The 288,358-nt window shown below is 41.9% G+C and overlaps 3 protein-coding genes and 1 long non-coding RNA gene across 5 annotated transcripts; 1 reads left to right on the top strand and 3 right to left on the bottom strand.

Annotated features, from left to right (window-relative positions):
• Positions 1–5,688: 5,688 nt before the first annotated feature.
• On the bottom strand, positions 5,689–11,836 carry LOC122458715. Its single transcript, XM_043508021.1, has 2 exons — positions 10,879–11,836; positions 5,689–10,414 (listed from the first exon to the last, which is right to left on the bottom strand). The coding sequence occupies exon 1, from the start codon at positions 11,834–11,836 to the stop codon at positions 10,910–10,912; it is 927 nt and encodes a 308-aa protein (XP_043363956.1). The 3' UTR covers positions 5,689–10,414; positions 10,879–10,909.
• Positions 11,837–20,037: 8,201 nt separating this feature from the next.
• THOC1 (THO complex 1) lies at positions 20,038–55,884 on the bottom strand. The gene is given in 23 exon segments (XM_043508022.1): positions 20,038–20,744; positions 26,297–26,375; positions 27,656–27,803; positions 28,404–28,487; positions 33,027–33,049; positions 33,051–33,087; positions 34,087–34,188; positions 35,840–35,866; positions 35,868–35,908; positions 36,403–36,452; positions 36,781–36,851; positions 38,449–38,549; positions 39,980–40,111; positions 41,957–42,065; positions 47,730–47,803; positions 49,013–49,095; positions 49,408–49,503; positions 50,097–50,145; positions 51,396–51,514; positions 52,965–53,031; positions 54,395–54,455; positions 54,552–54,625; positions 55,729–55,884. Coding segments are annotated over 23 exon segments (1,971 nt in total). The 5' UTR covers positions 55,777–55,884; the 3' UTR covers positions 20,038–20,448.
• A 3,184-nt stretch (positions 55,885–59,068) lies between these two features.
• On the top strand, positions 59,069–144,508 carry LOC119850806. Of its 2 annotated transcripts, XR_006278898.1 has the most exons (6): positions 59,069–59,115; positions 60,362–60,402; positions 122,866–123,010; positions 134,448–134,599; positions 139,262–139,407; positions 143,795–144,508. It is a non-coding gene; the product is annotated as an uncharacterized LOC119850806 (long non-coding RNA). The 2 variants fall into 2 exon arrangements; XR_006278899.1 differs by lacking the exon at positions 122,866–123,010.
• COLEC12 (collectin subfamily member 12) lies at positions 95,250–232,531 on the bottom strand. Its single transcript, XM_038389393.2, has 10 exons — positions 232,207–232,531; positions 216,893–216,943; positions 123,282–123,404; positions 113,159–113,257; positions 108,057–109,103; positions 104,660–105,130; positions 104,097–104,233; positions 102,798–102,907; positions 100,942–101,087; positions 95,250–98,829 (listed from the first exon to the last, which is right to left on the bottom strand). The coding sequence occupies exons 1-10, from the start codon at positions 232,211–232,213 to the stop codon at positions 98,825–98,827; spliced, it is 2,196 nt and encodes a 731-aa protein (XP_038245321.1). The 5' UTR covers positions 232,214–232,531; the 3' UTR covers positions 95,250–98,824.
• Positions 232,532–288,358: the final 55,827 nt, after the last annotated feature.

Consider the following 288,358-nt stretch of genomic DNA (forward strand, 5'->3'; position numbering starts at 1 on the left):
TCCCCTAGCAGCACCCGATGGATCACTTGTGGAGCCCCCTGGAGTGACTCCTTCATGGCGCTCATTATATGACCCTGCCGACCCGATGCCTCCTCAGTTCCTTCTTACCGCCAGTGACAGTCGTTGGAACCATGGCGTCTTGCTCAGCAAGTTCTACCACATTTTCCTAGCCTCATTTGTTTTTTATACGTTTTAGTTAAACTTTTACTTAGTATTAGTACTTAGCAGTTGGGCTGGGGGAGGGGGGAGAAGAGGGGTAGCCCTCTATCCTAACTGCTTTTTCTTGGGAGGACTTTCATGCCCAAGTCCCGGGGTTCAAGCCCTGCAAGTCCTGCTCCAAGCCCATGCCAACGGGCGACCCCCACAAAGCTTGTCTAAAGTATCTGAGGGAGGCTCACCAAGCCGATAGGTGCAGGATTTGCAAGGAGTTTTGCCCCAGAACCAAAAAGGAGCGAGACTTTCACCTTAAGCAGCTCCATATGGAGGTGGCATTTAGACCTCAGCCTCTGCCAGCATGGCAGGACCCAGCACCGAGTTCTTCAGTGTGTAGCACCCCTGCGAGAGTGGTGGAAGTGGTACCAGAGGGACAGATGCGGAGGGACAGATCCTCAGTAATACTGATAGCGCCAGCCTAACCCCACCACCCCTGATACACCATGCTGCTGGAGCTGTCAGTGGACACCCCAATCACCTTACCTTTAGTTCCGGACCTGATCACCCAACATCACGGCCGGCTTCAGCATCCCAATCTTGAATCTCTCCACCTCACTGCTTGGAAGCTGCATGGTTAAACCCGTTAGAACTCATATGTTCAGACCTTTTAGGGAAGTTCTCCTTGGCAGTAGGAAACCATAAACCAGGGCCACCTACTTGGCCAAGTGGAAAAAATTCTCAATCTGGTGTTCGCAGAGTTGTACCTCTCAGACACAATCATCAATAGCCTTTATCTTGGACTACTTGCTACATTTTAAGCAGGGGTCAGCAACCTATGGCATGCATGCCAAAGGTGGCACACGAGATAATTTTGAGTGGCACTCAGACCACCCAAGTTCTGGCTGCTGGTCTTGGAGCTCTGCCACTCGGGGTCCTGTCCGCCAGCCCCGCTTATCTTCCTGCCAGTCCCGGGTCCCGATGGCTCTGCAGCCACTCCCAGCTGTGGCCCACTAGCTGCAGCCTGGGGCAGTGAGGGTCCAGACAGGGGTAAGAGGGGGCACAGTTCAGCATTCCCCCACCTTAAAAATTGTTGAAGCGCCACCGTACTGGGATATTTTAAAGTCCTGATTTGCTGCTTACATCACTATCATGTCATGTGGAACAGTGCACTACGTTTGACATTGTGTGTGCAGTCTGTCACAATTTTTTCCCCCCTAAGTTGAGGGGTATATTTGACAAAATGTCAGCTCCTAAGAAAACAAAGTTAAAATGTCCATTCATTTCAGCCTTCTTGGACAGACACATTTGGATTTATTCAAAAGAAGGACCGTGCTTTCTGTTGTGAAAGTGGTTGTTGCACATCAAGTGTTCAATATTTTCAAACGAAGCATGATAAAACCTCTCTTGACGAAGCAGACAAGAGTGAAATAGATCAAAAAGGCAGTAGCAGGATATGAGAAGCAAAGCAGTTTTTTAAATGCTTAAGTGTAAGTAAAAATCAAGCCACAGAAGGAAGTTACAAGATTGCAGTCACTGCAAAAAAAAAAAAAAAAAAAAGCCTTTTACAGATGGGGAATATATAAAAAGTTTCTCTCAGCAGTTGGGAGGTTTTGTTCAATGATTTGCCAAATAAAGATGTAATCATATCTAGAATAAAAACTTCCCATCTCTGCCAGAACAGATGAGAGATGAGTAAGTGAAATGGCAGAAAACATTAACAAAAAGCAGACACCTGCATTAAAAGAAGCAGTTGCAGTTGATGAGAGCATGGATATAAACGATGTTCCACGTTTGGCAGTTGTTGCAAGATATTGTGCTTCTGATGAAATCCAAGAGGATCTTTGTTGCCTAAAACCCCTGCATGGCACAACAATGGGGGAAAGATACAGTGGAAACTTTTGTAACCCATTCTGAAGAACAAGGAGTTGACATCAGAAAAATATTGGGTGTGATAACAGATGGTGCTCCTGCCATGGTCAGAAAACAGATTTGTAAAGTTACTTGAAGATCAAATTGGCCCCCGACACTCAAATTTCACTGTATCATCCATCAAGAAAACCTGTGTGCTAAAATTTCTATTTCAGAGCTTAATAATGTGATGAATAGAGTGGTGCGAATTGTGAATTTCCTTGTTGCTCAATCTGCTTTGACTCACAGACAGTTTCAAGCTCTGCTAGAAGAGATAGACAGTGCTTAGAATGACATTCCACTTCACAGCAACATTCAGTGGCTAAGTTGTGGCAAGGTTTTGGTGCACTTTGTAAACTGTTTTGATGCTATCAAGTCCTTTCTGTAGGAAAAAGGACAAAACTACCCCAAACTGGATGATGACAAATGGCTGTATAAGCTCATGTTTCTAACTGACATCACCACTCACGTAAATAAATTCAACCTCCGACTCCAGGGTGCAGGGCAAACGGTTCTGGATCTTTATGAAACCTGGAAGGCACGTCGTTGTAAAAACTAGCAGTTTTTTCTCAGGATATTCAAACCTTGACTTTCTGCTACTTCCAAAACATAAAAGAGTTATCGACACGTTGCACTGTCAGTGTCGATGAGATTGGAATGTACATGCAAGAACTGGAATCAGAATTTTCTGCCAGATTTCAAGATTTCCAGCAATTTGGCCCAATGCTTTCTTTTCTAATTAAACCTGAAAAGTTCAACGAAAGCGACTTGGATTTGTCTGTATTTCAGTGGATGGGTGTTGAAAATTTTTAAATGCAGCTCATTCAGTTAAAAAGCTCAGAATTGAGGGCATCAATGTTTGGAAATCTGCGGAGTGCACTTGAAGCTTCCAAGAGAGACCCTGGGGCCTCTATTCTGACCTGCTGGACGACCCTGCCAGTGAAATTTAACTGTTTGAAGAAAACTGCATTTGCAATGCCTTCAGGATTTGAATCCACATACCTGTGTAAACAGGTATTTTCACACATGAAATTTCTCCTCTGTCCCTCTCAGAGCCAGTTAACAACTGATCACTCAGAAGCTTGTGTGCAGCTTAAAGTATCCAAATATGTACCAGACTTTGGAAAACTCAGCAAGAAAAAGCAAGGGCAAGGATCACACTAAACTGATAAGATCTGCATTTTAATTTAATTTTAAATGAAGCTTCTTAAACATTTTAAAACTTTATTTACTTTACATACAAAAATAATTTGGTTATATATTAGATAGAGATACCTTTTAAAAATGTTAAAATGTATTACTGGCATGCAAAACCTTAAATTAGAGCGAATAAATGAAGACTTGGCACACCATTTCTGAAAGGTTGCCAACCCCTGATTTAAAGGATCAGGGCTTGTGGCTTTTGTCAATAAAAGTTCACCTGGGCGCCATTTCAGCATTCAACCCAGGAGAGGCAGGCCACTCTGTCTTTGCTAACCCAATGGTGTGTCGTTTTCTTAGAGGACTAGACAGGTTATACCCACAAGCTCGGCAACGGCTTGGGACCTTAATCTGGTGCTTTCGAGGCTCACAGGGCCTCCATTCGAGACCTTAGCAACATGCTCATTACTCTGTCATGGAAGGTGGCTTTCCTGGTCGCTATAACTTCAGCAGGAAGGGTGTCTGAGATGAAGGTCCTCACATCTGACCCTCCTTTTACCATCTTTTACAAGGACAAAGTACAGCTTGTCAGTCGCACCCAGCCTCTCTCCCTAAGGTCTTCTCATGATTTCATGCCAACCAAAACATTTTTCTCCCAGCTTTTTTCCCCAAAGCCTCACGCTAACAGTCGGGATCACAGGCTCCACTCCCTGGATGTTTGGTGGGCATTGGCTTTTTAAAAAAGAGCAAACAAAACCATTTTGTAAATCAAACCAGCTGTTTGTCGCAATGGCAGACAGGATGAAGGACCTCCCAGTGTCCTCTCAAAGGATCTCGTTGTGGATCATGTCCTGTATCCGAGCATGCTATGATTTGGCAAAGATACCTGTCCCCATGCTGATGACACATTCTACTAGAGCACAGGCCTCCTCGGCTTTCCTGGCCCAGGTCCCAATCCAGGAGATCGGTAGAGCAGCAACATGGTCTTCAGTCCACACCTTCATGTCGCATTATGCCATTACCCAGCATGCCATGGACGATGCAACATTCAGCAAAGCAGTGCTTCAATCAGCGATTCCATGAACTCCGACCCCACCTCCTAGGTGAGGCTTGGGAGTCACCTACTTGGAACAGACATGAGCAAGCACTCGAAGAAAAACGATATCTACCTCTCGTAACTCTTGTTCTTCGAGATGTGTTGCTCAAGTCTATTTCAAGACTCGCCCACCTTGAATAATCCATCAAGAAGGAACTGGAGAGGCGGTTGGTCAGCCTACATGTGGTGCCATGAAGGTGCCTGAGCCCACCCGATGGGTGCCGTTAGTGGAAAAACCTTCCGGCAACCTACTTGGAATGGACATGAGCAACACATCTTGAAGAACAAGTTACAAGAGGTAGGTAACCCTTTTTTTCCTAGGCTTTCTAAAAAGCCAACTGAGAAAAATTATATGATGTGGAATCATCTTTTCTGTGATTTCCTGTAGCAAGCAGCAGCAAGCACTACTACAGTGACTATATATCCAAAAAAGTTCCTTAACTAGAGGGAATGCTACTGTAGTAGTAGGAGACTTTGTCAGCTACATTATTTCTTACATCATCCATAGCATGGTAGTTAGATTGGGGTTCTTGTTATAGAAGGGAAAGTTCAGCAGCAGAAATCGTTGTGGAAAGGAACCTCAGATGCTCTGCCCTTTGTCCCCAATTCTTTGGGGATATGAGGGAGAGAGAAAGAGCTTCCATAAGGATAAGATGGCCCTTGGCTACTCTAGTATCTTTGCTGTAGGGGAGGATGCAATAGCTCCCCATTTCCATTCTGTTTCTTGCAAGACAGATGGCTGGCTGCCACGGTTTCCTTCTCCAAGATTAATGGTGCACTCTCACCTGGTAGCACATGAGTAAGCCTTGTTGCCACACTTAATTTTGCTCAGCTTCCTACTTGCTACTGCTCAGAAGAAAAACGTGAGCTGTAGCTCACGAAAGCTTATGCTCAAATAAATGTTAGTCTCTAAGGTGCCACAAGTACTCCTTTTCTTTTTGCGAATACAGACTAACACGGCTGCTACTCTGAAACATGTTTTCTACAGAAATCATGTATTCTTACAGCAGAAGGTAGATCCAGCACTCATGAGTAAGTGCTTTTAGGAAGTTGCATCCTGGCCCTTACACTGATCACAGCCTGGTAGTTATAAACACTACTTTGTCTCTTGATCCGGAAATACTCCACAGCATGAGGATTGTTCTGAGATTAGAAAAGGAACTATAGCACTTTGAGATCTCTCTAGACAGCAGCCTTTGTTCTATCTGGACTTTATTACATCCCTAAAATTTACAAAAATCATAGTGCTATTAACTGCCTTCTTGAGAAAATAACTTGCCTGATATTTTATAGTGCTAAGAAAAACCATGTATAAAATGCTGATATCATGACAATCCTCCAAAACACTTCAGGAGAGAGAAGTACTTGGTCAGAGCATTGACTCACTACTATAAAATCATTAATGGAGTTTACTCAATTACTTAGTGAACCAATTCAAACAATGTGCACCAATGTGTGTGTTTGTTTTTCTTTCTCATGACATAAAACATGTGGAGGTGCCAGGATTAGTCATTTGCTAACAATCTTTTCCCTGACGATATGTACAATCATCAAAAACATCAGAACTCCACCATTAATGGTTAAGACTCAGGAATCAAAACAAATCTAGTCCCAGAACACCTAGTAGTCAACTAATTCCACCCACCTTATAATACTATTGCTCTCCTAGTCCTCTAAAAGTCTCAAATCCAAAGGCAACGAGAAAGAAAGTAACAAACAAGACTTTAATCCTTATGAATCCTCGTCCAATGGGGCTCTCAACTTCCCCAAATAAGGATAATTCCCCCCCACCCCCAAAAGAGGAATACAGCCTCCTACAGGAGTAGTCACATCCATAGCAAGGTGCCAATCCAAAAGTGAAGGATTCAGCCCCATGCACAAAGAAATCTCTTTTCCCTTCTAAGCAAGGATATTCCCTCTAGTTCCATAACCAATCAGAATCCCTTTCTGCGCAACTCCTACCTCCAAAGTGCCATGGAATTCAATTCCCACTCATAGAATAGAAAATTTCTTACCCATAAGTTCCTTTCTGCTAGCAGCATCTCCCACAATTCTGGGCATCTAGACTGCTCTCCTCTCTGCAGCTCACACAGTGGATCAGCGTTTTGGCACCATGCAGTCTGGCAACGCCCCCTCTGCTCCTCCTTGCTGCCACATGAGTTATTCCCAAGCATCATCATAAACCACTATTCCAACTGTACTTTAGATCAAGGAAGATGTATGGTAACAATTCCGCTTAATATCTCTCACTTGACTCATGAGGCATCTAGGGTGGGTAGAACTGTGAAATGCTGCTAGCAGAAAGGAAATCAGTAAGAAGTTTTCCAGTCTGTAGCCCAGCATCTCCTACAATTCTGGATGCCTGGGAAGTAATGAGCAGCAAACAGATATAGGGAAGGTTATGAAAAAAAAAGTTTGCTAAGCAAGTACCAGCCACTTTTTTATGAGTTCGCTCAAATGTCTGCATTATTTCTGAACCACTGCCTGCAGCACCTTCCTGCCAAAGGAGGCCTCTAGAAAACAAGTCCACCTTGCAGTAGTTAATGAAGTTAGCTGTAGACAAGGTGGTCACTTTGCAAATTTCCAAGGCGGACGTGCTCGCTCATTCTGCCCATGGAGGTGGCTAAGCATCTCGTAGAGTGCGCCTGGACCCCTTCTGGGACAGGCTCTGATATGTAGGCTTCCTGAATACATTATAGAGTCTAATCCACCTATCAATGGAGGACCTGGAAACTGAGTTCCTGGCATTTTGTATGGAAGGACACAAACAGCCTAAAATAGTCTCTCAGATTCTGTATGCTTGAGATGTTTCCTGCCATAGGCAAACCTCAGAAGTCTGTGGTGTGTCGTCTGTTGGGGATATGGAGATACAGGTCTACTAGATCTACTGAAGTAGAGAAGTCCTCTCTGGGACAGGGATGACACCATTAAGGGCAGGAGCTTCATCAGAAACTTTTTTTCATCCACTCGTTGAGCCCTTTAAAGTCAATGCTCTTCTGACATCTAAAGTGGCCACAACTTTTCAGCTGGATGGCATGTATTGGACAGAATGAACAAAATACAACTTCAGTTGAGAAATGTAGAAGGAGGGAAGAAAGGATTCTAGGGTCAACCTTATCCCTGTGGAACATGCAGTAAGCTTTCTGTATAGATAAAGCTGCCAGCTCAGACATTTGCCTGGCAGACATGATAGCTACTAAGAAACAAGTCAATGGATAATACAAGGCCCACTCGGAAATCAGAGGCTCAAAACAGATGACTTATTAGGGCCTTCAGAACTAGTAAAGTCCCATTTTGGGAAAAGTGACCTGACTGCCAGTCTGGCTAACTGGACTGCTCAAAAGAATCTGGCTACCTGTGGATTGTCTGCCAGGGAGCCAAGGGATCTTGCAAACAGCACACTACTAAGGGCAGACACCGGACATGAATGGTACTGGGCTGAAGGCCTCTGCCTTCTTGGAGAAAGTCCATAACGTTTGGAATTCCTGCATTTCTGGGATTTGCACCATCTGCTTGTCACCAGATGGAGAAGTATGGTTTTAGTGTCAATACTCTCGCAGATTAAAGCAACGTCTAAATGACTGAAGGACAGATCGGGACATTCTAACACTTTGCTCCCACTAGTCAGGCTGTTAGTTGAATCTGTTTCAGGTCCAGATGAAGAAGAGGACTTTGTGACAGGATGCCTGGTCTCCAATGAAGCAGGAATGGAGGCTCCAGTTTCATCTCCATCAGGTCTGACAACCAAGGTCTCTTCAACCCAGGGGAATTATAAGTATTAACATCTATTCTCATTTTATTTTCTGGGCTACCTTCCCCAGCAAAGGAAGGGGTGGAAATGTTTAAAATAGACCCTTTGGCCAACTCTGGAATAAGGCATCTGGGGTTTGCTTCCCTTGTGAAGTATTTTGGCCTCCGTGTTCATACAGTTTGCAAACAGGTCAGCTGAAGGGAAGCCAAACATCTGAACAATGAGATTGAAAACCTCCTGATTTAGACACCACTCAGAATTGTTGACCCTGTGCCTGCACAGCCAAATCTGCCTTTTGTTTGAGGTGAATCGCTGCAGGAAATAAGGGACAGTTTGTCCACTTCATTATTTCCAATGCTTCCGCAAATAGTGCTCGACTCCTTGTCTCCCCCAGTCGCCCTTGGTGTTTAAATATGTAACCGCAGTCATATTGTTTGATGGAACCACATTCTGGTCCACTCTTAGGGTGGACTGCAACCTTCATAGAACTAGATCGACTGCTTTCAGCTCTAGGAGGTTTATGTTGAGAGTCTTTTCCTCCTCACTGTTTAGGTGCACTATTTAGGTCTCCAAGTGGGCTCCCCAGCGGGCATTAGTTGTGGAAGGCAGATGGGCTTACTTTTATGGACATTGTTGTGGACTGATCACCACTTTAAGGAGTTGAACACCTGTGTCAAAACCAATAATTGATCTTTCCTGTGTTCCAGGGAGCGGTCCCACATGTTTAGTATGAAGGCTTAAAGACGTTGGATGCATGATTGTGCCCATGGAGTGATATCTATGCATGAGGAGTCCTAGAAGTTGGAGGCACAATGCTATGGTAGGCCTCCTGCAGCTCAGGAGCAAAAAAAAAAAAATAAATTCCTGGATTTTCTGAAACCTAATGACTGGTAGATCTTTGCTACTTAGGTGTCTATTTCCACGTCCAGGTAGTTTATTTTGGTGAGAAGACGGTTACTCACCTTTGTAACTGTTGTTCAAGATGTGTTGCTCATATCCATTCCAATTAGGTGCGTGCATGATCGTTGGAAGATTTTTATCCTAGCAACACTCAGTAGGTTGACTGAGGCGCCCCTGGAGAGGGGCCTTCACAGCGCCGGATATATGCCCCAGCTGACCCAGCGCCCCCTCAGTTCCTTCTTGCCGGCTACTCCAACAGAGGGGAAGGAGGGTGGGTTTGGAATGGATATGAGCAACACATCTCGAAGAACAACAGTTACAAAAGGTAAGTAACAGTCTTTTCTTCTTCGAGTGCTTGCTCATACCAATTCCAATTAGGTGACTCCCAAGCCTTACCTAGGCGGTGGAGTCAGAGTGAGATGTCGCAGAGCGAAGGACTGCTGAACAAATGCTGAACAAATGCAGCATCACCCCTGAACTGCTGAATTATCGCATAGGGGGCAGCGAAGGTATGCACGGATGACCAAGTCACTGCCCTACGTATCTCCTGTATTGGTACGTGTGCCAGGAAAGCAGAGGATGAAGCCTGAGCCTGCGTGGAGTGGGCGGTAAGGTGCGTAGTTGGGACAACAGCCAAGTCATAGCACGCACGGATGCATGATGTGATCCGGGATGAGATGCCCTGGGAGGAGACCGGAAGGCCCTTCATCCGGTCTGCCACAGCAACAAACAGCTGTGACGTTTTCCTGAAAGGTTTTGTTCGCTCGATGTAGAAGGCGAGGGCCCTGCGAATGTCCAGGAAGTGCAGCTGTTGTTCCCGTCGAGATGTGTGCAGCTTTGGGTAGAAGACGGGGAGGAAGATGTCCTGGTTGAGATTGAAGGCCGACACCACCTCAGGGAGGAAGGCTGGGTGGGGTTGAAGCTGTACCTTGTCCTTGTGGAACACCATATACAGTGGTTCCAATGTGAGTGCCCTGAGCTCAGACACACACCTCGCCGAGGTAATAGCTATGAGAAAGGCTGTCTTCCAGGAAAGATACAGGAGCGAGCAGGTTGCCATCGGCTGGAACGGGGCACCTAGGAGTTTGGAGAGGACCAGGTTAAGATCCCACATAGGGACCGGTTGTCAAATTCGTGGGAACAGCCGCTCCAACCCCTTGAGAAATCTGCTGACCATGGGATTGGAGAAGACCGAACACCTGTTTTCACCTGGGTGGAAAGCTGAAATAGCTGCCAGGTGCACTCTGATGGATGATATTGCCAAGTCCTGCTGTTTTAAGGGCAGGAGATGGTACCTATCATCTTGAACTGACGCCTGTGCGTATGACTCTGAGCGCACAAGCAGGAAAAACGCTTCCACTTGGCTAAGTATGTGGACCTCGTAGAGAGCTTCCTGCTACCCAAAAGAACCTGCTGTACCAAGTGAGAGCAGCACAGCTCAGATTGAGTTAGCCATGCAGCATGGAGTTCATAGAGGAGATGGTATGATGGGATAACGTGATTTTGGTAATTAATTGATCTTTAAATATTCATGGTAAATAAGCCTAATGGCCTGTGATGAGATATTAGATGGGTGGAATCTGAGTTACCCAGGAAAGAATTTTCTATAGTATCTGGCTAGTGAACCTTGCCCATATGCTCAGGGTTTAGCTGATCGCCATATTTGGGATCGGGAAGGAATTTTCCTCCAGGGCAGATTGTAAGAGGCCCTGGAGGTTTTTCGCCTTCCTCTGTAGCATGGGGCACGGGTCACTTGATGGAGGATTCTCTGCTCCTTGAAGTCTTTAAACCACGATTTGAGGACTTCAATAGCTCAGACATAGGTGAGGTTTTTCGCAGGAGTGGGTAGGTAAGATTCTGTGGCCTGCATTGTGCAGGAGGTCAGATTAGATGATCAGAATGGTTCCTTCTGACCTTAGTATCTATGAATCTATGTGAGGTGGAGAGACTGCAGGTCGGGATCACAGAGTCATCTGTGGTCCTGAGTGATCAGGTCTGGCCACAGGGGGAGCGGAATTGGAGTGTCCACCGACAGCTCTAGAAGAGTGGTATACCAGTGCAACCAAAATCAGACGGGCTCTGTCCCTGCACAGCTTGAGCAGGACCCTGTGGACCAGCGGGAATGGAGGGAAGGTGTAGCACAGGTGATCCTTCCACTGTATTAGGAAGGCGTCCAACAGGGAACCCGGAGAGTGTTCTTGGAGAGAGCAGAACACCTGGCATTTCCGATTCTTGCGAGAGGCGAATAGGTCCATCAGGGGAAAGCCCCACTTCAAGAAGACAGAACGGATGACGTCCGGGTGAACTGAACACTCGTGAGCTTGGAATGATCTGCTGAGGTGGTCTGCTAAGGTGTTCTGGACTTCTGGGAGAAACGACGCCACCAGATGGATCGAGTGGGCTATACAGAATTCCCACAGACGAGCGGTCTCCTGACAGAGGGGCGGACGACCAGGCTCCCCTTGCTTGTTGATGTAAAACATGGCCGTCATGTTGCAGTCCTCACAGAGAATACAATGGCCTTGAATGCACTCTCGGAATGCTTGACACGGCAGGCGCACTGCTCTGAGTTCCCATACGTTGATGTGCAGCGATAACTCTCCTGCTGACCATAGACCCTGTGTACGTAGGTTCCCGAGGTGGGCTCCCCATCCCAGGGATGACGCATCCGTGACCAGGGACACGGAGGGCTGCGGGGCACGAAATGATATCCCTTCGCACACTGATTTGGGGTCCAGCCACCAGCCTAGAGAGGCTAATATCCCTGGCAGGATGGTAACCACTGTGCTCAAGCTGTCCCGACGTAGGCGGTATACTGTTGATAGCCAGGCTTGGAGTAGATGTAGTCGCAACCTGGCGTGTATGGTCACATACATGCAAGAGGCCATGTATCCCAGCAGGCATAGGCATGTTTTCAGAGTCGAGGTCGGGAAATTTTGCAGGCTATGGACGATATTCACCAGGGATTGGAAGTGTGCTTCCGGCAGGAGTGCCCAGCTAGGCTTGAGCCTAAGACTGCTCCTATGAATTCTATCCTCTGGGTTGGTACCAGAGTGGATTTCATGACTGAGCAGAAGGCCCAGTCAATTGAACATATTCATATTGAGCTAAACATGAGACTGCACCTGATCCCTGGAGCGACCCCGCATAAACCAACTGTAGAGATACAGAAACACTTGCATCCGTTGTCGACGAAGGGAGGCAGCCACAACAGCCATGCACTTGGTAAAAACCCTGGGGGCTGTGAACAGGCCGAAAGGAAGGACGGTGAATTGAAAGTGCTGTTGATTGACCACAAAGCGAAGGAAGCATCTGTGTGCTGGGTAGATCGCAATGTGGAAGTACGAACCCTTCATGTCGAGGGCGGCGTACCAGTCTCCAGGATCTAAGGAAGGAATAATGGTCCCTAGTGAGACCATGTGGAACTTCAACTTTACCATGAATTTGTTGAGTCCACATCGGTCCAGGATAGGCCGAAACCCACCCTTGGCCTTGGGGATCAGGAAATAGTGGGAGTAAAAACCCCTGCCCCTTGACTGTTTTGGAAACTCCTCTATCGCTCCCACAGCTAGGAGTGATTAGACCTCCTGTAGAAGGAGGTGCTCATGAGAAGGAGGTGCACCCTGAAGAGTGACAGGGAAGGAGGGTGGGGAAAAAAGCAAATTGGAGGAAGTATCCCCTTTCCACGATGCGTAGGACCCAACAGTCTAATGTTATCCAAGATCACGTACGGAGGAAATGGGAGAGAATTTTGGAAAGGTGGGGAAGGATCCTGAATGGAGACTGGTGCTCCGTCCTTGGGCGCACCTTCAAAAAGTTCTGCTTAGGCCCCACCAATGGCTTGGCAGGGCCCTGGCCTTGGCGGCCAGTTTGTTTTCTTTTACCACCTCGGCCGCATCTTCTAAAGAAGTCCTGTCTTGGCCTAGGGGAAAGGTAGGATCTCTGAGGCTGCAGTCTGAAGGGCCTTCTCTGCATTACTGGGGTATGCATTCCCAGAGAGTGCATGATAATTCTCGAGTCCTTCAGACTCTGCAGCCTTGAGAGTCTGTCTTTTCAGAGAATAGGCCCTGGCCATCAAAGGGCAGGTCCTGGAGGGTCTGCTGCAACTCTGGTGGTAAGCCAGAGACCTGCAGCCACAAGATGCGGTGCATGGCTATGCCCGAGGCCAGAGTCCTAGCCGCCGAGTCTGCTGTGTCCTGAGAGGCTTGTAGGGAGGTTCTGGCCACCTTCTTGCCCTCCTCTACTAGAGCGCCAAATTCCTCTCTGGACTCCTGTGGAACCAACCCTAAATTTTTCCATAGAGTGCCACGAATTATAATCATAATCGGCTCAGGAGTGCGTGCTGATTGGCCACCCTGAGCTGCAAGCCTCAGCATCTAGCATCCTTTGATTTAGGCGTCGGGGCCTGCTGACCATGACGTTCCTTCTCATTGACCGAAGCCACGACAAGGGAGCACGGTTGGGGTGTGTGTATATAGAGGTACTTATATTCCTTTGAAGGGACAAAGTACTTCCTTTCCATGCCCTTGGCCATAGGTTGAATAGACGCTGGCGATTGCCAGATTGTCTTGGCATTGGCCTGTATAGTCCGTATGACAGGGAGGGCCACTCTGGACAGTGCCTCCACCAAAAGAATATCGACCACTGGGTCCTCTACCTCCACCACCTCCTCTATCTGGAGGTTCATATTGCATGCCACCCTGCGAAGCAGTTCCTTGTGGGCACGGAAGTCCATAGGAGGAGGACCTGAAACCGTAATCCCCGCCACTGCTTCATCAGGTGAGGATGAGGAAGATACCCCCGGGACTAAGGGATCCTGTGTGAGGTCCTCTTGCAGGGAATCTTGATGCTTAAGGTCCACCACGCTAGGGGCATGGGCCTGTACTGGTGCTGGAGCAGTCACCTCAGAAACTCCCGGGGGGGGGGGTGAGAGGAGAAAGACACAGTGGCCTCCGGTACTTGGGGCTCCAAACGGGCGGAGCGGGAAGCCCCTGAAGGAACCCCTTGGGCCTGATGGTATGCCCGGGGGTCCAAAAAGACCACTGTGGAGGTCCTTGGTCCAGGTCCTGCCTTTGTCCAGCCACTGTCCTGCACCGCCCTTGCCCTGGGCGTGGTAGCCACCTTGTGAGCAGGATGATGCCAACGTGGAGCGAGACAGCCAAGGCGGTGCTGTACGTGTCATCGCCAAATACCCCGGTGCTGTATGGTGCCGCAGTGCCGGGGACTGGTAGCGTGATGCAGAATGCGGGCACCGATCGATGTCTCGGTACCGGTCATATCGGTACCAGAAGCCTGATCTGGATCTCAATGATGATTTCCGGCGAGATCAGTGCCGGGATCTGCTTCGGGTCAAGTGCTGGTCTGACCGGTACCGGGAGCAGCATCAGGAGTCCGATCGGTACCGGCCGAACCGCGATTTGGAACTCCGCGAGCCAGAGTGGCATCGCAAGTATGATCAGTGCCAAGAACGAGATCAGTGCCGGGACTGGGAGAGACGCCGTGATGGGTGCTGGGACCAAGATCAGGACAGGGACCGGTGCCGTCCTGCTTCGCTTGGTGACAGCGCTCATATCAGGGATGTTTTTCCCCTCAATGGCACTGCCTGCACTGGAGGTGCCGCCGGCTGCAGAGGAGTTGGTTCTGTGAGTGCGATCAAGTCCTACGCTGTTGAAAAGGTCTTCGGCATGGAGGGCAGCTTCAGCTTGACCGTGGTGTGCACCGGGGAGCTTACATGTACCAGACTCAATGGCCCTTGCGGCGCTGGAGTCAACCGTGTAGGAGCCATTACTTGTCCTGCGTGCTCAGGCAATGGACGCGGCTCCAACCGCAGTGCGGGACGTGTCGGTGGCTGTCGAACTGACAAACAAGAAGCAGTCGGCATCTGCTTGGGCTGCTTATTCTTCTTCTTCTGGCCCGGAGGTAGGGACCGGCGCTGTGTTGAAGGTGGTGCCAGCCAGATCTGGCACCACGAGTCTTTAGTAGAGTCCAAACGTGGTGCCGGGCCAGTCGGTGCTGCAGGGGCACTTCGCACCAAAGATGACGGTGCAGAGTCCCGGTGCACGGAGGAAGGGACTGGCCAAGTGCCGCCTCCATAAAGAGCTGCTTCAGTCTGAAGTCCCACTTCTTTTTGGTTCTCGGCTTGAAGGCTTTGCAAATGCGGCACTTGTCCGCTTGGTGGGATTCCCCCAGACACCTTAGGCAAGAATCATGGGGGTCTCCCGTTGGCATCGGCTTCAGACAAGCCGAGCAGGGTTTGAAGTCTGGAGACCCAAGCATGGGCCCGACTACTGGGACAGGCAAGAGGGGAGAAGACTCCGTTCCACCCCACTAAGTAAACTAAATCTATCTATAATAAGTAACTAACTACTAACAACTAACTATAAACAAAACTAATCACAAACTATTAACAGGTACTAAAGCGAATGCTAGGGAGAGTGGAGATCAGCCAAGCTGCGCTCCACAGTTTCAACAACCATTACGGGGGGGTAAGAAAGAACTAAGGGGGCGCTGGGTTGGCTGGGGCATATATCCGGCGCCACTCCAGGGGGCGCCTCAGCAGACCCACCGAGTGTTGCTAGGGTAAAAATCTTCCAACGATCATGCACGCGGTGTGCACGCACCTAGTTGGAATCGATATGAACAAGCACTCGAAGAATGGAACTTTTCTTGGCATTGATGATGAAGCCATATGCCTGGATAAGATTCAGCATCCAAGACATAGCCCTGTATGCTACAGTTCTGATCAAGGTATCATCCAGGAAGGGTACAAGTGAGTTCCCTGTGACCAGAGTCTGGCTATTATCACGACCACCATCTCTGTAGAAACCTTTGGGGTTGAGAACAGGCTGAAAAGCACTGTTCAGTACTGATGCTTCCTGCCATAGGCAAACCTTGGAAATCTGCAGTGACATGATCTGATGGGGATATGCATCTGCTAGATCTACCAAAAAGTCAAGACAACCTCTTGGGACAGGGATGACACCGCAGAGGCCAGGGGCCTCTGAAGCTGAAATGTCTTTTTCTTCATTCACTTGCAAAGCCTTGTGAGGTCAAGAATGACTCCGATACATCCCCCTGCCCACGTACAATGAAGATGGAGTAGAACCTTTCATCGAAAGGAACATACTATTACTTCCATATCTAGAAGATGAGATATTTCATTCTGGATCAGACTGTGTTTTATGGGATCATTGGAGCTGGGTGACTAGATGAAGAGTGGATTGGGTGGAGCCCATATCTTAAGAGAGGATCCCTGGCTCACATGTTTGTGGTAGATGAAAACTATTCTTCTAGGAAATGGGAAATCCTGCCCCCTAACTTCAGTTCTGGATGGATGCCTATGCGATCTTTGTAAGAAAGTGGTTTATGGGAGTGGGGGCAGACTGAGGTCCCTCAGGATTTTCCCCTTGACCTCAATTCCATGATTTCCTTTGGGGAAATCTATTGTCTCTTTACTGGTTCTCTGTGAGGATGAGGAGCAAAAACAGCACCTCTGCCTGAAGGCTGATCTATAGTCTCTCCTGATGGCACTTAGTTGGGAAGAGAGAGACTTGGATTTTGCTGCATTTTCAGCCACCACCTTATCCAGCTTTTCTCCAAAAAGCAGGAAGTCGATAAAGTTGACCGAGCCTAGGACCTACTTAGAATGTCCACCTTCCAGAGTTAGAGCCATAGGTAGCACTTGGCTCCTGAACTGGAAGCCTGGAGAACTGGAGGCTCATTGCATCTACTGAGGCATCAGCAACAAACTCTTTTGGCTAGGGAGACGCTTTCTTTAAAGTGGAGCTGAAGTCAGGGTGATTCTCTGTTCTTAAAGGCTTCGAGATCTTCTAGCCAGGAAAGGGATGCTCTAACAAAGCAGGTAGATGCCAGGGATGCTCAGAGAATAGCAGAGGAGACTTCAAAGTTATCGTTGAGAGTGGCTTTCTATCCGCAGGGTTCTTGGGGTAGAACTCACCCTCTGAGGGAATAACCGTACCCCCGGCAAAGTGCGTTTCCATCGTTAGTACCTCAGCAATAGAGCTCTTTGATTCTTGAATGTTACAGAGCCTAAGGTTGCTCTTATTAATACGCTTGCCCTTGTCAGATGTGTTCCATCCATCCCTAATAACTTCCTTGGAGGAATGAAGAAGTATTGCAGCTTTGGGAAAGGATTTTGAGGGAAGAAATATATTCTGAGGCTTACTCAAAAGGAGCCTGCTAAGGTTGCATTTGAATAATGCAGACAACCTTGCTGCACAGAGCTTGAAATTTCTCAGGGGAAAGAAAAAGCAAGCAAGAAAGAAAAAGTTGGTGTATTTTCCTCTATTCTGCTCAGATTCAGCGCCAGACAGCTCGCCTTCCTCAGTGGAGGAGTCAGAGGACTCACAGATCCTAAAAACATTTTGTGTTTTTCTTTTCCCTTCCCTTTATTAGCCTCTCTTTTTTTTTAAAAAAACCATTTGTGCGCGCTTTGGGAGTGTAGATGCTCTGCTGTGGCTTTTTGTGCCTTGCCTTCTTTAGGCCTGCTGCCTTCGCAAGAGATCTGTCTCAGAATCCTCCCCTACTGTGTTCCCATTCTCCCTGGAGCGGAGGGAATAGGACAACTTGTCAGAGCCCTCCTGGCTGGCTTAGGAGGGGGAGTGGCTGATCAGAAGCCTTGCTTCCTTTTCCCAGGGAACTCAAGACACACCTTAAGACTTGGAGGGGAGGGAGAACGGGATTGGTGACCCTGCAAGCCTCCCCTCTTTGTTCTGTGAGGGTTCCCTGGGACTTATGTCCCCCTGCCCGGGGTTGAGTGGTCACTGTCCTGCTTATTTTTGGAGCCTCTCTGCTTTGGCGCTCTTAGTCCATCTTTCCCACACTGGAGTTGCTACTGCTTTGGTGGGTATGGGACCCCAGCTGCCTGTCTGACTCATAGCCCAGGGACCTACAGAGTTAGGGATAGAAGGCTGGGTGCTGGCAGGATATAATTCTCTATCTGCCAAGCCTAGGATGGTTGTCTCACACAGAGAGCACTACCTGGATAAGGTGCAGAGGAGCCAGCAAGGAGACACTGCAGGGAAGATTAAACCCCCAAAGGGTTAACCGACCCAGGGAGGAGAAATGCTGAGGAGGGGAGAACACTGCTCCCCACTGCAAAGGGGGAGGAAAGGAAACTGCTGCTTTTCTACTGCCCATGGGGGCAGAGGGATCAAGGCCAAACCATCCAGTGTCAAAAAGCTCATCTGCTTCCATGGGAGGAGAGCAACCCAGATGTTCAGAATTGTGGGAGATGCTGGGCTGCAGGACAGTGCTCCTATTTCACAGCTCTTACTTCCCTGACAAATGAGATAATCTCCTTTAAACTCCACAACATCTAACATCTGCCTTGAAATATGTTCCCAACACCGTCACACATTCAAATTATTACCCTTAAAGCAAATAATCCCTTAATATTTTACCCAAATTACAATCCCATAACCAGCAAAACAGCAACACTGGATCATGCCCGTGGCCCATCAAATCTAATATCCTGTCTCTGACAGCAGCAAGCATCAGATGCACCTCCCTGAAAACAACAAATGCAGCAGTATGCAGAAGTGGGATAACCTCCCATCTGCATGAAAATCTCATCCTAACCCTTAATGGCAGGGTTTATGTTATGCAGAATTTTTTTTTTTTTTGGAAGGGATATAAAGTATTAGCATGTACTATAGTTGGATAGTCTTGTTATCCCCAGAAATGTGCAGTCCCTCTTTGAATCTGGTTACATTCTTGGCCTCAATTGTCATCCTGTGGCACAGAGTTCTACAGTCCAGTCACACTGAATGGAAAAAAGTATTTCCTGTTGTCTGACTCCTTTCCCCATACTCTGTTCGTGTGTTCTGTGATAGAGAGAATACTTGATCAATCTTCTCCATAAAACCACCTACATCAGCAATCTACACATCAGACAGAAACAGTCCTTTAAATAGGGCTCCTGATCACACCACGAGGACAAAACTCCTTAGAGGTTTAAAACAATGAGGAAAAGAGCCCAGAATGAGTGGCTCTGCAGGCAAGAACTATCTAGTAGAACTCCCCACTACCTTGCTCCATCCACAAAGAAACAGTACGTGTCCCAGCCCAAGAGTCCTATTGGGCTGGGGAAGAAAGGATGGAGTTTTCTTTTTAAAAAGTCCCCCCCCCCCATCTGGTGCCAGTGAAATCAGGTTTGGGGCCACAGTAGCTTGACACCTTCCCAGCTTTTTAAAGGACTCTCTCCTCCTTATGGTTGCCAGTCCTGCTTAAAGGGTCCTAATGGCCATGGCAGCCTCGTGGCTTCCCAGGCCAGGATATATAGCTGATCTGTTTGTTTTCAGCAGTGGGAACAATTAATCTAATACCACTGACAAACGCTTACGGAAGCATTTATAATTTTTCTGTAGTAGGCTGCACAGTCATTGGCGAGCATCTGTAGAAATTTAGAGAGTGATTTTGCAACTAGAATAGAGACTTTCAAAAATAAAAATCCAATGATGCCTAAAGCTTTCTGAGTATTCAGCGACTGATGCACTTCAATTAATAAAGCAAACTCTACATAGAGAAACTCTGATTTTACTGAAGTAGGTTCTAGCCAAGTACTATACAAACACCATCAAAAACTCCTGAAAAAAAAATTTTTTTTTTTTTTTAAAATAAACTATATCCAGAAAGGCTTCACCCATCAATAAAATGTAGCCATCCCTACATTTGAAGAAGGAAGCTTAAACTAGCACTCAGCAACACTCTACAACAGACCAGGATATAATACCTCACCCACATTACATTAGAGGTGAATTTTAGGTAGTCAGGTGACCTAACAACCCTATTCCTAAAAATAAATTTTTAAAAGTCACATGGGATTTTTTACTGGATTAGAGTTAATACCTCAAATATATGCCTAATCCAAAGAGCATTGGAAAAGAACAGGACACTTCTTCACTGCTGATTTAGCAGTTAAACCAACTTCCCTCAGCAGGGAGAATACCAGCTACCGGATTATTAGCAACACTTTTTTTCCCCCCTAAGTTGACTTGAGTCAACATTGACAGTCAAGTTTTCAGGAAGGGAAGCCAGAGGCCTGCATACAATTCCACCCCAACATTTTCAAGTGCAACCAAGTTAATTAGGAATCGTGTCATTTTACACACATTTAACCTGGATTACATGTAAGCAAGTACGAAGATAGCGCACATTACACACAGACCTTCGACACGCTTGTCAGCAAAACATGGTCTAAAAACAGCAAGCTGTTAAACTATTCTGGTGTGTGTCTCAGAAATCTCCACTGAACCTTGGCTCTCCCCCCTTTACATTTTCATAATTTAAGGATGATGCGTGGGTTGCTATTTCTGGATCACTGTTACTAATCCTTCTCGGGAACTCAAGAAAACTAAATATTATAGAAAGGTTTTATTTGTTTACTAAACATAAAGCTGGCCTATCAAAATGTTAGATCTGTTACCTAGCAACAATAATCACAAATTGTTTTAATAAAAAAGTTGCAATCTGAAATAAATTAACTACTGTTTTCAGTGTCATTAGTTAGGCTTTCTGCAAGGTCACTTAATCCAGCTTTGTTCATTGCAGTAATCAGATTCTCAGGTGTTGCATGTATCCCCTCTTGATCCTGCCAGGCAACCAGCAGCTGCTTCGCTCTCATCTTCACATCCTCACTATCTGACTCAATCTGTTTTATATCAGAGTCCTTCATTTCCAAGTAGGGGGCCAGAGTCTTCCACTGTTCTCCAAGCTTGTTAGCAAATGATTCAATTTGTTCCCCTGTCACGGGTTTGTCTCGTCGTACATCTGGACCTGAACACACACACAAAGAAAGAGTAAGGTTATACCCTCAGGATGATGCAGCACTCCACAATCCTTGTGATCTGCTAAGTTTTAAAACTATTACAGTAGAACCCCAGAGTTATGGATTTCAGCCACATGGGAGGTTAGGGGCAGTGTGTGTGGGGGGGGGGAGGGCGGGGGCACAGGGCTTCTGACCCTCGGGGTGCCAGAGCTCCAGCAAGGGGCTCAGGCTTCTACTCCATGGGAGGACTGGGGCTCAGTGCTTTAGATTTGGCGGGAGGGAGTGCTCAGACTTCCAGTTTCAGCCTTGTGGGAGGGTGCTGGGGCTGCTTTTGGCTTTAGCAGGTGGTGACCTCAGCTACAGAGGGAGCACTGAAACCAGTATTCCCCTCATAGCTAAAGCCCCAAGCCTTGGCACTGGGAACAGAGCCATGGGGCTGAAGCCCCAAGTCCCAGCACCACGCCACCTCCCCCCACCCTTCCTGGTCTAAAGCCCTGAGTCCCAGTGCTCCCAAGGGTCAAAAGCCCCTAGCCCCTGTGGCAAATTGCCAGTACGATTATGATGGGTCCCGTGCTTCCTCTTCTTGGGGGGGGGGGGAGGGGGAGGTTTTCAGGGCACACAGTTTCCTGCCCCTGAACTAGGGTATCTACTGTCCCACTAGTAACCCAGAGAAGGGAAGTGGAGCAGGAGGGACCCAAGCACGCCCTCTACTCTGGGTCCCAGCCCAGGGGCCCTAGAGATAGTGGTAAACCACTTGAACTAGTGCTTCCTTCCTCTGGGCTACTTCCCTCTCCTGTTCTTCAGCTTGTGGGGCTTCCTGCCCTCTCTGTCTGCACAAGCCGGGTGTCTATTTACCTAGGGTCTTGGTCTTCTAGCCTTCTCCAAACTCTCCTCTACTTCAACTCCTCTGAACTGCTGGTCCCTAGCCTTTTATCTGCTCTCTTTTCCCGCCTAGACTTCTGGGGTTTCCCAGGGGATGAAAATAGCTCTGGGGAAATTCGGCAAAAATTGGGGTGAGGCTATCTGTAGGTGCCTCCATCTCAGCCCCAGGGTTGCTACCCTCCCCTGGCTCTACTGGGGGGAAGTAAGTTCTCAAATCCGGGAAGTCCCTACCAATTAAGACAGGGTAGGGGGGCCTAGGGACCACTCCTGCAGTTACCCTGGTAGTGTTCCCCTGGATCTCAATCTGTACTGGGATTGTGGGGTAGAAATTTATGGTGCCATGAAAACACATTACCCCTGTGGTTTTGGCTCAGGTTAGTTGGTCTTGCCCCACCAACTTCCAAGACCAGCGTGACAGCACTCCCAGAATCTACTAATGCTATGGTCACAATACCATTCATCTTTACTGACCTTGTATACCCAAGTGAGGTTACTGCGACCCATACCAGCTGATCAGGCCACATTGTTCTCCAGGATCCCCCAGATTGCACTACATAGGCTCTTCCCTGTTGGGGCACTGGGCTGCTATATGCCCTAATTCCCCAAACTCGTAACACCGTCCCCTTATCCCGGTTGCCGCCCTCTGCCTGGGGCTATTTGGTCAGCCCCTCCAGCCCTCTCTTCCCAAACCCCCAGGTCTCTTCTTGGCCTCGGGCCATTCCTCAGTGTCTTTCCTTCCAGTAATGGTTCTTCCGTAGTTCTCAACAATCCAGGGCCTTGGGTTTGGGGCTGTCTTCCTGGTTTGCCGTGTCTCACCCCCTGGGGTCTGGAACAGTTCATGGGCTGCCAGCTGTCTTGCCACGGGGGAGAACAACTCAATGTAGGTAGAGGGGTCATTCTGGCCAACCCAAGCCAGGAGTCCTGGTGGTAGCCCCCTCAAATACCAGTCCAGTACCAGGAGCTCCATCATTTTTTCTGAGCTGAGGGCCTCAGGGCGCAGCCATTTCTGGGTCAGGTGGATCAGGTCAAACAATTGCGATCGGGGTGTCCTGTCCTCTGTATACTGCCATTCATGAAACCTCTGGGTTTGCAACGCCATTGTTACTCCGGATCTGGCCAGGATCTTTGCCTTCCGCTGGGGGTAATCCTCTGCAGTCTCTGCAGCCATATCGTAGATGACCTTCTGGGCCTCTCTCCACACAGGAACGGGGCGAGGATACCAGACCACTGATCTTGGGGCCAGGCCTCCCGCAGGGCTGTTCTCTCAAATGCCAGGAGGTATGCCTCTTCATCATCCTCCCGCGTCATTTTCTATCAGCCAGCCACTGGCTACACAGTCCAGGTTCCATCGCAATTGTGGTTCTGCTCCATAAGGGCCTTCATCTGGTTTGCCAGCTCCTGTAGCAGAGCTCTGTCCTGGGCAGCCTGATTCATCAACAGCCCATTAGTCTCCTACTGCACCCAAGTCGCCTCCTGTTGGGTGGTTGCTTGGATTCGGGTAGACTCCTGCTGGGCCGCAGTGGCTTGTATTAGAGCCTTGACCATGTCATCCATCTTGGGGATGGGATGGTTTTGGTTAACTCTGGTTTAAGTCCCCAGCATGGTGATCCCACTGCTAATACCACGCGTGGCAAACCGTTGGTACGATTATGATGGGTCCTGCGCTTCCTCTTCTGGGGGGGGGGGGCGCGCTCAGGGCACAGTTTTCTGCCCCTGAACTAGGGTATCTACTGTCCCACTAGTAACCCAGAGAAGGGTAGTGGAGAGGGAGGGACACGGGCCCGCCCTCTACTCCGGGTCCCAGCCCAGGGGCCGTAGGGATAGTGGTAAAACCACTTGAACTTGTGCTTCCTTCCCCAGGCTACTTCCCTCTCCTGTTCTTCAGCCTGTGGGGCTTCCTGCCCTCTCTCTGCACAAGCCGGGTGTCTCTTTACCTAGGGTCTTGGTCTTCTAGCCAGCCATAGCACTTCTCCAAACTCTCCTCTGCTTCAACTCCTCCCAACTGCACTCCTGCTCCAACTCCAAACCACTCTGCTCCCTGTTCCAACTCCTTCCCCTGGCTGATTGAAGCAGGTGGTTTTTATCAGGTGACTAGCTTCAGGTGCTCTAATTGGCTTCAAGTGCTTTTAATTAATCTATAGAAACCTTTCTTCCCTCTATAGAGAATAAGGCTTCTCCTCAACCTGGCAGTTACATATCTCTCCTATATCATTCCTGCTGCCTTCTGGCCATGCTGTATCACACCCCCCAATCACAGCCCCAACCCCCTGTGGCAGGACAGAATTTGCCCCCCCCTTTTCTTTTTTTTAAAAACAAGTCTGTGCTGCTGCCTGATTGGTGTCCGGTTGACCAGTAAGTCCATAACTCTGGTGTTCGAACCTTTGAGGTTCTACTGTAGTTATAAGAAAAGGAGTACTTGTGGCACCTTAGAGACTAACAAATTTATTAGAGCATAAGCTTTCGTGAGCTACAGCTCACTTCATCGGATGCGAGTGAGCTGTAGCTCACGAAAGCTTATGCTCTAATAAATTTGTTACTCTCTAAGGTGCCACAAGTACTCCTTTTCTTTTTGCGAATACAGACTAACACGGCTGCTACTCTGATACTGTAGTTATAAACTCTGTTTTACCCATTTCAGCTAAGCATCTTATTTTGTATTTATGCTCTGAAACAGTCCTTTAAACTCTACTCAAAAACTGTCAGCCATCAATTTTACATAATCTGATCAATGCCTGAGTCTAAGATAAACTCCCCCCATAGGTGTATTATTGAAAGACTGTCCACTATGAGGCTTTCTAAACCACTAGTCCAATCTGGTACAGCTACTATATTCTTAGGTTCATCAGAAGCAACTGTTTCCACTGCGGAGGATAAGAAGTCTATTCTTGCAAGCCACTGCAATTTTCAATACCTAGGTCGATAGGTGTCTGAAAATCTAAAACCATAACTGGAATTTCACTATATCTGGAAAGGTTTAGATTAGTTAAACCAAGCAGAGCTAGCCCAGTTTAACTTGTCTGAATTTGTGAAAAACAAAATTTGCTTCCCAGCAGGAATGAAAACTTTGGTTTTCCTGTTTACAGTGCAGCCTGCCCTGGATTATACGGCAGTTAGTTTTTAACTGTATAAATTATCTTTTTTTCTTACTTAAACGTTTGGCATCAAGATGAAAACACTTTGACCTTTGTGTCTTGCTGAGAAGACAAATGCTGCGTGATTATGCAAGTGAGTTTACAAACTGGTAGTATATCACGGCTTGTCATCTATGTGCTCTGCTGACCACGTTTATAACATTTCCAAAAAACATAGCAATGGATGAAGTTACCTATACAAGGAGTTGAACAACGTTCTGCAACAATGTGTCTCTCCTCACACAACTTCGAGAGCCAATTGGCATGTTCTGAATGTTTCTAACTTTCTCCACTGCTTATCAGTCACACTCATTTATAGGACATTTCACAAAAAAATAAAACCATTACATCGAGAGTTAGGAATTGAAGTCCATGAACAGCTTGGGACAAAAGCAAACACTTCCATTATTGCTCAGAGACAGAGCATGCATATACTGCATCAGACCACAGCCATCTCATCTTTACTTTAAAATGAGATTTAAAAGGAGAAGGAAAGTCAACAAAATGGAACTATGAAGGCTGTTCCAGGTATTGTTAAATTGAAGAGGAGGAGAAAGCTCTTGCACCTAGAGTAACAAGATTGTCCTCTTTCTTCCCTTCTACAAGTGCTAGATGAAAAAAGGCAGTGGACTAGATACACAGAGAACCATGAAAGGTTTTAAAAACATGGAAAGATTGTTTTTAATTCGATCCTGAAGTGAATGGTCAGCCAGCAAGGGTGTCTGGGGATGGGAATGAAATCACATGCAACTCCCAGCAGAGCACTCCACATGCTGGATACTGGAGAGCTCAGATAGTGAAAGACCACACAGAGAAAAGCTGGAATGAGAGGATCGCATGGATAAGGATGGAGATAGGCAGATTCACTCACATGGGGGAGGAGAGATCAGAGTAAGAATGCGCCAGGATTATGGGCAAGAGGCAAGTGAGAAAAGTCTGATTCATGGAAAGAAAAGAAAAAAAAAAGGTGGCATTATCAGGAAGAATGCTCCTTCACTGTCACAGAGAAACTTCTGCATTTGAGAAAAATGAAGAAAAATCTCAGCGATCTTGGAGACCGCTTATATGCTACTATTATTGGAAGCACTGCATAAGGTATTTAAGGGTCTGTAAGTAAACACTATCCTGGACAATTTAACTTGTAGTTACAATAGAGGCCGAGAATTCAGAGAAAGCATTTCACATAGCTGTGCCATACTTTTAGCTTTCAACATCTAGTTACATAGTAAACACACACTGCCCAAGAGGAACATTGGGAGAGATTCCTAATTATGTGTTCACAGTCCAAGTTGCACCCAACTCTGAGGAATGGAACACTTTCAGTGATGCAGGGGTTGGGGATATCCAAGAAATTACTAGCTTTGTGGAACCTGATATGGCGCTGCTTGTTACTTTCAATATGAGCACTGGTGCCAAATGTTGACAGGTCAGAAGCAGAAGGTGAAACAGGACAGATGACCTTGGGGAGAAAACATGATAAAAAAAACCATCTTCTAAATATGGATCAAGAGTGAAACTGAAAAAAAACAAAAACATGTAAATCTTACTTTCATTGTTTTCCTTTAATAAAGCATCATTATCTTCCTCATCTTCATCCTCTCCTGTTTTTATTTCTTCAGAAGGAGGCTATAATGAGAGAATTGAGTATCACTCGATAGCTTTTGTGTTTAAAAAAGAAAGGTTATAGCTGTGTGATGTCCCTGACATGCCTGCTAAAATAGACAATTTGACAAGACATTTGTGTACCAAAAAAACAAAACAAAACCCCACACATTATCCTTCTGTAACCAAAACCCTAACGACAACAAAATACTACTGACCTGGTCACAAGAAAATTTCCTGCTTTTTTCAAGAAAACAAAAGCTTGCATGGAACTTTCTCACTTTAGGGAAAGCTAATCATTCCACTATGATCTGTGATACTACAGGATATTCAGTACTTATTTTTTTCCAAACCTTGTTCCCCGCTCCCCCACCCATTTTCCCGTTCATTAGCCGATGGTGGCATTCAATGGAAAAAATATTGCGCTTATGGCCTTTTTTGCTCCTTTATGATGGATAAAAAGCCTAAGAGGATTAAAAAAAGGTTCCTGCTTGTTCAGCATTTGAAATTCAGGTCTTCTCTACTACGTTTTTTTGCTGTAAGACCTGACAGATGACTAGACAACTAGTTGGATGACAGAGTAATTATGCCAAGTGAATCATGATTGAAAAGGATGTGATGTTTACTGAGCATTAAAAAATTGGTTGCAACAGCTAGTTAATTCAAATGACTGAACATGCTGAAAAAAGTTTTTTTTTATTAAGAATTGAGTTCCCTCTCTCTCTCTCTCTCTCTCAACATCTTCAGGTTAGGAATAAGAAAGCTCCCAAACATAAGTATGGATCCTCCAAGACTGATGACAACCACCACAATCCAGAGATAGACAATCCTGATATTTCTAAAGGGGTAAAAAAGCAGATTTAAAAAACAAAAAAATCCCACCCAACCTTTCAGGCCTTCTTCATATATCAATGAAAATAAAAAGGGCAAAATCCCAACATTTCTCTTGTTCCTTTTAAGGTCACCTTTAACAACACGCTTAAGACATACTGACTCTACAACACATGAAAGCTGAATGTTTCTGCAAATATTTTAAGAGAGTCACAATTAGTTGTTCTAACAAGCCAAAATTTTAAGCACGATAGCAAATCAATTCTGTTCCAAAGTCTAGCATCAGCAGAGTCTTAATAGATACCAGTTTTATTTGCAGTTTTTATTTTAGCACACAACCATACGCATGAATATAAATTCTTTTGACACAAACCAAACATATATATGATCATAATTTACCATTCTGCAGAATAAGAGACCAACAGGAGATCAGTTAGCATAATTTGATTTAAGTACCAGGAAATATTACTTACAGGCAACTCCTTGGCTAATTTGATTACCATGTTTTCTAAGTATTCTGGTAAACTCTTAAATTGTTGATTGGTTGGCTGGAAGAAGTGGGGACTTCTGCGTGCTAGTAATCTTAATGCTCTCCATCCATAATTAGAGTTGTTCACAGCCCTATAAAGACAAGTAGTGTTAGTTACATGTTCATCATCTATACATAGGGTTTGGAAGGCAAAGAAAGAAAAATGCCACTACAGAATTTATTAGCGTTTGATTTAAGGAGATTTATTTGTATCTTTTGATATGCGATGTTGACAATTTGTGTTTTAATGGTTACAAAGCTTTTAATGTTTTGAATCTCAACATCTATTGTCATTATATAATTATCTAATCCCCCAATTGCCCGATCTCCTCAATTTCCCACAATTGTGAAAGCTTAAATAAATTTTTTTTTAAAAATGCTTAAAACCCATAATTTTGCACAAGTTTGAAAATTTAAATTGACAAAATTTTTAAAAATAAACTGATATTTCTGTCGAAACTATAAAAAAAAAAACCAAATTCTATCAAGCCTATCTGTTCAAGACGGGGGGGGAAGAAGGTCACTCATTTCGCAGCTAATGTCATGCTGTCCAAGCTTACTAGCCTTCTGGACAGAAGTTCAGACTTGTGGAGACATCAATAATCCAGAGAACAGACACTGTACTTCAATGATCCAAGCAAACTTTAAAAAGAGGGACACAAATTAAGTGGAATAAAATGAAATCGACTCACTTATACTCATTTTCAACCATGTTTTCAGGATCTGCCTGCTCAATAGCCTCTTCAAAGAATTCCTCCAGTGTCGGCATATATTCCCTATGACATAAATCAGAGCTTGATACTCTTCACGTTTTCTTTCTGACTAATCTCTATTTATCCCTCCAATTAATTCATGCACACTTCAGTCTTCCTTATGAGGCAGCGATAGATATCTTGATTTGGACACTGCACTGAAGTGACAGATCTCTAGTTTATCTATGCATTGCTAATGTTGCTAAGACATGAACTACTGCTCCAATACTTAAATGCAACAGAGGTGTAACGTGATCTATTATCAGTTAAGCACCACAGAAGACAATACAGACAGAATCCCTGCCCTGAAGAATTTACAGTCTAAGGCCCCAATTCAGCAAAGCACTGACTTCAAATAGGACTTAAGCACATGCTTAAATGCTTTACTGTACAGGGGTGCGATTACTCGTGTGGTTAAGTGTTCTGCTCAACCAAACTCGAAATTAACTTTAACATAAGGCGATATAGAACGTATTGGGTGGGAGGGAGAGAGTTACAGTAATACGATTACCTGGTTGCTTTGATTACTAATATGCACGAGTCTTGAGGATTTTGTAAAAACATTGATTATTTAAGTTACCAGTATTATGAGGGGAAGATTAGAATACACAGATTTCATGGTAGAAGTGTGTTTTAAAGAGAGCTTTGAAGAAGAGAGAGAGTGGAAGCATGGCTGACCATATCAGGAAGGACCAGGCAGATGTAGGAGTCAACAAAGGTTGTTAGTTTTGTGCAACGTGGGTGAAACCAAGTAGGGAAAAGCACAGGTCCTTACCACCTCATCTGCCAATTCAGAACAACAAAGTGTTTGATATAGGCTGCATATATCCCTTCCATTCAGTTCATTTCTGGCCACTGATTTTAGAGGAAAAAACTGTAGATATCTTTATACTATACTTAATATATTATTCCCATGCTGATGGATCCCACTCCTGGTTGAACATTTCAATTAGCATGACTTTGCTAGTTTTTCTCCACTTGCAATGTGGCACATGAGATAATTACTTTATGTTTAAATTAAAAAGAAATCAACATACTCCTGAACATTTAGGGGATCACAAAATTACATAGCTTTATTTAAGAGTCAATATTTGTAGTTATCAGTCACCCTTTTGTTAGCTGCACTGTTACTGTTCTTGCAATAGTCAGCAGCTGCTTCTACTGGATATTCAAATCTGCACTTAATACTCTTGACTGAATATGGGCCACATTATTCTGTGCCCACCGTGCAGAAAAACACCAAACACTGCTGGGGGACACAAGTCCCTTCCCCAGCAGTACGTCTGTTTCAGCGTGCTTGGAGCAGCCTCAGAGATGGGGGCTGAGCATGCATGCCTCACTGTCGGGGAAGTGGGGAGCGGGGCTGGATGTACATGCATGCTAACAAGACAGACAGACAGACTCTGTCCCTCTTTCTTGGGAATGCAGCTCCCTAGCGTGGAAGGGAAGGGATTTTTATTATGCACGAGGCAGAAATGTAGCAGCCTAGCTGAGTTAATTGATCTCATTCTCAGAGGCACAAATGTAGCAACCTGTGTAATAACACTGTTAACGTTCCTATTGTTAGTTAACTGTTCCCATTCCCCAGGAGCACAAAACCTGTGAAAGTTGTAAGGCCCCTACGTTGCTACAGTGATGTAAAAGAGCCTTATTATAAATGACAGTAAGGGAATCCTCAGCTAGGAAGACCTATACGCTTTCTCAGTTTTTCCTGTGCCAGTATCACCATGGGGTTAGATTACATCTCAGGATTTAAAATTTTACTTACCCATTTAAAATATTAAAAAAGACTGAGGGCAAACAAAACATTTACTTAGCAGTCATTAAAATGTCCGGACAATCAGAACCAATCACTTCCCAAAGTACCCAGCCAGGTCCAGGACAATGATTAGCAAAACTGTACGACTTTCGTTTGTGAAAATCTGTACAATTTAAAATGACATTCTACTTTTAGGGTTTTTGTGTGCTGTTTGGGTTCCTGTAATTTAAATGAAAATCCAGGATTATAACTGGAATGCAGGGTAGTAGTTACCAAGTGCTTGTAACTTAACTTTCATGTGTTTAGGAAATGCTGAATAGTTAGTGACTTTTTCTGTATTGTAGTTTAAATAAATTACCCAAACAATTGAAACTGGTGTGATTATATTGCGCTATTTTGACAAAGTATGCAGAATTTTGCATAATTATGAATTTTTTGGCACAGAATTTTGAAGTTGTTGGCGTAGAATCCCACCAGGAGTAACTTAAGTACCTGATGCATCTAAAAATATGCAGAACCATCAAGATAGTTTAGTTCCTGTTTCAGAGACTGTCAGGGTTCCCTCCCCACTCTGAACTCTACGGTACAGATGTGGGGACCCGAATGAGAGACCCTCTAATCTTATTTCTACCAGCTTAGGTTAAAACTTTCCCAAGGCACAAATTCTTTGCCCTTGGAGGGTATGCTGCCACCACCAAGTGATTTAACAAAGAATCAGGGAAAGGACCACTTGGCGTTCCTATTCCCCAAAATATCTCCCCAAGCCCTTATACCCCCTTTCCTGGGGAGGCTAGAGAATAATATCCTAACCAATTGGTTAAAAAGTGATCACAGACCCAAACCCCTGGGTCTTAGGACAATAGAGAAATCAGTCAGGTTCTTAAAAGAAGGATTTTATTTAAAAAAAAAAAAAAAGTAAAAGGTAAAAGTCACCTCTGTAAAAATCAGGATGGAAAATAACTTTACAGAGTAACAAAAGATTAAAAAAAAAAAACACACAGCAGAACTTCCTCTAGGTTTAGTTTCAAAGTTACTAAAAACAGGAATAAACCTCCCTCCAGCAAACGAAAAATTCACAAGCAAAACAAGAGATAATCTAACACGCCTTGCCTGGCTTTTACTTACAATTTTTGTAATATGAGAGACTTTTAGGATGGTTTATAGGAGAAAGTTTTCTGACCTGATGCTTCTCTGCTTCCGAAAAGCCTCCCCCACCCAAGATTTGAAAGTATCTCCTTTCCCCATTGTTCCTTTTGGTCAGGTGCCAACCAGGTTATTTGAGCTTCTGAACCCCTTACAGGTAAGGAGAAATTCTAGGCTACCCTTAGCTGTATGGTTATGGTTACAACTATAGGGTACTGTGATATGTGCATTATCTGGCATCACAAATACAGCAGAAGACAGATTCATCAGGCATCAAGTCCTCATCTACATGTGCCTTATCTAAGGTCCATTCAAGAGAGATATCACCTTTGCCTGAAAAGGTGGCTATCATGGAGCAACAAGGAAATAGGGAGGACACACTGTAGTACAGGATCATGAAGACATCTAGATAAACTGACTTTGATTTTGTTTTGAAAAGTGGGTTTTGTCCCAGCTGAGACTGGGCCCCATTGTGCCGGGCACTGTACAGAGTCAAAGTTAGTCTCCACCCCACAGAGTTTATCAATATATAGAGACAATACTGGTAAGAGAAAGGAAATATTATCCCATTGTACAGATGGGCATCTGAGGCACAAAGATGAAGTGACTTGCCCAGAGTCCCAGTCCAGTGCCTTAACCATTCAATCATCCTTCTCAACCACTTCCCGTCATGATAAAATAAATACTAAATGGCTTATCATACCTCCATTGTTTCAGGTTTTTGGGTTGGGGGGGGAAGGAGGTCACAACTCCATGTACTGATGCATGTGGAGTAAGCACCCCTCTATCTGCAGCACTTTTCTGGTACACAGAGGGCTAACCTACTCCAGCCTCCCCAGCCAAGCGAGCATGGCAGAGATTCTGAGACTCCCTCTAGCACATATTAGAAGCCTCAGGGCTAAAGAAAGCACCTCTTGTGCAGAGCTACAATCTGTGAAAGCAGAGACTCTGCAAAGTTCCAGTGGAGCAGCACAAGCATCTTTCCTTGTGTTTGTTTTGGCCTCCTCAGCCACTGCCTACCGCTCAACTGCCCCATCCAATCTCCATGCTCCTTGGCCAACCACTGATGTTGCACAAAAATAGATTAAATGTAGCAATGTTAGCAAAGACAATTATGTGGTCAAGTGTAGAGCCTTATAGTTGCACAGTACATGGGGCCTTGACAGTGGCACAATTGTAAGGAGTAACTGAAGAGTGCCTTTTACGGTCATTGCCTTAGCAGGTGTGTTAAATGATAGAAATCACTGGCAACAGATCTATTCCTAGCACCAGAAATAGTAGCCAGCTTCACCTCAAGTAATGCTACATACATACATGCTAGCACCTACCCACCATCTCATTTTATTTCCCTCAAGCATCACACTTTTAATACAGCTTAAACATTTAAAACCAGATTCTGCCACCCTCGCCTGCTAGGAGTGGCAACCACTGTTCCCAGAATTACTAAGAGCAATGGGACTACTTGCATGAGCATGCACTATTCAGTGAGAGTGAGGGCTGCAGACTGTGGCCTTTAGTTAGAATTTTACTTTAAAAAAAGGTGAACAGAATTGTTGACAGTATAAATAATTTTATTAAACTGTTAATTTCTTTGATTATTTTAAATCTCGTATAGTCGCAGGAAGTTAGCTTGTAGGTAATGAAGTACTTTTCCTGCTTACCTAGTCTCAGATTTACAAGCTTCGCATGTTGTCTGGACATAAATTCCAAAGCCGAGTTTAGCTCCTCACTGCAAACAGGAATACAAAATTGTGTGTTAAAACTGCACATCAATCATGCACCTTTTTCTTTTAGTGAAAGAAATATTCCTACCATATGCTCATCTAAAGATCCTTATAAAAAATCATGTCAGTTATGAGATGTGCATAGAATGATATGTTCTGGGTTTATAATGTCAATGATGATGGACTTTGTGGTCTGCGCTGGCCATTATGATAGTTACATTCTTAAACATGTGCAAAAATGCTGCCCTGGGGATTTGGGATCAGAAAGAATTTTACTTCCCAAGTTAGAAAAGCTTGACTCTGTCATGTTTGTGATAGAGCGAAGTACCACTTTCTAGCTCAGAGGGGACTTTCTGACAAATCAACTCAACAGGAGGGGTTTGGAGTTTGATAGAAGGTTGAACCTTGCCTCTCCCAGCTTGGAGGTTAGGTGTACAGCTACAACGGAAAGGAGAAGAAAGAATTTCTCACTCCTCCACCCAAGAACAGTTAAATGTAATCAGTACATCACTATGGTTGTCATCACATAATAGTAAAGGCAGCAAGGCAGAACATGACATCATCCTGTTTGGGGATGCACTGACAAAGAGCCAGTGTCCCCAAAATGTTTATAATTAATTCAGTCACATTAAAACAACATAGACATAACACACTGTACATGACAGATACACAAGGGGGGAAGGATTCTTGGAGTGCAAAGATCAGCGTGCATAGGCTTTTGTAGAAAATGTATCTTAAGAAAAGATTTAAGGCAGAAGAGGGAAAGGTGATTCAACACGTGGCCAAGAAAAATGGTCAATAGAATGAGAGAGAGATAGAAGTGATGAACATGATCAGCTTCAGAAGGAGGTGATTAAAAGGAGGCATGAGAATAAGGAGACACTGCTACACTCTGAAGAGATATTTCAGTAGTTTAGCTCATTCTCAGAATTTCATACTTTTCTTATCACCACCAAGTTATCAATACAACAATGAACTGGGGCAAAGAAAAATTAACATTACTTCCCCATGAGAATTTTTCTTGTTTGGTCCTTTCCCTAGGAAATCCTCTGGAGCTGGCCTCTTTCTCACAAGTCTTGTTGGCTTGGAATCTGATGGTCTAAGTAAAAACACTTTTTCAATGTCAAAATTACAGTATTTGGAGATCCAAAATGAGGACAATAGCTTCTAGCTGACTTTCAACGTAAACTTTCCACAGGCAAGATTAGCTATTAGGATTTTGGGGACCTAGACCATATTACACCTCAAATTCATGAGATAACTGACAATACATCTCAGAATTTGTCAAAAAGAAATAATTCCCATCTATTCCAACAGTCCATATTATGTGTGATCTACCCTACTGTGCGTGTCATCTGCATGCAACCTCCAGGGGATGCAGATTCCCTCTCCACAATGCCCCTGAAGCTACGGAAGAAAAGGAATGGAACTTCCGACCATTGTGACTGCCAGGGTGAGACTTACCCAAATTCAAAAATTCTGGCTAGGATCTGGAGAAGGAGGTAAGGACATTCCATATAAAATTTTATTATGATTATTTGTAGCTTTGTGGTTTGTTAGAAATTCCTCCCTTCCCTCATCTCTTCTGCTATCTCTGCAATGGGTGAATCAAAGAGAATGGTCCACCAAATTCCCCCCTCAGGATATCAAGTGGTTGAGAAACGCTGGGTCACCACTAAAGATGCCAGTCAGCCATGGGGGAAGGAGAGCTCCAGGATGAAAGCATAAGATGGTGGCCCAAAGCCTAAGAGAGTACATTTTTTTAGCCTGACATTTTATATTTTTTAACATGGCTATATCTAACGGCACGAGGACCTTTTTACTGGACTGTATGTAACGAACTACGTTTTCTTTCAGGTCACTCACTGATCATCACTGAGCAGCTGCCCTAGGGAATTTATCCATTCAAGCATGAGTACATAAATGCTCGGCCTCACTCCAACAAAGATGTACAGGTTTTATGTCACTACAGCCAAACTGCCAGAGATCCTATTACTGGGAATCCACACCACAAGACGTGGTCATATGGGAAAGTATTTCAGCTTGAGCATCTTACTTTTTCATTCTGAGCTCTGCTAAGTGCAGGAGGTGGGGAACCACATGGACACTCCATCAGTCTCCCACTCTCCAATCACAAAGTCCTTGGTAGTGTCCAGAGGAAAAACACGCTGCCATGGAGGCAGCTGAGCCTCCTCCTCCTGCACAGGAGAGTTAAAATCCAGATGTGCAGAGTCCCCAATGTGCTTGGGAGTACAGGGGCACGATGGGTTCCTAAGATTTTTACACCACAGACCTAACTGCCATCAACACACACATGGTATGTCTATAACTCAAACTGCAATCACACTTTCAGTTGAAGTGGACACACCCACACCAGCTTTAATGTAGCTACATGACTAAAAATAGCAGAGAAGACACGAGCTTCAGCATGGGCTGCAAAAGCCTGCACAGAACCCTGGGTATCTACTCTTACTGCTAGCCCGTGCCATGGTCTGTGCTGTCCCCATGTTCACTGCTACTTTTAGCCGTGCTAGCTACATTAAAAGTAGCATAGGAAAGCCTACTCCAGCTGCAAATCACAACTCCAGCTGCAGCATCAACATACTCTCAGGTATGATACCCAACTATTCTGTTTAGCAAAGTTACCTGCTAAGTCACTAAATGCATAAACATAAGTACACATACTTGAGTGGAACAGTCATTTCAAGCTAATTATAAAAGGAAATTTACTATTTTCCTAGTACACTTACCTTTCTTTCACAAAACTTGGGCAGCCTCATTTTTCCAGGGTTCCAGTTTTCTTCAGTGTTTAATATATGCTGAAAAAAGGAAATAGACACCTAACACCATTAAAGAACACAGTCATCTTCCAAACAGTGTCTGCATTTTTTAAACTCACTACTATTAGAAACACCTGAGAATGCCAAGCGAAAGATTAGAGGAAAAAACAAGTCTGTTTTTTAGTACTTTTACCCACAAAGTGCTGTAAAATGCACTAGGAATCAGTCACACCATTTTCCTTATACAAAATTTAAAAGGGAGCTTGGTTATACATGTGTATGTTCATGCGTGCATATTTTCCCCCCACAGCAACAGGAGAGAGAAAAGCATTTTAAAGAAATATGAAAATATGACTGCATAAAAAAAAACCAATGGGGAATTGGTGTTGGTTATGGCACCTGAAACTTACCTTAACTTTGATTACCTTAAAACTGACCTAGATAGATATCAAATCAATGGCATTCTTTTAGAGCTACTTTGATTCTGTTTAGATAAAATTACTATTAATATATATATATTTTTAAATACTTACCTCTACCATTTTTGAGAATCTTTCCCCATCTGGGGGGTTTCTGAAAGAAGCTGCAATTGGAAGAAATCATATGATTAGTATTAACTTTTGGCAATATAATTTGTAGCAGAACATTTGAAAGAAGGTAAACAACCAAAAACTGTGGTAACCACTTCATGGATAAGAAACGCCATTTATCTGCCTTTCTGGTATTTTTCCAAGATTTCTATTGTTTTTTTCACATTTAGGAAGACAACATAGCTAAATTCCCACAGTACAGCTGTGTTGATTAAAAACTGATAATACAAAACAGCAAATGGAATAAGGAAGCCAATTCAGAGAGTTCCTTGGAGTTACAAGAAGAGAGTTAGAGCATGCATTGTTTGTTCTCTACAGTACTGACCTGGTAAACCAGTTTTGTAGTATCTTCAATCCAGAGGGACTGTTCATCAGTTAGAACGTAGTTTGAACTGTGGGTAGGGGGAAAAAGCACTGAGTAAAAACAGGCTGGCACATGAGATGCTGTATATTCAAATTTGTAATTTGAATATTAAAATTTTCTATATGCGAGGAAGTGGTTATGAAGTTAGCCAGCAGTGTTTGAAAGGAACCAATGAATCTAGGAACAGTAAGCAATGAACTACAGTAAAAAACCCACATTCATCTCAAACAATAACTTCAGCCTATTCTGTAGACTTCATGAAACAAAGGACATTGCTTTCTTTATGCATCTAGAACACTCAACAAGAGTGGCAGGTAGGAGGGGAAGGGAGAAGTGAACTATTAACAAGATCCGTGACTTGGTTCATTTACAAAAGATGAGTAACTTTTACGAACTGAAAATGAACTTTAAATTCTATTTTTGAGTTTTCACTGGTGAAAGAAAAAAGTCCATTTGTAAAGAGGATCCCTCGGAATACAAAGCCTGAATCAAACCATTCAGTAGCAACATAATATGTAAAAATTCATCTTTTTTGTGAGGCACAAGCTATGTTCAAAGTAATATAAACATGGTTATGGCTAGTCAGCTTATGGAAGAAAGATTTCTGCAAGGAGCCCTCTAATTAGAGGAATGTGAAATTTGTTAGCTCTTTTAGAAAATCAGTATCATCTTACAATAGCTACATGAAATTTTATGCTGTCACATTCCTATTTTATTCCAGGTTGGTCTACACTAGCCTACATAAATATTAGTTTATTAGACAGGAGAATAAAGTTAGTATTTGTGCCCAAATTGGATTGTAGGGCAGTTTTGCTCATTGGGTAGGACACTGGGATGGGACTTGGGAGACCTGCATTCTATTCCTGCCTATGTCACTGCCCTGCTGGAAGAGCTTGAGCACGTCACTTCCTCCTCTCTGTCAAATGGAGATAATAATACTGACCTCCTTTATAAAGTGCTCAGAGATGTGCTAACTAGAAGCACCATAATAAGAGGTAAGTATGATTAATTATAATTAAAGGATACAATTGGTCACAAAGGTCATGGAGTCTGAATTCCATTTCAGCCCCCTGCAACTGGCGGGGCTCTGACTTCCATGATTTATTGCCCATGTTCTGCCCATGAATTTTAATAAAAATTCTCATGCCAAAATCTTAACCTTAATTATAATAAACTCAGTAGGCAAATCATATGTACACAGCACAAGAAATGAATGATCTAAATGTATCAGTGGGTAAGTCTGGAAATTGCAAACATTGTTTTAAATTTAGAAAGTTGTACCATAATACAGAAAAATTAGAGTATTTAGCAACATAAGAAAACTCTGTTATGTCACTTTAGGATTATATATAAAAAAAGGACGACCATAACCACTGCTGCTGGTATTTTGGACACGGACACGGACACAGACCCCTTTAGCATACAAAGGGCCAGATCCTTCAACCAGATATTCCTGACTGTCAGATCTCTCAACCAGCTCAAATCCCATTATCAGATCTCTTCCTAAGTTTTACAGGAGATTTTCCATTAAAAAGACAGCAAATTTGGTGTGTTTTAAAAATGCATTAGTCTGCTTGTACTTATAAACCCAATCTCCCCCAAAAAGACAAACATTCCCAACTTACCTTTTAAATTTGACCTGTCCCTTTAGGTACTGAAATAGTATTAGATATTGTAGCAAGATGTGACGGCGAAAGTTACTGTCACTCAGCTGTAAATCCATTAGCTAAAAAAACCCAAAAAAGCTAGGTTAAAAAACCCCATATCAACTATATACGATTCATCTGATCCAATATATTTTCAGATCATCTTCAAGCTTTCAAATGGAAAGCCTGTATGTATTTGATAGGAGCAGTCTCAACTTAGCCTACATAAATCTGAAGTTATTCAAATATAGTGAAATCTGTAGTCGAGATTGTCCATATGTGGCAATTCATCTTAATGATCTTCAAAATGTATTATATATCGTTCTGCCCCACTTTTATTAGAATGCCTTCTCTACTAAGACACCAACTTTGATGTCTTGGGTGATATATTAATGGGATATCCGTTAAGAAAACATAAAAAGCGTGAAGAATGGTGTATATGGGCGACTCATGGTTCCTGGAATCCATTACAAAGGTTTTATGCTGTTATGCAGGCCAGTTTTACAACATTCTACCAGAGGCATCATTCACTTCAAGCGTGCAAGGATTTGGACACCCACCACAAATGCGCTCACAGATGTAAAACTATTTTTCCCTTTACCAGCATACATTTGCAACCTGGAAAAGCTATTACCCTGCATAATTAAAGTTTAAAATTAACAAAAAAGGGCTCTGAACACTTCTTTCCCATGCAACATTTATGTTGCAGCCAGCACAAAAAAAAATAAATAAAATAAAAAATCTAGTTTTTAGTACCAGATTCAATTTCTCCAGCAAAACTTCCTATCGAGGTGGTCCAGTGCTTGGCTCCCAAGCAGTATTACTGCTACATGACAAGTTAAGGAAAAAGAATAAACTTTGACAGTTCCCTTGACTGTGCAAAAGGGGCTATGATGTGTTAGACACTACCTATACTTGGCTCCGTGAAAGGGTATTTGCAACACTATAGTGGGTCTCTGCACCCACTTTTCATTGTTTAAAGTAATAGCAATGGAAACAGTTTCATGCTCCACTATACAAGATGGCTAAGGAAACTCAAGGGTGTGGGGGGAGGGGAAGGAGGGGGAAGAAGAGAAGAAAAAGCAGCTCAAAACAAAAAAAGTAACTTTAGTACCATATGAATTATTTCAAAGCTAAATGATGTGTATTATTTCAAAGGGTAGCTATTTTAACTTAAAATCATGCAATTGCCATAAAGTACATAATTCTTTGCATTCTATGCACATTACTACAACACTAAAAGAGATTTGCAATAATTTCCTCAAAAATTACGATACAATAAAGCAGAAAGTGCAGGTAAAACAACTGTATGCTCATTTTACGTGTTGAAAGTTCAGTTGTATGTGATAAGAAAAAAGCAGATTGTAAATATTTACTTTTGCTCATTTTCCTTCTAAGTTGTAACATTATGGAACAATATAGGTCAGATGGTACAATTGCAATTGTACCAACTTTTATCGGGATCCAAGCTTTTCCTTCTTTATACAAAAACAGAAGTCGGGTACAATACCTTTTCACTAGTTAAGAACTTTGCAAAGTAGACGTGTTCTCCCCCCGTTTTTAGTTCTTCCAACTTTTTTCTGGAGGCCTGCGTGTCATCTAATTTGTAGCTTTTAAAAACAGCCAAAACTTCTTCAGAGTACTGTAAAGCAAATGATACTTCTTATGTGAAAATACCAGCCATGCATTTTTTATTAGAAAAACAGGACCAATCCTAGAAGGTTTTGAGCTAGTAAATATAATTTATAAGTTTGCTATTCACAATCAGTAGGAACACCTGTATGCAGTGTAAGCCAAAATACAAAAGTTATCCACTTAAAAGTCTGATGAAGAACGAATTTTGCACAGGAAAACTTGACTGTTAGTTTCTTGAATAATTCAAGACAAAAGTATGAATATGTTGTCCTTCAAGTGTTAAGTGGAAACTACTGAAAACTTAAATAATTTATAATGTGTGAAAAAGGAAGCTGATTGGTATTACTGAAGCTATAGCTATGGCTCCCTACAATTAAAGTTGCAAGACAAGTTCAGTTCTAAGCCCTATATTGTTCCTGTCTCCCTGCCCCATTTTCTAACGTGTTTCTCTCTCTCTCTCTCACACACACACACACACACACACACACACACACACACACAAAACTTTGGCCTGAAAAGTCTTGCTCACAGTTATACCAAAGGAGAGGGTGTGTGAGCATGAAAATTTCAGGGAAACTGACAGACACTTAAATCTTGAAAAAAGCCACATGAAATTTTCACCACCCTATAATTTGTCTAGCCATTTTGGGCTACTCACTTCCCAGAAAGCACTTGTTTCAAAGCTTCAACACTTCTGAATCACTTAGTTTTCCAAAAGAACTAATGCACAGAGTACATTTGACACAATTTAATCCATAAAGTGAAAGTGATTTGAACTCTATTTTTAAAGATACACATTTAGTGTTTTCCTGTTTAATCAGCGTGTTTAAGAACTTTCTCCATAATGGTTTTAGTGCTATACTCAGGCACCATCGCACTTCCATTTGCACATGCTAGAGCAGGTACTAATAGTTAAACTTAAGTCTCTACTTTTAGAATTAACTTAAAATATACTTAAAAAAATTATGCCAATGACAATTCATTTTCATGGAGAACCTTTGTGAGAATTTCCAAATTTGGCTTGGTTAAGTCCTGCCATTCTTGGTACCCCAAAATACAGGTTTTTTTTTTCTTTTACAGAGATTTTAAAAAGTGAAGAATGTTTTAAAACCTTAACCAAGATGTAACTTTAAAAATAAAATCTGCTCATGAAATCAAGCATTTCACAATAGCACATATAGCAAGTGGTTTGAAATAAGAAAGTTTTCCTTCTACTGAGTAACAAAAGGTAGAATTTTAAGACAAATGATTATAAGCCATTGTCTAAAACAGAAACAGTTTAGCAATTACATTTACTAATCATACTCGTATCTACATAGCTGGCAAAACTGGAACACTGTTATTCACTGTCCAACTAGTACAATGAGCTACTATGTGTACCTGGCAGCTTCAAATCACAACATAAAGTCCTGACTCTACAAAGTGACCTGCCTAAGCAGAACATTATCTTGCACAAAATCCCACTGGAATCAACAGGATTCCAAAAAGGCACACCTCCCTGGATTCATTTGCAAGATTTAAGCCTAAAGCAAATGTTTTTTTCTTATCTAGGAAAAAAAACAAGTTCTGGTTTTTGCTATTAACAAAAGAAAAATGGCTTTTGATATTGTTGGAACACATCAGCATTTCTATATATGTCAGGAAATCATATATACATGTAGCTTTGTTAGCTGACCTACTGTGTGTACAAACAAATAACTGCATGTTTAACCCTGCACAAAATGTATAATGCGTGAACTCATGCACTCTTATTTTCCAGTATCATGAATAGTTTAATCTTTGGAAATAGTACTTTCACTTGTGGAACAAAAGGTGAATTGCTGAACAGGTTTAATATAGGAACACAAATTACCTTAAGAAATGTCTTCCACGAGATCTTCTCATAGCACTGCACAGGATTCCTAAAGTAATCCTGAAGCGACCAGAATTTTCTATACAGGTTGTAATCTATTGGAATGGAGCTAACAAAGCAAATCATTATTTTACTCTGGCTACAGTTTGGGATAAATATGCTAAAACAAATAATAGTCCATTTTCATGAATACAGAATTACTGAAAACAAAACCACCACTATTCTTGTAAATCAGAAAAATGAAAAGCCAGTAGTAAGCCCTTCCTAGAGACAGTAACTCAGAATATCAGGCCAAAACAGGGAGTTTCATTCAGCCTGTTCATTTTCAGCTGTTATTTTAGGATCAGAACACTTTTCTTGAACTCTTTCTCCAAGTTCAAGTTCAACACTTTCATAGGCTGAGAAGCAGTACAGCCTCCTCTCCTCAAAGCAAACAATAATGACTGATACTGTAGCCAGTCTATGGACGCTTGAAAACAGTGCATGTTGTCTTTCCTCTTTTAGGCAACTCACGTTAAAACTCATTAAGACATACTGGGGCAGTGCCTTTACCTTGTAATGGCTAGAGAAACATGAGTCTAGAGACTGGATTTGAGATGGGTGTTGCAGGTAGCAATTTATTATGCAATTACCTGGGTTCCTGAACTGGCCCTTTAAATTAAACACCAAACAATTTTAGGTTCAGATTCTGCATCTTCTAGGCACAAATTTTAGAATTGCTCTCACACACCGTCTGAGATAGTGATTTCACATGCACCAATAGTAACTGTGCATGCAAATCAGCCAGTTTGATTTGTAATGGTCATTCACACAATCACGGTAACTATGCCTACAGATTCTCTTTCAGCCTTTTGGGGCAGAGATCAGGTGGGGAACAAGGCAGAGGAGAAATAACTACAGGAAGGGACATGACTAAAGATCATCCATTTTAAACATGAGCCTGCTGCTATTGGTAAAGCAACAGTTAGCCATTTGAAAGCTGTCTGGCTTCTCTTCCCACTGACATAGTGGCTTCTAGGAGGAGCTGTTCTTGTGGCTAGCTACATAGTCATAGGCTGAAATAGTAGCTTGTTTATTACTCTTTTCCAGTGGTATCCACGTTAACCACGTCGGTGACCATACTATGTTCCACTCCTCCCACGAACATGAGAGAGTAGGAGAGGATAAAGAAATTACCCAATAAGGTAAAATCGAGTTAAAAAAACAAACACAAAACACTAGGGGAGCAAGTGGACAGAAAGGAAAAACAGTACCAACTCACAGACTAAGGTCAGATTGGACCATCATGATCATCTAGTCTGACCTCCTGCATATTGCAGGCCACAGAACCTCACCCACCCACTCCTGTAACAGCCCCATAATCTACAAGTTACTGAAGTCCTCAAATCATGATTTAAAGACTTTAAGACAAGAGAATCCATTATTTACTGTAGTTCAAACCAGATGTTCCCCTTGCTACAGAGGAAGGTGAAAACCCCCGAGGGACTCTGACAATCTGACGTTGGGGAAAATTCCCTCGATCCCATACATGGTGATCAGTTAGACCCTGAACATTTCGGTGAGACTCGAGAGCCAGGCACCTGGGAAAGAATTACTGTAGTAATTCAGAGCCCTCCCCACCTAGTATCCCATCTCCACGCATTGGAGATATTTACTATCAGCCATGGATGGGTCACATGTCATTGTAGGCAACCTCATCATAAACTTATCAAGCTTAGTCTTGAAACCAGTTAGGTTTTTTGTCCCCACTGCTCTCCTTGGGAGGCTGTTCCAGAATTCAGTCCTCCAATGGTTAGAAACTTTTGCTCAATTTCAACCCTAAACCAGTTGATGGCCGGTTTATGTCTATTTATTTTAGTGCCAACAAGGCCCTTGCTGTAAATAACTCTTCTCCCTCCCTGGTGTTTATCCCTTGGATGTATTTATAGAAAGCAATCCTATCTCCCCTGAGCCTTCATTTGGTTAAGCTACACAAGCCAAGCTCTAAGTCTCCTCTTGTAAAGTAGGTTCTCCGTTCCTTTGATCATCCTAGTAGCCCTTCTCTGTAGCTCTTCCAGTTTGAATTCACCTTTCTTAAACATGGGAGGCAAGAACTGCACACAGTATTCCAGATGAGATCACACCAGTGCCTTGTATAATGGTAGCAACACTTCTTTCCCTACTGGAAATACCTTGCCTGATGCATTCTAGTATTGCATTAGGTTTTTTCAAACCCGGATCATATTGGTGGCTCATAGTCGTCGACCAGGTTTTTCCTCCTCCTCTGTCACTTCCAACTGATGTGTCCGCAGCTTATAGCGAAATTCTTGTTGTTAGTCTCCAAGTACATGACTTTGCACTATTAATTTTCATCTCATTTCTATTACTCAGTTTTTAAGGTCATCCAAATCTTTTTGTATGATATGCCAGTCCTCTTCTGTATTGGCAATACCTCCCAACTTTAGGTCATCCACAATTTTATTAGCTCGCCCTGGCTTTTGTGCCAAACTCACGAATAAAAAAAAAGTGTGAAATAAGATTGTCCAAGACTGATCCCTGAGAAACTCCACCAGTAACCTCACTCCAGCCGGACAGTTCACCTTTCAGTGGAACCTGCTGTAGTCTCTCCTTTAATCAGTTCCTTGGCCATCTTTCAATCCTCACATATCTACAGCTTTTCCAATGTAACTAATTATTTCCCATGTGGAACTGTATCAAATGCTTTACTGAAATCCAGGTAGATTAGATCTACTGCATTTCCTTTGTCTAAAAATATCAGTTATCTTCTCAAAGAAAAAGATATGGTTGGTCTGACACTATCTACTTTTTGTGAAACTCTATTGAATTATATCCCAATTACGTCTATGTCCTTAACTACTTTCTCTTTCAATATTTGTTCCAAGGCCTTGCATAAAATTGAGATCAATTTAATAGGGTTGTAGTTTCCAAGATCATTCCCCCCCCCCTTCTTAAAAACAGGTTCTATATTAGCACTTCTCCTCTCATAGTGTATGCCCCCCTAGTTTACAGATTCTTGCTGCTCGGCTTGCAATTTCATCCGCCAGTTCCTTTAATATTCTTGGATGGAAATTATCCAATCACCCTGATTTGATCCCATTAAGCTGTCTGAGTTTGACTTCCACCTCAGATGTGGTAATTTCTACTTCCATATCCTGGTTTCTATTAGCCACACTGCCACTACTCCTAAGCTGCTCCTTATCCTTATTAAAAGCTGAAGTGAAGTATTTGTTTAGGTGCTGGGCTATGCCTAGATTATCTTTAGCCTCTACCCCCACCCTCATCCTCAGTGCTTAGCGGTCCCCACTTCTTTCCTTGTTTTCCTTTTATCTATATGGCTAAAGAACTGTTTACTATTGGTTTTAGTTTCCTTTGCAAGGTCCAACTCTGCTTGGCTTTTGGCAGTTCTCACTTTTCCCCTATGCCTTCTGACTTCCAAGTGGCAATTTTCCTTGCTGACCGTCCCATCTTCCATTCCTTATAGGCTTTCTGCTTTTATGTGCTCAACTGCTGTCCTGATTCAGAGCATAGTCTCTCTCAGGTCATGATTTATGACAGGATTTTTATATTAGTAAGGTCCCTTAATGGACCCACTTCAGCAAACATTTCTGGCTTTAAGGGAGTGTGGTGTTAAGTATGTGTTGACTCATTCCTCAGAAGGGTATGTCAGTGGTAACACTTCCAAACCTTGAAACATCAAAGAGCGGCAAATCTATAAAGCTATATATTTCTCATTCCTTCAGTACAGGGATGGCCAACCTAAGCCTGAGAAGGACCCAGAGTTTACCAATGTACATTGCCAAAAAGCCACAGTAATATGTCAGCAGCCCCACGTCAGCTCCCCTCCCCCAGCACCTCTGCGGATCAGCACCTCCCCCTCCCTCCCGATCAGCTGTTTTGTGGCATGCAGGAGGCTCGGGGAGGGGCGTGGGGAGGAGTGAGGGCATGGCAGTCTCAGGAGAGGGGGCAGGAAGGGGTGGAGTGGGGGCAGAGCCTGTGGCAGAGCCAGGGGTTGGGCAGTGAGTACCCCCTGGCACACTGGAAAGTTGGCGACTATAGCTCCAGCCCTGGAGTTAGTGCCTATACAAGGAGCCGCATATTAACTTCTGAAGAACTGCACGTGGCTCCGGATCCACAGGTTGGCCACCCCTGCTTCAACACTACAATTTTTTTTTTTTTTTAAAGTGATGATATTGATATATCAATCCTGCTATTCTGTTTCAGTGCAATAGTTTCTGATTATCTGCATGTACTTTACATCTGGCTCATCTGACCTGGAATCCATAGCAACAAAATCCTAGAGCACTCTCTCACACTAATGATTCAACCACTGTGAATGCAGCACTATTACAAGCTAACATTTCCTGTTTCTGCCTCACTGTTTTACCACTCCTCTATAATATAGCAAGATGGCAAAGGACACTAATTTGTGGCTTAGTATGGCAAAAAGAACAAACATGCTGTTTAGTACCTGTAAAACTAATTACACTAAAAATTTCACCAATAATCTGAGCAGAAGTTTGTTCTATAAATGCTGACACGAAGTCCATTGGAAAAAAAAAAAGCATTTTGTTGATTATGCCTTGCACCACAGTGTCTCCAGCTCTCCCTCTGGAACAGGTTAAGCCATTTAAATGGAATGTGGATAATCAGAAAGAGGTTTCTTTAACATAAAAGCCTCAGGGAACAAGTTTTTTCCTATTGCATTGAGCATTTTCTTGATTGAGGACAATGGTAAACTGCTCAGCCACTTTACTGGAATGATTTTCAACCTCAGTGCCAATTACACTGTCAATTACAATTAAGGTGGTGATGTGAGTTAGAAGTCAAGTAGCTTGCAGTTTATCCTCTCTCCATGCACCCTCTTGTTGCAAGCCAGGAAATAGAGAATTTCTTTTAAGTGTTCATTAAGTATTTTGAAAATCAGTAATAAGTTAGAAGTTAATTAGTTTAATTAAATAAAAGGCTTAAACAAAAACTTAAGTCTTCAATTACATTAACTGAACTGAGAACATTCTATAAACCCATAGGCAATAACTGTCAGTTGTAGGTTACTGAAGTTAGGCACCAAATAAGTGGCCTGATTTTCAGAGCCATCTATTTAAATGCCAAACTTTGTATACTCATATTTGAAAATTTTGGCCTAAGAACAGTTTGGATAAATATAGTTTAAATGAGATAGGCTGGTATTTAGATCCATGAAGAAGTTTTATTATCTGAGGCCTTGTCTATACTACTGCAGTAACTACTCCAGTTACATGAATAACATAAGTAAAGTTGATGGGAGATGCTCTCCCGCTGATTTACTTTACTCTTCTCAGGGAGTTGGAATACTGGAGTCAAGGGAAGAGCACTCTGCCATTGACTTAGCAGGTCGTTACCAGACTTGCTAAATCGACACCTGCTGCATCAATCAAAGCAGTGCTGATCTACTGGTAAGGTGTAGGAATGGCCTGTCTTATATTGTATTCAGTTTTTAGTTAAATACCACTATCAAATGCTCGTTACGGTAATTTTTGGTAATGTCAAAAATGTGGCTTTTCATTATTTGAAGACAATATTGTATTAAAATTAATGTGAATACTTAGATTGGAGTGGACTTTTTTTTTTTAAAACATTAGATCATAACTGTTTAAAGAAAGGAATAATTCTGAATACAGCATACAAGAGTATAGTTTCTAAACTAAGCATCCTTAAGCTAAAACTCCAGTTTTCAATCTACCACCACATGCTTTCACTTCATAATTTTAAAAGCTAAACTAAACTTTAAGCTCACCAACTTGTAGGCGCTTCATCATCTCCCATTTCACCTTCTTCTACTTCCATTCCTTCATCTCTCTCCTCTATGTGCTGACAGAAAGGGAGGAGGGGAAGAAAGTACACTCTAAGTATAGAAACTACATATACACATTTTAATCTGCATGTCATTCTCATTATTCCGTTTCCTAGACCTTCATTATTCATTGGAACCAAAACAAAACATCCTTTGAACAGTTTTTGGTTTGTTCATTCTTAAGCCAGGTCTTCAACTAGCAACTATTAGAACACTGAAGCAGCGTTGCTATAGGTAAGGTAGCGAGTACTGCAATTCGCATTTTAAGTAAACATGGAAGTTAAAACAGGTCTTGAAATGTGATGACTTGTAAAAGAAATTCCTCTTCACTTTAATCCTTTCCCCTCTAAAGGCCTAATTCAGGACAGCCTCCGTATGAAGGAAGGGTGCGTAAGCATGTGCTTAAGTGCTTTCCTGAATCGCAGCCTATATTATTTTTTCCCTTCTTCCCTCCCCATCTCTTGGGGAGTTACACTCAACATATGCTCCAAAAATGGTTTTCAATTTTCTTGAAAAAATTAGGAGCAGTCACCTAGTTTAACTTCTAGAACACAAAGAGAAATACAGGTGATACAAAAGATAACATCAAGGAGGAAAAAGCTCTGTCAATAGCACACACTACGGTTTTGGTCTCTTAATAAATTCCAGATTTTTCTAACTCTCTCTTTTTTTAAGAGCTGCTTTAATTTTTGGTTCAGAAAATTTAGGACAACATTGAAAGAAAACCTCTCTAAGTTACTGTATCCTACACTACTAGGTCCCTCTCACAAATACATATATATTTTATATGTGAGAGAGAGACAGAGACAGACAGGGCTCTGATTCTGTAATGGACTATGCAAGTGCAGACTCCCTGACTTCAATGGAGCTCTGAGAGGGCTTGTACAGGCCCTGAATCAGCAAGTCAGAGAGAGAGCATGCTAGCACTGCAGTTTCACAAGTAGTCAGGAAAAGCTTATTTGATTAAGATATTAACCGTCAAACTTCAAGTTAAAGATTCAAAATTCCCACATCCCATCCTATCTATAATGGTTGCTGACAAAGTGGGTGAAATACATGTTAAGTTTCAGACCAGAATGATGTTTTATAGGAGTGCTATAACCGGAGTTAGAAGTATACAATTCTAAATACTGGTTAAAAGTGGTTGTGATTTTTTTGAGCCAGCTCTCCTATAGTTTTACATAAATTTTCTGCAGACACATTGAGCATAATGTATCAATTCTCACCTTCTGTCCTAGAGTGCTCTCTTGTTCATTAGTATTGAAAACTGTGACATTTTCCAGATTAAACTGACTTTGTAAATTGAGTCCTGCAGAAAAAATACCAACTTTTAAAAAGAGCAGATATGTCAGTCTGGGAATTGATGAAGTTCATAAAGCCAGTTCATGATTATTACCCAACATACAATAGCCAATCTGTAAGAAACAAATCAAGTAACAATTTCTGTTTGTATTTATAAAAAGTGAATGATATTTAAATTCTATGTTAGACACATATTAAAGTCAAAATTAGAAGCTGATTTCTGGTTAAAGTCAACTTTGTTTGAAGTAAGATTATTAGAGACTGGAGTATTTAATCTTTTAAGCTACTCTTCTTTCATGTGAAATGCACAAAATCTCACCTGACTTCTCTGAAAGAGGAAATAATCTAGCCAGGAATAGCTGAATTCTTCCACAGAAGACTGTGTTCTGTGATTTAGATAATCTTCTTAGGAGATCTAAATAATGTAAAAACGAGAAAGCAGAGATAAGCATTAATGTTATCACATTTATTATCTCCCAACTTTTCATCCATTTTGTCTCTAACACTAATTTTAAGAGTTCAGATAGGTGGGACCTATGTAACTAACAAAATAAATCTGAGACATCTGAAAATTTAAATGCTACTATCTTAAATGACCCTTCCTCCCTCAGGCCTCAAATGTTTTATCTAATGTGTTCTAGTGGACCAAGTCTCTGAATTCCCACAAACCAAGAGTCCTAAAACTGTCTTTAAAGATAATTGCAGAAAGAAGCCTATTGGATCACTCCTTCCAATACAGCCTCTGGCAATGATGAGGTCTTAAACGTTACTCAGAAACTTTCTTCTAGTGTCTCTTTCTCTCCTTCTGTGTGATAAAGAGAAATTTCCCCATAATCAAAATGGAGCTCATATTGAACAACAAGGTCTTGAGTACCTACCAAGACAAACAGCTCATGTGTTTAAAAACTACTACAGAAGATAGTCTAATGTGACTCAAATATTAAGACCCTACCTTTGTTCAGCTGTTTTTGGAGCTGCATTGCACTTCCCTGAAAAAGTGCTACTCACCGTTGCACATTCTCAGCAAGTAATTCTTCCCAGCTGAATAAAATGTATTCTGAAAAACACAGCAAATGGATCAGTCTCATTTGGAGGATGCTGCAAGTCTTCTTCAATAGCTTTTGTCTTTTCAACTCAATAATACAAATCACATTGATATTAGAAATAAATCAATCTGAGTCCTTCCTGTTCTTAAACCTCAACAGCGAATTTCCACTTATTTAAGGAAGACTCCACAAAAAAGTCCCAAAAATTCCAAGAAAATTTCTAGTTCATAAAGTAACCCAAGCTTAATGCCAACCTCCATACAAATACAAGAAATGCTGGTAATTCATGTGCTTTTTCTGAAAGGCTCTTAACACAGTGAGAGATACTGATCTGTAACCCATTTTTCCCTGTGTTCTATGTATAGATGTAAAATTAAGAGAAGCACATAAGCACAAGATTTAGAACAGCATCAGCTGACAGTACAAGGAGTGAAATGGATGATGTTTGGAATGATAGAAACCTGTAATGAATGGCTAGGAGATCACATTTAGATCAAGGAAAGAGAACAATTATTTGAGGGTACTCAGAAGCTTTTTTTGGATAAATTGGAAGAGCTGCCAACACTAAAGAGATTGTAAACGTTGACATTTTGGGCCGATTCTGAGGGGTTCTCATGATCATGCAATAAAACTGGAAACTCAGGAATATTGTTTGAAATGCCCAATTTCCCCTTCAACTTCTGAAGGCTGCTGTTCTTGTGCTGCATGCAGTGCAGAGCACTGGAGCCTGCCCATCCTCTGGGTTTGGCAGTGGCAGCAGCAGATTCACCCCCACCACCAACCACAATCTAGGAAGGGAGAGTTACTGAAGGAAGGAGCCCAAGGGAAGCCCCTTCTCCTGCAGGCTAGAGGGGAGGAAGCTGCCAGGGAAGGAAAGGGGGAGGAAGAAGGGTAGGTCCATGCACATGGCAGCTGAGGCCTGCATTTTGCATGTGCACATTCTGTACGCATTTTGAGTTGTATTTCCAATCTGTTATTGTCAGAGACCATTTGGGATAGGCAGAGGATTTTATAAAAACAAGACAGACGGACCGACCAAAAAGATGATTTATTCTTTTTTTTTTAAATCATGATTTTTTAACTCGAAGTTAGCAGTTCTGAATCTGCTATATTTACAAGCTTACCTTTTGTGTTTCCTATAAGCAGGCAATACTGTCAATATTTATTCCATTATTTCAACACAGAAATAAAAGACAAAATCCATCTTGTTAATTGGTCAATCTTCAGCATGAATGAAACACACTTTGGAAAAAATACTCACCGATTTCCATGTAGTGACATTTTTTTCGACAAAGGTAAAAATTTTGTCACACTGATCCAAAGGCAGGCAATCCAGAACATCTCCCAGAAGCACAAAAGGGGTTGATGCTGTACAGATACCTTTAGAGAGGGGTGGGAGTGCAAGAATCATTTTAGTCAGTAAGACTTGTACCTAATAACTGTATTAACAAAGATGGAATGAGGAAGTTGCAAATTATCATATGAGAAAGAAGTTACCACAAAAAGTAACAAAAGGTAGGGACTAAAATGTAAATTCTTCTGTTTTCCTGTGTATGTGCGTGTGCACGCACAAGTATGTACAATGCCTAGCACTTTGAAGGTACTGCTGTACTAGAAATAAGATACAGTAATAGTTATCAAAACTTGGTAGGTCCCCAAATTAAGAGATGTTGGAATTTTTGTTTAAATGTAATTTTATTACAATTGAAAGGTATTGGGCTGCTTTTTTCAGAGGAAGAAAATCAAACTATAGTGGGGCCTACTGCTGTGTAAGGCTTTTTGAAGTAGAATCTGCCCTCTACCAAGAAACAATTCAGAAATGTCAGTGTTTTCATCACAGAGTGACTAATTCTTCAGAATTGAAGAGGCAGAGACTCATATTCCCTCCCCCCAATGCCCATCCTCATTTTTCAGACTTCCAATTTAACCATTCTACTTCTACTTCAAAGATAAAACTTTTGATGATAGTTATTACTGTCATTTAGTCAAGTGACTATTACAATGGTGCTCTGATAAATGGATGCATAAATTACTGAGGTACACAGCATATGCAACCACAGCTAAATGGTCACACCTTACACTGATCATTTATGAAATACAAACATTTTGACAAAAGATGATTACTACCGTTAATATAAAATTTTACTCAACAAAACAAATATTTAACAAGAATACACTTAAGTGACTGATATGTTTTCCCATTCATAAACAAATGGAATTGATGACCAGGGGTTCTATACAAGGGGGCTTCTACCATTGTCTCAATTCACATTCACAATTCTAAAAAGACAAAGACTCAAACACTACCAACACAACTGTGTTGCAGCAGGTCAGTTACTGCTGGGGGACCAGCATGGATAGCCAGGAGATAAGTTTCTATTCCAATAAGACGTTATGGGACATTGGTCAATTAACCTCGCTGTCTCTCTCTTCTCATCAGTAAAATCAGGATAACAAAACCCACATTTGTAAAGAGTTTAGAGATCCAGGGATGAAAAGTGCTATGTAAGTGCTATTACAACTTGAAAGAAGAGTCCAGAAATGAACTCAGACTCCCACTATGCTTTTAAAAAAGGATCCACTCTAATATGTACAGCAGTTACTTCAGCTAGCAGAAGTTAGTCAGCTGTCCTATGCAAGAGCTCTACTACTGTTAGAACAGCATTTGTATTTCACTCATCACCATAATATCTTAGCACCAGTGCAAACAGTTAAGCTAAGGACCATGCACTAGCGGAGTCGACATTTGTAAATACTAATGAAAGAGGATGATATGGTAAGCACACTCAAACTTATACCTTGTATCAGGCTGTTTTATATAATTACTCACCATCTGTAACGCCATTAATAGCAAGAGAAATAATAGCCAAGACATTTTCACATGAAGCTTGGTTTATCTAAACAAATGTAAGACAGATTACAAAATTCAAGTAATTTGTACTATTTTGATCAGATGCATTTACTAAAGCCAGAGAAAGCTAATGTCTTGTTTTACTCAAGTATATTTTATATTACAAATGTTCAAAATCTCACTATGAGCACAAGGAAAAGTCAACGTTCATCTTTCCATGAATTTAAGCACACTAGGAAGTAACATTCAGTAGCAAGCATTTCATATGAAACTAATACCAAGTTAACCTCATGCAGTTGAGTGACATTTCCTGATTACTTTTGGTCATTAAAGACTATATATAGCACATTATGCATCGCCAGTGCTATTTGGAATACTCTTATTCCAACATGTGTAGTTACAATCTCTCTAGATTTCCTCAGCAATTTCAATGACCTGATACCTTTCATAAACAGTGGCATGGTAAATTTTAGGTCCATATAGCTATGGCACTCCAGAGTATGAAAAATCCACATCTCTGAGCGCTGCAGCTATGCAGCTCTAACCCCAAGGGTAGATGCAGCCAGATTTACAGAATGCTTCTGTCAGCCTAGCTACTGTCACTCAGGAACGTGGAGCTCCTACAGTGATGTAAAAACCCTTCCATCACTTTGGACTATGTCAACATAGCTACAACTATGCTGCTATAGTCCCCACAATGTAGACATGGTGGGTGCTATGAAACAGTTAACATTTTCCCTATTCCCCTCCCCCCGAAGCATCTGCATTTTGGCTGCTGGGTGAAATGATGCTCTATATATTTTGTAAAGTGCTTTGGAATGAACGGTGATACTATTCTAATCCAAGATTAAAATGCACTTATGAGCCTATGTTACAAAACGTTAGGGAATGTGCAACTTTTTTTTTTTTTAAAGTATTTCCTTTCAAAGGGCAGCATGAAATCTGTTAAGTCTACACTCTGTTAGGTATTCTTTCATGCAAGTTATTGTTTTCAGTTTTGTTTTACTCTTAGGATATTCCTTCAAGGGCTAAATAATGAAAAAAAGTACTCTTAGATCCTATATAAAAGCTGTTATATCATAAATCATAGAGATTTATAATTTGGAACTAAAGTACAGATTTTTAAAAACTACTGTAAACAATAAATACTTCAAGAGAGATTTTATAAAAGTCACTAGACTACGAGACATTTGTGAAAGCATCTTTTAAATAGATAATTTTTAAAATATGGCAATCAAAGTGATTCATGTTTCCAACAGATATCCTAATAGTTTCTGCAAGTTTTTACTAATAGTCAACATAGTACACTCAAATGGTAAATAAATGTACACAAGTTGTACATTAATTTACAATATACAATTTCAATTTGTATCAACAAATAGTTACAGTGATGTGAACGAAATACTTACAATTTCCTCTTCTAGAACAACCCTGAAAGATTGATCCAGGGTGCATTTCTTTTCATTTTCACTACAAATAGAAAAGTTTTAGACAGTACTGCTGAAACGTTCAGGATCAATAATAATTATTTGAAAAGACATTTTTAAAAATGAAACAACTCCTTACCTTCCAGGAATCTGGTTGAATGCATTCAATAAGGGTTTGATAGTTTTGTTGGTCAAAGCATCTCGAGTAGAATTCTAAAAACAAGTTACGTGATAAGATAAGTTGCAAGTAACTCCCAGTACGAAACCAGAAAGAAATCAAAAGTAATCTAGATAAAGGAGTCTTTTTTTAATCTGACAGAAAAAGTTAAATACTAATGAATCTACTTGCTCTACTAACATGTGGGGATTACCACAGATCAATTTCCAACAACAACAACAACAAACGTACACAATTTGGTGGGTCATAATGCCTCAGAAAGTAATGCCCTTTAAAGCACCAAAACGTATGTAAAATGAATTATGGCACACGCTAACATGACTGGTTTCAGAGTAGCAGCCGTGTTCATCTGTATTCACAAAAAGAAAAGGAGTACTTGTGGCACCTTAGAGACTAACAAATTTATTTGAGCATAAGCTTTCGTGAGCTACAGCTCACTTCATCGGATGCATTCAGTTGCTGAGTTGTAGCTCACGAAAGCTTATGCTCAAACAAATTTGTTAGTCTCTAAGATGCCACAAGTACTCCTGTTCTTTTTACTAACATGACTGACACTACAAGTGTTCTAGACACAAAGGCCTAGTCTACTTACAAAGTTGCACCAGTTTGACCAGAGGCACGGTTTTAAACTGATTGAGCTAAACTGATTCAAGTTTGCCTGGGGGCACCCATATGGGTTTAGCTCGCAGCGGTAAACCGACATAAAGTTGCCCACACAGAAGTTTACACTGTTTTTTTTTTTTTAAATTGATTAAACTGAAACTGCTGCAGGTCCTACGTGCAGCCCCGAGATCCAGCACCAATTGGGGGTCCCAGTCGGAAAGCTACCTGCGCAGAACTCTATGGCCAGGCCAGACCGGGAGAGTTGCTAGGTCTGTAGCTGGCTGGTCCATCCCCCGCAGCAACCGAGTCACCTGCCCCACGGGTGTCGGGGGCGCACACCGGGGGGCCGCGCAGCGGCGGCGGGCGGGGCCAGGGGATGTGCGCGCCGAGGCGGGGCGACCCCAGGGCCGGGGGAGCAGGAAATGCCTGCGCCGGGCTCCGCGCCGAGTACGCGGTGGCGTACACCGGGCACCACCGCCCCGCGCGCCAAGCGCTGGGGGAGTCCGTGCCTCGGCTCCGCGCCCGCGCTGCTCACCGTGAAGCGGAGCCGCGCCTCGGGGAGGCTGAAGAGCGGCGGCGACATGGTCCCGCTCCGGCGCTCGACGGCCCGCGCTTATGACGCCATCGCTCAGCGCCTCGGTGTAGAAACCATAGAGAACAGAGCTCTTCGCCCCCGCCCCCCCCTTCCTCAGGCTAGAGCGCCCTCAGCCACCGGCCTGTCGCATCCCGAGGGCCAGGGAGAGCTAGGGCCCCGCCCACCAGGCCGGCTAGAGGGACTCCGGGGGGTGGAGCGCGGGGTCACGCGACTGTGAAAACGTCGCTTTGTTCCGCCTCCCTCCCAGCGCGGCCCTGTGCGAGGCGGGCGCCTCCCCACCAGCCCGCCCGCGGCGCTGGGCCCCGGGGCCGCGCCGCCTGCCTGCGCCTGGACCGCACGGCTGTGAGCGTGCCCCGCCCACGGGGCCCTGGCTCCCGAGCCCGGCTCATTGGAGCCGAAATGTCCGGCTAGCGCACTGGCTCCACGCACTGCAGCATCCCACAGCTCCGTAGGTGTCCAAAGCCCCGGCTGCCTTCTGCTCAGCCCCCAGGCCTCCCGCTTCCCCCCCCCCCGACACTTCCTGCAATTCAGTTATGGGCTGCCCAGACAGAAATTTTGGCCTTAGCAAGAACTTAAAATGTGGGGCGAACATGAATTTCCTATCAAAATAGGTAGCGGAGGGGCTGCTGTGCTGATCATATGATTCAATTCAGTGGCTTCAATGAAGATGCAACATGTTTCCAGTGTGCCACAGGGGAGTGCCCCAGAAGCCAAGAATTTTAAATTCAGCTGTTGCAGAGCTCACAGGGCCTTGATCCTCCCGGAGAGCTTTTTTTTCTGTCTTGCCTTCACTGTAGAGCGTTGTTCCCCATACTGTGAGGTGTGCCCCCCCCGGGGGCACAGAGGAACGTTCAGGGGTGTGTGGTGGGGCCTTGGCCAGCCCCCCCGGGAGGCAGGGAGATAGTGCCACCCGGCCCTGCTCTTCCCCCGGCCCGGCTCCGCTTCCAGCCATAGCTGCTGGCCCCAGCCATTGGCCAGCTCCTGGCCGTGGCTCCCAGTCCCAACCGCAGCCCCACTCCTGGCCATGCCCCCCACAACTCTGGCTTCGGCTCCCAACCGCAGCTCCTGGGGGGGCGCAGAGTAGGTAAGGGAGGAAGCAAGTGGAAAAAGTGTGGGGATCACTGCTGTAGAGGCTCTAGAACCTTCCCCAGCTCCCCTCTTGTCTGGTTTTCTGCTACAGTTTTAAAGAGTATGCACATCCTCAAAAACATCTCTACCCCAATTTTGAGTATAAACAATATTTAACAATAATTAATATTTAACAATAAATTGTTCAACCTAAACAAATCTCCAGCGTTGCCACTCATCCAGATGTCATCATCTTTGTCAGGAGATCGGTTTTGTCTGTATTCCAGTGGTGAAAGAAGAAAGCTTGAGATCTTTTAGGTCAACATTTCTCAAACTATAGGGTGGGCCTCCCTAGGGGAGGCACAGGAATGTGTCAAGGGAGGTGTGAGCTGTGTGGTTTGATTTTTTTAAAGTGCTTTGGCTGTCGGCCCTGGGTGGCTGGGGCTTGGGCTGTGCACACCAAATTGATCTGGGGTAAGTGACTGGTCTCTTGTGACTGGGAGCAACCTGAATATTTTGTGATTTTTGGTGTGTGTGATTGTCATAAATATAAAGGGAAGGGTAAACACCTTTAAAATCCCTCCTGGCCAGAGGAAAAACCCTTTCACCTGTAAAGGGTTAAGAAGCTAGGATAACCTCACTGGCACCTGACCAAAATGACCAATGAGGAGACAAGATACTTTCAAAAGCTAGAGAGAGGGAGAAAAAAAAAAACCCTCTCTGTCTGTGTGATGCATTTGCTAGGAACAGAACGGAATGGAGTTTTAGAACTTAGTAAGTAATCTAGTTAGATATGTGTTAGATTCTGTTTGTTTAAATGGCTTAGAAAATAAGCTGTGCTGAATGGAATGGATATTCCTGTTTTTGTGTCTTTTTATAACTTAAGGTTTTGTCTAGAGGGATTCTCTATTTTTTGAATCTAATTACCCTGTAAGGTATTTACCATCCTGATTTTACAGAGGTAATTCTTTTACTTTTTCTTCTATTAAAATTCTTCTTTTAAGAACCTGATTGCTTTTTTTTCATTGTTCTTAAGATCCAAGGGTTTGGGTCTGTGTTCACCTATGAAAATTGGTGAGGATTTTTATCAAGCCTTCCCCAGGAAAGGCGGTATAGGGTTTGGGGAGGATTTTGGGGGGGAAAGACATTTCCAAGTGGGCTCTTTCCTGGTCATATATCTGTTAGACGCTTGGTGGTGGTAGTAATAAAGTCCAAGGGAAAAAGGAAAATAGTTTGTACCTTGGGAAGTTTTAACCTAAGCTGATAAAAATAAGCTTAGGAGGTTTTCATGCAGGTCCCCACATCTGTACCCTAGAGTGGGGAAGGAACCTTGACGATGACCATTTATCACTAAGTCCAGTTTGCCTAGATGGCAAGACAGACTGGGGTGCCCAGCGGGACTGTCACTGACTCCATGGTGAGACTGTTACAGTGATCCAGGAGTTCACATTTGTTTCTGATGTGGCAAAATCTAATTATAGAACACATCACCAGTTTGGGGTGTCTGCCCTGTTTTTGACTGTCTGCCCCAAGGCAGGCATTCACTATTGTGCACCACTCCAGACAGTGTGACAGATGGATACAAAATTGTTCTTAGATCCTAGGGTTAATCACAAAGAGCTAATATAATTTAAAGATGAGAATCCTCGTCTGCACAGACGGTTACCACTATTTTGACATTGTGTTCGATAACACTTGTTATAACACTGCCATATCCCAATGCAGACAAGTCCTACAGCATTAGAATATGGACTAAATATTTCTATTATGGTAGTGCCCAAAGACCCCAATTCACCCCATCACATGGGGCACTGTACAAACATACGTTCTCAGTATGAGGAGTTTACAGTAGGACTGGTGAAAAAATGTATTTTTTGTAAAATCAAAAATCAGATTTCATTGTGTTTGAAATAATTCATTATTTTGTTGGAGTTTTTTCACAAAAGGAAACAGAAAAATTTTGACAGGTTTCAGAGTAGCAGCCGTGTTAATCTGTATTCGCAAAAAGAAAAGGAGTACTTGTGGCACCTTAGAGACTAACACATTTATTTGAGCATAAGCTTTCGTGAGCTACAGCTCACTTCATCGGATACACCGATGCATAACGTGTAGCTCATGAAAGCTTATGCTCAAATAAATTGGTTAGTCTCTAAGGTGCCACAAGTACTCCTTTTCTTTTGCGAATACAGACTAACACGGCTGCTACTCTGAAAGCTATAAGTAAATTCACTTCCTTAGTGTTACTGGATAAATCCCATGGTAAGCCCAGTTGTTAACTAAAAGAGCAATTTCTTCCTGATTGCTTTTACGGTTTACTGAGAAGGCTGAATGAAATGTTTCTTATTTCTGTTGACGTAATTTGTTGATGCACTGTTGAGGATGGCAAAGGCCTCAGTTCCATAACAAGTGTATTTTCTGCACATCTCCTACCACTCTAAAACCAGTAACAGTATGTTAGCTTGACATTAATGAAGAAGCACAGCAATTCTCTGTGGAATGGAACATTTTTTTGGCTGAATTACAAATGGTTGTTTTTCCTTGGGAAAGAGATTCAGTCCTTGGCTGTTCATGAACTTTTTAAAGTATCTGAATCAATCTGTGCAGTAGAATGAATTGATTTCCTTTGTCTCCTTTTAGCTTTCATTCTCTTTTAGTAAACATATATATATCGTTAAATAAGTTGGTAGTAAATTTGGTTGATTTCAGTTTGGCAGTGAAGCATTGTGTATTTTAGAGCATTTGTTTTGCCCTCCTCCAGTGCTAGATCTTTTCAACCTCACATAACTGAGGCCGTATCCCCATTTAATACAACCTTTCCTATTCTTGTGATTGGAATTTCCCCCTACAGAGCAAGCTGGTCAGATCATTAAATCAGAGGTCTAAGAAGCAGGGGATGTAGGTTAAACATTTCTCTAATGTAGCCTCCTATGGTCTCTTCACAGACCCCAGTTTTCTATGATCACTCATAGTTTGATTCAGCCTTCCTAAACTAAATCTGTATTTCAGTTAAAAATTGTCAAAAGAGAACTCTGGGCTTTTGTCTCTCAGTCGAGTGACCTGACACACAACCCTTTAGCATTACCTGAGGCAACTGAATTAACTAACACATTTTAAGTAACATTTAAACTTGACCTTAGTTTAGACAGGGACAGTTGTTTAAAAAGGTCTGGAGCAGAGACAAGCAGGCAGTCTGTGTTGTTCCTCAGGCAGCTCCCCTTCATGGCTTCCCGGTTTAAGTACAGGTATTGGCCAGTCGGGACTGCTCGGACTGCCACTCAGGTCCTCTGGGTGGTACTTCTTGCCAAGACCAGCCTCACAGGGTCCTCCCATGAGAGTCCAGCCATAGCCGTCTGTGGCACTGTGGAGACATCAGTAGCTCAGAATCTCCCAGGGTCCAGCCCTGCAGGTTTTAATACCAGTTTTCTGAAATTGGCTGGAATTGCTGTAAGAACAAGGTCATTGTAGACTTTGACATCTTTCTCTAAAGCCTTTTCTTCTTCCATAGGTGGCCATTTAATTGGAGCTCTTGATATAGTGTCTGCTGTGGTGAGTGTTTTCTCTGCTACGTGTTCAATGTTGAAAGAAAATTGCATCAGCCGAAGTCTAAATCTTTGAATCCTAAATGGAAAGTTTTCCAGTGGTTTTACACCCAATAATGCCACTAAGAACTGGTGATCAGTTTCTGCATTATTTTGGCTAGCACAGGTTAATAGGGTTGCCAACTGTCTAAATGCACAAACCCAAACACCCTTGCCATGCCCCCGTCCAGCCCCTTTCCCGAGGCCCACCCTTCTCACTCCATCCTCCCTCCCTCCGTCGCTTGCTCTTCCCCACCCTCACTCACTTTCACCGGCAGGAGGTTGGGGTGCAGGAGGGGGTGTGGGCTATGGGAGAGAGTCTAGGTGTGAGAGAGGGCTCAGGGCTGGGGCAGGGAGTTGGGGAGCGGAAAGGAGTGTGGGCTTGGTTGGGTGGTGCTTAACTCAGGCCGCTCCCAGAAGCGACTGGGATGTCCCTGCAGCTCCTAGGCTTGGGGAGGCCAGGCGGCTCTGTGCACTGCCCCTGCCTGCAGGCACTGCCCCCGCAGCTTCCATTGGCTGCAGTTCCCGACCAATAGGAGCTGTGGAGCTGGTGCTCGGGGCAGGGGCAGCACACGGAGCCTCCCTGATTGACCCCACACTTAGGGGCCGCAGGGACATGCCGGCCGCTTCCAGGAGCTGCACAGAGCCAGGGAAGGTAGGGAGCCTGCCTTAGCCCCACTGTACCACCAACTGGACTTTTGGCCTATTAAAATGTCCCAGATTGCTTTCAGTAGCAACTGGGAGATGGTGGCTGATTCCAGGAGATTCCTAGCCAATCCGGGAGGGATGGCAAATCTAGGTATAAATAACAGTGTAGACAGTAAGGCACTGTTTAAGTGAGTAAAGACACGCCAGAACCTTAGAGTATGTACTCTACATGGCTCTCCACGCGTGCAAGCAGTGTCTCCCATAGCTACACTACTATTTTTAGCAAAGTACTATAGTGTCCTGTTTTCTGTCCGCTGCCAGAGACTTTCTCTGCCACAGGGAGTTGTTGAAGCCTTCCTCTGCCTTAGAGGAAGACTCTGGCTTTGGAGAAAGGCTCTGTCAAGGGGATGCAGCAAGCCTTCCCCTTGCTGGAGCCTTTCACTGCCACATTGTGTATGCGGCCTACTTTTCAGTACGGCATATAGCTACACGTACCCTACACGCTGCTGCCAGCACGGACAAGGTCTCAGTGGGAAGCCTGGGGTTAATGTGATGTGTTAAAATACAACTGGTCCTGTCTACATCAGAGTTTTAAAACATGTTAGTTAAAATGTATTTGTTGGTAAGTTTAAAAAATAAAACAAAACACCTTTTAGCCTAGCCTAGATAGAATTCAAGAAATGAGAGTGCTCAGCACATTGCAGGACTGGCTTCTTGTAATGCTGCTGAATACTCACCAGACCACTCTTGTATTAGAAACAGTAGAAGAGCTCAGCAGCCAAGACAGTTTCTTTGAATAAAGAGCCTGACTCAGGAAGAGCCTTCTGGCATTACTTTCTGATGGTCATACTGGTCACTTGGGATGAATTCTACCCTAGATATGTTTTCCTTTTTTGTTTGTATTTGTTAATAAACAGTCATGTTGACTTGGCTTGTGTTTTAGCTCAGAGGGCCTAAACAAACCCACTGGTTTAGCCCTGATGTGGTTTCCCTAACTACCAGACATACTATTTTATGACAGGCTAACAAATCTAATTACTGAAAATTCCAGTTGACTAGCTGGGAAACTGGTTTAATGGATCAACTTCTCTATTTAAAAAAAAAAAAAAAAGAGTACTTGTGGCACCTTAGAGACTAACAAATTTATTTGAGCATAAGCTTTCGTGAGCTACAGCTCAGCTCATGAAAGCTTATGCTCAAATAAATTTTTTAGTCTCTAAGGTACCACAAGTACTCCTTTTCTTTTTGTGGATACAGACTAACACAGCTGCTACTCTGAAACCTGTCAACTTCTCTATGGATCTGTACATCAAAGATGCTTTGATTTATTTATTTTATCACTTCTTTACAATAAGAAAAGAACATTGTTATTTTAAATTCTACTTGCTGTATTTTCTGATTGTGTGACTGTAGTTAGTTATTAAACCACTAGAGGACAGTATTTACATAGAAAAACATATACTTACAAACATCTTGGTTAGTTAAAAGAAAAGGAGTACTTGTGGCACCTTAGAGATTAACAAATTTATTAGAGCATAAGTTTTCGTGAGCTACAGCTCCCTTCATCGGATACATGCAGTGGAAAATATAGTGGGGAGATTTTATATACACAGAGAATATGAAACAATGGGTGTTACCATACAGACTGTAACAAGAGTGATCAGAAAAGGTGAGCTATTACCAACAGGAGAGTGGGTCGGGGGGAGGGAACAGACCTTTTGTAGTGATAATCCACGTGGGTCATTTGCAGCACTTTACAAGAACAGTAAGAGGGGAAATAAACAAGGGAAAATAGTTTTACATTGTGTAATGCCACATTCACTCCCAGTCTTTATTGAAACCTAAATTAATTGTATTCAGTTTGCAAATTAATTCCAATTCAGCAGTCTCTCGTTGGAGTCTGTTTTTGAAGTTTTTTTATTGAAAAGTTGCCACTTTTAGGTCTGTAATCGAGTGACCAGAGAGACTGGAGTGTTCTTCGACTTGTTTTTGAATGTTATAATTCTTGACATCTGATTTGTGTCCATTTATTCTTTTACGTAGAGACTGTCCAGTTTGACCAATGTACATGGCAGAGGGGCATTGCTGGCACATGATGGCAGATATCACATTGGTAGATGCGCAGGTGAACGAACCTCTGATAGTGTGGCTGATGTGATTAGGCTCTATGATGGTGTCCCCTGAATAGATATGTGGACACAGTTGGGAACGGGCTTTGTTGCAAGGATAGGTTCCTGGGTTAGTGTTTTTGTGTGGTGTGTGGCTGCTGGTGAGTATTTGCTTCAGGTTGGGGGGCCGAAACAACAGACTGGACTTATACATAGAGTGCTTCCACCGACGTGCATGGGCTGAAATTGTGGAAAAGCAACCTCACTTTCCCCATAGCCTCAGCCGTGCAGAAAACAATGCCATCCACAGCCTCATAAACAACTCTGACATCATAATCAAAAAGGCTAACAAAGGAGGTGCTGTCATCATCATGAATAGGTCGGAATATGAACAAGACGCTGCTAGGCAGCTCTCCAACATCACTTTCTACAAGCCATTACCTCTGATCCCACTGAGGGTTACCAAAACAAACTACACCATCTGCTTAAGAAACTCCCTGAAAAAGCACAAGAACAAATCCGCACAGACACACCCCTAGAACTCCGACCAGGGGTATTTTAATCTGCTACCCAAACCTGGAAATCCTGGATGCCCCATCATCTCAGGCATTGGCACCCTGACAGCAGGATTGTCTGGCTATGTAGACTCCCTCCTCAGGCCCTACGCTACCAGCACTCCCAACTGTCTTCGAGACACCACTGACTTCCTGAGGAAACTACAGTCCATCGGTGATCTTCCAGAAAACACCATCCTAGCCACTATGGATGTAGAAGCCCTCTACACTAACATTCCACACAAAGATGGACTACAAGCTGTCTGGAATAGTATCTCTGATAATGTCATGGCAAACCTGGTGGTTGAACTTTGTGACTTTGTCCTCATCCATAACTATTTCACTTTTGGGGACAATGTATACCTTCAAGTCAGCGGCACTGCGATGGGTACCCGCATGGCCCCACAGTATGCCAACATTTTTATGGCTGACTTAGAACAACGCTTCCTCAGCTCTCGTCCCCTAATGCCCCTACTCTACTTGCGCTACATTGATGACGCTTCCTGGACACTACGGTGCTAATAAGCGATGGTCACATAAACACCACCGTATACTGGAAACCTACTGACCGCTATGCTTACCTACATGCCTCCAGCTTTCATCCAGACCACACCACACGATCTGTGGTTGTCTACAACCAAGCTCTACAATACAACCGCATTTGCTCCAATCCTTCAGACAGAGACAGACCCCTACAAGATATCTATCAAGCATTCTTACAACTACAATACCCACCCGTTGAAGTGAAGAAACAGATTGACAGAGCCAGAAGAGTACCCAGAAGTTACCTACTACAGGACAGGCCCAAAAAAGAAAATAACAGAACTCCCCTAGCCATCACCTTCAGCCCCCAACTAAAACCTCTCCATCACATCATCTAGGATCTACAACCTATCCTGAAGGATGACCCATCACTCTCACCGATCTTGGAAGACAGGCCAGTCCTTGCTTACAGACAGCCCCCCAACCTGAAGCAAATACTCACCAGCAGCCACGCACCACACAACAAAAACACTAACCCAGGAACCTATCCTTGCAACAAAGCTTGTTGCCAACTGTGTCCATATATCTATTCAGGGGACTCCATCATAGGGCCTAATCACATCAGCCACACTATCAGAGGCTCATTCACCTGCACATCTACCAATGTGATATCTGCCATCAAGTGCCAGCAATGCCCCTCTGCCATGTACATTGGCCAAACTGGACAGTCTCTACGTAAAAGAATAAATGGACACAAATCAGACGTCAAGAATTATAACATTCAAAAACCAGTCGGAGAACACTTCAATCTCTTTGATCACTCGATTACAGACCTAAAAGTGGCAACTCTTCAACAAAAAAACTTCAAAAACAGACTCCAAGGAGAGACTGCTGAATTGGAATTAATTTGCAAACTGGATACAATTAACTTAGGCTTGAATAAAGACTGGGAGTGGATGTGTCATTACACAAAGTAAAACTGTTTTCCCTTGTTTATTTCCCCTCCTACTGTTCTTGTCAACTGCTGGAAATGGCCCACCTTGATTATCACTACAAAAGGTCTATTCTCCCCTTACCCCCCCCCCACTCTCCTGCTGGTAATAGCTCACCTTTCCTGATCACTCTCATTAGGGTCTGTATGGTAACACCCACTGTTTCATATTCTCTGTGTATATAAAATCTCCCCACTATATTTTCCACTATATGCATCCGATGAAGTGAGCTGTAGCTCACGAAAGCTTATGCTCAAATACATTTGTTAGTCTCTAAGGTGCCACAAGTACTCCTTTTCTTTTTATGGATACAGACTAACACGGCTGCTACTCTGAAATCTGAAACCTGGTTAGTTAGTTATACTTGGTTTGAAGTAGTTTCTAGCATTGACGATGTGCTGCTAATGGAAATCCAACAGTATTTGGTTAATTGAAAGTTTATCACCTCACTTAAAAATCAGACTTTTTCTCATTGTCTGAAAAGTTCTGGATGCATCATAACTAAGCCATCTCATTTTAAGCAATTAGAAAAAGAGGGGGTTCATAACATTGAAAGTACCTGGATATGTTTTCTGTTTATTGTTTTGAATAAGCTGTCTTCATAATACTAGTACCACAAGATATGTGGAACATTATTCGTTCAGGCTCACAAGAAAGTTTGCTAGCTTTTTTTCAGGGCTTCCATTGCGTGTTCATCTATTTCTACTACTCTTATTATCTCATTTTGATAAATTTCTGCACATTTACACTTACTCTAGGATAAGGGTCTGGCCCTGTCAGTTTATTAGTCCTTCTATTCTGAGTATATCTCTTAATTCACTTCTTGCTTCTCTGCACCCATGCTGTATAGTAAACCCATCTCTGAATAGTAAACTTGTTTTAATCTTTGATAAAGACATTATTAAAACAAATCACAAGTACCCTATTGGCATTTACTGTGTTACCAGTGTTCATGGAGATTTCTTTTCAATATAGGCTTCTTAAGCCATTATGGGTTATACAAGGACAGAGACAAACTGCCAGCTAATTGAAAAGTAATACAAGTGTTAGCAGGGACAGCTTGGGGAATTACTCTTCCCAAGGAAGAAAAGTGAGAAGTGGAAGCAAAATGTTACCACTGCAATGTAGTAATGTTTTTAGACCTACTTTTCACTCATTTTGAACTTGTGTAAATGAGCATATGAAGTGCAGGGCAATGGTGAATCCGGCCCTCAGGCTTTAATCACTTAAAATCACTTGGCCACTTGCCACTAGATCTTGTCTAGACCAGGATTTAAGGTGTGATATTCACACACAGTAGCTAACATGCTAATACATTTCAAAAATCTGGTGGCGATAAGACCCTTATCTTTACAATGTGCTAGACTGGTGGTTTAATGCTTAGGAGGAGCTAACATCACATCTTTAAATCCTAGTCTAGACAAGACCTTGTTCAGCTACACATTATTTTTTTCAGCTGCTTTTCCCTTGCCTGTTTTCAGTAATGAAATTCTGGAGATGATAGAGACTTCAATGAGAGTCCCAAACACAGCAATCCAGTTTGAGCTGGGGGTCCCTTTGGACACTGGTTTGGTTGCTTTTTTGGCTTACAGCAGAAATCAAATTGCAGCCCAAATGACCCCAAAAGCAGCTAATTAAACCAAGAGTCTCCTTGGGAAGAGAAGATCCTCCACTAAATAGGAAGACTTGCAAGTCTATTGTCCTAACATCAGCAGCAGCAATCACTATGACACAATCAGAAAGTACCTCATCGAGACTCCGTACTATGCCTTATTTCTGATTAATGTATGTATCTGAAACCACTAAAAATATAAAAAACCTCATGTCTGATATAGCTCACCATTTCCTTACATTTTGCAAAGCAGGTACCATCAAAATCAGTGAAGATACTTGTCACTCAAGTTGGACATGACTTTTAGAAGCAAATGACTAAAATGGTTCATATTTGGCTGTAACACAAACTCTACTTCAAAAAAATTCTACTTAAGATACTTGCTTTTCTATGAGGCATCAAGAAGATAGCATTCTTAGGATAAAATATATTTTGTTAAATTAAGAATGTCCTTCATTCACCATCCTCCCCAATAACACTAGATGTTTAACAATCAGTTTTTAATGAGTGGCATAGATTACCCTCTGACCTTCCCCACGCCCCCAAATGGTTTGGAAAACAATTAAAAGTCAAGATAGATCAAAGGACTGAAAAAAAAAATCAAGATCTCAGAACATTGGCATGTTTTGAGGATCATTGATACACCAGATATCATGTTTCCTGATATCAATAAGTTGTAGAGTTGCCAGTTTTGGTTGGATGTATTCCTGGAGGTTTAATCACATGACATACTTTTTAATTAAAGAGTTAATCTTTAATTCTTGGAGACTCCAGGAGGAGTTGAGACTCCTGGAAGGTTGGCAACCCTAATAGGTTGGGTAGTTTGAATTATAAAGGACGCCACTGATACCAGAAGCTTTTTGTCTAGACAAAATCCTTTTGCAGACCCAAACTCTATATCTTGTGTTATCATTTATTCAGACAATGTTATATTTTAAACCATACTTATTTCCCTGATGTTTTCCAGCAACCTCTGTTACTTCCCTTCCCTGATGGTTCCATTGACTGAGCTTCTCTCTCATTTTCTGCTGCCTCCCTTCTCCCTGCCCAAAGAAGCCCTCCACTAGTTTGCAAAAGGCTAGATCCCACAACATCCACTTACTTAGAATGGACAGGTTTCAGAGTAGCAGCCGTGTTTGTCTGTATTCGCAAAAAGAAAAGGAGTACTTGTGGCACCTTAGAGACTAACAAATTTATTAGAGCATAAGCTTTCGCTGTAGCTCACGAAAGCTTATGCTCTAATAAATTTGTTAGTCTCTAAGGTGCCACAAGTACTCCTTTTTCTTTTTTAGAATGGACAGTGTATAAGATGGATAAATCACCCCATTAGCCTAGTTTAAACAGCTTACTTTGTATGTTTAAATTGGTCATGGGTAGTTACACAAACTGGAGCACTTTTAAGACAATTAGTGTCCTTGAAGCAAAAGCCACACTCCCCTTGGTACTTAATGTCACTTGGATGGCATCCTGCCAGACATTTTAGCTTGTTAAGAACTCTGAGATATACAGTATAACTTGTATGGAGTCAGGAGGGAGAAGCCAGATCATCCAAAAATAGCTCTTAAAAAACGTACAGTTACTATTAAAAAAAAAAAGACTTGACTTGACTTCTCACTTTCTATCTTTGGGTTTCCTATAATATATATCAGCCTAGCATATAAATGCTTTCCAAATAAATTAAATTTGCATAGTGAGGTCTCTAGTGGACTTGAAGTTGTTTTCTGTGCTTCTCTTCTCCCATCCCTGAATAAAGGCAGCTTTGCCTTACATATATGTGTGCATGTATATATCTATATCTTCAGCATTTATGACTGCTTTTTAATATATTTTCCTATTGTTTCCCTTACGTGTACCAAATATTTACTGTCTCTTCATTTGAAGCCCTGTTTAAAACATACATCTTCTGCAAATCCTTCCAGCAATAAATTAGCATATATAGAAAAGAAAAAAAGGATATCAGCACTGCTTTGAGGTTGGAACTTTTCCTGGCATATTGTGTCTTAGTTGTAGTGTATCTGAATTGTACTGCCTGTCTGATGTACAACAAACTACTTGAAGCAGACACCATGTTGTCCTTTTATGTTTGTACAAGGCAGGGCATGCTGATTGCAATCATCAACAATAATATTAAATTATTCATTTTTATAGCACCTATCACACACAATTGGAATGGCGTGTAAACTTTAAAGTATTTTAAAAGAACTGGTCCAAGTGGACTAGACCAAAAGGTACTCACAAAGGGGAAGAAAAAACAAAGGGGTAAAAATGATCAAAGATGAGCTAACTAATATAGAAGAAGTTCTTGTTCCGACTCCTGCAAGCAGGTGCTTATAACCAGCACATATTGTGGAGGCATTACTCATTCCTCAGTAGTCAGGCAGCAAATAATAACACTGATCTACTACCCCCATTGTGAGAATGGTACAATAAAGAGTCATGCCAAAACTGATTTGGAGACTGCAGTCTTTTAAGGCTCTTAAGCTGTCATAGGATAACAGGGAAGGTTCTCTCATGGATTGGTAACTGGTTAAAAGACAGGAAACAAAGGGTAGGAATAAATGGTCAGTTTTCAGAATAGAGAGAGGTAAATAGTGCTGGGCCCAGTCCTATTCAACATATTCATACATTATCTGGAAAAAGGGGTAAACAGTGTGGTAGCAAAATTCGCAGATGATACAAAACTAATCAAAAAGAAAAGGAGTACTTGTGGCACCTTAGAGACTAACAATTTTATTAGAGCATAAGCTTTCGTGAGCTACAGCTCACTTCATCGGATGCTCACGAAAGCTTATGCTCTAATAAATTTGTTAGTCTCTAAGGTGCCACAAGTACTCCTTTTCTTTTTGCGAATACAGACTAACACGGCTGCTACTCTGAAAACTAATCAAGATAGTTAATTCCCAGGCAGACTGCGAAGAGCTAAAAAAGGATCTCTCAAAACTAGGTGACTGGGCAACAAAATGGCAGATAAAACTCAATGTTGATAAATGCAAAGTAATGCACATTGGAAATCATAATCCCAACTAAACATATAAAATGACGGGGTCTAAATTAGCTGTTACTACTCAAGAAAGAGATCTTGGAGTCATTGTCAATAGTTCTCTGAAAACATCCGCTCAATGTGCAGCGGCAGTCAAAAAAGTGAACAGAATATTGGGAATCATTAAGAAAGAGATAGATAAGACAGAAAATATTATATTGCCTCTATATAAATCCATGGTACGCCCACATTTTGAATACTGCGTGCAGACATGGTTGCCCCATCTCAAAGAAGATATATTGGAAGAGGTTCAGAAAAGGGCAACAAAAATTATTAGGGGCATGGAACAGCTTCCATATGAGGAGAGATTAATAAGAATGGGATTTTTTTAGTTTGGAAAAGAGACAAGTGAAGGGGGATATGATAGAGATTTATAAAATCATGACTGGTGTGGAGAAAGTAAATAAGGAAATGTTATTGACTCCTTCTCATAACTAGGGGTCACCAAATGAAATTAATAGGCAGCAGATTTAAAACAAACAAAAGGAAGTATTTTTTCACACAACGCACAGTCAACCTGTGGAACTCCTTGCCAGAGGATGTTGTGAAGGCCAAGATTATAACAGGGTTCAAAAAAGAACTAGATAAGTTAATGGAGGTGTCGTCAGATGTCACTTGTGTGGTGCTCTGCTCTGTTCAATGTTGATAACAGTTGGCTGCATGCATGTGTTTTCTCCCGTGTGCTGACCCAGTTCTGTGCAGATAGCTGGTACAGCAGATCTCGAGCGAACCACCCAATGACCACAGACTCTGATAAGGTATGAAGGCACCCGGCCAGGTTTATTGCCAAACAAAACACAGTCTCTAGCTCCCTGGATCAGATGTCTACAATTCTGCTAGTACATATGTGCTCCCTGACAATGGACCAGCTCAGTCCGGCAAGATTTACCACTGCCGCCTAGGCCAGACAAAGACATCCACTCAGGGATGCATTCTTATACACTGGTACGAACAAGTTACACATCACTCCTGACGCATCGAGGTACAACCCCTCTACGTGTTAGGGTGCTACCTCTCTCCTGGTACATGTTGGTTCGAACAAACAAGCCTATCCATCATGTTATCCTTTTGACCCTGTCTTTAGGAGAGTCGGCCTGTTCCTTATTATCTCTGTGGAATGTGTTCGTACCAGAATGTTCTGGTGCCGTCCTGTCACATACTCATCCTACTAGTACTTGATACCTTTTTAACTATGTGTGTACGTGCAATTAGCAGCCTTCTTCTTGCCAGCTTCTGTGAGTAGGGCCTGCCTCTGGCTTACAGCTTAACTTTGCTTTATGTTAGAAAAGTCTTGACCATTACTTTAGCTCAGGCCTTAGGTCTCATACCGGGCCTCTGATACAAGGTTTATGTTTCAGGGCCTAACCTTACCACAGGAGGATAGATCCACCAATGGCTATTAGCCAGGATGGACAGGGATGGTGTCCCTAGCCTCTGTTTGCCAGAAACTGGGAATGGGTGATAGTGGATGGATCACTTGATGATTACCTGTTCTATTCATTACCTCTGGGGCACCTGGCATTGGCCACTGGGAAGACAGGATACTGGGCTAGATGGACCTTTGATCTGACCCAGTATGGCCGTTCTTATGGACCTCCTGGAAAGGCCTGACTTCCCTGATAATTGTATGCACAATTTCAAAACTGACATCTGGAACTCCAAATACAATCAAAAAACCAGGCCAAGGATATGTTCTTCTCTACGTGTACTCTCTGTAAACTACCTGAGTCACATTTACTGATGCCAGTAATAATGAAGCACTATCCATATGGAGTTTGAAATCTCTCAGGATCAATTTTTCATGCAATCTGAACACTATCTCCTGGATTTCCATGTGGCATTTTGTGGAATAGTGAGACAGACTGTACACCAAAAAATCCCTGCAAATAAGTTTATTGCAGGATATACTGGAGATTTGTATGCTATTAACATACTGAAAAGAATGTTGTTCCTGGGCAGAAAATCTTGTGATTTTTTTAGGATCAAGTTTTAGAACATTACAGTATTGGGAGAAATGATATAATAACCAATATACTCTGTTTGCTTTTGGTAAATAATGCATAGATATTTTTAATGGAGATTTATGAGAAATTTGTTATTGCACCACAACTAGGAATTCTCGCACTAAGACACTTCAATTAATAATGATAATTCTTGGCAACAAGACAAAATGTGACGCCCTTGCTTTTATGAAAAGTTGACAAACTCACTTCTCACAAGCTGCTTTTATTTTCTTTTTAATATTTATGCTAAGTCCTACGAGACCCCCTGAATTAGTGTAATTTTATTACACCTTTTGCCTAAATGACAAATCATTATATTACTGGTGGTGAAAAGAAAGTGGAAAAAATGCTGGAAAAAGAAGTACAATTTTTTCGATGCATTTTCTTCTGTCTGACATCAAATATTATTCATTATTTGTTGAGTGCCTGCAATGTGCTGTACAGAAAAAGAGGAGACGTTTATAATCAAGTTTAAAATCATAGAATATCAGGGTTGGAAGGGATCTCAGGAGGTCATCTAGCCCAACCCCCTGCTCAAAGCAGGACCAATCCCCAAATAAATCATCCCAGCCAGGACTTTGTCAAGATTGACCTTAAAAACATCTCAAAGGAAGGAGATTCCACCACCTCCTGAGGTAACGCATTCCAGTTCTTCACCACCCTCCTAGTGAAGAAGTTTTTCCTAATATCTAACCTAAAGCTCCCATACTGCAACTTGAGACCATTACTTCTTGTTCTGTCATCTGCTACCACTGAGAACAGTCTAGATCAATCCTCTTTGGAAACCCCCTTTGAAAGCAGGTAGTTGAAAGCAGCTATCAAATCCCCCCTCATTCTTCTCTTCTGAAAACTAAACAATTCCAGTTCCCTCAGCCTCTCCTCAGAAGTCATGTGTTCCAGTCCCCTAATCATTTTTGTTGCCCTCCGCTGGAAGCTTTCCGTTTTTTCCACATCCTTCTTGTAATGTGGAGCCCAAAACTGGACACAGTACTCCAGATGAGGCAATGTCCCTACTTTATACATCCCAAAATGCCGGTAGCCTTCTTGGCAACAAGGGCACATTGTTGACTCCTATCCAGCTTCTCGTCCTCTGTAACCCATAGGTCCTTTTCTGCAGAACTGCTGCCTAGCCATTTGGTCCCTAGTCTGTAGCAGTGCACGGGATTCTTCCGTCCTAAGTGCAGGACTCTGCACTTGTCCCCGTTGAACCTCATCAGATTTCTTCTGGCCCAATCCTCTAATTTGTCTAGGTCCCTCTGTATCCTAGCCCTACCTTCCAGCATATCTACCACTCCTCCTAGTGTCATCTGCAAACTTGCTGAGGTTGCAGTCCATGCCACCCTCCAGATCATTAATGAAGATACTGAACAAAACCTTGGGGCACTCTGTTGATACCGGCTGCCAACTAGACATGGAGCCATTGATCATGTTGAGCCAGCTTTCTGTCCACCTTATAGTCCATTCATCCAGCCCATACTTCTTTAACTTGCTGGCAAGAATACTGTGGGAGACCGCATCAAAAGCTTTGCTAAAGTCAAGGAACAACACATCCACTGCTTTCCCCTCATCCACAGAGCCAGTTATCTCATCATAGAAGGTAATTAGATTAGTCAGGCATGACTTGCCCTTGATGAATCCATGCTGACTGTTCCTGATCACTTTCCTTTCCTCTAAGTGTTTCAGAATTGATTCCTTGAGGACCTGCTCCATGATTCTTCCAGGGATTGAGGTGAAGCTGACTGGCCTGTAGTTCCCAGGATCCTCCTCCTTCCCTTTTTTAAAGATGGGCACTATATTAGCCTTTTTCCAGTCCTCCAGGACCTCCCCCGATCGCCATGAGTTTTCAAAGATAATGGCCAATGGCTCTGCAATCACATCCGCCAACTTCTTTAGCATTCTCAGATGCAGTGCATCCAGCCCCATGGACTTGTGCTCATCCAGCTTTTCTAAATAGTCCCAAACCACTTCTTTCTTCACAGAGGGCTGGTCACCTCCTCCCCATGGTGTGCTGCCTAGTGCAGTAGTCTGGGAACTGACCTTATTCGTGAAGACAGAGGCAAAAAAAGCAATGAGTGCATTAGCTTTTTCCACATCCTCTGTAACTAGGTTGCCTCCCTCATTCAGTAAGGGGCCCACACTTTCCTTGACTTTCTTCTTGTTGCTAAAATACCTGAAGAAACCCTTCTTGTTACTCTTAACATCTCTGGACTCAGACCTGCAACTGAGTTTCTAAACAGGCAATCTCATTAATCTACTTATGGATTGGATCTTGAAAGGTGATGAGCACTTTGGGCCTGAATGGTAGGGGCTGAGTACTAGGAGGAAGAGGTGGAAACACACAACACAGGTCAGGCAGGACATTTCAGGAGTAGGGAGCCAGCAAGAAAAAAAGCAGAAAGTGGAAGAAGGAAATGAGGGTTGCGTGTAAATTTAAGGTCTAATCCAAAGGCTGCTGAAATGAGTCTTTCAATTGATCTCAGTGGTCTTTGGATCAGGCTCCTAATAGATAGTCCAAAATTTTATCAGCTAGTTGATCAAAGCCAAAAAATCAAGTTCTGAATGTGTTCTTCCAGGCAGCCAATTTGATACGGATTTAAAAGTTTAGCATTATTTTTGAGCAGATTCATTTTATTCAGGAATGTCTTATAATTCCTGGCTGGGGTATTAAAGAATGCTACATACACCAAGACATTTTTTAGACCACAGACCCCCTGGTTCCATACCATGAATTTTTGGGGTTATTTCCTTTACCTTTGAATCAGTTATTGCTATGAATTCCTAGATGCAGCCTTTGTGTTTGTGCTATAATTCTAAACGCCTGCCCAAAGTGGATAAATTTTTTTTTCAGATTAGATTCGAAGATATTGGAGCTGATTTATTGGTATTATTCCTTATTATTAATTTGAGCATGTGTCGCACTTTATAAAAAAATAAGACACAGCCCTTCTCCAAAAAACTTACAATCTATTTCAAACACAAAAACTCTTCAAAGAGGAGTTGTTGATGTAAGAATCTGGCAGTATTCATTTTGTAAAAAAGCTTTGCAGAAAAAGTTTTCTTTTGAGGAGGACTTTGAAGCAAGAGAACGAAGTTGTTTGGTATATAAGATGAGTGAGGATATTCCAAGAATGAGGGGCATCATGGAAGAAGGAGGAGGTGAGAGACAAAGGTGTCAGAGCCTTCCCAAAAGTGGGAGGGCCAGGCGCTGAGGGACCCTGCACTTGAGGCCCCACCCCCAACCCTACACCTCTTTTCCTCCCAAGGCCCCACCACCAGCCAAGCCAGAAGCTGGAGTGGGGCCGGGGAGCCCACCCCCCCACCAGGGGTTTTGGGGCTCCAAAAGCAGCCCCCTGCCCCTGTCTCCACTCCTCGGAGTCCCTGCCCATGGCAAGTGGGGTATCCACAGCTCCGCACAGCTGCCCATGTGGCTCTTACCATGGCTGGGCTGTGACTCCAAAGCCCACCCTCTCCGGTTGGAGCTGGGTCGGGGACAGAGGTATGTGGGCATCTGTGGGGAGCTGGCATGGACTTGTAGATGGACCCTCCACCTGCCCTGGGCCTGGCAGGGGCAAAGGCCAGGGCGGGGCTGCTCTCAGATGCAGGCCCCCAAACTGCAGTGGGTGGAGCGTCCTCATAGCTCCCACAACTGCCCGAGCTCCACACTGACCTCGCTGGGGGGTGATCTTGGGGGGAAGAGAAGGGGAAGGAGGCGGGGTCTGCCCCCATGAAAACTGGATGGGCCAAGCCCGTGCACTTTCAAAAAGTGGGAGGGTTATGGCCCCCCTGATTCCTTCCAGTTCTGGTGCCACTGGTGAGAGAAGGACACAGAGAGGGTAGATAAGAGGGAATGGGGCTGGATTTAGGGGCAGCTGACTGAGGTGACTGCCTAGGGTGCCAGGCTTGGGGGGCACTGGGCTTGGGGTGCTCTTTTTATTGTTAGCGACAAAAGGGAAAATAGAATGTTTGAAGTAAAATATTTCAGGTATTCCGTATGTGGATTCATTTTAGCTAACCTCCTAAAATGTTATGCACCTTTGTAGAATCTTGTGGAACCTTCCAGACTCTCTGAGAACTACATTTTCCTTGAACCTCCTAGAATGTCCTTGTGGGTGTATAAGGGGTGAGGCATCATCAGTCAGTCAGTCAGATATAAGAATGAAGTGAAGCGAAGTGAGAGCCCAGCTGTGACATTGTGAACCTTAGTGTACTTGTGTTTTAAGACTCGCAGAGTGTGAATAGAACGTATTTAATGATGTCATGTGTGAGCACTTACATCAATTAGTTTGTAAGGAAGCTATGGACTATTACTTCACGAGAGCAATTCAAAATGAATTAATTGACCTTATGTCACGGAAGATGCTTGATAACATATTGATGCAGCCTGGAAAAGTGAAGTACTATGCCGTAATAATGGACTAAAGAATAGTAAATATGGCAGGCGACCAGCTTGGCTTAATGGTGAAATCCTAGCGGATCTTAAACATAAAAAAGAAGCTTACAAGAAGTGGAAGGTTGGACATATGACCAGGGAAGAGTATAAAAATATTGCTCGGGCATGTAGGAAAGATATCAGGAGGGCCAAATCGCACCTGGAGCTGCAGCTAGCAAGAGATGTCAAGAGTAACAAGAAGGGTTTCTTCAGGTATGTTGGCAACAAGAAGAAAGCCAAGGAAAGTGTGGGCCCCTTACTGAATGAGGGAGGCAAGCTAGTGACAGAGGATGTGGAAAAAGCTAATGTACTCAATGCTTTTTTTGCCTCTGTTTTCACTAACAAGGTCAGCTCCCAGACTGCTGTGCTGGGCAACACAAAATGGGGAAGAGATGGCCAGCCCTCTGTAGAGATAGAGGTGGTTAGGGACTATTTAGAAAAGCTGGACGTGCACAAGTCCATGGGGCCGGACGAATTGCATCCGAGAGTGCTGAAGGAATTGGCGGCTGTGATTGCAGAGCCCTTGGCCATTATCTTTGAAAACTCGTGGCGAACGGGGGAAGTCCCGGATGACTGGAAAAAGGCTAATGTAGTGCCCATCTTTAAAAAAGGGAAGAAGGAGGATCCTGGGAACTACAGGCCGGTCAGCCTCACCTCAGTCCCTGGAAAAATCATGGAGCAGGTCCTCAAAGAATCAATCCTGAAGCACTTAGAGGAGAGGAAAGTGATCAGGAACAGTCAGCATGGATTCACCAAGGGAAGGTCATGCCTGACTAATCTAATCGCCTTTTATGATGAGATTACTGGTTCTGTGGATGAAGGGAAAGCAGTGGATGTATTGTTTCTTGACTTTAGCAAAGCTTTTGACACGGTCTCCCACAGCATTCTTGTCAGCAAGTTAAGGAAGTATGGGCTGGATGAATGCACTATAAGGTGGGTAGAAAGCTGGCTAGATTGTCGGGCTCAACGGGTAGTGATCAATGGCTCCATGTCTAGTTGGCAGCCGGTGTCAAGTGGAGTGCCCCAGGGGTCGGTCCTGGGGCCCGTTTTGTTCAATATCTTCATAAATGATCTGGAGGATGGTGTGGATTGCACTCTCAGCAAATTTGCGGATGATACTAAACTGGGAGGAGTGGTAGATACGCTGGAGGGGAGGGATAGGATACAGAAGGACCTAGACAAATTGGAGGATTGGGCCAAAAGAAATCTAATGAGGTTCAATAAGGATAAGTGCAGGGTCCTGCACTTAGGATGGAAGAATCCAATGCACCGCTACAGACTAGGGACCGAATGGCTCGGCAGCAGTTCTGCGGAAAAGGACCTAGGGGTGACAGTGGACGAGAAGCTGGATATGAGTCAGCAGTGTGCCCTTGTTGCCAAGAAGGCCAATGGCATTTTGGGATGTATAAGTAGGGGCATAGCGAGCAGATCGAGGGACGTGATCGTTCCCCTCTATTCGACACTGGTGAGGCCTCATCTGGAGTACTGTGTCCAGTTTTGGGCCCCACACTACAAGAAGGATGTGGATAAATTGGAAAGAGTACAGCGAAGGGCAACAAAAATGATTAGGGGTCTAGAGCACATGACTTATGAGGAGAGGCTGAGGGAGCTGGGATTGTTTAGTCTGCAGAAGAGAAGAATGAGGGGGGATTTGATAGCTGCTTTCAACTACCTGAAAGGGGGTTTCAAAGAGGATGGCTCTAGACTGTTCTCAATGGTAGCAGATGACAGAACGAGGAGTAATGGTCTCAAGTTGCAATGGGGGAGGTTTAGATTGGATATTAGGAAAAACTTTTTCACTAAGAGGGTGGTGAAACACTGGAATGCGTTACCTAGGGAGGTGGTAGAATCTCCTTCCTTAGAGGTTTTTAAGGTCAGGCTTGACAAAGCCCTGGCTGGGATGATTTAACTGGGACTTGGTCCTGCTTTGAGCAGGGGGTTGGACTAGATGACCTTCTGGGGTCCCTTCCAACCCTGATATTCTATGATTCTATGATTCTATGACTGCACTCCCAACATTAGTTACAGTGAAAAGATGTCATTTACAGTAAGATTTGTTGATGACAAGGATGGGTGTATCCAAGTAAAGGAACAGCTTATCTGTTTCTGGTCTGTGGATGACTTTACTGAAAAAGGCCTGACAGAACTGTTTATGAACCTTTTGAATGAGAATAAAATAAAGATTCAGGACTGCTGCAGCCAAGGCTATGACAATGGCGTGAACACAAAGGGAAGAAATGGTGGCATCCAGGCAAGGTTCCTTGCACTGAATCCAAGAGCTTTCTTCATGCCTTGTGGCTGCCATTCCCTCAAACTGGTTGTGTCAGATGCAGCATCATCTTCTTTAGATTCACTATCTCACTTTAGAGTACTGCAAAGGAGGTACATCCTGTTTTCAACATCAACTATCAGGTGGAAGATCCTCACGGACAATGTTACAAATCTGATCGAGAAGTTACTAAGAGAAACTCACTGGGAGAGCCGCATTAATAGTGTAAGGCCAGTCAGGTACCAAGTGATTGAGGTTTATGATGCCTTGATGGAACTGGCACAGCCAAGTAAAGCCAAGGCTGGAATCTGACACGAGGTGCAAAGCCTGGCAAACCAGATCACAGACTTCAAATTTTTTGTCTCAGTTGTGGTTTGACAAAAAATCCTGTTCCAAGTAAATGTTGTAAGCAAGGCATTACAAACTTAGTCGATGGACATCGCAACCGCTACTACTTTGATGAAAAGCTGCCTTGATTTTCTTGTGACCTACAGAGACAACGGATTTGACAATCACTGCTGCCAAAGAAATGTGGAATACTTTGAGCCTGTTGAGCCTGTCTTCAAGGAAACTCGTATTCATTGGAAGAAGAGACAATTTGGTTATGAGGGCAGAGATGAGGTGATGGGAAGCTTGGAATTAAAATTCAAGAAGGAGGTTTTTTGCTTGCTCGCTCGCTCACACTGCTTGAGTGTCCATCCAACAAAGGTTTGGACAAAGGAAGCACCACAAAAAGACGTGGAGTTTTTTTGTATTACCTTAGTAAGCTGCTGGTGGACAGGAAACACACTTGAACAATTGTACGAACCTTCACCGGATGCTGACACAAGAGGAAAGTTCAGACATCAAAGATAAAGACCTCGAATTGGACAACATCCATCACATTTTGCAACCCGGGAAGCACTCTCCACTCCAAGTTCTCCAGTTCATTCATGATGCAGAGCTGAAGGATATTTTTCCTAATGTGTGGAAAGCTTTGAGGATTCTGCTCATGCTGCCGGTCACAATTGCAAGTGGTGAGCACAGCTTTTCAAAGCTCAGGCACATTAAAACGTATCTTTGATTGACGATGGCCGATGAGAAACTGACATTGCTTGCTATTTTATGGCTTGAAAATGCCATTGGCCAATCTATGGATCTCTCTGATACTGTGATTCAGTTCGTGAGGGCAAAGGCGAGAAAAGTGACCTTTTGAACTAAAGGACTAAAGTTAACATTCTCAGGCTGTCAACTACTGTAACACTATTTAATACTGGTCCACCCATATTGGTGGACAGTTCAATTTCTTGATCTTAGCACATTCCACTCCATGCATCTGATGAAGTGGGTTTTAGCCCACAAAAGTTTATGCCCAAATAAATTTGTTAGTCTCTAAGGTGCCACAAGGACTTCTTGTTGTTTTTTCTTAAAACTAAAAATGTTTTATAAGCTTAGAGGAAACTATTTTTTTATTTGCTTATATATGGCATGCATAAATACAGATTTACAGATCATAGCATACAAATTTATTGTTTTATATGATGGGAATAAATCATGCATGCAAATTGTGCATCAAAGTTGTAAAATGGGCTACAAATACAATACAAAATAAGATATTCAAAAGTGTAACAAATGGGTGGGGGTGGCACCAAAAACTCTCCTTGCCTGGGGAGCTATTTGGTCTAGGGCCAGCCCTAAGAAGGAAGACTCAGATGAGCAAAAGGGAGTAGTAGGGAGGGAGAAAATGAGGAGGGAATGAGAACTGAGGTGTAGATAGAATCAGAATTCCATAGGGCCTTGAAGATGTGGATGAGGAACTTGAACTTGCCATGCAAGGTAAGGGGCAGTCAGTGAAAGGATTCAAAGAGACGGTAAGAACAGAAGGAGAGGATCCTAGCCCAAGCATTCTGGGCATGTCTGCCCCTGGATGGAAGACTCCAAAGGAAAATCCACAATGCTGCAGGAAGTGATGATTCCTTCTCAATCAGTACTGTCCCAAGGGACCTATATGTCAATAGGTTGGTTAATGATGAACATAAGTTCCAGACCACTTGGTACCCCTGGAAATGCCCTAGCAGTTTTCAGAAAAGTAACGGTGTCAATTTTGGTGTCTGGGAAATTTCTGTTTTGGGCAATGAGATTCTGCCTATCTCAGTTCCTCCTGGTGTTGCAACTGGTGTTCTTGTCTTCCTGTCCTAAATTTGTTGTGTAGAATTACTGTTGGCTGTTAAATTGCTGCCATGTTCTTCACTAGAGGTGACGCCTATATGAAAAAACTGTCAAGTACTGAAGAAAAAGAAAGAAAGAAAATACTGTGAAGTGTCAAATATATATTAAAATAGAAAAAGGGTAGGAGGAAAATGTAAGAAAAGCATGGAACAGGCAGGCATTAAATATAAATACTTTTAAACAAGTAGGAAAAGACTAGGGCTAAAATAATATAACTAGGCCATGGTTAAATATATTAGGAAAAAATCTATGGCTAAATTTATATTAAAATAAAAATGGTTGAGGGGGAAGAGTAGGAAGGGAAGTGTGGAATTAACAAGCTGTGTGCCTACTGTCATCCTGACCACTTTGATGTACGTTTTATCCCTTTCCTCCACCCTTCATCTGCTTTTTATTTGGCTCTCCAGGCCAAAGCTGGTGTATGTATAGCACATTAGGGTTATGCTCCCTATTTTGGTGCTGCTGCAATACAAGTAACAACAATAATGCTCATCATTCTGGACTATTTGTGCACGGGGTCTCTTGTTTTAGTCTCACTGTGGTTGGAAATATCCATTTTATGGCAGCCGATGAGATTCCTAAAAAGTCAATTGAACACAAACATTGGAAAATCCATCCGTGTCCGTGTGTAAATTATGACTAAAGCATGTGTCATCGATAAACTTTGCTATCGGGGCTTTCTGTTGCCTTTTATTTATATCAACTTCAAGCCTGAAAGAATGTTTTGGCTGCTTTTCAAAACATGAATGCCTAGCATATGTGGATTCACTGAAAGGGCAATTAGTCACTCCTATTAGCTCAGAATATCCAAGCACTTTAAAATCCCTGCAACATCAATATGCCTCAGCATGAAACAACTCTCTTGTGGCTTTCTTGTTTGCAACATGCTTTTAATACAATTGTCTCTCTACCTAGGGTAGTATAGATCGTCTACTGATGTATAAATAGCATATGGGTGCACTACTTGTCCTTTTGGAAGAGTTGGGATCATACCACAGCCTTGAAATTAACCTAGGGCTTGTGTTTTGTGTTGTCTCATACTGCTTATGCCTAATAGAATTACTCATATTGTCATAGCTTGAGGTGTCATGTGACCATGATAAAAGCTCATAGTCATTCTTTTCAAATTCTGAACAAGGAATCCGATCAGAATAAGGAAAATAGTATTAGTCCCTAAACTATTGTGTTTCTCTCTCTGGCCTGGTCTACATTCCAGAGTTAGGTCGAAGAAAGCCACCTTAAGTCTAGCTGTTAATATATGTGTCTACGCTACCGAGTCCTTTACGTTGACCTAAGTTGCCTGTGATGTCGACTTCTGTAATCCACCTCTGCGAGATGTGTAGCGCATAGTTTGATTTTCATGGGCTGACTGCAAGGTAGTGCAGACGCAGCGTTGTGTAATTTGATTTAATTGGCCTCCATGTGGTGTCCCACAATGCTCATCTGTGACCGCTTTGAAGATTATTCTTAACTCTGCTGCACTGCAGCCAGATACACAGGAAACAGCCCTTCCCCTGCTAAAGCCCCAGGAACTTTTGATTTCCCATTTCCTGTTTGATCAGCATTGAGAGTATGCCAGCTTGAGCACAGCAGATAATGGAGACTACACACCCCAAACACACTGCAGCCTGGTCTGCACAGGAGATGGTGGATCTCACTGCTGTGTGGGGAGAAGAGTCTGTACAGGTAGAGCTCTGATCCAGCATAAGAAGCACTGACATCTATGCAAAAATCGCTCGTGGAATGGGGGAGAAGGGCTACATGAGGGACACACAGCAGTGCCATGTGAAAAGAAAATAACTTTGCCAAGCGTACCAGAAGGCAAGGAGGCGAACAGTCGTTCCGGTGCTGAACCCCACACATGCCGGTTCTACAACGAGCTGCATGCAATTCTCGGGGGTGACCCTACCAGCACCCCCACAAGCAATGTGGACACCTCAGAGGTGTGGGAGTCTAGGGACAACAAGAAGGATGATATGGTGGATGAGGAAGAGGAGGAGAATGGGAGACAGGTGAGCGGGGGATCCAGTTTCCCCGAGAGCCAGGAAATATTTTTAACCCTGGAGCCCGGTGGGTTGCAGGACATCACGGTGGCTGACCATGATGCCGGGGAAGGCACCTCTGGTGAGTATACAATTACAATGAAAGTCCAATTAAACTTTAGTGGGCACACACATTTGGTGGTATTGCATGTTTACTGTGAAGAAAAAGCGAGGTGCTGTGACTCTCTGCATAGAAGAGGGCGCTCCAGCTACGCGGAGGGTGGTCCCCGGAAAAGACTGTTTATGTAGACTGGGATAGCCTGAGATTGTCCATGGATATCTCTAGGAAATTTTCATGGAGGTACTTTGCAATCCTTTGCAGAAGGTTTCTGGGCAGGGCAGTTTTATTTCTTCCACCATGATAGGACACTTTTTCCCATGCAACTCCTGAATTAATTCAGCTGGCATCATTATGGTACACAACATAGCAGCGCAAGGACCAGATCTATACCCAGATGCTTGCAGCATCTCCTTCCTTTCTGCCACTGTTACCCTCGGGAGACTGATATCACATAGGGTCGCCTAGGGGAAATGGGGGAAGTTCTCATTAAAAGTGCTCTTTCACAGAAAAAAAGGGCATGTAGACCCCCCACCCCTTCTGGATCACCAAACTACATAGCCACTAATGTGCCTTTATTGTGCTCAGCAAGGGTTTACAAGTAGTTTAATGTGGCTGATAGGGGACTGGGTCCCCCCATGAGAGATTCCGCAATTTGGGAGTGAAAACATTTCCCCCCACACCCCATCCCGTTTGTAAACAGCTTCCTGTGGCGCTATAGGGAAGGACCATTGTTCAACTAGCTACCTGTGCTTCTGACGTGAGCCTGCCATAAACTTCATTAAAAGTGTGAAAAGAAAAGGAGTACTTGTGGCACCTTAGAGACTAACAAATTTATTAGAGCATAAGCTTTCGTGAGCTACAGCTCACTTCATCGGATGCATTTGGTGGAAAAAACAGAGGAGAGATTTATATACACACACACAGAGAACATGAAACAATGGGTTTATCATACACACTGTAAGGAGAGTGATCACTTAAGATAAGCCATCACCAGCAGCAGTGGGGGGAAAGGAGGAAAACCTTTCATGGTGACAAGCAGGTAGGCTAATTCCAGCAGTTAACAAGAATATCAGAGGAACAGTGGCGGGTGGGGTGGGAGGGAGAAATACCGTGGGGTATAGTTTTACTTTGTGTAATGACTCATCCATTCCCAGTCTCTATTCAAGCCTAAGTTAATTGTATCCAGTTTGCAAATTAATTCCAATTCAGCAGTCTCTCGTTGGAGTCTGTTTTTGAAGCTTTTTTGTTGAAGTATAGCCACTCTTAGGTCTGTGATCGAGTGACCAGAGAGATTGAAGTGTTCTCCAACTGGTTTTTGAATGTTATAATTCTTGACGTCTGATTTGTGTCCATTCATTCTTTTACGTAGAGACCGTCCAGTTTGGCCAATGTACATGGCAGAGGGGCATTGCTGGCACATGATGGCATATATCACATTGGTAGATGCACAGGTGAACGAGCCTCTGATAGTGTGGCTGATGTGATTAGGCCCTATGATGGTATCCCCTGAATAGATATGTGGACAGAGTTGGCAACGGGCTTTGTTGCAAGGATAGGTTCCTGGGTTAGTGGTTCTGTTGTGTGGTGTGTGGTTGCTGGTGAGTATTTGCTTCAGATTGGGGGGCTGTCTGTAAGCAAGGACTGGTCTGTCTCCCAAGATCTGAGAGAGTGATGGCTCGTCCTTCAGGATAGGTTGTAGATCCTTGATGATGCGTTGGAGAGGTTTTAGTTGGGGGCTGAAGGTGATGGCTAGTGGCGTTCTGTTGTTTTCTTGGTTGGGCCTGTCCTGTAGTAGGTGACTTCTGGGTACTCTTCTGGCTCTGTCAATCTGTTTCTTCACTTCAGCAGGTGGGTATTGTAGTTGTAGGAATGCATGATAGAGATCTTGTAGGTGTTTGTCTCTGTCTGAGGGGTTGGAGCAAATGCGAACACCTACAAGATTGAACTGCAGGAACAGAAGCAGGAGGGTAGAGTCCTTCTGCAGACCCTGGTGGACATACAGCCAGCATTGCCTGGTGCAGAATCACCCTCCCCCAAGCGTTCCATGAGGGGTGGGTGAAAAGTCCATTATCCTAGTGTAATACGGTTTAAGATTTAGACTTTGCGCTTAGCTTTTATTTTTTTCGGTAACTATCTCTGACCTTATATTCTTATCACTTATAATCACTTAAAATCTATCATTTTATATTTTACCTAAAACAGTGTGCTTTGCCTGACCTACTTGGGAAATCTCAGCTCAGGTTACAAAGGCTAGAGTATGTCCTCTCCAAACTGAGGGTGGGGCGGACTGTGTAATAAACTTACACTAGTCAGGCTTCTGACCAGGGAAAGGTGGTGTAGTTCTGGGGTGCAAGCCTGGGGAGCTGGGGGGAACTGGCTGATGCCTTTCTCTGTGTGATTTGTGAGTGGCTCTGGGAGCATTCATGCAATCTACTTGGGTCTGGGGCTCCACATGTAGTTGTGCTGATAACAGCACCTGGAGGGGATTGCTGCTTGTCACTAGCAAAGCATTGTAAGAGACAGCCCAGGCTGGAGAGTTAAAGGAGCACAGCTGTACCCCAATTCCAAGTTGTACCCTGGGAGCCCCATCACAAACATCTGTCTCCAGATGGTGTTCCCTAAGCCACAATGACATTCTGTAAGGTCATTTCAGATGTGACAATGGTCTATTATCAGTTCAGTACATTGTTCCGTTTTTCCCTGTTTTAGCCAGAGTTGTTTTGCAGTAAGTTTGCAGAAAGTGAGAGAAACTATATTGCACAAGGCTATATAAGTTTGTCAGACTACCACTATCTTCTCTTCTCATCCATGTACGTCACTCCGATTAACTGCACGGAAGATATGCTTGTGAAATTCTTACACATCTAAATCCTAAAATATGCAAATTAACCTTTCTTTTAATTTGTCAGTTCAGTGCTGGTGAAAGGTGCTGTGAGTTCACAGCTGAAAACCCTGGAGCCCTCTGTTTAGTCACAGCCTGGATCCAACACAGGCTGTGGCAGTGCAAATTTCTCCTCACAGTCCCACTAAATTGTCTCATCCCTTATCTAGAGGAACCGGATCTGGGCTGTTCAGTCCCCATGTCTGGTCTATCCCCGACCTGTGCTGAGATTGACAAAACTGTGTCATTTTTTATTGCTGGTGTTTGTGATGTGGACACCTATCCTTTGGGAAATGAACTGAAACCACTGATTCATTTAGGCCATAAATAATACACATTTATCATTTTCAGTGAGTGCTGTGTCACTCCTCTGTGTAATATCTCTTTATGCAGGGCCAGACTGTGGCTAATCTTTGTATGGCTGCACAGTGTGGGCAGGAAGGGAGTAAGGGGCCTCCACTTTCCACCTCCTTTTCCGTAATTCTGGCCAGAATCACAGCCCCGGTGTTAGTGGAGTACAGGGTCTGCTAACAAAATGCAAGACCCCAGAAACAGCTCACCTTAATGGGGCAACAAAAGGTAGGGAATTGGTGTAGGTATGGCCCCATCCCCTTCTGCTGACGAGCTGCATAGTAGGGGAGGATACCCCACCTTTTGAAGGGATGTTACTGTTCGTACTTCCTGTATTGCTAGTAGTCCAGGTGCCAGCTCTTTCCAAGGCTATATGTGTCAGCTGAGCACTGACAAATTCATAACTGGAAGCCAGACCAGCTCACCTAAATGTTAACATTGTTCAAGATAGGCGTTAGACTTGTAAAGAAGTGCTTAGACTCTATAAAATGCTTGTAAATTTCTGCATGCCTTAATCTTACTTGTAATGTCTGTATCCCATGCTATAAGGTAATATGGAAGTTTTCTTTATAACTGTAAAAGTACCTGCTCTGAACTTGTGAACCCAGGCATGAGGAGTGGTTTCCCCTCCCATCAAGAAGGATTATCGAAACTAAGTGGGCCATTGTGAAGCATCACACTACAAAGACTGGGCTAACAGACCTCTCTCACCCGTGAAGGTGCTATGTGCAAGGAAGCTCATCCCATCAGCTTGAATTCTGGAGGAAGGAAATAAAGACAGCTGACATGAAATTCGTCATCTCCCTCTCACAGGGCTGGATCTAGGAAACAAAAACAGAGAACCCCAGGGTCAACCTGGATTAGCCCTAAGATAAATTGAGAGCTGATTGATTACTACAACTCTGTCACCTTTTGGAACCATAGATTGTAACTCATTTGTGTATATATGCTGCCTGCTGTAACCTGTAAAAAACTGTCCCATTTCTTTTTCCTCATTAATAAATCCTTACTATTGGACTGGCTATAAGCATTGTCTTTGGTGAGATCTAACGTACAAATTGATCTGAGGTAAGTGACTGGTGTCTTGGGACAGGAAGCAACCTGAATATTTTGTGATCTTTGGTGTACTTGACCATTTATCACTAAGTCCAACTTCCCTGGGTAGCAAAATAGACTGGAGTGTCCAAGGGGACTGTCTGTAACTATATGACAGGTTTCAGAGTAGCAGCCGTGTTAGTCTGTATTCGCAAAAAGAAAAGGAGTACTTGTGGCACCTTAGAGACTAACAAATTTATTAGAGCGTAAGCTTTCGTGAGCTACAGCTCACTTCATCGGATGCATTTGGTGGAAAAAAATTTTCCACCAAATGCATCCGATGAAGTGAGCTGTAGCTCACGAAAGCTTATGCTCTAATAAATTTGTTAGTCTCTAAGGTGCCACAAGTACTCCTTTTCTTTTTGTAACTATATGGCAACACTATTATGGTGCTTGAGGAGTTCATATTGGTTACTGGGTTGGTGAAATCTAATGCTAGTACACACTAACAGTTCGTGGTGTCTGCCCTGCTTTTGACATTCTGCCCTGAGGTTGGCATGCACAGTCATGGACCACTTCACACAGTGTGACACTTCCTACTCCACCGTAGTTTAGGTCTGCACTCCCCCTTACCAATAGTGCTTACTATTAGCACAAAGTAGCCCACAACCAGGTTACTATATTGGTGCCAGGCTAGTGACAAAACAATCACTTATCTAGCAAATGCTAACATCACAGCCAGTTGATACATGCATTGAACTGGTTTCATAAATGAGACAATCCTGTACTAAAGAGCTTTTGGGCTCCAGTTGATTCCTATACAAATTTGGCATGCTACATTGACTGTGGAATTAGGAGCAGATTTGCCAGTCCTTTTAAGTAAAGTTTTGTATATAGAACAACTAAAAACCACATTGATTTTTAGAGTATAAACTATTCATTCCATTGTACTAGAGTCTGATCAATGTATAAATAAAATCAAAACAAAGACTCGACAGCAACTCCACCCTGTGGCTGATGTATTTTTTTTCTAGGTTTGTCTTTTCAGACTGTAATTACCTCAGAGCAGAGAGAGGCCCTGATTCTGCCTGCACATCAGTTAGATGCCATTGTATCTCCTCCTACTTTCATAGAGTCACTTTAGATGTGCACTGATGTGAGAGGAAAAAAAAATATCAGGCTCAGTATCTTATGTGGTATTCTGTACAGCAGTGAGCACACTGTGAACACACAATGATTAAATAACAGTATTGTGCTTTTGTTTAATGAATCCCATTGGCCACAAAGTCTGTGTTATTCCTTAGTTAATAGTGAAAGAATTAGTTAAATCCATGGTTCAGGTCCTTCACTCATTTTCTTCATTCCTTTCTTAGCTAAATACATTTTAATATTAGTTAGGGCCTGACCCCACAAAGTGCTTTGTATGCAGCAGGCTCTTGGGAGCTGCTGACACAACTCTCACTGAGGTCAATGGGAATGGAGGACACTCAGCATCCTCCCAGGAGCATTCAGCAGATTGCAAGTTGAAATTCACTCCTTTGCAGAAGGCCAGTGCAAGACCTTAGCTACTCAAGCTGAACACTCACAATACTGCTTAAGTGGGACGTGAAGAGCTGATGAGAGGAGGGAAGGGGGAGACAATTGTACTGGGCCCCGAAACTGAACAGGGCCCCCAAAACATCTGTAACTGTGGTGAAATGGGAGGAGGCAGGTTCCCCAAGGAACATGATGTACTAGAGCCCAAATTTCTCTCAAGCGGCCTGGGGACTTGAGTGTCCCTGTGCTGGCCCTCTACATAGAATATCATTCCTCATGCCTATGGCACACACGCAGAAATTCTTGGAGGAACAAGAGCACTGGAAGAGATTTAGAAATTGCTAGACTGGTTTGTCCAGCCTGTTACACCGTGAACACTCATTTTCACTTGCTCTTTATTTATACAAAGCACTAGAAATATTCCTGGTTTTTTGTCTTGTTTCACAAGCTATGTATTGTTTCAGTGTTTATCTTGGTTAGCTTGATTACAGGGTAAGCAGTTAAGTAGCCCCAAAGTAGAAGGAAACCAGCAAATCAAAACACATATCAGTATCCATGACCACAGTGCCAACTTTTGCATAGTTCTGGAAAATGCAATACACATGCTTTTGTTGTTTGTGATGGTAAATGAAAAAAAAATATACTACTATATAATTTCAATATACTGTACCTACAAAGTTGAAGCAACCACAAGTGAAGCTGTACAGATGGTTTTCTCTTGCCAGTTAACTGCGTGCTTGGCCCAGTTTCTCTTAAGCTATCATAACTATAATCTAAAATGTACAACTGTAATCAGACTTGAAGACTTAAATAGGTTTTCAATTGCAGTGTTTTCCTCACCATCATGGACTTCATTCAAGGTCTGGTGTGGATAAACAGCTGTTCTTGCTTGAATTGTTTTATTTTTAGCTTCTTCTCATATATGACATGCCAAATTCTGCATGTACTCTGTGAGACTCCGTAATGATGTCTGCTAAATAAGTAAAGAACTTCTAATGACATTATAGTGAAACATTCTGCCTGGCATACTTTCTCCCTTATCCAAAATTGTTAACTCACACAGCAAGAGAGTTGATTTAAACTAATAAGACAAAACTGGGATTTTTATCCACTTATTCTCTTTCAAAACTTTGGGGGTTTGGATAAAATGGGATCTAGATTTGAACTACCTCAAATTTATTTTGGTTTTGGAAAACTAATCCTCAACTGATGAAACTTGAAAGCCCCAAACCAACCCACAGTTTTATCCCTTTCTGTTTCATATAGTGTTGGGATTCCCTCCAAGACCTCTCCATTTGGCTTATCCAGAACGCCTTGTCCAGTTCTGGGAGAACACTTCATCCAGTTCTCTGGGATCCAAAAAACCTCAGTTCAACATCAAATCATCACTCAGTTACTTTATTAGGCATGTAACAGCTCCTTGCTCATGCTGGCCAGGTCCAGGCTGATACCACAATTTCAATTCACATCACACATTATGCAGTTTGTATACATCTTTCCTAGCTACTAATATCTATACTTCTTGCATGTAAGGGCCAATCACTTTGCAGGCAAATGTATCAGTTCAGGATGTTCCTGCCTATTTTGTTTACTATAAACATACCCACAAAACCTGAGTTAGTTTCTGCTTCCCTTGTTTCAGCAGTTACTTGTTCAGGCTTGTCTTGTCTTAGTCCTGCTCATGTCGGCTAAGTTAGCTTTACATCTCAATTTTGAATGAAACTGAGGCCACCTCTCTGCCATAACTTGTATCTAAAAAGACCCCCTAGTGGATTGGACAAACTAGGCTCTGGAGCTGAACTCTTTCATAACCAAAAGTAGCTCTGGTTTTGTTTAAAGAATTCTTCTTTTGCATCTTCCTGGATGTTCTTAGTGAACTTCACGATTCCTAAAAAGGTGATACTTTTTTCTCACTATGCCCAAGAAGGTGACACTTTTTTCTCATTATACAAGTGACCAACTGTACACAATTTTTTAACGCCATATGGGGGGCCTGCTATTTCCTTTTTCTGCAACCTGTCTTCAAAACTCTAGTTTAGTAAGTGGCATATTTAACACAACTGAAAAACTGGGACAGATATTTCAGAACTTGTGCAGGAGGAAAAGGATGAGCATACAATAACTTAACCAAAAAAACCCAACCAACCAGAGTTAAAACCACCAGGAATTTCTGCTTTTTCTGAGAAAGTTGTTTATGGCTTCAGGGCACCAACTAATGACTGCTTTCAAGTGCTGAGGTTCTATTCCTTTCACTTTTGATGAGAACGGGCATCATCATCATAAACACCCATGAGAATGACTCATTGTGCTGTCTCTGAGAGGGGAGTTCCTCAGTGGGTGATCCTACTAGAGCTGTGAGAATAACCTATTTTTTCCATTTGCTACCCATTAAAAAAAAAAAATTTTTTTCAGATCAACCCAAAACAAACTTTTTCAAATGTTTTGGTGATCCAAAAAGTCGGGAAAAAATTTCTCTTTAGGTTGAGTGAAGTGTTTTGTTCTACCTGAAACAAAACACTGTTTAATTTTCAAGCTTCTTTATATTTCTAACTTTTTGAAAATAAAATTTAAATAAATTTTGAAACAAAGTCATTTTGCCTAATAAAAAAATCAAAGTTGTGTTTCAAAAATGTCAAAATGAAGCTTTTCAGGGTCTCCACCCCCCGCAACTGAAACCATTTGGAGCATTTGACATGAATTGGTGAAATGTTTTGGTTGACCTGAATTTACATTTTTTGGCAAAAAAAAGTTTTGGACAACAAATTTTACCCAGTTTGGAAGGGACCATCATGGGAACTTCAGGGCAATTCTCCCTCTGCAGTAATTCTCTCCCCCTTTCTCGATTTATCCCAATTCTTTTTCCAGTCCTCTCCTTGCTCTGTCCTATGTCCTTTCCTCCCCTATCTCTTCATCTTTGCCCCTTTTCCTTTCTCCTTCTCATCTTCTTACCAAAAAACAAAAACAACTTTAAAAACATTTGAGGGACACTAAATGCCTAGTGAGATTGCTAATGACCTCCCATGTTTGAGAGTGGGAAATCTGTTGTTGAGAGCTTAGGCCACAATAAAGTTTTATGCTAATATCAATAAAGCTTTAGCTATTTATTACTAAAACGTACATCAGGGGTTCTCAAACTTCATTGCACCGTGACCGCCTTCTGACAATAAAAATTACTACATGACCCCAGGAGGGGACACCGAAGCCTTGTTGGGGGGGGGGGGTAAAGCTGAAGTTCAAGAGCTTCAGCCCCAGGCAGGGGGCCTGTAACCTGAGCCCCGCCACCCAGAGCTGAAGCCCTCAGGCTTTGGCCCCAGGTGGTGGGGCTTTGGTTTTGGCCCCAGGCCCCAGCAAGTCTAAGCCAGCCCTGGCAACCCCATTGAAATGGGGTTGTGACCCACTTTGGGGTCCTGACCCACAGTTTGAAAACTGCTGACTTACATCAATTATGTTAGCAGGGTGTGGTGCTGTCAGGAGTCAGGTCAGGAACATTTTGCCTGTTTTAACTGTTACAGTAAGAAGCTTCAAAGCTTGAAACCTTTTCCTCTCAGTTGCTACTTCCACTGCCAGGTTTTTATGCTGGCACTTGCAGAAAACAGACATACATTACAGGTCTTTTACTATCAGTAAACAAAATATATCTCCTCTTTTAAGTGACTGTTGTCAAAGTGAGGCTGCAGAACTAAATAAATATTTTCTTTGCAGTCTGCCTGGAAGTCCAAATGTCAGGAATGCAGAAACATCCTTCTTTTCAATTGTTCATTCAAACTTTTAACACCCAACATAGCACCTATGGCTGTAGTTTGCCTCAAAGTCCTGACAGTTTGGAAGCAGTCCTAAGTACCTGGAACTTTCCCAGCTGCCTAAGTCTCCAGCCAAAAGCCTTTGTTTAACCAGCTAGGATAGTTCAGGCTGATGGAATCAAAAAATTAACCACTACAGGTCACGTGATGATCTCAAAGTTCTTTTGAAGATCCAGACGCTGATTCTGAATTCACTCTGATGAGAATCAGTATAAGTGAGATCAGACTCAGGCCCACAGTGTCATCCATTAAACATTTAATAAACCCTATGGCAGCTGCTTTAAAAAAAAATCTAGAGAGCTACATTGGAGCCAGAGGATCCATACATCTCAGGGTTTAAATTAGTAGGGCATGGGCAGAGGAGTAAGGAGCCAATCAGCTCCCCTCTCCCTCTGGCTGGCTAATGGGAGTTAGAGAGCCCATGGGAAGGGTAGGGAGGCACCCCGAATTCCTCCAGTGTGTACTCCTGACTCCTCCCTTTTTCTCTGCATCTGTCTCCCTTCCAGCTGGTCTTGTCAAATTTTCCACATCTGTTGATTCAGGCTTGGGGCATTGTTCTTAGGGGAATTTGTTTGCTCACATCATTCCTTGATTGTGTCTCAAGATGAATGAAACATAACAGACCACTGCATTACATGACATAACACAGGATTAATAGCTATTTTGGAGATGCAGTGTCACTCGTTAACCCTTTCATAGACGCTGCACATAGTTCACTAGTTGAAAATAGGGGAGCAAATGGCTTGGTGTGGGTCACACCTAAAAATTATTTAAATCTGTTTTTATGATCTAACATAGAATTGATTTCAACGGAACTATGGCCTCTAAAAATCAGGCCCTAGCTATCACAAAATGGGTACCCAAAATGGAGACACTCAAAATTAATAGAATTTAACCTCTTTTTGCCTCAGTTACTCCATCTGAAAAATGGGGATTAGAATATTTACCCACTTTAGGAAAGCAAGCATAGACCCTGAGATCTTTGGATAAGAAAACCCTAAACATATGCAAAGCATTATCATCTAATAAGAGCAAACTGTGCATTATATTTCTGGAACAGCTTTCAAATAGCAGTACTGGGTGCAAATAACCTAACTAGTTTTAATATGGAACTTGATTAAATTTATGAGCAGGATTATATGACGGGTTTGCCTGTGAAGACTGGACTCAATGACCCAGGCAGTCCCTTCCAGTCCTATATTCATATTACTTGACTAGTACTCTGGCTTTTATTAGTATTAGAATAAAGAAAATTCTCACACAAATTTTGGAGCATTGACCATAGTTTATTTTGAAAAACGAACAAAACTTTTATTTTCATCGAGACAGAAAAATATTGGTTCCTAGAAAAAGAAAACAAATTAGAATTTATTTTTTCCAAAACAGGGTTTCTTTGTTTTAGATGCCATCAAACAAGTGAGGGGGAACTTAAGTGAGGCAATGAATTGACAAGTGGACTGGTAGTTCCTAGGAAGTCCCTATGTCTGCTGCAGACAGCCTTACACAATGAGACACAATAAATGAGGAGCTGTTCTCTAGAAAGTTAAACCAAGATGTAATCAATTCCAATTCTCTTCACATATTCTTCTGGTAATAATGTTTCAGCTGGGCCTTTACTGTCAGCTGGCTGTGACTTTCTTTTAATTAATGTATGTGTCAAGTACTAGACAGAGTAAGTGATATCAGTATTACCATCACCAAAAGGCTCAGCCAGGAAATCAGAAAAGGGGGAAGATCAGTTTCCAAGTCCATATTCTGATATTAATGGGGGAATAGTAACAACTTCTCCTCCAAGTGGGAATATAAACAAAGAGGAGAAAGAAAAAGAGAAGGAAATTTATCGACTAAGGATGGAGGAATTCCATTTCTTTTGTATTTTACATTCTGACTCTGTGAATCACTTTGTGATTTTCAACTAGGGTGCTTTAATAGGGCTGAACATTTTTGTTTAATCATATATTGTTAACAAACTGGATCTCCCAGATGGCTTTGCTTCCATTCTAGCTAAACAGATTCCTTTGCTTGGTACCATGCTCCAGTCAGCTTATCCTATTTCCATTAATAAAATCAATGACTAATTCATACCACTTGTTAAAACCAAAAGAGGTATCTACTGAAAAGAAAAATTAGAATTGTGGAGCCATTTGATATCTAGGAAAATAGCGACGTTGGAACTGGCATAACTGTTTAAACAGTAGAGTGAAACTAGACTGAACTATAGCTAACTTGGGTTCTGGTCCTGCACCATTAAAGTCAACAGATATTTTACCCTGGATCCCTTTTCCCAGTTCCGAGTTCCCTTCTTTAAGGCTTTATGAAGATGAGTTGTATGTTTTTTCTCTTAACCTTTTAAATGACACATATCTATTAGCTAGATACTGAAGGAACAGATAATTAAAAATGCAAGTCACTAGATAAAATAGGTAATTGTGTTTAGAGATACCATATGCCTGATTATGATCTACCTTGCAGCAGTGTAACAGGTTTCCGAGTAGCAGCCGTGTTATTCTGTATTTGCAAAAAAGAAAAGGAGGACTTGTGGCACCTTAGAGACTAGCAAATTTATTTGAGCATAAGCTTTCGTGAGCTACAGCTTATTTCAATTGGATGCATCCGATGAAGTGAGCTGTAGCTCACGAAAGCTTATGCTCAAATAAATCTGTTAGTTCTAAGGTGCCACAAGTCCTCCTTTTCTTTCTTACAGCAGTGTAAACCAGAAGTAACTGTACAGTGGTGTGAAAGGAGAATTTTTGTTTGGAAGAACTATTCTTTTATTTAAGTTGGCTTTTAATACATATGCAAAGCTTTTGACAATCTGTATGCACCTATATGCACAACCGCCAACTTTGCTATATATGTATGCACAGAAAGCGCAATACTTACTTTAGTGTCTCCCACTTAGTGCTTCATTCATTGGAACAATTTCAGATGATATTTATGGAAAATTTAAGGGATGTGAAAAGTTCTAATCAGCTGAAAACGATTCATAATGAATCAGTGATATCAGCAAAAGAGAGTTTTTAAAAGATCTAGCATTTGATGGTGCTGTAAGGCACAACTTTTTTCTCCATAACATCTACAATGCCAGCCACTTAATTATTAAGGGTAGTTATACTATCAGTGAAATAACATTTAGTTTTTATGTTAAATTAAAAAAAAATCCAATGGAAATACACATTCAGTATGCCAAGTGAATACAGTTTTAGCTGGATGTACCTTACCCAGACATTGCTACAAGTGGACAAGATAATTTTCTCACACAAAAGTAACTTTCTGCACAACTTGTGCTGTCATTCAAGCCATACAGAAGATAGATTTACATGAATATTTACCAGACCCCACATGGCAACTCTGACTTCCATGGCTATCTCTTGGCCTCTCGTGGCATCCAGTCTGCACCCTTGCCAGTTGCCCTCCCCATTATGATAATTTTCTGACCAGTACTGGCAACTTCCACACTCCTTTTGAGATTTCAGTCTTCTTATTCCACTTCACATTTCCCTTTCTCTCTCTTATACGAATGCTGGCTAAGATGGACAAATGGGCATTTGCTTGATGAATCTGTCTTAGCTCGCCTGCACTCTGCAGGCCAAGTTTTCAAAGATGGTTGTCTAAGTTGTGCATGCAGAGGGCATCTACTTAAAGTCACCCACTGAATCCATCTCTGCTCCAAGCATAGGCACAGAGACCCAGATCCTCAAAGGCATTTAGGTACCTAATTCCCTTTGAAATCAATGCAAGTTAGGTGCTAAATATGTTTGAGGATGTGGGCCAGGGTAACTGAGAATTAGGCCTGTTGTGTTTCTGACTCAGGAGTGGGTAATGAGGAACACCACTGAAGGTAATCTCCATCTAAATTCTTCATACAATAGTTATTATTCAATAACATTTTACAGCCTTAAACTGGTTCACCTCACTATTAAGTGTGGCTGGTAGTCTGTGAATGAAAACCTCCCTGAATGGAAGAAAATTGGTCTTGGGAGGATCACTTACTGAAATGTATTTTCATTTGAAGAGTATCGTAACACACATGCCATGGGGAAAAATCCATCTTTTCAAAAGGAATGCCGTACGCCAATACCACAGGAGATGAAAGATGGTCTTGCGACAAAGTCTCCCAGCCCTGTGCTAAACGATTTGGATTCTATTCACAGCTCTGCCTTGGACTTGTACAGCTATGAGCCCAATTTGTGTCTCAGTCACAGCAGTGGAAAGCAGGAGCAACTCCAGTTAAATCGGTAGAGTTATACTGATGTGAGGTCAGAATGAAGTCTACCTGTTCCAGCCAGTATGATGGAGATATGAAAAAGATACTGTCTTAATGTTAGCCACATAGCTATTGTATAAATATATATTTAAACACAGCACTACTATATATTTATACATGTTTGTATATTTAGGTACCGTATAATATTCATAGATCATCTGATTGTTATTCAATACATGACAAAAAGAAAATTTCTCTGGTAATCTAACTTGTTCTAGGAAAAACACTGCCTCTGAAATGGCTTTTCATTATTAACTGTGTTTGTGGTTTGTGCTGTTATGTTCATTTTTCATACCCATTATGTTCTCTATGGATTTCTGCATTTCACTTTCCAGGTAGTTTCTTGGAATAAATTATAATTGACATTAAGAAGAGGATGAACTTTTGAGAGAATATGGAATTTAGGCCCTGGGAGCTCTAGAGCCAGTAAGCCAAGGAGTTTTAATTGGTTACACTTATAAGCAATGCCAGAAAATATGAAGTACAAAATCTTGTCTCCTTCCAGCAGAGCTGGAGTATTTCAGCAGGCTTATGCATACTCAGCCAAGGTAAACTGGAGGTCACAAGGCAGTAAAAAACCAACTGTATTCTAAAAGGGTCCAAAAGGACATACATGATGGTATATAGCATGTGGCCTCACAGAGAATACACAAAATAGAAACCAAATCACATGGATTCTGCTAATAAACTTTAACTGTTTGTTTATTTTTTTGTTGGTTTAAGATAGGCAGTGCTGCTGCTGTCTGGGCAACAGCTCTTTAGGGATATGGAAGAAGTGGGTTGGACAGTGATATCATCCATTAACCATACTAAATTCTGGTGGTAGCATACTTAATTTTGCTAGTTTTTTGGCAGGGGAGGATTGGGCCAAGGAAGTCATAAGATAAATTTACATTCAAATATTTTAGAGAAATGCAGGTTGACTTGACCTTTTAGAATACACAATGTTTTATTACCACATTTTGAAATCCAGCTTAAAAAACCCCATCACATTTCAAATTTTTTGTTTCTGTTTTATAAATGTCTTTTAATGTCTTTTTAGTTTGACTTTCAGTAGTAAGCAGCACTTGTTATGGCAGAGCTCCTAAAAACCGCTTTTTAATAGAGGAATAATTAAAACATTTAAAAAAGCTAGTGACTTAATTCTGTGATATTTTTCGGTAGACAGGGAGGGAGGGAGGGAGTGAAGTAAGGCAGACATTAGTGTCTTGTGTTAACATGACCCATATAGTACAGCAGTGCATTGATGGTTCACTGGCTGTGATTATGGCTATCATGAATATCTAGTCCCTGATCTACTTAGCTGTTACTCACACAGAATAGACTTGCATAAAAATACTGTCTAAAATCAACTTCAAAGTTATTTAACCAGAATGGTTCATCTGGGAAAAAACCTTTTTTTTAAACTGGAAAATATTTTTCTATAGCTGAGCAGAGCTAAGTCTGACAACAGCCTGAATTATTATTAGTACCTTTACTGTTTTCTTTGGCCCGTGTACTATATTTGTTTAAAAAAAAAAAGACAATATAAAAAGAACAAATGTAAAAAGCAAATATTTTGTACAAAAATACAAAGTTTTAAAAGCTCTTAAAAGTATATTCCATATTATCGATAAGAACTTGACTATATATATATTTATATAAAATCTATATACTATATGTGTGTATCTGTGTAATTTTCCTATATTTGGGATTTTAGCAAATGAAATGTACTGTTTACACTGTAGCTTTATACGTATTTCCTATAGCTCAATGACCAAGAGTCTTACTCAGACTGCTAATTTCATGTTTTTGAAGACAAAACTTGTACACTTGTATGGTCACTGGTTGACAAAAATATGTAACTGATTCAGTCCAATTGCATTTCCAATAAATGCATTGTGCTGTGGGTCCAGAATCCTTGAATAATCACAAGATGGCAAAGACAAGTTGCGGCTGAATTCTTTTTTTGCATTAAACCAATTTTCAGTGCTTCCTTTTCAGTTTTGTTAGGAGATGATGAAGTCCCATAGGATTTTTTAGTAATTTGTATTTGTGTCTCTAAATTCACAGCCTATTACAATCCAGGTGCCTAGGCTACAGTGAGAGAAAGAAAGAAAGAAAGAAAGAAAGAAAGAAGGAACATAGGTGAAAGGCTTGTAAAGGTAAAACAAATTATCAGCAAGGAGGTTTATTGAATTCAAGGAATCTTGGAAAATTCTATCATATGAGTCTAGGTTTTCAAGAAACATAACTTTTTAAAATATGACCCATATTCAGATATTGTACACCTCCAACAACTAATATTTTCAAAACCTAAAGTTCTGCTAATATAATACATATTTATCTAGGAAGAAAAGAGAACTCTATGCACAAGCAATTCCTCAATCTAGACAAACAGATGTGGATTATGCATATGAAGAGCGTATTTATGTTTTTTGTGGACGCTACCTAAGAGCCAGTATCTGAAAGTTTGAATCCAACTGGGAGTTTCTACCACATCCCATGAAATTCTACCTATGTATTGGCAATCATAGCAGCCAGGCATTCATATGACACACACACAAAAATCTGAGAAAAGCTTTTAAAACAATTAATGTTTCTGGCACACTGTAAAATAGTTTCTTTAAACAAGGTAATCATCAGAACAAAAATATTATGGGCCAGATCTGAGCTCTAGCAATGATCATGGAGCAGAGCCCTAAGCAGCTTTGTGGTGCAACAGGGTCCTATTGTAAGTGCATCGCTAGATCTAGAAGGAGACTCTAATACCTATGTGTCTGCTCAGTAAAACAGGCAGTCTGTGATTCCACCCCGCCCAGCTGCCACAGAGCTGTCAGCTAGAGAACTTGGACCGGGCCCACACTCCCCTCAAACAGTCAGAGTGGGTCGGTAGTTGGGAGTTTAAGGAGAGAGGCCCAGCAGTTGCCAAACCCTTCCCATCTATCGGGACTCCTCATGCTTGTTGGGGCTAGATCAGTGTAGAACTGTTACAGGTGACAGAGTTTTCATTTGTGAGAAGCCTGTCCTCCCCGTAAAGCAGCTACACAGCATCTGCCCATACACAATCGGTATGGCTCTCCTCTTCCCCATGGTGTAATCATTACTCCTAAGGGCATTCTGCACCAAAAATATAAAAATTCTGCAAAATTCTGCAAGTTTTATTTGTCAAATAAATGTGGAGGCTCCAGCATGTCACTGGGGAGCACAAGTCACTGGCTGCACAGACGTAGGAGATCACTCTGCAGCTCCCCCATGGTACATGGCTCAGCAGTGAGCCTGCACCCAACCCTGACACAACACAAGGACCGAGCCTGCCCCAGAAGCACCCCACGGCTCTGCCCCTCCATGCCAGGTGCACTAGGTGTGGGCAGGCAGGCTCAGCCTGGCAGGATCCAAGTGTGAGGGGATCCAGGTGTGGATTGAGAGGGTTCTGTGTGGGGCAATCTGGGTGTGGAAGGTGACCTAGATACACAAGGGCTTGTTGGGGGGTTCTGGGTGCAATGGTAATGGGACTCTACTGGGGGGTCCAGGTGAAGGTGGTTGGGGCTCAGCAGGGCAGGGTCTGGGTGCGTGTGTGGTGGATAGAGCTTGGCGGGGGGTCTGGGTGCGAGGGGTTCAGAACGCAGTCCAGATGCTGGAGGTGTGGGGCTCAGTGGGGTGGGGATCCAGGTGCAGCTGGTTGTGCGTGTCTGTTGGAGGGGGGGGGTGAGGCTTGGTGGGAGGGTCTGGGCATGCGGGGGTCTAGATGCACGGAGGTTGGGCAGATGGGGGAGCAGCATTGATCCCTCCCCCTGCAGCTAAGAAGGGATGGGTGGGGAGTTTGCAGAGCTTCCTGAACCCTGGGGAGAAATCTTGGGATGGGTCTGACCAATCCCCGGATGCCATGCAGGGAAGAGGAAGTCCTGTCTTCCCCGGGACTAGCAACTGAGCCCAGCACAGGGTAGGAGCCACCAGTCCCACCCCTTGCCCCACAGTGATTTACCTCTCTGCCTGGGCATCCAAAATATACTGCTGGGGAGGGTCACATGACTGCTTTTGTGGCTTTCCTTTGCTTCCCCATCAGAAAGTCATTTTTTTGAGAGGAAGCAAAGAAATCTGTGGGAGACATGAATTCTGCACACGTGCAGTGGCGCAGAATTCCCCCAGGAGTAAATCATGGCTCTTTGTGGCTATGATGAAACTCTTTTAATTGAACACTTAGCTTACCTTTGTCCAAGTCTTTTTCACAAATAAAACTGTTAACGTCCTCACACTGAAAGTCATTCCAGAGCCCAGCAGAGATTAATCCAGCACAATCTTCCCCTGGCCCTTGTCCAGTACTCCAGTTATCAGGCTGCCCACTTTTCCAGTTTCTTTCAACAAAATAAGAAGTAGATGTTAAGTGGCATCACATGATAGTTTTCCATGCACAACAAAAGAGATTAGCAAAAAATATCATGAGATCTGCTCTGAATTGGAAATACACTCTTCAAAAAACATTACATGACTCTTACTGAAAATGGAAAACAGAGACAGGAATCTACTCAGCCTTCCTCTGTCAAGGCTTAAAGCTTAAAATTAGACCAATGAGCTCTATTTTGGTTTGTGGATGTACACGCAAGTGTGATGAGAGTACATGCCATATGCACATGGCACCATTCCTCCACTGTATCGTCTACTTCATTCTTACCAGTGGATGGTACTGAAACATCCAAGATTCTGCCTAATGGATTCTTGTGTATTTCAATACCTTGCCTGCTAAAAAGAACTCAAAAGGGACATAGAGGAGAAAGGTGGCAAAATATGTACCTATAATTGCAAAGAAACTGAGATCCTGTCTTGATTGTGATGGGCCTCTCCAGCTGCAAAGCAGGGATTTGTCTATCTTTCAGACCTCATTTTGGATGAAAAATTAATTTTCAGACTCATAAGGAATTTTTAAAAGTTGTCTTTATTTGGAGGCCAGTAACCTTGATAGTGAAACTTGACCCAGTACTTAGTGCCCTTGCTTGGTGGAGCAAAACTCTCGATTCTGTTTTCATTTAATAAATGAGATGTGCTTCCAGTCTCAAAACAAAAGCTCGGTTTTCTTAAAGAAACAGGTTGTTGAACAGAAGCTTGTGGTTGCTGGCTGAAGTGGTGCCATAAGCAGCTAAATAACATGCCTGCCTGATACAGAGGGTCTGACCAAGCATCTGGGAAGAAACACAGACTTCCAGAAATAATGAATCCCATTCAGTGACAGACAGTTCTGAGGTCACTAGAGGACACCTTTAAAGCAAGCACAGCACAAGAGAAATCTTCAGTGACACAGGCCTTAAGTTTGCTGTAGCAATCTGAAGTTGAGAGAGGTATAATGGTAGGATTTACCAAAACCAAATCTTTTCTCCATGTTCCTCATGAAAGTGGCCACAAATTAGACACCTGCAAATCATTTATAACAAATACAAATGATTTAGCCTGTTTTTCTGGGGTGCTGCATGCTGAGATTTATAATCTCTGTGGTCCACTCCACTGTATTAAAAATTAGGGTGGCTGCAACCTGCTCCATTTAATACCAATTTGGTGCATCCCTTGGATTCCTGGCTACCTGCTAATGCAGCCCTCAGCTTGCCAAAGTTTGGCCATCCTTGCTTTATACCTTCTCCTTCTGTTTAATACCTTGTGTTTGCGTTTTATCTAATAGTTAGTCCTTTCATTTTTTTAGTCATTTTTTAATGAGCTCTCTATTTATGAGCAGTTGTAATGTAAACAAGGAAAATTTAAACCAAGACCAAAAAACTGTCTGGGCTTTCCACCCCCACTTCGTAAAAACACTGGCAAGCAGTATCAGGCTGTACGGTTGTGTGATTCTTTCATTTAATATTCAATTTTCCATTTTCCTTTTGACAAGGAGATAAAGCTTTGTTCATGGAGAAAGGAGGGGGGTAGGAAAAACAATATTCAGCAACACTTCCAGATAAAGTATTGCTTCTCTGACATCCAGTAACTCATCTCTAGATACTGCAGATCTCTAGTAAAGTGGCGGCAAGAACAGTAGCACTCTGCAGAAAATAAACAACGTGGTTCTCTTCAACACATACGTGTACTCTGGTAAGGTTCCATCCAGCCATCTCCACTCATTCTCTTGCTCTGAATCTGTGAGCCCAATCCAGAAGTTGCCTTTCCCAACAATCTGCCTTTTTATCCATTGCTGTGAGTGAAAGAAATCTGTGATTGCATTTTTCTGTTTCTCAGCGCATACAATTACTTGCATTGTGTAGATTTTGCTTTTTTGAAAATAGAATAAGAACAGTGTTCTTCTCCTTCCCATTCCCAGTGCCCAACCACCTCGCTCCCTTGTGGGTTACCTCTTCCTTCTAATTTTGGGTCTTACTCTCCTTCGTTCTCACTCTGGGGATGCTGCTCGCACTTCTGGTAATGACTGCAGTAATCAAAGGGAACTTTGGTAATTATTACTCCCTCTTGTCACCGAAGAATGCTCTCTCTCTCTCCTGAAAGGGTTCCTTACTGGCTGGAACTTCCTTCCCTCCCTCAAAGACAGACCTTAATTTGTAACAACATCCGAGATGGTTCTTATGGTTCACTCTAGAGATAATCTGTACTATTCCTGCTTTATGAGGGAGCACCATTGCTAATGTACAAATGATTATGGAAGGTTTATGCAGCTGTAGATGTATTTTAGGGCCTGATTCTGCAAACTTAACTGACAAAAAGGCACTATTTGTCTGTGAGTAAGAACAAAAAGGCACTAGACTCAATGGCACTATTCGTCTGTGGGTAAGAACTCCCCGTGAAAACTGGGTGGTTGGAAGGCCACTGCCAATAGTATCTTTTTTAACTAAGAAAAAGAATAAGCAGTTATACTTTATTGCACCACTCCTGCATGGCAGGGGTATGTCTGGCTACCAAACAATTATACCACATAATAATGTAAGGTATGGTTTTTATTCATTATCGCTGCTCTGCCTATAAAAGACTTAATAGACTTTATTTAAAATCATAATAAAGTTGTCTATCTTAAAGATTGGATTTAAAAATAACTATTTACAACACAGAAAAAATGTGTTTCAGATAATAGGCCACTAACAATTGGGCCTGATTCTGAAAGGGGCTCAGCACCCACAGCTCCCTTTGAATTTACTGGAAGTGGCAGGTGTTCAGCAATTTCAGGATCAGGCCCATTGACTCTTATGTTGCTCCTTTTCACAGGAAGAACTGAGCAGACATGGGAGTACAGTGTTCTGGAATGGGGTAACTCGGTGTTTTCACTTCACCATATGAATCCATGATGTTCTCAGCTTCCCTATTGCTGTGTAGTTTCCAGACTCAAAATACTTTCAAACCTTATAGCTTTCAGAACAGCAGGTGATGTTATTTACCTGCTCCTCTTTGTTGTTTATGATAACCAGATGTGAGGACTTTTCATCACAGAAAACTTTTGCATCTTCAAAAATTTCTCTTTCAGATGAGAAGTAGTAGCATTTTTCTGTAAAGTTCTTCCAGTGAGCAGAACAACCTGTGACATAAAACCCTGCTGTTAAACTGTGGATTTCAAACTGTCCTACAGCATGGCGGCATCTGAAATACTTAGGTGCTGAGTCAATGAATATGCACATATCAGAAATCTGCACCAGAACGCAGAATATAGCTTACTTAACCTGCATGCCCAGAGAACTGCTCATTCCTCATTGCATTGCTGCCATCTCTTTAGAGATGAGGCATTTTAATCAAACTCCAGAGCAGCTGAAAGAAGTCACGCAGACACAGCTTTGTTAGGTAAGCTGGAGTTCCACACTAAGAATCATTGAGAATTAGTGTGTCTGAGCAAAAGATAATAGAAATTAACATTAGCCCACTATCATGATGGCAGGTGCACTAAAAACGGCTACTTGGGCAGATGGGCATGTAAGTAGAAAAGTAGGTGGGTGAGTAGATAGCTTACCGTTAGCCTCAGGTATTGATGTTGGCTCACTTTTCAGTGCCATAGGCATCCCTGGACCTGGTGGCCCAGGTGGCCCAGGCATCCCTGGTATGCCAGGCAGACCAGGCAATCCTCGAGGTCCAGGTACCCCGGGCTCTCCAACAGTTCCTTGCAATCCTTGAAATCCAGGTGGACCTGGTGGACCTGGAGGACCATCTTTGCCAGGTGGTCCTGGTGGTCCAGGGTCTCCATTAGGTCCTGGCAGACCAGTCTTGCCAGTAGAACCTCTCTGACCTTTGGAGCCAGGTGATCCTCTTGAACCTTTCCCACCTTTTTCTCCTGGTAGCCCGATTGGCCCAACTGGGCCCTTTTCACCGGCAGGTCCTGGTGGCCCTGGCTCACCTTTTTCTCCTTTTTGCCCTTTTAGACCAGTGGGACCAAGAGGCCCTTGAGGTCCCCTCTCCCCTTTAGGTCCCCTTGGACCTGGAGGTCCTGAAACAATTTAAACATGCAGAGGAGGGAAACAAAAAAACAGGAAGAGTGTTCAATATACCTGAGATTAAAAACGTTGGACATTCAATACACTACAAGCCCAAGCTACTCAAGTAGCCAATGTAAAAATATAGTTGGTTTAGAAAAAGGAGGTGAATCTCTTCACAATCATTAGTTATATATTATTTCTTATTGAGCATCCTCAAGACACTTGATGCTGTAAAGAAAACATGGGCCCTGCCAGACACATAATTTACGTTATGTGTAATTTACGTTAAACAGACACATAGTACCCCAGATCAGATAAGCCTCAGTTCTCAAACAGATACGGTTATCATTTGTTTTTTAAAAATTGTGTTATGTGTTTTTTGTCTTTGGCGGATTGACACTGATGGGATTCATGGCAGCCTTAAGAAGGGATTTGAATGAAAAGAAAGAGCGATTGTTTGGGACACAAGAATAAAGGTTTTTTAATTCGAAGGTGGCAAAAAGGAGGTTTAGGAGGGCAGTTTGGAGGAGGATAGCAGTCTGTATGTGGGTGTGGAGGGATGAAGTAAGGAAGTAAGATATGGGGGTGGGGCAGAACTGTGCAGGGCTTAAAGGTTAAGATCTCTCTCAATTTTTAATAGGTGCCTCCCAAAGCAGCAGCCATTGTGGATCACTGGTCCCTGAAATATGAGGCTTATTGCAAACCATGATTTCCCCCAAATCTATCTTCTTTCCCATGTTATCCTTTCACTTTTCCTTCTGTTCTCTTTCCTCTTCTACTCCCCCTTTGTTATGTTCTTTCTCCCTTTCTTCTATTCTCCCTGGTGCTTCCAACCACGCCTCTCCTTTCACTCTAATAGTAAGATGTAGTCAGTGAGAGCAGCACTGTCTTGGTGTGGAACCTGCATGGGATTTAGCAGTGACATGTTGGGATAGTGGAACGAGGTCAAAAAAAAGAGAGATCCCAAAAGCAGAATGCCCCACGATGTCAGGGAGGCTTGAGAGTTATTGCACCACATGTTTATTATGAAGCAAGAAGCAGACTGGGAGTGAACCATAGACCAGCTGAATGATGAAAGGGAGAAATGAAGGAGCTATGGGCTATTTGAGAATCATGGGATGGATGGGTAGTGAAAAATAAGCCAACTGGAGGGTTAATGAAAAGACTAACAGAATGCTACCTGCCTATTGGATATTTATAGAAGGACAGAGCACCAGTCATAGCAGGAGATGATAAGACAGTGAGAAGGAGTGATCTTCCATATTTTATCATTAAAGCAGATTTGGATTCTGTTCATGGATAAGCACATCTTAGTAAATTTTTAATTTTTTTCCCCAAAATCTATCCCATTTAATCTCCATCCAGGTTAAGCTCCTAACATGTCTCTGAAAATGGAGGCAGCTACTTCTGTGTGAAATGAGACCAGGTAAGAAAGGTGCTCTGGACTCACATGCATCACGGACTGTGCTTTTATCTATTCCAAGGGAGAGTTTTATTTCTGTGACCAGAAGAGTTGCCAATTTTGGTTGGACGTATTCCTGTAGGTTTCATCACATAAAGATTAATATTTAATTCCTGGAAACTCCAGGACAATCCTGGAGGATTGGCAGCCCTAGTGATCAGGGTTCAAGACCTGGTTCCAATCAGGTCAGCAATATGGAGTATTAACTTCATTCAGAAAAATACTTGGCTTAGAAGACAAACAAAAAAAAAGCTCAACAACTTTGTGTGTATATTTACTTCTGAAGAAAATAAAGTATCTTTTGATGAAAAGAAACAGGAGGTTTCCCAGCCTGTTCCCAGCTGGCTTAAAACAAAATAGTTTTACTTTTTCACTAAAGATGACCTCTCTGGGAATGATCCAGTTTTGTATTGTTCAGCTATTTCCTCCTTAGCAGGGATTGGTTTCTTGAGGTTTCCACCTTCTCCACAACTATTATGGATTACTTTAGACTAGTGAGTCTCAACCCACGTCCCAATCAGCACACAGCTGCAGCCCATGTGACATCCTGGGCCATACAGGTAGTATATATATTGTATCAGTGTGGCCCACATAACACAGAGAGAGCTGCATATGCAGTCCACAATGGTAAAGAGGTTGAAAACCACTGCTTTACATGATAGTTCAAAAGCAGACCCAACGGTCAGAATAAAATTTAACCAACCTATAACTTTCTTTCACAAATTCCAATTTTAGGCCGGTAAAGGAGGGAAGGGAATATTGGGTGGAAAAATTTAAACCAAACTTACATCTCCCAGATTTAGGATTAGATAATGGAACAGATAAGGTCTGTGTCCCAGTATAAATTGGAAAAAGGATTTTCATAAAATGAAAGACTAATTTTTTTTGATTAAAGATTAAACTAAGGATCCCTTTCTCTGACAACGATACAGGGAAAAGCCAAAGTCCAGGACAGCACTTTCCAAAGAGAGTAAGTAATTGATAACATCTGTGTTCTCCTGGTCAATGTTTCCTTTCTTAGGGCTAGATTTGACCAGAGGTACTGTCAGGCACATTAGAGGGGTTGCAGAGGGGTTATGCAGCAGCCAAATCCCTGGTCACAGGGCTGACAGGAAGCGCTGGCCAGGCCAGGCCTGGTGTGTGGGAAGTGCAGTAATGGAAGATTTGCATTGTGCAAATCCTCTGGACCTTCACCTTGCAGAACAGGGCAGCACGACCTCTGAGAACTAAAGCAATCTTATAGCAGTCACACAATTGCTTTGCTGCTGCTCCTTGGACAACGTGGGGTGTGTTCTTTCTCCCCATGCCCTCACAAACTATCTCTCTGCCAAGCTCAGCTATTCAGGCTTTGTTCAGGAGGAGAAAATTTAATCCATAAAAAAAAAAGTCGAAGTATTTTGATGTTATTTCAAGCAAGTAAAACCCATATGTTGCTAAGAGGTACAACTTGAGGTATAGATTGAAATTCATCTTACCTTGCAGTATTGTGAAGTTCTTGATGAGCTGACCATGTTTGGAATCTACCAGCTTCATTTCTTCCATAATTAGTGATAAATTTGCAACTTCAATATCTAATCTTGATCTCATCACATCCTGTTGCATCCTAAGAGATGTAGAATCTAAACGAATATTGGCTAGCGTGTTGTTCATAAAAGTCAGGTCATCTGTGTGTTTACTTAAGGTGTCTGTACAAGTTGTCCTGACCTCATTGAGATTGCTAGTCAGTGTCCGTAGGTGATGTGCAGTATAGCTGATGTTGCTAATGATATTGACTATATCTGTCTCAAAGAGCTGAAAGCGCTCTTCTAGCTGGTTAAACTTGGCAGAAGTTCTGTTCTCATAATCTTTATGATGCTCCTGCAGATCCTTAAGATTTTGTTCATTGGCTTGTGCAACTGTGGTGATGTTCTCCATTTGCCCACTGAATGAGCTAAGTTGACTGTTCATGTCTTCAAGTGTATCATTATTAGCTTTGGCCAATGCTGAGTTGTTGACTGCTAACATCTGTAAATTTTGCACTTTCTCCTTAAGCCAGTCAGTGTCCTTTCGTGCTTGAAGGACAACCTGTTGCAGATTTTGAAAGTCATTCTTGATTCTTTGGATAGCCTGACTTGTATCATCCACAGACCTCTGCAAAACACTGATAAGATTTCTTTGCTGAACTTGTGTCAGATTTAAGTTGTTTAGATTCATGATGACCACATTATGAGAATGCATTTGGCTTTGCAGATTTGTTTGGATATTACTTGTGTCTTGTTGGAGATTGTTGATATAGCCAGTGTATGCTTGAAGAGTTTTATTGACACTGATGATCATGAAAGAGTTGCTATCCAAGACACCTTTCATTTGGCTCTGCCTGTCATCTAACATGTTTCCAGAATCTTGTAGCTTCTCCAGTGTATCCTTGTTTTTGGTGGTTTTCTCTGCAATCTCCTGAAGCTGCTGGCGAAGAGCCAGAATATCAGATCTGAAGCTAGAAAGTTCTTTGTTAGTGCTCATATCTTTTTGTCCAGTTTCGTCATCTATTAAAGAGGGAAATTTTTAAAAACATTAGCTTTGTATATTTGTTTTTTAAACACAGTATAAAAAGACTCTTTCCTGCACTGTAAATGCTGTATCTAAGAGTGGTCAGGCAATTAAAGCATTCACTTGGTGAAACATTCATTTGTCACTTTTTTAAAAACAGATGCTCTAGGGTCTAATTCTGCCCCCAGACACATGAAGCTAACTGCTGTTGAAGCCAATGGAATGCGACCCTTTGTCTTGCCCAGACAATAGAATAGAATGATGGTTCTATTGTCAATACTGTTTATATATGTTCATTTAAACATGATTGTTTTACTTTCTTTTAAAAATTAACTTTTAGAGAGTGTGGTGAATAGGTGTTATATAGTACTGCTACTGTACTGAAGAAAAAATTGGATGATTAAGTGGAGTTCAATAAGTTGAAGCGGTGTAAGTAAGTAGCTGATGGCCCTTTCTGGTGTAAGGCACAGCAGGCTCCATCCCATGCCCGCAGAGCTGCCAGGTAGTGGGCACCACCCCTGTTGCTACCTAGCAGCAGCTATAACTTGCTTATGTTCCGCCACCCATGACCTGCTGTGGATACAGACCAAGGATCCTGGATCCTTCCAGCTCAAGTGCCACTTCTGGCCTGTCACACATATCCCACATTCCTCACAGTGCTGCTCATGCCTACCTCCAAGTATGCCCTAGGGTTACCACCTTTGAAAACAAAAAAATCCCTAAACCGGCAATCCACCCCCAACAAGGCAAGCCTGCCCAACTCCAAGCCCCAATCACAAGGAAAAAACTCCTCAATCCCCACCTCCCGAGCCCGCTTCAACAACCTCTTATAGTATTTCGAGAGATAACACATATAGATAAGATTGATAACATCATTTTCTTACTTAAACTGTGGAAGTGGGAACACTGCGAGCATCTTTAGCTGGACACAAAAACGTTTAACATTAGATATCCCAGTGTACTGTGATGATATTGGAAATCTTTAGACCCACGTAAAAAAAAAACAAAACAAAAAACCCCCACCCCAGCAGATAAAATTATTTTTCTGGCAACTGGCAAATCCACAAAAAACCAGCCAGGCTGGTCAAATACCAGCCAGGTGGTAATCCTTCTATGCACCCATACAGCTCTATAATCCTATGACCTGTCCCACTGTGATAGAATATTTACACCACACAAGGCCTAAGTAAGTAAAAAGGACCAATTATCCCTGTGATGGCTGCACCTGGAGGAGAGTCAGGACTGATAAGATCTAACTGATAAATCCCAGCTAGGCAGGGGCAGGCTGAGGTGGTATAAAACCAGGAAGTAGCAAGGAAGAAGGGAGTTGCATGACATAATACTGTAGTCACTTCATCTAGAGGAGTTGATCTACGGGGAGAGTAAACCCTGGGATTCTGTCTCAGACTCCAGACTTTGGCAAGAGCCTGGAAAGGGTGAAATAGCATCAGGGAGCTTCAATGGTTACCCAGAGGGAGGCAGAGCTAGAGAAGAAAGGTAGGAAGGAGCCCAGGCAAACAGCAACATGGTCAGGGATGGCTTAGGCTGTGATTACTAGACATACAGTTCTTGGGCTGGAATCTGGAGTAGAGGGTTGGCCTGGGTTCCCCTACCAGCCACTGGGAAAGAAGGAGCAATTTGAGTCCAGCAGGAGAGAGACTGGATGAGCAACAAAATAAGTCTGGTTGAGAGCTAATACCCAGCTGTGGCCAGAAGGAGGTACCACAGTGGTGAGTAGATACCATCTGACCGTCACATTTTCCCTCTGCCAGCCCCACCCCCCAACTCCCCTCCTAGAGTCCCTTTGCTAATATGCCCCACAGATATTGTCCCCATGTTTTTTTAAATGTTTAAACTTTTAGAACTTTTTAAATGGGAGTTGACTTAAATAGGAATTGATGTGGCTAATCACCCCTTAGATCTGGCCCATATGATACCTACTACAGAGTACAAACAATGCTTAGAAATGAATTTGATCACAACAGCTCCAGACTATGATTGATTAACTTAAATCTCAGAATAAGAGAAGGCTGTATGTGCTTTTAGCTGTAACATTGCCTTCCTATGAATTCACCACAGCAAACACAGGACTTTGAATAACTTCATTAACATACAGTTTATGGACATCTTTTATTGAGAAGCCATTAGAGTGTTTCTTATGACTGAACTGCAAACTAAAGAGCTTTCCTAGCAGCAAGGACCTCACTTAATATACTGTAAATATCTATAAAACCTTTCCAGATCGATGGGTCCTACCCATGCCTATGGCAACATGTGTTGTACCTCATCCAGTGCACTAAATGCTCCACTAATAACTACGTAGGTGAAAGCAGATAATCACTACACTCGCAAATGAACTCACACAGGACAATGATAAAAGACAAAAACATCACATCAACTGTGGACGAACACTTTTCACAAAACAATTACTCTATATCTGACCCCAGTCCTCATTCTCAGAGGAAACCTGCCCAACACTTTCAAAAGATGAGCCTGGGAGCTTAAATTCATAACCTTGATAGACAGTAAAAATCATGTTCTTAATAAAGACACTGTATTTATATCTTATTACAACAATCTGTAACCCACTAATCTCCCATTTTTGTCCTATGACTATAGGGGTGTTTATGGGCGACATCACTTGAATGGTCCCTTAGTTTAGCATAAGTAGACATATTTTATCTGTTGAACCTTGTATTTAGCTGTGACAATCTGAGTACCTTTCCCAGATGTGAAAGAGCTCTGTGTTGCTCGAAAGTTTCTCTCTCCCACTAAGAGAAGTTAGTCCATATATAATGTTTTTAATGAATATCTGGAGCTTCCTTTTCAGTGGTGCAGAGGAGGAAGGCTAGAAATGTACAGTAAAGAAAATATTTTCTACACCACTTAACTTTTTTCTTCAAAGTTGGGCGTGTGATATCACGTGGGAGATCTACATTCATAACTGAATGACTTGTACTTCCCATGATGACTGACAGTGCTGAAAGTGGTTTGAAAAAAAGTGGTGGTGGTGGTCGGAGGGGTCTCATCACCCACCCATCTGCCTGTCCCCCTGCTCAGCAACTAACTCTGCCCCCTTGGCCCCAAATCAATCCGTTTCTGTGGTCCCCACATCAGCTCTGCCCCCCTACGGTTCTCCCCTCTTCCCCCATCAGTTCTGAATCCCCTGTAGCTCCTGGTGTTTTTCACCCCCACTTCCAGGCCTGAAGGAGGCTGCAGTAGAGTCCCTTCTCTCCGTTCCCAGGCAGGATGTTGCAGGGAGAAGAGCAGAGGAGCCATCCTGTTGCTCACAGAAGGGGAAGAGGAAACAGAGCTACTCTCAGCTGCTTGACTCTTTCTGCTCTTCCCACTCCTCCTGGGAGAATGATGTTGGATTGCTGAGGGAGTCGGGGAGAGCTCTCCCTGCTTCAAGCAGCCAATCAGGGGTCCGTCCCATCTGTCCGTCTGTCCCCCTGCAGACAGTATTAAAACTGTGCCCTTCAGCGACCCGGCTTGCTTTTTAGAAATCTTATTTCCCGGGTCTGTGACCTGTTTCCCCCCAGCACGCTTTAAGCACTAATGACTGATGAAGTGCATCTCCTGCAAGTTATATTTTTGCCTCTGAGATGAGGGTTAAACATATGCTATTTTTTGAACATCTCTGGGCGTGAACTCCAGATTTGGAATTTATCTACTAAACATCAGCTCAAAGATTACTGGGTGGGTGAAGACTTTCGTTCTCAAGAGTCTCTTCTTTTGTCCATCAATATTTGTATAACTTTACAGCTCTGATTCAGAAAATCATTCCTATTCAGGACAGCTCATAAGCATATCCTGAAGTCCCTTTGATTTCAATATGGTTTCCATGGGATTGAATGTGATTAAGAGCTGTCTTGAATCGGGAACTAAAACTTAAGATGGAATGGATATGCAGGTATCTTGGCCACCTGTTCATCAGACAGATCTGTGGAGATCAGAGAACTCTTATCCATTGATATATCTACCAAAATAATACCACACAAGGACATGCAAATAGGCTGCCTTATCTGGCTTTCAGTTATGTGGAGATTACCTAATTTCTTCAGACCACTCTCCACTTCTGTGAGTTTCTCAGTGTATCTTCTGTGGGATGTCTCCATGCCACCTGTAACGTTGTCCATTTTTTCTACAACTGGAAAATTGAGAACAGTGTTAACAGGTATTTACATGTGTAATTTTTGTAGGTTTCATTGTGAGAAGTTCCAACTATGAGATATGGTGTAAGTAATGAGATTTGTATAACAAGTCATATAGATGAACAGTAAACAAGAGTGTAGTAAATAATGAAAAATACAAAATATTTGGGGTCAAGCATAGAAAATACTTTTTTAAAAAAAAACAATTACCTTGCTTTCCACTACTCTGCATAACATCAAAACAGTGTGTTCTCTTCTGCTCATATGACCGTGCACTCTGCTAAGAAGTTAACCACTATGCTTCAACGAAATATTTCTTTTGGTAACAAACAGATTCATCTCACGAATGAAGATTCTTCTGAGTCTTCCTCCTCAATCAATAAATATTTTATAATATTTAACTACTAAAGGTGCCTCATTGTCTAATGAAGGCGTGCTGTATGCTTGAGGCTTGTTACCTCGCTAGCAGCAGACTCCCTCTCACTCTCCTGTAGGCCACTTCCATTTAGATGGACCAAATAATTTTCTGATTCTTTTAATCATTATGAACTACATCCTAGCTACTAAGTGTGGAGGCTATAGAACATATATAAAGTGCTGTTCTTAAATAATATCTTCTGAAAAGTGACGGAGCTTTAAAACCCCTAACAACAATTTAAGGACATTTAATTAAACAGCAGTTTTAAAATAATTCTGATTTGCAAGGGTTTAAACTATGGTCATTCAGCCCAGCCTGGACATATGGCTGTTCCCAATTTGCTCTTGGCTTGGGGAGGTTTGAGTTGTTTTCCTGGCAATTACATATTCTGTTGCTTTTCGTGGCAACAGTATGTGTATGGAAGAAGGAAAGAGCCAGAAATGAAGACTTCCAGAAAGCTCAAAGTGCTAAATATATATTTATAAATTGTTACAAGAAAGGGAGGAAATTGAATGCTTCAGAGTCTAGATTCTGCCTTGATAAGGTTGCCAACTTTCTAACTGCACAAAACTGAACACCCTTGCCCTGCCCTTGCCCTGAGGCCTCACACCTTCTCCAGGCCCTGCCCCCATTCACTCCATCCCCACTCTGTTCATCGCTCACTCTCTCCCACCCTCACTCACTTTCAGTGGGCCAGGGCAGGGGGTTGGGGTGCAGGAGGGAGTGCGGGATGGCTTATATGTGTGGGAGAGGGCTCAGGGCTGGGGCAGGGAGATTGGGGTACAGGGTGGGGTGTGGGCTCTGGGAGGGAGTTAGGGTGCAGGAGGGGGTTACGACCTGGGACAGGACATTGGGGTACAGGATGGGGTTCGGGGTTCGGCTCTGGCCGGCCGGTACTCACCTCCGGCGGCTCCCGGAAGCAGCCGGAATGTCTGGTTCCTATGCGGAGGGATCAGGAGGCTCTGCGGACTGCCCACACTTGCAGGCGCCAACCCTGCAGCTCCCATTGGCCACAGTTCCTGGCCAATGGGAGCTGCGGAGCTGGTGCTCAGAGTGGGGGCACCACACGGAGCCTCTGTGGCTATCCCTGTGCCTAGGAGCCGGACATGCCAGTCACTTCCAGGAGCTGTGCAGAGCCAGGGCAGGCAGGGAGACTGCCTTGGCCTTGCTGTGCCACTGACTGGACTTTTTTAGCAGCCCGGTCAGCAGTGCTGACCGGAGCTGCCAAGGTCCCTTTTCAACTGGGCATTCCAGTTGAAAACCGGATGCCTGGCAACCCTATGGCTTGACCTTCAAGTCCATGTCCATTTTCCGTTTGGTGTCTGTGTATTCAAATCACAGCTAAGACCAGAAGGTTCTGTCCTATACCCAGATTATTTAGCTTCTGGGCAGAGAGGATCTGCACCACCCCACGAGGGGTTCCAGAAGACATTGTGTCACTCCTCCATCCCCCTAGCATGCAGAAGAAGAGGTGCTGCACCAGGCCTTCGGATGAGCCAGTGTGGAGGTAGGGGACAAAGACATACCACCGCTTCCTCCCTATGCCTGCCCACCCTCTTTGGGGGTGATTTATAACCTGGCAGGAACTACAAAAGAGTTCCCCCAAGCGCAAGTAGGGAGGACCCTTGTACTGGGAGTGTAACTTCATGAGCCCTCCTCCTACTCTTTGCACTCATGCAAAGGTCATATGCAATCTGGCACTTTAATCTGTGGCAGCCAAGGGGTCCTTGTCCCTTTATTAATCTTCCATCTTATTTTTTTGAAGATACATACATGTATATAGCAGGATTTTCATGGGTCCATGTTGCTTCATAAACATAAACCGAACAGACAGCTAGGGCTACATTCATCCCTGGGCTAACTACACTGAAGTCAGGGGTTACTTTGGCCCTGTCACAGAGTGATAGCAATCAGCACCTGAACCAGCACTCTGATCATTATTTAACCAGTTAGGGCCCGGGGAAGGGCCTGGTTTAAGCTGACCAGATAGGAAGTGTGAAAAATCAGGACAGGGAGTGGGGGGTAATAGGACCCTATTTCAGAAAAAGCCCCAAATATCGGGACTGTCCCTATAAAATCAAAACATCTAGTCACCCTAGCCTGGTTACAGAGAGGAGTTCCTGATTATCAGATCAGGTTCGGGCTGGGTAGCTAATAAGCTAATTTACGAGGAGACAGGATAAAAGAGCACAGGGGTCAGGTGGACACCTCCTCAGGCTGTTTGCTAATCAGGCACAAGTTGGTGAAACCCCACCAGATACTTCCTGGAGCAAGAGTGAGGCTTGAATGTATACATGGGGATAAGAAATTCTGCCTTATGGCACAAGGGCCTCTGGAAGTTCAGGGGAAGTTTAAATGGAAGTGGGCTGGGGTAGTGGATTGGTTGCTACACCCCTTCATGTTAGGCACGGACTGGAACCCCTTCCCATTAGAAAAGCAAAGAGGTATCCAGAAACCCCAGAGGGATGGAATTTAACCCACGGGGAAGGGAAAAGAGCCATTAAACACTGAAGTGTCGGAAAATAGACAGGAGAACACAAGCCAGAGAGAAAGTAAAGAAAGGGGAATACTCAGTGAGATGAAGCGGGAGGGGAAAAATAAGGAAATAGTCTAAGGAGGCATAAGTAACTTCAGCTCAAGCAGTTATTGGAACAGAGCAGTTCGGAGGGTTGAGGGAACAAGTAACAATGGGAAGAGGAGGAAGGCGCGGGGAGACACCAGTAGACCCCTCCACAAAATAAAGGATGAGAACAAGGAGAATGGCCCCTAGGTTGTCCCTGGTGTGAGGACCTGTGGGCTGAAGTGGAATTATGGGGGCTACTTCCACCCAGCACTGCCCCATCACAGGGCCCAAGGTTGTATGAGGAACTTGAACATTCCTGCCTTTTCTCCTTTCCATAATGCCAATGAGCCAGCTATTCACACTCCAGTGTGTGTGTATATATATATATATATATAAAACCAAAACAAACACAAACATAAAGCCAGAGTGCTGAGTTCTGCATTTCAGGACTGAGATGATAGTAGCTGGCCTTCTGAATACAAGATCCAGGCTGATAGGAATCCAGAACTAACACTCACTGTAACAGAAGACATCTGTTTTTTTCTGTCCTTATTCCTAATTTATGTTACTTAGAATTTCTCAGGAACCCAGAAGAGAAATCAGCTATTTCACTGCATGTTCCCTGATCTAGAATACTTGGATTTCCTTGTCCTCTTCAAGACTGAAGCCTCAGTTCACCAAAGCCTTTAAGCAGGTTCGTAAGTCTACTGACTTCAGTGGAACTTAAGATGTGCTTAAATGCTTTGCTGAATCAAGACCTTAATGGACATTATCACATCAGTTCTGGTTCTTGTTAATCCCTGATGAAAGCAATGCCCAATAACTTATTTTTCTATATGTTATGCCAGCGGTTCTCAAACTTTAGTAACCCAAGGACCCCCATTTTGATTTAAAATTTTGCCACGGACCCCCAAACCCTCTGCTTAGACCCAGGAGCCGCCCTGGTTTGTAACAGTCTGCTCTGAGACTGGCACCCACATTCGTGAGTTACTCCAGCCAACCTGACTGCCACCATAGCCCCCTTCCCCTCCTTAGAGGCAAAGGCACAGAATTTCACCCAGGGTATATTTAATATTGTTGCTGAAAAATACTGGAGGATATTTGGGATGTTTAAGTAGTTGAGGCTCAAACTTTAGTATATGTTATAATCCATTGTGGCCTCAAGGAATTGATGGAAGTCAAATTTGCAGAGACCTTTAAAACTAGCCTGGGTGCAGCAGAGTGGGGAGGCTGCAGGGCAGCTGGTTACAGCTCCAGCAGGCAGATTCTAGGTCTGTTTTTTATGCCAGCCTGGAGTACAATAGAGAGATGTGGAATCTGCTTTAATCTTTGCAGACTGACTGGCCCCTTGAGGTGCTATCGCCAAGTGCAGAATGTTCCAGCCATGCCCGTTCCTTACCCTGATATGATCCTTACACTAGGGGTGGCAGTAGGGTGTGACATGAGCTAAAACATGCTGGTTATATACTTGCCAGGAAGATGTGGTTGCTTTTTGGCCTCTCATGCCACAGCATACTAGGTACCAGAGCATAGCAGGAAAACCAACTGGTTTCTGAGAAGCTAATGTTTTTGGATTTGTAACTTTCATCAGAAAACAGTTATCACCTTTGAGAAATTTGACTGGCTAGTACATTAGGTGTATATCTAAAAAATGATTCTAATAACCTATTGATAGACAAACTGGAGACCTGCCCATAATTTATATTTTTTGATAAAATAAATAATTTCCTGAAGGGGTATAACAAGAGGCCCTATCAAAACTAGATACAACCAGCCAAGATGGCAGTGTCTGAGCTAGGTCCTTAAGCCTTTGAAAGATGTTAATCATCATTAAAGGGTCTTTGTATCATCAGTGGTCCAGTTCCTAGAAAATGCATGAGTCTAAAGCCTATGTGTGTATAACTGGAGATAAGTTTTAAGTAGCAGCCCTGGATCAGGTGGGCTAGATCAGAGAGAGCTCTGGACACAGAGAGAAATTTTGCTGTACACTGCAGCATGACGCTCAGAGGAGGATCAAAGAGGGCAGTAAGATGTTAGCTATTTACTTCATTAACGGAGACTACTTTATCTAGTTTAGCTGATAAATGCAAACCCAGATATGTTATACAAACCACTGCTTTTGTTTTAATTCTATTTTCTCTTTCTTTAATACACTTTGTATTTGTTGACAGGTTTCAGAGTAGCAGCCGTGTTAGTCTGTATTCGCAAAAAGAAAAGGAGTACTTGTGGCACCTTAGAGACTAACAAATTTATTAGAGCATAAGCTTTCGTGAGCTATAGCTCACTTCATCGGATGCATTTGGTGGAAAAAGCAGAGGAGAGATTTATACATACACACACACACACACACACAGAGAACATGAAACAATGGGTTTATCATACACACTGTAAGGAGAGTGATCACTTAAGATAAGCCATCACCAGCAGCAGGGGGGGGAAAGGAGGAAAACCTTTCATGGTGACAAGCAAGGTAGGCTAATTCCAGCAGTTAACAAGAATATCAGAGGAACAGTGGGGGGTTGAATAGAGACTGGGAATGGATGAGTCATTACACAAAGTAAAACTATTTCCCCATGGTATTTCTCCCTCCCACCCCACCCCCCACTGTTCCTCTGATATTCTTGTTAACTGCTGGAATTAGCCTACCTTGCTTGTCACCATGAAAGGTTTTCCTCCTTTCCCCCCCCCTGCTGCTGGTGATGGCTTATCTTAAGTGATCACTCTCCTTACAGTAAAAAGAAAAGGAGTACTTGTGGCACCTTAGAGACTAACAAATTTATTAGAGCATAAGCTTTCGTGAGCTACAGCTCACTTCATCGGATGCATTACAGTGTGTATGATAAACCCATTGTTTCATGTTCTCTGTGTGTGTGTGTGTGTGTGTGTATAAATCTCTCCTCTGCTTTTTCCACCAAATGCATCCGATGAAGTGAGCTGTAGCTCACGAAAGCTTATGCTCTAATAAATTTGTTAGTCTCTAAGGTGCCACAAGTACTCCTTTTCTTTTTGTATTTGGTAAGATCATTGCTGTATGGGCAATTTTGCACAGACATCCCTTAAGAGATGCAAACTTTGCAATCAGGTTTCAGAGTAGCAGCCTCCTTACAGTGTGTATGATAAACCCATTGTTTCATGTTCTCTGTGTGTGTGTATATAAATCTCTCCTCTGCTTTTTCCACCAAATGCATCCGATGAAGTGAGCTGTAGCTCACGAAAGCTTATGCTCTAATAAATTTGTTAGTCTCTAAACTTTGCAATCAGCTGCTCAAGGATAGAATGTCTGGATCCTATTCCCTGCTCTCAGTCTCAGACAAGAAGCATGGACAAGTGTCCCATCCCAGCGAGTCGAGTTACAGAAGCAGAAGGATTAAGCAATAGATGAGAGTTGTTGTGTGTATTAGTCACAAACCTAAAGCTACAAGCTACAATATAAAGGTCTACTACAAACTGAAAATAACCAGAAATTCAAATTTCAGGCTGATATTCAAAGAATGTTTACTCCCCGCCCCCCTTTGCCATGGAGTGAGCAAGAGTATAATCATTAACTTTAAATAGATTAGTTTTACATTGACTGGTGCCAGAAGAATTTTAACTACATACTTTTGCATTTAATTTCCTTAAGAAAACATCTGGTAAACCAAGAACACTATTTTATTAATGTTTTTAATAACAGAAAGAATGTAAGTTTCATTCCGAAGGGAAAGGAATAGTAAACTCATCTTGCAACCCCTTTCAGAGCTTGATATTTAATTCATGTTTTGGTTTCAGCTTTCTACGGATTGTTACACAGATTTTACAACTAATTTGGAGATTTATTCTGTTTATTTTGTATCCCATAGAGTTATTTTTCTTGCCAACCAAATTTAATCCATTAATTCGTAGTTCTTGATTTTTTTTAAAATAACATAGGATAGCTAAGTACCATGTAGGAAACTAAAAGTTTTAAAAGCAGCTTTGGGCATTATAATATAAATCATCAGTGTATTGAAAACAAATCTAATGAAACCTTAGCTAACAGATTGGAAGAATTCCTGATGCTAGCAAAATTCTGTCCTTCTTTGTAATATCACCAGACAAAGGAGAAGCTGAACTCTGAGGTAGAGGGGACTGTTGTAAAAATGTATTTCACTTTTCTTTAGTGTCCAAGATTTAAGGCCTAACTCCTTAGAAACAAACAAAAGTAACCTAACAGTTCATTTGGGGATCAAATATAATAATTTTTTCTCATAAACTGGTATTTCTTCTGATTCGCAGTGATCAGAAAGGTCTATGTAAAAAGCCAGCTGACTAGTGCACAGGATGCAAGTGTGAGGACAAAAGGACAAAATCATCCCCAGTGTAAGTCCATTCACTTCAGTGGAATTACTCAAGAGATAAATTTGACTCAAGAAGTCAGTGTCTTCTGAAATACAATGGAACAGACAGAACTGTAAGAAACATGCCCTGATGTTGAACCTTCACGATGAAAACAAATATGGGTGACAGGAGAGATATGGAGAGTAGAGAAACAGGAAGTTGAGGAGAGTGCTGGACTGAGAATGGACTCTGGGCCAATGCCATGCTTCCCTTCCCTGAAATTGGGTTTGGTGGGCCCCCAAGTATGATGAATGAATGAGATGTTCATCTTCGCACAACCTCCAGGTTTTTTTCCTTGCAGCAATGGGCTAAGAAATTCCTCTCAGTGATACCAATGAAAAATCCCAGTGAGTATTACGGTTTCAGAGTAGCAGCCGTGTTAGTCTGTATTTGCAAAAAGAAAAGGAGTACTTGTGGCACCTTAGAGACTAGATGTAAAGACGACAAAATGGTTGTAGTCATACATGGAAGTGCATAATGGAATGTAGCGAGGAAGTAGAAAGAGCGAGAAAGGCCTTGAGGAGTGTAAGAAAACCAGAACTGGAGGCACGTAGAGAGAGAAGCCTGAAAGTATAGGGTTAGGAAGAGTGAGAGACATTTAGGTGAGGGTCGCCTTGTTTGCTTATTTCCATTCAGAGGTTTCATGAAGGAGCAAAGAAATTGCCATAGGTCAGTTCAGACGCCTTATAGAGATAGACTCAAGGAGCTCTATTTATTTAGCTTAACAAAGACAAGGCTAAGGGGTGACTTGATCACAGTTTATAAGCCCCTCTATGGGAAACAAATATTTGATAATGAGCTCTTCAGTCTAGCAGACAAAAGTATAACAAGATCTGATGGCTGGAAGTTGAAGCTAGACAAATTCAGGCTAGAAGTAAGATATATAATATAAAACTGTGAGGGCAATGAACCATTGGAACAACTTCCCAAGTTTGTGAATTGGGTGTTTTTTTTAAAAGAGATGCTGTAGTTCAAAAGGAAACATTTTTGGGGGAGTTCTATGGCCTGAGTTATACAGGAGGTCAGACTGGATGATCACAACGGTTTCTTCTGGCCTTGGAATCCATGAATCAAAGTCCAGCTGGTAGGCTGTCTCTGACATCAAGCAGCATCAGATTCTTCAAATGAGTATGCAAGATCCTGGAAAAGACAGTTATGCAATAACATGCCTAATGTGGAAGCTTCTTCTGAGTCCCAGGCAGTGAGTGGCTGGCTTAACACGGAGGACTGATAGCCCACGTAAGAGCCAGATCCTCAGCTGCTGTAAATTGATCTATGCCAACTTAACCTGCTAAGGGTCTGGCTCTGTTTTTATCCAGCCAATGTAACTGGGGATACTCTTATCCCTACAAGTATCTAATCATCATTGAATCCTAGTAAGATTTTGTTTCAATATCTTGTAGCAATGAGTTCCATGGGTTACTTATAAGTTGTGCAAAAATGTGTTTTGTTGTAAATATGTTGAATTTATTACATTCCCTCTTGTTATTGTATTATACTAAAGGATAAATGGGAGCACCTTTTGTTTATATTCATAGTTCAATATACCAACATCGTGTTTTCTCTTATGAAATCTTCTCTCTAACCAGTTCTGATCATTTTAATTTTTCCCATACAAAAGTCCTTCCAAGCCTCTAAACTGTGTTTGCTGCCTTGCTCTGTCCCTTTCCTATTTCTGCTATTTCCTTTTTGAGATGATATGAACAAAGCACAGAATCAAAGGGAGGGGGAACCATCAGTGTATATAGTAGTCCCATTGTAATATTTTCAGCATTATTTTTCCCTTTTCGTAATACAGCCAAGCTTTTAACTGGCTTTTTTTCCCTAACCAATACTGCACAGCAAGCAGATGTTTGCATTGATCTGTCAGGAATGATGCCTGTATTATTTTGTGGTGATAGCTGAATTGAATAACAATATGTATGACAGGTTTCAGAGTAGCAGCTGTGTTAGTCTGTGTCCGTAAAAAGAAAAAGGAGTACTTGTAGCACCTTAGAGACTAACAAATTTATTAGAGCATAAGCTTTATGTATAAGAAGATCAAACTGTTCTTTTCAATGTGCATTACTTTGTACTCATATAATTTTCTCAGGGAAAACATTGTTTAGCATTGTTTGATTCTTTGGAATTTCCTCAGTCTTCAAAATATTTTTTAGAATTGGCTTAAACACTGATGAATAAGCAATTTTTCAGGTTTGGCACTACCCTGTCTACCCCCGCTTCCAGATCATTAAGAACAATATTCATTATACTTTTGAGCTCCTCAGATAAAAAGTATTAATACATTAAGTGACACCATTCCTGGACCCTCCTTTACATAAGATGAACTCTAGGGATGGATTCTGGTACTTGTGTGGAGCTTTACTGAAGTGCTTGGCTCTCCAAATTAATATGCTTCCATATTGAAAACTGGTAAGTTACTTATACATTTTTTTTAAATCTCCACAAATGTGTAATCTAATGTCAAAGCTTTATAGCAGTTTGAAAGAGAAACTTCAAAGTCTGTCTAATGTAGACTATGCCAAACATACAATGAATCATGTTAACAGAAGTTTAATTCTGCAATAATCTCATAACTGAAAATAAAATAAATCCATTCTCCTCTCTATCTCTTTCTAATACTTGGAGCTCTTGCTTGGATTCCTGTTTGAAAGTAAAACACTATGACAGATATGGTACATACCTTTGTATCCCAGAATGGCTACTGTTATTGTTAGCAAGGCACACAAAATATATAGTAATATGATGGAGAACTTCAGTGTCCAGTTATTTTTACATTTGGTACATTGAGTCCCTTCCTGAATACCTGCAAAAGAAGATGGGACTTTAAAATCAGGTCAAAGAGTAAGCTTTTATTGTGGTTTCTTTGTCTAAATCACATATACAGATAATAATTGTACACATACTTGTCTACACTGCAAGTGATGGCTAACATTCCATGGACTCTGGGCTCACTATAGCCTTACTTTAGTGATATGCTCCTTTTAAGGTTTCAGATGAGTAATAACTGGATTAAATTTAACTGGAAAACCAAATGTGGCTTTATTTGAAAAAACAAAAACAAAAAAAAGCACTATTATCATGAGTCTGATAGTGAGACTAGGTTGCAATTAAGCCAAAAATTTATGGCAATATTCTCTGTCTAGATCCTGATGGTAATAATTCAGTTTTAACATTCAACTTCCCTGCACTGTGAGCAGTGGGTGACATTCACACACAGACAAAAGTAGAACTGAAATTAAGTACTACTCTGAATGTCTGAAAGGAGACTTTTGCACTATTTTGCAACTTTTATATTGACACATGGACTTAGAAGAAAAATATTAGCACTTCATTTTATTTTCACTGTGTAAAATAAGGTTAATGAGATTTAGGGCTTGTCTATAGCAGCATAGTTAAACTGGTATATCTCCCTTTGTGGACACCAGCAGGAGTTATATCAGTATAATTATGCTACTCATATCATTTCCCCACATAAGTGAGTTCTAAAAAAGAGAGAATAGGGAAAGGAACCTCCAGTTATGAGAGGAAAATGAACCATTAATATTTGGTATTTGAGCTTTTTACAGAAGATATGGATGTCGGCCTGTTGTGAGACTCTTCTGTCAATGATCACAGGTTATAGCACATATATAAGCATTGAAAGCTTTCATTAGATTATAAATAATTGCAGGGGAAACAGGGACATATAAAAACATTAGAATGTGAAGACCATGTTGGAATGAATGGACCAGGTTGAGCCCTCATTAGGCAAGCATGAATATAGCCCCCTGCATCTATTAAATGAACTTCCTTGACCTTTTAGCCTATTACTAATGGAATCACAAAGGAAAGCGCTTTAGTAGGTTGTGTGTACCAAATTACTGATCTAATGAAAATTTGCTCAGAAACTTTTTATGAGTAAATAATATTTCCCATGGGGATCAACCCACCAGCTGATTTTACTTTTCTCCAACTTGTGACCTTCTGCACAGTGCAATTCTTCAGGGAAATGCACAGGCAGCTTCAGCTGTGTTTATTGAGGACTGATGACAGAAATAGCAAGTTAAGTCAACTCTTGTTATCTCAAAGAGTAACAGGTTCTCGTGGTTTTCTTAAACCTAAAGTGCTTTAAAAAGGGATTTTCGTACAGAGGCAAATTCAAGAAGAGAGATTTATACATAAAGTAAGTTTATTTGATGAGTTATTTTCTCAGTCCCCTTTGCTAGTGTTATTTCATTTATCAGGCTTGGATAACACTAAAATGAACACTTCAAAGGTCAGCTCCTTCTTATACATTATGATTGTGTGGTGAAGTCACATCATAATCACGTTGTTGTGACATCACATTTTGTTACAACGGTATCGATGGGATGTCATGGATTCAAAATTATGAAGTCACTGTAGGACATAGAAGAGAAGCTCAGTTGGGAAAGAGCAATTCCTTTTTCAGATAGAGATACAAACCTCTCAGTAAGTTGATAATGTGGCAAAAAACGGTGGGAAAACAAGTTAATGCATTTATGTTCTAAATCTAGGTTTGTTAGCATAAGCCATTTGGCCAGAAGCTCCAGAGGGAAAAGGGCTCTCTGCTCCCCTTATTGGTGAAAAGAGAGCTTCATTTGCATAGGCTATCTACCCACAATCCTGCTGGTGACACTTGGGGAGTCACCATAACTAGACATGAACTTGGATTTTGGGGGCAGTGGGCTCCCAGAGCAGCTTGGAGAGGGGGAGAGGATTTTATCTTATGATAGAGAACTGGTTTCCAAGCAGCTAAGACTCTACTCAAGGGTTTTAAGTGTGGTTGGCTCCCCTTCCTGGCTTTTACAGGGTTTGAAGTATTTGTGAGAGGGAGTTGTTCTGCCTGTTAACAGTCCCTAGAGAGAGAACACAGTTTTCCGGTAGGAGGCTTGGGCCTGTTTACTTATTTGTTAAGAAGATCCCCAAATATATTGAACACAGATCTTCTTGCTGTCATTAACGGCTTGGAGGGAGAGTTACTTTAGGTGCAGTGGAGTGCATGGTGGTTTCAGACAAGTTTGAAAACAAGGTCCCTCCTCTGAGAGGTATATAATTTAGGACCTAATTTTGTAAGTTTCTGTACATGCTGTCCCATGCTGTAATTAGGCATGGAAATTAATGGGAGTTCAGGGCACTCAGCACATCACAGGATTGGCCTCTACCTTATACAGGTAACAGAAATTAAAGTTAATGAGAGCAGGATCAAGCCATAATAAGAAAGGGCAACAGACCACAGAGGTAAAGCACAGAGAAGGAGGCAGAAAAAAAATGCATGTTTGGTATCAGCTGCATGTTGGAAATTTGTTTGTATTAGAGTCTCACATTAAAGTTACTCATTTTCAGCTTATGATCTGTTTGCTGACACTGTACTTAATTTGATTCCCTGTGCAATGTAACAGGCTGCAACTCTCACTGATGCCCCTGAATTTAATACTGTTCATCACCTAGCACCATATATGTACTAATATTTCACAAGCCACCTGCTTCCTTCTCTTGGTTTTCTCTCCCTATGTATGGTCCAATTAAACAACACTTGTGCTTTATGGATTTTTCAGTCTCAGTGTATTTCAAATGGACATAAAAATGGCACCTGAACGTGAGACAGACTCTTCATTTTTTTAACAATCCATTACTGTCAGTATTGAGATAACACACACACACACACACACACTACAGCAGCCACAATTTAAAAATTATATTGTAATCTAATCTACCCCAAGATCTAACCTGCACAAGTGCTGGAGCAGAAAATCAGGTAGTTGTAAGTGGGTCTCTCCTCCCCCCACAACTTTGGAGACTCTATTACAAATAGCTATATCAATTTAACCTCTTCTGGGCTGTGGTATTTGTCTTGTGTCAGGAATACATGGATATTCATTTTGTTCCTGACAGTGGCTGGCCTTCTGATTAACTAATTAAATAGAGAGGACTACTAAAGATGATGAAAACCTGGATCTGTCTCAAATGAAATAATAGGTATTGAACTATTTCCAATATCTGTGGCGGAGCTTGAACAGTTTAGGTTCACTTTGCTTAAGGTCCACCCAAAGTTGGTTGATCTGGTACATAAGAGGCGCTTGGTATGCATTGTGAACATGGTCTCATTAAGGTTGTCTTGTGGTTTGTTAAGGTCCTTTTCTTTATAAAGGAAACAGCCATATTAGTCTGTCAGACTAACAAGAGGCAACATGGGGAAGGATTTAGAGTGAGTGTAGGGTATATGTAAAAAACTGCAACATAAAGTAGGTACTTTCTCTCAACCTTTATCATGAGAGCACAGAGTCATGGCTTGAAGTCCATATTCGATCTTTAACCAGGAAAAACTTCCACTCGAGTTAATAGCATTTTGGCTATTTGGAGCCTGAGTATAAAGACTACGAGATTTGACTTATAATGAATCACTGTTATCTGGCTAGGTTTGTAACATCTCATTTGGAGATCTTTAAATTAACTCAGTGGAACCAGTGTACAACATTTTGCTACAAAGGGAACATATGTAAATCACACAGAACTGGGCTTAGCTTGAATCAGATCTTGTTGTTCCCAACACAACGTACTCCACTATGCATTCTCTACACATGGTTTTAATGATGATCTGCTCCCAGACATTTGTCACTAGCTTTGCATACCAAAAAGTCAGGGTCACTTCCGGATGATGAGCATTGCTCACTGCTGACTTTATCAACATTTAATAAATATCAGATGTGACATGCTGTGCCTTGACACACTTTTCTTTTTCCCAACTTATTTTAATACGAGCTTTGTTTTTTATATCTCACTGTTGGGAAGACATCTGGCCAAACAGACAGCAAATCAGTACAAAGGGATCCTGCTGGCTCACATGTTTTGGGTACCCCCATCTCTGTGAACCAAGATCGTCACAATAAACATGCAAGAGAGACATCCCCCTGTTACCAGCCTTTGTAGTATTTATTTTTATAGCATTACATTCTAGTGACTGAGAACTTTGTTTTCCCGCAGGGGGTATCCATTTGCAGACTCCTTTTGTGCTACAGATAAGGCACTTTTTTTTTTTAATTACAGAAAGCTAAACACATATTCCCTTTGCCAGTCCACAAATACCTTATCAAAAGTCAGAAGCCTCAAACATATTCTGTTTCAAGGACCACAGTTTTGAATGTTTGAGTATAACATGTATACTGTACAGATTTTCCTGCCAAATACTTCTTTTGAAATATTTTCCATTGAGCTCTCTTCTTGGCTCTTGCTTCAGAAACTTAGGTGGCCTCATAAAATCTGTACTATAATGTTGAGTTGTGATGAAAACCCAAAATTCCCTACATAACCATGACAAAAAAGCGTTGGTAAGATAACCGAAATATTTGAAGAATGTAGTGCAGGAAGCCAAAATCAATGCACTATTTAGGAAAATTCCTTTCCAGTGTGAATCAATATTGATACATTTCAGAGTAGCAGCCGTGTTAGTCTGTATTCACAAAAAGAAAAGGAGTACTTGTGGCACCTTAGAGACTAACAAATTTATTAGAGCATAAGCTTTTGTGAGCTACAGCATCCGATGCATCCGATGAAGTGAGCTGTAGCTCACGAAAGCTTATGCTCAAATAAATTTGTTAGTCTCTAAGGTGCCACAAGTACTCCTTTTCTTTTTTGCGAATACAGACTAACACGGCTGCTACTCTGAAACCTAAGTAACTAAAATCAGGGAACCAAGTTTGAAAATTTTAGCTGGTGTACTTGACAAGTAAAATCATGATGCTTTAGCTTTAATGACTTGATAAAATCTTGATAAATACCTTTAAGCATTAGGAAGGTGGTCTAACATCAACAGGGCATAAAGAGGCAATTTTCAGACTTTGGGTCTTACATTTAGGCATCCAGATATGCATTTGGGTGTTTGTATTGACATCTGAAGACATCTAAAATAAGTATCTGACTGCCTGAGTGACAATTTGAGCACTAAAGGAGAAAGATTAAGTGCTCAGACATGTAAACTGGGCTCAAAATATTTAATATTTGGATCTGCTAGAGTATTAAGGGAACAAAAGGCATATTGCATTAGTATGTTCTATGCTCAGCTTACCAATGTTAACCTTCAATAAAGCTTGGAGATCGTAGAATCCAGCCAACCACAAAGTTTTAGCTGAGATTTGCAACTTTTTCCTTCATGTGGTTTTTACAGGTTATTAACCTACTGCTTCATGGTATGAATCCATATAATCCCAAGTGACTGGTTAGGTTATAAATAGCAAAACTGATGATTCAGATAAATTCTGATAGTTAACATACCTTAGAAAGCAAAAAGTCCATAAAACATTTAAATCACTGATTTTCTAAAGTTTACAAATTAAAAAAATAGGCTGATTTTTGTTGATTTTTTCAGGAACATCCACTTTGTTATTTTAGAAGTTGATTCTTCATCATAAAGGCTACAGTGGGCATTGAGGGTGCTCAGCAATCAGAGGATAAGGCCCTTAAACTATGGTTATTAAGTACTCTAATTTAGAGCCAGATTCTGCCACCCTTACTCAAGCTGAGTAGTACCTTACTCCACAATTCTCCCCTTTGATTCCATAGGTCTCCTCAGAGAGTAAGATACTGCTCAGAAAGAATAAGGTTGGCAAAATCTGGTTGTCCCTTAGTTTATATATTAAACACACAAAACCTATTGTTAAAGGAACATATGGTAGCAAAGTCAAACACTCAAAAGTTAGGTAATGCCAGAATTAAAGTTGCCTGTACAATGCATTCCCAGCCTCCTCACCCAACAAATCCCAGCTTCCATTCTCACCCCTCGCTCCTGGTCCTGGTCTCCTTGCCTGCTGGTCCCCGTCTCTCTCTCTGCACCTGCCTCTAATGCTGGTCTCACAAGATTCCTTCTCCCAGTCTATTTCTTTCACTCTCCACTAGTCTGGCCTTTGAATCAGATAGATTCCTGCTCCATGCTGCCTAGGTGTCAGCAAGGAGGTCATTGAGAGCACAAGTGAGATGGACTCCCTGCTTTCAGTTCCTGTGCCCAGCCCCGCACCAACCCTGAATAGTTTGGAGCAGCTGTTACAGGGAAAGTCCAGCTTCACACCTCTAGCTCTGGGCTGGGGCATGCTCAGTTGCTGTGTGAGGATGATGCATACACAGTCTGGTCAGAACTAGGGGCTGTGAGAGTCTTGAGCATGCTCAGTGAGGACAATCTTTGGAGATTTTAGCAGTTAAAATAGAAGTCTCTATTGAGCATGTTCAGACTCTGATTTTTCAAATTCGTATTAAATGGCCAGATTTTCATGGTGATAGTAAAAAGCACATCCCTGACACAAAGGCCACCCTGCTGTCAAATTTTGAATTCTTGCTCCAAAGCATGGAAAAAGACACCAGAATGTTTTAACATGTACAAGACAATGTATTTTCCCCTAGCCTTGTTCTTAGAAATAGCAGAACCATTTTGCCTGAAGTTTTCCAAATATATTCAGCCAGGAGAAGACACCTGGCATGGAAAATTTCAGCCCAAATGGTTAAAGTTTGGCAAAATTATAAGTAACTGAAAATAAGGTTTTATAATGGGAAGCATTAGACAACCCTAATAATAGGCAGCACTATCTGTCTCGCCTATCACACTACTGAAGTTACATGAGAATCTCAGGTTTCTTTAAAAAAAAAAAAGTTTCTAGCTGCACTGGTTACAGAGAAAAGCTTTAAAATGTGAATTACAAAAGCTCAAAACCAGAAGGCAAATAAAAGAACTCAGCATTTATTATTGTTTTAAATGTAATGATTTTTAAACCAATCTTATGATTGGGGGTGCTGAACCCTCATTTTTTAATACTTGGGGTTGGCAATACTGGAGATGTTTAATATCTTCAACTTCCATTGAGGTTAATGGGAATTGAAGGCATTTAGCACTGCTCATGAACCACTAAGGCTGTCAAAGGCATCCAACAGAATCCCAATTGGATTTGGGAGCCAAACTCACTTAGACTATGTCTACACTTACCAGGAATCGATGCTGCTTCGATCGATGCAACGGGAGTCGATTTATCGGGTCTAGTGAAGACCCGCTAAATCAACCGCAGAGAGCTCTCCAGTCAACTCCGGTACTCCACCGGAACGAGAGAATTAAGGTAAGTCAATGGGAAAGTGTCTCCCGTCGATGCAGAGCAGTGTAAGACACCGGAGTAAGTCAACCTAAGCTACATCACTCCAGCTACGTGAACAACTTAGGTTGACTTACTGCAGTAGTGTAGACAAGGCCTTAGACAAGTGGTTCCCAAACTTGTTCTGCTTGCGCTGCTTCCAGCAGCTCCCATTGGCCTGGAGCACTGAACCGTGGCCATGGGAGCCGCGATCGGCTGAACCTGCGGATGCGTCAGGTAAACAAACCGGCCCCGCCCACCAGGGGCTTTCCCTGCACAAGTGGCGGAAGAAGTTTGGGAACCACTGCTTTAGACACCTTTGAAAATCCCAGCCTCAGTGTTTTGCTGGATCAGGCTCTAAATTCTGCACATGCGAAAAGTAGGGAAAATTCTTCACTGCAAGATCTATTCTGTCACATGTTGTGGTCCCTTTCCATGAATCCATTATCTCACTTCTGACCTAATAAAGGATCCCAAAGGGATGGCTTTATTTTCTATGGAAAGCTCCCAGCATCAGAAATACTTTATTATGTGCAGTATATACAATCCCTTTCATTAAAGGAGGGAAGAGCCCTTATGATTCAGCTTGACCGTCATCTCGCACTTACTTATATAACCCAGCCAGCATTTTGGTTTTGGCTTTGTACTTGTTCATTGTAGAATACAGAATGAATTGTCAAGGTTCCTAATTATACACCTCAACAACCATAACCATTTAATTATATAGTATTACCAAACAATGTCCTGCAGTGATTAAACATTCAATATCTTAATTAAAAGGGTACAGAAAAGGCCCAGCCAAAACACAGGCAAACCACTGAGTGTCTGAATGGTTTGTTACACAAATATTCTGAGGAGAGCTGTAGGATTGTCGTGGTAAATTTTGAGGAAAATCATTATAGTGCAATGTTAAGCCATAGAAATGTGGTAAGATTATTAAACTCCCAGGGGACATGAGATCTTTTAAAACAATGCATCCAGATCTAAGATCAATCCCTAGCAAACAAGCAGCAAATGAGGATACTTTGAAACAATAGTCTTCAGCGGGTGAGCTATCACTGCATTCAGTTAATGCAAGTCAAGCAGATGATCACTGAGTGCACTGCCCTGGAAGTAAGGAAATCCAATTAAACCGCTCAGAAGAAAGAAAAACTAGAAAGAATTTAAACTTGTGTATGAATTAAGGAAGTGTACACTGACTCACAAGACAGCCAAAACACCAAGTAGCATTCCAGCTAAACGTTTTTTTTCAAGCTGAGCCAGATGTGTGCACACACGCACACACGCAGAGGAGATTTAGGCCAAATAACTGCAGAAAATTCCGAACAGTAAAATTTATCAGATTGTGCAACAGTCTCCTTCGAGAAGAAGTGGAGCTCCATTGCTTGAGTAAATTAAAACTCAATGAACAAAAAACTGGAAAATATATAGAAGGGAGCTGTCCTTCAGAGGCAGGGCATTTAACCAGATGGCCTAATATGTCTTTCCTTTCCTTAAATCTGTTTAATTCTATGATGTTCAATTCTTAATCAAAGCAAGGAGCTTCATCTTGAGTGTTCCCAATGGAACGTAGTTGCTAATTAATGTCGTTATAATTTGAAGACCAATCAATGCATCTGATCTTTGTCCTCTAATTTAACTTACCTTTTGTTTTTCCTTCAGTATAATGTATTAGGCTTAATTTATATCAGTCTGAATTTTTATACCATGGTATCAGAGTGATAGAGATTACAGTAATGGTATCTTTGTAGTTTTAAGGCCGAAGAAATAAGAAATGCATGCTGCACTGCTCTTGAGCTCCCTTTAAGAGGCCAGGTTAAAGAAGTACCATCGGGGTCTCAGGAGAAGCTTTAAGGGTTCTTGGTTATGATGTTGAGCACCAATGATATTTGCATGGAGGTGGGCCTTATTGGGGAAATAGTGACATTGCTTAAAGGGGCAGATGAAATTCCCAGGACCCTTTCAATCAACCTTTGCATTACTATTTCCAGACTTTTGAATGCTTTACTTGGTAGCCTAAATGTTCTTTTAACATAGATTTGAAAAAATGAAAGCATGTGCCACTATTTTGTAAAGCACAGAGGAACACTCTCTCTCTTGCCCAACATCTACACATGATGAGGCTAGGGCTCCTTCTTTCACACATATTGTCACAGGCCATATTCCATAAGCCATATATATTACAACTAAAATTTCATTCAACTTTCTTATGCATTCATGTGCAAATCCAAAGAATACTAGAAGACTAACTGTTCAGTAGAAATGTCTGTAAAATTTCTATGTATGCACATGTGCAGTGCTCATGAAATGCTAACAGGTGATTAGTTTTATGGTATAACAATACCCAGGGTGCATCCATGAACTATGTTTTTAAACTCTTATAACTCAGAAGAACCAAAATGAATTTTCACCAGACCAGTGTAAGACACATCTATGCTCTTGGGAAGATATTTCTGACAAAACACCAAGTTTCCATCACTTGCCACTGCCATGCTACAGCTGTCCAAATAAAGTCCCAAAATAGTTTATAGCAGAAAAACTGCATTGTCTCTTTTTTCCATGCTTGCAAACTGCAGAACCATCTTTACTGAAAATTTCAGATTGAACAAATGTGTGGCACATCCAGTTGAAAAAAATGAAATAAAGAAAATGATTGGGTATCCTTAACTATAGGCTTCACAATATATGGTAATGGAAAACTGACAATACAGAATTGGAGTAAGTAAATCATGAGTAACAGCTTCAAATTAATATATAGCCTTTATCTTGCTGCCACTGAAGTCAACAGCAAAATATCCATTGACTTCATTGAAAGTAGGATTATCCATAATGTACAAAATACTTTTTTTCCATATGAAAAGTTTAATGGAGGGCATTATTCAGGATTTTAAATGGAAGAGATGGAGGTTCTCCTGTTAATCTTGAATATATAACAGCAAAATATCTCTTACTTGGAATGAGACTAAATGAATAAAATTATGCACAAAAATAATGAGTTGAATGAAGAAGACCAATCTGAGATAACATGACCTTGTATAAGAACATGAATATGGAAAACACTTGGACTCCATAAATTACGCATCAATTTATGAGGCTATGGCTGTGGATGCGCATTGTCCAAAACCATTTCTGACTAGCCTTTGCCATGTTGTCACCAGTATGCTCCAGCTCCTAATAGTGCATGGTTGCATTTAATCACTGAATAGAAGAAGCTCTCTAGACACACTAGGTCAAATTAACCTTAGTGTGAGTGGTTACAAATCCACTGACTACAAATCCATTCCTAATCTCAACAAGCGTCATGCCCACCTACAGAAAGAAGTTCAGTTCAGCTTTAAATATTGTTCTACTGAAAAAAGACCTGGTATTAACTTCTTAGCTCTCTCAGTTTCCTGGCAGACACACTTCTTTAGTATCCAATTACCTTGCTATAAAGTAAGCTCAGCATGAGCTTCCCTCACCAGACCAGAGCCTGTTTCAGGCATTTTTGCCAAAGCACAAGGGCTCTGTAAGGGAAGGAAGCCACAGTTTTGGATTAATAGACTTCTCTCTGCCTAGCACTAGCACTCCATAAGTTTAGGAATTATGTGCAGTTGTGATTTTACCTCTTATTTTAAATTCCTTTATATTTTGGGAAGGTAATTTTCACGGCACTATATTTCATAAATTATTGTATGATGCTCCCAGCACACTGACAGAACAGGGACTAATAGATACATTTCTTGTTTTTTCTCTTAATTAAGTTTTAGAAATAGGCAAATGCTGCATTCTACCTTTCTTTGCAAACAGCTTATGAATCATGGAATTAAATCTGCTTGTCACATGTTAGAAACAAGAAAAAAAAGACATTTGATATGTGGAATGGTGTTCTGTGCAGTTTGTATTTACAGTCCAGGTAAGTAACCTATCAATAATAACATAAACCCTTTTGAAATAATATATTTACTATGTCCCTTATACCAGTATCTTCAATTTTGTATGTAAAGGAATAACTCTGTTAAGTAGATAAAAATCCTACTGCAAATAGTAAAATATATTAGTCAACCTGCAAACCTGTTAAATGTGTGCACATCTGCCCAGCAACAATTTGTCACATTTATACATATGGAAAATTCATTGAACAGACACCTAATTAAGCAGTAAACATATTACTGCAATAAAAATAAACCTTACTATAATATGTGCTGGCTGTTAAGTGTGTTAAAAGAACATATAACCCTTACTTGATAGCTTGTGAAAGCTTGAAAAAATATTAATTGTGGGCTTTTGAAATACCTTTTATCATCTGAAATGGCTAGGAAGAGAGAAATTGTATTTGTACTTTAGTAAAGAACATTACTGAAAATTTTGAAAAAAGGCAGTGTTACAGACAAGACAAAATCTTAACTCATGACTGGATGAAAGCAGTCATGTGATAAGTCTGAAAATTATGTGTGCTTACTTGGAGGTGAATACTACTTGGAGCAAAGCAAGCAGAAACAGGTCACTGCACTAAAAAACTTAGGATCCCAATTCTGATCTGACTTATATAAATATAGCCTCACTGGTTCTGACAGAGTTACCTCTGGTTTATATGAATGCAAGTGAGATCACAATCAAGTCTTCATTCTTCATATTTTTGTTTTAAAAAACTAATGCACAAGCACAGCAACCTATTTCTAAAACAAACTAAATTGCCTTCATGTCTTCAAAATTCAGAGGCATTGAGTCCCCATTATGCTTTCATGCTTAGCAAAATTTCAGTTGAAAAATAATTTTGGTTTATTAGGAGTGCAAAAATTGTCAAAAAATGTCTGGTTTCAGAGTAGCAGCTGTGTTAGTCTGTATTCGCAAAAAGAAAAGGAGTACTTGTGGCACCTTAGAGACTAACAAATAAATTTTTCTGTTTCCATGTAGTTCTATTTAACACAAAAAGTTTTTTGGCTGGTTGCTTGTATGTCAAATTTCAGCTCAGAGTGAATCTTTCCATGGCTGAGGTGTACACTCCTAAAAAGCAGGCTGGGAAATGCTGATAGACTATTAACTATAGCTAATGCCACACCATAACCATACCATGAATGGCACAGCTTTCAATGTGATGTTGAAGTGTTCACATGTGTTTCATAAAATATGTATTTTGTTAAACATATTTCACAACTCACTCCCTGTGACATGTGAGCATCTTATTCAAGCCTGTACAGGATGAAAATGTTTGAAGACCTTGGCAGAATACTTTCACAGCAGAGATTATTGTGTTTGACTACTTTGCATGCTTTTCTTGTTCTTTACTAATGGCTTGAAGTGCAAGAAAAGACAATTTCTTGTAAATTGGTTTAAATGCAGCATTGCTCATTTGAATAACTTTTGTCTTGCATACTCTTAACAAAAATATGTTGAAATTCTTTTCAAAGGTGGACAGAGTCAGCTCATATAACTGCTGCTGTGATAGTATTTTTAACTGACAAGACCCAAGGTGTAGTTTCTATAATTGTATAAAACCAAGTAATTAGGATGCAGAGTTGCACAATTAAAAGTAAAGGAGTACTTGTGGCACCTTAGAGACTAACAAATTTATTTGCCAATGCCTGAGATGAAAAGCAGCATCGCTTACCCCATAACCTCAGCCATGCAGAACACAGTGCCATCCACAGCCTCAGAAACAACTCTGACATCATAATCAAAAAGGCTGACAAAGGAGGTGCTGTCGTCATCATGAATAGGTCGGAGTATGAACAAGAGGCTACTAGGCAGCTCTCCAACACCACTTTCTACAAGCCATTACCCTCTGATCCCACTGAGAGTTACCAAAAGAAACTACAGCATTTGCTCAAGAAACTCCCTGAAAAAGCACAAGAACAAATCCGCACAGACACACCCCTAGAACCCCGACCTGGGGTATTCTATCTGTTACCCAAGATCCATAAATCTGGAAATCCTGGACGCCCCATCATCTCAGGCATTGGCACCCTGACAGCAGGATTGTCTGGCTATGTAGACTCCCTCCTCAGGCCCTTCGTTACCAGCACTCCCAGCTATCTTCGAGACACCACTGACTTCCTGAGGAAACTACAGTCCATTGGTGATCTTCCTAAAAACACCATCCTAGCCACTATGGATGTAGAAGCTCTCTACACCAACATTCCACACAAAGATGGGCTACAAGCCGTCAGGAACAGTATCCCCGATACTGTCACGACTAACCTGGTGGCTGAACTTTGTGACTTTGTCCTCACCCATAACTATTTCACATTTGGTGACAATGTATACCTTCAAATCAGCGGCACTGCGATGGGTACCCGCATGGCCCCACAGTATGCCAACATTTTTATGGCTGACTTAGAACAACGCTTCCTCAGCTCTTGTCCCCTAATGCCCCTACTCTACTTGCGCTACATTGATGACATCTTCATCATCTGGACCCATGGAAAAGAAGCTCTTGAGGAATTCCACCATGATTTCAACAATTTCCATCCCACCATCAACCTCAGCCTGGACCAGTCCACACAAGAGATCCACTTCCTGGACACTACGGTGCTAATAAGCGATGGTCACATAAACACCACCCTATATCGGAAACCTACTGACCGCTATTCCTACCTACATGCCTCTAGCTTTCATCCAGATCATACCACTCGATCCGTTGTCTACAGCCAAGCGCTACGATATAACCGCATTTGCTCCAACCCCTCAGACAGAGACAAACACCTACAAGATCTCTATCATGCATTCCTACAACTACAATACCCACCTGCTGAAGTGAAGAAACAGATTGACAGAGCCAGAAGAGTACCCAGAAGTCACCTACTACAGGACAGGCCCAACAAAGAAAACAACAGAACGCCACTAGCCATCACCTTCAGCCCCCAACTAAAACCTCTCCAACGCATCATCAAGGATCTACAACCTATCCTGAAGGACGACCCATCACTCTCACAGATCTTGGGAGACAGACCAGTTCTTGCTTACAGACAGCCCCCCAATCTGAAGCAAATACTCACCAGCAACCACACACCACACAACAGAACCACTAACCCAGGAACCTACCCTTGCAACAAAGCCCGTTGCCAACTCTGTCCACATATCTATTCAGGGGATACCATCATAGGGCCTAATCACATCAGCCACACTATCAGAGGCTCGTTCACCTGCGCATCTACCAATGTGATATATGTCATCATGTGCCAGCAATGCCCCTCTGCCATGTACATTGGCCAAACTGGACAGTCTCTACGTAAAAGAATGAATGGACACAAATCAGACGTCAAGAATTATAACATTCAAAAACCAGTTGGAGAACACTTCAATCTCTCTGGTCACTCGATCACAGACCTAAGAGTGGCTATACTTCAACAAAAAAGCTTCAAAAACAGACTCCAACGAGAGACTGCTGAGTTGGAAATAATTTGCAAACTGGATACATTTAACTTAGGCTTGAATAGAGACTGGGAATGGATGAGTCATTACACAAAGTAAAACTATTCCCCCATGGTATTTCTCCCCTCACCCCACCCCCCACTGTTCCTCTGATATTCTTGTTAACTGCTGGAATTAGCCTACCTTGCTTGTCACCATGAAAGGTTTTCCTCCTTTCCCCCCCCTGCTGCTGGTGATGGCTTATCTTAAGTGATCACTCTCCTTACAGTGTGTATGATAAACCCATTGTTTCGTGTTCTCTGTGTGTGTGTATATAAATCTCTCCTCTGTTTTTTCCACCAAATGCATCCGATGAAGTGAGCTGTAGCTCACGAAAGCTTATGCTCTAATAAATTTGTTAATCTCTAAGGTGCCACAAGTACTCCTTTTCTTTTTTCTTTTTGCGAATACAGACTAACATGGCTGCTACTCTGAAATTTGACGTGGATGTAACCTTAAAATAGATGCAGCCAATAGACTAACCTTGAGCATCTCCAGTTGTTTTAATCTCTGTCAGTTGGAAAATGTCCTGTCAGCTCTTGTGTCATAGAATCAGAAGTGGCTATGGCCAGCCAAGGTATAATGCTCTTACTTAAGACTAGGCTGGCCTAGTCTGAAGTGAGGGCTCCCTTTCTCTTCCCATCCCTATTTTCTCAAGATCTCAGTTCAAGCGAACAGTGTTTTTTCAGAACTGCTTCTTCCTAAGTATTTTGTCAGGGATGCAGTAGCAAATTTAGGGCATAATCTTGCTGCATAGGAGAAAGAAAGTAGAAGACAGAAGAGCAGTCATATTTTTAATAGCCATTTCATTTCCTAACTATTAAAAATACTGTATTTATACATTTAAGAATATTAGGAATATTTCCTAAATACTAGCTACACTCTTAAAGGGATATAGCACCCGGTGTGATCTGCATGCACCCTGGCGAACTCCTGCTGGTATGATTTAGGACCACATCACCCATATATGGGGATGTGATTAAAGACAAAATAGAGCCCATAATTAGTACTGGAAAAGAATAATGACCACCACCCATTAGAGATTTGAAAGGGACTTCAAATAAAGGAGGTGAGTGTGGATCAATAGCCAGTACTCTCTCAGTACCCTGAGACACTGTCTGAATGATTTTACTTACAAAGACCATAATAAAAATGTTTGTTCTAGGAACAAACAGGATGAATCAGAAGACATGAACTCTGGATATGAATGAAAAGCCTGTTTGTGTCTAGTTCAATTGGAGATATTGTTTAGGAACAGTTCATCCATGTGAAACTATGACCCTGTAATACTGCCAAGGTCTGAGGGCTTTGGTGAGTAAGCTCTGGTTCTGCATGCTAATATTGCATAGTCAAGCAATCTTATCTGCTTCATTTTCTCCAGGGAACATGTGCAAGCTGTAATGTGTAACACAGTTATTATGGGCCAGCTTCTCCCATAATTTCTAATTATGTTTCTAATCGTTCTGGGTGCTTGAAAGAGGGAAAATTTAGAATTCTGAATTTCTGGGTGGCCCCTCTTCCTATAATGGGCCGAGCCAAAGCCCTAGAATTGGATATCCCTGAATTATGGGGAAGTTTGTATTCAGATTCAGATCCCTAATCTGTGTCTTGGGCCCATCTCCAGAGCCTTCTTCAGAGCTGCTCACCACATTTTAAAAGGGAGATTTTGGCTATTTTCTTGGAGTGCTACTTATTTTTTGACAAGAATACAAAAATGGATGGAGGGGAAGAATTGAAAGTTCTGTGAATGAGCTGTCAGTATGGATTGGGGAAAGAGCATAGGAACAATAGAGCTCTAAATCATGCTTTCTGCAACTGCACAAAAATCAGTCACCAACATGCCCTGTAATGCCAGTGATTGTTAAAAGGCCCAGCACAGAAAGTGGTGCCTTTGGACTACAGTACTAGATATTAACTGATTCATTGTAATTTATCTTGGCAGACATTCTCAGATCTGAAGTGACCTGTGTTTTCTAGAAAATTTGGAAGGTGCCAACTTTTTTACATGGATGTAGAAGATATTTACTGAGGAAATCTTGGTTAGATGGCATTTATTGATAGTCACAAACTGTTCAATCAATTTGGTCTTTATAATCCTGTTCTGACCACAGTGGCTATTGTGACCATGTTTCTTGGTAACAGAAATAAAAGTAAATGTTGCATTCTAGAACTATTTGCCCAATAAGCTATTTAACATTATACAAATCTAATAAGTGATATAACACATTAAAGAAATGCTGAAATGCTGTATCATTTTCTGAAATATTGGACACCTATTCATGAAGGGAACACTATGAAAATATGTTCTATTGGGGACTCAGGGATGGCTTCTTTAGCCTTTCCATCTCAGTTCTCTCACAAAGCAACTTGTCCATTTTTGACATGGTAATTGGTAAAGTTGTCACTGCAGCTGCCTTTTATTGTCAACAAATGCGAGTCCCAGTGACCTGTAGCTTTAATTCTTCATTATTCTAGTCTCAGAAGGAAAAAAATTGCTCTGCTTTCAGCTATAACTCTCTCCCACACCAGAAAGGGAAAGTAAAATGTGCATTTTAGGATCTGCAATGTGGTTGTGACTCTGCTGCTTCTTCCTTCAAAAATGGCATAATCAATTTAGGGATTGTATGAAACACATACGCTTGAATGTGGCAGGTTCTGGAACATAGAATCATAGAATCATAGAATATCAGGGTTGGAAGGGACCCCAGAAGGTCATCTAGTCCAACCCCCTGCTCAAAGCAGGACCAAGTCCCAGTTAAATCATCCCAGCTAGGGCTTTGTCAAGCCTGACCTTAAAAACCTCTAAGGAAGGAGATTCTACCACCTCCCTAGGTAACGCATTCCAGTGTTTCACCACCCTCTTAGTGAAAAAGTTTTTCCTAATATCCAATCTAAACCTCCCCCATTGCAACTTGAGACCATTACTCCTCGTTCTGTCATCTGCTACCATTGAGAACAGTCTAGAGCCATCCTCTTTGAAACCCCCTTTCAGGTAGTTGAAAGCAGCTATCAAATCCCCCCTCATTCTTCTCTTCTGCAGACTAAACAATCCCAGCTCCCTCAGCCTCTCCTCATAAGTCATGTGCTCTAGACCCCTAATCATTTTCGTTGCCCTTCGTTGTACTCTTTCCAATTTATCCACATCCTTCCTGTAGTGTGGGGCCCAAAACTGGACACAGTACTCCAGATGAGGCCTCACCAGTGTCGAATAGAGGGGAACGATCACGTCCCTCGATCTGCTCGCTATGCCCCTACTTATACAACCCAAAATGCCATTGGCCTTCTTGGCAACAAGGGCACACTGCTGACTCATATCCAGCTTCTCGTCCACTGTCACCCCTAGGTCCTTTTCCGCAGAACTGCTGCCGAGCCATTCGGTCCCTAGTCTGTAGCGGTGCATTGGATTCTTCCATCCTAAGTGCAGGACCCTGCATTTATCCTTAACACATCTCGACCCAGCCCAACTCTCATGGAGAAAAGCTCAAACAGATGATTGTTTTTAAAAATATATAGTTTCCAAGATTTGTTGCAGACATGACATCATTTTTTCACCTTGCTCATCCAACAAAGAAGATGAGAAGAAAGAAGAAAAAAGAGGAAACAAAGAAAAAAAATCTCTAGAATGCGGACATATATGGACCCTCTTATGGACACAATTATGCTTCATTACCTCTGATGGCTGTTAACTGCTTATATGCCAGAGTAATATTGTGGATGTCTTAGATTAACAGGTCATTTGCTGCATTTCCCAAGGATGCCTAAAATGCTGTAAAGAAAAGGATTAAGGGCTGTGTCTTTCAACTAATCTGTACAGTGCCTGGGAAAACTGAACAAAAGAAGAAAATCCCTTTGAATTCTCGTTTGGTTTCAATGTTGGGATTCTATGCCAAGTCCCGGTGGCTTGAATCTAAGAGTATTTTGGTTCATCAATACTACTTTCATATGGAAGCTGAGCCAACTTCTTTTCACAATTACTCTTGTGGATCCCCACAGAAGTGAATAGTACTGCTCCAATGTATCCGAGAGCAAAATTTGGCCTGTCAACTATTGCCTGTCAGTGTTGTCTGACTGCTTTGTAAAACTTCTAGGAAAAGCACAAGCTGAAAGGGATTCCGTTTTGCTAAATCAAACTACCCCACACACTCTGTGTGGCCTGAAAAAACTAGCCGGTTTCAACAACTGGTAGTTGTTTATTTTGAGAGAAGATGAATGCTGGATTTTTTGCATTGTCTGCCTCTAAAAAAAATATAAATATTTGCTTTCTTTGATTTAGACTTTTAAAAAATATGTGCTTACATTTATTTAACTGGACTGGATTTGTTTATCAGCCATTACTGACTGAAATTCTGTTTTCTTACAAGACTATTATGCTAGATAGGTCAATAGCTGATGGGGTAACTTACGCAACAGGTTAAGTTAGTTTTTGGATGTGCATGCACATCCCATTAACTTCCAATTCAAGCCAATGCACATGCACTCAAATTGGCAGGATTTGTCCCTAAATCTGCATTTGTGTGATCAAAGAAGCAGTTATGGACTCTGAAGTGAACACATCATTGAGGGAGCATTTGTAATGTGGATTTTGAAGACATTTAATCTGAATATCACTATTAAAAATAAAGTGTGGGTATTTTAAGTTTGCTCCCTCTAAAACTCTTCAAATTTATCCTTAGTGTAACTCCACCATGTAAATCAATGGAGTTATTTGCTCACAACTGATAGTGTCCTTGGTGCTGTACAGAATACGGAAGAGACGTGATCCTTGTCCCACAAGTGGTTTACCATTTAAGGCTCTAATCCTGCAACCAGATACATACTTCCCACTGGAAGCAGTCACAGGAGTAAGCATTGAACCCAGCAGGCAGTGTTTGAAGGATCAGGCTTCTGTAGTGCACAGAGATACACCAAACAAAAGTCATAAGACTGTAGAGGGAATTTGCTTTCTTCACATGGAGTTTCTTTCTTATGTTAAATTCTGATCTCCATTACACCAGTGTAAATCCAGAAGATTGCCACTAATTTCACTGAAGTTACTCCAGATTTACATTGGTGTAGATGAGAGCAGAATTTGACTCATTTAAGATATTACTTGTCAATATAAACTTTAAAAGCCCTCTTCAGTAGCCTTGGTATCCTATTTTAAGGCGTTTCTTAGGTTTTTGCTCAGCAGGGTCAGTTTCAGAACAAAAATAATGTTCAAAATTGTTTCATATTTTCTTACAGCCAAATCCAATAGTTCTTATTCACTCCCTGTCCAAGCAAAACTCCCACTGATGTCAGCTGGAGTTTTGCCTGAATCAAAAGCAAGCATGGTAGGATCTGGCGCTCCAAGAGCAAGGGAATCAAACACTAATGAGATCATGCTGACAACCACTTCTCAGGAGAGGAAGATATTGACATGACTTATTTGAGGAATTTGTATAAAAGGGGTGAGGTCATCATAATTTGTTTTTAAAAGTTAAATAAATGCAAAATTGAGTCTCAGATTGCTCACTGTGCCCATTTGTGATGTCTCCTTTACACTAAGGTTTCAAAAGTCTCTTCCTTTATCACACACCTGCTGTACTTGAGAAAAATACCCATAAGTAGGAACTATCTGTGGTAAACAAGATGTAGACAATAAACAGAGCATTTAGAATGCTCTATAATTAACGACATTAATTAACTACACGTCTTTGTTACCATTTTCTTTTCTAAGAACTGCTTCTCTGAGGGTACTGAGAGACCACTACATAATGTGATCAAGAGCTGTGCAAACGTCGTCCTCCTACCACTCTACCAATAAACCTCAATCCTGACCTGCAGCTTCCCTGCTACTCCAATCCTGGGCCTCTCTTTGGCAGAAATGGTAACTTTGCCAGTCTAAGGGGTAGTTGTAGGATGTGGAGAAATTAAGACAAGGCTGGGAGCAATAAGCTCTTTCTTACCAGACTCTGAATACTAATATGAGGAGGTAAAAATTGTGTAGGTCACAAGGATGCATTAACTCACTAGTCAATTAATTTCAATCCTATTCATGCTTTGGAATTACCTGTCTTTTCTTTTTCTTTGCAGTGAGTATGAGCCTTCTTAGATCTACTGGGAGCTCTGGGGGTTTCTTTGGCACTTTTCTAACAACAGTAGTCACACATCTAAATCCTCCTGTATGGAGCTGAAAATGCACAAGGACATAGATATTACACACCACTTCTGTCTGGTATTCTTCATGCCTGTGGAGTCTGAATTCCACATCAGATGAGAAACAAATTTATCCACCAGAGAGTTAAAGCTCTGGACAATGTGGGACTAAAAATGTTTCATAAGTGTTTCCAGTAGAAATTTCCATATTGTTAATTTCCATCTTGTTTCAATATGGAAACTATACCAGCTGTATATTTCCTGCTGTCTTATGAATAAACTCTCATACTTTTAACTCTCACCAAGTTTTATTGTTTCTTTCTTAAAACATCCCTAAAATGAGCTTTCTCTTTACATCCCTTCTACTAAAGTCCTGGTCATCTCTTATCTCAAATACCAAAACCTCCTCATCACTCTTCATCTCTCCTCTGACCTTTCCAATGTAGCTGAAGTATTGCAGCTAAGATCATCTTTCCTGCCCACTGTTCTCACTACATCACTTTTCTCAAGGGCCTTCACTGGTTTCCCCATTCCTCTGCATTAAACTAAGCTGCTCACCCTGATCTTCATAGCTCTTCATTATTACACCTATACATTTGATCTCTTTTCTACCTCCATATGTTCTTCCCTTTCTTCTCTCCTAACTGCTCCCTTTTTCTCCTCCTACCTGTGACTTTGTACCTCCTTTCACTGAGAGCCTGATCCAAATCCCACTGAAATCCATAGGAGCTGGATCAGCACTAAGGGCTAAATCCACAAAGGGATTTAGGCTTTGCAGAGGTCAGTGATACAATGCCTAGCTTCTTAAGCACCCCCCACCCAGCAGAAGCCTCAGACCCAAGTTAAGTATCCAGACTCCCTGTAAAATGCATGGGGAGAGTTAGATGCCTAAGAATAGGATTTATTGAAGCCAGCTCACAGAGCAACCTAAAATAGCCAATAGGAAATACCAAGAAGAGGGGCAGGGCCTAAGCCTAGTCCCTCATAGATGGGTAGGCACCTAATTCTGGACCGGGCAATGCGGCTATCTCTGATCAGGATTCACAGCTGTGAACCCTTTCCTGGAGTTAGGCACCTAAGCCTGGTCAGCCCTTTCTCATGAGAAATCAGAGGGAAGGGAAAAAAAAACCCCTCTACCCCATTCTTGTCAATAGCCCAACGATTAGGGAATACAAGTGGGAGCAGGGAGACCTGTTTTCAAATCCCTGCTTTGAAACCTAGATTTGAACATGAATCTCTCATGTCCCAAGTGTGTGCCCTAGCCACCAGGCTGGAGTTTCATTCTCTCTCTGTGGCCCAATTCACAGTTGATTATTGTTACAGCATGGAACAGCTTCAACAGCACAGACCGAGAGAGCTCTGCCCCAGCATAGCCGGTAGTCTGGGGATTAGGGCACTCTCCTATGAGGGGAAGACGCAAGTTCAAGTCTCTACTCCAAATCAGGCAGAGTAGGGATTTGAAAATAGGTCTCCGGAGTGAGGGCTGTAATCCCATGACTATTGGGTACATGCCTACCCATCCGCAGCCTTGAAAATTCATGATCTGGCTGTCCCCAGCTACCTTTCTGTGGTAGGAGTGCTCTGTAAAAGCAGCACATATATAGGTGGGTGAATGCCTAGTTTGTGAATCCTGACAGGGCTCAGGGGTGAGCTAGAATGGCTGAGCAGCCCACCAGCATCAGGACTGAAGTGGTTTTGCACATGATCATCAATGGAAATGTAAGCACCTAGTGGACTTTGCTTGCAGAAACTTAAGTTCCCGGGGAATTTAGACACGTACAGGGTTGTGTGACAATTGAGGGGAGGGAAGGGTTTGAGGATCTCAGTGATGCCTAAATATTAGATTTCAGTGCCCAAAATGGCAGTTAGGCACCTAAATCCCTTTGAGGATTTAGCTCTAAACCCCCTTGGCTTGGAGTAGCTTCTCATTTCTTATGCACCAACCACTCTCCCTCATCTCCTTTAAACTCCACTGCGATGCTCTGTACCCCTTAGCAACATCCTGGAACTCCATATTCACCACTAACATATGTAAGATATCATATGAAAAATCATGATCTGCTGAAACCCATTGTTCTGTCCAAACATGTATATTGTTAATGTGTATCAAGTTATGAGATTTTGCTGTATGCTCGTTACTGAAATATGTTGTAAGTTTGCTAATGGCATACAAAGAAAGCAAATCACTCACAGGAGGGTATTCGAGGACAGTGTGTACTCAACGACCATTAACAAGCAGGGAAGTTATAATCCAGGGTTTTACAATTCAAGGATAGTTGCGCAAGCACCACACAATGGGGACTACTTGACCCCATTGCACAAGACCACACCAGAGGGATTGCTCAACCTAGTGACTCAGGGAAGCCCTCCAGGACATGCCGAGACAAGTTTCTGCTAGACACAAGGACTAAGGATATAAAAGAGGGAACAGTGGCAGCATGTTTGCCCTCACCCCCCCCCACAATTTATCACCTGGAAACATGACTAGAGGACAAAGATTGAATGGGGGAAGTTGGTCCCGGGGTGGAGGAGAGTTCCAGCCTCCTGTACTGAAGTCCGTTTTGTTCAATATCTTCATAAATGGTCTGGAGGATGGTGTGGATTGCACTCTCAGCAAATTTGCGGATGATACTAAACTGGGAGGAGTGGTAGATACGCTGGAGGGGAGGGATAGGATACAGAAGGACCTAGACAAATTGGAGGATTGGGCCAAAAGAAATCTAATGAGGTTCAATAAGGATAAGTGCAGGGTCCTGCACTTAGGATGGAAGAATCCAATGCACCGCTACAGACTAGGGACCGAATGGCTCGGCAGCAGTTCTGCGGAAAAGGACCTAGGGGTGACAGTGGACGAGAAGCTGGATATGAGTCAGCAGTGTGCCCTTGTTGCCAAGAAGGCCAATGGCATTTTGGGATGTATAAGTAGGGGCATAGCGAGCAGATCGAGGGACGTGATCGTTCCCCTCTATTCGACACTGGTGAGGCCTCATCTGGAGTACTGTGTCCAGTTTTGGGCCCCACACTACAGGAAGGATGTGGATAAATTGGAAAGAGTACAACGAAGGGCAACGAAAATGATTAGGGGTCTAGAGCACATGACTTATGAGGAGAGGCTGAGGGAGCTGGGATTGTTTAGTCTGCAGAAGAGAAGAATGAGGGGGATTTGATAGCTGCTTTCAACTACCTGAAAGGGGGTTTCAAAGAGGATGGCTCTAGACTGTTCTCAATGGTAGCAGATGACAGAACGAGGAGTAATGGTCTCAAGTTGCAATGGGGGAGGTTTAGATTGGATATTAGGAAAAACTTTTTCACTAAGAGGGTGGTGAAACACTGGAATGCGTTACCTAGGGAGGTGGTAGAATCTCCTTCCTTAGAGGTTTTTAAGGTCAGGCTTGACAAAGCCCTGGCTGGGATGATTTAACTGGGACTTGGTCCTGCTTTGAGCAGGGGGTTGGACTAGATGACCTTCTGGGGTCCCTTCCAACCCTGATATTCTATGATTCTATGATTCTAAGTCACTATCTGTCAGGGTGAGACACTGCTTGAGTCAAATCCTGTTTAGTTTATATAACTTAAACTGCAAATTTATTTTATGTCTTAGGTAACCAACTTTGATCTCTATGCTCACTTAAAATCCATCTTTCCATAGTTAATAATAATAATAATAATAGTTCCGTAGTTTATATTTTACCTAAAACAGTAAGTATTTTGCTTGAAGTGCTCAGGAACAAAAACTGGTGCATGTCCTCTCTACACTGAGGGAAGGGTGGACGAGGTTATAAATGTACAATGGTCAGGCTTCTGACCAGGGCAGGATAGTACAGCTCAGAGGATCAAAGTTGGGGAGCTGTGGGGAATTGGCTGGAGTCCCTCTATTGTTAGTTCATGAGTGGCTGGGAGAAGCATTCATGTAACTCAGCTGGGTGTGTCCCTGCCTGTGGATGTCTGTGTGAAAGCAGTATTTACCAGAGATTTGCAGCTTGTCACAACATCACAGGGTGAGAGGGAGCCCAGGTTAGCAGGACAGAGGTCTCAGCAGTACCCCAGTTCCAGGTAGCACCTAGAGACACCCGTCACACCTTCCTCCAAATTCACTTTCTTCTGGGCTGCCTTCCAGCTCCAGTGGTCATCCACCACATGGTGTCTGCCTACACACTAACTTTTCATTGAGTTGTATAATGTATTGTATCCATTCATGGCTTTAGACTGAAAGCTTTTCTCTGCTACTTGTTTTGTGCCATTTGTACAGTGCCATGTACACCTACAGCACTATATCAATGTAATGCCATGCCTACGCCAATTGCAAACTTGACAACCCAGGCTCTTGAAGCACGTTGAACCACATTTTCAAATGCAACATACAAAATGGAAGAGAATAGAAGAGAAGTTAATCCAGCCATTTCCACAAAACATTGAGAGGAAGTTTGCTTCTCTCAAGTGAGGACGCCGGTGTTATTGTCAACTAAGGATTCAGGTAAAGAACCAGATGCTCCACTGAGCCAAGAGTATATAAAACAACATTTATGAACTTGGCATTTCAGGGCTATAGTTGTTAAACAAACTTTTGTGACAGCCCCAGAACTGATTTGGTTGTTGGAAGAGCCAGCAATAGCAAGACACTGTATAGAAAGCCAGTATTCAAACCATAAATACTTTTCAAATGCCTATTTAGTCTGGAACTAGGTGCCTGGGGGAAAATGGATGGGACTGTACAATGTAAAACAAGTGATTCTTCAACAGGTTTCATCCTGGTCTGTATGTCTAGAACATGACATCAGTGCTGATGGAGTGTGCAGTGCTGAAAAGGACAGGTCAGTTCTACAGAGATATCTGGATTGCATGTAAACTGAACTCACTTGAATAATATGCATTATAATGCCTCTCAATACAAAGTCATACATACAGGAATCAAGACTATATGTCACACACATGATGTGGGACCATATTTTGGGAAGCAGTGACTCAGAAAAGGATGCAGGGGCATGGTGGAGAGCCAACTCACAGCGCAATGTGATGGCTAAGAGAGCAAATGCAATCCTTGGCTGTATAAGAAGATTATCAAGTGGGACTAAGGTGGTGGTATTACCTCTGTGTATGGCATTAATGACACCATTCCTGGAATAATGTGTCCATTCTGGTATCCATGCTTGAAAAAGGTTGAAAAATTGGAAAGGGTTCAGAAAAGAGCTACCAGAATGATCTGTGTTAGTCTGTATTCGCAAGGCACTGAATTTAGCCGTATGGAGTGGAAAAATTTGTTAGTCTCTAAGGTGCCACAAGTACTCCTTTTCTTTTTTTCAGAACGATCTGAGGTCTGGAAAACATGACTTAAAGTGAGAGGCCTCAGAAGCTTAATATGTTTAGCTTATCAAAGAGAAGGTAAGAGATGACTAGATTGCCATCTAAACCTACATGAGGAAATAATTTTGGATAGTCCAGGGATCTTTAATCTAGCAAACAAAGTCATAACAACTTCCAACGGTGGAAGCTGAATCTAAACAAACTCAGACTAGAAATAAAATGCAATTTTCTAATAGTAAGGATAATTAACTATTGGGACAACTTATCTAGGGATCTGGTGAATTCTCCATCACTTTAAGTTTTTAAATCAAGATTGGATGTTTTTCTAAAAGACATGCTATAGTTCACACAGATGTTATGGGTTTCACGTAGGAATTACTATGTGAAATTCTATGTCCTAGATTATGCAAGAGGTCAGACTAGATGATCACTGTTATCCTTTCTAGCCTTAAAATCTATAAACATACAAGTTATTTGTAAGATTCTTTAAGATACTGGAAACTATTAATTGTACCAAACGCCATAATTTTCGTTGATATGGAGGAAATATGGTCTTGTGGTTAAGTCACTAGACTGGGACTCAGGAGATGTGCCTTTTGTCCCTGGATCTCCTATGCATTTTCTGTGTGACCATCTGTGTGTGTCCAAGTTCCCCATTGATAGTGAAATGGGATAGTGTTTCCCTACCTCACAAGAGGGTCATTAATATTTCTGATGCTCTCATGTTACATCAATGAGGGCCATAAAAGTAAACAGAAATAAGAATAGGGACTAGCCTCAGAACGATAATAAAGCAACTTAGACTTCTTCCCATGCATTAGGCAACCTCTCTTCTCATCAGGGGAACAGAAAAAGCTCATATACTCCTTTTAGCCCCCAAAGAATTTTTTAAAGTGTCAGGATATACTATTTATTATTTTTAAATCAGTCAGTTAAATAAATTCAATTTGGCAACATAGCTTTTATACATCCCTCCTTCAAATCTCTCACTGAAACTTTTCTTATGCTTAACCTCCCTCCTGAGTGGTCTCCCTACACTCTCACACCTGAAACTTATTTGCATTGTTTTCATCGAATTTTAGACCTGATCTCACATTGGGATCCACAAGGGTATATCCATGCCTCCATGCAGATCCTCACTGATTGTAGGGTCAGAGCTGCTGAGGGTGAAGTCTTCATGGTGTGGCCCTTGTATTCCTATATATTTCAGAAGAGCCAGGTACATAAGTGATATCTATAAATCATAACATTTTTACTTTGAATCTAGGGCACAGGAGATGAAAGGGTGGCGCATTAACCTGATCAGCTACAAGTCCTCCTTCCACTTTAGAACAACAGGAGCTTTCAAGTCAGGAGCGTTTGATTTATTTTAGATCTACTGGGAATTCCTGTGGTTGACAAGGACACCGATATGTCTTTCTGCTTCCTATAATTTCAAAAAGCCAAACTTCTTTATTTTCATCCCACATGTATAATGTGAACAAAACCTTTCTTCTGTGATGTTCCTTGGATGGTCCAGGAGTTAGGGTTAGTGAGACTAGGATTTGGGAGTCCCAGGTTTAAATACCCTGCCTCACCTCTGACTTTGTGTGAGACATTGGGAAAGTCAATGGGCAAGTCTACTTTGTAGCTGTGAAGTATGATTCCTATCACGGATAGATAGGCTCAAGCTAGCATGCTAAAAATACCAGTGTGGATGTTCTACCATTTGCGGTGGCTTGGGCTAGCTGCCCAAGCTCAGGCCCAGGGAGCCAGGCGGGCTTGGACTTAAGCAGCTAGCTGAAGCTGCCACCAGTGCCACTCTTTTAGCACACTCAGGTCTGTCTACCTACGCTGTGAATCACATCTACCAGCTGCAGTAGAGACATACCCACTTAGGCCAAGACTTTTGAAAGGTATTTAGGCATTGCTCTGCTCAGTGTTGCAAGTTTAACCTAGCCTAATTAGGCATCTAACCTGCTTAGGAACTTTTGAAAACCCCATTAAGTGCCTGTCTGCATTTTTAAGTGTCCAAATACCTTTGAAAATCTGGCCTGCAGGCCTTGCAAAGCTGAGCAGAGCAATGACTAAAATCTGGCCTTCAGCCTCTCTATGCCTCAGTTCAATCTGTAAAATGGGGATAATAGCTTACCCAACTCACAGCAGCGTATGAGGATAAAGCCATTAACGATTGTGAGCTGCTCAGATACTACGGTAATGGGGACAATATTTGTAGGACAGATAAGATAGATGTTTTTAAAGGGCCTGATTCGCCAACCTTACTTATGACGAACAGCATTTATTCATCTGAGTAGCCCAGCTAAATCAGGTTCATAGTGTATTCTTAATTTATTATATGTCCCGTCATTGAAATATATGCAAAATATATATGAAATATATATGGTTACCAAAAGCAACTGTGTGAAAATGGCTACCTATATGATTGTGAGCTCAGAGGTAAATGGTAAGCTATAAAAAATGGTGTGGGGTATTTGAAAAGTTTTGCAGGCTTTTTAATCAGACTCATTTCTTTTTCTAAAAAAAGGCTCAGTTTAAGTCCCACAGTGTATATTACAAGCATGAAGAACAGCGATTCTAAAGAAAAACATATTGTGGGCCAAATTCTTCTCCCTCAGGCACAGGTATGTGGCTCACACTGAGCTCTGAGGGAGCCCTGTGTACATATCTGAGGGAAAGATCTTCTCCTGTGTTATGTTGCTACTTGGGCAAATTTGGGCAAATGTAGATTTCACCTGGGTAAAATGCACAAGACTCTACAGTCCACCCCTTCTAGAGGGAAGACTCATAACTAGGGATGTTATAAATCTGAACTGCAGCATGTTGGGTAAAACACAACAGCTACATGAAGCAAACAATGTAAGCATGTACCAATAAAACAGAAGAGCCCCACAAAGATGGACTGTGTGTACCCATTTGCTTGTGTACATTCTAGAAAAGTATGATAACGGGAGATTGCATATGCAAGTTTTCTGGATCAAAACAAACATGAGACCACCCTAATGTAATATACATTTTGAAATATCTCAAGTTCCTTATCTCTGCAAAAGAAGATCCACACTTTTCTTTATGATTGGGTCTCAAATGCCTCAGTCTGCATGATCTCATTGGGCCTGATTCTGCACTTTCTAACACGGCTGTAAAACAGAAGTAACTTCATTGACTTCAACAGTTACACCAGTGTAAATAGCAGCTTAAGTGGGATCAAAAATCAGGCTCCCTGAAAGTAGGCAAGAACAGTATTTATTTTACTCTCCGTCTGTGCCTCCCTCTCTTGAAAAGCAAGTTTCACATCTGCTTGTTATCAGTGGTTATCTCACAGCGTGCCTCTGAATCATTTAGAAAACTCAAAGCACATGCTTATTCCTGTGGAGGAATCAGCCATTACCATGCTATTTACAGGCCCTTTGTGACCTGAAGCACACTACATGGTGTAGAAAACCGCCAAGGTTTTCATCTCAGGGGTTCTCACTGCCGCTAGGTTTAATTACTTAGCTAGCCGCTTTCAGAGATGTCACTCTCCCAGACACTAAACATTAGCTCCTTCTTCATGAGGAGCAATGATTGGGAAAGTACGGTGCATGTTCATGCGCATTTGAGCTTGTGTGCATGCACACACATCAGAATCGGAAGGCCACTGGCTGATTATAACTGTGAATAGACAAAAACAACGAGGAGTCCTTGTGGCACTTTAGATACTAACACATTTATTTGGGCATAAGCTCTGGAACCTGTGAATAGACAGTGTGCCCCTGAATACAGAAAAATTAGGTTCTTTACTCAGAAAAGGCCATGAACATGCTTTTCTCCAGTTCTTTTATGTTTAGCTGATCCAGATGAGCTTTATGTAACACTCTAAAGCACTCTACCATCATACAGAAGGGATCCCACTTGCTCTGAGACACAAGGTATGATCTTTTGCCCACTAAGGTCAATGGCAAAGCTCCCACCGACTTCCATGGTTCAGGATCAGGATCACAGATTTGTCTATCAATTCAGAGATGACAGACAAACCTCTCACCTGTGCTTTCCTGCTCATTATTCAAAAAAATTAATGTTAATATGTTAAAAAAATCCGATCTCCCAGAAAGTCAGTATTTCAGCCTGAAACTGTTCCCAATCAAGTCAACCGGAAAACTCCCATACCTGTCTATTTCTGGAGCACAAGGAGGTCAGATTTTGGCTGCTCCTTGCTCAAAATGGGGAGGTGGAGGGTTCTTTGAGCAGAAAGCCAACATACTTATCAAATTGTGCCAAATAATCTTTTGCAGGGTTAAAACACTTTGTTAGAAAAATGCTAAAGATTTTTTATTTTTATTTTCAGAGAATATCACTATAACCAGGCATATAAGGTAGCGAACTACAGTACACTGGGTATGATGATCACTGTGGGTGCGCCAACCCTTGCATTAGGCTACTTACTGTAGTCTAGCTGTGTTCAATCCCTTGCTTTGCCACATCTTCCTGTGACAGCTTGGGCAAGTTACTTCGCCTCTTGGTGCTGCGGTTTCCCATCTGTAAAACGGAGATAATAGCACTTCCCTACCTAATGGGTCTTATGAGGATAAATATATTAAAGACTGTGAGGTGCTCAGATATTATGGTAATGGGAGCCATGCAAGTACCTATGACAGATTTATAAATCTGCCTGTGTGCCAATTATAAATGGAAATATCTACCACAGCCTTTCCACAGTATTTCTGAAGTATCTATTACCTTAGTTAGCATTAGAAAAAAGTGAATTCCACAAAAAACTAAAGAGATTCAGTAAAAAAAAATTCAACCAAATGCAGCAGATTGAAATTGAAAACATCTGAATGTTGCTGAGATTTCCATGTCTCCGTGTGGAAATATCTGTAGATGACAGCTTTAACCATACATTTTGCACACTGCTTCATATCACGCCATGGGGAGGGAGGGGAATGTTTATACATCCACTCAAAAGTGTCAGGTACTTAAACAACACAATAAGGGGAACTGTTAAAGTGGAGAAAAAGCACTCAAGGTATGGATAGGTCAAAATCCAAACGTAAACCTAACCTAAATAAGTCTGAATTCCTAAACTCCTACTACCAATCTAATATAAAACAGTATGTTTGGCTAACAAAGTTTCTGGCTTTAACTCATGAAAACCATGGAAATTCAAAGTTGAATTCGAAGCTACTTCATCCACAGTACATGCATTAAAAAAATAAAATAAAGCAGTTTTCTGTCTATTGAGTAATCTTGTATTCTGGCAATTTTTAAAAGTTTGTTCTATTTTCTATACAGACCAATAGTCTTTATAAAACATCTAGTCTATTATTTAAATGCATATTTAAAATTATAGACTCATTTATCAGAATAATATTACCAGCAATTAGGTTAGAGGTGAAAAATACATTTAGCCAATTTATTTTGTCCATCCCAGGGCAAGCTATTTCCCTCTAGCATTTACAGAGTTTTCTTTTCCAAGGATCTCTATTGTGAGATCTGAAAAGCTTGATTTTGACACTCCTCCAGTTTAACATGTGATTGGGACTACCTTGTCATCAGTAGATAGAATTTGGATCAGAGTGAACTGGCTAAGGCTCAATCCCACAAGATGATATTGGTGGGAGAGGAAAGGATCTTAAGGGAACAGAAAAGTTGGTTCCTATCCCTGTTATTGAAGGGATTTTTCCCCACCCTTTATGCAATAAGTTCACAGTTTGGAGAGGGCCTTGGACTCGCCATTATTCCTAATAACCCAGATACCTTTTTCATCTGCATCTAGCTAAGGGTTCATGACCTTTTCTGTCAGATCTTGGCCTTGACACAATAAACCAAAAATGTGGATTTTTTACTTTTAGATGAAATTATTGTTAAGCTCTTTATTTGGCGCTACTATGAAGATCACGTGGAAACTAGAGCTGCTACACACCTGCAGCTTCCTACCTGTTAAGCAGTATTTCACTACAGGCAACATGTCACAGCAGCTCTCCAGAAACTGTGATAGTTTCAACATGCAATATAGACATTGTTCTATAAAGCCCTATATTACTTGGGTCCAGGCTATCTGAGAAAGCCATGTGTCACTGTGGCAGTCGAGCTGATCAAACTAGCTATCCCTAGATTTAAGAATCTGGTGGCTGGTTGCAGGGCATTCTCTGTAAAGGACACTTGACTCCAGAGTTCACTTCCCCTGCTCATTCAGCCAAGGCCAGATCTGTTGAGCATTAGGGTACAATGTGAGGCCCATCTCTTAACCCAAGTATTTGCTTGAGGAATTGGTTCAGATGACGGGAAAGACATTGCTGTCTCTTTCATAAATGATTTTTGAAAAAGAGGCAAATACATGTTTTTACACATGCCCTGACATGCAAGGAATTAGGAAAAATCTAAAGATTTCAAATTTTCCATTATAAGCAGGTATGCTACCCTTAAAAATAGGCAATTGCATTCTAGGAGTGCATTCCCCAGTGCTCTCCTAATCAAAGTCTTCATAAGATATAGTGAGTACATCTGAATTATAACTCCTAAAAGTAAAGGCTTATAATGGAAAGACTGACATAGCCTTAATTATGTAGAGGCTCTGTTTTAATAGAAACCATCAGCCCTTGGCATAAGAACACAACCACAATTGTCTGAATTTAGGTGACTTATTTTTTATCTGGGTGCACTCCCTAATTGTAGTCATTCTGTGGCTTTGTTTGTTTGCAACAATATTTAGGAGTTTGGGGGGAAAAAATCAAATGGCGAAATATGTCATTCTTTAGCCTACTGTTTAAAGTTCACAGAAGGCTTTAGCATAAATTATAGTGTTGTAAAACTCCAGAATGTCTTTGTATTCTTTAAAGGCATTACCAGTCTGCTAGCAATTTATGCATTGCTGGGGAGCTGGCAATCTTGTAAACTGGCACATTTTTTGACAGTCATGAACTTTTGTTGTTTCACACATAGGAATATTCCAAGAGTGTGGCAGACCCACCCATGGATTAAGGCAAGTTTATCCAGATCATTAATAATTTCTAGCGTCTTGAAAAAGATTATGAGCTTTTGGGGGGGAAGGTGTATGAGGTGAAAAATTAAATATTTATATTAAAATATTTTGGTTCTCTCTCAAAAAAGCAAGTGGAATTTATTCCATATGACTATGCTTTTCTTTTTTTACATATAACAATAAAAATATCTATAGTTTATGCTGGTTTATTCTGAGTTTTGCTTGTGTTATTCCTTCTCTGTGGCACCCACTTAAAGGTTTTTGACTCTTCAGCTGTCACCTCTCGTGGGTGGAGTTCCATCTCTCCCCCCTCCTGACATTTACCCTGTGATATTTCCAGCAATCCAGACTGCCTAAACAGGCCAGCACCTGATCTTTGCTTCCTCTCCAGAGGCTATGAACAGAGCAATTGCCAGTGGACACAAGTTACCAAACAGCTCTTTCTAAGCAAGCACATTTATTCTTAAAGTGAAAGCATTACAAAGGAAAAAATTAAAAACTATAACAGAACCTACACACATGCTAAAAAGTTTACCAGAAGTCACCCCAACTCCAGCCTTGGGCTCTAGTAGTGTCAATCCTTCAAAATCTACAACTGCATTTTCCCTGTGGTTACAAGTTCATGACTGTCTCAGGTTCAAAACCAGAGCACAGGCTGGGAAGTTCAGCTGTTTCTTTATACAACTCAGTCCCCTGATCTTGTCTCCAAGAAAAAGGAATCAGCAGACAATGACCCGCTCCTCCAGACATAGCTTCAAAAGACTGGGTTTTGCATAACCAGAGATGGGGAAATTTGCTTTCTCTCTCCCTAGGTATTCCCCAGCAAATTTACTACACACATATTGTCCCAAAAGTTCATTCTTGTCTGGCATATTTTCAATATAGCCCTTTGAACTCCCTGATCACATACCACATCTCCCCCAGGAGAGGTTGCATGCAATCCCACCACTGTGATACATAAACTTCGCATTTAATACAATGGACCCCATACTTAAACTTAATTCAATAAGGTCTCCCAAGGATATGCAGGAAATTGCCATATCTGTCACAACTTTCTTCCCTCTTTTGTTCACATCTGGAATTAGGCCTGATATCACGAGTATGGTATGTCATCTGCCTCATCTCTCCTGGTATAAATGAGGAAAATTACTTGGTACTCATCATTCATTCACAAGTCTGAATGGAACACGAAACTGTTCAGAGTAGCTTATCCATTTTGGCCAGGTTGATTTATCTACAAAATTAAAGCTCTTTGGAAGGATGACAGGAAATATTAGCTCCATTGCTCCTGGAAAAATAACTTCTGTCTCTTTATAAACTTTATTTTAATGCCTCTCTCCCTTCCCCTATTTGTGTATTTATGGTGGATTATTTTTTTTTCCCCTCTCTCTGCTGTAATGGAGATGGCCCTTCCCCCCTCCTTTTCTCTTTCAGGGGGATCTGTGTCTCCTTGATGTAGCTGCTCTGTTTCAGCCTAATTTCTTAGCAGAGTCCTCTCCTAAAAATGTTTACTTTTTTCTGCTCTTCTTGCTTCTTTCTTTGCCTCTTCTTCATGCTGGGTCTCTCTCTTTCAGTTCAGCCTGTTTTGTCCTTTAGTGTTTGGGAATATAGAACACAAAGCCACCTCTTATTGAAAAGGTGATTCACTTACTTAAGAGAAACTTCCATGTTCTCTTCCCCCTCTCTGCTAATAGGATCAGGCCAGTTCTGACACTGAGTTAAGGTGCAGGCTGGAGCAAAGAGAGGCATACATGGTTACAATAGAAATAATTGCTCTATTAGTGAGGACCCAACAGCTACACAGAAAATTCAGCACTATTTCCAGGTGTCGCGAGGCCTACAGTATTAACTCTTAAAATGCCTTCCAATCCTGTATTCACCCTCTGCGGGTGCAATTGGTGTTGATGATGCTCTCCTACTTTAGATTTTCATACTTGATGGTGGCAGGGAACTATAACTTTTAATAAGCATTAAAGAAGGCAGGTTGCTTGGAAAGAAGATACAAAACTTGTATTATATACATGAGAAAACAACTCATACTGAGATTGCTCGGGCTTCTGAAAACCTCTAGATCACACCTGGCATAATACATCTATTGTAACAGTCACTCTCATATTGACATTAAGTCATTCATTAGCCTAATCACTCCACTACCAGAAATATGATATTCATCCTCAGAGGGATGTGCTGAGTCAGTGAATCCACAGACTGCCCTAATTATGCCCCATTCCTGACCAGCACCACCCACTTCATTGGCAACACTAGCCTATACCCATATCTGAATGGAGAGGATGATAATGTTTTCTGATACTTTAACCTCCCTTTTGTCAGGCTTCTGCCTTGGGGGGCAAGCTAGCATAACAATTAGATAACCTGATCCAGTGGAAGTGAAAAGTTTCTAAAGTTGTAATAGTTATGATAGATCCATAACCTCTATTTGGTGAGCTATGGGTGTGAAGAGTATGTCACAGTTAGTTAAAGTAGGCAGTGGAATTTTGCCTCTGCGTTCTCCTGGTAATTTTTTTACATTTGTTTTAACTCAGATATTCTTTTAGGGCTCTTGTTGTTTTAAAGGTACAGTATTTTCAACAGGTTTCAGAGTAGCAGCCGTGTTAGTCTGTATTCGCAAAAAGAAAAGGAGTACCGGTGGCACCTTAGAGACTAACAAATTTATTAGAGCATAAGCTTTCGTGAGCTACAGCTCACGAAAGCTTATGCTCTAATAAATTTGTTAGTCTCTAAGGGCATCCGATGAAGTGAGCTCTAGTATTTTCAACCTAACTCTATTTTAGAGGGTTTTTTTATGTTTAGAAATATAGATAAACAGCACCAGACTCTCAGCTGCTGTAGATCACTGGAGCTATGCCAGTTTACATCGGCTGAGGATGTGACCCACAGAGTTAATAAAGACAGCATCTTAAAGCCCAGTTTGCTAGTCTGTCTGAAAATAACAGTTAGATATGTAATTTGCATTAATTCTTAATTAATTATGGACACTGATATCAATTTACCAATGAGAATATGCTCTTATGACAGAAGCCATCTGGGAATAATTGTGAAATTGATCTGCATTGAACATGTTCAAGGAACCTACAAGAGAGGATGACACAAAACCTTTATTGGAAAAGATCAGAGAGTCTGATCCTGCTCCCATGGAACCCAGTAGGAGTTTTGCCATTGACTTGCAGGGGAGCAAAGTCTGGCTCTCGGATTGGCCCCGAATACTTTAAATCCACATGGTCTGACTCCCATTTCTAAAATGAGAGGAAGTATTCTTTAGGATTCCTTCTCATCAGTTTAATACATTTTCACAGGGACACAGCCAATATCTCTCTTGGCGTGCTGGGAGCATGTTGAACTATTCTCCTCAGAACCAAGTGAATGATTTATGATCACAACAGCAGCAGTAAACTACATGACCATGTTTAAACATCACTGGCCTGTTTTCAACTGTTAAACCTTACTTGCTTTCCAGATATCTAGTAAATTCATATGGGCTAGGATTTTTTTTAGTGTTATCAACTGCTGTGAAGAGTTGGCTTTATCTTAAAAGAAGATATTTTATTGGAAATCATACACAATCCATGTATCTTCATACAGAAGCTGTCCTTAATTAGGAATCATGTTTGTTTAGCAGCCACCACCCTTACCATGTGGTGTTCAGTTGCTACCTTCTCTCAGTAGCCATGTTTTTACACACGAGCTGCAGGGGAAAGTCATTGAATTGTAACAGAAACCACCCTTGATTTAAAGCTGCAGGGTAGGGTCCGTACCGCTGATGGGGAAGAGGCAGCGATGTGCCGTGGCAGCGCTTTAACGTGGGCTGCGTACGGGCCGGTATAGGTTTCTTACCAGTACGCCATACCGGCCCATACCAGCTCACTTTCACCCCTGGTAACACCCCCTTTGACCACTGGTTTCTGAATTGGCCTTAAACATTTCAAGGATGACTGTATTGTGGAGCACTATGTGTAAACTGCACCCAAAGAGCCAAAAACTCCCATAAAAATTAGATGCACCTATGATCTTAAATACTAGGATGTTCCAGCAACAGCAAGGATGGAAACCTATGATATAATCTTCCCAAACACATTGGCAAAGCAGCTCTAGTGTCTCAGAAAATTGGATATGATCATGATGTGATGAATTTTGGCTGAATATATCAAGGCAGGTTGGTAGGGAGTTCACACAATCTTCTCTCTCCCCTATGTAGGACACAAAAAGGGCTGTCGTGTTAAAAGCTGAGAAGGAAGGTAAAGAAGCCATTCATTCTTTCTTACTCATGCACTCAGGCAGGCTCCATCGTGCCTGTGAGCTCATGAGAACTGTGCTCTGGGTTTGCCCTTTATAAGTTTATCCTTTGCTCAGTCTCTGCAATTAGGGATTTCCAATAGCGAGGAAGTTTTTAATAAAGCAATTTCTATCTAGCTCAGATTTCCTATGCTGCATGCTCTGGCCTTGCAAATAGTATTAATAAAAGGCCAAACTATCATTCTTTTTGATTGCATCATATTTAGGTGTTCTATAGTCTCAGAAAGTCACTGAGAGTCATGATACCCAAGAGAGAATTTATACATTACAGATGAAGCTGTTCTGACCGCATCAGTGAGGCAAACAGGAGAGTATTTGAAATAGTCCCGCTGATGCACTACCTGATAGGATGACTTTTCAATTTCTATTTTATGAACAAATTCAAACCCTATTTAGGGAAACTGAATGGCAAGTCCTTTGCTCATTGCCATTTCCACATGATTCCCCCCACACTTTGGGGTGTGATCACTTTAATAAACTTGAAAACTCTCAGTCTAGGCTTGCAGGACACCTTTGCCCATGCTATCAATCCAGTTGTTTTCCTCCTCAGTTTTTTCTCTCTGTCATCACTTCACTATTTTAGAGCACTGCTGACCATTGAGAGATACTGTTGTGGTACAACCCTTTCTAATGTCAGACATTGAAGAGATAGCAACCTAGGGTTATTTACCTTGGGTATTTATTATGGCCTTCAACACTATAGTATCTCTTTAACATATTTATCCTCCTAGGGTTACCAAGTATCTGGTTTTTTACCAGAACATGTGGTCGAAAAGGGACCCTGGCGGCTCTGGTAAGCACCGCCGACTGGGCTGTTAAAAGTCCAGTGTTAAAAGTCCAGCGACGCTAAGGCGGGATAGTCCCTGCCTGTCCTGGCTGGCACCACGCTGCGCGCTGGAAGTGGCCAGCAGGTCCTGCTCCTAGGCGGGCGGGGCGGGGGAGGAGGAAGGAAGAACCACAGGGTTCCCGGCCAATGGGAGTGGGCGGTGGGCAGTGCATGGAGCCTCCTGGGCCCCCACCTAGGACCCAGACCTGCTGGCCGCTTCCGGGTGCACACAGAGTGGTGCCAGGACAAGCAGGCTGCCTGCCTTAGCCCTCCTGCTGTGCTGCTGACCAGGAGCCACCCAAGGTAAGCCCATGCCCCAGCCTTCTGCCCCAGCCCTGAGGCCCCCCCCAACACTGGAACACCCTCCTGCACCCCAAACCCCTCATCCCCAGCCCCACCCCAGGGCCCATACCCCCAGCCCAGAGCCCTCACCCCCTGGCCCAGAGCCCCCTCCCACACCCTGAACCACTCATCCCCAGCCCCACCCCAGAGCCAGCACCTCCCCCAGCCTCAACTCACAGCCCTATCCCAAACTCCGAATCCCTCAGCTCCAGCACCCTCTCCCCCTTCCCCCAAGAATCTGGTCCAGTAAGTGCAAACAGGCAAAAAGGCGAGTAAAGCATTGATGTGGGAATATGGATTAAAATCATAGCTCTTTATACATTTTCATGAGATTGAGAGAGTTTGCCAAGCCTCTGTGGAAAGGTTTGCATCCAATTTTACATAACAAAAGCACACAAGGAAAGATCCGTCCCTTCATTAGGGGCAGGATGCAACACTTGTTAATAAAGAATCATGTTTTTGTTCTAGAAGCTCTGACACTTAGGGTTTGTCTACACAGAGCAGCAATGCACCTATGGGGGTGTGATTTCTAAAGCATACTAATGTGTTGAGCCTTAATTGGCCCTTTTAGATCCTGCTGGTGTGCAATTATGAAACCCTAGTATGCTTTAATGCTGTTAAAGCATATTTAGGTGCTAAAGGAGCATTCAAGGAAGACAAGGCTATTGTATATGATCTGAGGGAGAGTCCTACACCTGAGCCACTGTTTTTAATGTGACAAATCTGAGGACTGTCCCAGAGTAAGGTGTCAATATGAGGATATTTTGGAACAAATTGATAAATTAAACACTAATAAGTCACCTGGACCAAATAGCATTCACCCAAGAGTTCTGAAGGAACTCAGAGATGAAATTGCAGAACTATTAACTGTGGTATGTAACCTATTGCTTAAATTAGCCTCTTCATCAGATGACTGGAGGTGTAAAGACCTGGGGATTAGAACCTGGTTCTGGAGAGACTGGGACAGCTAATATCCTCACAGTGCCACCAGGAGACCTTAGAGAGGCACAGGCAGGGAGCACTATGGAGAATAGGCACCACAGGAAGTACCTCCCATAGTGATGGTACCCTGCAGCCCTCTGATTGGCCCATTGCCCTATTTAACCCCTGGGGTTGCCCCAGGAAGTTGTCTGGGCAACCACACAGATTTGGCCTGCTGCAATGCCAGACTTTGTTTGATCTCTGGTCTCCAACCTCAGCCTGGTCCTGACTCTTGCCTCCAATTCTAGCTTAATACTACCTCTGGTCTCTGATCCTGGCCTGACCCTGACTCTTGTATACAGCACCTGGCGGAATCCTAAGAGCCCAACTCTTGCCCGGTGACTACTGTCATGGTGGGCAGGTCTCAGCCCAGCTGTGATTGCTAGGCCAGACTGCCTACACCCCAGTCTCTTACAGGAGGATAGCTAATGTAAGGCCAATTTTTAAAAAAGGCTTTACAAGTGATACTGGAAATTACAGGCCAGTAAACTTAACTTCAGGCAAACTGGTAGAAACTATAGTAAAGAACAGAATTATCTGACACATAGATGAACATGATGTGTCAGGGAAGAGTCAATATGGTTTTTGTAAAGGAAAATTTACCTTGCCTCACCAATCTATTAGAGTTCTTTGAGCAAGTCAACAAGTATGTGGATACGGGTGATAAAGCTGACAGTGTATTTGGACTTTCAGAAAGCCTTTTGACAAGGTCCCACACCAAAGTAAGCAGTCTTGGGATAAGTAAAGGAATGGTGGAAAGGTCATGAGGAAAGGTCCTCTCATGGACCAGCATCTGGTTAAAGGAAAGATGCACAAAACATTCATAAATGATCAGGAAAAGGTGTCATAGCTTGCAGATGATACAAAATTACTCAAGATAGTTAAGTCCAAAGCTGACTGCGAAGAGTTACAAAAGAGACCTCATAAAACTGGGTGACAAAATGGCAGATGCAATTCAATGTTGATAAGTGCAAAATAATGCAGAAAGGAAAACATGATCCAACTATACATACAAAATTATGGGGCCAAAATAGCTGTTACCATTTGTGATGCAGCATGGCCAGAGGGCAGCAGGAGCGTGTTAGAAGGGAGCCTTATTCCCTGTAGAGGGAAGAAAGTTTGTAATAGATTAATTAAAGCACCTGAGGCCAATTAAAGCACTTGATAAAACCCCCCTGCTTCAATCAGACAAGGAAAGGAGTTGAAGCACAGTGGATTGGTGTTGGAGCACAGAGCAATTTGGAGGAGTTGAAGCAGAGTGGATTGATGTTGGAGCAAAGAGCAATTTTGAGGGAAGCAGAGGAGAGTTTGGAGAAGTGCTGCGGTGGGCTAAGAAGACCAAGACCCTAGGTAAAGGGACACCTCGTTTGTGCAGAGGGAGGGCAGGAAGCCCCACAAGCTGAAGGGCAGGAGAGGGAAGTAGCCCAGGGGAAGGAACTGCTAGTTCAAGCAGTTTACCGCTATCCCTAGGGCCCCTGGGCTGGGACCTGGAGTAGAGGGCGGGCCCGGGTCCCTCCCTCTCCACTCCCCTCCTCTAGGATACTAGTAGGGAAGTTAATATCCCAGTTCAGGGGTGAGAAACGGTGCCCTGAACTCTCCCGAAGAAGAGAAAGCGTGAGACCCATCAAAGTAGTGCCAGCAATTTGCCACACACTCAAGAAAGATCTTGGAGTCGTCATGGATAGGTCTCTGAAAACATCCACTCAGTGTACAGTGGCAGTCAAAAAAGCTAAACCCCATTAGAAAAGATAATAAGACAGAAAATATCATAATGCCACTATATAAATTCATGGCATGCCCATACTTTGAATACTACAAGCAATCCTGGTTGCCCCATCTCAAAAATATATATTAGAATTGAAAAAGGTACAGAGAAGGGCAACAATAATGATGAGGGGGATGGAACAGCTGCCATATGAGGTGAGATTAAAAAGACTGGGACTGTTCAGTTTAGACAAGAGATGACTAAGAGGTGGGGAGGAATACGAGAGAGGTCTACAAAGTGAATAAGGGAAGTGTTATTTATCCCTTCACATAACACAAGAACTAGGGGTCACCCAATGACCTGAATAGGCAGCAGGTTTAAAACAAACAAAAGGAAGTACTTCTTCACATAACACATAGTCAACCTGCGGAATGCATTGCCAGAGGACGTTGTGAAGGTCAAAAAATATAACTGGGTTCAAAAAAGAACTAGATAAGTTCATGGAGGATAGGAGGATAGATCTATCACTTGCTATTAGCCAAGACTGCCAGGGATGCAATCCCATGCTCTGGGTGTCCCTAAATATCTGACTGCCAGAAGCAGGGACTGGACTGACAGGGGTTGGATCATTTTATAATTGTCCTGTTTAGTTCATTCCCTCTGGGGCACCTGGCATTGGTCAAAAGACAGGATACTGGGCTAGATGGACCATTGGTCTGACCCAGTTTGGCAATTTTTATGTTGTTAATTCATGCGCAACACAACGGTGCAATTTAGAAATCGTGTCTCTGTAGTGAGTATTATTGCTCTTTGTAGACAAGCCCACAGAAAGTGATTGTATTTGCCAACACATGAAATGATAAAATATCTAACCACAGTTTATGAAAGAGTTTGTCGAGGATGTGGGAATGCAGACCGTAACTAGGTTTCACTGACTCTGAGCACCCTGAGTCCACAGTAGAGGGCACAGTTTTGAACATAATCCAACCAATAGGTCTATAAAGTACTACAAACATTGATAATCCCTCAAACCTTCCATACACATGAAAAAAGAACAGAAATCCTAACAATACAATACATAACAGGATAATCAAGGACAGTTTCTTCTGATGAATAAGATATTGTGAAACTACAGCTACTGTAGTTGAATAAAGGGAAAATATTTATGGGTAAATAATTCAACAATCTAAGGAAGCAAAAAATATGAATAATATTTGAATATTTTATTAATCAGCAAAAGAGCTGGTCAAATAGAGATTTGTTCACAGATAATTTAATGAAACTTTTTTGATAAATTATCTAACAAATAATTTGACTAGATGTAAATGAATTCTCAGGTATCCAATTGCAATAGGCATGTGTGAGTGGTTTGCATATACTGTTCTGAAAAGCCAAACGGAAGAGGTAAAGGAAGCATGTTAAATCTGGAATTTAAATAGACTCTCATAAATAAGAGACATCAGCTGCAGGTCAACAACAAACTCTAATGTGTTGATTTTCTAAGGAGAAAATAGCTGCAGCTATTTCAGACTTTTTCAGGTAGGCTGTTAAGGATAAAGTCTTCATTTTTTTTGCAAAGCTACAGAGAAAACCAATAATTAGCTGCTGGAAATATAACATTCTGTATCAGAGGATAAACAAGACTTAGATAATTGAAGTTTTACTTCATACGACATAGGAAAATGTTCTAAAGAGACTTTAATTAAGCCAAAAGAAAAGGTGGGTGAGGTAATATCTTTTACTGGACCAACTTCTGTTGGTGAGAGAGACAAATTAAGCCCTCAGTTATAGGTTTCCACCTACTGGTAGGGAGCAGTGACTACATTCCCAGATTTGCACAGGGATAGTAATTACACTTTGATGTTCAAAATATGTAAGGGCCACAAGGTAGTGCTGCTTTTAAGTATGTTGAACAAATCACTGTAAACACCATGGACCAAATTTTCAATGTACCTCTGTTTTGCATACACACAACTTCCATACATGCTCCCAATTCACATAACCAATTTGCACATGAAAATGTGGGTCTTACCACACAAACAGGTGATAACACAACAGAAGCCCTTGAAAATTTGGCCCTTTCTAAAGTGAAGCTGATTTAGCAAGCACTAAAGAGAGACCAATAAATAACCATCATTAAAATATATTCAGAGGATCACACATGAACAGGGACATTGAAGAGTAGACGAGAAATATAATTGCAAAGTAGTAGCAGCAAGGCTTTACTTCTTACAAAAACAAATGAGACAATATGAAAGATGCCATACTGTACTCGGCTCCTGTCTCAAGATAATTCCACATTATAAATATTGATGCAGCACTTGTGACTTGCCTCCACAGGACTTAATGCAGTATAATGTAATGCATTTGTTCACTACCTAGTGGGGATGTAGCATGGGAGACTGTACAGTAAAATATGAACAAGAAATTGAAGGACTCATTATACACTGACACTCCTCTTACTCATCTCATGCTGTTATATGAGGATAGTGGAAAATATTTCCTAATTCTCAAAGAGAGTGATCTTTTATACTTCCAAAAAAGTTACATTAGCTGAATTCAAAATTAAAAGGGGGAGGGGAGAAAAAATGGACTTCATTCTTTGACTTTTTGTAATCATGTAAAGTATCATAGTAGTTTATGATTTTCATATGTGATGAATACGATATGAAAAGATCACAAAGTATATGTGGAAATTTAAAGGAATAAGGAAAGAGTCAGGAATTATGCCTGATTTTTAGATCTTTAATTTAGGAAGTCAAAGGATGTAGTTGCCAGTTTACACAACCTAAGTAATGCACACAGAAAGTATGTGTGTTAACCATGTTAAAAAACAACTCTGTGCCACCCACACTGCAGATAAGTGGCACTTTATTCTCTCACTTTAAAGACACCCTTTAAAGATTTGTAGATGTAAAAACTGACCTACTTTGACAGGGGTCTCATCTGGAAGTTTTTATTTTTGGGAACCATCCCATATACAATATTGCTTTCTTAAAACAATTCATCTTATAATTATTAAAAAAAATGTTAAAAGCCACAATTCACTGTTGCACCAACAGTAAACAAATCAATGTTTGTACAATATATGTGACAAAATACATTTTGGTTACTGAGATTCTGTTCATCTCACATCACCAAACTGTGGTTCCTTCTAACCCTATGATTCTACATAGTAGTTTTGTTAAGATTTTCCTGGCAGCAAAAGTTTGAAATAAAAAATACGTTGAGAAGATCATTAAAGCAAGCTCTTTTGGCTTCTATGTGGGATCACTATCAAAGAATGTCGATTTGTGGAGCTACCAATGTTAACAGCGTTCTCTGACATAACGCTTTGGTTGTGGCACAGTACACTTTTTATCTGCAGAATATAGCATCTCTCGCCACTCATTTTATTATTATTATTATTAAACATTTATATTGTGATAGAGCCTACTGGTTGAGGCTCCATTGCACTAAGAACTGTAGAAACAAAGGAGGATTTTCAAAGGCAAAAAGGGCAGGCAGGTATGGAGTCAGGCACTGTGAAAGGGAAGACTCCCTACCAGTGCCACCTCATGGTCAGACAAGGGTGTGGCAGGTTGTCTCCCTTCTGTTTCTCCTTTCCCCCTTTTCTGTTCTGTCTTGTGGGGTCTGTCCCTTTTTTTTTTTTGGCTCAGCCCTCTGCAAGGGTCACACATTCTAGTCCACCCTTTTCAAGGTATACAAAAGAAAGTCTGATATTGGGGGAAGTCTTTCAGGGCCATCAATGGCTTCAGGGCATTCTCCTTAGTTCAGGGACTTGGAGTATGGACCCTTGAGCACTCAGGATTTTCCCCTGCTGGATTCCCCACAAAGGTAAAGGCTCCCATTGTTGTCCTGTCTTGTGGACATGGTAGGGGAACACAGGCCCTGTCTCTCCACCATGCTCTGATCCAGTATTCGGTGGTGGATAAATAAGTACTGTACCTTGGGGTGCTAAGCAGCTGCCTCCTTGGATCACTTTGTACCTAAGTCCTCTTTTACCCACAAAGTAAATTAAAATTTCTGCCCTTCAGTCAGTCGCCAGTCTCTTCTTTGCAGACTTCGTCAGGTCTGTGTTGCCAGGTCTCTGCCTACAAGAGCTCCTAGGCCATACTTCCCCAGAGTGCAGAACGGGTCATACTGAAAGGTGAACTGTCAGGCTGGAGGGAGGTTACTAGTGGAGACCCTCAGGCATCAGTCTTGGCACCAGTCTTATTTAATATATTTATTACTGACCTTGGCACAAAAAGTGAGGGTGAGTTAATAAATTTGCAGATGACACAAACTTGGGAAGTATTACCAATACAGAGAAGGATTGGAATATCATACAAGAAGATTTGTAGAGCCCTGTGCAGATACAAATTTATATCTGCAGATGCAGATATAAATCGGTATCTGCACAGCCACAGGGCTCTCCCGGGAACCGCAGTGGCGAAAGGAGTAGAACATGGGGCTGCTGCTTCAAGGAGCCAACGTCCCACGCTGGCAGCTCCTCCGCTGTGGCTGTACTCCCCCAGCCCTGTCCACTGGGGCGGGTACAAGACTCATTGGCGGCTGTCCCTGGTCACACTCTTGTGTTCAAATGGCGTGTACACCCTAGACAGGAGACACAGACAGCTGTGTGGAAGGGATGGGAGCAAGGCTGGGGGCAGTACAGCCATGTCAGAGGAGCTGCCGGCATGGGGAACTGGCTCCTGGGAGCAGCGCCCCCCATTTTGCTTCTTTTGCTGCTGCAGTTTCTGGGAGAGACCCGCAGATACTGATTTATATCTGTGGATATCCACATCTGCGGGATATAAATTTGTATCTGTGCAGGGCTCTAAAGATCTGGATGATCTTGTAAACTGGAGTAATAAAAATGAGATGAAACTGAATAGCGAAAAGTCATGCATTTAGGGACTAACAAGAAGAAATTTTGCTGTAAGCTGGGTACTTATCAGTTGGAATCAACAGAGGAGGAGAAATCCTGCGTGTATTGGTTGATCACAGGATGACTATGAGCTGTCAGTGAGATGCGGCTATGAAAAAGACTAATGCAGGTGAGATATTTCCAGTAGAGACAGGGAAGTTTTATACATTATTCAAGGCAATGATGAGATCTCATCTGGAATAGTGTGTGCAGTTCTGGTCTCCCGTGTTTAAGAAAGATGACTTCAAACTGGAATAGGTTCAAAGAAGGGCTAGTAGGATGATCTGAAGATCATCATAAGGAAAACCTACCTTATGAGAGGACACTCAAAGAGTTTGGCTTGGCTTATTTAGCCTAATCAAAAGAAAGCTGAGGGGAGATACAATTGCTCTCTATAAATACATTAGCGGGATAAATACAGGGAGGGAGAAAAGTTATTTAAGTTAAGCACCAATGTGGACACAAGAACAAATGGATATAAACTGGCCATCAACAAGTTTAGGCTTGAAATTAGGTTTCTAAGCATCAGAGGAGTGAAGTTCTGGAATAGCCTTCCAACGGGAGCTGTGGGGGCAAAAACCCTAACTGGTTTCAATGGCATGTGGCCCACTGGTGACTGCCAGAAGCAAAAATCCTCAACAGCTGGAGGCGGGACATTAGATAAGGAGGGCTCCGAGTTACTACAGAGAATTCTCTCTCAGGTATCTACCTGGTGGGTCTTTCCCCCATGCTCAGGGTCTAACTGATCACCATATTTGGGGTCAAGAAGGAATTTTCCTGCTGGGTCAGACTGGCAGAGTCCCTGGTGGTTTTTCGCCTTCCTCTGTAGCATGGGACACAGCTCACTTGCAGGTTTAAACTAGTGTAAATGGTAAATTATCTGCAACTTTAAGTCTTTAAACCATGATTTGAGGACCTCAGTAACTCAGCCTGAGGTTATGGGTCTATTACAGGAGTGGATGGTTGAGATTCTGTGGCCTGCAGGGTGCAGCAGGTCAGACTAAATAATCATGATGGTCCCTTCTGACCTTAAAGTCTATGACCAGAGGTCTAATTTCCTCGACTGCCTTCTTGCTTGCCTGCTTCCCCCGAGCGACTCTGATTCCATTTTCTAAACTGTGCCTCCAGCTTCTGCAGGCTTTGCAGGTGCAGCAGGGCAGGGCCCCCTGGACCCAGAGCCGCTCCTTACCCTCTTGTTCTCCAGTGTGCAGTTTGTACACCCATCACAGATACCTGACTGTCCTTTGTGCCTTTAAAAATAACAGTCCTTTGCCTCCAAACAGCTCAAGGATGGTACAGAATCAGATAAGATCCATTGGGGAGAATTCAAACTTTACCTGCCCAGAAGGGTGAGGAGGAGGAAGCAGGAGCTGCTCCAAAAACCAGATGGGTCCACTGTCACTTTAAAAAGATTCTGATAGACAAATGATATATAACACGTTTGACTTGGTAGAGAAGGTAGAGGAAATATATTATGATGGATGAAGTTAGATAAACTCAGCATTTTTATGATGGTCTGTACAGAAATCTGAACTATTATTATGCAATTAAGAAGGCATTTTTAACACTCATTCTGTTTGGATTCTGCATGTGAACAATGTTGAATTTTTTCCATATTGTAATGGTGCCTCTGAGGATATCAAATCTTTCAATCGTTAGAGAAAATTAGAAATGGTTGAAGGGCAGTTTGGCCATGCTATTTGCTCGAGGCTTTCACTACATAACCCTTTAGTAATGGTGCATGACCCGGAAGGAGACGTAGTCTGCCTCTTGTGGGAAATTATCTAATTAGTTACTCTAAATTATACCTCAAGAAATATGAGCTGAAACTAACCATATGGATAAATAAGCAGCAAATGCTCGCTCTCATCGTATGTTTGGCTGAAAAGTTTTACCTACTCTGCACAATGGCTTCACAGGTATGAAATAAGGTTGTAATTAATTATTTAAACAACGTTAGAAAGGCAGCCAGTTACCTATAAACAATATAACTTCCTAATTCCCAAGAGCCTGATTCTGTTGTTTACACATTTACATACAGTACTAATTTTTATCCAGGACCGTTTTCAGACTTAGTTATCGACAAACTACTGGGTTCAGACAGAATACGAGTTAGGACTGTGGTAAGGGCAATATTGGAGCATGTCTCATTACATAATAATATATTCATTCAAAGATAAGTTAAAAACCAAAAAGGTTATCGATGGAGAGCAAGTAGACCTGGTATACTGGTGGTTATTCAAAGTAATTAAGGGTATCTAGCTTTAAGCTCTAGATTCTTTTCTTCGGTTAGGAGAATTGAAAAGAAACGTGAAATGACGAAAATATACCATCCCTAATCTCAACTGTAATTTGTGTTTAATACTACTTTCATGTAGTCAGTGCTTTGTGGATGAAGTTTTTAATGTACAAATTATAGCATGTATCCAATTGTGAAGGTAAAAGCTAAACAAGAATGGATTGACTAACTTAGTTACATTACCTTGAAATAACTAGTTATCCATCTTGCTTCACAGCTGTTAGTCATCATACTCTCATTGTCTTAAAAAAAGATACAATTCCCAGGGTACATTATTCACTCTTTTCTTCTTATATTACAGATGGGCCTGGACTAGAAGGGCACAGATGAACCAAGAGTTCATGAACCTCAGAGTTCAGGCCCAGCACTAAAAGATGAATCTGAACTGGAACACTGGATCCAATACCCCTTGATCTTTGGAGAAGTTTTGATCTTGGCTGATATCCATTTTCAGGACTCAACTTAGCAGCATTGACTATTTTCTAATTAGCATGTAGTCTGCAGTGTTTAATGCTTAAACCAACTCTTACATAACATACAATCCTGGTTCTTTTCCACCAATATTCATATCAACATCGAAGAGTATTTATGTTTAAAAAGGAGGGAAAAGTGATAGTCATTTATTGCCCCCACACTGCTATGAAATTCCAGGCTTTTATGTGCAGGAAGCATTGTGTTGATTTTGGCTTCCCTATGGGTTAAAAATCTTGTTTAAATGTTGCAGATTCTAAATGCTCTTTGAGGTTTTTCACTGTTGTTTTATGGAAAGGCTTCTGCCTGATTATTTACAGATGCTGTCTCTGAGAAAGCCAAAAATAGTCCCCTACTAATTCTGAAATTTCAGCTTGCACTTTTATTATTTTACTGTGTAACCAAGAAACATTGCTCCAGGTTCTTTCATTTACATAGCAAAGTGGAGCCTTTTAGACCTTCTGCCAGCATCATGTGCCATGACAGTTCAGGGTAGCTAACTGCGGCTACAAACACAGACATTAAGGCCCTATCCAGCAGATATGCATCTGCTACTGCTGCTTGCTCAGTGGCCTTTCTGGGTGACATTGCCACAACAGTTCCTCCCTATTTCAAGATGGTATCTTCTCCTTCCTCCCCCTTCAAACCGTGTAGTCTGGAGAAGAGAAAAGTAAGAACAGTTTTCAAGTACATAAAAAGTCATGGAGGAGGGAGAAAAATTGTTCTCGTTAACCTCTGAGGATAGGACAACAAGCAGTGGGCTTAAATTGCAGCAGTTTAGGCTGGACAAAGGATGAATATAAACAAATAATACAAATTCGCATGGACAAAATTAGAAAGGCCAAGGTACAAAACGAGATTAAACTGTGCCCCTGAAAAGTAGGCCAAATTATCTTCTGAATAGGTCAACCTACTGCCTAGAAAATATCTACAACCTGTGCAGCTTTGAAGGTTTGGGGTATTTTCTTAAAGCAAGATTCCTTACTGTAAATAGTATTTTATTCTATATATATAATATGCAAATGTCATGTAGAGCACCCCCCCCATTCAAAAACAAACTGTTGCACTTGTAATGTTCATAGTGGCTGGAGATGAACCGAGGAGGTGTTTAGTTTGACTACACTTGAGACACCAAATCATAGTCAAAAGAGTGCTAAAAATGAGATTTGGATTTGATTATGACAAAATTTCACCATCTTATGAGTTTTCTGACATTTTGATCCTGAGATTGGACACTCTTTTAAGATTTTAGCTTTCTCCAAACTGGAGACAGAAAATAGGATTCTTTCAGATGTGGCTCTAACCTAGAATCAAAGTTTTAAAGGCAGATTCTGATCCAAACTTGAAATCTGACCCCTTTCTTCCTGAAATGTAAAGGAGCCAAGATTCCAAGTTCTGGGTTCAACTCACCTCTAACCACAGGCACCAACTTCCTCCTTGCTGCAGGGGGTGCTCAACCCCCCATTCTGCCCCAAGCCCCACCCCCACTGCACCCCTTCCCCCAAACCCTTGCCTCTTTCCACCCCACCTCTTCCTACACCCACTCTGCCTCAGGCCTTGCCCCCACTGACTCCACCCCTTCCCCCAAACTCCACCCCAACCTGCCTCTTCCCGCCCCTTCCCCCGAGGGCACCCTCTCTCCGCTTCTCCTCTTCCTTCCCCCTCCTGACACCGCAGAACAGCTGATCGCAGTGGGTGTGAGGCGCAGGGAGAGAGGGGGAGGAGCTGGCTCGACAAATTTTTTTCTGTGGTTGCTTCACAGCTGGTGCATCCACGGAGTCAGTGCCTATCTCTAACAGTAGTATAAGCAAGATCAGTCCAGTCAGAATCAAGTATAGGTGACTATGACAAGTAATATATGAGAGAGTCTATCACAACACATCTGAATGTTCCATCAACTGTCACACAGGGCCAAACTTGCAACTGCAAATGGCTATTTTCTGCTCTGCAAAACTTTCATGAGAAACTCCTGTGTATGTCAGCCTTCTGTTTGCACGAAAAAGGACTTTTACATGCTCAGAATGCATTTTCTGCTTGCAAAAAGAAAAAAAATTGCCTGTTTTTTGCATACACAATTACTCACTGTGTTTCTGTAGACAAATATATACACACTTTTTTGCAAAGGCCAGAATTTAAATCGCAGAGACAAGGAAGTAACAGGCAATTTCCTGGAAGGAGAGCCTCCTCCCCGCATCCCCTTTCCACTACACCATTGTCAAAGCTTTCCAAAGGGCAGCAACCTTTATGCTCCTGGGACTCTACCTGAATCTGTGCTGAGCTGTGAGAGGACACAGAGGATGCTAGAGTGAATAGGAGGTGGTGGTGGTGGTGTTGCAGACTAGAAAGGCTCCTGTTATAGTGTTAGACAATGGCATCCAATGTGGTCTTTTTATTGTGTATTTATTTAAAACTTTCTGCCCTGCATGCCCTGTCAACTGCATTTCTGTGTGTCCAGTTGACCCTGTCAGATACTGCCTGAGCATTCTTGCTATTATGTACATGTTTTTAAGATTACTAAATATATAATATAGAAAAAATAGTTATGTACAGCTACCTAACCACAGTGAAAGTTGGCCACACAATTTTTGCAACCACAAAATAAAGATAATTTGCAATTCTATAGGCCCTTCCACCCAAGGATTTCAACACATTTTACATATATCTATTTTTGTGCGACCATAGTAGCTGAGCGCCTTCCATGTAGAACAGTAACAATGGAGTTCTTAGAGGGCTTCATGGAGTCTCTGGCACTTTTCTCTTTTCAGGGTTAAAAAACTCTGTTAGGGTTTTTTTGCTTTTCATTTGGCTGATTTGTTTGCGTTTGATTCCATTTTTGGGGTGGGTGGGTAGGAGGTTTGCTTGAATAGATGGGGGTATCAATAATGCAAGTGTAATTCTTGCTATGGTGGAAAGACTTTTTCAACAAGGAAGGTTTTGCAGCATTCCTTAAGATGGTTAGACTCCACCTTTGCCTAATCTCTGGTTGTTAATTCCATAGCCAGAGCCTCTCAGCTAAGAATGCTTTGAGCCCAGCTGCCACAGACTTTGTCCTGGGCTTTGTGATCAGCGCTGTCTCAGAGGATCACAGCCATATTAAGCCTAAAAAGGCCCTATAAGGTAGCTAAGTATCTTAATCTTTATTTTTAAGATGAAGAAATGGACAGAGATAAGTGACTTTCCTAAAGTGAAACAGGCATTCCACGACAGAGCTAGAATAGAATCATGACTGCCTGACCCCCTTCCTTCCCTGTATATATAGCTCAACTTACTCTCCATTTTTTTTTTTGAGACGGCTCCTAACTAGGCACCGTCCTGCTGTGTGACTTTAAGCAAGCCACTTCTCTCTATGCTACAGAGTCCCTATCTGTAATATGGGGCTAATTACATTTATCCGCCTCAGAAAAGCAATTTGAGATATACACTACTGAAAAGTGCTACATAGCAGCTAAATATTACTATTTTAATGAAACAGCATTTCATTAAAATTAGATCAAACATTTGCCTGTCTTTGCTAACTTTGTTAATGAATATGCAGGTTATTAGTGCAACCGGACATAGGAACAAAAACATCATATGCTTAAGAATTTAAAAAAAAAAAGTTATCCACTTTGAGCTATTAAAGAAATCTGATGCCAAAATTTTTTTGCTGACCATTTACCTTAAGATGCAACTGAGCATTTCCATTTCTTTAATATATGTTGCAGGTCGGACTGTTTTTTATGAAAAATAATTTCCCAAAGACAATTCTGTTATAGTTTTGAAATCCCAGAACAAAACTAAGAATTTGCAAATGTAGAAACAATTTTAGGCAAGTTGTTCTGATAAAAAATATCAGAGTGCTTTCCTAATTCTGTACATATTTCTGTTTTCATCACTGCTATATTCAGCATTTGTGGCTGGTAGCCCTAAATTTTACAATCTTTTTCTGTCATGAATGTACAGTATTACCAAAAACCTGCAAATAATGTTTTTGGCTAACAAGTAAAATAGGATGCCTTTCTGAACCATTTGCTATCTGCAGTAGCAAACCTTAACTTCAAGCCAGAGAAAGGAGAAAAAGAAGGAAGATGAGGGATAGTGCATGCGACTGAGAATTGGAATGCTTTTGGGCCTGACTCACCACAATCTTACTATTGTTTTATGCTGGCATAATGCCATAGTAGTCAGTCAATGGAGTTGGAACAACAAAGCTGGAACAACAAAGTGGTGAATTGGGCCCTCTATTTCTAAGGTTAGAGGTTTTTTGTCCCACCTAACTCATCTATATAGTCATTCTATTTTTATAGATTGAATAACTAAAGAGAAATCTGTCCAGTATTACAGGCCTGGGGCAAATTTCATTGACAAGGCTAAATTATGGCCAGAGACTAACACTGGTCTTTCATGAAGCCACCTCAAGGATTAAATTCATCAGTGACAAACTGTGATGTGAGTTGCTTGTTGCATGTAAGTTAACTGGCTCTCCCTACTTTGCAGGATTGGGTCTCATATGACCAATGGGACCTTCTGACAGACAAAATAGGAGGCATAGTTCCATTCATTGACTGAGAAAGCTTCCTTCACAATGGAAGGGTTTGTGCCAGGAGAATCCTCGGAGCGTACTGACAGCGTCTGCTCTTACCATGTGGTTATACAGCTCAAAGAATTCACATCCTTCCTTCTGATAACACACACAAGAAATCCTTTGAAATGAAATCTAGTCCTTAAATCATGGGCATGCTAAAAATAGTGATGCCAAAAAGTCTCTTGTCATCTTGCCAGCTCTAAGTAACTGGTCAACCCCTCCGTTTTAGTTTCACTGTTTCTACCTCATACCTGCAGGGAATTTAAGCCAAAATTAATGAACCATGCTTACCATGAAGAGTATGGCAGCCAGACCATTTCTCTGCAACCTGTAGTCTCCATTGTGTATCAGCTCTTGCCTTCCTATCTTTGCCATACAGCTCTGTGTACCTTGGTAACTTGTGATACATGTAACATGTTTTGAACAGACAAAACTCCAACGAACTATCTATAATTAAATCCAGGTCTTAGAAAGAAGGTTTGTTTTCTCTGTAAATGATCTAATAGCTAAAGCAGTGTACCATAAATTGAAGAATGAGTGCACACTAAGGTGATCATTACACCAGGATACACATGCTAACAGCTGGAAGAGATCATGGATTATTGAAGTACATTAGCTTCAGGATGGCCACCTGCACTACCAAAATTCCTTTCCATGACCAGGCTGATGTGTCCTATGACTGTTTTCCCCAAAGTTTGTTTTCATCATGAGAATGCTTTGCAAAGGTGGGGGAGAGATGCAAAAAGTTAGTAGCTCAGGGTCAAACTTCAATAACTGCAAGTCAGGGATACAGCACAATGAATTCTCTCTTAGTGTGTAGCTGTACTTACTTAGCAATGGTAGAAAGTTGATAGTGGGCAAGAGCTTAACACTGGACAAAGTTGGTTAGGTGAACTAAATCAGGTGGTCGTTTCTTTGTGTGGAAGGGTCAGAGTGCCTAGCTAGAGTTTAATGGAGACCCAGATCTGAGCAAAGGAAAACCCGAGCTGAGGTTTACATTCTTCTCTAACCAAATCCACAAAAATTGAAAGAGTCCCTGGCTGCTAAACTCATTGTGTGTATGTGAATAAAGAATACCGCACACAAAACAGAAAATTATAAAACACCAAAAGTAATCATTTTGTTTCCCAAGAGCTGTCTCTCCTGGCTTTTGGTCAGCACAAATGCATCTCTTTGTCCTGGGAGTAACCAAACCCCTCTTAAATACGTTAAGATTAAGAAGGATCAGCTACACCTGATTAGTTCCCATGTGGGAGCACCGCCCTGACCTGACTCTAAAATCTTACTGGCAATTTAACTCATCAAACCCCAGGTCACACTCTGGCTCAGCCAGGCCTCCTCTCTGGGCTGTTCTGGGGCACGATGCACCAGGGCTGCAGGACTCTTCACAGGGCTCACCAGAAGAGCTGCGCTCTTTGTCACACCAGTGTTATGAAGGACTAGGTCTGAGGAGGAATGTAATAAGGGTTAAATGTCACAAAGCAACAGTGGCCGTGATACCTGTGGGTGATTCCTAGAAAACTGGTGATAATCAATGAAATCCAATAGGAAAGTCTGATGCTAAACTTCCCTGTGTGGAAGCCTGTTGAAGAAAGGGAAATGCAATGAGCATGGGACTGTGGAGGATATGGCAGATGGAAAGTTTCTTTCCAGAAATTGCTTGATACCAAACAATAAACTACATAAAATATACTCCACAGATCTGGAATTTTTATGACAACAGGTGATATTTAGTTGTATTACATTCAAATTAAAAATGAGAAACTGTTTTTTTTTCTTTTAACAATTTTCAGATCCATGGATCGATTATAAGGACCCAAGTACGCTTAGCTCAGGCAGACTCCCATTGATTTCACTGGGAGATGTGCCCATTTACACAAGACTGAATTTAGCCCAAAAGTGCAGCCTTAATTCTGAATATTCTGGATTCTGTCAGGAGGAATTACATGACAGAGTCAAATCTCACTTGATACTTTCTTCCTTTATTATGAAAGTCACTGTTCATTTATTTCTACTGAAAATGGTTTTACCACATGGAACTTGGCACTTTGGTGGGAACATATAACACAGCAATCAAACCTGGCCAGTGCAATAATTTTCATGTGATGAACAAAATAAGTTCAATACCAGAAAGTGCAATAATGGTACACCTCTTCTTTCATCATGGTAAAAATGTAATTTCAGCAGATTCCATCCTCAGAGGGTTTTAGATCCTCTCAGCAACAACATTATCCTGTTGTTCTGGAAAGATTAACACCCCCCTGCCCCCAGATCCCCAACTGCCTATAAATTCACCAATAGAATATTATATATAAATAAAACTACCTAGTTTATCTGAACTTGCTCACAAAAGGCGTGAGTCAGATCTCACTTATGGTGATATAGATCAGGAGTGACTCTTTAGAAGAACAAGCATGATGTAAGATCAGAATCAGGCCCAGAGATGTTAATTAGAAAACACTTTACAGCTGAGGCTGTGGTATGAATTATTCTACAATTATAAACAAATTTCATTGTAGAGCCCAGATTCAGTTTTCCTTTACAGATCTGTCTGACCACTTGTGTGTGTTGTGGGAGTATCTGGGAGTAGCAGTAGTATTAGGTGTCTACATATTTTCATTGAGGCTATCATCAGGTTGCACAGGTAACAGTTGCATATTTAGTTTTGATGTTCTCACTCTGCTTTACAAAGCACTAAAGTCTCTTATTGAAGTGCCCGTATGCGTAACTCCAGATTATAAAACCTAACTACAATACTACTGTCAGCACATAAAGGCTCTCACTGTCCTGATGTACAAGTAGAGCTGGACACAATGGCTGCAAAACCAAACAAAAACAAAACAAAAAAAACCAACAGACAAAGCAAAATGAATGAAGAAAACATCAAATTGAACATTTTTTTAATTTTTTTTGTTTTAAATTGTCAAAACATATTTCAACATTTTTTAAACAAAAAAATTCTGGTTTTCCAGTTCAAAACAACTTTTTGAGACTGAAAAAATATTAAAGCTCAAAATAAAAGTGAAACATTTTGATTGACATGACCAAAATATTTTTTCTTTTTTGGTTCACGGAAGTTTGAGATTGACTTTATCTCCTGATTAGATATAATAAAAATTTTCAGACTCTTGAAAATATTTGTGAGATAAGAAAACCTTTTCCACCCAGCTCCAGCTTAACATATAAATAATGAGTAATGGTAAATATTCTGGATTTTATATGGGACATTATATTTTTTTGAAATGAAAGGTGTTAACCCATGGAGGCTGAAGTTAACTGACAGTTTAACCATTTCCTCATGTATAAAAGATAAGAGAAAGTAACACAGCAAAGTAGTATAGAGATCTCCATCAAACACTGGAAAGGAAAAATCATTAACTCCAAATACATTACTTAAGTCATTTTCAGTTTCTTTATGCATCTGAGAAACACAGGCTCATAAATCATTTCAGAGTGTAATTCTACAATAACTTTAGAGCAATCTGCTAATAATTAAACCACAAAGAAACCAGGTGCCTTTTAGAAGTAAGTGTTTACTAGATTTGGTCAGGAATTTTCTGTCAAACTTTTTTCAATAGAAAATATAGTTACTGCAAAATTTAAATTTTCAGCAGAAAAGTTCTGATCTTGTAGATTTTATTTTCTATCAGGAAAATGGAAACAAAATGTTTTGTTTTGGACTGTCCTGAATCAAAACATTTTTGTTTGTTGAACCAGACAAACATTTCTAGCTAAACAGCTGCGATGCATCATTTTAGTCTGGCCCTTACTGGCAAATGGCAGCATGATGCGCCTGAACTAGATCTCCCATGAGGGACTGTGGCCGTTCCAATGGATGCAGTTCAGTGTCAAACAGCTGAAACTCAACGTTTTGATTCAGGAATGACTACACATTTTATTTCAGCTGAAAACACCAATACAGAGTATTTAAAGATTTCCAAACTGAAATTTTTCTGAACTCTGTTCCGTGAAAAAAAATTTCAATATTTTGACTTTGCATCCTGATTTAAAACAAAAGCAAACATCGTAGTATTGGAATTTCCTGTGGTGTGGAGGAGGGGAAATCCTATTTTTGACCAGCTCTAGTGTTTACAGTGAAGGTGTTTTAGAGCTCTGGTCCTTTTAAACAAAGCTATTTCCTTTTAAAAACAAACTAATAGCACTTGGAATTTAAGATGAATGCAGCCCCATGCAGCAGGCCAGCACAAGGCTCATTCACCACTTAAATCCCATTTCAGAATAAGGTTTAAATTGTGCATGGGCCTAATGATTGAGAGTCTGTCTCACAACGCAAGAATAAGGGGATGTTCAATGACATTACAAGGTAGTGGATCAAAAAAAAAAAAACACACTTCCACACAGTGTGTGTAACTCTGTCAAGAGCCTAGTCCCTCTGCAACACTCCTGGGGGTCTGATGGGGTCATGTACTCATTCAAGTTGGCGGGGGGGGGGGGGGGGGCTAGCATCACAAGCCCAATGGCGGAAACTTCATTTCTACTGGAGTTTACCCACCTCCCCTTCTGGAGCCAGAGGACAAAGAGATGAAGACAAGGAAGAGAGAAACAACCAACCAGTCCCAAATGAGCCACCTGGCTCTCTTCCTTCAGGGGGACGTCAGGCAAGCTGCAGTCTGGCTCAATGTCACCTGGTTAAATGTCGGGTTGCCAACTTTCTAGTCGCACAAAACTGAACACCCTAGCCCCGCCCCTTCCCCAAGGCCCCGCCCCCTGGCTCACTACATTCTCCCTCCCTCGGTGGCTCTCTCTCTCAGCCTCACTCACTTCCACGGGGCTGGGGCAAGGGGTTGGTATGTGGGAGGGGATGAGGGCTCTGGGAGGGGGTTCCAGGCTGGAGCAGGGAGTTGGGGAGCCGGAAGGCTCTGGCTGGGGGGTGTGGGCTCTAGGGTGGGGCTGAGGGATTTGGAGTGTGGGAGGGGGCTGCAGGTTGAGGCAGGGGTGTGGGAAGGTGTGAGGGCTCTGGGCTGGGGGTGCGGGGTCTGGGGCGGGGCTTGGGATGGGGGGTTTGAGGTGCAGGAGGGGGCTCTGGGTTTGGGGGCGGCTCAGGGCTGGGGCAGGGGCTCGAGGTTGGGGCCTGGGCTTACCTCGGGTGGCTCCCGGTCAGCGGCACAGCGGGGCTAAGGCAGGCTGCCTGCATGTTCTGGCACCGCGCTGCACGTGCCCTGGAAACAGCCAGCAGGTCTGGGTACTAGGTTGGGGAAGGGGGGCAGGAGGCGCCACACACTACTCTCGCCCACAGGCACTGCCCCCCCCTTCACATTGGCCAGGAACAGGAAGGGACTAGCCTGCCTTAATGCTGCAGCACCGCAGAGCCGACTTTTAACAGTCCCGTCAGCAGTGCTGACCAAAGCCCCAGGGTCCCTTTTCGACCAGAAAATGGACACCTGGGTTGACTACCAGAAAGTGTCTTGAGGTAACCATTTATAATCCGGCCTGCTCACAGTGCTCAGACCATTTGTAGGCATGGTCCTGGGCTCTGCCCTCCATCAGGCCCCTCCCTGGGCGCTGGGGACTAGAAGTCTATAACCTCCCAGGGCTGCTTCCTACTGAGCTGTGCTTCTCCTCTTTTGAACTCTTCCTCCAGCCCTGACATGTCTTGCAGGTGTGTTGGGATGGGCTACTTGAGCTCACAACAACTCCTTAACCGCTTCCTGTTTGGTGTAGTGTTTTGTTTAAAAAAAAAACAAACACTGTCACACTGTGTCATTGCCACAGAATCTAATTCAGGCCAAAAATGCAAGATTCAAAAATGACATTTATATGGATAGCAGAAACATCCACAGTTACAAAGAGTTAATGCTAACAAACTTTGAAAGTTATATTAAACCTCATGATTCAGGGTTTACGCCAGTCTCTATTAGAAGTTAAGAGAAGATCAAATGTAGGGGGTAAATTATTCTACATCTGACTAAAGTAAGGTTTCTGGCACGTTCCTCTGAAGCATCTGTTAGCTTCTTCCCTCAGTAACACAGGCCTAAATTCAGGGCCCACAGTAAGGAAGCCAAGTGGTAGAAGTGGAGAAGATACTCCACTGCTGGCTGGGATGATCTGGATCTGCTGTTAGATGGCCTTGGGTCTGATCCAGTATGGAAATTCCTATATTCTGTTGCACAGGGGAAATTTTACTCTTAATGTAGGATCTAACTGTGAGCATTCTTTAGGTTTCTCTCTGTGCTGAGTTGAATAGGATTATTTTATAGAACTTTACATATTCAAAATGCCATACAAGCCTTAAATAGTTGTTTTAACTGGAGATTAGGCCAATATGTTCCTGTTAGTTTAATGAGGTGTCATTTGCTGCTGATGTTTTGCTTTTGTGGCATCATTTTGCTTTTGATAATATCCGCCATATAACTTTTTTTTCCTGTCAGGTTTGAGGCTTACCTCATATTTGGAGGTAGGTGACTTATTTCAGTTTTACAGGGAACTGTGGCTTTGCATTTTTACTAGGCTTTGGAAAAATTAAACTTTTGCTCCTGTAAGCCTCTTGGGTGTAGTGTTCTATCCCCTCTAGTGGCACCGAGACCACTTAAAGAGAGAGAAAAAAAGTCTGCTCTACAGCCTTAACTAAGTGCCATATGGCTTTTAGCTCATGTATTTAGTTCCAGAGATCCCAGGTTTGGTCCCGCCAGCCGATGACCAGAGTCTATCGGCGTTACACATGTAACGTAAGAGTGTATTTTTTTAACATGGTAAGCGCCATATGATAGGTACAAGAGAAAGAGAAAGCAAATATATGCGTGGGAGAGGTGAAAGTCAGGCTGACGGATCGAATAATATGACAATTGGTTATTTTAAAATATACAAACTGGGGTTTAAATAAAGATTGTCAGAATAAGACAAAAGATTAGATTGGGTTGCTTCTATTATTTTACCCTAGTGTAAGTGGGGTGAAGCCTGTGTAAAAACAAGGGTGAAGGGGCAGGAACAGGTGCTTTGAAATGAAATCTGAATTTCCTTATGGATGCAAACTACAATGCTAGTCTCTGATTTGTCTTTGTTCATGAAGTGCTAACGTCCAGAAAATCTGATGCACAACATTTTGAAAACTCAAATGAAGGAAATTGTATGGCTCATTACAAGTACTTCACTGTGGCCACTAAGGGTATCTCTTTTCAGCAGCTGGAAGTTAGCCTTCCACCCTGGGTAGACACACTCAAGCTAGCATGCTAAAAATAGCAGCATGGATGTTGCGACTAGGGCTGCAGCTCAGGTTCAAGACTAGGGAAGCTTTCAAGTCTTTACCTGAATCAACCTACTTGCTTGCTAATATATACTTCCTTTTTAAAAGAGACTTTCTTGTGATAGTGTTCTTTATAACTCTTCACTGACATCAGGTGATCACAATGCAAATAAGATCAGTTTGATTTTATAAAGTAAAATAGTGATAAGGCAAAGTTTTACAAAGCAATCATCGCATGCTAGAGGAGAAATAGGGCAGTTGACAGTTAGGTTCACAGTTTTATTGTGCAAATAGGCTACTCAGCGTACTAGTTTACATTCTCATGTATGCATAATAAAGCTTGTATAAGTGAGATACTTTTGGAATTTTTGAATATGGAGATCTGCTTGGGGTGGGGCAGGAACATCCCATGGCCTCCTCCACTTACCAGGTGTTAGGGGACTGCCTGAACACCAGATCCTGATCAACCCAGCCAGCAGTGGGGTATCCTTTCCATTCCTACCACTTGGCTTCCTTGCTGTGGGCCCTGAATTTAGGCCTATGTTACTGAGGGGAGAAAATCCACATTGGGGAGTGGGGAGAGAGGGAAGGAGGAAATAAATTCTCTGGCAGGATTTTTTTTTTTTTAATTATTTTATTGGCAGCTGCTTACTGGTTTGGAATGTTAGAAGTGGTCCCACAGGAGTTGTGTGTGCGTGCAGAATGTAGTGAGGTAGCAATTTATCAAACAGTTGTCTCCACCCACATGTAGTTTATCCATATGTCTCATATTAATGTATATACTATTAATCTGTCCTTATAATTCTAAGATATAGAAAATTAGAAAGCGGGGAGGGAAGGGGGAACCAAACACTACAGGCAATCCTGTTAATATCTTCATTACTTTTCTTTTCAAAACAAAGACAACTATTTTGCCTAATCAATTTGGGAAAAAGAGTTCTACTTGGCCACTCATGACTGCAAAATTTCTTTATTTCCATTACTGAGATATAACACTAGGCACGTCCTATTGTCTTGAGTCCTTGCATTAGGACATTATGAAGACATTTGAACTTCCCTTCAAAAGACAACTTAAAAAAAAATTACATTCAATTTGTTTAAAGAAAGCAAACAAAATAAAAATATGCAGAAAATTATACTTTCTTTTACTCTATATTGCCAATTCCCTGTTCTAATGAATTGAGTCTCGACACCAGAAATGGATCCTCAGAGCTTAGTGAAGAAAGGCACTTGTTTCTCCCTCTGATTTCTCCTTATTAAAACTGAAATCACTGAGTTAGAAAGTCTGCTTCAATTATTCTTAATTGCTGTCATTTCTGATTAATGTAGACTGTCTTGATTCTGCAGCAATCAGCAAGAAGAACAAAATAGGTGCTCTTTTCTACAGTCCTTTCACACACACAACTAATTTCAATTTCAATGGAAATACCGTAACTGGAATGACTAAGACTGCGCTCATGATTCGGATGATGTGACATCACATCTGCAACATCACATCTGCAACCAAGTTTTGCAGTAACAGCACTGTTTCTATTTTAGCCAATTATTCATTATTATGAATTTTTTTTGTACGGTAGCAAGTAATGTGTAAAGTAGAGCTGTTGATTAATGGCAGTTAACTCATGCGATTAACAAAAAAATTAATCATGATTAATCGCAGTTTTAATTGTACTGTTAAACAATATAATGCCAATTGAAATGTACTAAATATTTTTAATGTTTTTGTCCATTTTCATACATATTGTATTCTGTGTTGTAATTGAAACCAAAGTGTATATTATTTTTTATTATAAATATTTGCACTGTAAAAATAATAAAATAGTATTTCTCAATTCACTTCATACAACTATCATAATGCAATCTTTGTCGTGAAAGTGCAATTTACAAATGTAGGTTTTTGTTACATAACTGCACTCAAATATAAAAAAAAATGTAAAACTTCAAAGCCCACAAGTCCACTCTGTCCTACTTTTTGTTCAGCCAATCTGAAGTGCCTTCCAAAATCTGAGAGGGACAAGGTGTGAAGCATGCTTTCAGAAGTCTTAAAAGAACAACACTCTGATGTGGTAACTATAGAATCCAAACCACCAAAAAAGAAAATCAACTTTCTGCTGGTGGCATCTGACTCAGACAATGAAAATGAACATGTGTCAGTCCACACTAATTTGGATTGTTATCGAGCAGAACTCATCATCAGCATGGACACACGTCCCCTGGGATGGTGGCTGAAGCATGAAGGGACATATGAATCTTTAGCGCATCTGGCACATAAATATCTTGCGACGCTGGCTACAACAGTACCATGAGAATGCCTGTTCTCACTTTCAGATGACATTATAAACAATAAGCGGGCAGCATTATCTACCGCAAATGTAAACAAACTTGTTTGTCTGAATGATTGGCTGAACAAGAAATAGAACTGAGTGGACTTGCAGACTCTAAAATTTTACATTCAAAAATAAAACAATGCAGTTTTTTTTATACAATTCTACATTTGTATCAACTTTCATGATAAAGTAATTGCATTACAGTACTTGTATTAGGTGAATTGAAAAATACTATTTCTTTAGATTTTTTACAGTGCAAATACTTGTACTCAAAAATATAAAGTGAGCACTGTACTCTATGTTCTGTGTTGTAACTGAAATCAATATATTTGAAAATGTAGAAAACATCCAAAAATATTTAAATAAATGGTATTGTATTATTGTTTAACAGTGCAATTAATGGAACGATTAATTTTTTTACTACCTTGACCGCCCTAGTAAAAAGGCATTTAAATTCACTGACTTTTTAGGGCTGCACGGAACAAGTGAGGTTTTCAGAGGGATTGGAATGAGGAGAGAGGATTGTTTTATTGAAGGGAGTTGAGAGGGCATAGCTTTACCACTGCACAAAACAGAGGAGCTAAAATGGGCAGAGCTGTTTTTACCACTCCTTAGGATTCTGTATATCCCTTCATCCCAAGTGGCAAGGGGCAGATTGAAGATTCAACACACTGTGTAAGAAACAAAGATAGGACTAGAGCTGCTGGGTGCTACGCACTTTTGAACACGTGGTCCATATCTCTCATCACACCTCTAAAAGTCTGAAATACTCTCTCAAGATATCAGAAACGTAAGAGGTGGGATATTGGACATGATCAAAGGAAATATATTCTTTTTTAGAAAAACATTAAACCCCCCACACTTGTAGAAAATATGCCAAATAACTTTCTAATCTCTTCTGATTTACTTATTACCACATGCATTATTAATATCTACATATGGCATATTTTGCAAGAGAGAAAACTGTTCAACTTCAGCTCTTAGAGGCACTAGTAAATGTGAAATTGTCATCTCAAAGGACAAAAGGCTCTCTTCCAGCCAGCCATTCTTCTAGACAAAAGATGGATTATTGGACTTCAAGTGAGACTGTCTTTTATTAAATCCCATAAGTGACTCGATACAAAAAAAATCTAAAATGAGATTCACTTTATTACTGCAAGACTTTAGAACATGCACAATGAAGGTCAATACTTCGGAGTTATTCACATTCTTTACAAAATGCTTGTGTATGTCTTCTTATATTCCAGGACTGGGTGGTAGCTGGATTCCTAGCCAAGTCATATTATTATAAAATATTTTCAGTTATACAATATTTAACAAGAAAGTCTCCTGATAGGATAAGGTGAGAGATGAAAGGGGCAATTCTTCATTTATTTCAGTGGGACTGCACCAGGTGTAAATCAATGCATATTGCGATCCTCTTCCTAAGTAAGAGCCTAATCCAAATCCCATGAAGTTAATGGAAAGAAGTGACTGGCCTTTAAAAAAAGTTTCAATTACATCCTCAGTTATAATATTATCTTTCAATCGGGTGCACAGGTGTAATTTGAGATAGAATTTGCAGAAAACAAGGTTGCACAAGTGTATTCCAAGGCATTGTTTGGCTTGCAGAATCTTGATTATGGGTGATTCATGAGAAAGAAAGAACTCAGACTGACTTTCAGATACCAAAGTCTGTTTCCAACTATTTACTGGTAAATAGAATGAATCTGATCTTAAATCAGTGAGATACAGTGTATCAGATCACAACTTTTTTAGAACAGAAGCACATTTAAAATCACACAAGACATACCATAATTATCCTAGAAAAATACCATAGTGATGGGAATGGTATAAAATCCTGGATAAATAGAAATTCATATATGAAAAACAAAAACAAACGAGGAAAACACTTCACTTTCTCTCCTAATGTGATGACCATTTCACACCTAGCACAGGCAGATATAGCTCCAATGAAGTAAGTGGAATTGTACCTGTAACACCATTTGAATCTAACCCAAGTAGTCATTACTGATAACTAGTCCAAAAACCTCAAGTATGCTCAACTTTCTAAAGATTGCTTTAAGAATTAATATATAAGATTGCTTTAAAATAAACTTCATGAACTTGAATCTCAAAAAAACCTCAAAGCAACCACACACATACAGAATGTAAGTACTGGTTCTTTGTTACAAGTGAAATGCAATAAACAATATTTCAAGATTAGGAAACTGAATGGAAAAATTATAAGTTTAATCACACAAACCTTGAATTGAAAAGACAAAAGGACTGCTTTGGCTATCCCATCTGTAGAAGAAAGCAGCATATAAATTACAGATTCCCCCCACATCTTGCAGTAATACCAGTTCAAACATTTCAAAGAAGCCACGGGGAGTTAAATGTAGGTCTAGTTTACTGGAAATCTGCTAGCAACTTCTTCATGAGTTGGTTCAAGAACAAGCAGTGCAACTTGCCAACTTCCAAAACAACACATTTTTTTAAGAGGCTGAAGTATGCTGACTAGATTTGCTGACCCTCAGTAACGGTGAGCTCTAGAAGCTAAACATATTGAGAACACACAGATCATGCTACAAAAGTTCAAAGGCTGATCAGATGGTACTGCCAAATCTCCATCTATCAAACAAGAAAGGAACGCAAACAAAAAGCTAGTAGGAAAATAAGATTTTTCTTAGCCACAAACCAAAGAAGTTAGCAGAAAACACTGAGAAGGCAACATGGGGCTAAATTCCCACTTTGCTGTATGTAAGGGGAAAATGAAGGAAACCTGCTTCAATGCTGGCGCAAAATATATTTTACACATACACTTGGGGCCAGTAGTGGCATGTAGCCAGAATCTGTAGACCCAATGGTATCAGTGGCTGTCACTTAATCCATCTAATGATTAAGAGCTTGGTAGCAAAATGAGATATCTTTCTTGACCATCCCATATATAGCTACAGGCAGAAGGACCCAACTACCCTCATACCCTCCAAACAATATTTTTTTAAGCTTCACACTAGATCTGTGCTTGCAGCAGCAGATGTGTTCTTCACATACCACCTTCTCTCACTGGAGGAGGGAAACAACTGAGGTCCTGGCAGGCTTCTTGCTGTTTTATCTCAGCTAGTAAACAGTGTTTGTCAGAGTTATCCCAGTTACCCTAGAAGATGGTTGCACCTGCAGCCCATGTGTTATCTACCAGTCTGGGAGGTCAATATCTATACAGCTTTGGACAAAATGGACCTTTCCTCAACTCACAACTCTTAATCTTTGCTTTCACCACATCAGGTACATTCTTTTTTAATGTTGCAAAGAAAACAATAGGCAGAAATCTACTCAGAATGTGTCCTGCTAAAAATGTGGTGAAATGTATGGACAATGTGCTTTCTTCCTGAAAAAAAAAAAGATATTGAACCTTTTTGAAACTCTGGAGTTCAACATAAATAAATCCTCCACCTAGAGCCTTAACTGTAATATTCATTTTGTGCAGCTTTTCTAAATCCCATGTAGGAATCCATATAAATGAAAATGATGTTTATAGCCTTGTATATCTTCTTTAGGCATGAATTAATGCAGTCATAGGTAAGGGCTGTCCTTACTAATTGCTCTTATCTAGGTTTTGGGTTTTCAAATATGTAAATGAAGGGAATATGCACCAAGTTTTGAAATCAATGGACACAAGCTTTGAGTGGTTTAACCTGCAAGTGAATGAAACCTACTTTGGGATTCTGGGAGCTAGCTGTGTAAATGAGAAAGGGGGAGGCTAAGCCAGCAGTTCTTAGCCTGCTGACACAGCTGTACTAGGATAACTCATTCGCTGGAGCTCAGAGGGATATTCAGTTACAGTGAAGAAATCATAACAAAGACAGGAAACAGATCAGCACTCCCTGGATTTAACACCCTCCCCAGGGACTGTGTTAATTTCCAAACTGCAGATGTTTTTAACCCTGTCTTGAAATATGTCTGTACCACATACTCCAATCTGATGAAGTCAAGTACAGTATACAAAACAATACAAGTCAGGGCAGAAACAGCCTTAATAGACACCAGTTGGAGCAATTGGAAACATTTCATATTACTTTCTGTGAATGAGCATAAAAATTAGTATTGAGCTGAACTGTGTCCAAATAATAATAGACTAACTCTTATAATGAACAAGCTCAGCTAAACTTTGCTTAGCAAAAAACATTTTTTACATTCTGATTTAAGTGCTTTTCACTGTGAATGGAAGTAACAGACTTCCATGAAGATCCCAACTCCTTCTACAGCTGCAGCATGTCTCTGTTGTGTTGCAGCATTGTTCTCCATTTTTGCTGCTCTCATCACTACCCATCAAAAATAGGGAAGGAAAATCAAGTTGCCTTCATTTACCATTATTAAACTCAGTGCCAAAAATAACTAGATCCTGAACTGTTTAGTGTTGGTTATTGAGTTAAATGAAACATATCTAGCCTAATGTAACAGGTAGCCTTTCATAAACTAGATCAACTCTACAGTGCTGGGCGTATTTAGTTTAAAAAAATTAAACTAAGTTGTATAACCTTGTCATAGATTTCATGATTTGCCTTGGCTTTTCATTGTGGTAAAATGATTGAGGGCCAGGGTCTACTCACAGGATAAAGTACTACTCAGGGATGGTAGACTAGGGCCTCCAGATCATAAACTCCTTTGGGTCTAGATTGTAGATGGCTGTAACTAGCACAATGAGGTCTCCAATACTGATTGAGGCATTGGACATGATAGTTATATTAAGACAATTTTTATAATGATATCATTAAGCCACCTTGAAAATGAGAGGCTACAAGTGTGTGAAAACAACACTGTATTTGGGAATTTACCTGACCAAAGACTGCATGATAGAGCCTAGGATGGGGTTTTCCTAAATGCCACCAATACATATCTCACTGGTATGTTTGCAGAGGGGAGGGGCAAAAAATTAATTCCTCCTGTTAATAGAATTCCTAATTTCCTGTGATGCTCCATTTTGCAAATGTACCACCTTGTACAATATGCAGAGTTGTGGGAGTTTCTTAATTCAACTTCCATTGAGTCAAAAGCACCTGTAGACATTTTAAAAAGAACTATGAAAGTTTCTGCTATTTACTGATTCTGTGACTCTCTGTATTTTAACACACCCTAAATACTTTCAATATTTCTCCTGGGAAGATATTATGGATTATTTATTTGCTTTCTAAAACAAGATTCAATAACTTTCTAAAGGGGAAAAATTAATGTTTTGTGCCACATCACTGTAATCCGCAAACATGAAAATAATAAAACTAAGATGGTGTAAGTGTATTTTGATAGATGATGTCATTAACCTCACTGAGAGCTTCTCTGCTCCCATGTGAAGAGAAACTCCGACTTGGCTTTTGCTTATTCTCCTTCACTGCCTAATCTCCTGTACAAGTCAGCCACTTAGACTATATGCCTCGAAAAATACTCTGGGTCCTAGTTTACCTGGACGCTTGTTTGGTTGCTTGATTTTTTCTTTTGCGATCTAGTTTCATCTATCTGAAATTTTCATTCCCTGCATGAAGCAAGAGACTTAGCAAGGAGTCTTCTTGACACTGGAGATGTGATTAACTTAACTGACACTCAAACCAAATGTGTTACGAAGTGACAACTGCCAGCAATACAGCTCTGTATTAAACCGTATTACCACTAACTGGAACCTCTTGTGTAGACATTTGAGAATAAAAATACAAAGATACGATGATGTAGTTCACAAAAGAGGCTTGAAAAAAAGCCAAGAACACTAGCTTCTCAGGAGTCAGGATACTAAGCAGCAGCAGGGAAGCATTATAGCTATCATTGTTAAGGTGTCCCCTAGCTTCACATACTTATTTCAGATGTCACTATGCAAGATGGGTACAGGCTGAATAAATGGGTTAAAGCTTTTTTCTGACTTTGGATCTTCATTGGCTCCTGGCTTGTGTCAAAGATGGGGATCCCTAAAAGCCATTCAGTCGGAAAGCTGCGAGGCCCAAGATTCAGTGTGCAACAACCACATTTTCTGTCCAATTTCTGCACTTTTCCCAAGCTCCTATGCCATGCCATCTGGCTAGGCCTTGGACCTGCTTTATTCAGGCTAGTCCAGAACCAAACTGAGTTCACAGAAAGTGTCAAGAAAATAAGAGATGGAGATTTCTTTTTAAACAGGAAGAGGGGAGGAGCCTCCTCTGATGTGCCACAGCCAGTACTTCGGTAGAGTAAGGAACATTCTATTGAAGCATTCTGATTTGCTAGTGGGCAGCACAGCATAACATCTGCACGGAGAAACTTGTTCTCCACACCTGTAGTACTAAAGCATGAGTAGTAGACACCACACAAATCAGTGGGCTCCCATCGCGTAGGGTCCTCCCACATGCATAGCTTTGGAAGCACTGTCTGAATTGGATTTGTCTGTACCTTGGCAAAGATCTGCCTAGATAACAGAGCTAAGATGGACTAAAATATACTTCCCTTTGGAGGAACATGGTATTTTCAATTACATCATGTAGACACACTGCAGAAAGTTTTCTAGGGTGGAAAAACTTGATCTTTGCTCTGTATTGGATATATTCAGGTTAGTCCCACTCCTCTTTATGACCATACTTCTAATTCCTGATCTCTTTCAGTTGGTTCAAATCCTCCCTCACATCCAATTGATGACTGTAATGAGGCCTCACAGGCCCTAGCAGCCTGGTGCAGCCTTGCAATTTCCCCTAGTGGGCTTTCAGTAAGTCCAGTCAGGCTTATATATATTGAGCAGTGCCCTCTCAGGGGTCTAGTTTATTTCACTCAAAGGCAGAACATTAAATGAATATGCCTCCAGCCCAGGGTCCTAGCTAGACTGCATTAACCTTAGTCCATCAGTGCCACTTATGTACAGGTTCCTTACTAGTGAGGCCCTCTTGATTCACAGCCCTCTTGTGGAGTCATGGCCTTTTGTCATCAGATAGGGAAAGATCTCTCCTCTTGGGTCATGGTCCCCCCAGAGTCAAACCACAATGACCCTTCCTCAGAAAACATAGTTCCTTTGATCTGGTGCTGCCTGCTGCTATCTGGTAACATTCTTCTATTGGGATTAGGTTTCACTGAGACTTGGCATTCATAGCTCTTCCCTTTTGGAGCCTCTCCTACCTAAGACCATTCTTCCTTGCTTTCCTTTCCTGGTGAACTCCCTCACCAACTTCCCCTGAGACGCCCTTCCCTTTGGAGCTCTGTCTTTCTGTGTTCTGGGACTGTTACCCTCCCCAGGAACCTGTTCTCCAGCCTGCCCTCAGAGAAGTTCCCCTGAGATCTTCTTTCCCCAGGAATGTCCTCCCTGTGTTCTCTGTTGTCTGAGCTAACATAACCCTTTGTAAGGTCCAGGTGTTCCCTTAACTAATTAACTACAGCTCACCTGCTTGGGCAATCAATTATCCCCAGATGGATCTAGACTGGCTCATTCTCTTTTAGCAGAGCTTGAGAGCCTGACTACCTCAGAGGCCAACCACTTAAAAATAATTTTTTTTAAAGTTATTTTTTAAATTAAAAATATTACCTACAAAATGACTAACCCTTTTAAAAACTTTAATTTTAAGTGTAATATTTGTGGAGGGTCTTTTCAGATCCTCTGTAATGAAGAGAAGCATCAGCTGTTTGTCTGTTTTCTTTTAAAACTGAGTCACATATAGCATTCTCGCTCATCTTATTCTCCACTGCTTTTCACAAAGTGTTTACTAAGGACACACTGCCTGGGTCTAAGGTATGCATATGTTGCATTTCTTTGATGTTTTCAACTAGTAGGTACCATTAATCAAGCAAAAGTCCAATTTCCCCTTAGGAGACATTCAAATAAGTTATGGAACAGCGATGGGTTAGCCTGGTTTAGAAAAATTCACATACAGTGTAATGGGAAAACAACCTCTACATTCCTGGCCCAGAATTTGGAAGTCAAACAAGAAAAGCCACCCCATTTTTTTCAGTTATCAGGCACTGGGAATGTTGGGTCAGGACTTTTGGAGAGAACATTTTCAAGAGGAGCCTAAACCTGGCCTACATTTTTCTGTATTTATTTTTGCACACTTGTAGTGGAAAGAGAAAATGTGCAGGAATCAACCTCATTTTCTTTTGATTTATACATTCAAATTGAGTTTGTGCATTTAAATACAATCACACAAGTAATGATGTGGAAAAGCTCTTGGGGCCTTGTGACTTTGTGATGCACACAGTAGCTATGTTGAAAACTTGACCCTGGGAATTCAACTATACTGTGCAGAAAGATATTTTAATTAAGGCTGATAGGCTTGAGTTTGAAGGGAGAAACGTAGTGCTTTAATTCAAGAAATGCTCAGTTACATGGGATGTTAAATTCAGAATTTCTACGCACATCAATAATAAAAACTAGTTAGAGTTTTCCATATGTGAATGGCATCTGAGGTAGCTTTTACAGCAATGTTACATTTGTGAAAGTACTGCAGGAGAGGAAAAAAGGCGGTTGCATGTGGATCAATTAATATAGGAGTACTTGATGATACCAAACAGAAAGTACACTTACAAATACAACCACATTGTCCTGCATTATATGATGAAGAATCTTTCTGCTAACAGTGGCATTATAAACACAGCAGCACTGTACAAAATGCTTGGTTTGAGTGCAGGTTCCAAATTAACAAAAAGTCATTTCAGGTTGACCCAAAAATAAGTGTTGCAAAAATTTTAAATAAACTAAAATGTGTAAAATATTGTTTCACTTTTGCGATGTAATAGTTTTTAAATACATTTTTAAAATAAAATTGAGGGAAATGCCAAAATAAAGTATCTTTCCAAAATGAAAGGTCAAAAGGTTTCATTTTGGAAATGCCAAAGTGAACTGTTCAGACATTCAAAAATAATAAATAATAATAATAATAATTAATAATTTCCCCTCCTCCAACTGAAACAATTCACAAGACTTCCCTGAACTTGTGAATTGTTTCAGTTAACCTGAATCTGCATTTTTCAGTGAACAAAGGTTGTTTTTGTGGGTGTTGTTTTTGGAGGAGGGGGAAGGAGGGAGGACAACAACTTTGTCCACCACTAATAAACAGGTAACCTGAAAAAACATCCTGGAACTCTATCTTCAACCAAAATACAAATTCTTCATATCACCACCCACCACTGAATAGTTTAACCTACTCATCTGAACAAGCTGTGCAGGAATTTAGCTGGGAGAATAACATGAGGGGGAAAAGGAGTCCAGGAGAGTTGGCTGTATTTTAAAGAATCCTTATTGACGTTACAGGGACAAACCATCCCAATGTGTAGAAAGAATAGCAAATATGGCAGACGACCAGCTTGGCTTAACAGTGAAATCCTTGCTGATCTTAAATACAAAAAAGAAGCTTACAAGAAGTGGAAGATTGGACAATTGACCAGGGAAGAGTATAAAAATATTGCTCGGGCATGCAGGAGTCAAATCAGGAAGGCCAAATCACACCTGGAGTTGTAGCTAGCAAGAGATGTTAAGAGTAACAAGAAGGGTTTCTTCAGGTATTTTAGCAACAAGAAGATAGTCAAGGAAAGTGTGGGCCCCTTACTGAATGAGGGAAGCAACCTAGTGACAGAGGATGTGGAAAAAGCTAATGTACTCAATGCTTTTCTTGCCTCTGTCTTCACGAACAAGGTCAGCTCCCAGACTGCTGCACTGGGCAGCACAGCATGGGGAGGAGGTGACCAGCCCCCTGTGGAGAAAGACGTGGTTTGGGACTATTTAGAAAAGCTGAACAAGCACAAGTCCATGGGGCCGGATGCGCTGCATCCGAGAGCGCGAAAGGAGTTGGCGGATGTGATTGCAGAGCCATTGGCCATTATCTTTGAAAACTCATGGCGATCGGGGGAGGCCCTGGATGACTGGAAAAAGGCTAATGTAGTGCCCATCTTTTAAAAAGGGAAGGAGGAGGATCCGGGGAACTACAGGCCAGTCAGCCTCACCTCAGTCCCTGTAAAAATCACAGAGCAGGTCCTCAAGGAATCAATTCTGAAGCACTTAGAGGAGAGGAAAGTGATCAGGAACAGTCAGCCTGGATTAACCAAGGGCAAATCATGCCTGACTAATCTAATTGCCTTCTATGATGAGATAACTGGCTCTGTGGATGAGGGGAAAGCAGTGGATGTGTTGTTCCTTGACTTTAGCAAAGCTTTTGACGCGGTCTCCCACAGTATTCTTGCCAGCAAGTTAAAGAAGTATGGGCTGGATGAATGGACTATAAGGTGGATAGAAACTTGGTTAGATTGTTGGGCTCAATGGGTAGTGATCAATGGCTCCATGTCTAGTTGGCAGCCGGTATCAAGTGGAGTGCCCCAAGGGTCGGTCCTCAAATTGGTTTTGTTCAATATCTTCATAAATGATCTGGAGGATGGTGTAGATTGCACCCTCAGCAAGTTTGCAGATGACACTAAACTGGGAGGAGAGGTAGATACGCTGGAGGGTGGGGATAGGATACAGAGGGCCCTAGACAAATTAGAGGATTGGGCCAAAAGAAATCTGATGAGGTTCAACAAGGACAAGTGCAGAGTCCTGCACATAGGACGGAAGAATCCCATGTACTGCTACAGACTAGGGACCGAATGGCTAGGCAGCAGTTCTGCAGAAAAGGACTTAGGGGTTACAGTGGACGAGAAGCTAGATATGAGTCAACAGTATGCCCTTGTTGCCAAGAAGGCCAATGGCATTTTGGGATGTATAAGTAGGGGCATTGCCAGCAGATCAAGGAACATGATTGTTCCCCTCTATTCAACATTAGTGAGGCCTCATCTGGAGTACTGTGTCCAGTTTTGGGCCCCACACTACATGGAGGATGTGGAAAAATTGGAAAGAGTCCAGCGGAGGGTAACAAAAATGATTAGGGGACTGGAACACATGACTTATGAGGAGAGGCTGAGGGAACTGCGATTGTTTAGTCTGCGGAAGAGAAGAATGAGGAAGGATTTGATAGCTGCTTTCAACTACCTGAAAGGGGGTTCCAAAGAGGATGGATCTAGACTGTTCTCAGTGGTAGCAGGTGACAGAACAAGGAGTAATGGTCTCAAGTTGCAGTGAGGGAGGTTTAGGTTGTATATTAGGAACAACTTTTTCACTAGGAGGGTGGTGAAACACTGTAATGTGTTACCTAGGGAGGTGGTGGAATCTCCTTTCTTAGAAGTTTTTAAGGTCAGTCTTGACATAGCCCTGGCTGGGATGATTATTTGGGGATATTGGTCCTGCTTTGAGCAGGGGGTTGGACTAGATGACCTCCTGAGGTCCCTTCCAACCCTGATATTCTATGATTCTATGAAATCAAGGCAATTTCCATTAATTTTGAATCTATAAACACTCTGGGATTTTCCACTTTCCAGTGTGAGGCACACAACCTCTGTATCATGTACAGCGCAACATGACATGAGCTACTAAACACTTTCAAAACCACACCACTTTTAGAGAGTTATATTAAAGTTTTTTTAAGTTTCAGTGTATAAAATATGCAAAGAGCCACTGTCACAGGGTTTACTACTCACCACTGGGGTGGCTCATATGGGGGGATTAGCTCTTGGTCAGCCTGACACCCCCTCCTTTGGTTCCTTGCCCCATGGTCTCTCTCTCAGGAATCAGGTTATTTCTTTGTGACATGGCCCCCTGTGCAGGTCATTATAGTCTTCCCCTTTTGGGGTATCAAAGTTCCCATGGACAAACTGTTTCAGCCAGTTTTCTAGTCCACTGCCCAGACTGCAACACTTCCACTGGGACTGGAAGGGGAACAAGCCTCCCCACTGCTCCAGGTTCCAGCCCAGGGTGTCTAGCAACCATGGTCTACACAATCTCAGACCCTGTTGCTGTTTCCCTGGACTCCTTCCTCTCATTTTCCCTCTATTTTCTAGCCTTCCTCAGGCTACTTCACCATGTCTCAGGTTCTTGCCAGAGTCTCAATTCCCAGGCAGAATCCCAGAGCTTCTTCTCCTCCTAGAACTCATCCTTGTCTCATGCTAACCCCCATCCCCTCTAGAGAAGGGCTGCAGAGGGTCATTCCCTGCAGCCCTCTTTTAACGCCAACTTCCTTTCTTTATAAGCTAATCCTAGCTCCTCTCCCTGCTGGGCTTCATCGGCCTTTATCAGACCCTGACTCCCCTCCAGGTGCAGCCTATAGGTTAATTGGCCTATTTCACCGGTTCAGCCCTTATGCAGGTCATACCACTCCATCACAGGCACGCAAAGAGCTCCTACTGCCTGCCATCCTTTAAAAGCACAACTAGTCATCCTCACTCCTTCATAAAATTGCCTATCAGCAAATAACTGTCAGCAGAGCAACACCCCATAGTATTCTCTCCCCACTATGTCCTATCCATTCTTAAAAGCCCATAAAAAAAAACCCAGACATTCCAAGCGATCCTAACTGTGGAAAGCAGAATCAAGTTCCCCTCTCTATCTTCCTCCCACAAAGATTCCAGTTTGGACAAAGGGTGGACAACTAAAGCAAAAATAATTAACTTTAATTTTTCTAGGGCATCTTTGGTCTCACTTCTTGGCTTGGGGATGGGGAGAACAGGGTTTTTGGAATGCATCTCTGAACTGAATGGTGAGTGTCTGTAGCACATAGAAACTATCAAAGCACTGATTGCTCAACACTCCTCCATACTGTGTCTGTACACCAGGCAGGGCTTCTTCCATTTCATATATCTTTCACAATGTGCTTCCAGTCATTCCAGAATGTCAGCACATTCACTTAACCCAAGGTAAAACAAGCCAGATATTTTTTCTGCATTGATAGCTAAGCCAAGCACCATGAATACTAACAAAGTTGATAAAGAAAAGAATAAATATAATTTATATCCCAGCTCTTCTTTGTCTTATCTGTAGCGTCTCAGCACATGAACTGTGATTTTGTTTTAATCTCACTATAATGAGAGCAAAACCACATAGGCTTCCTCCCCCATTATCTGCCACAGACAAGCCCACCATAAAGACTTTTATGAACTTTATTTGGCCCATCCACAATACCAAGTTCTTCCTCAGGCATATTTTTCTAGGTCAGCATGCATTGCCAGATTTTCAAGACAGTGGCTGCATGGGATTCCTTACATCGAACAGTTATACAATTTAACATTGAGACCTAGAATTGAAGGACAATAGTAGCCAGACCCCCCATATAATACACCTATTGACTGAGGACCAAGGCAAAGAAGTATCTCCAATATTGAAAATACCTCTCTCAGTGAGGAAGCGTAGAAGGTGCACGATCACCAACAGTGCTGGCTAGTGGCAGTGGCTAGTGGTCAGGCAGTGGTTGGCAGGACATCTCCACTTTGAAGTAGAGCCCTGCCCTTCAGGGCCCCTGCCTCAAGGGTTTCCAGTCTCCCCTTTAGCACAGGGGCTTTGAGGGCTGGGCCCTTGAATTGTCTTCTAGCTAGCCTCTCACCAGAGGTGAAGGCTCTTGTTATTGTATTGTCCTCTCAGATTGGGTATAGGAGCCCAGGCCCCCCATCTCCACTAGGCTCCAGTCCAGGGCCCAATGGTGGGCAGCTCCACCCAACACCTTGGGGTGGCAAACTACTATCCCTCAGACCACTTCCTACCCTAGTCTCCTTCAGCTTCCTAAAGTAACTCACTCCAATCAAGTCCCTGATCCACCCACTTCATGTCCTGCTTCTCCTTTGTGGGTTAGCTGAGGTTTGTGTTGTCAGGTCTCATGCAGTGAGCTCCTGGACAGTACTTTCTGTGCTCAGAACAGCCACCTGCTCCCTTTTACTGCCCACCTCTGAGCTGCTCTTCTCCCCTTCTTAAAGCCCTTCCACCAGCTTCTGCAGGCTTTGCAGGTGTGTCAGAGTGGGGCTGCATGGAACCAGAGTTGCTCCTTAACCCACTGCTCTCCAGCGTGGGATTTGTATACCTCATCACAGGAAGTCATTTATTTCTTCCACTTAATGTGCTGAATAAATCTTCAGGCATGAAGTTAAGTCTCTTCAAACCCCCACTTCAAAGATTTCCCATTTATAGGAATACAATTGATTAGATCTGGCCAGTCAGCTGTCCCGGTTAATTGTCTAGAAGCTAAGGAGCCAATCCTACAAGGTGCTGAACACATTATTATAGAATTGTAGTGGTGGAAGGGACCTTCAGAGATCAAGTTGGGCAGCCCCCTGCACTAAGGCAGGACCAAGTAAACCCTGATCATCCCTGACAGGAATTTGTCCAACCTGTTCTTAAAAGCCTCCAATCATGGGGATTCCACAATCTCCCTTGGAAGTCAAATCCAGAACTTAACTACCCTTATAGTTTTTTAGATATTAGCAAAATCATTCAATCTCCCTTGTTGCCCCTTAGACTGATTATTTCTTTTCCTACCTTCAGTGGACATGAGGGACATAACATCAGCTTGGCAGATGAATGCCTCCATCCCCCTCAGAAGGGAGTCCCAAATCATTTGTACTCTACATCTCTTCCTCTTGGGTGCGATGACCATGAGCCTGCCAGCCTTGTGGGTTGATAGCTCTTCCTCCTCAGCCATTGGGTCTGCTGCTCATTTCCTATTGCCAATACAGCACACTGGTTCTTGACAGTGATGGACAGGGAAACTGGGTGGGGCGTAGAGCACTGTCTGTGTGTGAGAGCTGAGAGCCCTCAGGCCCAATCCCGGGAGGCTGCTTGCCTCACAGTTTCAGGCTCCCTCGCACATGGGAGAAGAGGCATGAGTCATACAGCACCACAGATGCTTGAAATAATATTAAATTACATGTTATGTCAAAACATTATGACATTTTGATTCTAAGATTTTTGAGGGGTTCAGACCAATGATTGTACCAATTTAATTTAATCTGATCTTTTCCCTTCACTAGGACATTTCTGAAATGGAGAGCAGGAAGTAAGATGGCTGCTCTATCTACATGAAAAAAGTCTGGCTCGGACACCAAGCAAGACATCAATAGAATCTGAGGCCTCCTAATTGGACTGTCAGGTGCTTATTGTGTTAGTGCATATGAATATAAATTCATTTATCAGGCTAAGTTGTTCTGAGTGTTAGTCTTAGCAACTTTTTATTGACATATCTATTCTTTTGCTGCTTGCATTGTTTGTTGCTCACCACTTACTGATCCAAGGAAGCAATAGAAGTACCATAGCTTTACTTAGGCACAGCTTGTTTGGAAAAAAACTGCTAGCTTAGTAAGGTCCTGATCCTTTGAGATGCTTAGCACCTTCTCTGAAGGACACTACCCTCAATATTCAATAAAGCCAGAAAGTATTTAGTACCTTGGAGAACTGGGCCCCAAATACTGAGCTGACATTCCTGGAATTTCAAGCTTTTCCTCTATGCCTGATAATGTCACCGTTAGAGTTTCCTGGTGTTTCAAAGTGCCTTCCAAGGAAGGGAAAGGAATTTAGGAGTTTAAAGACAGCAGCACCCATGACCGGCTGATGAAGGGTATGAGTTTTATTCCTGATTGTCAGTACAAAACATTTAGCCTAAGTGTTTCATATGCCCTCAAAAGAAAGTGACACTAATTTTTAAATTTAAAGGGTGAATTCCACTTATCACCAGATACCAGCGTCTGTTGAACAGCTAGGTTACATGCAGTAAACACAACACATTGGCATCATTACTTGGGATGCTTTTGTAGGTGATATGCTAGATAGAGCAAGTCCATAGTACAGTTCTGAAGTATTTTGTTATATAATGGCATCTGTGTTGTTAGTGGAAGTTAATGAAGAGGGGTAGATAGTAGCAGTTGGCTGTATGTACATACTGTTAGTTTGAACAATATTTAAAGATGCTCACCAATGACATCAGGAATTACAGCAAGTATTCCAAATATGAACCTAACAGCCAGCTTCCCAATGTGTCATTTTCATATATCTTTAATTTCCATTCCTTTCACTGTTTTCATGTTATCAGAAAGATGCTGATTGCAGATGAGACAATTCTTAGTCTCTGTATAAAGCAGTCTATTTCAGGGAATCCCTGTAAGCTCATGAACACATACAGTATCATGTGTGACTGGGTCGCTCAGGCCAGGGATTTTGGTAGAGCCCAGGTGGTAAGTATTTCATTAACTGTCCATCTATAATATTTAGTGGAAAAGCAAAAGCAAAATCTCCAAGATATGATGGACTACATATTCAAAATTTTTCATTCCTCTGGTATGTAAATGTAACAGTCAAGCTCATGCATCTATTTTCCAACTCCAGTACAAAAAAAGAGTGTAAAATACACAATTACTGATTGTATGTCTCTCATTTCAATACATTTCAGAAATGGATGGAAGGTGCTCAAAAGCAGGTAGGAGGTTAGGCATGCAAATGAAATATGCACAACTTTGTGAACAACTTTCATTGCTTTCAGAAGTTCTAATAGACTAAAACCCTCAAATAAACAAGAACAAGATGCTATTTGGGGCTCTTTCCACACATTTATGGACACAGTCACCAGCCACCCTGGGAATATTTCCTTAGTCCCGAGGAGAGGAGAAAAGTCAAAGCTGGCTTCTGCCTGACTGTCCCTTTCTGACAAAAGGGTCACTTCAGATGAAAGTTCTCATCCTAGCATGAACAGCAACACAAAGTTTCATTCAACATGGCTTTAATTATCATACAGACACATTTTATAATACGATAAATTTGACCAGATCATTGAACTGGAAGTAACTTGCCAGACCTTCCAGGCTTTGTTATTAATGGCAGCCCAGATAATTTTATTAAATTTGCAAACACATACATAGAAGAATGCCCTCTTTAATTATTCTGTTTGTGGGGACTGAAACCCTCCACCACTGGCCTTTTTCAGACCTAGAACAAAGTCAACTGAAACATTTAGAGCTTAGATATTTTTCCTCTGAAGGCTTAAGGTTTGTGTGCATGCAGTACACATTGCCAGACTGATGCTACACATTTTTTGCATGTTATTAGAGTTTTGAACAATTGACTGGATTCATCAAGGGATAAAGAGTAGATTTCTGGGCTGGAGGGGGTGCTCTGGGCAGTGTTTAATGAATAAACGCTCTTTCTGCAACTACCAGAAAATGCTAAAAGTAGGAGTTTTAACAAATGCTTACAGTGATAATTTCTGAACGATGTTATTTATAATAAAAATATGTACGGTATCAGTATATCTAAAGGAGCGCCACAGGGATCTGTCCTGGGTCTGGTGCCAGTCCACATTTTCACTAATGATTTGGATAACTGAGTGGAGATTACACTTATAAAATTTGTGGATGACAGCAAGCTGGGAGGGGTTGCTGTCATTTAGGAGGACAGGATTAAAATTCAAAATGACCTTGACAACTTGGAGAACTGGTGGTCTGAAATCATCAAGATGAAATTCAGTAAAGACAAATGCAAAATACTACACTCATGGAGGAAAAAAATGAAGTACACAAACTATAAAATGGGGAATAACTAGCTAGGTAATAATACTGCAGAAAATTATCCTGGGCTTAGAGTGGATCACAAATGGAATATGATCCAATAATGTGATGCAGCTGCAAAAAAAGACTAGTATCATTCTAGGATGTATTAACAGGAGTGTCATATGTAAGACACAGAAGGTGATTTTCCTACTCTACTTGGCACTGGTGAGGCCTCAGCTGGAGGACTGCATCCAGTTTTGGGCACCACGCTTTTGGAAAAGATGTGAATAAACTGGAGAGAGTCTAGAGAAGAGCAACAAAAATGATGAACGTTTTAGAAAACTTGCCCTATGAGGAAAGGTTGAAAAAAAAACAAACCCCAAAAAACTGGTCATATTTAGTCTTGAAAAAAGACGACCGAGGGGGGACCTGGTAACAGCCTAAAACTATATTAAGGGCCATTATAAAGAGGCTGATCAGTTTTTCTCCTTTTCCACTGAAGGTCAGACAAGAAATAATAGGCTTAATCTGCAACAAGGGAGATTTAGGTTAGATATTAGGGAAAGTGTTCTAACAATAAGGATAGTTAAGTACTGCAATAGACTTTCCTGGGAGCTGTGGAATCTCCACGATTGGAAGGTCTGAAGAACAGGTGGACAAACACCTGTCAGGGATGGTCTAGGTATACTTGGTCCTGCTTCAGTGAAGGGGGCTGGAGTAGATGACCTCGGGAGGTCCCTTCCAGCTCCACATTTCTTTGATTATTAAATGTAAAGTTTTGTCTATCTCAGGGTTCTGGTTTTCCATTGTAAGTTATTGATAGAGTTTTCATTTCAAGTTTGCAGTTGTAATAACTTTTACTGAAGATGGAAGAATAGTAATGTTGTGGAAAAATCAACCATGTGTTGTGTTTGGTTCAGAACAAACCCATCATATCCATCCCGCTATGGGCCCCATCAGTAAATAGCATTTTTCTCTATTTATGTATAAAATATAAATCAATATTTAGGAATTAGTCATTGAATGGATCCAGTTCAATTGTTCCTTTGCCACTCACTACAAAAAACACTCTTTTTAAATGTAAGATCTATACATTAAAAAAAACAAAAAGTTTGCAGGTGCCATATTTCTGTATGATGTGGTCAGTTAGCGGCTCTCATTTTTGGAACAGAGGCTAATTGGTTTAATTCCTACCCCAAGAATGACACTATGGGCCTCATTCAGTTCCTGACATGTAAATTCTACCTAAGGTCTAATTTAGATACTTAGGTACTACATCGGTGCACCTGTCCATGTCATTATTGTAAAATGAGTGAGATCCTGTAGAATGGCATCAATGAGTAGGAGGGGCTTGATTTGCATAATGTGCCCATACAGAAGAGGCCATCCAGGGACCTTCCACTGTGTGAACCAGTAGTTATTATGCAGTGACACCCAGAGAGCTATTGACAAGGTTAAAAAGTTTATAAAGCCAAAGAATACAATTCTCATACTGGCCCCCATCAGTCATGCCTATTGTGGAGTCATAGGTCTATTGCTAACCAACTAAGAAAAAAGATTTTTCATACCATGTTGTTCATCTGTTGAGAGACCAGTGCTCAAATATATCCTGCTGAAAATATGGGTGTCTGAAGTAGTGCAAACTCTGTGCACTTCATGACAGCACTACACAAGAGTTAAACTGGGACATGAATACGTCAGACACTGAGCTTTTTCTCGCTTATGCACACATCGCTGCTGCACATGCACAACTGCCAGAAAGGAACATGCTCTGTTTGCATTAATCACGACTCATCCCTTGCTTGCATGCCCTGCCTCTTCCCCAAACACTGACAAAGGAGATTTATTCCTGTTACAGTAACAATGAACGATCCCAGTATGCAAGTCACACTCAGATGGCCATGCTGCTTGCAACTATATCACTATTCCACCCTCTGTATGGCTGAAAAATTGGTCCCTAGAGGTGTCACATAGTATGCTTTTAGAAGTTCTATTGTTTGGATGGGATGTTGAAATGAAGTCCCTTCTTGCCCATCTCTGGTATGCTGGGTGGAAGTTCAAGATCCCAAACAACTTTTCAGAAAGAGGTTATACTTATCCTTTGTGACATTATGCCCCATATTCTTCATAGAAATATGCTTACGATATGAATATGGCATAACTAAAACGTATTTTATGCAAGATGAGTCATGTGAGATATCATTGGAAAGGTTATGATCTTATTTGTATACATGTGTCACTTTTGTATCTAAAGTTAGGACTATGAACTATGTAACAATTACAACTGTGTTTGCACCTGGGGACACCTACCAGACAGAATGCAATCAGCCTGGAATGGACCATTAGGGAGAACAATAGGACTTTGAAGATGCTAATCTCCCTGCTTCCGGAGAAGTTTCCTGGGATGCTGCTTTGACACTTCAGGGTCAGGTAATCATGTCACCTGGTACTGGACACCATCTTGGACACCTAGTGTTTTTCAGTTAAGAGGGAGTGGTGGGTCAAACTGGGAAACAAAGGATTCCTGCCATATGTAAATCCTATTTATGACTGGGGAGTAATCTTGGTTTGTTCCTCACTGAATCCCCACCCAAGATGACTACTGAAGACATCTAAGAAACAAAGACAAACAGGAAACGAGGTGGGTCTGCGGGAGAGTACTGAACCTAGGCTGGGAATGGTCTGGCCCGTGAAGGATATACCTGGAGTTTTAAGCTGCAAGCAAGAGCTGTCTGGCCCAAAGAAATTCTGCAATTTGCTTAAAACAACATTTAGGATGAGAAATTACTATTTGTAGCCAGTTTCTTTAGTATATCAAACCTAGTTTGCATTTGTTTTATTTGCTCAGTAATCTGCTTTGTTTTGTTTGCTAGCCCTTATAATCACTTAAAATCTACCTTTTGTAGTTGTTAAACAAAAAACAAGTTTATTCCAAAAACTAGTTTGTGTAATTCAGAACTGGGGGGAAGCTGTGCATATCTTCCTCCACATTGAGGGATTTCATGAGCTTATGCTACATAGATTTTGGTGCAGTGCAAGACAATATAATTTTGAGTTTATACTCCAGAGGGTGTGCGGCACTTGAGTGCTGGGCAATTCCTTAGCTGAAAGCCTTCCTATGCAGCACTGATTTCAGTACCAGTATCATTCTGCAGCTGAGGTGTGTGTGCATGCACGCACACAGGACAGAGGGAGGGGGCCCAGGCTGGTGAATGGGCGGGCTCAGTGGAACCCCAGTACATTAGGTGGCACCCCGCAGGCAGGGGGGAACCAGTCAGACCCTTCTTGCAACTTTTCAGATGAAGATGGCAGGACTGTTAATTCAACACAAGGGGATAGACTTACATGGTCTTCCTCCTTATTCTATGTTAGCTCCATCTTTGGGCTTCTGTTATCAGCATGATTTCAGATTTTTCATGTCATCATTCATTCCAATTTCTTCTGTTTCCAAAAACTTCGCCACGGGTTCCATAACAAAGAAAGATAAGTTCATCATCCTTGTTTTGAATTGCCCAACAGCATGGAATAAACTGTATGGTGTATAACTTTGTATTGGATTTCGTACACACAATCTGAGCATTATATATTTTATAATTTCTCAAACACGTTAAATTAAAATTCTCTTCCCCACACCCGTCACCCTGAAGTGGTATGTACTGTGAACACAAACACAGGAATTGCCATATATACTGGGTCACACCTGAGGTACACATAATCCAGAATCCTAATGCTGCCAGGGGCCAGCAGCAAATGCGGTGAGGAAGGTGTAGGCAGATGTGAGATATTCTTCTCCTCATCCTCGTATGTAATAATTAGACATTGCTTTAATCCATGAAGCATGAGGTTTAATATCCCTTCCAAAATTTTAACTTTGTGTTCAACTGAAATCAACACTTTTCTTTGTAGTGTAAGATTTGCCAGTATGATCTCAGTGTTGTTAGACATGTTTGTTTGAATAAATGTTGTTAACTTTATAAATTAAAAAAAAGCTAAAAAGAAAAAAAGTTTATACTATAACTCCTCATGTGAGTTATTTTTCCCATATATTAAATAAGCCTTTGGCAAGTAAACTCAAAACCTGCGAAATTAGCTTACAGGACCGTTGACTGTAGAAGTTATCTTTTACAATAAATTACTAACTAAAGCAGGGACATGCACAGGAATAAAAATTTGGCTGCTTTTGGAGGGGCACTCTCTCTGCCTCCCACAGCCAGAAGAGCTGGCTCTCCCTTGTCCCACCACTCCCCTTCCCTGTAGCCAGAGGAGCTGGCTTAGGGTTTCCAACCCTCCAGGATTGTCCTGGAGTCTCCAGGAATTAAAGATTAATCTTTAATTTAATATTATGCCATGTGCTGAAATCTCCAGGGATCCATCCAACAAAAATTGGCAACCCTAAGCTGGCTTTTCATCCTTCCTCCTTCTGCAGGCAGTGGAGCTCACTCTCCCCATGCCCAATCTGGAGGAGTTTGTGCCCACACTGATTGGGGGGGCCCATGCCCCAGCTTGCCCCCCCAAGCACGCCCCTGAACTAGAGAGATTGTCAGATGTGTGCCTCTGAAAGGATGACCTCCAAACTTCATTCATTCACTCTGTTCCTAAAGGTAAAAATGAAAATTCTTGAAATTCTGACAGGATAGGGTTAATGGTGGTGATAGTTTTCTAGAGGAAAACATGGAGAGAGCAGTAGCTTGATCATAGAATATCAAGGTTGAAAAGGACCTGAGGAGGTCATCTAGTCCAACCCCCTGCTCAAAGCAGGACCAATCCCCAACTAAATCATCCCAGCCAGGGCTATGTCAAGACTGACCTTAAAAACTTCTAAGGAAGGAGATTCCACCACCTCCCTAGGTAACACATTACAGTGTTTCACCACCCTCCTAGTGAAAAAGTTGTTCCTAATATACAACCTAAACCTCCCTCACTGCAACTTGAGACCTTGTTCTGTCATCTGCTATCACTGAGAACAGTCTAGATCCACCCTCTTTGGAACTCCCTTTCAGGTAGTTGAAAGCAGCTGTCGAATCCCCCCCTCATTATTCTCTTCCGCAGACTAAACAATCGCAGTTCCCTCAGCCTCTCCTCATAGGTCATGTGTTCCAGTCCCCTAATCATTTTTGTTGCCCTCTGCTGGACTCTTTCCAATTTTTCCACATTCTTCCTGTAGTGTGGGGCCCAAAACTGGACACAGTTCTCCAGATGAGGCCTCACTAATGTCAAATAGAGGGGAACGATCACATTCCTTGATCTGCTGGCAATGCCCCTACTTATACATCCCAAAATGCTATTGGCCTTCTTGGCAACAACGGCACACTGTTGACTCATATCCAGCTTCTCATCCACTGTAACCCCTAGGTCCTTTTCTGCAGAACTGCTGCCTAGCCATTCGGTCCCTAGTCTGTAGCAGTACATGGGATTCTTCCATCCTAAGTGCAGGACTCTGCACTTGTCCTTGTTGAACCTCATCAGATTTTTTTTGGCCCAATCCTCTAATTTGTCTAGGGCCCTCTGTATCCTATCCCTACCCTCCAGCGTATCTACCTCTCCTCCCAGTTTAGTGTCATCTGCAAACTTGCTGAGGATGCAGTCTACACCATCCTCCAGATCATTTATGAAGATATTGAACAAAACCAGTCTGAGGACCGACCCTTGGGGCACTCCACTTGATACCGGCTGCCAACTAGACATGGAGCCATTGATCACTACCCATTGAGCCCAACAATCTAGCCAAGTTTCTATCCACCTTATAGTCCATTCATCCAGCCCATACTTCTTTAACTTGCTGGCAAGAATACTGTGGGAGACCGCGTCAAAAGCTTTGCTAAAGTCAAGGAACAACACATCCACTGCTTTCCCCTCATCCACAGAGCCAGTTATCTCATCATAGAAGGCAATTAGATTAGTCAGGCATAACTTGCCTTTGGTGGAGGATCCCCGGATCCTCCTCCTTCCCTTTTTAAAAGATGGGCACTACATTAGCCTTTTTCCAGTCGTCCAGGGCCTCCCCCGATCGCCATGAGTTTTCAAAGATAATGGCCAATGGCTCTGCAATCACATCCGCCAACTCCTTTAGCGCTCTCGGATGCAGCGCATCCGGCCCCATGGACTTGTGCTTGTTCAGCTTTTCTAAATAGTCCCAAACCACGTCTTTCTCCACAGAGGGCTGGTCACCTCCTCCCCATGCTGTGCTGCCCAGTGCAGCAGTCTGGGAGCTGACCTTGTTCGTGAAGACAGAGGCAAGAAAAGCATTGAGTACATTAGCTTTTTCCACATCCTCTGTCACTAGGTTGCTTCCCTCATTCAGTAAGGGGCCCACACTTTCCTTGACTATCTTCTTGTTGCTAAAATACCTGAAGAAACCCTTCTTGTTACTCTTAACATCTCTTGCTAGCTACAACTCCAGGTGTGATTTGGCCTTCCTGATTTGACTCCTGCATGCCCGAGCAATATTTTTATACTCTTCCCTGGTCAATTGTCCAATCTTCCACTTCTTGTAAGCCTCTTTTTTGTGTTTAAGATCAGCAAGGATTTCACTGTTAAGCCAAGCTGGTCGCCTGCCATATTTACTATTCTTTCTATACATCGGGATGGTTTGTCCTTGTAACCTCAATAAGGATTCTTTAAAATATAGCCAGCTCTCCTGGACTCCTTTCCCTTTCATGTTATTCTCTCAGGGGATCCTGCCCATCAGTTCCCTGAGGGAGTCAAAGTCTGCTTTTCTGAAGTCCAGGGTCTGTATTCTGCTGCTCTCCTTTCTTCCCTGTGTCAGGATCCTGAACTCGATGGTCATAGTCACTGCCTCCCAGGTTCCCATCCACTTTTGCTTCCCCTACTAATTCTTCCCGGTTTGTGAGCAGCAGGTCAAGAAGAGCTCTGCCCCTAGTTGGTTCCTCCAGCACTTGCACCAGGAAATTGTCCCCTACACTTTCCAAAAACTTTCTGGATTGTCTGTGCACTGCTGTATTGCTCTCCCTGCAGATATCAGGGTGATTGAAGTCTCCCATGAGAACCAGGGCCTGCGATCTAGTAACTTCCATGAGTTGCCAGAAGAAAGCGTCGTCCACCTCATTCCCCTGGTCCGATGGTCTATAGCAGACTCCCACCACGACATCACCCTTGTTGCTCACACTTCTAAACTTAATCCAGAGACTCTCAGGTTTTTCTGCAGTTTCATACTTGAGCTCAGAGCAGTCATACTGCTCCCTTACACACAATGCAACTCGCTCACCTTTTCTGCCCTGCCTGTCCTTCCTGAACAGTTTATATCCATCCATGACAGTACTCCAGTCATGTGAGTTATCCCACCAAGTCTCTGTTATTCCAATCACATCATAATTCCTTGACTGTACCAGGACTTCCAGTTCTCCCTGCTTGTTTCCCAGGCTTCTTGCAGTTGCATATAGGCACTTGAGATAACTCGCTGATCGTCCCTCTTTCTGAGTATGAGGCAGGAGCCGTCCCCTCTCGTATGCTCCTGCTTGTGCTTCCTCCCGGTATCCCACTTCCCCCGTTACCTCAGGGCTTTAGTCTCCTTCCCCCATCTGATATATGGATTAGATTACTTCAAAAGTAGCTACACACTATGACTGACAGAAGAAGCAATGGTGACAAAGTAGGTTTCTTATATACACTCTCACCACAGTAGTCAAAAGCAATGGAAAGCTGAGTCAGCAGATAGCTCACTCCTGGCAGTTTTCTTGCACATCTGCAGCAATCATTGAAAGGAAGTAAACAGCCTCAACCAACACTCGGTTGGAAAAGGACCTTTCCTCAACCTCCCTACAGCAACTTGTTCTTTGCTTAAAAACAAAGAGGAAAAATATACACTATTTTTTTAGTATCTTGAAGTAGGCCAGAGAATGCCCTGGTTGTTATTTAACATGTTTGTGGCTTAATATAGTTAGCTAATGTTTTGCCAATTGAAAAGACTGGTAACAACACAAATTATTTAAAATTAGCTTACAAGAGAGGGCGAGAGAGAGACTCAGGGGAAGTGGTGTGTGTCTATGTTGGTAGGGTGGGGCAGTGTTTAGTCTATTTTTGAAAGGTTTTTTCCCAAAACACAAGGTTTCCCCCAGGATGTCTTCCTCCTCCACTGAACATCAATGAAATTGAGTGCAGAGAGTAACAAGGTTTATTAGTCTCCCTTCCCCTCATCCATTTTCAACTTTACAGATCTGTTCTGTTTGCAGAATGAACTAATGGCAACAACAAGCAAAACCCAACGTCACTTATAATAAATCCCTTTTGCTGAACTCTTGAGAAGCCGTTTGGTCAAAACTTTGCTTGCCAAACACTGACCAACAACTGTTCCCAGCTGCCAGCAATTACTCACTGTAAGCTTTTAAATACACTAAGCTTCTTCCAGTGTTTTTCATGAAATCAACAGTGTTCTGGTTCTCTCTCACTTAAAACATTTTATGTTCCAGAAAGGACAAACAAACCCTACCTCCTCCCAAAAAGGTGGAGTCAATGGCAATTGAAATCAACAGCAGTTCTGCTACTGAGGCAATACCTGCCTCACTCAGAAAAATGAAGAACTAATATCATTGCTATGTACTATTCACAGTATTTCAGAGTAAAATAATAGCTCTTATATTAAGGACTCATGGAGGATCAATGCTATAGATTCATAGATACTAAGGTCAGAAGGGACCATTCTGATCATCTAGTCTGACCTCCTGCAAAACGCAGGCCATAGAATCTCACCCACTCACTCCTACGAAAAACCTCACCTATGTCTGAGCTATTGAAGTCCTCAAATCGTGGTTTAAAGACCCTTATTGTATTAATAGTGCCCCTATTGTATCAAACACATTCTAGTAGAGGATGTAAGTCAGTAGCAGTAGGATTTCATTGAACAGCCTGGAATACGCGCTCTCAATATCCACATAACACAAACAACAAAAAGACTTAGTACTTGCACTGAGCTTTTTCCTCTTCAAAGACCTTCATAAATACCTAATCCTCATGACACCCCAAAAGGTAAGAAAATGCCTATTATCCCCAATTTTACAGATGGAGAAACTGAGGCACAGACTTGACCAAAGAGGGAATAAATATCACAGCCAGGATTTCCTGGACTTCCCAATTCCCAGTCAGGTGCTTAATCTACTGGTCCACACCTGTGCAGCTATGGTAAGTTACAGTGTCCAGGGCTGGGGCAGGGGCCCTGGAGGGAGTCAGGGGTATAGGCTCCAGGCAGCGCTTACCTCAAGCAGCTCCTGGAAGCAGCAGCATGTCCCCCGTCCAGCTCCTATGCAGAGGCGTGGCCAGGCGACTCTGTGTGCTGCCCCATCCGCAGCTGTGGTTCCCGGCCAATGAGAGCTTTAGGGGAGGTACTTGGGGCGGGGGCAGCATGCGGAGCCCCGTGGCTGTCCCTACACATAGGAGCTGGAGAGGAGACATGCCAGCTCCTATCCGGGAGCCGTTTGGTGCGAAGGCTAGCAGGGAGCCTGCCAGCCCCACTGCACAGTGCCACCAACTGAACAGTCAACGGCCTGGTCAGACCAGGTGTTCCAGTCAAAAACCAGACACCTGGTCACCCTAAGGCAGGGATGACCAACCTGAGCCTGAGAAGGAGCCAGAATTTACCAATGTACATGCCAAAGAGCCACAATAATACATCAGCCCCCCATCCACATCCTAGCTCCCAGCACCTCCCAGCAGTCCAACAATCAGCGCCTACTCCCTCCTTCCCCCAATCAACTGTTTCACATGCACAGGAGGCCATTATGGGGGGGGAGGAGTGAGGGTATGGCAGACTCAGGGGAAGGGTCAGAGGCAGGGGCAGGGGCCTTGAGGGAAGGGGTGGAGTAGGGGGCAGTGCTTGGGGCAGAGTAGGGCGTTGAGCAGTGAGCACCCCCAGCACACTGGAAAGTTAGCATCTATAGCTCCAGCCCCAGAATCAGTGGCTAGGTAAGGAGCTGCATATTAACCTCTGAAGAGCCGCACGCGGCTCCGAAGCCACAGATTGGCCATCCCTGCCCTAAGGAAACATGCAAGCCTGGGACCAAGCATCAGGCTGTTTTTCCCTCTGGCTCCCTGGGTTCTGGGTGAGGGGAGGGAGAAATACAGGTGACTGGGATGCGGGGGCCAGAGCTGGACTCATGGGGGAAGAGGTGCGGAGTATCTGGGCTGGGGGACCTCGCGCCTGGGCTCGGGGGACAGTGTGTGGGTATCTGGGCTGGGGGGCCCCGGGACTCGGCTCGGGTGGGAGCACTGTGGTTGGGTTCTGGGGATGGAGCAGTTGTGAGTGTTTGGGCCCCCCAGCTAGGCTCTGGGGGTGGGGGCAGAGAAACAGGAACTGAGTTGTCATAGGGGTTTCTTTAACTCTCTATTCTTGCGGGAAATGTGTGTGTGTTCTTACAGACATACTTGCTGACAGGTATTTTTAAATAAATTACCAAAATAATTGAAACTGGTGTGATTATGTAGTGTTATTTTGACAAATAAAATCTGCAGAATTTTTAATTATTGTGCACCTAATTTTTAGGTTTTGGCACATAATGCCCCCCCCCAAAGTAGTATGTGTACGTGTGTTTGTACACTGAAGACAGATAGTTGTACAAACAACTGCCGGCACATACAAAGAGGGCATGTACAAATGGGCATGCACAAACTGTGTGAGTCAATTTTGGCAATTCTTTTTGACAATTTGTTCCCAAAAAATAATATGGACGGCTGAGAATGGATTTTTGAACAGGATATTATATATTTATAAAATTCCCACTGCAATGTGAATACTGGGTATGCACAAAGAAGCTTCCTGGCCCTTTTTTATATATGACTCTTCCAAAACAAAGACTGGTTGAAGGGGTTATTTCAAATACTGAAGAGAGTAGAAAAAGCTCTGAGTAGCAGCTGTGTTAGTCTGTATCTGCAAAAAGATAAGGAGTACTTGTGGCATCTTAGAGACTAACAAATTTATTTGAGCCTAAGCTTTCATGAAGTGAGCTGTAGCTCATGAAAGCTTAGGCTCAAATAAATTTGTTAATCTCTAAGGTGCCACAAGTACTCCTTTTCTTTTTGAGAAAAAGCTCAGGAATTTTGTTTTGATTAAGGAGAGATTAAGGTTATTTTCTAGAAATGGAACTAATCTCTCTCTCACGTTCCACTCAGAACAAGAGCATGAGAAATGGCTTCCTACTACCAATACCATACTGCTTCTCCCTTTCTCCATAAGCAGTAATAAAAGCTGTTCTGGAAATATTCAGATGAGCATTATGACATTTTTAAGAGGAGAAATGAATAATTTTGTTAGTGGCACACCATCCAGGGTAAAGGGGGAAAAAAGGCAACCGTTTAACACATTAATACCTGTTATGTCACACAAGTGGGTTGTTACACAGACAGGATAACTTCACACTAAAACATTTAGTCATTCATTGCAAAACCACACTGATGAGCACTGCATAGCCAGAGGGCGACTACTTTTATATTTCATTTTGAATTACTGCCTTTTTCATTAGAGGTGAGAGAAGTGTGATTACACTCTCTCACTGTTTCTCAAGAATCCTCTGCTATTCCAGGGTCTGATCCAGCGAAAATAAATAAAATGTGCAGCCTTATGAACTTTCCAAGCCGCAAATGCTGGCCCTACGGTGAGCTGACCTATCCAAAAAAGCCCAAAGCAGGGATCTGTGGAGGAGCTCAGGGGAAGAAGAGGTGATGCAAATAAAATCCCCACCTCCCAAATATTGCAGTTCCTTATGCTACAAATGTTCCTCTCCTCCACTCCTTTTGAGGCAGTAGGAATTAAATAAATAAATATATTTGTTTTAATTCAGTTATCCTTTTCCACCTGTGTTAACCAGGGGCAATGAAGGGGCTCTTGCTCCATATTGTGGGTATTAGCGAAGAGTGGACCCTTCCTGCCCCACACCTTCCCATCATCATTTGCTTGAGGTAAGAGAGAGGGAAATAAGGTGAGTTTTTAGATAGTCGCTTGTGCTTTTTCTCCCTGCTGACAGCTTCCAAACAGCAAGGCATCTTTATATGTGTTCCTTAAGAAATCTCACTATCAGTCATCTTGGACAGAGCTTTCCATGCATTTAGATGCAGTGGGCTCAGTGTTCTGACACTATCATTCCTGTGATCCCAATGGCAACAGCGTGGAGTCTGATTGCTCTTGCCCTTGGGTGGCTATGGAATGCCTCCAAAGGTTGTTGCCGAGGAAGGAAAAACTCCCTTGAGAATAGGGAACAGTCTCAGTGATTACTAGCACTCATTCAGAGTTGTGTGCAATGGGGATCAGTGCCATACAAAAGTTATTTATAATGAACAAAGATCAAAGTGAGACAAGTGATATTGTTAGGTTAATTAAAGAACTCAACAGCATTGTTGTTTAAGTAGCAATTCATAAAATATCAAGTTATACCACAATACATCAGAAGTAAACGATAAGGTGGTGATGAGAAATTGTTATTAAGACTTGTTTTTAAACTTTGAATGAGCACACTCCAAGTACCTTTATTTCTGCCTTGTTCTCATGGCATTTGTTTTTTTGTGAGAAATGCAGGGGATGGAGGGAGGGGTTTCTGGCTAAATTGTCACCATGTCTTCCAAGAGTCCATAATAGTTCCCATTGTCTTATTCCTGAAAAGTAACCTAGTCATTTACAGGCCTAAGGAAAGTATAATTGACAAGGAGAAATCCATGATGCATGATACTGTACCTTTTTCTAAACTGCCAGCAGCTATTCATTTCTGCTGGAGGGCAAACTTCATATGAAACAGTTATGTAAACAAGTAAACAATAAAACAGGTAATATCACAGAAAGCAAATATATATTTACTTAAGATCACTCTGGACAGTTAGCTCAGGACTGTTTCTGAAGAATATACTTACCAAAGATGTTTACCAGGTGTAAACATAACACCTGTTTCTGGTCCTATACTGTATATTTCCTTTGCACATCTGCATCAGCCCCGTGATGAGCTTGTTCCCATACTTTGTCTTACTGCTACCAGCAGAGGTGCTGGAACAATTTTTTATAGTGGAGGTGCTGAGAGCCACTGAACCAAACTGCAACCCCTGTATGTGATGGAAACCACTTCAAAGTAGGGGTGCTGTTGCACCCCCTGGTTTGTAGCACCTATGGCTACCAGTAAGGGGTTTTGTAAGACCTGTTTGACTTCACGTGAGTAATAAGAAAGAGCAAAGTGAGAGATTTGTTGCTACTTACCAAACCTCTTGTAACCGAAGGACTGCACCTCCTCCTCTTCTGCAAAGTCGTCTACAGAAAGGCAGATGCACAGATTTAGTACTAAAATTAGCCATGAAGGCACAGAAGTTTGAGTATACACAAAAGGTTACTGAACATTGTATTTGAAAGGTTAATTGGTTTTATCAATATTACTGCTTGCTGATATGAAAATATCTCAAACTTTCCTCTTTCCACTATTAATCTTCCACCCCAATCTTTGGCTAAGGTGCCACAAGTACTCCTTTTCTTTTTGTGAATACAGATTAACACGGCTGCTACTCTGAAACCTGCATGATACTTGGACCCTTTTTTCTCTGAGTCACCAGCAGAAATCCAATTGATAAGTTATCATCTGATGGCTGTTCAGGAACTTTTATTAAATTGATTGCTGTCTTAGTACAGATTTTAGCAGACAAATTCCTCATCACAACTGGCACTTAGTGCATCTTTGTTAGCAGTCTCAGCAAGGCAAAGGAATAAGTAGGCACAGAGACTGAACCACCTTTTAACCTGTACAGGGGAGTCCCCTCCAGGTCAGGGCAGAGGCACATGAGAAAGGTCTTTTGGGCATGCTTGCTTTACTGCTTGCCTATGCTGTGCTTTTCCTGTGAATAAAGAGAAGGCTTCAGTTGCTAGGGCTGTCAATCCATCACCTTTCATGAACACTAACTTCACTTGAAGAGATAAACCTCATTCAGACGTGGGCAACAGAACTGACACGTTGGTCAAGTTCAAAAAGTTAGCAGAAATAAGAGTATTTAGTCCTTTTCCTCTTGACTTGGGAGTAAGAGGTTGGTATTCAAGCCTTAGCTTGTCATTAATTTCATATCTCTCCCCACTTCCTCCTGCCAGTAACAGCACAAAGAAAAGGATTATGACCAACACAAACAAGCAATATCACTAAGTATATAACATCCCTCCACCAATCCTGCCCTTTCTCCCACCCCCAGCATGGCCCTTCCCATTTGCAGCCCTATTTTCCACTGTTCTGGAGCAGCGTTTCACCCCTTCCCACATCAACATTGGCAATGTGCTTAGACTGGGTATAAACATTTCTGCCACACCTAGGGCATCTGGAGCAATTACAAATTTTCACCAAGAGCTCACCTTAAATCAGTCCCTTAGGAGGCCGACACCACTCTCTAGGCGTGCAACACACAGAGATTGCCATCACTACCAAGTACACTGACCTCCCACCTACAGCTTTCCCAAGACAAGCCATAACAGAAAGAAGTAAACAGGAATACCAGCCAGTATCTGGACAGAAGGTTACCAGAAAGCTTCAGTCAGTCAGGTGCAATCACAAAATAGATATGTTATACAGGCCTCAAACAATCAGTGGGCCTTCAGCCTTATGAGATTCAGTGCAAAATCTGCATTCAATAGGCCACTCACCATTCAGTCTCATCGCCGATGAGTCAACCAGCCAGGTCTGTCTCACAGAAATCTGGCTGGCTGACATGGTAGCCAACTGCTACCTCACCTGGCTCTCCCATCCCCACCCCACCCAGGATATGTTATTCACTACACAGCCAGACCTCCAGATTTGTCCTCTCTAGATGGATCATAGTCATTCATTTCCCATTCAGGCTCAAGATCAGGAAAAGCACACACAAATCAAAATCCTCTGAGGGCATCCATTTACTCTTGCCCAAAGACAAGACTAACCAAGTATACTACTAATCTATTAGCTCCCAAACATCAAAGGCTCCCAGGGGAGCTGATGGAGACATTGCCCGACATGTTGATGACGTTCACTGAATTTATCACCTTGCAGGACTTTAACATTCACACAGCTGATGCTCTGACTGGACAGCTCAAAACCTTCTATCCTAACCTTTCACCTTACATTTCTTACAGGTAGTGCCCATCCATCACACAGCTGCCTATACCCTGAATTGGATCCTGAGTTGGATGCATTTGTATGGAATCCAAGTACTTGTGGCAGCTTCCTAAAAGACTTTTCAAGGCAACAAGAAACCACTTCCCTAAACTCTCCTGAAGCCTGCCAAATTCCAAAATGTACACTTTGAAAACTCTACCCAACAAAGAGGCCAATCGTATCATGGCAAATGCTAATAAATCAAAGTGATCACAAATCAGTCAACATTCAGCTTTCTCACACACCCCAACAGTACTCATTCACTACACAGAGCTTTGGAAAAACTGCCACTCTGGTGTGCAAGAAAGAGCTGCATAACTCAGGCTGAGACTGAACTCGTTTCTCTCCCCATTTGTCTATCATGGTCGACAACACAACCACATGCCTGGTAACTCAAGACTACAATCTTGACTTCATGTTTGGTTTGGCCTTTCACTTTGACCCTCACAGCCAAGACGTCTAAATCTTGCTGCTTCTTCCGAAACATCTCTAAGATCCCATCATTCCTCTCTGTCAAAGTCTTGTGCAAGCCCTGATCACCTTGCCCCTTGACTACTGTAATCTCCCCTTCTCTGGCCTCAGTACCATAACAGTGTCTCCCTCAAATCCCTTCTAAGTGCTGTTGCTAGGATCATCATCTCCAACTCCTCACTGGGAAGAGATCTTGATAGGTGTTGAATTATGATCTCAGAGAACTCTTGGGGGGAAAAAAACCAGGTGCTTAGAAGTGACAGACTAAAAGCCTTTGTCTGCCCCAGAAGGTAAAACTTAAGATAATTAATACAATGATAAATAATTTAAATAGACCGATTGGACAGGGCTGAAAATGCCACTCAGAGAGGGGACTCACTGTTTCAGATGTACTATATCTGGAATGATTAAAGGAATTAAAAGTATATTCTTTTTTAAAAATAAAATAAAATAAAATAAAATAAAATAAAAGGTCTCCTAGAAAGACACATGAATCAGATCCAAAAAGGACCCAGGGATGAGGGATGTTCATACTTCTTTTAGAGAAATTAATGTCTTTTCTGTTGGAACTAAATGTCAAAAATATATACTTTATGTGGAAAATTGTTATTGTGCTCCTTTTATGAAATGTGGGCCAGAGGAAAGCCTGGGTGGCACCTTAATGCATAACTGCCCTATTCAGCTGGAAACACATTTGTCTGCATTCCTTTCAGACCCTTTTATCGCATTACTGCTGATCTGCTTATTGGTTGTAATTTTCCCATTTCAGTTCTAGATGAAAAGCAAAATTTAGCCCTGGTACAAATGAGCAAACTGATATTTATTAGCTACAACAAAATACATATAGCTATGTTTGAAGTGCAGTTCTGCTCTGTGACTAAAATATGGCATTGTGGAGTTCCATGTTTACTGTCTCAATAATTTCAACATCAGATGTGTTCAGTTTACAAGTGTAAAGACAAGAGGAAGGAGTTTAGAACAGCTAATCCTGCGAACTCAATAGGGATCTGAGAGTGAAAATAGATTTTTCTCCTTCTCACATATCAGATAAGAACATAAGAATCACCATCCTGGGTCAGACCAATGGTCCATCTGCTTTTGGCAGTCACAGGTTTAGGGACAACTTGAGCACGGGGTTGCATCCTCAACCATCTTGGCTATTAGCCATTGATGGACCTATGCTCTATGAACTTATCTAATTCTTTTTTGAATCCAGTCATACTTTTGGCCTTCACTACATCCTTTAGCAACAACTTCTAAAAGCTAACTGTGCACTATGTGAAGAAATATTCCATTTTGTTTGTTTTAAACCTACCGTCCATTAATTTCATTGGGTGATGCCTGGTTCTTGAATTATGTGAAGGAGTAAATAACACTTCCTGATTCACTTTCTCTAGGCTATTCATGATTGTATAGATCTCCATCATATCTCCCCTTAGTCATCTCTTGTCTAAACTGAAAAGTCCCACTCTGTTGCCCTTTTCTCTACCTTTTCCAGTGCTAAACTACCTCTTTGGAGATGGGGCAACCAGAACTGCAGGCAGTATTCAAAGTGTGGGCATGCCATTGATTTATATGGTGGTATTATGATATTTTCTGACTTATCTGTCTCTTTCCAAATTATTTCTAACATTCTGTTAACTTTTCTGACTGCCACTATACACTGAGCAGATGTTTTCAGAGAACTATCCAGGACACCAAGACCTTTATCTTCAGTGGTAACTGCTAATTTACACCCTATCATTTTTGTAACTAATTTAATTGAGCCTTCACTGATAGCTGTGCACAGATATAACCAACTGAAAGTTAGCAAACTAGTCATTTAATGATGCATAAGAAGAAACAGAACCTCTCTCCCCCTTTCTTCTGAGTCTTGGCTCTGCAGTGCCAATATAAGTTAAAAGTAGTAAAAATATATTTTGTCATTAATGTAAGCAAATTCATATCTGATTATATAAAAAGAATGGTTATGTTGAACAAGAAGATGTCATTTATATAGTTTTTCTGAGGAAAACTTTACTTTCATAGAGTACAATGAAAGTGCTGAAGAATCAAAAAAGTTTATGGGTGATATACGGTTAATTAGCTATGCTAGTTTGCTGAAAATCCCATCTCCTTCCCCAGAACACTAGATGGACGTATAAGTCATTTCATTACTCATGTTTTGCCCAATAGCATTGCCAGAGATGTATTTAGATTTCTTTGGACCTTTGGCTTTTTTATTTGTGCAATACAGTGCACTGTGATTTATTGAAGACTACCGTTTTTCTTTGCTTGAAGGTAAAAAGACTTTATAATGCTCATATTAAATCTCTTAATTATGATGCATATTCATGCTGTTTTGAAGATAAATATAGACTATACGGACACATATCAACAAGTTCTCTGCTTCCTTTACATTAAACTGTGGAGCAGATAATTTATTTCTTTGTGAGCAAAATTAGTAATGGGCCAAATTCATCAGTCCTTATGTTTGGCCTTCCGTTATTAAAGGTGAAAATATAAACAAACTATTTTTTTAAAAAAATAAACAATAAATTGTATTTGTATATGTAACAATACATTAGCAATAAATTAGAGAGGAGGTTGAATTAAAGCCCTGCCCCTTTGGGAATTATGGAATGAGAATTCAACCAGTGATATGAATCTGAACTCAGACTTTACTCTAAGTTACAGTGTTAAAACAAAAGTTGAGAAACAAACTGATAAACATAAATCCAGAGTTAAGGCTAACTCCTTCCCCTAACACTTTAACTCACGGGTTCTCAAACTTCATTGCTCCGCAACTCCCGCCCCCTTCAGGGGGCCTGTAACCTGAGCCCCGACCACCCAGCACTGAAGCCCAGGGGTTTCAGCTTTGGCCCCTGGCCCCAGCCCTGGTGAGCCCATTAAAATGGGGTTGTGACCCACTTTGGGTTCCCGACCCACAGTTTGAGAACTGCTGCCTTAACCACTACAGGAGAACCTCAGTTTTCATTAAAAAACAATTTCTAGCCCTCATGGTTGCAGAGGAAAATATGTAAATGTGACTTCAATGTACTCAAAACAAAACCAGAAAGCTAATGAAAAGAGTCCAGAAGTATATTCTTTGTTTAAATCTCATTATATTAAAGTCAATCTCAAGCAATTTGGAGGATCTACCTATGATTTTTTGAGTGTACGGTGTTGACGCTACTGCAATTCTGTCACTTACATCTGTGCAATTCCATTGATTTCAGTGGGGCTATGCAGGTGTAACAGAGCAACATTTGGCAGAGTGAAAGCCTTAACTTTGAAGTTTATTGCTGTTGTTTGTTAGTTTTTTCCCTTTTCATAGGGTACTTTAGGGCAGTATTTAATGATAATTTTTAACATGAAATAAAAAGTGTTTTTTCTCCTCAGTGAAAAACACAAAGGGCATATTTCTCTTTAAGTAATATAATTGAATTTGCTCTTGTGGCTACCTGAATGTCACAATGTCCCACCTCCCATCTAGTCTGAAGAGGATCTAACTCCCTAGCAGTGCAGGAGAAGGCAGCCATAATTCAACTCAAAGTCTACCACTTAAGAGGATGGGGCTTAGCACACTCCAATCCTGGAACTACTAGTGCAGCTAAGGGAATGTCACTTTGCTCACACGCTCTATGGCATGGCAGCACCTTTCCTGTATGAGCTTGGCTAGATTCTTTAAAAATACAACATGCTTCATAAAAAGCAGATTAGACTGTGAAATCTAATACCCTATAGAAACCCCATCCCAATTCCTGATCAGAACTTTGGAACAACCAAAAAAGACTGACAGTCAAGGTTTTCCACTGAGCCCAGTACATGATGCTAGATAGGACTTCAGGAGTTTTGTCAACAATGCTATGCTAACATGATCAATACAGGTCACAGTCATGTATTTCACTACTTCATATCAATGCTTTGACTTACAAAGCTCCAGCTTTTAGTAAGAAGAATCAGCGAATGAATCTAGAATAAAGAAGAGGAGAAAAACTGAACTTAAATAAGAGTCCTTACCCAAGCAAAGCTTCCATTAGCTTCAACTGGAGCTCTGCTTGAAGAAGGATCTACAAAAATTGGGATTTCAGATAGAGAAGAAAGATATTTATTGTTGAAAAGTTTTAAAAGTAACTAGCCAGTATTTAAACATACTGGAGAAAGATCCAGTCAGAAAAATGAAGGGACCTTCTGAGAGATATTTTTCCATCAGTAACATAGGTACATCCTTGCATTTCTGCATCAGGACTTCACTTACTGCTCAGTCCTGAATCACTGAAGACAATGGGAGTTTTGCAGTTGGGATGGGATGACAATTGGATAAGAACTGGGAAATCAATGGAAAGCAAGGTTTCAGATTTAAAAAACTTTGAAACACTTAGGCAGCAACCACACCTCACCAGGCTCTGATGGTAAATTTTTGGTAACACTTCAGATATAAATTGTTATTCTCGCATGTTTCATAAATATAGTTAGAGAGTTAACTAAGTTACAGTACTGTGCTTAAAGGGAGAGGAAATAATAAGGTAGTTCAATGGGTTATTAACACAACTAACAGAGGGAGTTCATTTAATCTAAAACAAATTAGACTCTGGTTTGATTAATTTGCTGGAGGCAAAGTAAAAATCTGGTGAGTAGAACTGTGCAGTTTCTGCTTCCTTGTTTTTAGAATCTTCAATAAGTTATTCATGGGCCACTTGTGACTCAGTTTGAACTCAAGAAAGACAGATTTGGGCTGGAGCCATAAAGGATGCCAAACCCATCCTAGCCATATAACCCATAACCACTCCACTTCTCTCTGTCTTCACTGGCAGCATGTCAGATCCATGAGTTCTTTGGATCCAATACGATTTTAGTGGAATTGTTACAATTTTACTACTGTGTTTTATGGATGTCATTCAGAATGCGTTATGGAAAGCAGCTAATGTGCATGGCTAGTTGCCACATCTCAAAAACAAACAGCTCAGTGATTTAAATATATTTAACTAATGAAATAATATTAAAGACCTGAAATACTTTTGGACCAAATTCTACCTTGGTAGACTTGTACACACATTAACAAGGGTATAATCTGACCCTTGGTTTAGTAAGTTAAAATGGCAGAATTAAGAAAACAAAACTTTTCCACACCAGATTTCAAAACCAAATAAAGATACAGTTCAAGGAATAATGAAGAGAACAGGACTGAAAATTGTTACGCCAAGTTTCAGCTCAGATTTGAACAGCTAGTTTATAAACCCCATAAAAACTGGATTTACAATATATTAGAACTCACCCATGGTAATTCTGTTTAATAATACTAATTTCTAGTAACAAGGACATCCACTCTGTTTCCTTTAAAATAAATCTTTCTATAATGTCCATTTGCAAAGAACTTTAATGGTTTTGACCCCGAGTTAATGGGAACTGCATATAACCTTATGCAACGCTCTAAAATTTACTTCACCCTTAGCAAGAATAGATTTTTTTATTTTGAAAGATGTTGCGTCGATAATATAGGATTATGACATTCTCTGTTTATCCACAGAACAAAGACATGCAATGACAAGGCAAGGTACCCCTCAGAATTCTCTATTAGTGTGTCTCAGACCCAGTCAGGAAGTACCTATTCTAGTGGCAAAATGTCCAGTCTCTACTTATTGAATCTTAGGCCTTTTTGTTAAAGGTGCAAACTTGCATGACTGTGTATTTTTTGTAACACTAACATCTGTGCACAAAGAGGACAGACACATCCAATTCATTTATTACCGGTTATTGAATAGTCATCAGATGTATACATACTTGTGGTGACTTTTAACCTAGCCCAGATCCTCAACGATCCTTGTAGTTGGAGTTAGGCACTTAAATACCTTTGAGGATCTGGGTCCTAGTCATCACTGACCTAGAGATGAAACTGAGCCAGCAGGAGCAGAGACAAGCAGCTGCAGCCGGGACTTTTCGTTGCTGATGGTGTTTTCAGTATTCAGCTGCCTTTCACAGCCACATGTTCTCTCCAATGCGCGCAGACTGGCTGTTCTCTCCATTCTCTCCTCCGCAGACTCTTCACTTCCACCTTACTCCATCTGCCTTTCGATGCTTCCCTTCCTCCCTCATTCTTCCTTGCTACCTACCATCAAAACCCCTTTTTTCCCCCTTGTTTAGCTAATCCCCTCCCAACAAAAACCCACCCCAAAATTTAAAAACAAAAAACCAACAGCAACAAAATCATGAAACTAAAGTGCCATTTTCAAACAAATCATTCACTCTGCTTATATCTTATAGTCCTTCTCACCAGATCTTTGGCTGACTTGCTCTTTTAGATTTTAATCTCTTTGGGGCAGGGATTGTCTCTTTTTCTATGTCTGTACAGTGCCTAGCACAAAAAGGGTCTGATCGCATTGGAGCCTTGGCACCCTGTAATACAAATAATTATTAATGATAAATAGCTGAGGCTCAATAGCTCATTCCCAATTCTCTGAGTCATCTTGTCCTCCAAGAGTCCATCCCTCATTCCCCATTGGTCTCACACATAGAAATTTACTTTTGTTCTTAAAGAAAAAAAAATCCCACTAGACGTTTTACTTGGGAGATCCATCCTTAACCACACATCAAAAATAGAGAGAGGCCATGATATAATGAAGACTAGAATACTTCTCTTGAACAAAACATATCAGTGCTGAGACCAGGAGCTGCTGCACTGTGCAATATCAAAGTTTGAAACTAACGATTAGAATCTAAGGCCTGAATTTTACATCAACTCATATATCAGAATAATAATTTGAGAACAGATCCCCTAGGTCCTATTCATGAACTGAAAACTATCATTTTTCTATGAGCAGTTTATAGGACACATTTAACAATGTTAAAGCCTGGGCTACATTTTCCTGAATAATATATTGCTATACTATTTCCATAATTCATCCACTTGTTTCCCAGTCATGTCTCAGTCTTCACCTCCAATTTATAAACCAAAATGAATTGTAATTTTAGAAGGGGGCAGGTTAACCCCAAAGAGAATTCATGTTATGTTTAGTCCATGCTTATATAATACTACATTCAACATATTAAGGGATCAGGTTCACTTCTAGTACCTGGTAGCCACATTTAAAAAAAAAAAAGATTTTTTTGTTTTTTTGGCTCTTCTGGGTGGTCATGTCTGTCTTTCAAGGGAGAGCTGTGGAGCACAATTACCCTGGGAATCTCCCATGATGACTGGACACCTGTATTGTGAGGTATTTTTAAAATCAATTTGGGATTTATCCCGTCTTCCAGCCATCTTTAATTAAAATTTTATGTTTCCTTTAGTTTTACCCTGCACATATACACCTGCTGGCCTGGGGATTGCACCTCTATGCATGTTTCCCTCCTTGTCTTACAACTTAAATGCGCTATGATGTTTGGACCGATGAACATGATTTTTCTCTTGCAGTGCAGATCTAAACAAATGGAGCTAAAGATTCCTAACAATGAGCCAAATTCTGCTCTCAGTTATACCAGAGTCAATCTAGAGTAATTCCACTGACTCCTGTGTAAAAGAAAAAAAATCCCAGTGAATCTAAATTCTAAGTCCCTATTCTCCCTACATTGCACACAGCTCATAGTCACAGCTCTGCATGCTTAGGGAAAATAGAATATTGAGATCCACCATGCACAATTCTAATTAATTCTGAAAATCCTTTGTGATAATTAATTTGCATGTTAATTAATTATATTTAACACCATTTATATACAGTAATTCTCCTTTCTTCCTCTTTTTTTGATCTCATGACACTGTGCCTTCTTGTATGCTGCCAAATGAGAATACCCTTCAAGCTCATGTTTGCAAGATTCCCCTCTCTCTTCCTATCAGAAATTTCAAAAACCCTTCTTTTCTGCCAACCCATTCCAACTATAATAACCATATGCTGGTAAAGCTTTGGGTTTGTTCTGTGTTGTATCATACATTTACTGTATCTGCTCATGCCTTTAGATTGTAAAGGCTGCATCCTCTTACATGTGCAGCACAGGTATGTCATTGTACATGCATGCCTGGTACATTTATGGCACTACACACATATACTAATCTATATAAGATGATGCCAGGATTGTCACTCGAAGCCCTGAATGTCCGTTGAGTCTGTGTGAAATGATGGAAACAACTCCAAGCATGGTTCAGAGCTCCTTTTGTTCAGAATATCAGACGAATGAATCATCACTAGGATTTGAGATCTGTTACTGTTCAATTTTTAAGCCATTTTGACTTTACAAGCCTGCACTGTGGCACAGGCATAATTTTCAGCTATAGTAAGGCAAGAGTCCTAGACCAGCGTTTCTCAAATGCAGCCACCATGTGGCCACCAGGAGCTTTTCTTGTGGCCACAGCCTCCTGGGCAGTTATTGGGGGGGAGCAGCGGAGCCACAAACACCAGAGGAGCAGGCAGCCAGTGTGAGTTGCCCACTTTCCCAGGGACAGCAGGGATCAGGCTTCTGGCTTCAGCTCTGGGGTGGTGGTCTCTGTCCCCCAGCCACATGGCAGCAGGCTTCATCCTACGGCTTCAGGGCTTTGGGCTCTTGCCCCAGCCCTGGGCTCACCACCCCATTGCTCCTGGACCCTGCTATCTCCCCTGGCCCCTCGCTGCCTCCTTACCCACCTCCCCATCCAAGGTTTAATTTGTTCTCTGGCTTACCAGGTCTGAGTAAGTCTGTTGTGAAAAGTGGTACTTGTATGTTAGTTTAAAGTGATATTAACAATCTTCTAGCTATCAGGTCTGCTGCTGTGAAAAGTGATATTAGCAAACATACAAATATCACTCTTCACAGAAGCAGATTTACTAGCTAGCAAGTCATAAAAAAAACAACCAAAAAAGCAAAAAACAAAAACAACCAAGAACAAAAGACAAGAACATGCAAAGCACCTTATTTGTGTTTCTATTCTGTTTAGATCCAATAAAGAATAAATACAACTGTACATTATTTTTATTATTAGGTCTTCAAAAAACCCTACATAAATAAATTACACTGATTGGCCCTGTATATGTGCATATTATTTGTTTTTTCTAAAGTATTTTAGGAAAAAGTGTGAGAGCGGCCACCAGCAAGAGTTCATGGCCACACTCTGAGGCCACCAAAATTTTTTTTTGTGAGAACCCAGGTCTTAGACCATTGTGATATCAGAGGAAAGTAAACCAATCACCACTGTTACTCTACTGCTAATTTGCATTTCATTGGTTGCACAAGGGAGACTGCACAGATGGAGCATTACTAAGCCCAACTGCCACCATTCTTACAGCAGGGTCTTTCAGCTACTAGTACCATAACAGCTAAGTTAAGGTACTGGGTCATTTCATTCTAATCTTCTGATTTCAGTTGCTGATAACTTTCCAAATCTTTTATCTACTGGGCTGAAATTTCTGAAGTGTTGTCTCTGCCCAAGAAAGATGTGATTGCAGAAAGACCATTCAGCTGTTTTTGAATACAAGGAAAGTGAATCACTTTTGTCTTTAATTTTTTAAAAACAGTTCTATCACCTGAGTGCCTGGCGACAGAAAACTGAAATTTGGAAAGAAAACAGTAATCATATAGGAGAATTCTTTGATTGTTAAAAATAAATCTTTATACAATGATATGCATGCATATAAAATACAGCCAGACAACTTTTGGTGCATGTTTAAATTTTAAAAGAGAAAAAGGTTTGCTCATGAAATGTCTCATGGCTCTGTGTAAGATCATAACAGGAGTGACTGTAACTGTAGGAGTCAGCCATTCACTGTCCAATAAAATGCATACTGAATAAAGCAAAGAGTGCACATAAGCTTGGTTAATTGAAAACTTTATGTACCAAGTTTCTTCTAAAGCAAGTCAATGCACACTAATGAAGAAGGGCTCTGAAAGAGCAGTTCTCCAGATTCATCCCTGATAGAATTATTGACTTCAGTGGAACTATACCAGGGATGAATCAGGCCATGTGTCTCACTGAACATGCAGTTTTTAAGATGAGTGTGCACTTTGCATGGGGCAGGTCATTCTGGTCACATACTTTTCTCAAGTAAAGTATCAGACATTCCTCACCGCCACCAAAGACCTTTGATACATATGTAGTATCCCACAATCCTGTGTATCTCAAACAAGTAGACTTCAAGAAAGTAAGTGATATGAGAAGTACACAGTAAACCATAACATTTTACTATATTTGACACCAGAACAATTGTGATAAAAGTATAGTGCCTAGTGATGCATTGGAAACAAAGAAGTTTAGAACTATCCAGTTGAACACTCAGTTTTAATTGCATCTTCTTTCCCTGTGTTAAATTGGGCTCAATGTTTTTGAACATGTGTTGTTGTTTGAATATGTGAAAGTTGTTTTCCGTCTGTTTCCTAGACAACAAGTACTGCTTCTATAACTCACAAAATATCTAAAATTTTAAAAACTGAGAAGTATTATTAGGTAAAGATACAACTAACTAAAAGGGCAGTCAAATCCCTTTATAAATAAAGGTGACATTATTAAAAAGCAACATTTATGAGCTCAGTTTAGTTTACTGGAAATAAATCTGGCAGTAAACTAAACATATATTTCAATTTATTTTACTGATTTAAGACAACACATTAAGAATTCAAACAATGGAAAAATATAATTTATTCCCTACAAATATCTGATGATGTAATTATTTTGATACTGTTCTGTTCTCCAGAGAGGGTAGATACGGGAATAGAGACAGCTGTTTACCGAATTCAACAGATCAACTATGTGGTTATTCATGAGGCGAATGTGTGATTACACTAGGTTCAAAAGCTCTAGAATTATTGCAAGCACCAAGTTTAAATAGAGAATGTGGAAAGCCAAATATGTATGTTAAAGAGGCAATAGGAAAGTATAGAGGCAAAATTTACTTTGGCAGTATTTAGGACTTTTATAACTCTTGCAGTACCAGTTGAGCTGATGTCTTTGTTGAAGGATGTTTTCTATTAATACTGTAATTTAAAGATTTTATTTTACAAGGCTTATTATTGGTTTCCATTGTTCTGAACAGAATAAAAAAAATCAAGCAGGTGTAAAACTTCTTAAAGAAACATAGTGGTTAGGGAGTAAAAAGGAGTGTGAAGCTTTCCAGTAACGCTGCATTTCTGGAGCAACCAACACTAATTTATAGAAGCCATAATACCTTCTCAGAATGCCATTTCTACCCTTAGCAGAGAAAAGCAACTGGCTACAAATCATGTCAGCTCAAATTGCATATCCATTGAAATCAATGGTAAAACTCCTGTCAGCTTCAATGGGTGCAGGATCCTGTCCAATGTAATACTCAGCAAGGTACCTCACTTTCCCCCACCCCCAAAAGAGAAACAGCTAGAAAATAAGTGAGCAAAGCATCAATGCCAACATGAGAAGAAACACTGAGTTAAAGATTGTAAAAATCAAACACATATGGTTTTAAATTTGCTATTTCCACTATTTTACTTTGTTTTTGCCACTTGAAATCTGCCAGTGAAAGGTGCTATATAAGAGACAAGGATGATCATGGTGATGATTACACTAGTGTTGCTAGCAATAAGGCAATGACAAAACTTTTGGCACTAGTGACCTCTAAATAAAAAATATTGTTAATAAACTGCAGGCTCTTCTAGAGACACCTTGTCACAATGTCAAAAGTTATTTAAGTAGTGTGCATGGGTTCACAAAACAAAAATAAAAGCAACCACACTCCTCCCTTTAGGCAGCTACTCTGGCATGTGAATAAATGATCACATCGCTTGCTGTATTCGACTCTGGAAACTAAGTGTAACTATCATGATGTTTCTGGCCAGCTGGCATCTAGGTTCTAAACCGGTGCCCAACTGCAGGTTTGCTGGTATTTTAAAAAGTTTATTTTTGTCTCTGAAGAAAATCTTGCAACTTGAATCTTGCAAACTCAAAAGTACTTCCTAAACTTTCCCTCGTGTTCTTGGATGCTTTCTTTGTAACCTTCCCCAGAGTACAGGGTTCTATGCTTGGCTGTACAGCTCTCATTTTTCGTAAACAGGAGGGCTTCTTGCAAAGCCCTAGTACATCTTTATTAGATTAGAACTATAGCAATTTGGAGAGCCACTTCGGTATCTGATTTAAAAAGTGTACTATCTGATACCTCTTAGTCACAACTTTATAGGACATGAGCAGGGCCAGCTGGTGTGTTAGTGTAAAAGCAGCGGGTGTTTCACCCATTTAAAGGCGGGGGAGGGGGGGAAGGGGAGAAGAGGACTTTAAGTTTCAGCTTTAACAGATGCAAAGCACAAGACCAAATATTTTCCAGTCAGTGGATCTTGGGGTGAAGGATGCCAAATACATTTCACAAGCCAGTTAAACCTCCATTGGCACCTAATCATTGCCAGATGTTTAAAAGCAACACCAAGAACATCACGAAACACTGGCCAAAAAAGAAAAAGCTGCCCGGTTTTCTAAAAACTACAGGGGGGTGGAGAGGGAGAAAACTAAAAGATAGGGGGTCAGGAAATACGTGCTGGAGAGAGCAGACACGGTGGGGAGGGCGAGTGCTCCCCTCTCCTGAACAGATTTTTTTCAATCCAAACATCTGAAGCAGGGACTCAGTAAACAACTTATTAGGGACTGGTCTCAAGTTTGCTTTAGAAACTCATCCAGGGCAGCTTTCTTCATAAGTGTAAAGGGCGGAGGGAGCGGGGGGGTTAACAACCTCCCCCTTGCACCATTTCCCTCCCCATGGCCAGTTATCAGAGTAGCAGCCGTGTTAGTCTGTATTCGCAAAAAGAAAAGGAGGACTTGTGGCACCTTAGAGACTAACCAATTTATTAGAGCATAAGCTTTCGTGAGCTACAGCTCACTTAGTGCAAGTTATTCCCCCCTCCCCCCGGGGGGGGGGGGTTTGCAAAGAGATTTCCCGGCAGGTATCTCCCAGCGGAGCAAGCCCCACACGTGAAAGCGCGGCTAGATCCATCCACACACACACACACACACACACAGCTCCCCATCCCCCCCCCCTCCCCTTACCTTTCATGCTGGCACAGAAGCGGGTCACATAGGAAACTTTCCGAGCCCTGTGGAAACGAAGCGTGCTCCCGGCGCCCTGCGCTCCCTTGTTGCGCTTCCACGGTGGGCACCCGGGGCGGGGGAGCGTGCACAGGAGCCTCTCGCTCTCCCTCTGGCTCTGCGCTCAGCAGCCTCCAGGACCTGGGCTTTCCAGCACCGACCCGACCCGCCTGAACTCACCCGAGCAGCCCCCGCCGGCTCAGCTGGGAAGAGGAGAGAGCACAGCCGCGGCGCTCTCCTTGTGGCCACCCCGCTCTCCCCCCTTGGGCTGCAAAGCGAGGCCGGGAATCCCAAAGCAGGGGGAGGAGGAGGAGGAGGAGGAGGAAGCCTTCCAATGAAGTTCTCCCAACACCCCCCGAAGTGGCCCCAGAGGAGGGAATGGCTGAGCGCTCAGCCACCACCTGGCTGCTTTTCTAGAGCGGTCTCCTCAGCCGGGAGCGGGGCTGGGAGGCAAGTGAGGTTCAGGCAGAGGCTCCCCCCCACAGTGTAAAGAGTGGGGAGCAGACAGGATGGGGAGACGAGCCCCCCCCCCACCTTCAGTTGTGTTAATTTCCAGTTTCCCCAAGGAGCACCAATAAGCGAATGAATGCTTTGTGCCTTGGCAGCCCCTGTCACCTGAGGATCTCAAAGCACTTTACAAAGGTAGGTATTATTTTACAGAGGGGGCACCTGAAGTACAAGGAGATTAGGGTGGGACCTCCAGTGAGCTCTCTAGGGATGGACCCCTGCACTTGCGTGGACTCAGAGATGCACCTCTACTCAGCCTAGTGCAGGACTGAGACCTCAGGTCCTGATCTTGCACCTTAAAACACACAGGCCCTAGGTCCATGCATCCTAACTCACAGGACTGGGGCCTCAGTGATTTTTCAAAGTCACAGATCAAATCAGGAACAGGACTTTTTGATTAGATCCTAAATTCACCAGGATGGAGATACATTATAATGCCATCCAGTCCTTTGTTATAACCAGTAGACCACCCTGTCTCTGCAAAACATTGCACTTTACAAAATAAAAATCTACTTCAAGAGGCAGAAGAACCATTCACATCTATACCCCGTCCATCAGAAAGACTTGTGCCCAGACTCTGAAAAGACTGACACACATGCTTAACTTTACGCATCAGGCTTGTCTACACTGTGTCACAGTGCAGACTTAAGGGGGTGTGAATTGCAGAGCCAGCCAAAGTGTTAGAATCGAAATCTCCCACAGTTAGCACCAACATAGTCCTCTTTCAAACAGGACTGTGTTAATGAGACAGGTACCTTTTAGTTCGCACCAGCAGAATCCACAGGGGGAAGTTAAGTAGCAAGGCTTTTGCAATTCACCCCCCGTAGTCCGCACAGTTTTCACACAGCCACTGTGAGTAGCCCTACTGAAATTAAATGGATTACACACAGTGCCTACAGTTAAATAACTCTGCAGAATTAGAGAACTAAAGGCAAGCCATCTTTTATTTCTTTAGCTCAAATACTCTGGCAAAACTGCCATTAAATCAAGTGGCGTTTTGCCTGGATAAGGAGGGAAAGACTGGATCCTCCAAATAATTTTTAATACAAAGATTTTTCTCAAAACATTAGACATTATAATTATTTTAAACAGTGTCCTGACTATAGTTGGTTCCAACTGTTCCCTCCTTCTGCTGGCTCAGAAAAGGTCCTTGTTCTCCCTTTCAGCAGTATTGCCAAAAATATTTGCATACCACTTAAACTGGGTGTAGTTAGCTCAGTAATCGCCTTTTAATTTAGGGTCAGGTGTTGGGTATCAAAGAGATTACAATTTATTTATATTACACTCATTTATTGGGATTTTCCTACATATGCGTAATGGGCAAAGCCCTTAAATCCAGCCCCATTCAGCCAAGCTTTGAGCACATGCTTAAGTGCTTTGCTGAACTAGGGCATTAACATGAATTTTAATCTGCAAAGGCAACAGCATTGACAGTATTTATATACCAGCACAACACTTGATCAGATGTTTAACTTAAATTGGCTCCTGAGTCAACCACTAATTTTTGATTTTGTGGCATCTGAATTATTATGTATTCAATTGCCAGTATTAATAACAATTTAGAGCCTGATCCAAAGCCCATCAAAGTCTTTGGAAAGACTCCCATTTGGAATCAATTTTTATGGGCTTTGGATAAAGCCATTATTGAAGAGGTTTAAATTCTCCACAGAAAAACTACATCTGAATTAAAGTTGAGCTGTTTGGCTAATGTAAAAATAATTAATGCTGCTTTAAAATAGTGATATTAATGAAGAACATGGGGGCTGGTTCTTCAGGAAGAAAACCTCAAAAGCAGCTTTTTGTTGACAGCATGTGCAATTGCCAAGAGCTAAAGAAACTAAAGGACAGCACACAAACCAAATGTTGCTGAGTATTGCAATGAGTTAGCCAATGTGCCTGGAAAAAAAATGGATAAGAAGAAAAACTAGAGAATTTGCAGAAATATGGACCAGGCTTTTAGACATTTATGACTGATCCATTAGGGTGTGAATCTGTTTTGTATTTTCCTGTGGTTTAAAAATATACATTTATTTATTAAAACTTGTATCCATTGTGGTACTTCAAGTTTTTTAAGTGTATATCCTTCCTGGATCCTCTGAATTGTATACTCTTTTTAATTATATATTTAATCCATGCTGATCTTTTGCTAATATTTAAATAGCAATGGCTTTTAAAATCTCTATTAGTGATGAGTAAAGAAGTTCAGAAAAGATAAGAACTGCCCCAAGTCTCAACTCTTTCCTCTGACATAAATCCTTTTATGGTTCAGACTGCTTGAACTAAGTACTTCCTTTTTCTTCCCCACAGAACACTCTCCCAACTCCTAATCAGCCCCCTGGATTGTGGAAAGTTATAACCACAGTCCTTGTTAATGCTAACATTTATGAATCCCATTGAAAGACAACTGTTTGGACTTGTGGATGTTCCATGGAGACTCGGAGACTCTAGTCAGTGGACATAGTGTATTTTTAAATTTGTTTCAGGGAGGCTTAATTCTGGCTTCCTTGGCTGCAAGCATTATTGATATAGAAGTGTGTATATTTTAATAAAAAGATCCTTTTAATCAAAAACAGTTTGATTAGAAAGACAGGCATCAGTAGCAGACTAAAACACTCTGATAATATACTGTAGAAATGCTAGCTTTTGGTGGGGTGACAATATCCCCCACAAAAGTGATGCTGTGCCCCAGCATCTTGCATTTCTCCCATCTTCATCTGACCATAATGAGAAATGGGGGTATAGCACAATCATCTAGAGCAGCATCTCAGACCTCAGGTTGTATATCCCTTTCCTGTTGTCCAGGAATTATGGAACTCTGTACCATCCAGCTGTTGAACCAGGAGCTAACACAGTATGCAGTAATAAGGGTACATTACCATTCCCAGAATGTTCCAGGCAGTTACTGAGCTGTCTGTCTTTGTAGCTTCTGAGTCTTGTTTAAGGGTATTGTGCAATTTGCTAAACATGACTACAGCTGTTTCCTTATAAAACTTAAAAAACTTCCTTATAAATCTCCTTATAAAACTGTTTATGTTTTCAGAAAATATTTTCTCAAACATGCTTTTATTTTATTTTAGGAAAGTGCAGGTACCTAGCTTGACTATCCTAGAGTAGTATCTGATTTAACAGAAATATTTCATTTTAGAGATTTTGTTTTTGTTCTAGTTCAATAGATGATTTAGAGACCCACTTTTTCATCAGATAGAGTCATAGAGAACCTCTCCTTTTGCCCCTCCACCCCAACGAACATGATACAGTTCTGTGGTGACCTAGAATCCTATTTTCGACGTCTCCGACTCAAGGAATATTTCCAACACACCTCTGACCAATATATTAACCCACAGAGACCTTCCTACCAACACTACAAAAAGAAGAATTCTGGGTGGACTCCTCCAGAAGGTCGAAACAGCAGACTGGACTTCTACATAGAGTGCTTCCGCCGACGTGCATGGGCTGAAATTGTGGAAAAGCAGCATCACTTGCCCCATAACCTCAGCTGTGCAGAACACAATGCCATCCACAGCCTCAGAAACAACTCTGACATCATAATCAAAAAGGCTGACAAAGGAGGTGCTGTCGTCATCATGAATAGGTCGGAGTATGAACAAGAGGCTACTAGGCAGCTCTCCAACACCACTTTCTACAAGCCATTACCCTCTGATCCCACTGAGAGTTACCAAAAGAAACTACAGCATTTGCTCAAGAAACTCCCTGAAAAAGCACAAGAACAAATCCGCACAGACACACCCCTAGAACCCCGACCTGGGGTATTCTATCTGCTACCCAAGATCCATAAACCTGGAAATCCTGGACGCCCCATCATCTCAGGCATTGGCACCCTGACAGCAGGATTGTCTGGCTATGTAGACTCCCTCCTCGGGCTCTACGTTACCAGCACTCCCAGCTATCTTCGAGACACTACTGACTTCCTGAGGAAACTACAATCCATTGATGATCTTCCCAAAAACACCATCCTAGCCACTATGGATGTAGAAGCCCTCTACACCAACATTCCACACAAAGATGGACTACAAGCCGTCAGGAACAGTATCCCCGATAATGTCACGGCTAACCTGGTGGCTGAACTTTGTGACTTTGTCCTCACCCATAACTATTTCACATTTGGTGACAATGTATACCTTCAAATCAGCGGCACTGTGATGGGTACCCGCATGGTACCCACAGTATGCCAACATTTTTATGGCTGACTTAGAACAACGCTTCCTCAGCTCTCGTCCCCTAATGCCCCTACTCTACTTGCACTACATTGATGACATCTTCATCATCTGGACCCATGAAAAGGAAGCCCTTGAGGAATTCCACCATGATTTCAACAATTTCCATCCCACCATCAGCCTCAGCCTGGACCAGTCCACACAAGAGATCCACTTCCTGGACACGACCGTGCTAATACGCAATGGTCACATAAACACCACCCTATATCGGAAACCTACTGACCGCTATTCCTACCTACATGCCTCTAGCTTTCATCCAGATCATACCACACGATCCATTGTCTACAGCCAAGCTCTACGATATAATCACATTTGCTCCAACCCCTCAGACAGAGACAAACACCTACAAGATCTCTATCATTCATTCTTACAACTACAATACCCACCTGCTGAAGTGAAGAAACAGATTGACAGAGCCAGAAGAGTACCCAGAAGTCACCTACTACAGGACAAGGCCAACAAAGAAAATAACAGAACGCCACTAGCCATCACCTTCAGCCCCCAACTAAAACCTCTCCAACGCATCATCAAGGATCTACAACCTATCCTGAAGGACGACCCATCATTCTCACAGATCTTGGGAGACAGGCCAGTCCTTGCTTACAGACAGCCCCCCAATCTGAAGCAAATACTCACCAGCAACCACACACCACACAACAGAACCACTAACCCAGGAACCTATCCTTGCAACAAAGCCCGTTGCCAGCTCTGTCCACATATCTATTCAGGGGACACCATCATAGGGCCTAATCACATCAGCCACACTATCAGAGGCTCGTTCACCTGTGCATCTACCAATGTGATATATGCTATCATGTGCCAGCAATGCCCCTCTGCCATGTACATTGGCCAAACTGGACAGTCTCTACGTAAAAGAATGAATGGACACAAATCAGACGTCAAGAATTATAACATTCAAAAACCAGTTGGAGAACACTTCAATCTCTCTGGTCACTCGATTACAGACCTAAGAGTGGCTATTCTTCAACAAAAAAAACTTCAAAAACAGACTCCAACGAGAGACTGCTGAATTGGAATTAATTTGCAAACTGGATACAATTAATTTAGGCTTGAGTAGAGACTGGGAATGGATGAGTCATTACACAAAGTAAAACTATTTCCCCATGTTATTTCCCCCCCCCCCCGCACTGTTCTTCAGATGTTCTTGTTAACTGCTGGAAATAGCCTACCTTGCTTGTCACCATGAAAGGTTTTCCTCCTTTCCCCCCCTGCTGCTGGTGATGGCGCATCTTAAGTGATCACTCTCCTTACAGTGTGTATGATAATACCCATTGTTTCATGTTCTCTGTGTATGTATATAAATCTCCCCTCTGTATTTTCCACCAAATGCATCACGAAAGCTTATGCTCAAATAAATTTGTTAGTCTCTAAGGTGCCACAAGTACTCCTTTTCTTTTTGAGAATAAGACTAACACGGCTGCTACTTTGAAACCTGTCACAAAATACTGGTAGAGGGACAACCTGCTATTACACCTCACGATCATAAAATGTCATGAACCAACATCACACTATGGCCAAATGTACACGGGAAGGCCAAATGCAGAGGTGGTGTAAATTACACTCCCTTAGACTTTTACCCATTTATTGTTGCTTGGGCATTAGAGTATCTAAATTTGTGCAGTTTACACATCAAATTGAGGAAGTTGCTGGACTCAATTCAAAATGGTCGTTGAAAAAAAAGTTGAGTATTATAATGCATTTTGGAGATACATCTTCCTTCTCCAACAATTTCCTATTGTAGTTAATTACCTTTTTGGAGCTGTGCCCAAAGCAAAGATATTATCCTTGGATCTGGGTAATGAGTTTGTAAATTATCCTGAGCAAATGATGACGTTATTTACTAATCATTGTGTAAAGTCTACAGATGATCTTTTCCTTAATCTGGATCATGTAGTCTCTTCTGTTTATCATCAGAATTTGGAAGTATTTAATTATTTGGACTTGTCCTGTACAAGTGAGTTTGTTTTTAGCCACCCTGTACCACTCTCTTTCATTCTCTGAACATTTGAAGTACAGACAGGCAAGTCCAGAAAGCAGTAAGCCAGCAGGTTAGCTCTGAGTACTCAAGCTAGTCATGGATGTTGATTTCCATTTTATATGTTATTCCCTCTAAATTTGAATGGTGATGCTGCTAAGACCCACATCCCAGTGGCAGCTTGTCAGGCTTTTCCTTGCTGTGAGCTCCTCCTTTTGGAGACTGTACTTTGTGGAATTTCAACATTTCAAATCCTCGAAGCCTAAGATACAGAGATAGATTGGATGCTCCTATTACACTGGATTTAAATAAAAACAAAATGCTTGAATGGAATTAAAACTACAATCATTATAATTAGCTGCAGATGACATTTGGAAACCACTAATTCATATTTTTAGTATTTGATGAAGCACTTCATTATATTTTCATATTTGGAAGTAGGAATGAATTTTTCCTGTTCATAAAGTTTGGGGAATTTTTTCCTGGCAATTTATAAACAAATTTCCTTGCTGAATATGCCATCAAAATAATTGTCAATGATTGTATGTCTAGTTTATTGAATATCTTAACCAACAAAACATTTTGCATTCTCTGAAATCAGATTTTGTAGCAAGTAATTCCATAACTACTACATTGTTTACACTTATACCCAGGTCAAATAATTAGTACCATATTTTCAATTTTTCATAAAACATTCATCAAAATGGCTCTTTATCCATTAGTAATAAATTGGTTTTGATCATAAACTCAGTTTGTTTCAACATATAACATAAAATAAAATAATTCAGACTTTCACCATGATGTATATTACATTTTGTCCAAGATCTAATAGATTATGCTCTTTAGTTGGATGGCAATCGATAATAATATCCAAAAATTGCCACCAACTGTGACTTGATATGTGTTGGTGAAAAGAAACAAACAATAGAAGACAGATCCTATAATGTTGTGAGCATCTCAAAGTGTTGAGCACCTTCAAGACCCTTTTACATTCAATAGGAGCTGGGGATGCTGAGCCTCACTCAGAAGATGCTCAGCTCCTTGCAGGAGTGGGCTTTATATGCATATAGAAGTATGGCTGCATCCAAAGAGAGCAGATTGTGTTCTCTGCAATAGGAAGAGAATTTGAAATGTTCTGCCTACTCCAATCCTATTTTGTAACTTCTTTTAGAGACTAGGCAAATTCAGATGGATGTCTATGTAAGCCTAACTTACATTAGAGAGCTGGTGTAATGTATAGCTTCTTCTGGCATCCTAGGGTGACCAGACATCCCGTTTTTAAAGGGACAGTCCCGTATTTAAGCCCTCCTGCAGGTGTCCCGACTTTCTCTTAAAAATGGACAAATTGTCCCGTATATTCTGTCTCCCCCTCCCATCAGTACTGGTGGGTCCTGCTGCTGGCTGGATCCCTGCTCAACAGTTACCCGCTCACCAGCAATGATTGGGGATGGGGTCGGTCTAGTGGCTAACGATGGGGGTGGGTGTGCAAGGCTTGTGGCAGGGCAAAGCTGCGGCATGCAGGGCTGGCTACTTCCCCTGCTGGTTCATCAGCTCAGCCCCTGCTGTGTGCTGGCTCTCAGCTAACAGGGCCCCTGCCTCCCGCTTCCAGGCAGCACTGGCTGTGAGCTGCAGTGGCTGGTGAGTATGGGCAGGTGCCAGGCGGTGGCCGGTTATATGTCGTCTCTGCTTCCCAGCCATCAGCCCTTTATGTGCTCCCCCTCCTGCAGTCCTCTCCCTGCTCTGCCGCTTCACCCCACCCCAACCCTGCTGCTCCTCCATGTCCCTCCCGTCAGGGCACATCCCACTCCCAGTGCTGTGCAGAGAACCAGCCCCTGGTCGGAGCGCTCAGCTCACCAACAGCGTGGCCAGCAGGCTCCTTCATTCCCCCACTGCTTCTGGCTTGTCCAGCATGCCAGGAAAGCCTAAGACCCTCCATCCCAGGACACTGGTCAAGCAGAGCTGAGGCCTGCATGTGCTAGAGCCCTGCACAGCGCTGGCACAGGGCAACCTCTTCACCCCTCAGCTAAGCTCCAGAGTGGCAGGGGCAGGGGAGCGATTTCCAGCTTGTTTGCGCCTTGACCCTGCAGGTTCCACAGCAGCCCCCAGGATGGGGTCTTAGCACCCTCTTTATCCCCCAGCCACCTGCCCTATGTCCTGCCCCCCAGGGAGAGCAGGGTTGCTCTGTCCCCTAGGCACCCTCGCCCGCTGAGCCACCTCTCTGATGGGGTTCGCTGAAGCTCCTGCAGTCAGTCTCCCTGGGTCCTGATGCACAGTGCACCCTTAGGTCTTAACCCCTTCCTGCATGTGCTGTAGTTAGGGGACAGGAGGCGGCTGGGTTATGTCAGTGGCCAGGAGCAGCCTGGAGGTGTTAGCTGCCTTTCGACACTGTGCGGGCAGGAAAGGACAAGCTGCTTCCAGCCACAGGGACTGGGGGAGGGGTGAAGGGGGGGGAAGAGATGAGCTCTGCAAAGACACAGGCCAAATCATCCCTTCCCCCCACCCCCTGCAACTGGAAGCAGATCCTGTCCCTTCCCTGCCGCACTGTGCCAAACGGCTGCTGCTGGTGATATTCTGGTGTGAACCCTGGCAAGAATCTGGGGGGTGGGGGAGCATGTGATCCTTTGCCCCCCATCCCCTTCCCTCCACACACACACCCACGTGCTGCCTCGGAAAGATGCGGCACCAGGTAACAGGAGAGGTTGGTCTGTCCCGGGTGCCCATCCAAGCATGGAGAGTGGAGAATGCAGGGCAGGGAGGGCTGGGCTGGCCGGTCACCCCTGATGTGTGAGACAGGTGTACGGGCATGTGTGTTTGCCACCTCTCCCTATGTGAACCCTTCAGCCTTAAAGATAAGAAGGTAAATAAAAAGACTCCAACTATGCAGTGTTTCTTTTTAACAGGGGCTCAGTCAACTTGATGTTAATTTGAATGTTTGTACTGCATAGTTCTGATTGAATGCCATTGAACTCGCTTGAATAATTTTACAAGGTGTTTTGTATTCAGCATAGGGAAATATGGTCACCCTAATCCTCAAAATGTAGCTTACTTCTACTAGAATGTAGCTTAGTCCCTCTAGAATTCCATAGTTTTATTACCTTCCCTAGTTTTATTAATGCAGATGCACTTACAAATGTATACTTTTCACTCCCCCTTACTCATCACCTCTGAATTTGGACCACAGAGCCTAACAGTCTAAGCTGGTATAACTCACATGCTGATTGGCCAGAAGAGAGAAGATTAGCAAGAAAAGTAACTAAACAGTATACCCTCCCTACTCTCACTTAACCTTGTTACAACCTCAGTATGTAAGTTATACCTATGTAGACTTACTGACACCCATTTACTGGTGTGTAAGTAGGTCTCAGGGAGTGTTAAGTTACAACACTTCACCTCTGAATTTGGCCAGAAAGTATAAAAATAACTTTGAAAGTAACAAAACAACATGATTCTGACCATAAATTATTTTGCTTAGTATGCAGAACACATCTATGATCTATGTAAATTACAGTTTATAGAAAACATTGAACCTTTGAAGTTTTGCTAGTTGAGGTGTAATGATAATAACCAATAGCTGCTTTAATAAGAATTTTAGTCTTATTTTCTAGGTTTACATTGGTCTGGCTTTTCAGACTAAACAGATTTCAAAAGGAACAGATAGATTAAAAGATAGGTGGAGATAAATTGCCCCTTGTATATTGCTTCTGAGATCATATTATCAACAGTTGCCTCTGAAACAATGTTTCTGTGTTCTTTCCGCTTGATTGCAAACTGCTAGTTATTCACTGGAAATTATAATTAAAACTTTCAGAGGAGCATGCATCTTGTTTCCAGCATCAAACTTTATATGTATTACACACACAAAAAGATGAACTTTTACAAATGAGACCACAGGCTCTCGAGTCAAGCACCACAAAACGAGGAAGACACAGTTAGTGACCTTTTGTGAAAAGTTTGGTTTAAGTGACTTGTCTAGCATCATATAGAAACAATGTGGCAGCATTCAACTGTCTTAACCATGAGACCATCCTTTCTCTTCCTGCAATCTCCTAACTCAGTCACTACACACCTTCCAAATTCTACAATAAATGAAGTGGAGTCCTAGTCTCCTTTATTACAAAACACTGATTTCATCCCCAGATCATGTACGCTGAATGAGGCAGGAGTCCTGTGGAAAGATAGTATGTGCTCATGTAATTAAATAAAGTATTATAATGCATATGTACAAGGGGGGGCAAATTAACCACTTTGTCTGTTCTCCAGCCACCCCACTTAAAACTCACTTAAAATCACTACCAGTATCTCAAAGCAATCAGCTGTGCACAGATCCTGCCGACTACGCCACTGTGACGGGTTGGATCACAGAAACCCCCTTGGGACTGCCACCTGATATGCCAAGACTACTTCTGCTTCTGCTTTCCTGCCCTGTCAGCTTAGGACTTCAATGCCCTGCCTGGTTTTCAGCCAGACCCACTAACCTGTTTGCTTATTTTCTGTTTGCTTATTTCAAGTAAGGGAAGTAGGGACAGAAAAGGAAGCAAAATAAGTAAGAGTGAAGATCAGAACAAGTTAGAACTGCACAGGTTGCAAATTACCCAGAAAGGCTGAACACTGGGCGCTGGGAAAGTCTCTGTTCACTAAGAATCCCCTGAGCTGAGTACATCCCAGTTTCAGTGAACTGCAGAGGGGGCATGGCCCAGCATAAGAAAGTAGGAAAATGACTACCAGTGATAAGCTAATAAACTAGAGCTGGCTAGACTGGAAGCAAAAGAGAAAGAAAACGAACATAAGAGACAGATAGAATTAAGACAATTAGAAATTAATGCAGAGAAGGCTGCCCACAAGAGAGAGCTGTGGAGGCAGAAACAGCCAGGGAGGAATCTGCCCACAAGAGAGCTGTGGAGGCAGAAACAGCCAGGGTAGAGGTAGAAGAGGCTGCCCACAAGAGAGCTAGGGAGGCCCAGAAGCATGAACTGGCTGTTATGGAGTTGAAGAGACAAAACCCTTCAGCTGCTGGGTCCACTTCCCCAAAAATCCACAAATGGGAGCGACTATGTCCCCAGTATGATGAATCCAGTGATATTGCTGAATATTTCATCACCTTTGAGAGACTGTGCACCCTCCATGTGATCCCTGAAGACCAAAAGATGACCACATTGATAACAAAATTGACTGGCAGAGCTCTGAACATATTCAATAAGATGCCGATTAATGATGCTTCAAACTACGGTAAATTTAAGGAACTGGTTCTGAAACAGTTTCAGGTTACACCTGAAACCTACAGGATTAAATTCAGAAGTCTTAAGAGGGGATCTGGATTGAGTACTGTGGCTTATGTAAATGAAATGAAAGATTTGGTAGATAAGTGGGTGAGTCGGAAGGGCATTACAAGCTTTAAAGGAATGTGAGATTTGGTTATTCAGGAACAATTCCTGAATATGTGCAGTGATAATGTAAAACAGTATTTGTGGGACAATAAGGTGGATGCAGTGGGTAAATTAGCTGGGTTTGCAGACTCTTATGAGCAAGCACAGGCTGCAATTAAACATAAACCACTGACAGAGGAGGAAAGCAGAACCACCATTTTACCCCTGAGAAGAAAGAGACTGGGCATTCACCTCCCCATTCCCCTGTTACTCGTCCCAAATTTCCTGTACAAGCAGAGGAGCCCAAGAGGTGCTATCATTGTAAGTCCACTGAGCACCTGAGGAATAAGTGTCCCTTGCTGAGTGGAAGCAGGCAGCAAGTAACACATGAAGCTGCTACTTCTCAGAGCCAGGCTGCGGCCTCTTTCCACACAGGATTTGCAAAGCTTGCTTCCACACAACCAACCAATGAGCATATGCATGCTGTTAAAATCAATGGTGAAGTACTTCTTGGATTGAGGGACATAGGTGCTGAGATTTCTGCGGTCAAGAGGGACCTGATCCAGGAGAAGGATTTGTTGCCAGGTAAAATGACAGAATTAGAACTGGTGGAGGGTTACAAAGTCCTTGCACCTTTAGCAAAAGTACACATGCAAACTAAAGATTTACAGGATGAACTGACTGTTGCCACGATGGCACACAATTTTGCACCATTTCTACTGGGGAATGATTTATTTAATGTGGCAGAATCTGTTCCAGGGTCGCGTAGCAGTGAGAAGGAATCTTGTGCAAAAAACCTGGTGCAGGGTAAAGTCACATGGACTGCTGTGGGAATAGGAGTCTTAAATTCCTCTGTAGCAGTAAAGAATGCAGCTTTGGGGGCAGGGATGGTTGTAGCCAGTTCCTGTAGCCCCTCCAGTGGGAGGGGCTGGACGAAGCTAGCTCCTGTCATGCAATCATTTCCCCTGGAGAGGGGAATGTATCACCTTGTTACAGGGGGCCACCCCAGCCACTGACTGCCAGGAAATTGAAGGTCAGCAGGGGGAAGGGCCTATCCTGGGGTGCACAGAGACATGTGTCCCGAAGGTGGAATTTGGGGGACACAGGGTGTCTGACCCAGAGGAGAGCCCGGGGGGGATGGTGGAAGGTGGAGATGGAAGGTGAGGCAGGGGCCGGAGAGTCCGCCCACCTTTTGTAGGGAGGATCTTTCCCAGGAGGAGGGTGAAAAGTCTGTATTTAAAATGCCAGACTCCTCTCCTGTGGATCAGGTTTTAAGGGAAAACTGGGGGTCAGATCTCTGGGAGGGGGGAGTCCATCCAGCTAACCTTTTGGGAACAGAAAGGGGGGTGTCCAAAGGGGTTTTACCAGTCCAAGGCACTCCACTGAAAGATGTTCTTGCTATGCTTGTAAGGGATAAAGCTGTGTCTCCAAGACAGGAAGGGAAAAATCTCTGCATGGCTGAAACTTTACAAAGAAGTGGGGTCCAGCCCAGAGAAATTCCAGAGGGAGGGGCCGAGGGCAGGCATGGTTGCAGTACACCTTTTCCTTGCCAAAGCCTGAAACACCTGCCTGAATTGAAAGCCTTCTCCAAAGAGGAGGAAGAATCTGTATCAGAGTGCCTACCAGGGTGCACAAAGAAATGGGAAAATGAAGTAGACACTAAACAAGCTAAATTGTGTGAACAAAGCCTGTCCCCCATAGATTTGCTGTTAATCTTTTGTCTTTTGCTAATTCATCTATGGGTTAAAACAAAGGAATTAATACTAGTGGTAAACCCTTTAAAGATGTGGGACATACCTGATTTGTGGAAGAAACTGTTGTACATGCTAGAGATGGTGACAAGACCGCCCCACAAGCATGTTACTTTTCAGCCTATACCTGAAAACAGACTGGAAGCTTGGCACAGCAGCAAAAACATAACAGGCCCATGCTGCTGTGCAGAAGGGGAAACGGAGGCACACTGCCTCATGGCATTGGTGGCTAACTGCCAAGATGCTTACACCTTAACAGATATTGCTGTCTGCATTCTGTTAGCAATACTACACCCCAACCTGTTTTCAGGCATCCAGGGACCAAGAACCCCAGAACTGGCTAGAACACTTATGAATGACATCATATTGTTTATAGGTACTGAAAAGGAGTGTGACCAAAGAGAAAAAGGGATTTTACATGTACTGCCTCCGCCATGGACAGTGTCCAAGTCTCTGGCAGTAAGTTCAGGAGGAGGGTGTGACGGTGCCCCCCATAAGGCTTTATTGAAATATGCTTATGAATGTATGTATATATGACATAACTGGAATATGTTTTATGCTACATATGCCATGTAACATATCTCTGTAGAGGTTATGATCCACTGAATCTATTAATCCTATTTGTATGCATGTGTCATTTTTGTATTTGAAGTTATGAATATTGGCTGTATATTTGTCTGATTCTAAGTAGGTTTTAGTGAAGCAGTTGGTCAGCTTCCTGAGAAAAGACTATTCTCAGTAAGTGCCCAATCAAGAAGCCCTTAAGCCAGCAATGAACTTGGAGACGCCAATCCACATCTGAGTTTTCCCAGGAATGTGGCTTGGCTGGTAAGAATTCAGTCATGCATGGAAATGTGACTTGCCCAGGTGACTCCAAAACTCCATTTTGTAGCTGGACTTTACATAGAAGAGAGGAGGGGGTCTCCACCCACAAGAAAAAGTCTATTTAAACCCCTGGGAGACCCCTCAATTTGTCTTCAGCTGGCTAAAGAAAGAGCCTCTCCACCTCCAAGGATACCTGAAAGAAACTGAATCAAAGGACAGTAACTACAGGGGGTGTGAGTGATTGCTCGACCCAGACTAGTCTGTAAAAGAAAGCTTACTGGAACTGATTCAGTTTGATTAGACATAGACGTGTGTGTTTTTATTTTGCTTGGTAATTCACTTTGTTCTGTCTGTTACTACTTGGAACCACTTAAATCCTACTTTCTGTATTTAATAAAATCATTTTTTACTTATGAATTAACCCAGAGTATGTATTAATACTTGAGGGGCAAACAACTGTGTATATCTCTCTATCAGTGTTATAGAGGGTGAACAATTTATGAGTTTACCCTGTATAAGCTTTATACAGGGTAAAACGGATTTATTTAGTATTTGGACCCCATTGGAAGTTGGGCATTTGAGTTTTAAAGGCAGGAACACTTCTTAAGTTGCTTTCAATTAAGCCTACAGCTGTCAGGGGATGTGGTTCAGACCTGGGTTTGCAGCAGGCTAGTGGGTCTGGCTCAAAGCAGGCAAGACACTGAAGTCCTAAGCTGACAGGGCAGGAAAGCAGAAGCAGAAGTAGTCTTGGCACATCAGGTGGCAGTCCCAAGGGAGTTTCTGTGATCCAACCTGTCACAGTACATTCTGTCTCCAGCAGTCATGAGCCTCCACCTATTGTTTGGCAATTGCATTGTTCCAGTAGAATGTAGCTGTTGTGGGAGGTTATGATTATGGTGGAAGAGGTATTCTCTGAGGTAGCTATAAATCTTTGACTATCAGAACAGAGACCTTGAATAAGTCTGAGAGTGTAGAACTGGGATGATGTGTTTCATAGATTCATAAACTCTAAGGCCAGAAGGGACCGTTGTGATCATCTAAGGTCATCTCCTGTATAGCACAAGCCAATAAAACTTCCCCAAAATAATTTCTAGAACATATTTTTTAGAAAAACATCCAATCTTGATTTATAAATTGTCAGCAATGGAGAATCCACCACAACCCTTGGTAAATTGCTCCAGTGATTAACTACTCTCACCATTAAAAGTTTACACCTTGTTTCCAGTCTGAATTTGTCTAGCTTCAAGTTCCAACCATTGGCTTGTGTTATACCTGTCTCTGCTAGATTGCAGAGCCCATTATTAAATATTTGTTTCTCCTGTAGGTACTTATACACTGTTATAAAGTCACCCTTAGGTAACAGAATATACCCCAGTTTTCACACCCTACACACTTTTGTAATAATCTATGTACAAAATATGCCTTGTAAAGTATCACTTGAAAACTTATAATTTGCTGATCAGCATCCTCCTGAAAAAATATATGTGGCAACATTGTATGTGAAGTTATAAGATTCCACTGTGTGGTGCTATTAACACATGTTCCAGGCTGAGGTTGGCAAACAGGTCTGTCTCAAACAAAGGAATATGCTATCTGCTTAATGTGCATTTAAGCAGTAAGCAGAATCATCAAGCAGGAAAGGAAATGTAGCTGAACTAGGTGAGAAAAAAGCAGAAGGGAACATCTTTCCCCATAGAACTTTTGTTTCCTGGTATCCAGCTGGAAATGTTTTTCAAGAGGGGGACTGAAACTAAAAAAGGATGGACAAGCACTCCAAGGCAACTCCCCCACCCATAGATTCACTGCACCTGAAGGGATAAAGGAAGCAACTGTTGGACTGGAGAAGGAATCTTAACATAAAAAGTTTAGTCATGAAAGCATGTGGTGAATTTAACATAGTAAATTAGGCACCAGTAGCATTTTATCTTTATTTTTCTTGTAACCATTTCTGACTTTTATGTCTCATTACTTGTACTCACTTAAAATCTAACTCTTTGTAATTCAAAATTTTGTTTTATTGATTTGTCTAATCCAGGGTAAAGTTTCTGGGAAACTCTATTTGGGGTGGCGAGTTGTGTGCATATTATTTCTATTAGAGAAATAATGGATGTTATATAATTTGTATTGTCCAGGAGAATGTTGGGCAGGCTGTACAAGTCATACATTTCTATGGGAAAATCAAAGACTAGGAGCGTATTGAGGTCATTTTGCAGTATAACCGAGGGTGTTGAGAGCCAGAGTGTAATGCAAGCATTGCTGGCAGGCTGCAGATACACACTCTCAGAGTGAGGCTTGCATGCTGGAGGACTATTTGTGAACAGCCCAAGTGGGAGCTATTTTAGCAAAATATTGTAAGGCACCCCAGATTTCAGGGCAGGGTTACATGGTTGCTCATTAGTTTGGATTGTACCCAGGTATGTTGTCTCTTTGTTAAGCTAAATAGATTGAGGTCCTTGAGTCTACCACTATGTGTCATGATTTTTAATCCTTTAGTCATTCTTGTGGCTCTTCTCTGAACCCTCTCCAATTTATCAACATTCTTTTTGAATTGTGGGGACCAAAAGTGGACACAGCATTCCAGCAGCAGTTGTACCAATGCCAAATATAGAGGTAAAATAACTCTCTATTCCTACTTGAGATTCCCCTGTTTATCTATCCCAGGTTTGCATTAATTCTTGAGGCCACAGCATCACACTAGGAGTTCATGTTCAATCGATTTTCCATCATGACCCCCAAATCTTTTTCTGAGCCATTGTTTCCCAGGATAGAGTCCCTAATCCTGTAAGTACGGCCTACGTTCAGTATTCTAGGTCATGTGTTGCTAAGCAAATGGGCTGCTGCATTTTGTACCAATGGAAGTTTTTCAGGATGTATAGCTTCATTCCCAAATATAATGAGTTACCATTATCAAGTGTAGAGGTCACAAATGCATCTTCTGTGTCTTGTTCAGCGCTATATTGGCAATTAATTTGTAATCATAAAATAGTAAGTGTGATGGATAATTTTGTGACAGATTAAAATACACTCTAAAGTCTCTGGCACAGATCCTTGGCTGTGCTGGGGCTGCTTTGTGCTGGCAGTGCAAATTGGCCTTAAAGCCAGCTTAATCAGCCGTGTGAGAATCATCACCCCAGTGTATGTCCTGGTGGCACAGAATCAGCAAAACCACTCCTATGCCACTCTCTCTTCCTGATTTTGCAGTAAAAGATGTGGCCAGGGCTGCTGTATGAGTTAGTTATTACTGGCTGCTGTAACAGGCTTTTGGCCATCAGTGTCCGATGTAAGTTACACCAGGGGACCAGACCAACATGGAGCCAGCCCAGACTGGACAGCACAAAGGTGGCTTCAAGCCACCTTTTCACCCCCTTTCCTGAGCTGCACTATGCATTACTCTAGCACAACTGAAGATTATGCCTGTAGTCTTTATGTGGCAAACTTTCACTTAGGAATTAGTTGGTCATGCAGCCAGTATTGTGTTAAGGTTTTCCTTGGCAAGAGTGAATTGAAATAGCTTATGTATAATTACACAATTTTACTCTGACTTGTATTTCCTGATTATATTGATGGGCAGGAGTCTTGGCTATTAAGAAACATATGTAAACTTACACTGCGTACAGCAATACTGCCTGAATTGATATTGGAACAATGTCTAGAATTCTTTCCCAGCCTATTAACAGCATTCTTAGTGCAAACAGTTTTGATTGAACACCTCCTCATATACACACCATTGTACAGTCTAGTAGTGCTTCTTGGAAAGATGCATTTTCTTCTTACATTAGGTGCACATGTAAATACTATTCTGAGACAGGATGACAGTGTATTAAAACTCAAATTGCAAGGACTAATAGAAATGATCCAGGCCTCTAGCTAAAACGCTACACGCTATTGTTCCTCGGGGCAGATCTAACACCCATTAAAGCCAATGGAAAAATTCTCAATGACTTTAAATGGGATCTGGATCAGTCCCTTATACCATTAGGACTTCTTTAGTCTTCTCTTTCTTTTATGGTTCATTTGCATTAGAACCCCTAAGTGAAATATTGGCCCCATTGAAGTCAATGGGAGTATTGCCATGGATTTCATTGCATCAGGATTTCACCCCACATTGAGAGGTTTTCCATTTTTGGTTTTTACTAGCAGAAAGGAAAACTGTGCAGCTCCTATAGAGTTAAATTAACATGCAAGCCGTTTGGATGAATAGCTCCACATTGGAGGCAAATTGTGCTGAAATGTATCCTACATTCACTAGAAATATGAACTAATAACTAATTTACAACAAAATCCCAAACTGTTCAAAATCCAGAGTTGTGAAATTCCTTAAAAGCATGTAGATTTTCAAGCGAGTTCTGTGAAAGTAGACAATTTTTTGAGCAAATGTGGGCCCATTTTAACTCATTTTTACTTTGAAATGGCCTCATTTTTAATGAAAAGATTAATTTTACAGTAAAAATAATCTATTGAACTAGCTATTTTGTCAAAATTGCAAAATTTCACGGAACAATTATTATTATTACTTGTGTTAAAATAGCACATAGAGGCCCTAATATTAAACATTTCCATGAATTTCCATTAAGCAAAAATTATGAATGGCACTCAGTTTAACTGTTCACCCACATTACAATTATTTGCATTGCAGTAGTGCCTGGAGACCTGAAGCAGATCAGGGCCCCCACATGGTAAGCACTGTATAGACTGCAGTGGGGCAGCATGGCCTCCCTCCAAGACTAAGGGGGAGAAACCACTCTCCACTCCCGGTGGGTGGATCCAGGCAACCCCAGGAGACAGAGGTACACTCAGATGGGGTAATAGGAAGTACCCCAGAGGAACCAGACCAGACATTAGTCCAGTTGTGTTGCCAGAGTCTAGGTCAGCATGTTTTGGTGGGATCCCTGCTGACCCAGTGGGGAGCCCTCTGCCACTGTCAGGCTTTGGCCTGGGACCTGGTGGAGTAGGGTGGGCCCAGTGCCCCCAACCCCTGCTGCCAGCCTCGCCTCTGGGGACAGCCTACCCTTCTTAGGCCAGATGACCTGCATTGTCTTATTGCTCTGGCGTGCCCAGAGGTCAGAGCCCCTAGACTTCTTGTTTCTCTGCCTTGCCCAGAGGGGCCAGACACCAGAGTCCTTAGATTGCTCATTCCCCTGGGGAGCATTGTACGTCTCGGCACAGTAGTGTGGGGGCATGGCCTTCCTCTGAGACTGATGAGGAGGGACAGCCACAGATCACTACACTGACATAGTGCAAAAGACAGTCCTGCCCCAAAGATTGTGAAAGAATTGTGTGCTTTTTAAAACATGATGGTACCAGAAGTCAGGGGTATGTTTTAACTTTACTGCAAGAAATGTAACACAGATTTTGCTTTTTGTGAAATACTGCTGGTGGTGGACTGTGTAACTTGACCAAATTAGAAACATAAAATGCCTTCTTTTGCAGGAATGAGGGTAGGCATTAAAGCAAAATCTCCCTATCATGCCAGAAGTAAGACCTTGCTTTAGTTGATTCTAAACACATTTTTGTAATTAGGATCGGTAAGCTTTTCAGCATTTTTTGAAAGGTTTGTCATACTGTTATTCATATTAAGTCACTGATTCCCACTTGGTGGTAAACTAATAGCAAGAAAGACTTCTGTCATTACACTTGAGGAATAGAGAAATTTTGAGCCACAGGCATAGAGGATTTCAAACCTCAAGTAGGTCCTTTAGCCTATTTAGCCATTTAACTATACATGTTTTTTGTGCTCCCTCCTGAGACACCAACTCTCCCCAGTCATGAGCGCAGAAGAGAGGACAGAATTTCAGGAAACCACAGTAGTGGGGAAAGGAGAAGGAAAGCTCAACCGAGATAATTTTTTTTTTTTAGATAGTTGAGCTGATTTAGATAGACCGTTTTGCAATAAATGAGTCAAAACAGCAGATGGTCTTTAAGAAAGAAGAAGCAAAGTTGTTGATAGTAAAGTCAAAGTTGTCTCCATAGAGGATATGAGGGGGTGTTTGTGATTGAGTGACATCAGAAGTGTTAAGAAGTATAAAAACTTGGGCCCTGATCCAAAGCCCATGGAAAGCAATGGGAGTCTGATCATGGATGTTTGTTCAGCTGTTTGGAGATCAGAATTCTTGCATTTCTTTTTTCTCTCTTCTTTTTACAAATAATGAGACCAAAATGTGATATCTTATTTTCAATTTACATGCCAAGCTTTTCATATACAGTAGCTCAAATTATGCTTTTCAGGTGGTGTTTCATTAAGAAGGTGCCTTATATCGTTTGGAAGATTAGTCCATGTACCCTGGGGATTAACCATGATTGTATGCATGGGCAGCACGTAATAGAAGCTGGAAGAGGCTAAACCTCCCCAGACTTCGTGCCACTGGGGCGGGGGGCAGGGAAGCAGTGGTGGATTACCGCATACTGTGCCCAGGGGCCATAGCCAATTTGGGGCCCTGGAAAAAATCTCCCCCTATCATGGCCCCAGGGCTGCCACAGCCTGGTCTCGGGGCTGCAGTGAGGGGTGGGAGCCAGAAAGGAGTGAGCATGAGGCAGGGCCTCAGAGGAAGAGGCAGAGTGGGGGCGGAACAGGAGTGGGGCTGTGGGCAGAATGGGGGAGGGGCTTTAGGGGAAGGGGAGGAATGGGGTGGGGCCATGGGTGGGGCTGTGGGCGGAAGGGGAGAATCAGGGGAGGATTCCGGGCTTGGAGCTCTGGCCAGGGCCAAGAGCTCTGTGGCAGTCCCAGCCAGGGCTAAACTCTCAGCCCCCGTCCATGGCCCCGACTGAGCTCTCAGTCCCCCAACCCTCACTGCGGCCCCGAGACCAGGCTGTGGCAGCCCTGGGGCCATGATAGGGGGAGATTTTTCCCAGGGCCCCAAATTGGCTATGGCCCCTGGGCACAGCATGCGGTAATCCACCACTGCTTTCCCGCCCCCCACCCCAGCAGCACGAAGTCTGGAGAGGTTTAGCCTCCTCCAGCTTCTATTACGTGCTGCCCATGCATACAATCATGATTAATCCACAGGGGTGCTGAGAGAAGTGAGCGGGGGCCTGGCCTCAACCGGAAGAGGCAGGGTAGGAGGCTAGCCTCCCAAGGGAAAGCTTCACCTGCCATTTATGATTGTAAATGTTCTATTCTTTCTTTATTTCTAACTGCGGTAACTGGAAGACCAAGACTCCCTTAAATAACAAGAGTCTAAGACTGACCTCTTTTCAGTCATCTTTTTCACAAGTAAAATCTAACTGCTAATGAATAGATGCTTTTTTATGATGGAACACCTTTGTCTTGCATGGTTTGCTTTGTCTGTGTGATTGCAGGGGCACACACCTCTTATTATACCACAGAGATGGAACAAGATCACCAAAACACATGCAACAAATCAATATAGTGCCTTGGAAAAAGCTATATACTTTATTTAAAAAATATGTATATGTGTTCTGCATATGAGTGTGCTCTGGAAATATTTGTTCATATTTCTCTTCTAGATGTGGGCCATTTGTTAATAGTGTTATAAGAGCAGAAAACCAGATGGCTTAATTTTGAATTGTCATAAGGCTTTCTTTTTCCACAGTGACTAATAAAAACTCATTTATGAAGCAAAAGAAAAAACACATTACATTATGTAGCTATTAGTTCATCACTGAACAAAAACTATTTGTGATTCCATGGAAATATTATTGGACCAATGAAGAAAATATCTGTCTTAAAACAAGTATTGGATAAACTGACAGCTGTCATAATGGCACCTTGTTGGCCAGGACACATATTCATGGGGAGAGTGACTTAGATGTTGAGTGCACAGCATCTGTGTTTTCTGAGGGAAAAAACTTCACAGCTTTTCAAAGGCAACTGGAGCATCTAGAAAATTCATAATGCAGCCGCTACATAAGAACTCTGGATGTTAGTAAAAAATGCCCTCATGTTGCTGGGTTTCCTTAACTTCTATTGCATATAGACCGGTTTCGGAGTAGCAGCCATGTTAGTCTGTGTCCACAAAAAGAACAGTACTTGTGGTACCTTAGAGACTATCAAATTTATTAGAGCATAAGCTTTTGTGGGCTATAGCCCACTTCATTGGATGCATAGAATGGAACATATAGTAAGCAGATATATAATACACATACAGAGAAGGTGGAAGTTGCCATACAAGCCGTAAGAGGCTAATTATCAGCAGGAGAAAAAAACTTTTGTAGTGATAATCAAGATGGCCCATTTAGACAGCTGACAAGAAGGTGTGGGGATACTTAACTTAGGGAAATAGATTCAATATGTGTAATGACCCAGCCACTCCCAGTCTCTATTCAAACCCAAGTTAATAGTATCTAGTTTGCATATTAATTCAAGCTCAGCAGTTTCTCATCGGAGTCTGTTTTTGAAGCTTTTCTGTTGCAAAATTGCCACCCTTAAGTCTTTTACTGAGTGGCCAGAGAGGTTGAAGTGTTCTCCTACTGGTTTTTGAATGTTATGATTCCTGATGTCAGATTTGTGTCCATTTATTCTTTTGTGTAGAGACTGTCCGGTTTGGCCAATGTACATGGCAGAGGCTTATACTCTAATAAATTTGTTAGTCTCTAAGGTGCCACAAGTACTCCTGATCTTTTACTGCATATAGGATTCACTACAGCCCAGAATCCTCATGGCACTGAACTCTATATGCCTCTTTCCTCCTGGCCCCAGACCTATCTAGGCTCATGGCTGCTACTCTGAAACCTGTCATTCCCTAGACTGTGATTGGGGACACACAGCATAAGAACATTTACATAGGCTCTACACTGCTCCTACACTGCAGAAATTCTTCCTCAGCCAGCTGCAGCTTCTTTAATGCCCCTAATATGCCAGTGGAGCAGCATAGAGTGGAGGCCAGAACTTGGCTTCATTATGGCTAGGGATGGAGGGTGGTACCAACCTTCCCAGATTTTCTAGGCAGCAATAAACTCTTGGAAGTGTTTAATACTAAGGAGATTTCTGAAGGTGCCTTTTTTCCTGGTCTTTTCAGGTCTGAGCACCATAATCCAGAGAAAGTAATAGAACTATTGCAATTTGTGTTTCACAAAAAGCTTTCTTCAAAGTAACTATCAGGGCACTTGGGTTCTAATGGCCATTTAAGTCAGTGAGAATTTTTCCATTGACTTCAACAAAAAAGCTTCAAAAACAGACTCCAACGAGAGACTGCTGAATTGGAATTAATTTGCAAACTGGATACAATTAACTTAGGCTTGAATAGAGACTGGGAATGGATGAGTCATTACACAAAGTAAAACTATTTCCCCATGGTATTTCTCCCCCCCACCCCACCCCCCACTGTTCCTCTGATATTCTTGTTAACTGCTGGAATTAGCCTACCTGCTTGTCACCATGGAAGGTTTTCCTCCTTTCCCCCCCCTGCTGTGGGTGATGGCTTATCTTAAGTGATCACTCTCCTTACAGTGTGTATGATAAACCCATTGTTTCATGTTCTCTGTGTGTGTGTATATAAATCTCTCCTCTGTTTTTTCCACCAAATGCATCCGATGAAGTGAGCTGTAGCTCACGAAAGCTTATGCTCTAATAAATTTGTTAGTCTCTAAGGTGCCACAAGTACTCCTTTTCTTTTTGCGAATACAGACTAACACGGCTGCTACTCTGAAACCTTTCAATGTATCAGACATCCTCATGGCACTGAACTCTATATGCCTCTTTCCTCCTGGCCCCAGACCTATCTAGGCTCATGGCTGCTACTCTGAAACCTGTCATTCCCTAGACTGTGATTGGGGACACACAGCATAAGAACATTTACATAGGCTCTACACTGCTCCTACACTGCAGAAATTCTACCTCAGCCAGCTGCAGCTTCTTTAATGCCCCTAATATGCCAGTGGAGCAGCATAGAGTGGAGGCCAGAACTTGGCTTCATTATGGCTAGGGATGGAGGGTGGTACCAACCTTCCCAGATTTTCTAGGCAGCAATAAACTCTTCCGAGGTATACTTGGAAGTGTTTAATACTAAGGAGGTTTCTGAAGGTGCCTTTTTTCCTGGTCTTTTCAGGTCTGAGCACCATAATCCAGAGCAAAGTAATAGAACTATTGCAATTTGTGTTTCACAAAAAGCTTTCTTCAAAGTAACTATCAGGGCACTTGGGTTCTAATGGCCATTTAAGTCAGTGAGAATTTTTCCATTGACTTCAATGTATCAGACCCTTGAAAAGGACACTTTTTATGCTGTTCCATAGATGTGGAAATTGAGGCATGAGAGGGTTAAATGACATGACCAAGGGAACAGTAAGCAAGTAACAGAGCCAGAACTAGATTGCAGGTTTCCTGGCTGCATGCTTGAACGAGTAATGATTTTTCTATTTTAATCAAGGAACTTTATCTAAAGGGCTATCTCCACTACAAATCATGAAACTTTCTCTTCAGACACTTCTATATAAGCTTTCATCTAGTATTTTGCAAACATTAATTAGTTGGACTGTAAGCCAGTGGTTCTCAACTAGGGGTATGTGTACCCCTAGGGTTACAGAGAGGTCTTGCAGTGGGTACATCAGTTCATCTGGATATTTGAGTAGTTTTACAACAGGCTACATAAAAAGCACTAGTGAAGTCAGTACAAACTAAAATTTCATACAGACAATGAATTGTTTATACTGCTCTATATACTATACACTGAAATGCAAGTATAATATTTATATTATTTTAATTACATGGTAAAAATTAGAAAGTAAGCACATTATCAGTAATATTGTGATTCTGTAAGCAAGTAGTTTTTAAGTGAGGTGAAACCTGGGAGTACGCAAGACATGTCAAACTCTTGAAAGGGGTACAGTAGTCTGGAAAGGTTGAGAGCCACTGCTGTAAGCTGTCCAGAATTGGAACAGCCTTTTCCTGTGTGTTTGTATAGCACAGAGCACAATGGGGTCATGATGGGGCTCAGCCTTTGGGCACTATGCAATAATACTGTAGTAATAATAATAATAATTAATAAATAATAATTATTCTGGTAACACCCTTATGAGGTATGTAAGTAGCATTATTCTAATTTTATAAATGAAGAAAATGAGGCATAGAAGAGTTGAGCCATAGAAACCAGACCTCCTGACTCCGAGTCCCATGATCTCACCACTAGACTCTCCTTTCCTTTGAAAATGTTGATGGTTTACTGGAGAGGAAAATCTACAAACATTCCACATTCCACTGTCAAAAAAAAAAGTCTTTGTTACTTGATATAGGAGCTCTTTTAATTACTGTGGTAACTTCTCAGCATGAGGTCACAAAGGGCAAATTTGTTAGCAGCATTTATTAGCAATCTCTCCATGGGTTATTCACATGTACAAGATAAGTCCAAAGAATTGGTTTGACACATTAGAGTTTATAAGCATTAGACAATCTAGCTCAAGAAAAATAAAACTCCAATAACAGGTAAAGTAATATACTGGGGATAGGCGAACTGATGCCAATACAATGAGAACTGACCTGATCCTTCATCTTCTACAGTTTAAAGCACACCCAAATCCTTTCCCGTCTCTTCTTTCTTTAGTTTCTGGCTTCAGATGGAATGAGAAACAGAGGAACCTAAAGAGAGACCCTGATCTTGCAAAATTTTCAGAATCAAGAGTTTCAGCTAAGCATTGTGCATTTACATCACACTGACTGTACTTCAGTAGTTTGTTTGAACTCTGTACTAAATGCATGGTTATTTGCATAAATGTTTACCTTGCCTTTATAGAACTGAATAGGATATTTGGGTAGTTGCTTTAATTTCTTGTGATCACTTTCATTAATGGTGTTTTCATTTTTCATGACTGTTTCTATTCACTTTTATACCTTGTATGGATTAAACAACTTTTACATAGAAAAAATAAGAATCAAATCTAGAACATTTCACTTGCAAATCAATAGTGTATATTAAAATGGTCTAGAAGAAAAGAAAAAAGGACCTACTTACAGAAAAAGATGTAATATTTACAAAAACCTGAGTCCTGATGTGTCTCCATCTGAAGTCAATGGAAAAGTTCCATTGCTTTTAGTGAAGTGCCCACTTACAATAGCAGTGAATTTGGTTCAATGGGAGCAGGATTTGGACCAAAAGTTGGGAGAACCTGGGGATCCACTGAGTGGTAAAAACTGATAAAATACAGAAGCCCAGAACTAGCAGTGTCCTTAGAGCCACATGACATTCATATCTTCAAAGTTTTGAGCTCTGCTTATAAGGCCCAATCCCACGAACCCTGATATGTCTATCCTCAATTCATGTGAGTGGGCCCACTGGTTTCAAACGAACTACTTACTTGAGTAATTCTGCTCATATATATCACTGTTTGCATCACCGGGGCCTACATGAAGTGCCTACTATTTTCATATGGATCATAAATTTAGCAAATTCAGGTTTCTTTTTTTTTTTAAAAGGTTTATGTTAGAAAAGGGTTTGTCATCTAAATAGTCATGTCAAACAAGATCTATAATAATTAGTGGTAATGTCCATAATAATATTTCCTATCTATATATCTCAAAGTGCTTTACTTGGGATGGGTAAGGATAATTGTTATCATTTTACTGAAGAGAAAACTGGGAAACAAAACTGACATGTTGAAAAGTCAAAAATTTGTCTCTGTTTTGATTTTGAATGCTTCCCCCATTTAATTTTTTAAAAAATAAAAGGTAATTTTGAAATGAAAATACTCATAAAAAGTTGAAAAATCTCATTTAGAAAATGTCAAAACAAAATGTTTTGACTTTTTCACTTTTTCTGAAAAAAATTTTTTTTGTTAGGTTTTTTTTTCCCAGCTGAAACAATTCACTGAAATCAACATGAATTTCTGAAATGTTTTGGTCAAACCAAATCTGCATTTTTTGCTGAAAGAGTTTGGTGAAAAAATTTCACCCAGCTCTATACTCACATGCTTCAACTTAGGCACATGCTTAAAGGATCTCGCTCATTTGAGGATCTATGGTCCTTTTCCTGCAATGTGATACACATAATTGGGACCCCCGTGATCATATGGATCCCCACTGATGTTAAGGGGGCTCCACAGCAGATCGTAGGGAGTGCATGTGTATGTGTCAGTCTAAAATAGCTAACCTTTCTAGTTGTTTGTATAAATATCATACTGTATCTTCATGTAAAAAGCGTTTTTATCTACCTTTACTATACTGAACATGTGAAATGTTTTGGGTCACAAGGTCAAGTATTTTAATTTATGGAGGGTCACAGTTGCTACTTCCCCTAAACACCAGTGGAATTTTTCAATATCCTTGGAGTAAATCCCCTTTCCAAAGCAGTAAACATTAGTATGACAGGATGTCAAGCACGGATTTGATCCAAGATTATTTACTTACAATTAGACAACTGTGCTGGTCTCAGAGAGAGAATTCAGCAAAATCAACATTATTTGAAATAGCAGGAGGAATAGCGAGAGTTTTAGAATCCATGGAATGTGGTTTTCTTAAATTCCTCAGGATTATGAGATGCTACCAGACCAACTAACTTGTTCTTTAAAGAGTTGTTTTGGACTATTTTATGTGTGTTTCCATTTTAAAAGGTTTCTATTTTAAGAGGGAATTGTGAATAATTATGTCTCAATTTTCACACTTATAAGATAACCATTTTTCCATTATGACCAAACTAATCTTTCCCTTCTTTTTTCTCTTCCTTAAAAATTGGAGGGAGGGAGAAAAACAAACACCACCACCACACACACACATACAAACCCATATCAGTACTGTAGTGCCTGCTGGGGAAGAATTAAATTCTCAGATGTAAAAGACAGATAGTTTGACTGATTCCCTTTAGTGCCACTATTAGTGATTTTCAGTATTGTCATTTTGATTGTGCTTTGAGAATGCAGTAAGCTGCTTCTCTTTAATAAGCCTTGTAAATCCTTGTAAATCCATTCCTTTTAAATCCTTGCAGTATGATTAGATCTTTTGTAGGCTTTAAAGGCAGAGGAAAGTGTCCCCATGCCTATATTTGTGCAAGTAAATAGTGTGACAAAGTTCCTCCTCTACCTTGGTGGGTCTTGCGCTTATTGGCAGATTTGCTCGCCTTGGAGCTTCACAGCAGCCCTTAGTTTGGCCATTTTCATGAACCCACAGTCCAGGTCAACTCCTCCTGGGTCTGACCAGGAGTTGGGAGGTTTGGGGGGAACCCAGGCCCGCCCTCTACTCCAGGTTCCAGCCCAGGGCCCTGTGGAATGCAGCTGTCTAGAGTGCCTCCTGGAACAGCTGTGAGACAGCTACAACTTCCTGGGCTACTTCCCCATGGCCTCCTCCCAACACCTTCTTTATCCTCACCATAGGACCTTCCTCCTGGTGTCTGATACTGCTTGTACTCCTCAGTCTTCCAACAGTATGCGTTCTCACTCCCAGCTCCTTACAAGTGCACCACAAACTGAAGTGAGCTCCTTTTTAAACCCAGGTGCCCTGATTAACCTGCCTTAATTGATTCTAGCAGCTTCTTGATTGGCTGCAGGTAGTCTAATCAGCCTGTCTGTCTTAATTGTCTCCAGAAGGTTCCTGATTGTTCTGAAATTTTCCCTGTTACCTTACCCAGGGAAAAGGGACCTACTTAACCTGGGGCTAATATATCTGCCTTCTATTACTCTCCTGTAGCCATCTGGCCCGACCCTGTCACAATAGCTTAATATTTTCTTTCTTGTCAATCTGTGTTTTAAATAAGATCTTAATTATTCCCTTCTATTGAGGATAATAGATAAATTTCTTTTGCAAATACAGTGTAATAATACAACAGATTTTTTAAGGCCGGGCAGACCTGAAAAATAAACTGCAAAGCTTGTGTTGTGTTAAAAATGTGCAATCATATAATTATACACACAATAGACCAGGTCCGCAGTTGATGTAAACTGGCATAGTTGCATTGAAGTCAATGGACCTATGTCCATCTATACTGACTCACCACCTCGCATAATATCTCTACATTGTAAAACAAAATGTAAACTAAGATGTAAAAGCAATTGAGTTCAGACTGAAGATGGCAGAATCATTGAGCTCAATAAGGGATGTAGAGGAGCCTTCAGGGAAGAAAGTTACTACATAATATTTACATTCCAACTGGACCTCCATCAAAGAATGATTTCCTTTCTTAATGTCTTATGTGACATATGGCACAACTAATAGTACAAAAATCACTTGTACTGCACTGCACTGTCAGAACTCTGGATTAGCCCAGGTTCTGTGTGGGATATGAACAATATTCATTTCTACTGCATAAAAGTCTGCAGAGTAATCATTATTTTGGAGTTTTTAATTATGTCTCAATTAAGCCAAAAAGCTTACCTGTTATTTCTGAAGTCTGTTCACAATATGCTAATGGGTACTCTTAACTTTCTCTTTTCAGAATTTGCCTGTGGTGCAGCATTACACTTTAACCATGTTCTACTGCTAAGTGGAATCAAATCCTACAATAGCATTGATCAAGCATTGTGCATAAAAGCATTGCGGGTAGAGAGTCAGATTCATCAGTCTAATTTTGATTTTTCTAAAATGATCAGAAAATAATCTGGCATTCTTTCAGTATTTCTTCTTGACTCTTTAGGCCTTAGATCTGTGAGGTGCTGCATTCCCTCAATGCCCATTCACTTAATGGGTGTTGCAATGCCTCTGTACCGACTAGGATTGGGCTCTATGTGAACCAGAGCGGATGAAGTTTGAATAAAATGTCAGCTACAGATTACAGAAGAGAGTGTAAGAAAAGGCAAAGAATGGACAGAAAATATCATACAAATGCTATAAGAAATTGTTGAAACTCATAAAAGAAAACAGGAGTCAGATGTAGACCACAATACATTTACTTGATAAGCTAGGTAAGATATTAAAGAAATATTTTTACTCAACATTTGCATAATGATGGAGAAACAGATGCCAGAAACAGTCTCAAGGGAGGAAAAAGAAACACTGAACCAGGAAATGAGGTTTATGTTAGAGCAGATAATTAGAACTACTCAGGACTGACAAAATCCAAGTGCCAAACAGCTTCCTAAGGATGTAGCCAGAAAGATGTGACGTAACAAATACCACAGGAAGCATACTTTAAAATTCAAGTTGCCTTTGTCTAGCTCACTGCTCTGCTGAATTCTGGTTACAAAGAATCAGAGGTCACAACTATCTTCTGTGTTTCCTCTTTATTCAACACCCATTTACTCAATATTCACCTTCATAATTGTAGTGTCTTTACCCTCAGACTCTTGCATGAAGGCTTTATCTATCACAGGGATTTACCTCAATTCCAGTACAGTATATGATGGCCAGTCACTTATGTAGCTGCACAAGTGCAAACCCTATTTGTAGATGAGGAAAGCCACAATTAGAACAGTACTTGAAACCAATCCACTGCTGCAAATTTGCTATTTTTGCATCAAGGAACCTGAAACTGTTTGCAAGTAATGCACAGAAAATTCCCTTGTGGGAACTTCCTACAGGTGCAGATATGGTGGCTCCAACCCTGGTTCCTGGCATCAGGTTGCATCAGGGAAGAGACAGGGTAGGGGCAGAAGCAGGCAAGTTCAGGGGCAGTCCTGCACTGGTCCATTAGTTGTGCAATTTAAAACTACCTGTCAGCAACTTTATTTGTGGCAAGGCTGGGGCTGGTCCTGATAATCAGGAAGCTGAATCTGACTCCCTCATCCTTTTCCCACCCACCCCGTTATGTTTTCCATTTTATAAATCCTAAGCCTGCCCTCAGATATACTTGCATAACTCCAACTGAAGATAGTGGGAGTTGCACAAGTGTATCTGATGGCAGAACTGGGCAATCTGCATGAAATTCTGTATACTGCTTTGTTCGCAGGATATCAGAGATGGACAAGTGACAGGAGAGGGAAACCAGATGATGTAGGAACTGAAACTTCTTAGTTAGTCAAAAAGATTAAAGGAATTGGGCCTGTGAACTTTCAAAAAGAAAAGATTCAAAGGAATCTAAATGATGTATACAAAAATAAGAAGGGACAAGACAGATACTAACAGCAGCTATGAATTCGTGCCAAATACAAGAATAAGGGCATAGATTTAATCTATGGAATGACCAGACACAAAAGGAATTCAGATGGAATTTTTTCTGCCTGGAGAGTGGTCGATAGAGTATGTAGAAAAAACCATTAGGCGCTAAGAGCACAAAAAAAAAAGTAGTTTGAAAAAAGCATGGTATGCAAGTGTTGGATAAAAACAAATGATTGTGGAGTTTATCTATAAACATCAAGGGGGGCATAATAGACTTAATTATAAGTGATTTCTAGTTTCCTTGTATCTAAAATGTCTCGTTTGCTATTTAGCAGCTCAATAGGGTGTATGAGATACAATTACTACTTTGATGAAGGAATTTCAAACCTTCACCCTAAGAGATTAAACTTGTCACTCAGAGCCTAGTACTGCAACCCTTACTCAGCAGTCCTACGTTTCTTTGGATGACTTAGTTGTGAGTGCTCAGAGTTTAAAGTCAATAAGTTGTTACTTACACAAGAGAATGCTGTAACATAGCCCTCATTTACAAGCAATTCTCCGGAGGTGGTGTGCAACATAAGGCTGAGCAGGGCTTTTATTTTTCCCCACGAGTTCATTTACTTCACAAAATACTTGGATGAGGAAAATGATATTTCCTATGAATTTCCCACCTTTCCTAATACGACCATCATTTCTGATTTAATTCCCTATTCACAGCTCTGAACAGAGGAAACGATGCAAATGACCCTATTCTGTAGCTACGTCAACATTTCTGATACTTTTCTGCAGACTAAATACTGCCCTGACTTACACCCTATGCAACATGATTGCTGTGAGCGAAATGGAACTAAACAGTTATGCTCTTCAATAATTAATAAAAAGAGATGCCAGGGTAATGTACATCAAAGGTATTTACAATGAGATCTTTAAATTAAAAGAGACCATCACTTTCCTTTATTTGAAAAAGAAAATGAAAAACTAACAAAGTTTAATGTTTCAGCCACTTTGCCTTCCTTAGGAAACTCTGCTGAGTAAGATGTTGAAATGTTCAAATTTGTTTCTCTTTCTATGGGGCTGCTCAAGGAATTACCTACATTACAATCAAATGTCAGTTGGAAAAGAAATACCATTTACAACCTTTTCTAAAAGTCACTTTGATTCTTTTTAGATATGCAGGAGATTCAATATTTCTTTCTACAGATTGTGGCTACCATAGGGGGGAACTAAACCTATATTACAATAGGAAAAGGAGAGTTACCTATTGCTGTGGATATGAATAAGACTTAAAGCTAATAGATACAACTACTCTGATATGGCTTTTGTGGCTAATGAGGTACTAACACATCTCACAGACTTCTCTAAAACAGACTGAAAAAGGAAGAAAAGCTGCCCAGAAACAACATGATTTAATTTGTGATGCAAACCAAAGAGTTAAATGTCAGAAGCAGATCTGTATTTCCAACCTTAATGATGAGGCCATTTCTGGGGGGTCAAAATAGCCTAAAATGTAAATCCTGCAAGCCAAATTCTGCCTTGAGATCTGAAGGTGGACTTCATTTGTTTCCTCCAAGTAGGAACCTAAGATCCTCCCAAAGGTGGAATTTGGCTCTCTGTGGCACAGAATTAATCATTTATGATTTTAAATGATGCTTGGGTCTAATAATTCTTCCCACATATGGGAAGTTGTGGTTTTTCTGCTAACCAGTGAGTCATTCTTCTGTAAACCATGATCTCTCTCTTTTTTGGGGGGGGCAGGGGTGAATGCAGGTGGCTCTACATGGTTTCCACAGACACCTCCCAATTGTGGATTCCCTAGGCAACAGGAGGATAATACTGTTTTCTTACCTTATCAAAACATAGGCTAGAGTTTGGAAAGCATGACTTTTCTCCTGGCAGATACTTGCCTCTATACTGCCGGAGAATTTAGGCTTGGTGTCCCCTGCAAACAACATGGAAGCAAGTGGCCTCCTCCTGAGTTCACTGTAGTTTAAGAAGACTAACGTCTATAGAAGGCAAAGCAGGTTTACTCTTTGGAGAAGAGTTTCAAAACATATATGGACAAAATACTTAGTCCTGCCTTGAGTGCAAGGGTCTGGACTAGATGACTTCTCAAGTTCCCTTCCAGTCCTATGATTCTATGAAAATGTATTACTTGGAGGACAAAATGGATGCTATGGAGGCACATTTAGGAGACTATGAGGAAGAAAACAGTTAAGCGGGTAGTCACAATAGACTATAAATTAGGGGCATTGGAAAATATGACAAGGGACAGAAGTATCCTCATTCTGGGGGTATCAGATGATGTAAATACCTCTGTGCTGACTGACCTGGTGGAAAATGAAAAGTCAAACTTGGCTACATTGTCAAAGAGAAAGTGGCTTTCTACCTTTAAGGATATCTTAATTAATTATTATTCATGGACTATATTGTTTTGGTTTTCACTCAGTTCTTACTTCAACGGGAGCTCTGCTTGCATAAGGGTAGAATAAAAACTGAGTAAGGACTTCATGATTTAGTTCATTGTGTCTCTCAGAAGCCCCAAAATGCTTTATAGAATTACAAACTAAATACCATAAAGGGATTACATCTCTTCATTCACCATCAAAATGCAGCCACTACCATGCTGTTAGCATTACTACTACTACTAGGAACAGGAAGTGGAGAAAAATACCTTGTCCAATTAAATAAATGACTACTTAGGCAGGTGCAATTTGTTTACCCATTTAATGGAATTTGTTCAGGACACTAGAACAAACACCCCTACTCGTGTGAAATAACATGCTTGTGAATAATTGGGAATGCATTATTGTATCTCGTCCTAAAGATGCTGCCTCTGGCAGCTTGGTGCACTTCAGTATCATGCAGAGTCTTTGCCCTGGTCTACACTAGGCGTTGAGGTCGAATTTAGCAGCGTTAAATCAATTTAACCCTGCACCTGTCCACATGATGAAGCCCTTTTTTTCAACTTAAAGGGCTCTTAAAATCGATTTCCTTGCTCCACCCCCGACAAGGGGATTAGCGCTGAAATTGGTTTTGCTGGGTCGAATTTGGGGTACTGTGGATGCAATTAGATGGTATTGGCCTCTGGGAGCAATCCCAGAGTGCTCCATTGTGACCACTCTGGACAGCACTCTCAGCTCAGATGCACTGACCAGGTAGACAGGAAAAGGTCCGCAAACTTTTGAATTTCAATTTCTTGTTTGGCCAGTGTGGCAAGCTGCAGGTGACCATGCAGAGCTCATCAGCAGAGGTGACCATGATGGAGTCCCAGAATGGCAAAAGAGCTCCAGCATGGACCGAACGGGAGGTACGGGATCTGATCGCTGTATGGGGAGAGGAATCCGTGCTATCAGAACTACGTTCCAGTTTTCGAAATGCCAAAACATTTGTGAAAATCTCCCAGGGCATGAAGGGCAGAGGCCATAACAGTGCTGCGTGAAACTTAAGGACAAGCCTACCAGAAAACCAAAGAGACAAACGGCTGCTCCGGGTCAGAGCCCAAAACATGCCACTTCTATGATGAGCTGCATGCCATTTTAGGGGGTTCAGCCACCACTACCCCAGCCGTGTTGTTTGACTCCTTCAATGGAGATGGAGGCAATACGGAAGCAGGTTTTGGGGATGAGGAAGATGATGATGATGATGAGGTTGTAGATAGTTCACAGCAAATAAGCGGAGAAACTGGTTTTCCCGACAGCCAGGAACTGTTTCTCACCCTGGACCTGGAACCAGTACCCCCCGAACCCACCCAAGGCTGCCTCCCAGACCCACCAGGCGGACAAGGGACCTCTGGTGAGTGTACCTTTTAAAATACTATACAAGGTTTAAAAGCCAGCATGTTTAATGATTAATTTGCCCTGGTATTCGTGGCTCTCCTGGATATACTCCCAAAGCTTTTGCAAAAGGTTTCTGGGGAGGGCAGCCTTATTCCATCCACCATGGTAGGACACTTTTCCACTCCAGGCCAGTAGCACGTACTCGGGAATCATTGTAGAACAAAGCTTTGCAGTTTTGCAGGACATTTGCAGTATGTTTGCTGGCGTTCAAACAACATCCATTCTTTATCTCTCTGTGTTATCCTCAGTAGAATGATTATCTTTCATGGTCACCTGGTTGAAATAGGGTGCTTTTCTTAAGGGGACATTCAGAGGTGCCCGTTCCTGCTGGGCTGTTTGCCTATGGCTGAACAGAAATGTTCCCCTCTGTTAGCCACGCGGTGGGAGGAGGCAAAATGCGACCTTGTAACGAAAGCACATGTGCTATGTATGTAATGTTAACAGCAAGGTTTACCGTGAAAGAGTGTACCCATTGTTCTATAAAATGTGTCTTTTTAAATACCACTGTCCCTTTTTTTTCTCCACCAGCTGCATGTGTTTCAAGGATCACAGGATCTTCTCCTTCCCAGAGGCTAGCGAAGATTAGAAGGCGAAAAAAACGCACTCATGATTAAATGTTCTCTGAGCACATGCTCTCCTCCCACACTGACAGAGCACAGATGAATGTGTGGAGGCAGACAATATCAGAGTGCAGGAAGCACAAAATGACCGGGAGGAGAGGTGGCGGGCTGAAGAGAGTAAGTGGTGGGCTGAAGAGAGGGCTGAAGCTGAAAGGTGGTGGCAGCGTGATGAGAGGAGGCAGGATTTAATGCTGAGGCTGCTGGAGGATCAAACTAATATGCTCCAGCATATGATTGAGCTGCAGGAAAGGCAGCAGGAGCACAGACTGCCGCTACAGCCCCTGTGTAACCAACCGCCCTCCTCCGCGAGTTCCATAACCTCCTCATCCAGATGCCCAAGAATGCGGTGGGGGAGCCTCCGGCCACCCAGCCACTCCACCCCAGAGGATTGCCCAAGTAACAGAAGGCTGGCATTCAATAAGTTTTAATGTTTTAAACTTTTAAAGTGCTGTGTGGCCTTGTCCTTCCCTCCTCCATCACCCCTTGTGGGCTACCTTGGTAATTATCCCCCTATTTATGTGATGAATTAATAAAGAATGCATGAATGTGAAGCAACAATGACTTTATTGCCTCTGCAAGTGGTGATCAAAGGGAGGTGGGAGGGTGGTTAACTTACAGGGAAGTAGAGTGAACCAAGGGGCGGGGGGTTTCATCAAGGAGAAACAAACAGAACTTTCACACCGTAGCCTGGCCAGTCATGAAACTGGTTTTCAAAGCTTCTCTGATGCGCACCGCGCCCTCCTGTGCTCTTCTAACGACCCTGGTGTCTGGCTGTGCGTAACCAGCAGCCAGACGATTTGCCTCAACCTCCCACCACACCATAAACATCTCCCCCTTACTCTCACAGATATTGTGGAGCACACAGCAAGCAGTAATAACCGTGGGAATATTGGTTTCACTGAGGTCTAACCAAGTCAGTAAACTGCGCCAGCGTGCTTTTAAACGTCCAAATGCACATTCTACCACCATTCTGCACTTGGTCAGCCTCTAGTTAAATAGCTCCTGACTACTCTCCAGGCTGCCTATGTATGGCTTCATGAGCCATGGCATTAAGGTGTAGGCTGGGTCCCCCAGGATAACTATAGGCATTTCAACATCCCCAAGGGTTATTTTCTGGTCTGGGAAGAAAGTCCCTTCCTGCAGCTTTTGAAACAGACCAGAGTTCCTGAAGATGCGAGCATCATATACCTTTCCTGGCCATCCCACGTTGATGTTGGTGAAACGTCCCTTGTGATCCACCAGTGCTTGCAGCACTATTGAAAAGTACCCCTTGTGGTTTATATATTTGCTGGCTTGGTGATGCCGCCTACTCGCCCGGTTTCGCTTTGCCAGGTTTTGGTGCTGCATATACTTCTGGATAATGCGTGTGGTGTTTAATGTACTCCTAATTGCCAAAGTGATCTGAGTAGGCTCCATGCTTGCCATGGTTTGGTGTCTGCACAGAAAAAAGGCACAGAACGATTGCCTGCTGTTGCCCTGATGGAGGGAGGGGCGACTGATGACATGGCTTACAGGGAATTAAAATCAACAAAGGGGGTGGTTTTGCGAGAAACTGAATGGCCGCCTCAAGGATAGAACTCAAAACCTCAAGGATGGAACTCAAAACTGGGTTTAGCAGGCCGTTGATTTCACAGAGGGAGGGAGGGAGGAGAAAATGAATACAAAACAAATCTGGTCTTTTTCTTGTTTTGAGCCACTTCATCTATCTTTATACATCTTGCTGGCAGCAGACCGTGCAGTACGACCGCTAGCCATCGTCATCTCCTGGGTGCTCGGCAGAAGACAGTGCAGTATGACTACTGGCCATTGTCTTCTGCTAGCTGCAGATTAAAAGTGCAGTGCTGGTAGGACTCAATCACCATGAGACAAAACAAGGGAAATGACCTGGCTGAGTCACTCCCATGTTTGCCCAGGCGCCTGGTTAAAAGAGCACCCAGGACTACGTCGACGACGGCTACCAGTCATACTGCACTGTCTGCTGCCAAAAGGCAATAAACTGCTGCTGTGTAGCAATGCAGTACCACGTCTGCCAGCACCCAGGAGACATATGGTGACGGTTAGCTGAGCGGGCTCCATGCTTGCTGTGGTTTAGCATCTGCACAGGTAACTCAAGAAAAAAGGCGCAAAATGATTGTCTGCCCTTGCTTTTATGGAGGGAGGGAGGGAACGGGGGCCTGACGATATGTACCGAGAACCACCCGCGACAATGTTTTAGCCCCATCAGGCACTGGGATTTCTACCCAGAATTCAAATGGGCGGTGGAGACTGCGGGAACTGTGGGATAGCTACCCACAGTGCAAAGCTCCGGAAGTTGACGGTTGCCTCGGTACTGTGGACACACTCTGCCGACTACATGCACTTAGAGCATTTGTGTGGGGACACACAAACTCGACTGTATAAAAACGCTTTCTACAAAACCGACTTCTATAAATTCAACCTTATTTCGTAGTGTAGACATACTCTTTGACTTAATTCTCACTCAGAAAAGGGTGTTAGCTACTAATTAACCAAAACCATTTCCCACAACACTGGGGTTTTTCCATGGAAGTCTCCCATGCTATGCAAGTACTAAACAGGCTCAGACTTGCTTCGTTTAGCTTGTGAGATTTCACCACAGACTCACTGATGAGTGAATCATCCTGACAATTCTCCACCAGTGAAACTGAAAGTGATTTATAAAGACAACTTTTGGGGATAATGTTCAAAGGGCCTAGGCTTCAACTATAGCTTGCAAATCTGCATTTGCAAATAACTGATTGCTTAACTACCCAGATTTTCATCTGCCAATGTGGCTTTCATAGACTCACAAAATAGAGACTCTTTGAAAATTTAGACCTTTCCTTTTAACATCAATTTCTTGACTACTCGGAAAAAAAAATGAATAAATGGAAGACCAAGACTCTAGAGGACTCAGCTGTTGAATGATAAATTGACAGATTATTTACTAAAGACGTACACTTGATATTTCTGGCAAAAGTCCACACTGAAGAGGACATGGGGCGGTACATATGATATGCATAAGTGCTGGATATCGTTGGCAACATTTAATTTTATAGTTTCTTCAGTGGTTTGTAAAATCTCTTTCTCTATTTTTGGAAGAAGATTAAGCCCTACGCTTAACAGCAGATGCTGTTTAAAAGTAAGCAAACATTAGAAACAAAACCCGGGTAACATTTTATGGAACAAAATTGTTTTAAGTATAGTGCTGCTTCCCTAAGCATAAATTCGACTGAAGAATGTTGATATAAATTTCATCTTGATATTGAACACTGTTAAAATAGGTAGTTTTAAGATTATGGATGCTTACTCTCTGAACTGTTTACTGCTATGATAGAGGTGATTATAAGCACTTGAGATCCGCCAAGAATCTGACAATGAAACTGCTAATTTGGTCACAGATGATGTTTAAAGAAGCAGGACACCCGGTCGATGAATCCATAGGAGGTTCAAAATGCGAATCCGAAACTGGGCCCTCATGTCTTTGGACAGGAAGTAAAGGAGCTTTTTCCTCTTTGGAAGAGAGGTTCATGGTCACAGTATTCACATCCGATTCTTTTAGTAAAAGGAATCAGTGTCTGCTGAGGAAGAAGGAAGCTAAGACTTAGGGTATATCTACACAACAATACTCTCATAGCTTTGTTGGCAAAGCTATGCTGGCATGTAGCCCCGTACTATAGATGCAGCCTACACCAACAGAAGAGATTTTTCTTTTGGTGTAGGAAAACCACCTACCCAAATAACGTCAGCAATGTCTACAGAAGACCTCTTCTATTGACATAGCTGCATCAACACTGGGGGGTTATGTTGGCATACCTATATGGGTCAGGGGCATAGGTGCTGGAACTATGGTGCAGGGGGTGCTGCAGCATCCCTGCCTTGAAGCGGTTTCCATAATATACAGAGTTTTCAGTTTGGTTCAATGGCTCTCAGCACCCCCACTATACCAATTGTTCCAGCACCTCTAGTCAGAGGTGTGGTTTTTTCACACTCCTGGATGACGTGGCTGTGCTGATATAACTTTTCAGTGTAGATCAGGTCTTAGGGAACTATCTTGCTTAGCTCAAGGGAGTGGAGGGCGGACACATCCACGTGCTTTTTAATGAAGCAGCATATAAACAAAGCAGTCTATAGAGGGGAGCCTACCCTTCAGTTCCTAGAGTGGGGGAGGGGGATGTGATTAAGCTAACCCTTTACATTTTTGTGTATACACTGTTATGAGCTGGGAGAAATCTTATTATGAGTTGAGTTAAAGCCTCGTTCAAAGTGATGTGAATGCATTTGTCATGTAAGATAGTCGTAAGAGAGTTAAGGGACCACATTTAACACAAGCTCTAATAGAGTCTGCCCAGAAAATAGCACCATATGGATGTGGGGGTTCCACTGGATGTTGTAATCAGGTGGATGTGTGAGCAAACACACAGAAACTGAGAAAAGACAAGAACAGAGAGGGAGGCAGAGGTTAGAAAGCTAGAAAGCCAAGCAGTAGCCTGTGAGTACAGTGTGACCTGGAAAAAGCTAGAGAGAGTTTTTGGGTCTGAGGGCTAAGGAGGTTATAGGCTGAAAGCTAAGAAACTGCTCCTTTTGTTCTTGGTTCCTCTTATGTTCAGAGAAGCAGGACTTTATACGTTCCTTGTAAATAAGCAAGATTCCATCAAAGAAAATACCAGATTCCATCAATTTCTATTTCCAACTGGAACCTCCACGGGCCCCAAACTGTGACCTGTTGTTTGGGTCGAAAATGGGCAATAATACTTTTGAAGCCTCTTATTTGTGTTTTCATTGTAATTTTTTTGAATAAGCATCTCAGAGGCACTGAGAACTCTGGATTGCGCTGGCCTCTAAACAAAAAAGGTCCTTCAAAAAAAAAGGGTTATTTTCTTTCACTTCAAAATTACCTCTGTTCTATGAGAAGGAATCTGGACCTGGGCCTTGGACACGCACACTGTTATTAAAATAATTAATAATTTCTGATGTCTTATCTGCTGCAGGGTACTAGTTTAGAATTTCTTCAGCTATCGTGCAATTACTTTCTGGATTTCATGTGAATGTATATTTTTCTTCTGTGATCAAAAGCTCCTGAATCTGCTCCCTTTGTGTCTGTGTACATTCTGAAAACACTTCAAAACAACAGCCTGCACTGGGTAATGTCATGCTGAGGTGCAGGGAGCATACAGAAGCACATGATGGTTCAACAAAGGTAAGTGCTTTGTTATCACTTCCACTTTGTGACTAATACAGAGAGTTGGCCCTACTTCTAGCTGTACGGAGACTTCGTGGGGCCATGGACAAGATGTGCATACATAAAGAGGTGCGGGAAAAGGTGCAGCCAGAACCTTAGGAGAAGATTCCAGAGGAGCCGGAAAAGGGGCTGTAACCTGGTGCACTCAAGATAAATGTGCACCAGAGTCTCCCTCACGACACAAAAAAGGAAACTGTTGGGAATGGGGTGAACCACACCCAGTGCATGCCTGTGCTCCCAGCTCCATGAAAGAGCCACCAGGTGATATCCTGGGCAGGCCTTGGAACCAAGGTGGAATACAGGCTGGCCCACAGGGGTTCCTCTCCCTCTGCGGATGGCAGAAGGTCTCACCACTGGTTGACAGTATTCAAGTGCAACTGATCTGTTTATGTTGGAGCTCTAATAACAGAAATGGAGTTCTGAATTGTGATCTTTGCTAGTAATCCCTCTGCAGGTAATTACAGGAACTATGCACACATTGTAACTAAAAATAAGGTTTGGCTCTCTGTTGGGGCCATAAAAATTCTGAGGGGTTAGAGTTGCTGCAGAATCTGTCTCCCAAAGAAAGCTAAGTACAAATGCTATAGATAGATATCAGAGGTATGAACAGTGACTTTATTCTTTACTGAGCTTTATTGTGTCATGCATTATTATATTAAGGAACTCATGTTATTAATAAAGGAAATGGTGAACAGTGAAAACTACAAGTGAATGCAGTGATTAAGGTATGTACAGATGTGATTTTAAAACGCCCATAAGTTTCATTTTGTTCCTTCAAAAGATTGACTGAAAGCCAGAGCATGTATTTCCATTATTATCTGGACTTCATCAGATCACATCTATGCCCCTTATATGAAATGGAAACACATTTATATTACCTCCAAAAGAACTATGGCTTCGCTTCAATTTAATTATTGTGGAACAAAAAGACAATTTTCCTGTACAAAGAAGAACATGGAAACTTTTGAAAATGTCTCCATCTGGTGGTGTTCAATTGTTTCCACTTGACAGTAATCCCAAAGTTACCTTTCAACGCAAGCCAAATGGCTGTGTATCAGAAGTGATCAGCCATGTTCTACTTTGTTCAGCCAGCCATAATAAAGTAGTAACACATACAGACACCCCTTTAACATAAGAAATATAAAAAATTGCAGATACTGTATTTGCATTTTAGAAATGTTCATCTGGATTAATCTTTTTCTGTATGGAAAGATACAGTACTTACCCCAAGTATTTTAGCTAAAGACTAATGGAATAATGATGCTGCCTTCACTATTATTAGAAGTAGTGCAGGCTGATTAGTCAAGCTTAACCTACTTGTTTTGACAAGATCTTCAAGTTTACTTCTGTTTAAACAAAAGTGTAAAGCTCTCCACTGATGTTTATGTAGTTTGAAAACACATTTTCCTTTAGGTGCAGTAAAAGAAACGACTGGTTCAAAGGTACCAAGCAAACACTTTAAGAATAACGTTCAGAATAAGCGACATTTATCTAGTTTCCCAAAAATCCACAAATATATCCAGTCAATGACAATGCGATGTCAGGAAGAGAGTCAAGATCCAACGAATTGGTTTGTGCATTTCTTGGTAAAAGATTAGATACTGTTATCTAATAAAGAATGGGATAAAGACAGCATGATGAAAGGATAGAGGAAAGAAAGTGATAGGAAAGTATAAGTTGGAATGCTGTATAATAAACATTTCTTAAACTTTTCTTGACCTTGAAGAATTTGAAAGGAAATCTAAATTCTGAATGTTATTCTGGGCCTCACAAATGCAGAGTGAGGCTTCAGTGATTTTCAAATCTTTGTATCAAACTGAATGTATTGTCAAAGACATTTTCTTTGCCTTCTAACTTCCTGGGCCTTGAACAGATTTCCTGGGACCCCCTCTCCACAACTCATGCCCCTTTAGGCAGTACTAGTTAATGAGACAATTAAATCCAGGGAGGCATCTTACTTATGCAAGTCAGAACAGGAGGTCTTTTATTTGATAATGCAGAACAGTGGCTAGCAGGGGGCTAGATCACCCTGGAGTTATGGTCCTGACACTAAAAAGGTGGATGAGGCACTGAGTTCCTGTGCTGTTTTCTACAGATGTTTTCCATCTTTCTTGGGCTCCCCTTTTAATTAGAGGAAGTTTTGCTGCAGATGTCACCACCTGAAAAATCATGCCACATCTCTCTGTGTGCTTTAGTTTCCTCATCTGAAAATGGGGACAATAGTACTTACTAACCTCCACAGAGACATAACTCCAGGGTGATTTAACCAACGGCTAGCCTCTGTCAATCAAAAGGCCTCCTGTCCAGACTTGAATAAGCAAAACGCCTTCCTGGAGATAATTGTCTTCAGTGCAAGATATGGGGGCTCAGCACCTCTGAAAATCAGGCCATAAGTGATTTGCCCAAAATCTCACTGGAAGGATGGGGCTTTGCTATGTACAGGATCCAGATCTCCCTTCTCCTTGTCAGCACCTTAAGCATCCTTTCTGAGTGCCTTGTTTTTCTGGGATGGTTTATAATGGACTATGTTAGTAAAGCAGCCTCATGTAGTCTACATGTGGAAGTTATTAGCATCTGACTAATTCTGTTTCCGTAGTCACAGATTCATAGTTGTCCATCTCTCTGCCAATACTGGATTATTCCCTACAAAACATTTTCCAGGGTTTTGTCAAGTCTAATTTTAAGTGTCCCAAGGCATAGGAATTATAAGAATTCCCTGGGAAGATTATTCCACATCTTAATAAATCTCTGTGTCAAGATGTTTTCTCTGATCGGCAAATTTTTCTCTTTAATCCCTTTGGTTCTTGCAGTACTTTATATAATTCCTCTTTCTCTTTGGCCATTACACCCTACACCTTGTTAACACATTCCCTCACAGACAAACTATACATATTTACCTTTTTTAACTTCTCTTTGCAAGTCTGAACTTTCAGTCCTGTCATATATATATTTTTTTTACTGAATGGTCTCCAGTGTGTCTGTTTTTCCAGTAAAGTGAGAAAAGCAATCATATTTTTTAATGGGTGGGGAAGCAAGGAAGGTGGAACAGAGTTAAAGGGAGGGTTCTGGGGGTACTCCCTTATAACAGTTTGAAATAACCAGGGCAATTTCCTGCATTTTGGAAGATGTTAAGACATATTTTATGTACCAAAAGTAAGCCTTCTTCTCTAGAATTCTCTCCCCGGATAACTTGCCAATGGTAACTTACATTTTATTAAAGCCAAACAAGCATCACTTCTAATGGTCTCCAAACACACTCGCTTATTTCCCACCAGACCCACGTGAAAACTGATTTTAAAGCTTGCATATTAAGAGTTTTTTAAGGTCAATATAACCACTGGAGGGGAAAACCCTGAAAGCCAACCAAACAAAAACCAACCAACCAAACAAACTTCTCTCTCCTTCACCAAGTGAAGTCGATTATCCTCTGCTCCATAGGTAAGAACATTAGCCTTCTAAAATCGTCCCACGTCTCTTATAGACTCATGCTGATAAACTTCAATATTTATATGTTCATATGTACATGTTCACTGTTTTCTGTCTGACACAGTTCAGCTTATATGGTAGATCAAAGTGCCACTGATGTAGCATTCTCTAGTGGCTGGAGCAGGAAGCTGAGGCAGGACTCCTGGGCTCTATATTCTACACTGTGTGATCAACTCCCCTTGCAACATTAGGGAAGTCATTTAGGTAAGTTGCACCCATCATTTGTTTGCATCAGTATCAAGGGTAACCAGATGAGAGCCAAGGAGACCTGGATACTAAGGAAGTCAATGGGAGGCGTGGGTGCTCAATACTTCTGAAAATCAGGACAGTCATTCATGCATCTAGATATGGATTCAGGTGCCTAACTTTAGTCACCCAAACTGAAAAAAGTTGGCCCTCATTCTTTTTATGTGTTGTAGGTTTTCTGGCTGGCAAAGGAAGAGAAGATGTTGTCTATCTAAGCCTTTATGTCTTATAAAGTCATAAGAATTTATGTACTCACTATGAGAAGAGCAGGAGACAAATAGGTTTTGTGCTCAAAAAGACACAAAACAGTTGTATGCAAATATCAATGCCTCAGACTATACATAAAGATGATCATGCCAACAAAAAGCAAGTAGACTGAACTGTTGTATAATAGCTACTGTAACAAACTGGTTTATTCCTCATTCCTCAACATTTTTCAGCATCTAACCATCCTCCATTTCGTTATTTCAACAGTTAGGAAATAGCAGAAATGATACATAAACATCTACCTAATCATGATAATGGCTTACATGTATAAAGTGCTTGTCTTCCAGAAGACTCCACCAGCACTTTATAAAGTGGATATGATAAACCTCAGTTACCCACATGGAGTGGGGACCTGAAACTAGTTCAGACACATACAACCAGTAGAAGAGTATTTGAAGTTACAGTGGATAATAGGTTTCAGAGTAGCAGCCGTGTTAGTCTGTATTCGCAAAAAGAAAAGGAGTACTTGTGGCACCTTAGAGACTAACAAATTTATTAGAGCATAAGCTTTCGTGAGCTACAGCTCACTTCATCGGATGCATTTGGTGGAAAAAACAGAGGGGCGATTGATATACACACACAGAGAACATGAAACAATGGGTTTATCATACACACTGTAAGGAGAGTGATCACTTAAGATAAGCCATAACCAGCAGCGGGGGGGAAAGGAGGAAAACCTTTCATGGTGACAAGCAAAGTAGGCTATTTCCAGCAGTTAACAAGAATATCTGAGGAACAGTGGGGGGTGGGGTGAGGTGGGAGGGAGAAATAACATGGGGAAATAATTTTACTTTGTGTAATGACTCATCCATTCCCAGTCTCTATTCAAGCCTAAATTAATTGTATCCAGTTTGCAAATTAATTCCAATTCAGCAGTCTCTCGTTGGAGTCTGTTTTTGAAGCTTTTTTGTTGAAGAATAGCCACTCTTAGGTCTGTAATCGAGTGACCAGAGAGATTGAAGTGTTCTCCAACTGGTTTTTGAATGTTATAATTCTTGACGTCTGATTTGTGTCCATTCATTCTTTTACGTAGAGACTGTCCAGTTTGACCAATGTACATGGCAGAGGGGCATTGCTGGCACATGATGGCATATATCACATTGGTAGATGCACAGGTGAACGAGCCTCTGATAGTGTGGCTGATGTGATTAGGCCCTATGATGGTGTCCCCTGAATAGATATGTGGACAGAGCTGGCAACGGGCTTTGTTGCAAGGATAGGTTCCTGGGTTGGTGGTTCTGTTGTGTGGTGTGTGGTTGCTGGTGAGTAGTTGCTTCAGATTGGGGGGCTGTCTGTAAGCAAGGACTGGCCTGTCTCCCAAGATCTGTGAGAGTGATGGGTCGTCCTTCAGGATAGGTTGTAGATCCTTGATGATGCGTTGGAGAGGTTTTAGTTGGGGGCTGAAGGTGATGGCTAGTGGCGTTTTGTTATTTTCTTTGTTGGCCCTGTCCTGTAGTAGGTGACTTCTGGGTACTCTTCTGGCTCTGTCAATCTGTTTCTTCACTTCAGCAGGTGGGTATTGTAGTTGTAGGAATGCATGATAGAGATCTTGTGGGTGTTTGTCTCTGTCTGAGGGGTTGGAGCAAATGCAGTTATATCGTAGAGCTTGGCTGTAGACAATGGATCGTGTGGTATGATCTGGATGAAAGCTAGAGGCATGTAGGTAGGAATAGCGGTCAGTAGGTTTCCGATATAGGGTGGTGTTTATGTGACCATTGCGTATTAGCACGGTCGTGTCCAGGAAGTGGATCTCTTGTGTGGACTGGTCCAGGCTGAGGCTGATGGTGGGATGGAAATTGTTGAAATCATGGTGGAATTCCTCAAGGGCTTCTTTTTCATGGGTCCAGATGATGAAGATGTCATCAATGTAGTGCAAGTAGAGTAGGGGCATTAGAGGATGAGAGCTGAGGAAGCGTTGTTCTAAGTCAGCCATAAAAATGTTGGCATACTGTGGGTACCATGCGGGTACCCATCACAGTGCCGCTGATTTGAAGGTATACATTGTCACCAAATGTGAAATAGTTATGGGTGAGGACAAAGTCACAAAGTTCAGCCACCAGGTTAGCTGTGACATTATCGGGGATACTGTTCCTGACGGCTTGTAGCCCATCTTAGTGTGGAATGTTGTGCATGTGTCTACCCTTAAATTTGTCTCCCATTGATGTAAGCTCTCCATGATACTGACATAGTAACACCACGTCACCAAGTGGCACTGAGCCATGGTTGATGTATGAGGTTAATGCAGTGCACATTTAGACACTGTGTTACCTATGTCAACCCTAAGAATCCTCCAGCAGCTGTCCCACAATGCCTGCCACTGACCACTCTTGTCACAATTGTGAACTCGACTGCCCAGGGGTAACAGAGAGCATGTAAAGCCAACCCCCACTTTGAAGCCCTGTGAATTTTTGAAATGCCTTTTCCTGATTGTCCAGCTTGGCAAGCACACCTAGCAGCTCTCCATTGTTATGTGCAACTGCTCAGCTGTCCACTTTCCACACACTCTCTGGCTTGGAGTAGACAGGAGATATTGGATCTCCAGGATCTGTGGGGAGAAGAGGCTGTGCAGGCACAATTACGGACCTGCCAAAGAAACGTGGACATCTGTGAGCAAATTTCACAGGGATGCAGGAGAAGGGGTATGGCAAGGACCTGCAGCAGTGCTGTGTGAAAGCAAAGGAACTGTGGCAGGCATAGCAGAAGGCCTGGGAGGCCAACAGTCGATCCGGTGCTAAGCCGCAGACCTGCTGCTTTTACAAAGAGCTGCATGCCATACTTGGTGAAGACCCCACCGCCACCCCATTCATCATTGTGGTTACCTCTGAGAAGCCCTAGTCACAGGGAAGATGAGGATGAGGTGGAAGAGGAAAGGAGGAGACTGGGGCATATGCAACCATAGGGTGTGTGTGTGGGGGGAAGGATCCAGCTATGCCACAAGCCAAGACCTATTTGAGACTCCACTGCTGTCCGGTCAGTCCTGCCAGTTGATCATAGGTGAGTCTGATGCAGGGGAAGGAAACTTGGGTATGTGAGTAAATTTATTTCCCATTACAAGGATGGTGCTCCCAATGTAGCAGGACACAGCTACTGACTTTTTATTAATTTACTCATACTAGAAGAGGTATTGGTACAACAAAGAAAGGTAGAGTTATCTGCTTTTCATTTCCCTGTACAGTTAGGCAGGGGCATGCAGTGCAGTTTGCTTATGTACAAAGGGATATCCCTTGAATACTTCTGAGTGATCTCAATAAAGCTTTCAGGGAAGTGCTCTGCAATCCTCTGCCGAAGGTTTTTATGGATGGCAGCCGTATTTCTTCCTCCCCTGTAGGACACTTTCCCATGTCAATTGGCAATAGCTTTGGTAGGAACCATTGCAGTACACAGGCTAGCAGCATACGGGCCTGCGTGATTTCAGGATGCCAGCAGCAGCTGTGCTGTCTGTGCTTTTGTTACCCTCAGAGTGAGATATCTGCTGAAATCACCAGTGCCTGTGGAAAATGGTGCCAGTATTCAGTGTCATTGCCCATCACTCATAGTTTCATGCAACTGAGCAATCCCTTCTTCATTTCCCTCACCCTTAGCAGGCCATACTTACCATGGCTGGAGCTGAGAGTGGTATTGTGCACAAGCACTCTGAAGCAAAAGTGTCAGTAAGCATGTATTGCTTAAAACTTTCGGGGAGCAAGGGGAGGGAGTTCTGAATTTTAACTTTGCTTTCCATTGTGAGTATACTGACAATGGTACCTCTGTTTTGTCTGTAGCTGCTGCCATTGCAGCCTTGAGGCTGCTGCCATTGTGGCCCCTGGACCCGTGGAACACCCGAGCCAGATAAGTAGGAGTAAGAAGATGATTTGGGATGACAGGAGACAGGCCCAGAAGTCAGAGAGGGAGCTGCACCAGGATGTAATGGGGCTTCTCTGGCAACAAACATAGATGCAGCAGGCACTCTTGTGGATCTATAGGTTCAACAGTCCTGGGCTTGTCTCCCTTTGCAATCCATGGAGAACTGCAGTATAGCACCTTTCTATGCCACATAGAATGTTGAGGGGTGGGAATCAAGGGCCCCATGCTTATGCCTTCCACTCCTCACTGGGGGCCCTTAAGGACAGCCACAGCTTCAGATGCACTGACCTGTGAGAGACACAGTTGATGTCTATATTGCTAAAATGGACATGAATGTTTCTTCCCTTTTATTAAGCTCTGTTCCATAAATTTATTACAGTTTTAATGTATTTGCTTTTAACGTGAACAGCATTTTTTGGAAGTGTTTTTGTTACTTGTTCAGAAAATAATTCATGTTCATTAGTTCCCAGCAAATGCTGCAGAATGGCTGGTGATACTGAAAGCACCCACTTCCTTGTGATTATATGCTTTGACACAGCTCATAAGATCAGTGACAAACAGTGCAATAATCATAAATGTACAGCAAGCACCACAAAATTAGTAGGTGCGTTGTCAGTGTCACATTCATAGATGTGCACCAAGCATCACGCAATTCCTAGCAGCCCCCAGACTGCAGGGCCAGGTAGAGCACAGCACACCACAGTGCATTACTGTGGCTCGCTATTCAAGTGCTCTTTCAAAGCCTCCCTGCGCCTGATAGCTCCACATTAAGCTCTTTTGATAGCCCTTGTGTCTGACTGTTCAAACACATCATACAGTTGTTCTAGCTTTGTCCTCCGTCCAGGTAGCAAATTTCCCACCCTTTGCTTCACAGATATTTTGCAGGAAAAAGCAGGTGGCTATAATCATTGGGATATTTTTCTCATTGAAATCCAAACTTGTGAATAAATAATGTCAGCACCCCTTCAATCTACCAAAAGCACATTCAACTGTCATTCTGCATCTGCTGAGCCAGAAGTTGAATCTTTCCTTGGTACTGTCGAGGTGGCCAGTGTACATCTTCATGATCCAGGGAAATAAAAGTTAGGCTGGGTCCCCCAGGATCACTACTGGCATTTCAACATCACCAATGTTAATGTGCCAGTCAGGAAAGAAAGTCGCTGCTTTCTTAAAGTTACAAATGTCATGCAACTTCCCTGACCACCACACATTGATGTCAGTGAAGCATCCCCAGGGATCCACCAGAACTTGCATAGCCATAGAAAAGTAGTCCTTTCAGTTGATGTAGTCTGTGGCAAGGTAGTCTAGTGCCAAAATAGGAATACATGTGCCATCTATCACTCACCACAGTCTGGGAATACCATTGCTGAAAATCCATCCATTATTTCCTGTCCATTGCCAAGAGTGACAGTTCTGTGTAGCAGGAGATGACTAATGGCACTGTACACTTGCATGACAATGGCCCCACTGTGGATTTTCAAACTCCAAACTGATTTACCATTGACCAGTAGCAATCCAAGGCAGCAAGTTTTCACAGTGCGATCACTACTTGCTTCTTCACTGTCAGTGAAGCTCTCATTCTAGTGTCCTTGCCCTGGAGGGCTGGGGCGAGCTCAGCATGCAAATCCAGGAACGTGGCCTTACACATCCGAAAGGTCTTCAGCCGCCGCTCATCATTCCAATCCTGAATTGTAATCCCACCCATCAGTACTCTTTTCTCAATCCCAGAAGCAGCGCCCCACCGTTTGCAGCAGCTCCATGAACACCATCAACAATCTTGAATTAGTTCTTCCTATGTCCCACAGCAACCTGACCTCCAGGAAGTTGTCATGTTCCCCACGGCTCTTCTTGTGGCTCTGCAAATACTGGAAGATAGTGAGTCCAGTGCTTGCAACGCTCGTGATGATAGTGAAGAGCTGTGCAGGCTCCATACTACTGTCAGAGATGGCAGACAGCAACAAGTCCCGCACAGGTTTGTGGGATTTTTGAAATAGGCCTAAAATTATGAGCTAGAGATGGCATTGTGGGCTGGAGAAAGCTGCATGCTGGGAACTTGATTCCACAGTCCCAGTCACCCCCGCACAACTCATCTCTGCCTCACCTTGCACTGCCAAAACTTCCCAAAAGACAATGTGAGGGATGGTGGCGAGTTGCATCCAGGGATACTTACTCCTGGTAAACAAGCATTCCTGGTGAATATGTGCAGTGCTGGTGCAAGAAGCCAGCTATGCATGTGCACAAGCAATATACTAACTGTACTGGCTTCATGACGATGTAACTTGTATCAGCAGAAATTTGTAATGTAGACATGCCCTAAAGGAAAAAGCACCTGATTACTTCAGTATTCACTATAGAAAGATAAGGTGGATCAGAGGCAAAATGGAAAAAGTAATATTTCACCAACTATAAGCCACATCCTTCCACGTGTAACTAGCTTTAGTTGTCCCCATTAACTTTAATGGGATTATAAAGATGAAAGGATATGCCCTATGGATATGTTTATCTATTCAAGTGTTTGCAGATTTAAATTTCATGAAGACACTATTACTAGTCTTTTGTGAGTAGCTCTGTTTGTTGTCATAAATATATGGGTCTATTTACTCCAACTCACCGACATTGTCATCATACGCTCACTGATTCTGACAGAAGTTTTATATAACCTCCAGTCTGATCCAATCCCCATCACAATCAAAGGGAATCTTTCTGTTGACTTCAATGGGCTTTGTAACAGGCTCATAAATAGGAAAACAGACTCTCTCTTCCTTCCTGCTTTTGTACTGTATTCAGCACAGTTAACAGCCATATGTGTTCATTTTTTAAGCCCTGATCCAGCAAAGCATTTAAGACCATTGATTTCAATGAAATTACTCACCTGCTTATTATTAAGTACTTTGCTTAAATAGGGTCTATTATTTTTAATGTTCTCATTTACTTTTTCCTCTTGTTGATAATTTTTCTCTACAAAGTATTAGAAGCACACTATTCAAATTAAACAGTCCAGCGTAGGGTCATGTGGTTTTCAGCCGTGATTTTCATGAGAACTGTGTTCAAAGCAAAAGGAATTCTGACTGATGGATACCACTGGCTTTTTGGATGTTATTTTCTTTGAGAAAGTACTGCTTTTCATTATTGTTAATTCCATTTGCTGCCCAGTTATTTGTTTAGCAGTGCCCCAAACTGCTTGGCACTGTGTCTGGTTTCCTAAATCTAGACATGGAAAAATGTGTATGTGTATACACATTGGTCTTTAGTTGGTCTAGATCAATATTGCTTCACTGAAATCAATAACTTATGCTTGTTTACACCAGCTAAGGATCTGGCTCATTGTCTATCCCAGTGTTTCTCAAATGCAGCCACCATGGTTGCATGCAGCCACCAAGGGGTTTTCCTGCAGTTATGGCAGCCTCTTGGGCAGTGATGATACCCCAAAATTTGGACCCAAGGCACGCCTAATCAATTTATTCTGGCCAAAAGGGTAATAAGGGTTTTACCAGGGGGTTTATCTCCAACTTACAGAGGACTTCCAGAGCTGGCTAATCCTACCAACCCTTTGGAGGACACAGATCATAGAATCATAGAATATCAGGGTTGGAAGGGACCTCAGGAGATCATCTAGTCCAACCCCCTGCTCAAAGCAGGACCAATCCCCAATTTTTGCCCCAAATGGCCCCCTCAGGGATTGAACTCACAACCCTGGGTTTAGCAAGCTAACGCTCAAACCACTGAGCAGATACAGCCCTCCACTCAAAGGATTGACATTCAAACAGTAATTCTTCAAAAATAAAGTATCATTTATTTAAAAGAAGTAAGCACTTACAATGCATTAAATAAAGCAAGAGGGAATACATATAATACATAAGATAGTAAAACACTATGAATTCTTATTTAGAGATTATACATTAAAGCAGCGCAATACAATAAAGACACAAACTACGCAGAACACATAGCATACACAAATCATATAATGGTTATAATGTGATAGTTAAGGCACACAGAGACCCTGCATATATATGTATACAAGCCCTACTATAATGCTGAAACATAATACTGCACTTATTAGAATGTAGCAGATGGAGACTCTCCTCTCCTCCCACTATATATGTGAAAACATTACAAGTTTGTATATGGAAAAGACGGCACAATTTAACATTACCATTCTGTGAGCGGTGATCAGCCAGTCACAGAATAGGGTGGGGTGGATCTCACTCAGAAGCAGGCATCCAGCTTTATTTACAAGCACCCCAGTCAGTCTTTTTAAATAGACAGAAAATCAGACTTACACTCCCTCTGAACCATCTAGGGTCCTTCTGCCCTATCCAAATAAACTGTGGTTGCTGTCTCAGATCTGCTGCTGTTTCTTCAACTGCTGTTGCTTTCTTCTCAAATCTTCTGCTTCTTCCTTCTCCCCAGCTTACACCCAAACATCAGCCTGCTGGTTGTCAGCCTTATATTCAGTCCCTAGCCTTCTCTGATTGGTTGTTTTTCCAAGCTTATAAATCAGCATAGATCCTCCCTGCCTAATTATATCAGCTCAGCCAATCAACTTGAATTCATTAGCATAGACTCTAATCCTCTCTTGATCCTCCTTCTAGCTATGAGAATAAATCCTCCTCCTACCTCCACTCTTCAGGCATTTTGGAGAGGAAGTTGAGTCATGCCTGTTGAACTCTAGTTCACCCCTATCTCTTATCTGCTATTAGTCAATTTAGTCTGTGTCCTTCATTTTGATGTTTTCTAATAGAGAATCATTGCAGTGGCCATTTTGGATTTTTCACTATAAATCATCATTAATTATTACTTATCTAAAGCCATAATTCTAAAATTAACCAGTGTTTTATGCAAGCTAAAACATTATGATACTGTCACCACCATTGTTATGCAAATTTGGAGAGGAGATTTTCACAATGTTTTTAAAACCCTCACTAGTTTCTCCCTCACCCCCGCATATCTCTGTCCTAGGTCCTGCAAGGTGTTTCAGAGCAGTTAAAAGCAAAATCTCTTATATCAGTGGTGGGGGAGTGGGTGCTCAGCAAAGCATTGGCCTCTCCAGCTCCCTCCCTGTTGCTCTTGGAGGTGCAGCCCCGCACCGCCCCTGGAGACAGATGGGACACAATGCTGCAGGAGCAAGGTGAATTCTCTTCTCTACCTATGGAGATGGGGAAGTGGGGCTTCAGCCCTGGAGTGGTTGAGAGGCGGGCTCTAGCAGCAGAACTTAGGGAGCCTGGCTGTGCAGACCAGGCTCCAGCCATGGGGCTTTGGGTGCCAAAACCTGTCTACAGCTGCAGCATTTTGGGCACTGACCTGCAGCTCTGGCCATATGGCTTCATTCACCGGGCTTCTATTCGGGTTCCCACCCCTGGCTGCACAGTGGCAGGCTCCAATCCCTGACTCTGGCCACATGGTGCTCTGACCCCCAACGCTGGCACTTGGCCCAGGCGCCAATCCTTGGACGTGTGATCCAACACCCAGACCTGGCCATTGATCCTAGCTAGATGGAAGGCTGTGAAAAGTGATACTTGTATATTTGTTAATATAACTTATCACCAGCTACTAAGTGTCCCCTGAAAAGTGTTTGATATTAAAAACATACAAATATCGCTTTTCACAGTAATATTTTTATTAATGAATCTGCAAAAAACCCTACATAAATATATTACAATAATGTAGATCTGTATATGCACATATTTATCTGTTTTTCCTAAAGTTAATTAAGTATTTTAGGGAAAAGTGTCAATGCGGTCACTAGCAAGAGTTGATGGCTGCACCCTGAGACCACCAAAAAATTTGATGTGAGAACCCTGCCTGTATACATAAATGTGAACCTGAATATACTCTGTTGAAGTGTCCCTAGGCTCTGTTTGCCAGATGCTAGAAATGGGCAACAGGAGGTGGATCACTTGATTACCTGTTATGTTCATTCCTTCTGGGGCACCTGGCATTGGCCACTGTCGGAAGACAGGATACTGGGCTAGATGGACCATTGGTCTGACCCAGTATGGGCGTTCTTATGTTCTTAAAATAAATGCCTTGATTCCACAACAAGCACAGTTCAAATTAGCTACATCAATGTTTCCTAAAGTGTGGGGTGAATGCAACAGGAAGGGGTGGGTGACAGAGTGTGAAGGATTAAATAGGAGACAGGTGCAGACAGAACTTTCAATTGTTCTTCAGAGTCTCAGCTTTCATATTTCAAAGTTAGCCTCTAGCTGTAATGGTTGTGAAGAAAATCTTCAAAATGTGGCCCACAGTGAAACCAATGGGGTGATGTCTGCCTGACTTTGCAGAGAGCCTGAAACAATAGCTCTGAAGTGTGCACTGTACCATTTATTTCAAAGAGTGCTGTCGATGTTAACTATGCCAACAGAAGTCCTCTTCTGTAGGTATAGCTATGTCTACATTGGGGGTTTTGTTGGCATAGCTATGTCACTGGGAGGAGGTGAGGGGGGAGTTTTCACACCCCTGACTGACATAGCTATGCCAGTATAAGTTTTAAGTGTAGACCAAGTCCAGTGTTCAATTATAATGATACACTCAGAAGAAGAAAGAGGTGATGGGGCCACCAGTACTAAGGCTATGTCTACACTAGGCCTTTTGTCAGTAAAACTTTTGTTGGTCAGGGATGTGAAAAAACACTCCCTGATGGATATAAGTTTCACCAACAAAAAGCACCAGTGTGGACAGTGTTATATCAGCAGGAGAGCATCTCCCGCCAACATAGCTACCATTGCTTGTTGTTGGTGGTTTAATTATGCCGATGGGAAAGCTCTCTCCCATTGGCACAGAGCGGGTACACGGGAGACCTTGCAGCGGCGCAGTGGCAGTGGTACAGCTGTGCCACTGTAAAGTCTGTAGTGTAGACATAGACTCTGCAATCCAACAGCAGTCTTTCCATTAGCAGCTGAATCAGACAAACAAGAGACACTGGCAGAGTTACAACAATATTCTCATTGCTGGCAAACATTGCAGAAGCTCACTTTTGAGTACTTGTGAGAA

This window comes from Dermochelys coriacea, chromosome 2 (genome assembly GCF_009764565.3).
Source record: "Dermochelys coriacea isolate rDerCor1 chromosome 2, rDerCor1.pri.v4, whole genome shotgun sequence".
In the NCBI taxonomy this organism is placed as follows: Eukaryota; Metazoa; Chordata; order Testudines; family Dermochelyidae; genus Dermochelys; species Dermochelys coriacea.

Bases quoted from the DNA above. Each gene is read 5' to 3' on its own strand.
- LOC122458715 (XM_043508021.1), bottom strand. From the start codon at position 11,836: ATGGCCTCTTGCATGTATGTGACCATACACGCCAGGTTGCGACTACAT.
- COLEC12 (XM_038389393.2), bottom strand. The intron at 113,258-123,281 runs GTATGTACCATA...TCAATTTTCCAG, and splicing joins AGCCATTCTGGGATACAAAG to TTGTAGAAAAAATGGACAAC. The intron at 105,131-108,056 runs GTAAGATGAATT...AAATTGTTTCAG, and splicing joins GAACTTCACAATACTGCAAG to GACCTCCAGGTCCAAGGGGA.